This window comes from Micromys minutus (assembly GCF_963924665.1).
Source record: "Micromys minutus genome assembly, chromosome: 15".
Lineage (NCBI taxonomy): Eukaryota > Metazoa > Chordata > Mammalia > Rodentia > Muridae > Micromys > Micromys minutus.
Window position 1 is genome coordinate 36905796 of NC_137984.1, and position 288358 is coordinate 37194153.

Sequence of the window (288358 nt, forward strand, 5' to 3'; positions counted from 1 at the left end):
TCTCTGCGCTGTGGCTGCTTACATTGTCATGCCCAATTCGTGTGGTATATGTGGCAACATAGTTTTGATCTAGTTTTTCTCTAATGAAGAAAAAAGTTAAGGGAGAGTTTTATATCCCCCGTTTTCCTCTCTTATGTTAGACTTCATGGTTTTGCATTCCAAATTCCATTACAAAAGTTAAAATAGAAAAAAAAAAAATATAAAGCTCAAAACATTTCTGGGGTTTGTCTGGGAGCAAGACAATGAATCTAACAAGATTTCATTAAATAAAACTCCAATCAAAGGCAAAAATTTTCTATTGGTTTTATAAACTTTATCCCTAACGGGAAGATAGATTCAAAGTGAGGCTTAGAATAGATTTATTAGACCCCCTGAAAGGCTTCTGCAAAAATTGATTTATGTTTTAATGTAGTTCTGCCCCATAGGAATTGAGTTTCATATAAACCCAGAGTTGTGAAACCAACATTTCAGGAAACATAAAAAAAACTCTGCTTTTAATCTTAATTTTAAAATGAGCAAATGGTAGAAAAGCAGGTTGTTTTGCCACGGCTGCTTCACCATAGTTACCTCAAGAATACCTTCAGGGATTGGTACCAGCAAAGTTCCAATTATGAAGTGAGTGTTTGCTATTCATCATGGACACCCCAAGACACCATGCCTTGGGCAAGGTTTAGTAGCTGTCAATGCTGTTTCTCACTCCTGTGGAGAGGGCACAGCAGGGAGGCACCAAAGGCTCCAGTGTGGCTGGGATGTTTGCTCACATGTAGCTTCAGAGTGGGACAGCAGACAGTGGAGATGGAGGGTTTCTCTGAGACGAGATGGAGTGCTGAGGGGAACAGAGATGTTGGGAAAGAAAGCCTTTGCTTCATTGATGGGGTGACTGATGCTGTGTATAAATCGGCGGGATTCAGAATCACCATGGAAGCAAATCTCTGAGTGAGTCTTCAAGAGATTAGTTTAATTGAGGTAAGGGGAGCCATCTAAATGTGGGCTGGGCTGGAAAAGGAGAAAGCAAGCCTCACACCAAGCAAACATTCATCTCCCTCTGCTTCCTGATACTTGATACATTGTGCTGAGCAACGCTCGTTCTGTGACCACGAGTTTCCTGCCACATTAGGCTAGAGTCTCAAACTATCAGCAATGGGAATATTTCCTTCTTTACCTTGTTTTTATCAAGTGTATTGTTACAGAGACAAGACAGAAGTGAATGCAGCTGACACTGATTCAAAGTTGGCAAACTGGGTCACGATTATCTACCCTTGTTGATCATCTCTAGGACCACTGAACAAGCTATCCCTTCTTGTCAGTTGGAGAGATAGGATGCAGGTCCTTTCCCCAGGTTTACCTATGATTCATTAAGAAATAAGAGTCCATATAGCAAGGGGTGTTCTCAGAGGACAGGGGAACCTGCAGGGTAAGAAATAAAAATAGATTGACTATTTTAGTTGTCAGAAGTTCTATGCAGTTTTCAGTAAAGTAACTGACATCCAAAGTATGCAACATCTTCTGAACACAGCACAATTCAAATATAAGAATCATTTTTTTTCCAGTATGAGTTTTCAAATAGGAAACCCCCATTCTTGAAAAACATAAGAATAGCCAATGAAGCAACCTGGTAACTTTCCGAGGAAGGTAGGACATGAGTGGTCTGTAGCAGTGAAATGGTTGACCCAGGACCACTTCAAAGCAGTTTCCACGGAAAAGATTCAACACATGAAACTCATGTAATGAAATGTCATCAAAATGTCAAAATGAGCACAAACTTCATCATTGAAATGTGTAAGTCAGGAAGATGGCTCTGTGGGTAAAGCATTTACTAAACTGGCAACAAAGTCCATGAACCTTCTACACACACAAACACACACACACACACACACACACACACACACAGAGAGAGAGAGAGAGAGAGAGAGAGAAGACAGAGACAGAGACAGAGACAGAGACAGACAGAAAGAGACAGGGAGAGGGAGAGAGGGCTACACTGCCTGTGATATAGTGCCTGCTTGCCTTGGAAATGGTCTTAAGGCAAGGCAGGCACTCTTGTGAGCTTTGACTCAGCCATCTACCAGAAAGTGCCCCATATGTTCTCAGTGTCAGAGTTTAGGGCCGACACAGTAATGGAAGTCTGTTTATAGAACCTTCTTCCATTTCCCCCCAAGCACTGAAGCCAGATGAACTCTCTTGTTAGGGAGAGACACAGTAATCTTTCTGATAGTCAGTCCTGGTATGGCCGTTATTTCTTTAGAAATTCTTCACCTTTCTTTGGAAAGAACTAGATAGAACTTCCCAGGGTTCCCATAGCCAAATCTGTCATGGCATTTGCCCAGTATCCAAAAGCTGTTTCATTTGATTATGGGTTATTTAATTTTTTGTGCTTCCATAATGTTGCAGTTTATTGAATACCAATCAGTTCACAAGCTACATTGGTTTCATTGGCTTCAATCTGTCATATGGTTCTGATCTCTCTTGATAGCTTGCCTTTGGCAAACATAAGTTCTTTTGTACAATTCTTACACAATTAATAACTCTTAGATCACATGTCAAAGGTTAGGTTATCCATTTACCCATCTGTCCATCTGTCCATCTATCCATTCCTCTTTCCATCCTCCCAAGTTACAGCATGACCATAGGAGGGTTAAAGAGCTCACGATGTAGTTTAAGAAATTCAAAGTGGCAGAGGGATGTGATAGTGTGTGTCTATCTTCAGACCTGAAGTTGAGCTTCCAAGGGTTGCACTTGGGCCACAGACTCCAGTCAAGACAGGGAGGTGAAAGGTTGTGGAGACGAGGTATAGGGCTGATTCCAAATAGGTGAATGAATGAGTGGACATGAAGCAACTCAAGTGGGTCCTGTCAGTCAGTAGAAACGGAGCAGATCAGAGGTCCCAAGGACAGTCTAGAGTTTTTTGACTGTTAGCGCCTTTGATGCACACAGCAGGTGATCAGATGGCTGTCTCACTGCTTCATTGGGGTTCTAAAAATGACACGAGGATGTTTACAAATGTAGACCATCTTGAAAGATGTGACTCTGATCATATATGTAGCTCTATAACCTTTTTCTCGGTCCGGTATTGCTTACATTAGTCAGTGCTGTTAGCATAACAGGTAACCAACTATGAAGCACTCCCCAATCTTGACTAATTGATGCTCCCAGAGTCTGTTTGTTTCTCTGTGAGAGTATACTGCAACTCAGCCAGTATGCAAGCAGAATCCTACTTAGAAGCATAGAGCCAAAGGCTCATCCCCAACCTCAAACAGCAAATATTTAGGCTGTACTTGTGTCTCACACTCCAAAGAAGACAGTGCCTCATGGGTTGGATGCCTAAGTTGAACTTCTTTCAGTGCAAGCTGTGGGCTTGGGATGCTTTGACGGAGATGCTCTTCTGCCCCTGAGTTACACCTCCACAGCAGATGACTGCTTCTGGGAACTGACTAAAGGTGGGTGAGAGACCCCGCCCTTCTTTCTATCTCCTTCCTACCTGTGACCAGTTCCTCTCAGTTCACAGAGTGAGCTGTGAGCCCAACTCAGCCACTGTAAGAGGAGCCACTATAGGGGACTTAGCCTGCCTGTGGACTGGGAACAGGCAGGCTGAAGAATAAATATTTAGAGTCAGGATTTTAAAACCACAAAGAAACAGCATGTCAGTCAGACTAAACTTTCCTGCTGCAAACCATGAAATGGAGATCAAGAAGGGAGCGAGTGTGCCCAGGGTCAACATGAAGTAAGGTCAGATGCTGGTCTGTAAATCTCTCTTTCTGCCTCTCATGTCCAGCCCGTAGCTCTGGGGAGAGCTGTGCACAAAAGCATGTGCGTGTCACCACTCCAGGGACCACACCAAGGTCCAGACAGGTCCAGTCTCCAGTGGTGAGGCCTGTGGTCAGCTGGCCCTTCTTGAACAAGGGATCATTGAGAGCATTACAAGAACTCCATTTTGACTGCCTCTTCATTTGTTTTTAAAGTCTAGAAAGGAAGGTTGGCCGGTCAGGAACTGGGAATGAGGAGCCATAATTCGCTCAGTAATTTCATTATTCTGTCAATATAGTTACAAGAGAGGGTCAGGGCACCTCACAGTTTCATATCTGAACTCTGGTTTGTAACTAGATATCTGGGGACATGTCACCGCACTATGCATTTGCTAAGCAGAAATGAAAAAAAATCCTTGTTTTGTGTTTCCCAAACCATCAAGAGTAGGCACATGACCCTACATCCTTCCTGCTCTCTGAGGAAAAGACGTGACAGGATCCACATTGCCCCGTGAACTGTCGGTTCCTCGGTCTCATTCCCAGGCAACCACTGGAAACCAGCAACAAAGATTAACTCTGCAAAAACTAAAACTAACGTCTTTCTCTTCAACCGGATAATAGTGCTTCTATTTATCACAAGGAGGTGAACTGCGGAGGGAGAGGCTAAGACCCGAACAACGGGGCTCAAAGACTATCCCTCTGCAGCTCCTGCCTCACGGGATCTTGCCACCATGGGCAGCTTGTCATCATGTGTCATTGGCACTTGTATGTGCAGGTCCTTCTGACTTCTCTAAGCAAAGCCAGTGCCACTGTGAGAACAGGTATGCTGCGTGTTACTGCCTCTCCAACCTTGTGTGTTCTTCAGTTTTTTTTGGCATAAGCACAGGCTAGCCTCCAGGCTCTGTCAGCAGAAGGACAGGCTGCTGGCCCGGACAATCTGAAAAAACCAAAAACAACAAAAACAAAAATAAAAGACAACCTGGCTTCTTTATATGACAGTGGCTTCTAGACTTAATTTTCTTCTATCTGCCGCCTGTTCAGTACACCATTTGACCTGTGTTTAATTGGACCTTGTTTAAGTGGAAGTAGCCACGTGTTCACATCCCTGCGCTCACAGTCTTGCTGACAGCTTCTTCAGTCACCCAGGCAGTTTAATATTCCAAGGGGGCAGATGCTTAGATTAAACGAGCTCTGTTTCCACGGGGGACTAGCCTTCATTTATACAGCTTGGTGGTGTCTAGAGCCACATCGTATGAAAAGCTGGTGGGACTTTGCTCCAAACAATGGTCCAATCCATGTTTCCAGTGATGGAAACTTCCAGCCTCTAAGCCCATCTGCAGAAGAGGCAGATGTGAGTCACTGCAGTGTTGCTTCTGCGTCTGACCCAGATGTTCAGCAGCACTTAACCTTTAAGAAGTCTGTATTTCTAAAATCCAAGGGATTCGTTCAGGGACGGAGGATCCTGGGAAGTCCTGCTGAGTGGTCATACAACCAAGAGAAGCTTTAGTTTCTCCCTGTACTGCTTTGGCGAATTCTTTAACCTCTGAAATTAAAAAGAAAAAAAAAAGTCTTATAGTTACCACAGAATCTCCCATCAAACCTAAATTACTTAAACTCATCAAAGCCCCTTTGTAAATTTTATCATGTACAAACAATAGAATCATATTTTATTTCTCATTTAACCTTGTCACTGCCATCATAGCCTAAATATATGTATTTTGTTGTGATGTATAAGATGATGTGCTTGTTGTCAGAAACAACTTTTAGCAAGGCATTGAGGAGATTCTGGTCTCTGTGAGGATTCCTTTGTTTGTGATTTCACAGAGTGTCCCAAGGTAGAAGGAGACAGTGAAGGACAGGACAGACTTCCTGCAATGAAGCCTCGGTCTCAGAAATAAAAATAGAGACACTGCTGCCCTCCAGTGGACATATTGAGAAACAGGATGGTGTCAGCCTTCTTGGAGTTGTGTTGGGTTTCACAGAAATGTTTCATATCGCTTGAGCTAAAGATCAGCGGCTGTCTTCGTTATTGAAGGTAGATATCTTGAGGCTTTATGCTCCCGTGAGAGGAGGCAGGTTTGAGGAAGTGGTTTGAAAAGTTGCACAAGAAGCTCGGGACCCTCACAACAATTTGTTTAAGGGGAAATGAATTGAAAAGAGACATATATTTAAAGAGTCAATATTAAAAACCAGAAGTCTCTGGGGATGAAAGAGGTCCTCTCCAGCCTTACATATGCAGGGTTTGGCAGTCTTCTCCGGGTTTTACATTTCTTTTATGGAGAAAGTTTAATGTCCAGGAGGAAGATGAGAAGATGGGAAACAGCTTCTGAAGGAAGGACAGAACTGGGGACAGTCTGCTGCCCCGAGGCTGGCCCAAGCCCCAGGGCTGCTTAAGGCAGGATTGAGTGAAGGACAGCCACAGTGGGGGAGCCCACAGATCTTAGTCTGATGGAGTCGTGCTTCTACAGCTTCTCCTGAAAGCAAGGTGGTAGTGGTGGTGGTAAGAAAACCAGGACAAAACATCACAACCACATTGTGTGTGCATGAAAATACCACCCAACCACTTCGTCAGTCAACCAATATATAGTGCACCAACGGAGTGATGTTTTATCGGGTAAAGTGCTTGCCTGCTGGATCTGCAGTAGCCACGTGGAAAAGCTGGGCATTGGGGCCCAGGCATGCCATCTCTGTGCTGTGCTCAGAGGCAGGTTCCTGATGCCTCGACAGCCCAGCCTAAGTGAAGTCCTGTCTGGAAAAAGACAAGTGGATAGTTTGTATGGAACTACTCTAGTGCTGTGATACTTAAAAAACATTCCTCATGTTTTGCTGACCCCCCCCCACCATAAAACTATTTTCTTTGCTACTTTACAACTGTAATTTTGCTACTGTTATGAGTCATAATGCAAATATCTCTGTTTCCCTATGGTCCTAGGCGACCCCTATAAAACAGTCATTTGCCACAATCGCCAACCCACTGGTTGAGAAACAATGACCAGGGTGGATTTCACAAACACACGCACACACGCACACATACACACACAGCTCTGCACACATACATACAGAATATGTATGTGTAGGAATGAACAAGAAAGAAATGTAGGTTAATAAAGAAGACCTTTGAATAAACTGACTGCTCCAGCTTTCCATATGAGACAGAATCTATCAAAATGCATGGACGTGAGTTAGAAGCCACGCTCTTCTGCTTGGAATCTACAGAGAAATGGACGTTGTGTGTGTGTGTGTGTGTGTGTGTGTGTGTGTGTGTGTGTGTGTGTATGTGTGTGTTGGAGAGGCTGTGCACATGTGTGAAGTTCCTGTGGTGGCCAGAGGGCACCAGTTCCCCTGCAGTTGTTCCAGGCATGTTTTGAGTTGTTCCAGGCATGTTTTCTGCTGCCTGACCTGGGTGCTGAGAACCTTCTAGCACAGGGATTACATTAACCACTGAGCTACCTCCTCTTGTTTTCTGAGACAGTTTCCTACTGAACCTGAGACTCGTCAGCTGGCAAAACTGGCTTGTCTGTTTCCCACAGCTGAGATTACAGGCTCACCTCTTTTTCTGCATAGATGCTGGAGACAGATCCCCGTGTTTGCACAGGGAATCCCTCACACAGTAGGCCCCATTTGTATTGTTTTACATTGTTACAGTGAGTCCACAGTAGGGGGTATTATTTTGGCTATTGAAGCTTTTTTGCTTTTTTTTTGTATCAGATATTGATTTTTAAAAGTAGAGGTGGATTCCATCAAAAATAACACCACGGAAATGAAGTCTCTCTGGTTAGATCATGTTGTATGTCATGTTGAGGGTCCAAGCTAGGATCTGGGCACACTAACAGATGCTACACTAAGCTACAGCCATATCTGTATACCTCAAGTCACTTTTGTGTTGTTGAAACAGGGTCTGGTGTAGCTCAGGCTAGCCAAAGCTCCCAGTATAAAAGAGGATGACTGATGATCCTTCTAGCTTCCCAGTGCTAAGACCACAGGGGTGTGGCTACCGCCCTCGGTTATCACAGAACTGGACTTCCAAACCCAGGGCATCAGGCACTCGGTCAAGCATTTGTCAACTAACTGAATCTCCAGGCCTACATGGGACTTTATGGAAAGCTGTGACCACCTAAAGATGGTTGGGGGCTTTCAGTAGTTTGGAAAAGTAGTGAATCAGGTGGTCTACGTATGGGGCCCAAGGTTAGTGGGTACAGAGAAACCCCCATAAATGCCACTGCTATCCTATGCATTGTGATAACATTGCCCTGGTTACTCTGTTTCCACTAACGCTCTGTCCCATTTTAATACAGCTTACTTGGCCGGGTGAAGACAGTCAGGCCTCGCCTGACAGATTCTCTCGAGAATTTAGAGTTCAGATCAATTACAAGATAGGCAATGTGCATACTGCCTTCTCAGGTTCACAAGGGAGACTGCCCACAGAGAGACATGGGGTGACAGAGGCAAAGAAGATAGAAGGCCATGAATGAAGTCTAAATGATTAATTCCAGGTCTCTGTGTGTCTTAGCCTCTCAATATTTCTGTGTTTGGATTTTAGTAGCTAGCTTAGCATCAGTATAAGACATTCTCGTTTGCCTTAAGAAAGGTCAGCAAGCATCCGGGGCAGGTATGTTGACTCTGGGTCTGTATCTTGATGCTTCTGAGGTTTAGACACATATCTATGTCTACAGTTAAATCAGCGACAAAATGAAGACTCACGTGCTCAATTGTTTGTGTGTTTCCCACTCAGCATCCATTGGTGATGACCTTTGTTAAGGCAGAGTTCACCTCGTGCCTTTCCACTCTGACTTTCCCCCAAGGACAAGTTCCTCTTTTGCCACCTGTCACACTCAAGGAGTCCTCGAGAGCTGGCGACTGAGCTCTGAAGACACAGTTCCAAAGGGGTCACTAGGACCAAAAGCAGACTGTCAGCCCTTTAGGAACACAACAAAATAGAAACCTGATACTCTGTTGAGGAAGCCAGAATCAAACAGCTACAGGAAACTGACTTGGGAAACCTGAGGTTGCTGCTCTGCGTGATTTATAAGACAGACCTGTTATGTTCCACCTTGAGTTTCTGCACATATAAAGAAGCTTTTAGACTCAATAACAGACTCCCTTAGAAAACATGATAGCGTACTTCACTATGCTTTCCCAATAAAAGATGTCTATTTTCCTCCAGTTGAGCACAAATCAAATAAAACCAAGGATTAAAGACAATACTAGTAAGAATGAAAAAATAGAAAGGGGTAGAAACTAGAAGTTTTATGAAATACCACTTTAAATGGGACAGACTGTTACCTTGTAATTTTTGTCAAAATAATGTTTTAAAGAGCTGAAAGCCGATTTAAAATCACAATGCCAATACAGAAGACACCACTAGGGGGAGCCAGAGGTGCCCCTCAGCTGCTTGACATCTCAGTTGTAATATCTGAATCTCAGCCTCCAAGTGCTGACAGTTGGCTTGCCCCAATGGGCTAGCAGTAAGGGAATTGAGGATGGAGATATAATTTTCTTTTCTCCACATCTACATGAAAGAAAGTACAGCCAGCCCATTTCTAGAAATTAGCAGTAGTTTGAGGTGATTTTTCTGGAAAGGAAAAAAATCAATAATTTAATAATCTCATGGCAGAAGCAGTTTTCTCTCCCTGGAAGGTGTTAAAAATTTCCTTTCAGAAACTCTTATGGAAAACTTGAGGCAGGGATGCACTTGGTGGGCTTGTGAGTCAATCACACGGTAAGTACTAAAGACCCCCTGAAAGATTATTTTAAATATTCTTATCAAGACATACAAACAGGGCTGGAGAGATGGCTCAGTGGTTAAGAGCATTGTCTGCTCTTCCAGAGGTCCTGAGTTCAAGTCCCAGCAACCACATGGTGGTTCACAACCATCTGTAATGAGATCTGATGCCCACTTTTGGTGTGTCTGAAGACAGCTACAGTGTACTTATATATAATAAATAAATAAATAAATAAATAAATAAATCTTTTTTAAAAAAGACATACAAAGATGGCTGAAGCACTGGCTGGTCCCACAGAAAACCTGGGCTCAGTTTTCAGGACCCACATGGAAGCTCAGTCATCTGCAGATCCAGTTCCTGTGGACTTTTGTGATCTTCTGCCCCTGCACCTGGACACCAGGACACACGCATGTGTGCACATGACCATGTGTGTGTGTGTGTGTGTGTGTGTGTGTGTGTGTGTGTGTGTGTGCAGACACACACAGAGAGTTTGAATTGTTTTCTGCAGTCATTCTTTTTTGTTGAATCTGCCCTAAAACCATATATTTTTATTTAATTATAATATAAACATTACATAGCTCAATTTTAAATTGTAAAATCAGGCCATACATCATCAACACAGCAAAGGCTGCATGTCACCAAAAAGTCTCTTCACGGTCCTCTGCACACTCCTCTTTCTCCATCCTGACTGACTTTTCCCAAGTTCACCTTTCTCTTGGCACTCTTAATTAGCCTGAGCGTCCTATATGACTGTTTGGGCTCTGACTTTGAAGTTTTCCCAGTGCATTTGTTTTATTGTGGAGTGCTATCTGAAGATTGGCACATCACAGGACACATTTATCTGTTCATTTGCTGAGGAACTAACTCTTGGGAGTTTTTAGGCAGTTGAGAGTCATTACAGGGAAAGCTCCTGTGAGCCTCCATGAGCTAATCTTTGTAGGAACAGATGTTCTCTTTTCTCTTGAGAAATTATCTCAGAGTGTGTCGGCTGCATCTGCCTGACTCTTTCAGGGACTGCAGAGCTATTTGCAGAATGGTTGGGCTGTTTGCCCTTCTTCCACATATACACTGATGTCTGTGTGCATTTGTGTAGACATGTATGCAAGCATGTATCTTGGTTTCATAACTAATAAAAGCCATTAGTATCACAAGTTAATTTACACTAGAGAAACACAGATTTGGCCATGGTTTCTGCTTGATATCAGAGGTGCTCCTCAATTACAATGGTAATCGAAAATATTAGAAGCTCAGTCTGCGGTTAACATACCTAACTTTCAGAATATTGAAGTGAGTTCTACTTTAAACGTGCTCAAAGCATCACCCTAGCCTGTTGTCGGCAGGGCTGTCTACAACAAAGCCTGTTTCATCTCTTTTCATAGCTGCATCCTAAACAGTTGCGATGCCTGCTGCCCAGGCTTGGCCTTCCTGACAGGCAAGAACAGGGCTGCCTTAGCAACTTCCACTCCAGAAGTGATCAGCACTCACATCGGGAGTGTGGGCTCACCCAGGTGCACTGCCTTTGCTGCATCCTAAAATCAAGAGCTGATAGGTTTGAACCTTGTAACCTGGGACCATCAGCACACTGTCCTGTATTGCAATGCTGAGTTTGTCCCCTGAGTACTGAGGAGGGACAGAAATCAACTCAATGTCACTAGCTTCAGACTCCTTACCTAAGCACCCTTGCATACTTTATGGGAAGAGAAAGGAACGAATAAGGTTTTTATTTTTGCCCAAAACTAAAATTGCTGCGATACCTTAAAAATGAAAGTGGCGTGGATTACCTCACACGTGGGATACCTTTGCAAAGGACAAATGTGCGTGTCAAGAAACAAAGAAGAGCGGATTCCGTTTCAGTGTCTCTCCTGTATTTGCTTTATGTTGAAAGAACTGCAAGTGCTGTATTTTGAGCAGTAAGACACCTGGAGAAGCATCTCCACCTTCACACTGCTTCCCAGAACCAAGAGCTTCCGTTCACATCCGTGGACCACAGTCTGGGCTCAGAGATGTTGTGCTGCCCGGCAAGGGGTACTTCATGATAATTTGGGAAGGTCGGGGGAGGTTCTTCATGATTTCAAAATAACGAAAGTACACGACAGGAAAGACTCAGTTCAGCATTTCAAAACTGTCCATCTCTTCCCAGCTGTGAACCCGAACACAGAAGCTAGTGGCCTATCCTGGTAGGGATAAGGGAGGCGTTTCCGAATACTTGCTTTTTAAGGGTTAAGGAAAACTTCAAATAATGCTTATACAATACTTAGAAAAGCACTGATCTCGTAGCATTCAATAAATACGAATGTGTGTTCTCTCCAGTACCATTCACGTGTGTGAAAAGGAGGCATGCATCTTTGCAGCGGGAACAAGAACACGAGCTAAGAAAGCTACGTAGAAACCACCGTCATTTTCTCATCCGCAGACCCGTGTGGAAGAGCCCCTCTTCTTGCCCTGACCCAGTTGATATTTTATAGCTCTTCTGATTCCCAGCGGTTGGAAGAGTTTCTCAGATTTCCAGAGTACTCCTGTGACTTCTGGGATGGCTTCCGAAGCCTCCTTGAGTTGGTTTCTCTTGTCACTGGGACAGGTTAAGGACAGTGTCCTTAAGAGGAAAGACTTACTGGGATTCACGGTTTGAAAACTTCTGTCCATTGTGGTGTGAGCAGCCTGGAGTTTGTGCCAGAGAGAATGTGGTTGGAACTTCTCTCTCAGCAGACATACAGAAGCAGGAATGAGTGATCCACCCTAGCCCTGTGCCCTAGCCACCCACTTTCTCCAGCTAGTCTGCACCTTCTAAATGTTCCCATAACAGCATCCCCAGCTGAGGACTAAATTCCAACACTGTCCAACTGTGGGTCTTTTTGCTAAAACTATGAACTGTGATGATCACAAATTATTAAGTGAGTCATAATTTTGCCTTTTAATTTAAGATTTATTTAAATATCTGATCACATATTTTGACCGGAGAGAACTATTTCATTAAACAAGGTAGTACTTATTTAGATAATAATACTTCACTAAATTAATTAAAATACTCACAATGGTTGAAAACTGTGTGCTGAGCAAGAACAAACCGAAGGAGGGACCAACTCAGTCTCTGCTAGTCACTGAGTTGATTTGAAATGTGAGCAGATGTCTGCTACTTCAGGCTCGGCCAGGGCTTTTAGGTAGATCTTTCCACTCAAAACCCCTCCTCAGTGGCTTGTCAAACTGAGCAGTTTCTTTTGTTCGTTTTTGTTGTTTGTGTTAAAGTCTGGAACACTCTAAAAGGCTGTTTCATAGAATATCCCTGTGTAATGCACGTGACTGCCTTGGGTTCCATTGTAAAACGATGCTGGCACACAGAGGAAGTGTGGGTACCTGGAGACGGACACGTGAGGAAGACAGCCTCCTGAAATGGTGGCCCACCCAGACTACACAGTAAGACTCTCCAGGACCCCACAGGAGATGTGGTTCAGCTGGCACAATATTTGCCTAGCATGCATGAAACCCTGAGGTCCATCCCTAGGACTCATCAAAGGCGTGCCAGGACCTGTTTCTAATCCTGATCCTGAATAAGTTCAAGGAAACCCTGAGCTGCACAAGGCACGAAGTAAAAAGGAAAAAAAAAATGTAAAAAAATGAAAAGTTGTCAAAGATCAAGTTTTAGCCCCACTGCTCCTGTGTGGCACTCTGGCTCACTGTCACTGTGTAGAGTCTGAGTAGTAACAGTTCCCACAATGCGGAGTGGCCTGAAGCAGCAGTGACTGTGGCCTTGGAACATAGCTTAGAGCTAATACTGTATTCAGTTTATCACGAGAGGGAAGGTCTGTTCACCTAGCGTACAGAAAGAGCTTTCTACAGGGCAGCTTTTGAGAAATTGATCAGGACACAGAACACCTCCTCGGGCACCTCACATTTGATTTTCAACTTCTCTGTTTCTGTTTGTTCCTTAGATCATTTGCTGCTGTTAAGAAATGGCTTAAGGAGAGTCATTCCCTGGAGGGGACTCAGCAAACAAACTCACTGCCTTTCTGTGTTAGGAACAGTGTTTATGCCCAGCTCTTTACTACGGAAGCCAGCTTTCTCATTGGCAGAATTCGTGATCCGCCAGAATTTGAAGTTCAGCTGTCTAAGGAGGTTTTCTTTTCAGCTGGGTGGGTTCTCATGCACCTGCTCATGAAGAGCCAGGCATTTCCTTCCTGCTTTCCTCAGGCTCACATCCACAATGCCATCTTGCTTCTATTTTTTAGATAGGATGCCTCCCCCTCCCTCTCTATTACCGAAATGCTCACAGAGTGCCTAATCCTCCTCATAAAGTCGACATTCCCAGCCACCACCTGGGCTCTCTGCCAGCTGATCTGACCCCTCCTAGCCATCTGTGTCGCAGCTGCTCCAAGAGTCTCCTAAACAAAGCTTGCCAGGGCTCTGTACGGCCCATTGGATAAGGTTACCCATTTCTGCTGCAGCAGCCGGCCTGTAGGCCCAGCCTCTAGTAAGCGGCTCTCACATCCAGGAGAAAGTCAAGTTACCACGTTGCACTGTTGCTCTCATGTTTCTGTCTCATGCTGTCTGTGGGTCTGTTGTGGCACCTCACATGGCCTTGACCCTCTCTCTCAGTATCTAACCTGCTGCCTAGAAGAAACTATTCAGATGTACTCTGTGAGTCTTAGAAAGAAGCTGGCCTGAAGCCTGGCGTGAGTTAAGCCTCTCACCTGGTACCTCAGCCACCCAGTCTTGGTGTTTTGGTTTCCAGGAAAAATTATTCTTGATCATTCTCCATAATATTAGACTGAATAATTACAATATAGTCCGCTGAGTTGGGATGTATATAACCAACAGTGAATCACATGTTCTAATTGTCACCACTTGGGCAAGGCACACCACAGTTCTATAGTCATGACCGACAGAGACACGTGACTTGTTGGCTCAGGTTCTCAGGCTCCAAGATGCTCTACTGACCTAGAGGCTCCTTAGAACTCCCTGTATCCATATCTATGTGTGTAAAGCAACAACTATGTGTCAGGGCCAAGTCTAATCAGTTGTGTGTTTGGAGCTGGTAACTCTACTCCGGAGAGTCTTCCTCAGCTTTAGGTGAAATACAGAAGCTTCAATAGTTAGAACTCTCGACAGTGAGGTGGCATAAACTGGTTGGCAAAAGCTCAAAGGTTTTCATATTGCTCTGTAAGTGTACCCCCCTGTGTGTGTGTGTGTGTGTGTGTGTGTGTGTGTGTGTGGCTGTGTGTGTGTGTGTGTGTGTGTGGCTGTGTGTGTGGCTGTGTGTGTGTGAAGTGGTCTGTGTATGTGTGAGTCTGTGTGTGTGTGTGTGTGTGTGTGTGTGGCTGTGTGTGTGGCTGTGTGTGTGTGAAGTGGTCTGTGTATGTGTGAGTCTGTGTGTGTGTGTGTGTGTGTGTGTGTGGCTGTGTGTGTGGCTGTGTGTGTGTGAAGTGGTCTGTGTATGTGTGAGTCTGTGTGTGTGTGTGTGTGTGTATGTGTGTGTGTGTGTGTGTGTATGTGTGTGTGTGTGTGTGTGTGTGGTGTTTGTGGCATGTGTTTGTGTGGTATATGTCTATGTCTATGTGTGCACATTTGTCTCTGTGCACATATGATTTGTGTGTGTGTATTTAAAATCTTCACTCACTGCTCAAAGAAACCTCAGTGTTAGTTAATTTAAAGACCAAGCATCGTTAACTATTACTGGAAAATTTCTGAGCCAATCTGTGTCTCTAAAATACAATTTTTTTTTTTGGCTAGAACAGCCCATTGTTTTTGTTCTGGCCTTAATAAGGTAGAATGTATCTTTGCTGCGTGTGTGGGAACTCATACTCCTTAAAGCAAGAGAGGAAAATGTGCTCTATGGGGGAAGACAGTGTGAACATTCATGCTCATGTTAAGTGCTTAGAGTCTGCAGATATATGGTATGGATCTTGATTCAGTGTTTTGAGTGTGTCCCACTGAAGAGGTGTTGGTTCTAATGACATACAATTTGAAAAGGTAACTGAGAACAGTCGATCCCATGGAGCAGCAGGCAATCTTATCACGGGCTTTCTTGAATAGGCCTTGTTAAAGTGAGCTTCGAAGGACAGTTAAACACACATTCTGGAGTCTCCGGGGGTTCTGGAGATCCAGTTCCAGCAGCGTTTCCCACGATCCGGGCTTTTATTCAAGCCAATTGGCCAGGTGTTCTGACTCTCCTGGAGGAAGTGCATCTGCATGGAAATGCCTGTGAATGCTGGACTGAGTGAAAGATGTGTGTGTGGGGGGGATGTGCGTGTGCATGTGTGTGTGTGTATGTGTGTCTGTTTGTTTTCAAATTCCAATAATGTATCCTTGGAAGTTGATACATTTTTTTTTCTTTTCCCATAACAAATCCAATTTGGAAAGTTTTCTGAATTCTTTTTTTTTTTTTTTTTTTTTTTTGTTTCTCAGAGTTGTATTTTATCTTGAGATTGAATGTTGAGACTTTTCCTCCTCAATCATGCAACACAGACAGGAGAATGTTTTGTGAGCTTAAAGTTTATCAGGTTGTAACTACTTAGCAGAGAGCAAGATGATCTTTAATCACTACTAAAATATTCTTAATACCAAGTAAAACATATCCGTCACTAAGCCCCGTGTCATTTCTGAAAACAGAAGAGACCATGGGAACAGCGGAAATGGGGATGGGTTGTTTTGGAAACTCATCTCAAGTCGGGAGTTTTTGCAACTGAAGATAAAAGTGTTCACACACAAAGATAGAAAAAAACCCTTGCTGACTGCTGTAAATGTTTTTGGGTTCCTATTTCTCAACCCAACACCCCCTTCAGCTGTTGTTACTGGTAAAAGAGTTGAGCTCAAATTTAACATTTTACACTTCAGTCAGCATCCACCCCCCCCCCCTCACACATACACACCATTGTGGCTTTTCACTGGCTCCCCAACAGCTACTTAGATGCCCATCTGTACATCAACTCTGTTTTCCTTTAATTTACTCTGTTGTGTTTATTTATCATGTGTGTGCATGTTCACTTGTGTTTGTGTACAAGTGTGTGTATGCCCAAGCTTGTGTATGTGTGTGTATGTGTATGTGTGTGTGTGTGAAGGCCAGAAGACAACTTCAATGTATGTCTTGTTCTTAGAAACAGGTCTCTTGTCTATAACTAGAGATATTCAAGTATACTCTAGGCCAGCTGGACAGCAAGCCCAGAGATCTTGTCTCTGCCTCTCCAGAGCAAGATCACAAGCGTGCACCAGCATGCCCAGATTTCTGTGTGGGTCCTGAGGACTGGGTTCAGGTCCACATGCCTGCACAGAAAACATTTTACCAAATGAGTTATGCAACTAGTTTAGTGTCCCATTAAGTCCTATGTCTTCTTGCCCTTACAGATGCCAGGAGACCACAGCCAACCTTGTCTTCTATTCTTTCGAATTGTCTACTTCACCCCATTACCATGAGATCCTACACCTTATCCTCTCGTTCCTGATGTCAATCCAAAAGCTCTCGTGGAGATGAGGCAGTTTCTCTTTCCCTGTGTGTCACCTCTTGGTATCCATCTTCCACATAGCTCAGGCAAATGTGGGATGCCATCTATGCTTGCTTGTGCTCCTTGGGGACATTTTACTGCCTACAGCAAAAATAAAAACAACTGACTTCAACCCAAACTCACAGCAGGAGCCAGTTACATGTGGAACTTTTTCAAATTGCTAGAATTTGGCACCCCTCTTGACAAATGGTTAGCATCTCATAAAAAAAAAAAAAAAAAAAAAAAAAAAAAAAAAAAAACCTGAAGTTTTCCTGATTAAAACCAGGTCTGTTAATCCTGAGTTGAGAGTTTGTGAGAAACAATTGTTTGGTGCTGAGTGTCTGGGTCTGTCTGCTGGACTGGATCACACACCCATCCTAGACTTTGAATCAAACTCAGCTGAGACTAGACGGCTGGCTCAGAACAATCCACTGCGACCCAGTAGGGCCATACTCAGGCCTGGTGACTCATGGGAATAACATTGCTATGGGTGGCAGCAACACCAAGTAGGGACTTTCGAGGGCAGAGGCCTGATAGGGCATGGGGAAAGATGTAGAGTAATCCCTAAGACTGGTTTCTGCTGCTTTCTAAGGATTCATAGAACCAGGCCGTGTCACCGGGAACAGTGGGGATCCAGGGACACAGGCCTGGAGAGACTGTGCTGTGAGTAGCCGGGGCGCAGAGAGGGCTAGGCCTAGCACTTGGTAGGTGCAGCCCTCCGGTTTGTCCAGGGAAGCAGAAATTCTGCTGTAGGGACTTGGTGTCCACCTGGAAGGCCCTTGCACGCAGACTAAACGCTCAAGCCATCTGCCACCTGGAAAAGTGGAGATTCAGGGACGCAGACCTAGTGAGACTGTGCTGTGAGTGGCCAGGATGCAGAGAGGTCTGGGCTGAGTGTGCAGAAAGCACACCCCCCCATTGGTTCAGGGGAGCAGGAACCCTGGAATAGGGACTTCTTATCCGCCCGGAAAGCCATCGTCTGCGGACCAAACGCTCAGGCCATTTGCAACCTAAAACAGCAGAGATCCACGGACACAGGCCAGGAAAACGAAAGAGAAGTGAACCAATCACTGATAACAACACCACAAGAGAGAATGTGAGGGGCAAAGACCACATTGAAAACATAGAAAAAGCAGTCAGAGAAGATGCAAAAGCCAAAAAGCTTCTAACCCAAAATGTCCAGGAGATCCAGGACACAATGAGAAGACCAAACCTAAGGACAATAGGAATAGAAGAAGGTGAAAAATATCAACTAAGAGGCACAGTAAATATCTTCAACAAAATCGTAGAAGAAAACTTCCCTACCCTTAAAAATGAGATGACCATGAGCATAAAAAAGCCTACAGAACTCCAAATAGAGTGGACCAGAAAAGAAATTCTTCCTGACACATAGTAGTCAAAACGCCAACTGTCCAAAGCAAAGAAAGAATACTAAAAGCAGTAAGGGGAAAAGGTCATGTAACATATAAAGGCAGACCAATCAGAATCACACCTGACTTCTCAAAAGAGACTATAAAAGCTAGAAGAGCCTGGACAGACATCATGCAGACCCTAAGAGAGCACAGGTGCCAGCCAGAGTTTCTATACCCAGCAAAACTCTTAATCACCATAGATGGAAAGACCAAGATTCTCCAGGACAAAACTAAGTTTACACAATATCTGACCACAAATCCAGCACTACAATGAATTATAGGTGGAAAACCCAATACAAGGAGGGAAAATACATTCCAGTAAAAACAAGAAAAAAACTAAGCAACAAAAACAAAAAGAGAAAGACACACAGGAACAATTCTACCTCTGAAAGCAAAAAAAAAAAAAAAAAAAAAAAAAAAAGGAAAAAGCAACCATTATTCCTTAATATTTGTTGACATAAATGAACTCAATTCCCCAATAAAAAGTTATAGGCAATCAGACTAGATACATAAACAGAATCCAGCATTTTGCTGCATACAGGGAACTCATCTCAGAGACAAAGACAGACACTATCTCAGAGTAAAAGGTTGGGAAAAACTATCTTAGCAAACAGCCTCAAGAAACAAGCCGGAGTAGCCATTCTAATATGGAATAAAGTAGATTTTCAACCAAAAGTTATCAAAAAAGATAAGGAAGGACACTTTTTACTCATTACATGGAAAATTTATCAGGAGAAACTCTTAATCCTTAACATATATGATCCAAATACAAAAGCACCCATATTCATAAAAAAAACAATACTAAAGTTCAAAAAATACATTGCACCCCACAAAATAATAGTGGGAGACCTAAACAACCCATTCTCATCAACGGACAGATCATGGAAGCAGAAACTGAACAAGGACACAGTGAAACTAGCAGAGGTTACGAGCCAATTGGAATTAATAGACATCTACAGAACATTTCACCCTAAAACAAAAGAATACACCTTCTTCTCAGCACCTCACAACACCTTCTTTAAAATTGACCACATAATTGGTCACAAAACAAGCCTCAATAGATATAAGAAGATTGAAATACTCCCATGCATCCTTTCAAATCACCATGGACTAAGGCTAATATTTAGTAACAACAAAGACAACAAAAAGTCCATATACACATGGAAACTAAACAAAGCTCTATTAAATGATAGCATGGTCAAAGAAGAAATAAAGAAAGAAATTAAGGATTTTCTATAATTTAATGAAAATGAAAACACAACATATCCAAACCTATGGAATGCAATGAAAGCAACACTGAGAGGAAAACTCATAGCTTTGAGTGCTACCAAAAAGAAACTGGAGAGAGCATACACTAGCAACTTGACAGCACAGTTGAAAGCTCTAGAACAAAAGGAAGCAGATACACACAAGAGGAGTAGACGGCAAGAAAAAAATCAAACTCAGAGCAGAAATTGACCTAATAGAACAAAAAGAACCATTCAAAGAATCAACAAAAGCAAGAGCTGGTTCTTTGAGAAAATTAACAAGATTGATAAAACCTTAACCAGACTAACTAGAGCGCAAAGATAGAATACCCAAATTAACAAAATCAGAAAGGAAAGTGGAGTCATAACAACTGAAAGTGATGAAATTCAAGAAATCATCAGATCTTACTACAAAATCCTATACTCAACAAAGCTGGAAAATCTGGAGGAAATGGATGAATTCCTAGACAGATACCAGATACTAAAGGTAAATTAGGACCAGGTAAACCATCTAAATAATCCTATAACACCTAAAGATAATAGAAGCAGTCATAAAAAGTGTCCCAACCCAAAAAAAAAAAAAAAAAAAAAAAAAAAAAAAAAAAAAGGTCCAGATGGGTTCAGTGCAGAATTTTATCAGACATTTATTGACAACCTAATACAAATACTCTCCAAACTATTCCACAAAATAAAGTCAGATGGAACACTACCTAACTCATTTTTCGAGGCTAAAATAACGCTCATTCCCAAACCACACAAAGACCCTACAAGAAAAGAGAACCTCAGACCAATCTCACTTATGAATATTGATGCAAAAATACTCAACAAAATCCTTGCAAATCGAATCCAAGAACACATCAAAACGATCATTCATCATGACCAAGTAGGCTTCATCGCTGGAATGCAGGGATGGCTTAATATACAGAAATCCATCAACGTAATCCACCATATAAACAATCTTAAAAAAAAAAAAAACCACATGGTTATCTCACTAGATGCTGAGAAAGCATTTGACAAAATTCAACACCCCTTCATGTTAAAAGTCTTGGAAAGAACAAGAATCCAAGGCCCATCCCTAAACATAATAAAAGCAATATACAATAAACCAATAGCCAACATCAAAGTTAATAGTGAGAAACTTGAAGCAATCCCACTAAAATCAGGAATTAGACAGGCTGCCCACTCTCCCCCCACCTATTCAACATAGTACTGGAAGTCCTGGCCAGAGCAATTACACAGCAAAAGGAAATCAAAGGGATACAAATTAGAAAGGAAGAAGTAAAAATATCACTGTTTGCAGATGATGTGACAGTGTATGTAAGTGACCCCAAAAATTCCACCAGAGAACTTCTACAGCTGATAAACAAGTTCAGCAAAATGGCTGGGTATAAAATTAACTCAAACAAATCAGTAGCCTTCCTCTACTTAAAGGACAAACATGTGGAGAAAGAAATTAGGAAAAAGATACCCTTCACAATAGTCACAAACAATATGAAATACATTGGTGTGACTCCAACTAAGCAAGTGAAGGACCTATATGACAAGAACTTCAAAACTCTGAAGAAGGAAATCGAGGAAGATCTCCCAAAATGAAAAGATCTCCCATGCTCATAGATTGAAAGGATCAACATTGTAAAAATGGCCATCTTACCAAAAGCAATCTACAGATTCAGTGCAATCCCCACCAAAATTTTATCCAATTCTTCATAGAGTTGGAAAGAGCAACGTGCAATTTAATCTGGAATAACAAAAGACCTAGAATAGTGAAATCCGTCCTCAACAACAAGAAAACATCTGCGGAAATCACCATCCCTGACCTCAAGCTATATTACAAGGCCATTGTGTTAATAACTGCATGGTACTGGTACAGAGATAGGCACATGGATCAATGGAATAGAATAAAAGATACAGAAATGAACCTTCACATATATGGTTACTTGATTTTTGACAACATAGCTGTAAACATTCAATGGAAAAAGGACAGCCTCTTCAACAAATGGTGTTTGTTCAACTGGCACTCAGCACGCAGAAGAATGAAAATAGACCCTTTCTTATCTCCTTGGACAAAGCTCAAGTAGACGTGGATCAAAGATCTCCACATTAAACCAGGTACACTGAAAATATTAGAAGAGAAAGTAGGGAAAAGTTTAGAACACATAGGCACAGGGGAAATTTTCCTGAACAGAACACCAATGGCTCGTGCTCTAAGGTCAAAGATCTACACATGGGACTTAATGAGATTGCAAGTTTTTGTAAGGCTAAGGACACTGTCAAAATAAAAACAAAACAAAAAACAAAAACAAAAAACAAACAAACAAACAAACAAACAAACAAAAAAACAAATCGGCAGCCAACAGATTGGGAAAAGATCTTTACCAACCCCACTTCTGATAGAGGCCTAATATCCAAGGTATACAAAGAACTCAAGTAGTTACACACCAGAGAATCAAACAATCCTATTAAAAATGGGGTACATAGCTAAACAAAAAGTTCTTAACTGAGGAATATCGAATGGCTGAGAAGCATTCTTAGTCATCGGGGAAATGCAAAACAAAACAACCCTGAGATTCCACCTCACACCAGTCAGAATGGCTAAGATTAAAAACTCAGATGACAGCATATGTTGGCGAGGATGCAGAGAAAGAGGAATACTCCTTCACTTTTGTGGGGTTTGTAAGCTGGTACAACCACTCTGGAAATCAGTCTGGTGGTTCCTCAGAAAATTGGACATAGTACTACCTGAAGACCCAGTTACTTTACTTCTGGGCATTTACCCTAGAGATGCTCCAACATGCACCACAATGTTCATAGCAGCCCTATTTATGATATCCAGAAGTTGGAAAGAACCCAGATGTACTTCAGTAAATGAATGGATACAAAATTGTGGTATATCTACAAAATGGAGTCCTACTCAGCTATCAGAAACAATGGGTTTATGAAATTCCTAAGAAAAATGGATGCATCTAGACAATATGATCCTGAGTGAGGTAACTCAGTCACAAAAGAACAGACACAATATGCAGTTACTGATAATTGGATACTAACCCCAGAAAGCTCTGAACACCCCAGAAACAACTCACAGACTATATGAACCTCAAGAAAAACAAAGCCCCCCAAAAAAATGCCTTTGTCTTTCTTAAGGAAAAAAAATGTATAGCACCCTCTCAGAGTGTGGTACACCTGGACCTCAAATCATTAATAATCCAAGAGCTAAGATAATAGTCTTGTGGCAAGTTTTGATATTCACAGATCATTATGCTTAATCCATACCCAACAAGAAATGTTTTCATGTTAAGTTCTGTCCTACATGTACTTCATGCTTATGATCACTAGTGGGATTTCTATGCATGCTATTCAAGCTCTAAAAGAATTAAATGTTGACAAAATTATTCATATAATGTTATGCCAAATTGCCTTTAAAAATCTGTAAACGTATCCCCCCCCTTTTTTAAAATAAAGCGATAAGGAATAATTAAAAAAATAAATAAATAAAATAAAAGTTAAAAAAAAAAAACTAAGCAGTGTCTTCCTCACAAATTTTCTCTTTACCCAATTTAGCCACTACTTGTCCCACCGATGACCACAGCTCTGAAATGGGACTCTCTGGGGCTCCTGACACCAAGGGTATATGAATGTGACTTACACGTACATACACACACCTTCAGGGAAAGGTGTGTACTGACTATAAATAGGCTTAAGCACGGCCTTCATGCACATTTATCTGAGACACCAAGTTACTAAACACGGGGATGACAGAAGAATAGTTTTCATTTTATTCTGACAGTAAAACCAAACAGTATGGCAGCTACTTCATTGCTGGTGTGCCTAGAATCTGGGTATTGGAGCCTCAATGCCCACCATCTTCCAAGTGCATTGTCTGTTTGGGAAGTGATGGTGTTAAAATTTTCTACTTAAAAATGAAATGCATTTAAAGTAAAAATGTAGTTCTCATATAGAAACTTGAGATGACAGTCATGTTTAGACGACTTCCCAGTTTGAAGAGTCTTGGCATCTAATTGATACCCTCCATTTCTTAAGCAGCTCAGTTTTTCCCACCACAGAAATACTACTGTCTATTAGGTACTCATCATTAAAGATGTAAATAACATGGAAATGATTCCATTAGGTGTTTTATAATGCCTAGTAATTAGGAATTGACCAGGGGTAAAAATGTATACATGCTGGATATATATATGCATATGTACAAATGAATAAGTATATGTATATGTGCTTATGGGTATATATAGAGAAAATATTAATAAAGCAAGAATTTTGAAATTCAGAATGTCCAGTGTGAACCCACTAGCTGTGTGAAGCTATTAAAATTAATTTAGTTTGTTTTATAAAATATTGAATTATTTGATTTTAAGTATTCAAATGTAAAATTATGCAAAGTATTTTCCTATGGAACATAATATTGTTAAGACTAAAGGTTTCTCAATATACAAATAGCCTAAAATATTGCTTATTTTCTATGCCATGCTAAGCCTGAATATTGTTGATGTTGCATACATGAACACATCACTAATATACTTGGCATCCATAATAAATAGCAGATGAAAGAGATTTTCCTAGATAACATCACAAGATTACACCATGAGGTTTTGTTTGTTTTTTCATTTATTTCCAAAGGCTCACATAGCCTCTAAGCAGAACCCTGGTATAAATCAGTTGGGTGTCCTTTTACAAATTTTTGAAGATTGTGTCTAGGAAGAAATAGCAGAACATAACGAATCTCAACAGCTGATTTCCCATGAGGAGACACTCTGAATGAACTCCACGTTTTTCTGGGTCTGTCCTGTGGTGGGTCTGTGGCATTGGGTAGCCAACAAGCATACTTACAGCAATGCTATTGTATCCCTGAGCTTGGGAGATGCCTGGGTATATAAGAGGAACTGGCAGGAAAATAGCTCAGTCTTGCGTAGACAGTGACAACCACATCTGTTAGAAAAAAATAAGTCATGTGTGTCTAGCAGGAGTCAGACCCCTGGAACGTGGAGATACAGGAAGCTGTGAGCCAACTGGTGTAGGTGTTGGGAACGTAACTTGAGTTAGTTTTCTGTGACAGCTGTAGTTACTCTTAGGTGCTGATCTATGTCTCTATCCCCAGATCAGATAAATCATAGTCTTTATCTTTCTATAAGAAAGAAGAAGGAAAGAAGTAAGAAGAGGAGGAGGAAGAGAGAAACAGGAAGGGGCACATGAGCCATAGATGGGTCAGGAGTATTAAAAAATAAAGTCCATTGTCTGGCTTTGGGCTTATCCTGTCTCCCTGAGAAGCCCTGAGAGACTCCTCGAACTTTCTGCTTCCCATAGAGGCCCATGGGGCCTCAAAACAACCAGCTTGGAATACTATCCCACTAATCTCTTGCCAACTGGCTTCACCTGAGGCACAGCTAGTGGAGTCCAGTCTCCCCCTCTGTCGCCCTAATCCCATGGGCCTTCCTGAGAAGTCCTGAAGGAATCAGGACCATTCAGCCAACACCAGGGAAAAACAGATGGCTAACAGACAAAGTAAGAATGCCATCCACAAGAGTTCTAGATGGCAATATGGCACCCGCAGAATCCAGATATCCTGCTATAGCCAGCCCTGGATAGCCTAACAAAACTGAAGCATAAGATGATCTTAAATTCAATCTCATAAGGATGAGAGAAGCCTTTTTGAAGGAAATGAATAAATATAATGAAATACAACAAAATACAAAGAGATGATGGATATGAATAAAACTGTTTAAGAACCGCATATGGAAATAGAAGCAATAAAAAAATACACCAGCTTTAGTTTATAGCACATCATACTCATGTGATAAGCCTGGCAATATAAACACTTACTTTACTCAGATAAATCTCATTCACTGGGAAAGAAAGGCAAAGAAGTGATTGACACCTTCCACTTTCACATGCAACATATGGATCTAGAATGTGACCTCCTTCTTCCTGCCATCTTGAATGACAAGCAATCTCTCCCATGTGTTTCCATTTATGGAAAGTGTCTGGAAAAATGTGACCAGTGTGGATTTTTTAATGATATTTCAGAAGTGCATGTCCTTGAAATGTAATTCTGCAACGTAATATAAGATGGAAACATATCTATCATGGTTTTAGAAGGTGAGACTATAATTTTAGGCCACTTAAAGGCTCCTTAAACAATCATTAATGGTCAAAGATCCACAGATAAAAATGCTTTCAGCCCAAGCATTACTTTATATTTTCATTATGTTATCTAAGATTATATTTTCAAAAGTAATTTGTTCTACATCTTTTTCAGCTGTTTGCTTTCAGTATTGAACTATTTTCTATAAATTTGGAATATGTCTTTGCAATCATTTTATGGCAAGAAATATTTTGTTGGCAATTGAGTTTAGGTAATTAGATTGAAATTATAAGGGACATTTTGTGGGTTCAAATTAATATGACTCTTGGTGGAAACTGTTATACTATTTCATATTAAGAATAGAATATCTTAATATATATATATTTTTTTGTATACCAGTCAAGAGAGATGACAATTTTGTACAATAATTTTGCTCCTACTGTATAAAATTTATATTAGGCAAACAGGCTGTCAATATAAAATAAAAACATTGTTATTATAATAATTCGCTCATATAAGGAAACATTATTGTAAGTGTAAATGTAACATCTGAGCGGCCATCATAAGATTTAACTCAAAGGAAGTTTAGTCATTAACTCATCACTAAATAGGTCCAGGTGTTAGTCAAAAATCCCATCACAAAGGTAGGTAAGTGACAATGTTATTTGAAATTTTTTATTTTAATCTTTACGGGAGGGGGAAGGGACTAGGAATTGTAACAAGTTATAACCAAGTATGTCACAAGAAGAGTATATTTGCTGTCATCTTAAAAATAATTACTTGACAATAAAACTTAAATGACTAAAAGTTGAGGGGATAAAGACAATTAACAGAAGAAATTCCTGAAGTTAGTTTCTCTGGAAAATAAACTGAGAGAATTTTGGAGATAGAAAAGCTAGGAAAGAGAACAAGAACTACAGACACAAGCGTCACCAACCTCAGCAACAACTAAGAGATGGAAAAGAGAGTCTCAGGAAGAGAAGGTAAGATGGAAGGAATCAATACGTCAGTCAAAGAAAATGCAAAATCCGAAAAGTTCATGACATCAGGAAATTTTGAAAAGACAAAACCCAAGAATAATAGAAATAGAAAAAGAAGATTCACATTCTAATATCTAACAAAATATACTTTCAACTGAAATTAATCAAAAGAGATGGGGAAGGACATTTCACACTCATCAACCAAGAGGATTTCTCAATTTTGAACATTTATGCCCCCAAATGCAAGAGCAGCCATATTTGTATAAGAAACACTACTAAAACTTAAATCACACATCAAACCCCATACGTTAATAGTGGGAGACTTCAACGCTCCACTCTCACCAATGGACAAGTCATTGAGACAGAACCTAAATAGAGAAATAATGAAACTAACATATATTGTAGTCAAATGAACCTTACAGTTATCTATAGAATATTTCATTCAACACAAAACAATATACCGTCTTCTCAGCACTACATGGAAACTTTTCTGAAATTGACCACATAATCAGTCACGAAGCAAACCTCAACCGATACAAGAAGATGGAAATCACCCCTTGTATCCTATAAGACCTCCATGGACTAAGGTTGGATTTCAACAACAGAAACAACAGAAAGCCTACAAACACATGGGAACTAAACAACTCTCTACTCAATGACTACTAGGTCAAGGAACAAATAAAGAAAGAAATTAAAGTCTTTCCAGACTTCAATGAAAATGAAGGCACAATATACCTAAACAACCATTAGGTTGTGTGTCAAAAGCCTGTACTCCACAAAAATTAAGAAATATAAATGAAATAAACTATTTTATTGATAACTTATACTTAACAAGATCAGGTAAACAAACTAAACTGTCATATACCCTCGAAGGAAATAGAAGCAGTCAATAAAATTCTCCCAATCAAAAAAGGTTCAGGGCCTTTTTTGTGTGGTTTTCATGCAGAATTCTAACAGATATGCTAATTGAATTATTTGTCAAACTATTCCACAAAATATAAACAGAAAGAACATTGTCAAACTGATTCAATGAGGCCATAGTCATCATGATACCTAAACCACACAAAAACTCAACAAAGAAAATTTTAGACCAATTTTCTTTATGAACATTGATGCAAAAACAGTCAATTATATACTCACAAACTGAATGTAAGAGCACATTAAAGGTGTCATCCATCATGATCAAGTAGGCTTCATCCCAGGGTTGCAAGGATGGTTTAATATATGAAAATCTATCAATGTAATTCATCACATAAACAAACTTAAAGAAAAAAACACATGATCATCTTATTAGATATTAAAAAAGCCTTTCACTAAATCTGACATTTCTTCATGTTAAAATTCTTAGAGAGATCAAGCACATACCTAAACACAATTAAAGCAATATATAACAAGCCTATAGCCAACATCAAATTAAATTATATGGATAGAAACTTAAAGTAATTCCACTAAAAATTTGGGACAATTCAGAGCTGTTTTTCTCTTTAATATACTTCTTGAAGTTTAACTAGAGCAAAAAGACAATTAAAGAAGAATGAGGAAATGCAAATTGGAAAATATGAAGTCAAAGTATCACTATTCACAGATGATATGATATTAGAGGTAAGTGACCCCAAAAATTCTACCAGAGAACTTCGACAGCTGATAAACAGCTTCAGGAAAATGATTGGATACCAAATTAAGTCAAAGAAATCAGTAGCCCTCATTTACACAATGATGAATAGGCTGAGAAAGAAGTTAAGGAGATAACATACTTCACAATAGCCACAAATTATATAAAACATCTTTGTGTAACTCTAACTAAACAAGAGAAAGACCTATATGACAAGAACTTCAAGCCTCATAAGAAATAAATTCAACTTCTTTCCATAGAACTGAGAACCGGGTCCTTAATGAAGGAGTTAGAGGAAGAATTGAAGGGGTTAGCAACCTCATAAGAACAACAATAGCAACCAATCATATCTCCCAGAGATTAAACCATATCTAGAGAGTAACATATGGACAGACCTGTGACTAGAGCTGCACATGTGGCAGAGGATCACTTTGTTGAGCATCAACAGGAGGAAAAGTCCTTGGTCCTGCCAATGCTTAATGTGGGGAGGCAGGAGGTGGTGGGTGGGTGGGTGAACACCCTCATAGAATCATTGTGAGGGGTAATAGCATAGGGGATATGAAGGAAAATCTGGGAAAGGGGATAACATTAGAAATGTAAATAAAATATATCCAATAAAATTAAAAAAAAAACCCAAACAACAATGACACAAAAAATAAACCAAAGAAAAATTTAAAAAAGAAAGAAAGAAAGAAAAGGAAGAAAAAAGAAAAGAAACTGTTCATGCTTGTACCAGAGAAGACATGCAAGCTTAGGACTCAGCATCGCAGGCAAGGCCGCTTTCTCTGTATCCCTCCTTCCTCCCTGGTCCCCTTTGCTTTGTACACCACCTTTGCTTGCTGGGTTTGAAGCCCTAGAATCTAGGGCCTAAATGGTTGAGTTTGCTAATGTTTACATTTGTTGTCAAGGTTACTGGGCTTCAGCCAGAAGTCGATGGGCCTTTGCAACAAAACCTGAGCTCCCAGTTTCCAGTTGTCCTTGGATCAGGAACTTGGCTTTGAGTTCACCAAGCTCCAGGGTAACTCTAAGCCAAGTCTACACCGTGCACTCCAAACTTGCCAACAGTTGACACTGTTTTTTGAAACATGACACAGTTTATGGGTTGGGACATAAAATGTGGTAATAAAACTGGAGAATTCATTTAAAAGCTTTTTCTCTTGCCCTTCTATTCTTATAAAGTATTTCCATTAATGCTTCATTTTTCCTCAATTTTCTTCCATCTTTATCTTTAATTAAATAAAGAAAGCAATTTCCTGGGGCCCTGCAGGCCCTGAAAATACAAGGTCAAGGACAAAAGCTATTTGTCTCTGGGAAATCTCCCCTGTGATTTCATTGTCCCCTGTGTTTGTGAATTCTCCCCATGCCCCCTGACCCTCTCTAGGAGCCACTGCTCCTGGGGTGGGCTGCTATTGTGGTTTTCAGGTTGGCATGAGGAAGCTGAGCTCTTTCTAAACTGCTGTGATTGTCACCTTCTGTCCCAGGAGTAGCACTCCAATTCTAGTTGTGATTTTGACATACTAGTTGCTTGCTTTACACTGTTATTAGTTAAAATGCAACTGTAAGACCTGTTCTGAGATTAAAAAAGAGCAAGTCAGGTTTAGTATATAAAGATGAGGAAGGCTTGAGGCTAGAGATGGCTCAGTGGTTAGGAGCATTTTCTGCTTTTGCAGAAGAGTCAAGTTTCTTTTCTAGCACCCATGTTGGAGAGGCTTTAACTCTAGCTGCAGAGTCTGTTGTGCCCTCTTCTGTGTCCTGTAGGTACTGTCTGTGCATGCTTAAGCACACACACACACACACACACACACACAGATACACACACACACACACACACACACACACACACACCACTTCCCTGTGTAAGAGAAGATTCTGATTGATCACCTGTAAAGAAGAATGCCTCCATTACCAGGATTGCTGAGGTGGGAGGAGTTGAGGGAGTCCCACCAGAACATGTGGCATGTTCTGGAAGATGGTAGCATCTATGCGCCACAGGCAGCCATGTGTGTGCATTCTACTCAGGAGGAAAGTAGAACTTAGAATCGACCCTGTCTAAAAGATCAACCGGCGGAAGATGTTACATGTTTAACTCTAATAGTATTGAGGAGGAGGAGGTGCTGGTGACTGCTTTCTCATTGGTTCTACCAGCATTGATTAAAGTGGGCATGGATTATTAACCTAAGCTTCAGTACCTTAGCCAACATTTGGATCTCTCAGGTCTTGCATTTCGTGAAAGGTTCATTTTCTTTGTAAAATGGACTATTGACCCCAGCTAATCAAAGTAAAAATTCTTTTTTTTTTATTGGACATTTTATTTATTCACATTCCAAATGTCGTCCCCTTTCCTGGTTTCCTCTCTGGAAACCCCCTATCCCATTCTTTTCCCCCTGCTTCTATGAGGGTGCTCCCCCACCCACCCACTCCTGCCTCTTCACCCTGGCATTTTCCTACACTGGGATATCAAGCCTTCCCAGAACCAAGGTCCTCTCCTCCCATTGATATCCAACTAGGCCATTCTCCATTACATATGCAGTTTGAGCCATGGGTTTCTCCATGTTTACTCTTTGGTTGGTCATTTAGTCTCTGGGAGCTCTGGGGGTTTAGTTGGTTGATACTGTTGTTCTTCCTATGGGGTTGCAAACCCATTTATCTTCTTCAGTCCTTCCTCTAAATCCTCCATGGGGGTCCCCATGCTCAATGCAATGGTTGGCTGTGAGCATCTGCCTCTATATATAAGACTCTGGCAGAGCTTCTCAGTAGACAGCTATATCAGGCTCCTGTTAGCAAGCACTTCTTGGCATCCGCAATAGTGTCTGGGTTTGGTGTATATGGGATGCATCCCCAGGTGGGGCAGTTTATGGATGTGGGCAGTCTCTCGATGGCCTTTCCTTCAGTCTCTGTTCTACACTTTGTCTTCCTAGTTCTTCCCTTGAGTATTGTGTTCTCCCTTCTAAGAAGGCCTGAAGCATCCACACTTTGTTCTTCCTTCTTCTTGAGCTTCATGTGGCCTGTGAATTGTATCTTGGGTATTCCAAACTTTTGGGCTAATATCACTTATCAGTGAGTGCGTACCATGTGTGTTCTTTTGTGACAAAAGTCTTTTTTTTAATCTCCCAACTTTTACTGCAAGTCATTCATCAATTTGTTTTTCTTAATGTAGTAGCATGTCCTCCTAACATCTTCTCTCTGTGACCATCTCCGAGGTCCAAACATTCCCCATGGGTGGGGTTTTAGACACTTTCTCTGTGACCATGTTTATTCAGAAACCAGAGGAATCTGCAACTGTAGGTCTGGTGTCACCTTCATCCTCCTCAAAATTGATCAGCAGTTCTAGTTGACCTTTCAGCTTACCCCAGTTAGAGATATGGGTCCATGAAGTATGTATCTGTATGAAGTGCTTTATTTCTTCCTATTGTAATCATAATTGTATATTTATTTAAGAGTTAATTCTCTAAGAATAACCGCCTCATCCCCAAACAAGACTAAACCTCTAGGTTTTAACACAATACCTTGGTCCTCCTATCTTTCACTTTTCTGAAGATATTGTCTACACTATATCCCAAGCCTCCAGTCTTCAAGAATTTTATATATTTATTCATGATTGGCTCCATGTTTCTATTCTAGGTCCTGGAAAAAGATAAAAGCAAAATAAAGACCAAATGAATAAAACATCAAAGTGGTTAAAAAATTTTCACAGGAGTACTATGGCTGGAATGGGACAGCGACTAAAAGTTCATGAAAGGAAATCTAGCCACCAAATCCCTGGGTTAGAACACTGGACAGTGGTACCTTTACGGGTTGTTCCAAATTCGGGTCTTCACAGGAAGAGAAACTAGAGAGGCATGAATGGTTTCTTGTCTTTTTCTTTGTAATATTTGGATGCAGGAAGAAGGCCTGGCCTCATACTCTATAGATTCCTGTACTGTGACATGTACTGTAGTCTTGGACTTTCCAAATCCAAAGCTGAGAGCCCAGTGAACATCTTTTCTGTACAAAGCAGTAGGTATCCTGATAAGCTCCCTCTAAAACATTGACAATGAGAGAGCCCAGTGTAAGCTTCTTATGTCACCGAGAACCACGTTTTGTTATTCTGGCTTGTACTTCAGAGTCCTTTGCTTGGAGTGGATGTGCTTCTCAATGCACACATGGATACTGGACTCCTCGTGCCAGCCATAATGTTTGTACAATGGCCGCAGAAACTCTTTGGCATGCAGATTCATACTTGTGACCATAGCTTCTCAGGGTGTCAGTATCCTGGGTTTCTTCTGAGGACATTTGTCATTGTGTGCTTCATATTTTCATCTTAAAATTGTTTGTTCAATTTGCAAATGACAGCTTAATATTATTATTATTATTTATTTCTATTTTTTTTTATTTTGGTGTAAGGAATATGAAGTGCAGGTGGAGGTCAAAGGAAACCTTGCAGGAGCAAGTTCTCATTTTCTATCCTGTAAGCTTGGGGATTGAACTCAGGTCATGAGGCTTGGCTGCAAACACCTTTACCAACTGAGTCATGTCACTGCCGCAAAGGATGTTTTCCTGAGGGAGGCTGTGGAAACAGGTTCCGGAAATGATTACATCCCTGAGAGTCAATTGACACTCAACCCACTGAGAAAATCAGGTTATCTTTTCATGTAGAAAGTTCAGTCTGGCTGCTATATGGAATTGTCCAAACTGAACGAGGACAGAGGTCATTGACCGGGTACAGAATTTTTGAGACACAGACCAGCCACAGAGGAGTCTGTGTGCCAGACCCTAGTAGCATATTATCCCTTATGAGGATCCAGCCGACCACAGAGTCCTGCTTTCTTTGGGAATTGGAATTTCTTCATTTATTCAGTAATTGGTATCTACCCAATGGTAGCACTGAGAACAAACTAAGCTGCTTGGATAAAGTGTACAAAGCAGATGGGGAAGCCAGGTTCATGCCACACCTTTGTAATCGCAGCCCTCGGGGTGCTGAGGCAAGAGATTAGAGTGTCAAGGCCAGCTTGGTGTATACAGTGAGCCCATGAAGACCATCATGATAAATAACAATTACATCACGGTTAGTGAGCTCCTGTCTCAAAAGCAAAGATGGAGACGTGTGTGTGTGTGTGTGTGTGTGTGTGTGTGTGTGTGTGTGTGCCAGCTTTTAGAAACTCATTGAAGTAGTTTGTGAGTGCAAGCTTCATGCTTTCTGTGAGAAGCACATGGCCACAGAAGTAGTGGCTGGTGCCCGGGGTGAAGAGTGGGAAGAATTATGTGGTCCAAATCAGTGGTAGGAATACCCATGGCAGAATGTGTTTGCTACTGATCAAGGGGCATTCTTGCTGTAGACTAAAGGGAATGAGAGAGGAAATGCAAGTTTGTTCCCTGATGCATTGTGGATGTCAGTTAGGGTATTCTCAATTTGGCTATTGTTTATAAAAAACAAGGAGGGAAAAATATTCCTGGAATGACAGACACTACCATTCCTCAGTGGCTGGGACCAAAAGAGCCAGCAGAACCCTAAAACCTGTCATTATTTGAAGAAGATGGTGTCTACCAAGATGCTGTGAGAAAGCCCTTAAACAGAGAATCAGAATCCCAGAAGCAAAGCATCTGGATATGGCATCTTGTTAGTCCACGTGTCCTTCAACACATACATCAGCATCTTACTCTGAAGGAACAACACAGCAAGAAACATACAGAGAATATGCTTAGACTGAGGGAAGCCAAAGAAAGCCACCAGGAACAGATCACCCAGAGATGTAGGCTGTCCTCAGAGACGGTCTGCTTCTAAGTCTGAATTCAGGTCTTAAAGAGTAACAAATTAGTAATTGGAGCTTGAGATTTTTCAATTGTGTTCGGAGCTCTCTAACGCCAGCGCCGCCTCTCCCTTGCTGAGCTCCAGTCGAAGGAGAAGGGGAAAAGTAAGGAGGTGCCCACACCATGGCTCCTACAAAGTAGACTGCTCGCAAATCCACCGGTGGTAAAGCACCCAGGAAACAACTGGCTACAAAAGCCTCTCGCAAGAGTGCGCCCTCTACTGGAGGAGTGAAGAAACTTCATCGTTACAGGCCTGGCACTGTGGCACTCCGTGAAATCAGACGCTATCAGAAATCCACTGAACTTCTGATTTGAAAGCTCCCCTTTCAGCGTCTGGTGCGAGAAATTGCTCAGGACTTCAAAACAGACCTGCGCTTCCAGAGCCCAGCATTGGTGCTTTGCAGGAGGCAAGCGAGGCCTGTCTGGTTGGCCTTTTTGAAGATACCAACCTGTGTGCTATCCATGCCAAACGTGTAACAATTATGCCAAAAGATATCCAGCTAGCACGCCGCATACGCGGGGAACGTGCACTATGAGTCCACTATGAGTCCACTATGAGGGGAAACATTTCATTCTCAAAAATTTTTTTTCCTCTTCCTGTTATCAGTAGTTCTGAATGTTAGATATTTTTTCCATGGGGTCAAAGGTACCTAAGTATATGATTGCAAGTGGAAACACAGGGGACAGAATCAGGTATTGGCAGTTTCTCCACGTTCATTTGTATGTGAATTTTTAATATAAATGCAAGATGTAAAGCATTAATGCAAGCAAAATGTTTCAGTGAACACATTTCAACAGTTCAACTTTATAACAATTACAAATAAACCTGTTAAATTTTCTGGACAACGCCAGCATTTGGATTTTTTAAAAATAAGTAAATTTCTTATTGACGGCAAAAAAATATGGAGCTTGAAAAATAATAAAGGAAGTAAGGAAAGAAGAGAGGGAGGGAGGAAAGAGGAGAAGGAATGGAGGTCGGTATCAAGGACCATTAAGACACGGATTCTCCAGAGCAGATTCATTGTTAGAAATAGGGATAGCTGTGGTTACAGTGCACAGCACTCCTTTGGGAATATTAAGCTGATGGGGAGGATGTTAAGCGGGCCAGCTGCCCAGGCAGTCCGTCTGGCAGCTCTTCCAATGATTAAATGTGGGCTTATCACATGATCCAACCCCTGGGTGTGTGCCCAGAAAAATCTGCAAACATATGTTCAGCTAAATATTCACCAGACAGCTAAGGAGTCGGCGGCAAGATGTGGTATGTCCACACCGTGGGGTATTACTCAGCTCCGAACGGAACGACACTTGCCGTACTATTGAGAAACAAACAAATAAGATCGTGAAAAGGGACGTAAGCCGTCACAGCAGACCATGTACTACAGACTGTATAGTGCGTGAGGTGTGCAAAGTTAATCCGAAGTGGAGTGGCCAGTTGCATTCTGGAAGAAACAGCGCAATGGCTTAGAAGCCCAGCACTTGTTTGCGGGCAGCAGTCCGGTTCTAAGTTGGTGGTGCTCTTTGAATCCTCCGTTTCCAATTAGTGGGCTTTAAATGTAAATTACACATTAACTATACTCTGTACAGCAGAATACAACCTGGTTGGGAGCAACTCGGTGGCAGAATGCTTTTCTAGCTCCTGTGGCGCCCTGGGTTCTAGGTTCAGGAAACAATCGGGAGACACAAGTCTCTGCGGGCCCCCTCTTTAGAGAAAAGGCTTTGCTTTCCACTAGAGGGACGGAGGAGAAATTGGTTCATGTAAAAACACAGGGATCTTCGGGTTATTCAAACTGAAATAGCATTACTACACAGAGTTTGGTGAACATAACACCGTTCAAAGAATAGGGGAGGTGAGAATGGGTGTCTTAGCCCCTGGCTTTAGGTCACAGCAGGATCTATGGTACAGGAAGTTGGGAAGCTGTGGCCACTAGGGGTCAGGAGAAGGCTGAGGATTGAACCAGCCTGTACCTAAGCCATCCCTACATCCCAGAGAGTGACCGACTTCCTTGGGAATTAGTTTCAGGGTTCAACTAAAAGAATTTCTACTGTCAGGACCTATGGGGGTCACTCCCCCCTCTTGTTTCTTTTCTATATTTCTTTATGTTTTTATAAGTCACAGAATGTCATCTCACAAGAGGAATCGGGAGTACAGCCTCAAGCAGAAAAGGCCCACGAAGGGACAGAAAGAGGTTCTGAGTAGAGAAGCCAAGATAAACAATTCTGTCACAGACATAACTGATGTCCCAGGATGTGCAACAATGTAACACTCCTTAGCTACAAAGTACTTGGGAAATTCACAGAAAATATAAAAATGTAGACTCTCCAGAACCACAAAAATGCCAATGATTTCTGTATAGAAAATCTATGGTAATGTACAGGGCACTTTTCATGTCAGTACTGAGAATGGACAGACAGGGGAATATTTTAAGAAGTAATTTTGTCAAACAAAAACCTTGCTCCTATTCGAAAATAATGCCAATGAAACCAACAGAGGATTTTTCAAATGTTTCTAACATTAGACCTGAGTCCTGCCTGACCTGAAGTGTTACCCAGAAATCCACGGAGTTCCCTGCGTACATGTCTTCCAATGGAGCTGTATGCAGGGATTTTTTAAAAATCGCATTTCTAATGAATCTCCAAGGGCGTGAAAGAAATTAGAGTTCTTTTAACACTCTCATGATCTTATGTCCCATGCAATGCTTCATTATCTGCCTCCCCCCAGGTCCCCGAAGGCTGGTAAAGTGGGTCCCGCCCATGCTGGTACAGCCACTGCTTCACTGGCTGGGTGCACACTGTGTGTGCCTGAATTGTGTGTGCCTGGACTGTGTATGCTTGTACTGTGTGTGCCTGTACTCTGTGTGCTTGTACTGTGTGCTTGTAATGTGTGTGCTTGTATTGTGTGTGCCTGTACTGTGTGTGCTTGTACTGTGTGCTTGTAATATGTGTGCCTGCACTGTGTGTGCTTGTACTGTGTGTGCTTGTACTGTGTGTGCCTGTACTGTGTGTGCTTGCACTGTGTGTGCTTGTACTGTGTGTGCTTGTACTGTTTGTGCTGCTACTCTGCTTCCCATGGAGCTGGTCAGCTGTGCTAAATCTCAGGCCAAGCGTCACCCACTGCCCTTGTTTTTAAATGTGTAGAGGAAGGAAACTCTGGAAGGAGGAAACAGTTATCTTTGAACAGAAACAGACATGGGGTAGGAAAAGGAGCAGGAGTAGTGGAAAACAGCTTAGCTCTGTGAGAGCCATGGAGAAATGGGGAACATAGTCACAGAGTCCACAAGACCAAAACAAAGCCAAGAGATGTCTCAGAAGCAGCTGCCACTCTCCTTGGTTCCCAAGGCTGACAGGGACTCCCAGAGCTGTGCTGTGTTTTCCATCCTGAGAACAATAAATCAAAGACCGCAAGCTCTGAATAGCCAGCTGTCAAGATGGCTCGCTACGCCCACATTTTTTCATTCTCTATATGTAGCAGACAGAAAATCTGAATCCTCCATCATGCAGCCCTGTTTTTCTTGTTGCTATGCCTGAGAAGTAATTTAAGCCAAGAAAGGTTTCTCTTGGCTTCTAGTTCAGGGGATTGCGCTCTGCCATGGTTGGAAGTTAAAGAGGGAGGAGTTTGCAGTGAGTGGTCACATTGCATCAACAGTCAGGAGGTGAAGGGTGGGTAGAAGTAGGGTGGCCCCCAGGGGCCTGCTTCCTTCATCTCCTAAAGATTTTGAAACCTTCTACAACATCAGGACCAAGTAGGACCATTTTACAGTCAGAGGCTGACATATGGTGGAAGTTAAGACTATAGAGAAGCTGAGGATAATACGGAGCTTGTGCTCTTCCAGACAGCAGGATTATCCTGAATAGACCAGTGCACATGAACAGTTCTTAAACTGGGAAGAGGAGGAGTCTGAGGAGTCTATGGTAAGGACAGGGTCGGAGAACTACCGTGGGAAGGACTGAGCTGAACCCTGGTAGGACTGAAAAATGGAAGGCGTCAGAAGCCTAAGAATACAGGTGTCCTCTAGACCAAGTCAGAAAGGCCATGGAAATTGATTGGGTTGAATGTTCCCCCAGAAGGCATGAAGCCTAGCCATGACACTAGCTGGTGACATCTGTCTCAGAGCCTATACTCCGGATGGTAAGCAAAAATCTGTGCACAGACATGAAATACCATCTACTCAAAACCACACTGACCATGGCACCATGTTTTTTTGCAATGCATCGTGGGTATGTTTTCTTTCTTACACATTTCTTTTCTTTTCTTTTTTCTTTTTGATTTATCTAGAATTTAGTGCTACACACTATTTCGGGTGCTAATGAAGTGGGTCTGCTTGTAAAGACAGTTGCCAACAAACTTAACAATCTGAATTCAATCGCTTGGACCCACATGGTGGAAGAAGAGAACAGACTCTGTTGTGCTGTTCTCTAATCGACCCATGCAAGCTGTAGCAGCAGTGAGAAAGTGAACAAGAAATGTAAGTTTTGAAGGGCTATTGTTTGAAAAGAGTACACAGTTCTCCAAAAAAAAAAAAAAAAAGAAACAATTGATCTTAGTTTGTTGTTGTTGTTGTTGTTGGTGGTGGTGGTGGTGGTGTGTGTGTGTGAGTGTGTGTGTGAGTATGTTGTCGCTGTTGCTCTGTGAGTGACTTACTTCATACCTTGTGTTCTGTGGACTTGATTACTGAGCCAGAAATTAAGCCATGCTCTTTAGTGCGTATTATTTATTATTTATGAAAGTGTTCCTGAAATCAGTTCACGAAACCAAGTGTCGGATAAATTGCTGACGTATCAAATCAGGAGTATAGTAGTTCAGAAGAGATAATGAAGGTCATTTGGAGTGGCCCTGTGAGCATCGATTGAGGTTTACACATGAGTGAAAATGAAGTCTCTGCCTTCCTGCTCTCAGCATCCTGTGGGTTGGAGGGGTGGGTTCAGAAGCCATGCTTCCATTTCTCGATACAGCCAGCTGCTCAACTGCCGCAGAGAGAAGGTGCGGATGTACTGATGTGTTGAGGCATTGCTGGGCAAAGTCAGACAGTCCCTGAAGAGTGTGCTGTTCTCCAGAGGCCTCTGATCTGCCTCAGAGCTTCACCACGACCACACACAGTAAAGGCTGCAGCAGAGGCTTTCTAGGGAGAGGATGCTCTTTCCCCATTAAAAAACAAACAACAGACAAAACACAAGATCCCTCCCACGGAACCCAGGCTGGGCTTCAATTCACTGTGTAACCAAGAATGACCTTGAACTCCTGATCCTCCTGCCTCCACTTCTAGTGGATCACAGGCCCTACTGTAAGTTGCTATGCCAAAGAAGGTATCCATCACCAAGTCTAGTTTAGCAGTGCTGAGTATCAAGCCCAGGACATGAGGCATGCATGCTAGGCTAGCAGTCTACTCAAGACTTACTCTTTTGTTCACTCCCTTCATTGATTTATTACTTATGTGTATGTACAACTATCTATGTGAGTGTGTGACATCTGAGTGTGGTACGGTGTCTGCAGAGGCCAAAAGAGGGCATTGGATCCCCAGAACTAGAGTTGCTGGCAGTTCCGGGCTACCAGGCATGAGTTCTCGGAACAGAACTTGATGCCCACTGGAAAAACTGCAAGTGTTTTGAACCACTGAGCCACCTCCCCACCCCCACCCACATTGTTTTACACAAAACTTCTAGGAATGTGCACAGCAGGGTAGAAAGCTGAACTGACACTCTTAGACCCCACAGTGCCGTAAAAAGATCAAAGCTGTTGCCGAGTACACTGTAGGACAATTAAGTTAGATGCAATCTCACTTTGTTCATTAATGTGTTTCTAAAAACTAGCATCCCCCTACCTTAAATCCCACTGAAAGGTGGGAAGGAGAACTGAAGTAGCCAGAGAGGTCAAGGATATCACAAGAAAACCTATAGGAGCAACTAAACTAAACATGGGCCCATAGGTGCTCACAGAGACTAAACTAAACCCAAGAGTATGCACAGGACTGACCTAGGTCCTCTGCACGTTTGTAACAGTTGTGCAACTGGATCTTCATGGTGAGGCCCTAACAACGGGAGCGGAGGCTGCCTCTGACTCTGTTGCCTGCCTTTGGATTCCTTTCCCTTAACTGGGCTGCCCTGCTTAGCCTCAGAAAGAGGTGAGCCTAGTTCTACTGTAACTCAATATGCCAAAGAAGGCTGATATTTATAGAAGACCTCCCCTTTTCTGAAGAGAGAGAGGGGAAGGATTGAAGGGGCAGAGAGAGGACAGTAAGGGACGGGGAGCAGAGGAAGAAAAGGAAAATGTGACAGGGGAGGTAAAATAAGTTAAAAATTTTGAATAAAAATTCTCCCAAATGCCTGCTCTAAATCATTCAGAATTAAAAATGTGAAAGGCAGGGAAGAGAGCTTCTTCCTGGAGATTTGCTGCCCTCATCTGGCCTCCTCTGTCAATGCATGCACACAACACACATAAACTCCTATAGGCACACACGTATAAATGTGGTAAATAGAGAAAACAATCTAAAACAAAACAAAACGAAAATGCTGAAAACCAAGATTGAGCCTTGGACTGTGAGGATATTACATGGCACACAGCATTTTTATTTATTGGTTATTACATGTACACGAATTAATTTAAAGTAGTTCATCAAGATAGGATTCCCAGGAGCAAAGTCACAGGCAATTCTGCGCTACCAGAAATGAGTGCTGGGAAAAGAACTTGAGGTTCTCTGGAATTCTGCTTGTAAAGGTTAAACTGAGCCTGATCGATTTTCCCTACAGTGTTTCCGTTCCTCTGTTTTCAAAGAGGAGAGAGCGCAAGTACAGGAACACAGCAGCCCTGCCTCAGCCAGTCTCCCAAAGGGCAGTGCTAGGAATCTCCACAGCATCCTTGTGGCTGGAACTCAGCATGGACTTACCCTGTGGGGTCTTATCACTATGCAGTGCACAAGACTATAGTATGGGACTTGTTATGTGAAGAAATGATTGAATGAATTAGTGAATGAGCAAATCACTAGATGGGTGAACAAAGACACAGTCCACAGGACAGTGTCAGGCGGAAGCCAGCAGACTGCAAGTGGTAATTTGGTTCCAAATTGAACTGAGACTGTATTCATGCGAGCTATTTGCAGCCTCATCAGAGAAGTTTACAGGCTAATTATTGTGGGGCACAAAAGCCCCAGCCGCCATCCAGGATTGCCTGGCTCACATCTTAGAAGAATTGATTTAAATGTCATTAATCTTCCCAGATGATTCAGAGTCAGAACCATGCACATGTCCTTCCTGAATCTGTTAGTCACGATCCTGGAAATCGACTCTTCTGTTGCCTTCCTGGTGTCGTCAGGGGGAGGTTGTATCCCAGCCTCCACACGGCCCAGCCAGTAACCCTCTGGCTGTTTCTCAGACCAGACACCACAGGAAAGTGTGTCTAAAGATGCATTCACACTGAGACCCTGTTCTGTAAATGAGGGAAAATGAACCAGTTGTGCTCAAAGTCAATCACAGGAGAAGAGATGGATGGGTTTCAAAAGACAAGCAGGATTTAAATGGGAGACCCTAGGTTTGCACATTGGTCTGAAGTCACCAGATAGCCATGAAAGCTGAGGTTTTCTGGACTTTACATCCTGGGTCTGTCTGTCTGTCTGTCTGCTCCCCCCATGTGTGTTGTGTTATCTTCAGGCACTGCACATCTTGGGTTTTGACACAGGATCTTTCATTGATCAGGAACATGCCAGAGTAGGGTAGGCTGGCCAGCCAGGGTATCTCTGCCTCCCCAGAGCATGCACTGCAGTGCCTGTCCTTATTATATTGCTCTGGGCACGGAACTTGGGTATGCCAGGGTAGGTCTGAAGACTTGAATTCTCTCAGAGTAAACTAGAATGCTCACTCAACGCCCAAGTCCCCCTGCCCCCCCTTTCACTTTTTTACAGTGTTGCCCGTATCTGTGTACAAGTTGATAAAAATAAGTGAGAAGATGCTGCTGTTGCTTATGGTCAGTGACGAAAGGTATTGTTTTCCTTTCTTAGGAAATAAAAGAAAAAGAAATCACTTAAGAAATATTCGGGGGGGGGGACTACTTGCCTGTCTTATTTCTGGTGTTTCTGTGTGTTGTCATTTTATTTTGCTGTGCCCTTGAGAATCTCACTCAGGGCATTGTAACCCAGGAGCATTGGTGCTCGCTCAAGCCTTTATCAGCACTAGACTTATACGAGGGAGTCCTGGATTTGTGGCACAGAGAAAAAGAGGGGGTAAGCTATGGGGCTCACACAGAAGTTCCAAAATAGAGGACCCTTAGGACGCAGTTCTTTTGTATCTTTTCATTTTATTCTCCTATTATCGCCGTTTTACCTTTGCTCCCGACATGCTGTGCCCGTGGAGCTGGGTCTGGGAGAGTAGAAAAGCCTTCGGTGGGAGAGACAATGATGATGTTATTGCAAAAATGCCCAAAAGAACTTGACGGCTGTAATTGGTGCAGTGGCCCAGGTAGGTAAGCGTACTGACTCGGAGAGGGCAGGGAGGACTCCCTTTGAAAACGTTGGAGAGGAGTTATTGAACTCTTAATTGACACAGAGGCAACGGAACATAACTTGAGAGGTGTGGCCGAGCCACGCAAGTTCCAGTCAGCAAGAAGGGTATTATTGTTTAATTGAGCAGAGAGAATGAATGGAGATTGATGTACTCACTGTAAGGGAGCAGAAGCTATTCTTCCACAGGAAGCAGAACACTTTCAGCTGGAGGCAGCACATCCCATAATTCCTCTAGGAAACCTCGGCCGCTGTGCAGCGTAGACACAAAGACCTACGTGATCCCAATTCCCTGGTCTCATTTTCTACTACTCATGCTGCTGACGAGGGCCCGGGTGACCCGTCTCGTGTCAGATGAGCCACAAAGGGTTTTTCTCTTCGTGTTCTCCATGGTTTGTTTTTCTCTTTGATGGGAAGAAACGGCATGTCAAAGTGAGGCGGGTACAGTCGGCGGCACAGAAGCCCCACATCTGTCACTGACAACATCCCAGACTTATTCAGCCTCCTGCCCCGCTGCTGAGTGGGGATAGGACTGCCAGAAACCGGAGGAGAAAAAGTCTCAGAGAGTTAAACCAATTGGGAGTAATTAAGTGTTCCAAGTAAGGAGTGAAATCGCTTTCCAGGGGTGGCAGGCAGAGCCCACCTGGCTTCCAAAAACTTCCAAGGTCCCGTGTCAGGAGAGGCAAGGGCTCTCTCTTGCTTTCCTTGCCTCTTTGGGGGAATCCTGGTAGATAATATGTCAGTGAGTGATACTGATCTATCAGCCATCAGAGGGTTTACATCACAGAGGGGTGTTCTGCTTTCACTGTATGGCTAAGCCTCACCCTTGGGAAACTAAGCGAGGTCAGGGTGAACACAGCCCCTCATTGTCGAGAGCAAACGAGTCAAAGATAGAGAACTCATCCAATAACCTAAGTGGTGGAGTCGTTCGGCAACTCTGGGATTTTCCTTTAACTTTAAAGGAAACTGAACAAATCAGGCTTTGGCACATAATGAATCCACTTAAAATTAGGAGGAATCTCTCATCAGAGATTGTTCGAGCTCCTGTGGCTTCTCTTTGTGCAATTAATTTTGCTAATGGTCAAGTTCCTGGCTGAGGGTATCGACGGAGCCGAACTCTACGCTCTCCCAAGCACGGGGCCTGTTGAAAGGATGCTTAATAAGGCGGAGATAGGGCTCCTTTGTGCATTTGATGGAGGAGCCAGGATAGCATCAGACATGATGGCTGCCACATGGGGAGATAATGCGGATGGGAGCGAGGGCCTTAGCACTACTCTGAAGTGGAAGTCTGTGTTGAACAAGGAATGTCTGAAACTGGAACCAGCCGCAGCCTGAACTTAGAATAGCTACTGGCACTGACTAATGGGCTCAGTATCTGAGGTCTGTAATTCCTTCTTTTGTTGGCTCTTGGTGCTGAGGCATGCACTCCCAACCTTTGCTACATTCACACATGAATAGGATAGTAGAAATGTTTAGAACTGATGGGAAAGGAGATCTGTGTAACCATGTGTCACTTCCTCAGAGGGAATGAGAAGAGGGAGAAGATGTGACCTCAAGTGTAGGAGTGACTCTTGTAAGTGTTATTGCATTCTGAACTCTGCAACTTAATTGTGAAGCCCATTTTAAAAATGATAAGACCAAGGCTTGGGGCTTAAGAGCCTTGCTTAGAGACACAGAAGCAAACCACAGAACGAAACCTTTCAAGTTCAGCCCTTCTTAGTGAGTCTCAGAGCAGGAACACTGAGTCTGTGACATTGGAAGTGCCTGCAAACTTTTTAGGAATGAAAATACAGGAGAACTCGTATTACATCTCCTGTTACAAAACACAGCCAATCCAACATCAAACACTCTGGTATACCTACATTCCTACTGCTTAAAGTCCAAAGCCTCTTCTGAGACTCAGAGCAGAATCCCAGTGGAAAGGAAAGTTGAGACTAAACAAAGCCCAGTGGGCCAGACACTAAACTCCACATCTGGCATTTGAGGCTTTTGGATGTATCATCTGGGACCCGAGGAACTTGAGCAGCCCTGCCCTTTCACCTTTGTGTGGCCTTTCTCTTGGGCTAGCTCCTCTTGATGGCTGCAGCTTTCTTCAGTAGACATCCCATGATCCTTTGGATGCTTTAACATCTCCAACTCAACTTGAGCTTCAGTTTCACAGCCTCATGCACAGGAGTCCTTACATGTTCTCTTGTCTCCGGTTTTCGGAAGTTTTAGCGCAACTCTCCACAGTTTCATAATTCTTGTGTGGAGTGTTAATGCAACTAGATTTTCTAGAGTGTAGAGTTCCCAAAAGAGCTCAATGTACATTAATGAAAAGACACAGCCATAGGGGCAGCTGGCCCACAGCCCCACCACAACCTGCTATTTGTTCTTCTACATATAAAAGCTCCCGTGACTCAAGGTTTTATCTAACACAAGGTTTAACAAAAGTGTTAATTCCTTGACTTTCTACAGCTTTTCTGGTGAAATCGAGCATAACCTTCCAAAATTCCATGAGCCAAGCTATATAGAGGAAATCATATATATTTATGTGCAAGAAATGAAACAGGGGAATAGGAAAAGAGAACTAGTTGTGCGCATTTTCCTGAGAGGATATCAATGAATGAATATCTGCTTACCTTAGATAGAGAGCTAACAACAGAATAACAAGGACTTCACTAAGTCCAACATAGTGGACTTCTGAGTTTACTGGGGTCACTTGTAGGAGCACAGGTGACTCTAAGACAGTTGCATTTCTGGAAAGCTACCCAGTATGGAGCTCCTTGGATGACATGCAAGCAGCTCAACATGTAACAGAGTCTCCTTTAGTTACCTTGATGGTTGGTCTCTTCTCCAATAGTTGAGCAGGAACCTTGTGAATCTGTTGGTTTTGGGAACTTTCTGTGACTTGGGAGTTGTTTCCTTCCTAGGTCTCATAAAACCCCATTTCTGTCCTGGAGTGGACTTTTCAGTTTGGAAGAAGTGACCACACAACATCATACACATACATATATTTCACAAAGAGAACCACACTCAATTAAATGTGTGTTTGGTGTACTGTCCATTAAGTATGTTCTATTCTACTTTGTCTGAAACTAAGGAGTCAAGATTAACAAACATAATAGAATATCTCCAACAAGCTCTTAGTGGAAGGCAGAGATTTAGTTTGTACTTTTGAGTAGTAGAACAGCGTGAACACCCCTGAGACGAAGGAGGGAGCAGTGGGTAAGTTATCCTTGATGTGGGCCGTTTAGGGTGAGTTTAACATGTTCAGAGGGAAATGAAAAGACTCCAGGGAGAAAATAAATACAACAAAATGACACCCACTTACACACAAGAGTGACACAGAGCAAATCCCACTAAGGAAAGAATTGTATGTAACTAGGTAAATTAAGACTGTAAATAAGGTTGCTCACTGACACACAAAGAAGCCAGAAAAGCCCACTGGTGATGGCTCTAGAATGACTCTGCTTTGGAGACTGGGAGGCACTGTGAAAGAACTTTACTATCGGAAGATGATGTCTGAACAAGGATGACTAAAATTCATCACATAAACTTGCAAAACACAATTAAAAAGAATTTAAAGAAAAGCGTTTCTGGTCTATCATTTAAATTATTAATCTCTTCTAGATGAATAAAAAAATCTAAGTATAAAGGATTAAAGTGATGAGTTGGAGTCTGAAGAAATGGCTCAGGGGTAAAAGAAGTATTCTGTTATTGCAGAGGACCTGAGTTCAGTTCACAACACCAACAACGAGCAGCTCACAAACCCCTGGACCTCCAGCTGACAACAGAACTGAGGCCCCTGGCCTCAGTGGGCACTGCACTGTGTGCATACACCCCCAACACACATATTCATACAACATGATACAAGTTAATTACTTTAATGGATAATCTTACAATACCACTCTTTAATAAGCCAGGCCTCCATAAGATTCTGCACATAGCATCTCAGATGTAAGGCCTGTAATACTCTCCTACCTTAAATGATGGTGTTTTAAATCCACATTTGTGTGAGTCAGTTCTGTTAACTACTATTCTTGGCTAACATCTATTTTTAAGAAATAGCAAATTAGGTAGAAGTACATGTGGGTGAAGGTTTAACTTGCTGTCTTCGAGAAGGACAAGACTGAAGTGATCGTCAAGTAGGAAGGAAACCGATTAAGGGAAATGATAAATTTGGTTGTACATTAGCATCAATATCCATACAGAATAATAGTGAGCTCTGGCATGAATTTCTATCCAGGTTTAACACACACATTAACAACAGACAATCATTACAAACAAAGCAGAGATGCATTAAACACTCTGCCCTGAACGAACAGTCCTAAGTAATTTAATGTCAGTCATTTCTTAAAAGTAACAGAGAAAAAGAACTTCAGGAAACAGTGTGAGTAAAGAAGTGGGTTTCTGGGTGACAGAAGAACACTGTTTTTTTCACGACACAGTGTCTTGCTATGCATCCCAGGCAGACCTAAAATTTGGGATTCTTCTGCCCATCAGCCTCCCAGGTTCTGCTCTACTGTGATCAACATACAAGAACTGCCAGTAGGCAGAGTTTGAATTTCCACCCCTTTCCTGACTTCTCTGAAGGACAGCTTAACATCAGCACTGCATAGAATGGCCAGTCACTGGCCCAGTAATTTTATTTCAAGACTTTTCCTTTCTCTGTTTTGTTTTGTTTAGTTTTCAAGACTGGTTTCTCTGTGTAACAGTCTGACTTCGAACTCACAGAAACCCACCTTCTTCTGCCTCCTGGGATTAAAAGGAAAATGGATGCAGTTGGATAAACTGAGGGAAACCGAAGCGTCCGGAGGAGAGCAGTTCTGTGGGACTGAGTAGGTGTCTCACACACACTGAGAGATCTGCCCTACTCAAATCCCCATAGGTTCAGAGTACCAGCAAGCTCAGGGCTTGATGCCTCTCCAAATGTACTAGGTCTCTAGAGAGGCAATCTGGGTACCACAGAGGGCAGTATGCTAATGATGGTTCTTTGTAAAACTTGGCTTGGGGACATGATATTCAAAGTCATGCCCCCTTTTCTCCACAGAATCTATTCTGCGGAATATTTAAAAAGTTGAAGACAACTTGAATTTTGAAAACTGCCTTCATTTAAAAAAATGCCATTCCTGCCTATATTGAAGCTTTTTAACCCCATGTTAGAGCATCACAATTCAGTTTTTTTTTTTTTTTTTATGCATCTGAGCTCCACGCTCCACAAGGTTCTAAGCCTGAGTCTTTTAGTATGAACTTGTTTATTTAATAGACGGAGGCTAGGTTTCCAAAACTCCATTTACCACATGGGTAAACATCTTTGTAACACAACCAAACACATCATACTCTTGTTCAAAGGGACAATTAAATAAAAAGCAAAGTCAAGAAATCAAAAGCATTTGAACTCGACCTAGAATCTGTAACCCCCATGGTGAAGTCAGTTGTGTACCAAAGACATGGAAATCACTAGAAATGATTTATTCTCTTAGAGATGTTTTCCCAGGTCCTTGAAAAACAAACACATGGCTGCACTTCTCAAATTTAGTATCCTCTTCCTGTCTCTCTAGCATTGCTTTCCGCTCATTTGAATTTCTATCCACAGAGTCTTTGACTCTTTACTAAGAGAAAAATGACACAGAGAGAAGAGATTTTCTGTGAGGAGAACAGGAAATGGGGAGCCATTCAAAGGAAGACTCGGTGGAGGCTTCATTCTGGCCCTAGAAGGTCCTAACTCGTTCCCACGACCATCATAAATTCCTCTAGGTCCCCCTTCCCCCACCCCAGGAATGCCAGCCATCCTTGCAATGTTTCTGAGGAGTTCCATGAAAAATGTTTCTATTGCTTAGACCCCATGGCCGTGCTGTAAAAGAGGACACACTGCTGCACACTGCTAGACATTGACCAGGCCTTCATAATGGCACCAATCCTGCCCTACCTCCCTCTTCCCTATTTGGAAAGTGTGCTAGAATTTTATTGTAGTGCAATCGCATTAGCATAATATTTAGCCAAACATTTCTCTTTGAGATTTTATGTAAGCCCAAATAGCAAGATAGAATCTTGAGAGAAAAGGTGACATTTTGACATTTTGAACTAAAATTTACTTTAAAGGGCCACAGATAGAAGAAGACGGAGGAGGAGGAGGAGGAGGAGGAGGAGGAGGAGGAGGAGGAGGAGGAGGAGGAGGAGAAGGAGGAGGAGGAGGAGGAGGGGCGAGAGGGAGAGGGAGGGGGAAGGGGAGGGGGAGGGGGAGAGGGAGGGGAGGGGGAAGTGGAGGAAGAGGAAGAAGGAGAAGGAAGAAGAGGAGAAAAAGAAGTTGTTGTTTATCCTAAAAATAAAATCCTTGGGGAAAACTAGCAAAACAATAACCACAAAGCCCACAAAAAAAAAAAAAAAAAAAAAAAAAAAAAAAAAAAAAAAAAAAAAAAAAAAAAACAATGCTCCTGCCCCCAAATATCTCTGGCAAGCAGCTTTTAAGCAAAGTCTTCTGAAAATGGTTATAAATAAATAATTCTAACTTTCTCCCAAAGGCTGTAAATATTCCAGTGGAGGTGTTCCATTTTTAACCAAGAGCTGTCTCCCTAACTGTGAAAATGGCTACTGTATCACCTGCCTCTAAAAGTATGTAAGGTGAAACTAATTCTATGCGGCTGCTGATGCACCTGACAGAAAGATAAAGATAACAGAGTGAATGGGAGCGAAAGAGATACTGAGCTTAAGGCTTCTTGCAAGGGGAAGATTAGAATATCTACGGATTAGCTGAAGCAGGTAACCAGGAGGATCAAAGACCGGAAGAAAACTATATCGAAAGGTTGAAGAAATTAGTTAAGTAATTTAGAGAGTGTGCGGAGTTCAAAACTGATGGAAACAAGCAGAATGTTGAGAACCGTGGAATAACATCTATATTATGAAGACACACGGGGAGCCTAGTAAGAAAAGGCCAAGACTGTGTGTATCTAAATGGAGTTTCAGGCTTAAAACACTTGCCAAAAGGAGAGAGAGAAACTAGATAGCCAGTGATCAGCTTTGCTACGGAATTCAGTGGCCCCAGAAGGCTTTGTAGCTGAACGCACACCACCCACACAGCCATGATATCCTGATGCAATCGAATCAGGAAATGAGCTCCTCTTAGCAGTCATGGGCAGCAACATGATTCATCCCTCTCTGCAAACCTGTGCGGCAACAGGACTTTTATTTCCCCACCACTCAGGTGAAAATGAACCAATAATAAGCAACCCCCCTCTTCCGTGACAGAGCTGATCTTACTGGGCATCTTAACAATCCCAGCATGCTCTGCAGAGGGCAGTTCCCAAGAAGGAAGTGCTAGGAGGCTGCCATCAACAACCCAGCTTCCAAGGACAGAGAAGAAGTTGCCTCAACAGACACCTTGCCCTCACTCAATTTTTGACATTCAGTATGTCAACAACCTATCTCCGTGTGTGCCACCTCCTAGGTCGCCTGAACCCTTCTGTTCCTACTTCCAGAGGAAGCCATTCCCACCATGCTTCTGCAGGCATTTTTGTCAGATCTCTTCCAGTCTCGTGCCCCTTCTTGCTACATTTGCCACTTTGCTCAGAAATATTTTCAAAACACTGATTTCGTCTGCTTTGTCTGTTTAAAATCTTTAAATGACATCTCTTAACTTCTTGCTAGGTAAACAAGGATAAACTTCAGATTAAAAAGGTGATGCTGATTGACTTGAGACATACAGTCTTGAAAGGGTGCTGAGCTGATAGAAAGTTGTTTTCAAGCTGTCCTAATAAAAACACCCATCACCCCTCCATTCAGACCCACACAGCTCTCCCGACTGAAGCCCACAGATGGAGCATGACAGTGTGTTATAGCTTTTCTATAGCCTATACCTATCCAAAAAATAGTATCATGCTACATGGTAAGGTTCATGGATGGTAAGTGTGAAGACAGTGAAAACCCTTCTCTCTTACTTGAAAGAGTCAATTACACATTTGGCAGGTGACACCCCATGTCCTTAGTTTTAGAAGAACTGACAAACGCTGTCATCGTCAGGATTTCTCTTGTGATGAAGTACCATGATCAAAAGCAACATGGGGATGAAAGGGCTTATTCCAACCTACAGTTCCACATCACAGTTCATCACCAAGGGATGTCAAAGCAGCAACTGCTGCAAAGCCACGAAGGGATGCTGCTGCCTGACTTGCTCCTTATGGCTTTCTCATCCTGTTTTCTTATACAGCCCAGAACCACCTGCCCAGGGGTGGTACCAACCACAGCGAGCCAGGCCCTCTCACATCAATCACTAATGAAGAAAATGCCCCATAACAAATGGCTATGCTTGTTCTCAAGTGTGGGTCTCTCCTCTCAGGTAACTCTAGTTTGTGTCAAATTGTAAACAAAACAAAACAGGAAGGTGAGACAGTTGTATTCCCCAGAAGCAACATTTGATGGGGATATATGACAATGTGTGCTCCCCAAAACAGATTACGGCTGCAGTGTTGGTAGAGAGTAAAGTAGCACAGCTCCCCACAGGGGTGGTGTAGGGGCACCACCCAGAAACCATTAGCTCTTGTGGGTCTCGAGAGACCCCAGCTGAACACCCAACCAGGAGCCTGAGATAGCCTGTTACTCCTCAACTTGTTGATCGATAAAGTCCAGAAAGAACTCTTTCCTCCTCTAACCACTTCCAGGAAACAGCTCAGAATTAGGCATGTAACATGGTTCCTGTAACCTTGTTCTTGAACATGTCATGCTGGTGTGTGTGTGTGTGTGTGTGTGTGTGTGTGTGTGTGTGTGTGTTTACTGTGCACTGCTCAGCCTACAGCCCATTTCCCAACCTTCAGTGGGACATGAAAACCTACAGTGTAAAGCATTTATCACAGTTTGGAAAGAGGCACCCATAGACATGACAATATCTTAAAATGTACAGATTTGGGAGTAAAATTTGTGGTCTCCAAGGCTGCTTGAAGGCGGCCAAAATTATGAACATGGCTGGTGAAGATGGAGACAGGCAGTAAGGTTAGGGATACACCAAGGGATGAGAAGCGAGAATGAGGCCCATCACGGCAAGATTTAACAAGGGAATCAACAATTTTCCTCTGTGTAGTGGCTGTGGGACTTCGGGTCTGGTTCAGTGCTGGGAGCCCCACAGAGATCTCTGGTCAGAGACAAAGTGGCTTCGGCCACCTTTGCTGCTGGGTCCGGCTGGGTGCGTGGGTTCAGGCAGAGAGGGGAAGCCCTGGACAGGGAACAGGGAACCACTTCTGCTGCTTCTGCTGCTGGGTCTGGCCTGTCTCCGTTTCCGCTGCAGCCACAAGGAGCTGAGCTGGGCTTAACCCGAGCCAGTGAGAGGCTCCGAAGCGGGTTGCAAGAAGCTCCCTTAATACAGAGAGACTATCTATAAGTTGTGTGACTCTAGAGAACCCGGAATACACTCTGCATAAATCTAATTGTGACAGCTTTGCTGCTTACTTGCTTCAGCCACGGACTCTTGCTTTGAAGAACCTGTACACCCCACTGTGGAAGCTTGCAGCTAGCTAATGAGAGAATGACAAGACATAGAACCAGTCCTGACCAGCGTGGCTCTGAGTTGAAGAGGAGCTTTTCTCACTAGCAGAAACAGAAACCCAAGGAAGCCATGCTGTTCCTGCCTGTGCCTCATGAAGAGTCCCGGGTGCATCAACGTAATGCAGATTGCACCAGCCACCTTTCCATCGCTCTGAGCACCAGCCACCTTTCCATCACTGTGACAGATGCCTGAGGCAGTCAAAGGAGCAAAGATTAATTTTGGCTCATGGTATAGAGGCTTCGTTTGGGCCTATGATCACTTATTTGGTTGTATGTGCTCCAGACATCAGTGGAGGAATTTTGCCCACTTTGTGGTTGCCAGGAAGCAGAGAGAAAGACAGGAAAGAAGGCACTGGAGCAAGAAAGAGCATTCAAGGAGCAATCCCAGTGACCTACCTCCTAGCCACCTCCAGTCTCTCTGCCAACAGGCCATTCAGTTATGAATCAGCGTCCACTGATGAAACAGGAGCTCCTCAAAGACCATTGCGTCCCAGAGGACAAGAACTGAGGAAGACATGTTGATGACATCACAGAGTCAGGGCTCTGCTGCTAACCTATCATCCTACAATGCAAATGCCCTACTGTTTATACTACACTAGCCATCACATTTTATAGGTTGCAATCCAAAGCACCCATTCTGCTGATCAAGTACTGCATTGTTTTCTTGTTCTGTTGCTGCAGCAAAAAGCCTTACTGAAGAATCTTAAGGGGACGGAGGGCTGACTATAGCCCACAGCTGAGGAAAGGCCTGGCGGTAGGATCTTGAGGCACTTGCTCACACTGGGTGCACGACCATCGGGGGAAGAAGACAAAAGCTGGTGCTCAGCCTTTCTTGGTCTGGGACTCCAGCCCATGGGATTGTGCTACCTATAATTAAGATGGATCTTCCCACATGAATGAACCTAATCTCTATGATTCCTCACAGCATGCTCAGAATTGATTCTAGAGTCTAGAGTCTAGAACCTTTTAAGTTGATAGTATGAACCATTTCACATAATCAAATTTGTTTGATTAAAATAACATTTGCCATAATCATGATTTTTTTTTAAAAAACAAAAAGTATTTGTGTCACGTCCTGTGTCTTTGTCTAATGCATCAATCTTCCTGGTTATCGAAGTAAGCAGAAGAGAGGCCAGATACACCATTTATGGTTTTCGTCAAGTACACAGGCACTTGAGTGTGTCTTCCTACAGAGAATCCAGATTCAGCACTTCAGATGACTGGCCAATTTTCATGGCAAGCTGGATCTTTCTTTTCAGCATTCTGAAAATTCCATCAAAACAGCACATTCTCTCCACTTTGAATAAAGAATCTATACGTCAGTGAGTTAAAATGTTTTACCTACAAAACCTGTGCCAGTCATGGTGAAGTAGGTATAACAATTGCTTTATGAACCCTGTGTTTTTACAAATGGAACAGAATTTGAAATGACATGTGCCCAGCCTGTGGGAGGGGCTCCTCAGGACCAGTTCAGGAGAAACAGACTTCACTCTTTGTTGGCAATGGAGTGTCTCCATATCTGAATTTGGATACAACAGTGAAACATACCAAAGGCTCAGAATCATTAGATACAGAAACCAAGGTTCACATCTTAATTCCACCCCTGAAAACCCAATGCCAACACCATCAAAGTCAAACCCTGAGCTATAGGAGAGGCAGCTGGACTGGCTTCTGGCAGGCTTTTTTTCTTTTTCCCATGCTCTCACCAGGCTCCTGCAGCCTCTAGCCTGTTTTGTGACTGGTCTTTTAAACTGCTTCCTTCTTCACCAGGTTTCCTGTGAGCTATCAGATGCTTCTAATTCCTTGGCCTCTGTGCTTCCTGCCAGTTCCCAAGGGCTTTGGTGAACTCTCTCAGACCCCCCATCCTGCTCAGTCTGTGTGCCAGGGCACATCCTGTTTCTAAGAACCTACACGCAGGGCTCCCAGCAAGATGCAAAAGGAACCTTGAGGAGCTTGCTCATCCTCTGAATTACCCCAACCTCCTCTGTCTCTTCCTCCTCCTCTTCTTTCTCCTCCATTTTCCTCTCCCTTACCCTTCTCTTTGTGTAACGTCTAGCTTATGTAAAGGTGGCCTTGGCATTTTAATCCTTCCTCCGTGAGTCATTGTGAAAAGAAAAAAAAAAAAAAAAAAAAAAAAACACCTAAATATTTCAAATTTTCTATTCTGTTCATTTGGATTGCTTATTTTTTTTAAAAAAAATGGATTCCAGACTGAAAGCTTTCTAAAAGTGACTTGAATAATCCCAGTTTCCTGTTTGTTTCCCCAGAGCCTGAGAACTCATCAGACTCCTGCTTTCCCATTTATCACCACAATGCTATCTGTGCTTAGGTCAATCCCAGTGCCTGGCCCAGGAACCAAAGCACAGTAGATACCCAGTGATTTCATAGGGAATGCAAGTTATCTAGTTACAGTTTTTCCCTTTATCATTAGAGACGTCTAGTCTGCAGAGACAAACTCTGGAAACAGACTTTTTCACTGTACCACCTATACCATTATAGTTAACTGTTCAAATTTGCTCCCTGTGAGATTCCCTAAACCACAACACATTTTCAGTGTGAGTTTATTGTCCTCAATTAGCATCTAGATTAAATCCATGAATAACCCCCCATTTTTTTTTGTACTTACTTCCTTGACCCCACAGAAACACAAATGAATTTCGTCATCCATTTCCCATCGTGTTCTTACTTCCTGATGGGTAGGACTGTCTTCTGATTGCTCCCTTTAATTTTGATCACTGCGATTACAGTAATCAAAGCGTATTTCCTGATTCCAGTGATTAACTCCCACTTGTGATTTTTCTTTACAGATTCATTTTGTTGTATGTGTATGATAGTTTGCCTGCCTCTTATCTGTGTTCCAGATGTGCAGTAACTACAGAGGTCAGTATCAGGTTCTCTGGAACTAGAGTTACAGATAAATGTGGGTGCTGGGAATTTAACTCAGGTCCTCTGAAAGAGCAGCAAGTGCTCTTAACTGTGGATTTCTCTCTTCTGTCTATTTCCCTGGTTTCTTGGAGGTTGGCCCATAGTGGGTTCTAATCCAGCGCAGTGACATGAGTAAGTTAATGACATGAACTAACAGATAGCCAGGCCAGGCTCTCATTCTTCTCCAGATATGGTTGAGAAAGATTCCACTATACAATATTGTTATGTGGGATACAGTCTGAAAACCAAAACTCTAGACACTGTTTGAAAGATGGTTAGGTTAGGGTATCATCTAAACCAAAACCTGCCTGTTAGCCACCTTGACAGAGTGATTTGTGCATGTAATAAAGACATTTAAATGTTGACTTAATCATGAGCTCTTTCAGGTAACATGACCAATATCTCTTTTAAGGAAATGTTTTCTATGTCCATTTTCCAGAACAAACGCCTAAGTAGCTTGCAATATACAGGCCAAATCTTTAGGAGTGAAACTTAGCACCGGCTCAGGGCCAACCCTGGAATACTGGGAATCCACCACTGTTTGCAAAGCTGACCACCCAGCTATGAGGAGATGAATGAGTAATGGAACAGACATGGAGGAAGGAAACTGGAATGACAGAAAGCTCAGTGGATGTGTCCTCAGATGGCTTCCCTTAATGATTCAGCAAATACAGATAAGATTCATCAAAAATGAATCAACTCCCTTTTCAGTGAATACAGTCCCTCAAGAAATAATTGCTAAACACCCTGTATGTGTCACGGGGAGAGTCAAGTGCTGCAGGCCTGGGACACAGGGTGCGGGAGATTGAAGGTGAGAGGACAGTGGTCCACACGAGTAGGACAATCTAAGAACTCTCTGACTTACATGTGGGGCTCGGAAAATCATGATAAGACCTTATTTAAGCAGAAATGTGAGCTGACCCTTGTTTTCACATGACAATGTGGCTCCTCGGTTGATGATGACTGGAGAAGGACCGCAATGCAGCCAGGATACTGTGGAGGTGGCTAGTCTAAAAGTTATCAGCATGCACCAGGTACTGAGAGGAGATAGCAAAACGGGTCAGGCTCTGGTGGGTTCACTCTGGAGTGTGACATCATAGGGCTGAGTGCTGATCTGAGCAGTTATGAAAACTGTTCTTACTATTTTCTGACATGAGGGAAAACTAAGGGGAAAGGAGTCTCTACTACTGGACACTGAGTCCTTATTATGCATAACTTTATCGACTCCCATTCCCTCCTTTTCCCCACACAGGCGACACTCCAAAGAGTATACTGAAAAGTCTTCTGTCCATTTTTAGGAGAATTGTTAAAATAAGAAATATTTCAACCCCTGCACCAACACGAGCTTCAACAGAAACCACAGGAACCAAAACTATGACGGTAACTGAGTTTCCTGTCCACCCCTCAGAAAAAGGGATGACCAGAATCACTTACCCATATCCCTTACAGTTCAATATCATCAATCACAAATTTGAGATAACCTTGGAAATTTCAGAAAATTCTCTGATCTCCAACTATATTATCAGAATAATAGTACAGGGGCTAGAAGTATACGCCTCAAGAATACACCATGTATCTAGCATCTCTGGGATGCAGGGCTAAATCCTTCACTGTAAGTGATAATGACACACACTATGATCTACTTGTCCCACAAGATTCTTGTAATAATAAGAATCATAGGATACAACGTAGATGATGTCATGCTGTATGATAGCCACAGCTCTGATTGACAGCAAGTCAATATGTAAGACGCTTTGGAAATCAGTGTTCGGCTTTTCCTCCTGTCTCAGTTTGCTTTCTATGGCTGTCATAAATGTCACGCCCAAAAGCAACCTGGGGAGAAAGGATTTATTTCAGCTTTCAGCTTATAATCCATCATGAAGGGAAATAAGGTCAAGAAGTCAAGGCATGAGCCTGGAGGCAAAAACTAAAGCAGAGACCATGGAAGGGTACTGCCTACTGTATTACTCAGACTGTTTGTGTACGTGTCCCAGGACCACCTGCCCAGGAGTGTCACTGCCCACAGTTCAAGCTAAGCCCTCCCCCATCAATTATTAATCAGGAAAATGCCTCCACAGAAACAGTCTGATGTAGGTATTTTCTCAATCGAGGTTCTCTCATGCCAGATGATCCTAGCTTGCATCAAGCTGACAAAACTTCAGCCAGCACACCCACTGAAGCCATACACAGGCAGCTAGCAGCCATTGCTCCCTGAACAAGAGACATTGATATGGCAGCAGAGTTGTTTGATGGTCAAGGATTTCTGACATCCTGTTATCTTGAAATGCACACATCTGATTAGTAGCAAATGATTGGACCAAGAGAAGTGTGTGTGTAGTGTCTGCTCACATAAACTGAAGTTTTAGTTGAAGTATCTACAACACATGTCAGCTGCATTTCAAATATTGCAGTCTTGTGTGGATTAGGATGAGGTGTGGACTTGAACAAAGGACAGAAGGAAGCTGAGCTGGTGGAGCAGGCCTGTTATTTCAGAGAAGAGGACCCAGGTTCAATTCCCAGCTACATGTTTGAGAACAACGGTTCATGACTCCCCCGCCCCCAGGGATTCCCACACCCTCTTCCAGCATTCATGGGCACTACACTTTTGATGTACAAACATACCTGCAGGCAAAATACCCGTACACGTAACTTTTAGAAGTAAAACATCAATAAATAAGAGGTAAAACTGGAGCTAAGAATGTAGCTTGGTGGCGCATTCACTCTGTCCAGCCTGCATCGTGCCTTGGATTCTATTCTAAATACCATAGAGGAAATTATCCCCATACAGGGAAAAATAGATTTCAGACTTAGCCAAGGCTATCTAATAAACAGTCCTTTGCCTGTCCAAAAAAAAAAAAAAAAATAACAATTCGTTGTCCCACGCCCACGCTTCCCGCCGCTAGGAACAGGCGTGCAACAAACGAACAGCTTCTTCTGCGGAATAACCTTTATTCTACAGCACTTTGAGCAGGGGCTTCATGAGCAGGAAACTTCTCTCTCAGCCGGGGACTCCCTACCGAATTCTACTGTCTAGACGGCCTCTCACGCGCAGTCCCCCACGAACGATCTTTCTGTCCAGTCTCTGTCCACGCGGGACCTCCCGCAATCTATTTTACCAAGTCTCTCTCCACGTGGTCCTCTCCGCCATCCCTCCACGTGGGGTCTCTCCGTCTTCTTCTCCTTCTTCTTCTCCACGTGGGGAAAGAAATGCACTGCTATATATGCCTAGGAGACTTGTGTCGCTACCTCATTGGTGTGCCCTCCTGTAACTCAATAGTATGCCCCGAGAGCGGGCTGATGACGTATGTGGCGCATGCGCATTAAGTCTCTTGGCTGGGCAGCAGCTCTGTTTGCTGAGCTCTCGGCGGGAAGCCGGCACCACATTTGGGTGCAGCACAAACGGCTCCCTACAATCCGTGATGAATATTAGAAATTTGAACTCCTGTGTGTGTGGGGTGATATGATGCTCTTGAGCTCCTAGTCTTGGTCTCTTAGCATTTCTCCATAAATCTCACCTCATAGTGTTCCATATTCTATTTGTGAAGCCGGAAGGAATCTCAAGTATGTCTCAAAGTATAACAAGTCTCTCAGTGATACCCTCCATCGTCTCCCATACCCCACCCTACCCCAAACCCTGTTCTGACCACTGCCTGTTCGGTTGAGTTTTCTCAGTGCTGTGGGGCTGCTTCACATACCGAACACCAGGACAGACTGGTTCCTTGAGCCTCCTATGATCATGTCCACAGTTCAGCTTCTTCAGAGGATACCACTCCCATTCCTGTGAGCAACTGCTGTCTCCAGTGTACCACAGGTGTCTCTTTCAAGATGGCAGGCCAAGGCTGTTCCCCTGATCTTTGATGTGGTAAGGTTGCAGCTGTCCACCCAACACAGCCCACAACCTGTCGGCTTCACACAGACAATAAAATACTGGCACTGACAAACAACTTGTGATTTAGTTCATCTAACCCAAGAGCTGTGCCTATGCCAGAGACACACACCCAGGAGACCTTCAGGCTAATGGAACTTACTCAGGCTGCTGACATTTTTTAATGGGAAGATGGAGCGGGCCATGTCCTATTGCAAGATTTCCCATCTTGACTCCAGCATCACAAGACACTGAGCGAATTTTACAGTCAAATTATGTTTCCATTCAATTCTGAACACTCTTAAGTGCCACTGGGAGCTGCTAACATGCTACCTGTTTGCAGCTGCTGTGAATTTGACATGCTCCACAATCATGATGGAATGTTCCAGATTATGTGAAAGTATAAAGCACAAGCAGTGGAATAAAAGCCACACTGGGTGAATTGGGAAGAACACATCTTAGGGTATCTTCAAGAATTACAAATACAAGTCATTGCGGCATTTGGAAGATTTTATTATTAATATCTCTGATGTATGTATAGAAAACATATATCCTAGCAGCAGAAAATTTCAAGCACCATTGTAAACATTTTTAAACATTGAGAGAAGATGGTACTTTGCACCAAGTACCCCTGTGCCCAGCACCCATCATTGAGATTTTTTTTTACACTTGACTTGCGACACAACCAGCTGTTCTTCCTGCCACCAAACTGCCAATTTGAATCACTTGTTGTAGAGTTTGTGATCTTTTCTTAAGACAACATGACAGGGAGGCAACTATTTAGAAGAGGCTCATGTAATCTTCCAAAATACAACAGTGAGTTCCGAGTCTGAAGATTACATGTTTTCAACACTTCATTTAGATACTTCGTTGGTTAGATCTCAGAACAAAAGCATGCTATCTTTAAAGTCTGGGAAGAACATGCAATTAATTAGTAACTGCAGCAGACTTAGAATCCCCCTACTGCTTTTACAGAATATAGTCTTACAGAGAGCAAAGACAGCTACATGCTGGTTAGAGGAGGAGGGATGGGGAGGAGGAAAGAGGGAGGAGGAAAAAATGAAGGAGGAAGATGAGAGAAGGAGGCAGAAGGAAAAGGAAGAATATGAGAAAGGGAAGAGGAGAAAGAGGAGGGAGGAAGAAGAGAAGAAGAAGGTGAAGGGAAAGGAAGAAAGGGAAGAGGAAGAAAAGGAGGGGGCGATTTGAGATGTGGTTTTTTTTTTTCTTAGAACCATGAAATATCTTCATTAATGGAGAAAAACACAGCTCAATTAACCACATGGTTTCAGAAGGCGCCAGAATTGTGGGAATTAGGATTCGAGCATCTGTGAAAGCTATTCCACTGTGTAACCAAAAGGAAGTTCTCTACTAAAAAGCCTAATTCCGGAAGAAGTCTTTTCTGTAGCCCCGGTTTCTAAAATTACAGAATGCCATGGTATGGAGAGTTAGAGGCTAACTCCCAGCTCTGAAAACAGGAAATCTGAGCTTGAGACAGCATCAGCTGCCTAACCCAGTTAGAAAAGCTCACAGACCCTCACAGTGAACATTAGAGCTCAGAGGATACGTGCTTGACTGACAGGTAGCCTCTCCAAGGAGAATGTGTTTCTAGAGGGTGCTAAAATTAAACTCCATGTCACCAGCCATCTCTCTCCACTGTTTCAAGGAGCAGGCTTAGGGTAGACCTGAAACTCTACAGCCGTGAATGCCTCGCAGCTCATCCACTAACCTCGTCTGTTTCTGTATTTTGGCATCACCTATTAAAGGCAATTTAAAATCAGCATGTCTTCTGACTTTAAGAAACTTTCAAACAAGAAATTAGTGTTTTTCTTTTCTTTCCTCTGTAAGTCAAGGTTTCATGGAGCCTGGGTTAGGCTCAAACTAGCTGATGTTGGAGGATACCCTTGGACTTGTGATCTTCCTGCCTCTACATCCCATATACTGATTACTGGGTGTGTTCCATCATGCTTGGCTTACTCGCTGGGGACAGAAGCCAAGGCCTATGCAGTGTTGACCAGCACACTATCAAGTGAGTCTCATCTAAGCCCTTGCTTTTCTTTTCTTTTTCCTCTTAACTCTCCGCTTCTCTGGGTACTGTTTCTCAGGCCTCATATGAGTATCTAAGATAGTTTGCCAGCAACCACCGCATGTACAAAACAGAGCTAGTATGAGCTTCTTGGGAAATATTGGATGTTTCACTTCTTGGGTCATGCCTTAAACTAGGTCAGCTCTCTGGATTTTTAACAAACCTCTGAGACAACTCTTTAGGTGACCAGTATTTGAGAGCTACCAGTGTGAAGTATGAAAGGGCCTGTCACTAGGCTGAGGGTCTCAAGCAACCTGTGAAAGTCTGTTTTACTCTTCCAGGAATTCCCTTTGCCCTTGGAAGAAAACAGATTTGGCCAGTTTGCTGGAGGGGACTATAGTAGGAATAAGATACTAGAAATGTAGACATTTTGCAAACACATGCAGTTTTGAATCCATAAGTATACGGTAATTTGAATCACCTTAGGGTTGATCTTGGCGCCAGAGGAGAACTTAACCAAATATTATATGAATTTCCATGGGCCTAGTTGGCAAAGGTAGCTCTAGATACTGTATACGCTGTCCTTTTTTTTCATAATCATAGTGTAGCACACATTTTACCTCATTCTGCTGATGTATAACCAATCATATTTTCTGAAAAACATCATTCTAATTACTATGGGGATCTACCTTGCTATGTTTCCTCTTTTTTGACTTTGAGAGAGAATAGCACACCACACTAACATGATTTCAGGGCCATCAGTACAGTCATCCGGTTTTTGATAAACACTGCCACAGACTCTCTTCTGAGGTCCTCAGTGAGTCTCACTAATGATTGTGTGGGGAAAGAAGACTGGGGTTGGCACACTAACTTCATCCTGCAGGAAGGAAAGTGGATCTGCTTCACTGGTGTTGGCTGTAACTAGGGAAAGCTCGCTGCTTCTGGTGTGATGATGATGTGCAAGGTGATGTTTCAGGTGTGGTGTGTGAGGTAATGTACCCGCTTATTTCATTCATCCATTTCTCCAGTTTCCATCCAAGGATATTTGAGGACTGAGCTCAGAGACCCAATTGTTGTCTTACATTAAAAATAATGCAATAATAATGACCAACCCTCCACATCTTTTGCTAAGTTTCAATGAATTTGCACAGGGGCCTAGTATCTAAAAATAGTAGTGCTCAATAAACGGTGGTTATTTTTATATTCCAAAGGCAGTATCACTTTAACATGGAAACTGTGGGCTCCTGTGTTCTCCAACAGTAAGACTGAAAGGTGCTGGAATGGTTAATGTCTGCCCAGTGGGTCACAGTTTTACCAGCTTTCCTGCTTGATTCGGAGGTCTTTAAATGAGCTGTAGGTTGTCTAATCAGGCAAGGCCAAAAATAACAAGGAAACTATGTGGGTCAATAACCTCCAGGGAAAGTGCACAGGAAATGAGTGTGTTTAGCTTCAAAAAGATAAGGAGAGGGTCACTCCCCTCTCTGCTCTCCATTTCCTCGTCTTCAAAGTTGCACTAATGATGACTGTGCTCAGAGGAGAAATCAAAACCAACCCATGAGAGTCGGCCCCATTCTAGGCACGAAGGCCCAGGTCGGCTGACTTATCTCCCTGCCTTTCAGTTTCTTAATCTGTAAAACCTGAAGAACACTAGGAAATACCTGACAGGCTTGTGAGGATTCCTGGTGCATGATACACCCTTGGCGGCCAGTGAGGGCTCGCAGCAGCAGTCTGGAATGCATAGGTTAGCTTTCTAGGGCTGACATAACAAAGTACCTCTCACGAACTGGGGCGCTTAAACCACAGACATTCACTGCTCTGTAATTGCAGAAACTGCAAACCTGCAATCAGGGCAGTGTGCTCATGCTGAAGCTCTAGGACAATCTTTCCTTCCTCTCCAGCTTCTGCTGACTTTCTGGCAACCCTCAGCTTTCTTTACCCTGAAGCTGTGCAGGTCCAAGATTGACCTTCTTGGACCTATCTTCCTGCAGTCACACTGAACTAAGGCCTTGTTTTAACCCAACTCCAGCAGCAGCAGCAGCCCTAACTGCAAATGTGGTCACTTTCTGAGGTTCTGGGTGTTACTCCAGGTTCCTGACACAGAAACAGGGAAGTGTGTGAGAGGGTGTCCTGTCTGCTTGTCTGATTTGCAGCAACAGTTGTGTGTATTCATGAAATACAGATGTCACCATAACCTGTAGTGTTACCATAAAAGTATAAATGCTGCCTGCAGTTTTTTGAAATTCTTCACATGATGAGAAGCTTCTAAGAGAAGTCACATCAAACAATACAGGCATGATTAAGTCTGATTGAAGCAGGCCTTGGCAGGTATAGACAAGAGGATTGGGGGTTCGTGACTGGCCTTGGCAACATAGTTAGAAACTGCTTGGGTTATTTATGCAAGATCCTGTCTCAAAAAAGACAAAAGTCCTAATACAAAATAATTCAAGTGACTTCTTTAAAATGGGGTGCACTCACATTGTGTTCTGCTTTGGAAAAAGATTAGAAAATGAGAAAGTTGAATGTAGTTAGGGTTTTGCTGCTGCAAACAGATACCATGACCAAGACAAGTCTTATAAAAGACAACATTTAATTGGGGCTGGCTTACAGGTTCAGAGGTTCCATCCATCATCATCAAGATGAGAACATGGCAGCATCTAGGCAGGCATGGTGCCGGAGAAACTGAGAGTTCTACATTTTCATCTGTAAGCTGCTAGCAGAATAGTGGCTTCCAGGCAGCTAGGATGAGGGTGTTAAACCCACACCCATAGTGACACACATACTCCAACAGGGCCACACGTATCCCAATTTATCAGCTACACTACTGAAAAAAATGACATCCTTCCCCCTAACAACCTCTAACTGCCAATGGTTCCTCATGGGCCCCTCCCTGTTCATGATGAAATGTTGAGAGGCCAATGTTATGCAGGTTTATTTTGCAGGTAAAATGAAAGCAGTGAGTTAAACTTCCACCCATGGTATTTAAGACTCACATCTTCCTTGCTTCCTCTTCTGCAATGTTCTCTAAGCCATGAAGAAGGTGCTAAATCTCTCCCATATAAGGACGAGCACTTATTCTTAGCAGTCTGGTCATGTAAGAGCAGTCACCACTGACCACTGTAGGAAGATGCTTCTCTGATGGCAGTTGGCCACAGCTCTAGTCTATGGTTGTAAACAAGACTATTTAGAAGGCAGTTTAACAACATGAACACTTAGCATAACAACAATAATACGCTTTCTACCTAAAGCTTATGCTTTTCCCAGGCATGGACTTTTGGCTTACAGAATCAAGCATCAGTTCCTTGTCAGGAGCAGTTGGTTATCCCCACAGCAATGATGCCATTATCACACTGAAGGGCACAGTTTTCCCAGCATGTCATTATTGCAGCTCAAGTAAGACTTTTGATTACATTTCTACCCAACATGCTGGGTAGTACCTGATTTACTAATTTTTAAATGAATGGCTTGAAAGAGTTCTTCATGTGTTCATCTGTTTCTACCTTCATTCTTTTATTCATCTTGGTACAAGTAGTTATTAATGTGAAATTAAGTGATGGCAACAGCAGAAAGGGCAACCACTGCCATCTATTGATCAGCATTCCACAAGAGCTGGCTTTGGTGTCAGAAAGAATATTCACTTTTCTTCTGAAAACTAGAAGATCAGAAGCCTAGAAACATGTTTGTTCCAAAGCTGGGACTAAAGAAGAAAAATGAAATTTAAGTTTCAATTCTCTATCTTGTGACTTTTAAGTTAGCAGGAAGAGTCTAGAGAGACAATATAGAGAGGACAGAGGGGCCATGTGTGTGGCAGGATTGATGTGTGGAATCTGTTGGAGAGATGGCTTTCTGTTTTGGCCAGAACCTCATAATGGAGGTTTCTGCCCTCCAGTTGGCTAAAATAAAGCCTAAGAAAGTCTTTCCTTCAGCAGAAAGGGTAGGAAAGGACAGAGGGCCAAAGGAAGAATGGAGGCAGAGGGAGACTTCAGGTGAGCTTGTGGTACAAAGAAGCTGCGATAGTAGGGTCACCTGACATCATAAATCTGAACATGTCATCAGTAAGCAAAGCAGAAGATGTACCTTCCAAACAAACAATAAACAACAAGAGAACTCCCTTGGGGAGAAAAACTATGGATTTGGACAGGAACGTAATATCTCCTTTGAGCATAAATGTTTTCTAATTTTGTTTTTATTTATATTTTAAAATTAATATTCAATTGCATTATAACACATAAATGACTATGCAATAATAATTTTTCCACTGAAACAATGAAATGCCATTTAGTGTGTGTTGTGGCCAACTGTTTACTTTTGTGCTGTAGCCAACTGTTTACTTGACTTTGGGTCTACCTAGCCCAGTAAACTCACCCCCAACCAAGCTCAGATCTGTCAGATGCAGTGGAGGACTATCAACTTCTTTCTGGTTTTTCTACATCATTCCCCGAAAAGAACATTCAGCAAGATTCATAACATCATTTTACAACAGCAGATTCATTTTAAAAAGACTCCCATAAGAAGAGGAAACTTATGCTCACCTTGGGGAAGCTTTAAGCTCCATCTCCAGCAGCTGTTCCAGATGGCCTTCCTTCTCCAAACCCCAGAGTTTGGACCAAAGACACCTGAAGTCTAGCAGAAGTCCAGACTTTCAAAGAAATGACTGCAGATGCAGAAAGGTCACAAAAAGAAAAACACAGAGGCTTATTCCTGGAGGAAGAAAGCTCACCCTTCCCACAGGTTCTGCTTCAGCCAGCATTTTTCATTCATAGTAACCAAGACATTTCCTTTAGAACACAGGAGGACAGGTCATAGCCTTTTCTCTCTGCTCTCCTACATGACTTCTTGGTCTCTGTAGTCAAGGTTAAGTCACACTTAATGTTGTCATAATGACGCTGTATACTCCACTAATGCCCACTCCCCTGAACCCCCAATTACAGAAATGGCATTTATGAACAATGCATTTTCTCTATTGCTGTAGAATTGGTTATTTTTCACCAAGACTCATGTCTGATGTTTGGTTGGCCATAGTAATTATGCATGGGTGAAATGTTTGAGGTAAAGATGGAGACCTGGAAAAATCTTCATTTAGAATGGCATTTAGTCCATAGAACTGATTGTCTGGTCTTCAGGTTGACCTTGCTGCTCTTAATTATTCATTAACTTAAAATTCCACATCAGTGGGAGTGGGAAGTAGTTAAGTGGGGGAAGTGTTTTCCTGACATTCATGTGTATTGAATCTCCATCATTGCATAAAACAGGCTCGTTGGCTTACAACTGTAACTCCAATATTCAGTAGCTAGAGGCAAAAGAATCAGAAGTTCAGTATCATCCTCAGCTACATAGCAAGTTTGAGGCTAGCTTGGGCTACGTGAAGCCCTGAGGGCAGTTATTGTACTGGGTACCTGACTATGGGGAATGTGATGCAAACAGAAAGGCTGCCTGCGAGCTTTAAGAAACTCGACATGTTTGTTTTTCCAAAAAGCATTCACTCAACAAACAGAAAATGAAAAAAACAAAAACAAAAAAAAAAAAAAAAATCAACTCAGGCCTTTGGGGAATAAATTTCCAGACGAGGAGACAGAAATGCAACATGGACATTCTGTGTAAGATTTCTGTGGCCAAAGTTGATTGGTCGTGTTCCTAAAGGTCATTAAAATCCCTTCTAAATATAAATTGATGTGGCACAGAAATACTTTCTTAGGTAAATATTTTATTTATCATCTCTTTAGGGAAACATTTTATGTTGACTGATTGAACAGAAGTACTTTTCCTCCCCTCCTAAACACACACACACACACAGACACACATACACACACACACACACACACACACACACACATACTGAAAGGGGAAGAATTCTTTTCCCTGTGTGTGTATAAGTAGTGAGAGTGAAGGAAAGACTGCAGGCAGGGTCATTGGGTTCCTGAGTAAGGAGTTCTGCTGGACCTTTGCTTGTCTCAGCAGGAAGAGAACATGAGAGGCAAAGCTGAGATGCAGGCTGCCCGGATCCTCATATAAGGTTGACTCACTGGCAGAGTAAACTGGTTTGTCTTCCATGTACTTTCTAAAAAAGAGTGATGTTCTCAAAGGAGTCTTTGAACTTCAGATGCTCTTAGCTATTCCATCCTCATGGTTTGCTTTGATCCATTCCACCTAAGGCCAGAGCCAGTCTCTTCTGCTGTACCTGCACGTGTTTGTGTGTGTGTGTGTGTGTGTGTGTGTGTGTGTGTGTGTGTTTGTGTTACAAATAAGGTAGGTTTCATCTTTGAACCCTCTCCCCCAAAACACAATCATGCATAGACAACACACATATACCCACAAAATATACACACGTGTGTACATACACACACATACACCCACACACACATACATACAAATTATACACACAGGCAAACATGCACTCATACACATTCCTATAAATACAACCATGTACACATACACAAAAATGCACATTCTGGAAATAAATCCAGAAACACCTTTTCTATTTATTCCTCTGGAGGAGCTGATGATTTCAATGATTAAAGAGGGAAACCCTTCTCCAGTCCTAGGTTTGTGTTCTGCTTTCAGTGAAGGAGAATCTCTCTTTTCTTATCTGCCACAGATCAGCTCCTAGGAACAGACCTTTTCATACAACATATTTTACATTATTGTTGAAAATCTTTTAAAGACAAAGCTTCCTCTAAAATAAGTGCAGGGCTGTGGAGCAGAGTGCTGAGCTCCCACTGCTTGGCCCTTGACATTCCTCTCCAGGGCTGTCTCCCATTCTTGGCCAAAGTCATCCATGGAGGCCACCATATGATAGCAGCCACTCCGGATGCTGAGGGTGGAAATGCCTCTTTTGCCCACTGTCTATCCATGACATACAGGCCCTGCCCCCCAGGCATGCAGGAGATTAGGTATAGTGATTAGAATGAAAATGGCCCTAATAGGCTCAGAGGGAGTGGCACTTGCTAAGGTTTTTCAGCAGGGGGAAAGTTACCTTGATGGATATGGTCCAAGAAACACCACAAAGTTACACCATGCAACAGGCCTCACTCAAGAAATTTATTTGGGCTGTGTGAGGGTGTGTGTAGGGGGGTGAGATGGGGGTTATGCACAATCTGCCTCTCAGTGAGAGAGGAGAAAGAGAAGAGGCCATAAAGATGTGGGCTTTATAAGGGGTATAATACATGCGACAATGGAAAAGTGTCACCCATGGCAGCTGGTAATGACATTGCTGCTGTTGCTAGGTTACCAAAGGTGGCCTTAAGTGGGGATGTATCTAACATCCTTCCTTCTTATATAAAGGTGAGGAAATATTTAGGCATGACTGATAAGGTATGAGTGGGGGTGCCATGCTCTTTAGACTGCTTCCTGCTGTTTTAGGTCATCAACATCTTTGGGGAACTGTTGAACCTCACTGTCAGGACATAATCATGAGCCTCCAAATCTGTGGCTAAGGTTTGACAGTCCTGTAAAAATAACTGATTAATTGTTTCATAAAAGTTTTTTTTTATTTGTCATTGGAGAAATGTAGAGAAGAACTTGATAATGCGGAGTACAATTAGTAAAAACAAGAAGTAAAGGGGTTAGGAAGGGCAGTATTCACTTCCATATGAGATTCTCAAAGGCCCAGGGGCTGGAGACAGAGTTCTTATGTTTTTGGAGGTCTGTTTGAAGTTACTGGATTTTGCTTTTAACTATACTGATTTGTTGACATAGAAGCAACATTCTCCTTGGAAGAAAAGGCAAAGGCCACCTTTTTCAGCTGTAAGATCTGTTCTCTGTTGAGTTTCTAGTACCACTAAAGCCAGGTAGTCAATATGTCCTTGAAGGCTAAGTATGGCTTAGGTCACCTGTTGGAAATCCTGGAGGAACTGGGAAGAAAATTGATGATAAAATGTCAATAAAGAGGTCAGCCCTGCTGTCCCAGTGGCAACACTGGAAGTTATTTCTATTACAGCCAGAAAAGACAAGGTTTGGACTGCCCTATTATGTCAGGCTGCTATTTGATCCACAACTAGAATTGGTAGAGGCTGTTCTTCATGTACCACTCTCAATGTGGGGAAGGGAAATATGGTTTAGCAGATGAATGATAGTAGTCTCGATTATTGCAAAGAATGATAATGGTGTAAGCTGTAGAGCACCAAGGCTGAGGTGGAGATGGGGTTAGGGTTTTGTGGCAATCTAAGAGTGTTGATGCCCTTACAGAATATGTCCAGAATGTCTTAAAGCTGTTTGCCATGCCAAAGAGAGTGATATGAAAAATGTAGGAAGTCATGGCAACACCACACTTGGGACACTTGGCCATTTGACAAAGGTTATATGGGAGAGGCTGTAAGTGGCAGTTTTGAACTAGTTTCAAGAGGAATGCAGATTGAGCAATCCCCAAAATGGCACTTAAAAATCTGGTAGTCTGAGGTCAGAGTCTGAAGCAGGAGGCAAAATGACAGGTTTGTATTATTTAGGAGAGGGATGTTAAAGAGCTTATGGCCCAGGAGGAGTGTTGAGTCAAATTCTCTACCTCTCCTATTTTGTGGGTAATTGGAATATATTTTCTCTGAATTTTAATCATATTTACTGAGTGCCAAGGGGTGAAGAAATGGTAAAGGTTATTGAAAACACCCTCAACTGTGATCTCATGGATCCAAAATATAGAGGTGGAGTGCCCATTTTATGGATAGAAGAAAGAATCGGATGTAGCACATGCTATGGAAGAACCAGTATAGAAAGCCTCCATATCTGTCTCTAACCACTTTTTACATTAGCTTTTTGTCACAGAAAAGGTCATTAAATGAAAGAGGAGGGGTGGATATAGGTGTGACAGAAATTTTAATTTTTTCTGACAGCTTTCTGTGAAACAATTTCTCACCCTGTTTGGAGGAACTGTTTGTTATATGTGAGGGTTCCTAGGACTTCAAATCTTCATGTAAGAGTTACCCCAGACAGAAGCAGACAAGAGGTAAGGAAGAAATGTCTATATTAGATCTAGTACGGTCAAGCACAGCTGCCATAGTGAAGCCCAATTCTTCTGGAACCAAGGACAAGGTGGTGGATCTCAGGGACTTCTAAAATGTGAGAAAGCGGGTCCTGTTTCAGGTTATGTGTAGTAAAGGAAGTTTTCTGGAGGTGGAGAAGTAAGAAACTTGAGTTGGAATTGGTGAATTCAGTGAGGAAGAACATTTAGCTTAGTGGCTGTTGGGGTTACAAGAATTATCTTGAATGGGTTCCACCATTTAAGGGGAAAGGGTGAGAGACATTGCTATGGAGGGGAAAGGAGGACCCAATCCCTAATGTTGTTTGGGGATGAACAGGAGTTAGTGTGTGGCCAGAATAGAGTGGTCAGTAAAGTTCCATAGGAGGAAGCTGAGATGAGAGAGTAAGGGGTAGGTAATCAGGCAGAGACAGCATTTTTGTGAAAGACTGTAGATCAGAACTGGTCATCTCTACATGAGCTTAAACAGAAATATAAAAAGTGGTCATTTGGAAAGAGCTCATAGCCTGAGAACATCTAGCAGTAGGACCTTTAACTCAATGGAAGTTCTTATGACAATTTGACAAGAGTACATTTTTAGGAGTTGTTAGTTCATTCTATCTTTCTTGGGAACTGGGGATAGTATGAGATATGCAAATGCTAAGGAAGGTTGAGAATTTTAGATAGGGTTTAGGAAATCTGGGAGATGAAATCAGGACCATTGTCCAACTGGCAGGCATTCCAGTGCAAGGAATGCAGATCTGCAGATAATGTCTGGGTCCTTTTGTTGATGATAAGGAATGCCTCTACACACCCTAAGGTGTCCACCAAGGCCAGCAGATATCTAATGTGCTTGACTTTGAGCATATTCATAAAGCTAAGTTGCCAGTCAGTTCTAGGGAGTCTCTGGCTTGGCAAACAGTTTTCCTGTGGAAAGTAGAGTTGGGATTTGACAATTGAAAGATTAGCCCTTAAGAAATACAAATTCTTAGAGATGGACTAGAGGTAGATTTTAACAAATCGAGGCAGGGTTTGGCTATTAGGAGGAAAGAGCTAGTGTAAAATTTGTTGAGTGTAAGGAGGTGTTAATGGGGCTGTAGGTTATAATGCAAGGATACCCTGGGGTTGGTAAGACAGGTTTGGGCCCCCAAAGGCCACCACTTTAGCCACCTTGTCAACTTGGTTATTTCCTTTAGAGATGACAGAATCATTGGATCTGCTGGCACTGCAGTGAACAATTTCCCAGCCATTGAGAGATGAGAACCCTTTAGCATGGCCATAATTTGGTCTGTTAGCTTTGATCCTTTTTGTTTTAAGTATTTCACTCTCTTTCCAGGTGTCAGTATGTGACAGAAGGAGATGAAAGGAATATTTGAAGTCTGTGTGGATGTTTAGGGATTGTCTTTGCACTAATAGGAGGGCACCTGTGAAAGTTATTAGTACAGCCTGCTGATTAGTGGTGTGGGTAGGGAGGACTGTGTCTCAACCACCTCCATATCTGACTTTATGGCATAGCCCACTTTAGGCCTCCTTACATAAACAGAAACTGTAATCTGCGTACCAGATATAGATGGCCCGTGCAATGTGCTCTCCTGTATGAGTGAGGGGTGGGGCACTATTTCCTCTAAGGTTTCAGTGCAAGAATGATATGAAGAGTGGTCTACCTTTAGCTATAAAAGAAGATTTCAGATGATGAGGGGTGGGCATGATTGGAAAGTAAGCGTGGCATCTTCTACTAGTATGATCTGGAGAGAGAACTCAGGAGGAAAGTAACGTTTGTAAGCCTTTATAGATTGAGAAGACAGGTTGTGGTAGGAAAAGATAGTGACAGGTGATTCAAAAGTTATTTTTTTGTATTTTTGAATGAGGAGTTTGTTAGCTGCTAAAGGGAATACTCAGAGTACCTGTCCCTGAGTAGTGAGGTCTAACTTTTTGACAGGTATTCCATAGGTACAAAGGAAGGTCCCAGGTGACCTAGGATCCCAACAATAAATTCCTCTTTTTGTAACATAGAAAGAAACAGAATGGTTTAAGTCTGGGAAGTGTAGGATTAGGGCTAGAAGAAGAGCCTATTGAAACTTCTGAAAGGGCTTTGTAATTGGTGCAAAAAGGGGTTTATTAAGTGCTGAGGACTGTCTCATATAGAGGGCAGCAAAAATGAAAAGGAGGATTCAGGAAAATAAGCCAGATATTCCTAGAAATGATAAAAACCTCTTCTTTGATAGAAGAGACAATGAGGGACACTGAATTGGGTGGGTTTTTCCCCCAAGGTAATGGCTTTGTAGATTGGAGTAATAGTTAGTCCCAAGTAGTTGACCTGATGAGTGGACAGTTGGACCTTAGACTGTAAGACTCTGTATTCCTGGCTGAATAAAAAATTTGGAAGAGCCAGTGTGTCAGTTTGGTTAATTTGTAGGGACAGACTGCAGAGGAGGTCATTTGTATATTTTACTAATTTAGACTGGAGAGAGACAAAGAGTAGATTAGTGGTCAGAGTCTGGCCAAATTGGTGTTGGCTGTACAGGAAACTGGGGTAAGACAGTCCAGGTGAATTGAGAAGAAGGGTAGGTGCCAGCATCAGTTCAGGTGAAAGCAAAGATGTTTTATGGCTGGGTATCAAGAGAGCTAGCATCCTTTAGATCCAGGACTTAGAAATGGGAGGTCCCTGAGGGTATAGTGGGATGACATGTGTAAGAGTGAGTTACAACAGAGTAGAGAGGTACCACTGCAAAATGGACAATCTGCAGGTGTTGAACCAGGTGGTAGCCTCCTTTGGGCCTCTTAACTATGAGTATTGGACTTTTAAAGGGAGATGTGAAGTGAAGTAGTTTGTCTTAGGAGGTCAGAGATGATAAGCCTAAGTCCCTTAAGGCTCTTCATGAGTTATCCTGTGACCACCTGGTTGGAGTTTTCTAAGTCATATGCTCAAAGGCAGATATGAAAACAGGGAGTGAGCTACTATCACTCCTGCCAGTCTCAATTTTGAGATTTCCATGTTTTGAACATTTTTTACCTTGACAGCTCCATGCCAGTTTCTCTTGTTTCATGGTCACGTGCCCCACAGGTAGTGTTCTATAATTAGATGATGACCACAGCAGTAGGGAGAGGGGTGGCGAAAGAGGGGTTTTGAGTGTCCCAGACTTGGGGGTCCACCTGAAAGACTGGCAAAGAAAATAATATGTTCAAACCAGGAGGTTGTCTACCTAGGAGGGGAGGAACTGCTGGCAAGCTTGGAGTCAGGTGAACGAAGGTAGGGGGTGAAGGAAATAGAGGCTTCATTTAGCAGAAGATTTTTTCCCAATAAGGGGATGGATGGGGCAGATTGGCGCTACTGGGAAAGAATGGGTGAGAGGAACACCCCTGAAAATGCAACTGAGTAGTGGGGTCTTGCAAGGTTGGCAAGGCTGTCTTCCTATCCCGACAGTAGGAAAGCAAGGAGAGGTGGGTCCCCAAATCTCCATCAGCACCATAACTGCCCCCAGAGTCCAGGAGAAAGGAGATGGGCCTCCCTGATGCTGTTATGACTACCCAGGATTCTCTCAGAGATCACCAGGATCAAGGAGCCCAAGCCCCTTCAGTCTTTGCTGGAGAATGATCTGCATCTGATGTCCTACACTGTGAGGGATACGGGGGCAGTCAGCAGTCCAGTGTCCCTCCTGATGGCACTTTGGAGATGTTACAAGTGGTCTGTAGGGATTAGGACAGGCCTGGCTCACCACATTTAAAGCAGGGACCCCATGGTTCTTGAGCCTTAGGAGACTAGGAAGCCCAGGCAGTTGCCAAAGCTGCTTGAATGACCTTAGTCAACATTAGGTATTTGCTTTCAAGCTTCCTTATCTCTCTTTGGAACACTTTAAAGGCCAGCACTTAGACTTCTCCCTTCGGGGTTGGGGGTCCTCTCATCAAGCACTAAGCTTTCCCCTAATGTTAGAGAAACTCTGGGGAAAGAAATTGGTAATGAGAAGTTATTTATCCTTTGGCTTTGGGGGGGGGGGGTCTAGATTGGTATGCTGTAATCGAGCCTTTGCGAGGCAGTTTGGCAATTGAGAAGAGTTTTCGTGTTTGTCCTGGATGACCTCTTAGAGTTTCTCACAGCTTGCTAGTTTAAGGGCAGCCTTACAGAGACTTGCCAAGAGGCAAGCTGTAAATTGATATGTAACTAGAATGTCCCCTGGGGCATTGTAGTTTCACTGGGGATCCTGCCTTGGACCCTGGCTGGCTGGCCTGGTATGTTGCTCTAGTTTGGTGGGTTTCATTTGGATGTACTCTAGCCTACTCCCAAACTTGCCTATATGCTTTGAGAAGTAGATTGTTAATTAGAATTGTGTGTGTGTGTGTGTGTGTGTGTGTGTGTGTGTGTGTGTGTGTGTTATGGAAGGTGAGACTATAGTATTGGATAATGTATTGGAATTCTTTAATGAAAGTAGAAGAGTTAAAAGTGTAAGACCCTAGATTTTTGTTTTGTTTTGTACTCTCTTGGGATGCTTCAGGGTCCCATACTGAGGATTTCTGCAGGCCTCACTGACATAGAGTCAAATTTGCAACTAAAGTACTTTTGTGCCTCTGGTTTTTGACCTTCTGGATTGGAAGAGCCTGCAAGAAGGAAAGTATAAATGCCTCGTGATCTTCAGACCACAGGGCTACAGGAAAAGTTCTGTCTGCTGCAGTCTCAGGGCCGCTGAAGTCCAACAAAGCTGCCTTTTATCAACACACTGACTTCTGGGGCCAAATTCCCAAACATTTACCAGCAGGAGTGTCAGGAAACAAATAGACTTTCGAGTCTGGTGGCTGCCTGTCACCTCGATCCTTTAAGCCAGCTCTCTTCTGCAGGAACAAATTCCAGTCCAGAGTGTCTATTAGTCTCCATAATGTGTATTGTGAGTTCATGGCGTTGAGCTATGCCTGGCTCTGTTTGGGGAAGCCCTCCCACCCCATTGCCATCTGCTCAGTGTTTGTGCTGACTTGGGCTAGATCCCCTTCCCAGACACGATGAGGATGCCAGGCTTGCAGTGGGTGCCTGTGGCATCTGTCTTGTCTGGGAACACAGCATGTTTGCAAACATGGTGTGGAAAGAAGACTGGGGTGGTGACAGCCAGCCTGTGCCTCATGGCTTCCCTGCTTTTTCTTCTCATTACCTCACCCTTGGGCACCAATGGGGGATGAGGCTGCCAGAACAGCGCTGCTCTTCCCTTGTCTTAAGGCTTGACTCTGACAAGCAACATAAATAGAATTTAAATGACATCCCAACTGCAGAAAAGATCTTACACCCTTATCTTTTCAATCTCCATCCACTTCTCTCCCTTCTCAAAATACAAAGTCAGAGAACTAGATAGAGACAGGAAGGGGATAGAGGTCAAGACGGGATGGAGTTTGTTCTGTTAGGTTTCCCTACTAAGGAGGATTCTAGACAGGTTACTCAGGAAAGACCTGTGAGGAAGACTTACTCAATGTCCACAAGGCTACAGCTTTGGATCACACATGATCATATTCCCTCCTTTCATTGACACTACTCAATAAGAAAGGACCAGGACATAAGAGAGACCTGGTATCTTAGGGTCACACAGTCCAGCAGAGCATAACCAATAATTGGGTTTGGTTAAAACCAGGTTAATTCTGAGCCTAATGCATTTGATCTCAAGGCTGCTATTCAGTCTTGCTCTGTGATGTTACACAAGCTGCAAGCATAGCTTGGGGACTGAGGAATGCTAAGGCAGGAGGATCTGTACTTTGACCCTGAGTACAGCCTCTGCCTCAAACTCAAAATAACAGAAACACGTTAAAGAATAAACAAAAGAAACCAGACCCAGAAAGACAACAGTGCATGTTTTCTCTCATTGTGGATGCTTGGTTTATCTAGGACAGGAAACAGAAGGAAGGAAGAGGCCAAGAGGAAAAGGTGGAAGGGGATGGGGGAGGCATGGGCCAAATGTGGTTAAAGAAAGATGATGTGCTCAAAAGAAAGTATCCTTATGAAATCCATTACCACTACACACTGAACATATGCAAACAATACACTGGGTTTTTTTTTTTAAATCTTAGTTTAGCTTAGTTGTTTTTTTAAAGCTGGATGGGTTAAAATGTTGAAATGAACCAGATTCAGCAAGGCAGGTTCTATGTTTTCTCTTATATGCTGAACTTTGCCTTAAAATTACATCTGTACATGTATGAGTATTTGCACATGAATGTGCATGGATGTGCAAGTGTGTGTTCATGGGTATGTGAATATGGATACAGAGTGTGTTCATGTGAATATATTCATGTCCATGCATGTGTGAGTGTGTATGTGCATGGGATGTGTACATGTGTATTGTGTGTGTGTTTGTGTATGTGTGTTTGTGTGGATCGTGAAACTATGAAAGGGATCGAGAGAAGGGAGGAAGAAATGCTGAAGGAGGCAGGGACAGGTCAGATAATGTATAATGTATTTGACAAGAAAACAGAAGGCAGGGCTACCAGAGAAGTAGGGAAAGCAGCCATTGCGGGAGAGGGCAGTGAGGGAAGTCAAAGGTATAATGTGTGTCATGGTGAAACCCAATACTTTGTATATTTATCTATAAATTTAATTTTTAAGACAACAAAACAAGACAAATAAACTGGCTCATTTGGTAAAGCTGCCTATGATGTAGGCAGGAGAAGTCCCTGAAGCCAAATACCCAGGACCTACAATTTTAAGCCTAGAAGGGTACCATGGTGGCCTTTTACTCTAGTGCTTGGGGAAGGGCAGAGACAGAAGTATTCCTGAAGCTCATTGTCCAGCCAGCCTATCCAAATAGGTGAACTTCAGGTTCACAGAAAGTACATGTGGAAGGAACATTATGGAAGACAGTTGGAAATGACCTTTGACCTCTACAAACACATACATGCCCACAAGAACAAGCCTCTACACACCACACACCACCTATGCAAGCTTCCACTGTCCCTGTCTGAGGTCTGTCCTTACTGAAGTGGAGAGTGTCCAGTACACAAAAGATAGAATCAGTGTCTTCGCTAATGTTTCTATTTCAATGATGAAACAACATGGCCTTAAGCAACTTGTGAAGTAAAGGATTTATTTGGCTTACATTTTTAGGTAACAGCCCATCACTGAGGGAAGTCAGGGCAGAATCCCAAAACAGGCAGGAACCTGGAGGTAAGAACTAATAATCTAAAGCCCATGGAGAAACGCTGCTTGCTGGTTTGCTCCCTACAGCTTGTTCCATCTGCTTTCTTCTAGTACCCAGAAGTACCATCCCAGGTATGGCAATATCCACTGAGCTGAACTTTCATCACCCGCAGGCTGATCTGTTGGAGTCACTTTCTCCATGGAAGTTCCCTTTTCCCAAATGAGTCTATGTTGTACCAAGTTGATATACAACTAGCCAGTACAGAGAGGTTTGGAGGGGGCTATGCCAAAATAAAATTACCAGTGAGAAAAATTGAGAAATTAGTATTTATCTATCTTGCCCAGTGTTCTTTTAATGAGGAACATGCAAACAGTATATAAGTAATTCAGAACTGGTAAGGTATGTCACCACTGAACACTAAGGTCGAGCCTGACAAGGTAAATTCCATTTCTGAGATTCAGTCGTTGAAAGGAGACAACAAATTCTTTCAAGCTGTCCTCTGACCTCCACACAAACACTGTACGAACAAACAAACTTAGCCAGAAATGGAAGGAAACTCCCCAAATTCATCATGTGTATCACACCCCATGTGATGGGTATTTAACTAAAGGAGTCAGTTACTCCAAACAATGAGAAAGGTCTCTCAGATGTGACATGTTGACTATGTATTTTTCATCTCAGGGAAGCCATTACCTAAGAATGCCAACCCCCCCCCCAAAAAAAAACTTTATTTGGTGTATTCAGGTGGTAGTCACTGTTCAATCTTATAGGCAGTGACTGACACCTTTTTCTACTCCAAACTCATCCATTTAGTATCATGAGACAGGTCTCTCATTGACCTGGAACTTGCCAAGCAAGCTAGGCTGGCCAAGCAGAGAGCCTCAGATGGCCAGCTGTCTCCGGCTCCCTGGCTTTGGATCACAAGTAAGAATCACGACATGCTGGTGTTGTACCTGAGATCTCACCTCATGCTTACAGGGTAAGAAGCACTCTCCTAACTGAAATTTATTTCCTAACCACAAAAGACATTAGGAAGCGTTCCCCATATATTTGTCATAATCCTGTCTATTATTTGCCATAACAGTCTGAGGAGCTAACAAAACGTTTTCTAAACTATCATTAAAAAAAAAAAAGAAAACTTGTTCAACTATGTTTAACAAGAACCAAATTGCCTTGCTATTACTTTCATACAAAGAATGGTAAAATGTTGCATCATTTCAAGGGTATAAGGAATTGCTAAAATGAATGTGTGTTTTTTACCTCATTGAATTTGTTACCTTGGAGGAAAAAAAAAAAAACTCTTGCAATTTGTTGTTATTCTTATTTTATTCTAAATAAATACTTGTATATAAGTAATTTCTAAAGTGCAAGTTCCTTTTTATTTTCCTTTTAAGACCTCTAATTCCACAAGACTTGGTGCCCAAAAAGAAAGCTAATGTCTTTAGAAAAAGCAAAAACAATTCATTATTTGACTAAGAAGAATACATATTCTCCTACATGTTTACCTAGGATTTAATATGGTAACTAGGCACAAAAGTCTGTTTCATTTTCAGCCTTTAGTTGAGTCTCCAAGGAAGAACACAAATTCTGTGTTGAGCTATAATATGTCAACCAACCAAAATCCAAGCAAATTGTTTAGAATTTAGGGGGAAAATCAGTTTTTCATCTATTAAATGATGATAATAGGTGTGATCATTTAACTTTCTCTCCTTCCGTTTGCTGGTTATTTATCTTCTTGTTTGAGGATAAAAAGGGTGATCTCTACCAAGATACTGTTGCAACTATATGCAGTGGCTAGTTTTTATTTTCAACTGGACATAGCTAGAAAGCACCAATGAGGAATTGTCTAGAGTAGATCATGATAGCTTATGGGCCTGTGTGTTGAGGATTGTCTTGATTTATTGAAAAGGGAATACATACCCTGAATGTGACTTGGTACATTCTCCAGTCTGGGCCCTGCACTGTGCAAGAGTTAAGAGAACAGCATTCCTGAGTTTATTCTTTCTCTGATCTTGGTTGTGGGCAGGTTATTTTAAGTTGCTGCCTTGATTTCTCTAGAGTAATGGACTGTGGGGAGGAGATGAACCCTTGAGTAAATGTGTATTGTTGACATGGACACAGCCCTGTCAAGGACCTGTGCCTCAGACCCACAGGAGTAGCAAGCTTTCCTTGGGATGAGATTCAGAGGGATGGCAAAGCTTTTTTTCCTTTCTCTGGTTCTATGGAATGTGGACTGCATGAAGAAATACAAGAGCTTATAAATGACTGACAAGTGTGTGCAAAACCATCCACTTTGGATGTTTCCTCGTAGATAATTAAAGCCTGAGACTACTTGACTAGCCAGCCCCTTCCAAGGTACTGAGAATAACTAACACAAGCACGCTAGTGTTCTGGTTGTTGCTGGTTGGCTCGTAGTTGGTGCTGCTCCATCAGCGCGTGCGCAGCCCCCCTGACCACAGCTTGTTTTGTATATGTGCATGTGTCTGTGTCTGACCTTTCTCCATTCCTTCCTTATCCCCAGTCAGGTCTCAAGACCCAAGCCATGCTGATCATGGTAATGGACTATAATCTAGAACTGTAAGAGGAGTAAGCCTTTCTTCCTTTTGCTGCTTTTAGTAGGGGTGTTTTATCACAGCAACAGAAGTGAACGTACGACAAAAAAATGACAACCTTAACTCAGGACAAGCTTCCACCTTACTCTTCAGTGTCATGAGTGCCACTGGCATACACCTTGCAGGCATCAGCCCAGAGAATGACATAAAGCCAGATTTTTTGGGAACAAGAAAGGAAGGCCAGATGACAATACCGGGATGTGACGTGTGGAATGAGATTATTCCAGAGGGCCTTCAGCTCTTGGTTTAATGGATGACAGCTCAATACAAAGCATTACACTCTAAAGACAGTGTTTCACTTTGGAGAGTGATTTGAAGAGTACATTTTGAAATTCAGATATTATCACACATCACAGAGGTAGATCTGGAGTGACGTCCCATTATTCCGTCTTTTCTCTACAGACTGGCATTTCCTAGGCTAGTATTTGTTAGTCATCTGGGAAGAGCACCTAATGTCAAGGCCCCCAATGAAAACAACAGAACACTAAGACTCAAAGCTCACAAGAGCTCTCAGGCTCATTAGAGAACTCTTCTCCAGGTTCCCTCCAGGACTTTGTACTTGGAAACATTCAACTGTGCTAACACACAAAAACACAAAACCCAGTCAACACTTAGCTGTGGGTCCTACATTTTAAGTGTTAATACTGAGAAATCACAGAGAAGTCAAAAGTTTGAACTCCAGTTCTTATAGTCTTTTCAAATTTAAATCCCTGCTGCCTCTTTATGTGAGTTTCCTCACATAATATATCAGAGTCACTCTAAAAGTTCAGCTTTAGCACTTTCGTTGTCTACTTGTGATTTTTTTTTTTTTTTTTTTTTTGTCATTTTTGACTCTGTGGTTCAGGTTGACCTTGCAGCCACAGCAGCTCTCCTGGGTCTGCCTCAGTCTCCTGGGAACTTGGATTATAGTTACGAGCCAACATGCCTGGTGAGCACTTTTCAGCTGCCTTTTAGAGCAGGTAGGGCTTTTCAAATGCCTTACTGTGCAAGCTTGACAGAACGGCCCTCCTCTAATTAGAAGCTGACTTCTAATTTGGTAGTTTTTAGTAGATTCAAGGCTGGAAGGCTCAACAGAGAGCACTCCTCCAGGCTCCTGCCAAGGAGACTTTTATTCTTGGAGACATCCACTTGTCATAGGTGCTGATATGGGAAACCACTTTCCTGTACAAAAGCTCTTCTGAATGCTCGCATCCAGTCCTTCTTCCCTCCCAGAGTTCCTTGGTACCAGCTTCTTAAAGGCTTCTTCATAGCCTATTCTTTTGAATCAACATAGGGAGAAACAACTAACCAAGTTTCCTCTCTTAACTAAACAGTTCATAATCCAAATCAGAACTCAAGTACAAAGCCTTTCTTGATTACTAGAAAACCTTACTAGAATTGGTCAAATTCTCCTGCAAGTGGAACTCTTTCTAGCTAAATAGGATGAACATTCTCTCATAGATATTCTTCCTCGGAAGAGGATGGCTCTTGTTAGAAGCCACCACACATGAGGCGACATTTGCTACAGTGCAAACATGTCTTCTGTTTCTTCCTTCCTTATCATTTGAAGCTGTGAGCTGCTTTAAGGACCATCTGTTAACATTATTTCTCAAAGTAAATGTGGTCATCTACTCTTGTTCTGCTCCAGTGGCTTGGAAAGACTCCATTAAACATCAAGGTATCTTCCTTCTTAGAGCAAATATCAAAATTAAGGCTTGCTAGAAACTTTCTCTGATGTTTAACACCAGGTGATCCTGGCTTAAGGACTTCTTGTGTCTCTGAAAGCTGTTTAGAACATGATTAGGAACCACACTGGTACAGGCTTCTTAAAAAATACCAGAAGTAACATTTGGGTTGGAAAAAGCTATTTCTAGGAAAATTCAGAGCATGTAATGTTATCTTAGGAAAGTTTCCCCTGCACCTAGGTTATTATACAAAAGGTGGGATCTCAAAAGGGGAAAATCACCTGTAAGTGCAATAAACTTAGCAACCCATAATCTAAATCAAATACCAGACAACTGAAAATGAGCCTCCTACAACTCGCTGGGGCAGGGTCTCAGCTTGGAAGTGTTCATTGAGTTAGGGCTCCCGTCACTTTCTGACTGCTTCACGATCACCTCTTCTCTGAGAGTAACAGAGAGCAATGCCAGACATGTGCTTCTCTTCACGATGTGGACACAAATTCAAGGCCACAGAATGTGGGGAGGCACATCTGTCTGGGTTTGTGCCCTCCAGACAATCACATGTTCCTTGGCTCCAGGTCCAGCAGCGAATGCACATGTATGTAAGAGACAGAGGCCTGAGCTCCCACCTCAGGCTAGCACCTCCCTGCCCTCTGGGTTTTTAGGTTGGTATTTAGACCACACTCCAATCTTTCTTTTGCCAGCTAACATATGGACACTGATTGGAAAGATCTCGGGTTCATCCGCAATCCTTGTAGTCAGCTGATGCACGATGCTGCTGACCCAGGCCAGCACTCCTGCCTGAAGTTGGTTGTTCATCTGAATTGTATCATTCGTGCCTGGTGTTCCAGTACTGTGTCCCTCTAAACCCACCCTACCCTTTGCAGTGCCTACCTTGTAACTCTGCTCCCTCCTGCCTCTGAGATGCTCTACATTCCTTCCAGGGTCAGTTCATCCAGCATCCCTTCCAATAGACACTTGCTCAACTTTCTTCCTGGCAACAGTGTTTACTTGCTACTTACAGACTCACTGCAGGAGGCTGGCTCCTGGTTGCTGGCATGTCTTCCTTCTGTATCATAAACCAAGACACAGTCTATTCAAGGTCTTAACCTCTGCTCTAGGCTGTTTCCCAGACCCCCACCCCCACTCAGCCAAGGCTTAGCAAAAAAAAAAAAAAAAAAAAAAAAATTGCATACAGTTTTTGAAACCTATTTGCTACTTGGTTGAAATCCATTGCAAGGTTGTTTCCAGTTTGAAGTGTCTGGGAACAGATCTGAACACTGGTTTCAAGTAAATGGATTCAAAGGGTGTTTTTTAATTCTTTTGATTTAAAAAAAAATGTCTATGAGGAATGCCTTTGGCAAACTGTCTCACCTTAGGTGATGCATCGAGAAGTACACCGGTTTCTCCAAAATTCTAGAAAACTGGGCTACTTGAAACATAAGCTGATTTGCTTGAACCTAACCCTTCAATAGTTATTTTAAAGCACCCACTAAAAATGATCATAATAAAAATGTGCACATTGCCATGGTGAAAGGCATAGGAGGTGGTGAGGTAAAAATCCAGGTCAGTCCACCTAGAGTCCGTTCTTCCTCCGGTAGTTTCCTGAGTATTCCTGTCTAGATTGACATTCTACTCACCCACACACCCACACACCCACACACCCACACACCCACACACTACAGCACTTTGTGTTAAAAACCAGGCTATTTATCTTGGAAGAACCATCATGTTGAACAAACCATTACACTCTCCCTTGAGTCATGTGACCACCGAGCATTTTCTAAAGCTTTCAGTAAGATCTGCAAAGCTGGGAGCTAACTCTTCCTGAGAGGACCTCTACATGCTCACTGGATCTCTGAGACAAACTCAATTTAAAAATGAAAATGTCTTTTGCCTGTCTGAGATGCAGTCTGCATAGAACCACAGCAGGTGATCTCTATGTGTTACTGTAATTAATTCAGATAATAGAGCACGTTGATGCCTCTCATCCCAGAGCACAGACATAGAAGCAGAAGTGGTCAACGGGTAGATTTACTCCAGGTTCAAGTGAAGCCTTGGGTTGTTGATTATATTATTCTTTTCTTCTCCCCCCACCAACCCCCACATCTCTTACTTCCTTCCTTATTTGATCAATTAAGCAACCAAATTGTACCACTTATATTTTCAGGCTTCTATGCATTAATTATGAAAATAAATTTAAATAATTCAAGGGCTAGTCCTAAATAGTTGGAGCCTGCCCCCAACCCTGTCCACCCTCTGGAAGAAAAACAAAACATGTTCTGGATGAAACTCCTCTCAACATATCTCAATTCCTTTCTGTAATCTCTGCAGATACATTAGGAGTCTCAGACGTTCTGATGCAGAAATCTGTCTCAAGAACTGAGGAGTGTGGCTTGTGGTGCAGTAGCTGTAACTGAAGCTGATTCTTTGTGAACCAGTCAAAACCTGAGCACATCAGCACTGATGCTCAGGAGACAGACCACGGGGCACTGCAATTACAGGATCCTCCATTAGTACTTCGATCATCTTGGCCAACTTTTCTGATAGAGTGTGAGGTATGTCTTAGCTTATTGTTGTGAAACGTAACAGGAATAACTGAGGCATACATCTAGTCTGTGACTTTTTTTTTAATCTTTAGGCAGTGCTTTACTGAAAGAAGCCTTTATTGATTTAAGAAATGTAAGAAGAAAATAGTTTAATAGAAAATTCATTGAATTCCTTCTCAAAAAGTATCTGTCTGCTTCTGCATTTTGTCTCCCTGTTGTGATGAAGAATCAACAGAAGGAAAGGAAAGTCTGCTGTGTCAAAGACTCCCATAATTCTGTCCATGGGGAGTTTATTTCATTGCTTAGGGCTTGAGGTGGGTGAACATATGGCATCTGGCACAGGAGACTGCTCACCTCAGGAAAACAGAGAACATCCAGAGAGGAGGGGCCCATGGACAAGAAATATCTTCAAAGGCTCACCCCCTAGACCTCCCTTCTCCAATAAACACTGGTGGTAGATCACTTTTTGATGAGGTGGTGTCTTTGTAATTTATTTACCTTTGACAAGTGCCCCAGCTGGGGAGACACACCTTCCACAAGACACTCAGATGAAGATCACAGCACAGGCTAAGCCAGCTAGCCTTTCTCTCTCTCTTTCTCTCTTTCTTTCTTTCTCTCTCTCTCTCTCTCTTTCTTTCTTTCTTTCTTTCTTTCTTTCCTTCTCTCTCTCTCTCTCTCTCCTTCCTTCCTTCCTATTTGTTTATATTCTTATATTGCTTTTTTCTCCTTCTCCTTCTTTTTGTCTTTTCTTTGTTTCTTCCTTCACTTTTTTACTACTTATTTTTAGAGTGTGTGTGTGTCTCTGTATGCATGCCTGTGTCCGTGCATATATATATGTGTATGTCTGTCTGTGTATGTGTGTGTGTGTTTGTGTGTGTGTGTGTTTGTGTGTGTGTGTTTGTATGTGTGTGTTTGTGTGTGTGTGTGTGTGTGTGTGTGTGTGTGTGTGTGTATGCACATTTGAATGTGTCCCAGGGATGGAACTCAGGCAGTAAGGCTTAGCAGCAAGTGTCTTCACCTGTGAGTTGGGACTGTTTTTGTTTTGTTTTGTAGATTTTATTTTAAGAAGAGAAGGTCACCTGCCTATGTAGAGAAGAATGCCCATGAATTCCTGACTCTTTGCCTCCTCCTTAGGCATGCAGCACCATGTTCCTTTTATGTAGCACCAGTAATCAAACCTATGGTTGCACACATGCTAGACCAGCGCTCTACCAAGTTAGCTACCTCCTCGGGCCTCTTCATTATTTGTCTTCTAATATCCCGATTGCATAGATAGATTAGGTCTCTTTATAGAATACTGACTCAGGCTTTAGTGTTGCTGATATTATGCATTCGCTGCCCCCTGACAAACACTTCTTTTTAAGCTATGAAGAACGAAACCAACGAAACGACGTTCAGAATCATTTCATGTCATGGACCTGTGTCTCAGTCCACTCTGTCTTAAGACATGGCCCTGTGAGATTCTGTGCAGAACGTCCCTCAGGTCCCACACACCAGAACCTTTGACTCTAAACCCCTACCTCTGGTGCCTCCCTGTTCTCAAAGTCTGTCTGACCCTGTGTCGGTCTCTCAGTGGACCTCACGTGACACAGCGGTGAGGAATGGTCCTACAGCATCCCTATCCCCAAGTCTCTCTGAGCCCTCTGGAGCTTTAGGGATCAGGGCCCATCATGTCTGGTAACTGAAGAAAGTAGTCATCTATTTTGATTAAATTCACCCTGACATAACAATGTGTCTATTTCAGCCTCCGTGTCCTGTCTGCCAAGACCACAGTGACTTCCATGATTGGGTCTATTTCTGATAAATTTAATACAAAAACCTTTATACTTTTTTCTTTCAAACACAAGAGAAAGGGAAGCCTCCCTTAATTACTATGGCCTATTAATAACAACTTATTATTATTAACAATTATTAATAATAATAATCCATATCAATGGATGTCAAAATATGTATAACCCATGGCCCCTTGTTAATTCTTTAAAGTGATTTCCATGGTGAAGTTACTTTGGGGAAGGTCCACAACACTGATTTAAAGACTATGAAGAGATTTGACTCTAGTTTGCAGAACTGATTAAATAGATCATTGAACCAGAACACCATTCAGCAACCGCTAAAATACCCATGGGAAGAGCTACTTCCTGAGAATCTGGTGGGTTTGCTGCAAGCTAAGTTGTGACCCTGCAGGTTTGCTACTGGCAGGTTTGAGATCCTTCTCCAACCTCCTTACATTATTTCATGTGCATGGTCAGAATGTCCCATCAGCCATGGCTCAGCATGATTAAGATGATAAATGCCCTTCTTTTCCCACAGTCTTCTGTAAACTCAGTCAAAATTCCTCTCCCTGGAGCTGGGAAAAGCTTCAGGATGGAATCAAAACATTTATAAACATCAGCACTATAAACCCTACCGCCCAAGGACTTTCTTTGTTCTTCTTTGCTTTGGCATTCATATTCGTCTTTTGTAAAGGATCCATATTGAAAGACATGATATGTAAGAAACTGCATCGGCCTGGGCCATGATGCAGTTACACTTTATATCACAGAACTTGGGCAGCTCCTGCAGTCGCCGTGACAAGCTGCAGAAGCCAGAGCTGCTCCAGTGGGCTGTTTCCTCCAGTGCAGTGTGTCTCTATCAACAGGGCTCTGACATCACTTCCTTCCAAGTGCCTATTGTTTCACTCCGGTGGAGAAGAAAAGAACAATATATTATTTATGTAAAAGGCTCTGGTCAGGAAAATTGCTTTTTCCTACTTTGGACTTGTCAGGTTCCTATAGAAAAAAAAAAAAAAAAAAAAAACAACAACAAAAATTTACAAAGCAACCACACAAAAGCATGGTGTGAATTTGTGTTTTTGTTTGTAGGTTTGTCTTTTTTTTTTTTTTCTTATTCCCATGTCACTTCTAACTTGGCAAATAATGATTATGTATTTGATAATTATGTATTTATGGGTAATGGCAGAGCACTTTAAAGTTTTTTTTTTTTTTAAGACAGATTTTATTCCATAGCCAGGTGACTTAGAATGTTAACATGACATTTAAGTTCTATAAGCACAGCCTATAAAATGTCCATCAGGCTAATTAACATAGTTTCTCCTCAGTCTTGATAGAAACACTTCCTTGTGATTTTTTTTTTCATTTTTTTCACAAATTCAGGAAAGATATTCCAATGCAAAAATTATCAGAAATTACAAAAAGAAGGAAAAAAAAATCCCATGCCCTGGTGTTCAGTAAAGATTGAGTTATCTTCCTTAATGCAATGGTTTATTCTTAGAGCAAATCCATCCGAAATGGAAAGGATTAAACTCTGAGTTGATCAAAAGCCCAGCAGAGGCTTGGGGGCTTTAGCTGGACTTAGAGGCCGATTTAGAATGCAGACACAATTCTGGAGCGTGGAAGACTCAAATGGCTCCTCACAGCACACTCTAATCTTCTTTTCATCTCTTTGCCATGGGCTCCCTCAGAAACGATCTTCAGAAAATAAGGGCAGGATATGGTGTTTCAGGTCAGTGTAGAGATCATTTTTCTCCGTGTGTGTGTGTGTGTGTGTGTGTGTCTGTGTCTGTGTGTGTGTGTGTGTGTGTGTGTGTGTGTGTGTCCTCCATGTTTTAAAGACGCTATCGTATGAGGCCAATGGTGACGATAGGTGATGAATCTTTTAACTTAATGTTAAACAAATATACACTATATTTGCTGAGTTTTAATCACTGGACTGTTTTACCCACCATAATCATTGCCTCTTCATTATAAGGCTGAGAAGTTTGTTCTCACCAACCTACATCAAAGGGTCCAGAACACTTGGGTTTTCTGGACATCCTGAAGATGACCAACCTGAGAGCTGGGGTTTGTTTATTTATTTATTTATTTATTTATTTATTTATTTATTTAATTTTTGTCAGTACTTGATTTTTTTTAAAGGTTTGATCATATGCATTGAAATCTTACTAGTTACAATGAGCATAAATTACATGTAAAACAAAATGTAACGTGGAAATAGTCAAAGTTTTCTTTTAAAGATTAAACATAATGATTTTTAAATACCAAGAATTGCCACAAGGCTACATTCTTAGCTATTCAGTGATTAATTATTGAAGGTCTAGGTGTACCACACTCTGAGAGGGTCCTATACACTTTTTTTTTTCTTTTTTTTATAAATTGAACAACTTTATTTTAAAATACAAAGATAAATATACAGATTTTAAGCATTTTGCAAAAAAGTATATGAATATATTTTTGTCAGTACTTGATTTTTTTAAAGGTTTGATAGTATGTATTAAAATCTTACTAGTTACAATGAGCTTAAAGTACACGTAAAACAAGATGTAACCTGGAAATAGTCAAAGTTTTCTTGGTGTCAAAGATTAAGCATAATGGTTTTTTTATTTTCTTTTTTCCTTTTCTTTTTGGCATTTGATTTTTCTTGAACTTCATATAGTCTGTGAGTTATTTCTGGGGTGTTCAGTGCTTTCTGGGGTTAGTATCCAATTATCAGTGACTGCTTATTATGTCTGTTCTTTTGTGACTGGGTTACCTCAAACAGTGGGTTTTCAAGGTCCTCTTGGGCATGATACTATGTGTCCCATGCACTGAGCTCCAGAAACATCACGTTCAATGTAATTGAGAGGATCTGATAGAGAATATATGTACCCATCCCTACCATACATCTGGTCTTAAGAAACTAAAATATTAATCATTTGGAATCAAAAAACTACCCTAAAAAAAGAAAAGATGGTTGGGTAGACAATGCACAAATACTTTCTCTCTTCTCAGAGTAGGGAACAAAGAAGTGACTCTTAGAGCAACCCTTCAGATACATCTAAGGTAACACAGTAGAAAAGAATCCCTACCAAGAAGAAGAAGAAGAAGAAGAAGAAGAAGAAGAAGAAGAAGAAGAAGAAGAAGAAGAAGAAGAAGAAGAAGAAGAAGAAGAAGAAGAAGAAGAAGAAGAAGAAGACTGGTACATGCAGCTAGCCCGGGCAAAAGTTGGCAATGACGCAATGCAAGACTACATGCCGGGGAAGATTTCAAATTGTTCCATAGAGAAGAAGCCTATGCTCTCTGGCCTAGTGAACCTTAACCCCTGACTGGCAGGTGTGTGAACATCTCACTGTCTCTGCATCCCCCCCACCCCTGAAACAAGCCCTCATCTCCCAGACTCCCACTAGCACCAAATCATCAGCTTTAGCAAGTAAAAGACATCTTAAGGGCCAGAGATCAGCAACACCCAAGGCACAGGGAGAAGGCAGTGTTCTTAATCTCACACAGCAAGACCTCAGGCTGGTCTCTGTCTCTTTTTTGTCCACTTCTCTCTAAACATGAATCTATATCCCCTACTTCCAGCGGGAGGACTTCTTAGGGCACATGAGTTTGAGGCTCTGTACAATATGAGCAGCAATGGCAGCCAGGCTTCTTGCAGGGTGAGCTGTAAGGTGACTTCTACCTTCTTTGTTAAGCCCTGAGATCACTGACCCCAGATAGACTGTCTGAGCATAGTGTCAAAGAAAAGCTTCAATCTGTTTCTTTTGCTCTTGCACAATACCTGTGGCAATACTTCAAAATATTAAAGGAGGAGCTGGAGGTTAAGTAGTAGGCTTGGTGGTTAAGAGTACTGGGTGCTCTTGGAGAAGACCTGAGTTTGACTTCCAGCATCCACATGGTGGCTTACAACCATCTGCAATTCCAGTCCAGAGTGTTTGATGCCTTCTTCCGGCTTTGATCGGCATCAGGAACATAGTGGTGTGTGTGCAAGTAAAGCACCTATATGTGCTTTTAAAAAAAGCAAGAAAGAAGGGAAGAAAGGAGGGAAGGAAGGAAGGAAGGAGGGAGGGAAGGAAGGAAGGAAGGAATGAAAGAAAGAAGGAAGGAAGGAAGAAAGAAACAAAGAAAGAACCGAAGAAACAAAGAATAAAGGAAACATAAAAGAAACAAACAAAGTAAACAGCAAGCAAGAGCAATGTTTCCTTATGGTTTCTTCATATGCAAGCTCTTATGCTTTCCACAGCGGATGGGGCTGATATTTGGGCACTGTGGAACCTTTAGGAGATAGGGCATGGCTGCTGGGAGTGAGTCACTAGGGTACTGGCCCTGAGCTTTATAGACCAGCCCTTCTTGCCATGGCATCTCTGGTAAGTGGTCTTCAATGCCTCCTATGCAACCATGAGCCACTGTAGCTGCCACTCCATCCTCACCATGATAGATTGCACTGCTCAGAGCATGAGCCAAAAACATCCTCTTCCTTAAGCTTCTTTTGGTCAAATATTTGTTAACATATATATGGAAAGAGAGAGAGAGAGAGAGAGAGAGAGAGAGAGAGAGAGAGAGAGAGAGAGATGGAAGGATACACAAGATATCCACATACACATTTAGACACACAGAAAAATCAACATACATCCACACATATGCACACAAACACAGAGACCCATTTACATACATACACAGAGACTGACTCATATGCACAGTCATACACAGACAGATATAGATAGATAGACAGACAGACAGACAGACAATCACACTGTACTGACTAGTTTTATGACAACTTGGCACAAGCTAGCATCATTCAGGAAGAGGAAAACTCAGTTGATGAATTGTGCCATCCAGATTCATCTGTGAACAAGGCTGTGGTGAATTTTATTAAATAGCAACTGAAGTAGAAGGATTCAGGCCATTGTTGGCAGAAACACCTCTGTACTGTTGATTCTGGGTTCTATAAAGACATAGGTTGATCAAACCATGAGAATCAAACCTGTCAACAGCACTCCTGCATAGCCTCTGCTTCAGTTCCTGCCTACAGATTCCTGTGCTGCTTGAGTTTCTGCCCTGGGTGATGATGAACTATGATGTACAAGTGTAAGCCAAATAAAGCTTTTTTCCCCCAACTTCTTTGTGCTCATGGTGCTTCATCATTGCAATAGAAACCTAAACTAAGACACAAACATACACACATAACACAGAGGCACATAAGCAGATATACACTTATCAACAAAAACCAGATGCAACACAAGAGAAACATACACAGAAAGATGCACAGAGAAACACATACAAAGATACACACAGACACACATACACACACACACACACACACACATGTTTGGGAAACACCTCTGGAAATGATTTTTCCCATCTCCAGCATCTCAGAGTCTTCATTTGTGACATAAGCTAAGGCTGTTCAAACCTTATATACAAAATCTGGATCCTCACAGTTTTTGCTCCCTGTACTCCACACTCTATCTCAATTAAAAGTGCCATATTGGTGCCAACATGACAAAAGATGCCTGTGTCTGATGGCACTCACAGGTACATATGACAACTGTAAAGTTAACCATCCCTGAAAGCCTTCTAAAATAAAATGTCCTGTTAGGAAATTGATTACTTCACAATCTACACTCAAAGAAATGCACACATTGCAATAAAAGGTCTCCCTCAAACTAGAGCCGTTGGAAACCACCACTAACAATGAAATCAAGGAACCAAGAGGAAGAAAGACTCAGCCAGTGAGATACCCTACCATATCCCCAGTTTATAGAGTCAGGACAGCATCTATATGTCTACTTTGGGGTTGACTTGTCTGGGATCTCCACATCTTTGGAGGCAGAGCTGGGTCTCCTAGAGTTCTTCATCATCTAGCAAGAGTATTACTTGTCGACCCATAAATATTTAGGACAGAGTAACTAGGAAAAGGATTGAAAATGAGTGCACCACCTGGACATTGACAAATATTAAACACAAGAGCCAGAAAGTAGAAAGGATAACCCAGCAAATCAGCTCACTGGCCCAAGGTGATGGTGGAGGTCTCAGTTTGTGGATTTAAAGTTATGCTAAGGATCTTCCTGCCTCCAACTTCAGCCCAGCACTCACCCTTAACTCAGGCTGAGCCAGCAGATGGGGGGCTCTCTTGTCTGGGAACACGGATGCAGCTGCAATTCGTTCTTCTCTACTGTTGGAATCAATGGTGGCTAAACATCCATCTGCTCATCTCTAACGCCCTCACTGGGCTCCAGGGGTGAAGACACCCCTCAGCAGGCCGGTGGGGTACACTAACACCCTCTCTTCTCTGCTGCCTGTTTCTGGAAAGCAGTCTTCATGTGCTTTCCTCTGAGTCAGTAGTTAACCCTCCAGGACAACCAACCCTGTAGACTGCATGAGGCCCCAGCCTCTTCTCCTAGGCCCTCAACGCCACTGCTAAACTCAGAGCCTTCTTTACTCTAGAGGCCTACCAGGGAGAGACATTGGCAGTTTCCCATCAGGGCAGCCTAACTGGGCAAGAACATATGACAAAGAAAGTGGTGCCCCGCCCCCACCCCATGGAGCCTGAAAAATTAGCTTTGAAATCACAGATACTTGAACACTGCAGGCAGACACTATGTGTCTTGAAAAATTCCATCTCCCTTATCTGATGGAGACTGATCGGAGTTATCTCAGCAGCTAAATGGCAATGCATTTGAAACTGAACACGAGGCAAACCTAATACTTTATATAATAGAAACACAAGCATTGCAAAGAGAAAGGACAATTTTCCTGTCTTACCTCAGACTCTTGAGAAAATAGTTTCATTCTCAGAGAGAGAAAAAAAAATCAGCGGAGAGGCCAGTTGATGCTTTTATAATGCTTAAGAATTTATTCTCTAAACTTCAGCTTCCAGGTTAAATGAAACAAATTTGTTTTTAAATTAAGAATGGCTTGAGTTCTTAATTTAGAACATTTGAAACTAGACAAACATTTGAAACACAACAAAATAAACCTTATGATTTCAGTTTAATGTCACTTTTATCTTGGTATCTGAGGGAGTGAATACTGGAGGAGCTCCTAAGAACAAGGAACATTTTAGTCCCGGAGAGGTTTGCTTTGGAGGTGAAGGCTAACACGTGTGCAGCACAGGCCCACCTGGCCCATGTGCAGTCCCAAGAAACACGTGTTCTCTTTCCTATGCTCCCTCTTTGTTGGGATTAACGCTGTCTTACCTTTGTATAAAGTCAACAGTGCTATTTTCCAAAGACAGTAATACTATAGTGACTGTAACAGTGTCCATTAGTAAAGATACAGAACACAAAACAATTTCTTTTTTTAACTCAAGGAAACATTACCTGATATAGTAATCACATTGTAGACCTATGTTCATTTAGTGCCACAGTTCTACTAAGTGTATAAATCATAGAATACAACCACCTAAAATAAATACACAACTGAAAGTGTAATTAATAAAATCCAAGGGAATATCTTGATGGTTGACTCAAGTTACAAGTTTTGACCTTTTTGTGTAATTCAGAGGTTATTCATCTGAATAAGTGTGTACCCTACTAAGGGGACGGGAATTAAAAGAGCCTTGCTTTGCCCGTGGTATCTGTTATCGTTTGATTTGAGAAAACTGCAACTCTCTGGTGTAACAGGAGGGTGAATACGGCAGTGTTATATTCAGTAAAATTCATGAACATAGCCTCCAGGTATCAAACTGCCAACACATCTCCGTACAGAATGCAAAGTAAGAGAATCCTGAGCAGTTTCCAGGAAGGGAGGTGGGGAGAGGCTCAAGCTTGTCAGAAGCATGAGGTTTTCGCTGGTTGATTCTGGTCACTTTCCACATTAACTTCAATCCAGAGTTCACACTGTCCAGACGGTTTATATGAGCCTTTTATAAGGGTTCACAATAGTAACCTGAAAGGCAGGCAAAGGGAATTAGTTGGGAAGGAATTATGACAAAGAAGGAAAGCCAGGATTTTACTAAGGAGCCCTCCGGTGCTGAAGAAGCTATCTACAGTGTCCAGCAGAGGAAGGGCCATGGTTGCTAAGAGACATGCTAAGGAATAACCCCACAGCCAAAGTGTGTGTCCTTAGCTGGTCAGTCAAAATGTCATTCACTGATGAACTGCAAAGTCCCATTCTGTGCTCACTGTTCCATTCTTGCCCACTGAGTTCAAAACAATATCCAAAGTTTACCACTTTGACGTGTTTTAATGGAAACCTCCATGGAAATTGGTGTGAAAATGGGGATGGTTCTTGATTCTTGGTAATGGAATTCTTTACACAAGGATGTAAATCATGTCTTTGTGAGCCTCATCTGTATTGCTAAATAGTCAACCCAAAGCCATCCATGTTCTATGAACATAGTTACCACACTTTATGCCCATCTCATAAGCTATGTGATGTATAAAGCTGATGATTAGCTAATACTTATCAGAGGAAGGAAGGCTGAACAATGAGCAGACAAGGGAGCTAAGCACTACTGTGGTGAATAGAAATGGTCCCCGTAGGCTAATCTTTATGTGAAGAGTCACATCCAGAGTCATACAATTACAAATTCCATGTATTCTCAAGTATACATAACCATCTGCGGCAGGATTAGCACATCCAACAGTAGGTGTGAATATTAAAATTATTTTCTAAAGGATGCTGGATTAATCCAGTATCAATATGAAATGCAATTCAATCCACATTATATACTATAAGGCAAATTTTATATTCTCAAAAAATACACTAGAAAAATAAAATTAGGAGCTGGAGATGTAACTCAGTTTGATAAGGTGCTTATCTAGCATGTATAAAGCCCTGGGTTCGAACCCTGGCTCCGCATAAACAGACACTGTAATGTACATCTGCACAAAGCAGAGCAAGGAGGATCTGGGGCTTCAAGGCCAGCCCAGGCTACATGAGATACTGTGTCAAAAGAAAAAAAATAAACATTACTCAATAACCTGAAGAAGGAACTAATAAAAAAAATCTAGTATGTTCCTATAACCCCAGCACTAGGAAGGCTGAGACAGGAGGATTATAAATTTAAGGACATCCTGGGCTACATAAGAAAGTATGTGATAAAATAAAATTAAATAAAACTAAGTTAAATTAAACAAGCTACTAAAAGTGTAGATAATAAGCTTCCAAAAGTTTTGAAGCAAAAATGTTATGACAAATTAAATATTTAACAGAAAATAAAGCCTAGATATTGTTAATATTAATATATATGAATATATGTACATATATTCATATGAATATATATACATTTAAAGCAAATATAAAAGTACCCAGATTGAAATGGGTATCAAATGCTTCTGTGCAGAGCTCTTCAAGTCAGGCAAAGTGGTCCAAAGCACAAAGAGCTCAGAGCTGTACAAGCACGGTGCATCTTTACCCACAGGGTCAGTTGAGACATTCATTCCAACTAATGCCCTAAGCATAGCCCAGCACTCACAGCTGTACTGAGGGGTCCGTCTTTTCTTTGACAGGTCTAGGGTGGAACCTGGGGCCTTGTGCATGCTTGGTAAACTGTGTCCATTACCTTTCATTGCTGTAAGATATCCTGACAAACATAATCTAAGGAAGAAGGGATTACTTTGACTTCCTACTGCTGAGGGAGAGAGTATAAGAGGGCAAGGCATGGCACAGGATGGAGGCAGGAAGCAGGTAACTGACCAACCCAAAAAAAAAGAGACAGATCAGAATCAAGGTTATAAGATCTCAAAGCTCACCATCAGTGACATACATCCTCCAGTAAGACCCCAAGTCTTCAAGATTTCATAACCTTTCTAATAAACATCTCAAACTAGGAACCAAGTGCTCAAGCACCTGAGCCTTTGGGGAACAAAGGCACCAGGTCTGCCTGTGTGCCACCAAGCTTCCCATTGTGATGATGGTGAATTAAACCTCTAAAGCATGTAAGTCAGCCCCAGGAATTGGCTTTGGTCATGGCAACTTCACAGCAATAGAACACTGACTATGACACAAAGCTTCTGCCTCTTGGCTGCACCACTGGTCACTGGTTTTATTCCACGGCACAGCCCTGTCTGGCCTCTGTCTCTGACAGTCTGTTCTCTGTAAAAAGTTGAAGGCGTGGTATATTCTAAACACTGTAAAAGTGTTCTACTTTTAGCTGCCCCATTTCTTAAGATTCACCCTTTTGGAAACAATAAACAAAAAAGCCTCCGCTCAAAGATTTTGTTTGTTTTCACTTATATAGAAATCAGAAGCCATAAATCACCAAAGAATAGGGGAAATGCTCATAATTGTGGCAGTCTACTCCACAGAGCACAAAAGGGCAGCTGCAACAAGAACTGTAGATATGAAAAAAAAAAAAAAAGTCTTGTAAATGTAAAAAAAAAAGTCTTACATATGCAAATACAATTGCAGCTATGTTAACTATATGCAAATGAAGCCATAATATTTGCATATGTTCTGGTTGGGGAGGGGTGGTTTAATTTCTAGTGTTGCTGTTGTTATTGTCTGGAATAGAATTTGATGCTATGCTCCAGTAGCTTCTTTTTATCCTTGAAGTTTGGGATGGAGCTCTTAAGGCCCTGAGCATGGGCAGCCATACCAACCCTGGGTCAGTTACCACTGACTGCTGTTCATGGCTAGGCTTGTACACATCTGCGCCCCAAGGTTTGGGTTTACTGTTTGATTTTATATCTATACTTTGGGCCCTAATTCTAACTCCTATGTGATTTCAAAAGCTAGGATTTATCCGATAGATTTAATATTAGTAAGAAATTCCAAGTTTTCATTAAGAATTTAAGATGGATAGAAATAGTTTTATCCAGGATACATCTCTTCAGGACATATTGCCAAATGTCACATGTTACTTCTAATTCCCTGAATATGTCCTTTTCCAAGTAAAAAGAGAAAAGGCGATATATTGTAATGTTTCATCATTAGCAATCATTATATAAAAACATGTTGCACATAATAAATTGGATTGGTTTCTAGTTCACCTCCCCCACCCCACCGAGAATGAGCTCAGCTCTGTTTCTAGTTTTCTTTGTCTTCGAACCATCATGTTCCTCTCACGGGAACCAGCCGGCAGTGCTTAGCTTTAACCGGTAGAGTCTGTTCCCAGGACAAATGGCCTGTGTCCCTGACAAATAAGGACGCAGTTCCCAGCCCAGAGGAATGAGGCAAGCTCAAGAGCAGATGCACACAGCTGGTCTGGCCAAGGCTTGGCCACATTCACTTTGTTCAGCTCCCTTAGGCTTAAGCTTTAAGAGTTTTCTGAAAGCTTACACTGGCCTTACTTTTAATGAGAAGAGAAGACAATTGGCTTCAAATACAGAGAACATGCATGGAAACTCTGCAGAAGGAACCTTTCTTTTTGAACATAGATGATCAGTTTGGTTTTGTCCCAGTTCCTTAGCACAAATCAAGATGAAGTAAGAAGTCTCAACAATGTTTGTTAAAAGTAAATGTGGAATTTGGAGGAACATAAGGCAAAAAAGCAGGTCTTGTTTTCTCAGGCCAGACAGAGAATATGAGATTGCGTCAGGGAACGGACTATGAGGTTCCATTTTGACTAGACACAAGAAAGTGAGCTTTTTCTAATATGTGATTACTACATCCATTCCGTGCTGCATGGTCAAAGGAGACCTTGCTTTTGTAGTCTAGCTGGTCACAGCTTTAAAAGGCAGACAAAAGAAGGAAGACAACAAGACAGGTTGTGGGGGAAGGCAAAATAAGACAGGGAAGATGGCTTGTCAGTAATGTTACAATGTGTCTTTTAATCAAACATACTTGTGTCTCTAGCAAATACAAAGGGCACTATTGTTACCTTCTATAACTATTTATTTCTAGAACATGTTCAACTTCCAAATAAGATTAATGAGATATTTTTTAAGGGAATAAATGTGATTAACTGTATTCGTACGCATTTAAGGTTCATTCAAAGGCTGGGAACATGGTTCAATGTTAGATTTGTTGCCTAGCATTCATAAGAGCCTGACTTCCTCTGTCTCTAACAGGAAAAGGGTGGGAGGGGCTTTATACTGTTTTATGAGACAGGGTCTGGCTCAAGGTGCACTACCTCAGCACTGATTTCTGCCTCTACTGGTTAATTCCTGCTCACATGCTACCATCAGAAAGACCAAGTGAGCACCTGTTGAGTTCATGTCTAGCACCGGAGTATATACTGCTTGATAAATACCTACAGAATTAATGAATAATTACAAAGACAAATGATTAAAATAAACATTTTGGTTTTTCTATTGGACTCTGAACTTGTAGACAACAAACTTACAAGGTCAAATTGCAATGTCCAGGTTCTGACTTCCTCCTATGTCCAGAATAGTTTCTTGCAGTATTCAGGTAGTGGGTGGGTATAAGGGGGCATGAGTGGATAAGGAAATATGGAACCAGGATCCAGAAGTGGGTAGAGTGAGAAGCTAAATTGAGCCTTTAGGCGTGCGATAAATAATGAATGGCAAATGAATAAACCAGATAGCAAAGTTCTTGGTCGTTAGTCCACTATGCTCAATTACAGAGGGAAGCATGTGGCTGGCTGTACACCACCCACTGAACGAATAGGACTAGAGGGTGCAATGATCTTTGAGCTGTGAGCACAGACAAACATTCCCAGCCAAAACAGGCCTTCGGTAGCAAAGGGAACAGCAAATCTCACATGGCAGTTAAATCTGAGAAGATCCACAACTTTATAACATACAGACATTAGCTTCAAAGTGGCTGTCATCTGGGAGGTCACACAGTGGGGATATCAAGAGCTGGCACACAGGGGACTCCACCTTAGGAATTGGAGTCAGAGTCTGCTCTTAATGGAGTTGCTGAGTGACTGCATGAACTTCAATGTGCTGGAGTCCTTCCTCTGTGAGCTGGGGTGATAAAAAAAACCCGAGGGAAGCAGGCAGAAATTTTCAATATCTGTGAAAAATAAAGGCTTGAGGGCTGTTCCTAACTGGAGATGCTGTGAACAATGTGAGCTGTTGGCCCGCATTCAGAGATGGCTGAAATATGTCATTTTGCAGATTTAAGGAGTCTGTGTATTATATAAGATTGCATTTCCCAAGCTGCTGAGTCTGAGGATTATTCTTGCGCTCAATGAGAAATTCTACAGAGAGCAGAATAAATGGAACGGCAGATGCCAGCTTTCTCATCTCAACAATTATGAATGGTCTCATTTTGTGTGTCATTTGCTGCTCTTACATTCCTTTTTCCTGCAGCCTAGAACTAAAGCCTTTCTGTTATAAAAGCCCACAGAGATTAAGAATTTAATTAAGAAGCAGCAGAATGTGTAATTAGCATAGCCCCCAGCAAAAAGGGCAGAAAACCCACCACCAAGGAGGGAAGTCAACTGTGACCAGTCACCATCCCCCAGTATTCAATAGGAAAGGAGACTCAGGAGGGAAAGTTTGAAATATTGGAAAGAGGCTCCAACCTTCAGGGGCAACCAGAAAATACATTCCATACCACAAACAGGAAAGATCCCCCCTGGGCTTTTCCAAAAGCTTCTGGAACTCTGATGGCCACTGAATCTGTAGCTACCAGCCTAAAATCCCAGCAAAGTTCACTCTCTTCTGGACAGAACTTTGCCACGTAGGCCTTGCTGGTGTGATCACCATAGCCAAGTCGCAGGTGCCGACCCTGTCAGTGGATCATGTGGACAGATCTTTCTGCTGGATCATCTGTAATAGAGTGGGAATCTTACTCTGCCAAAGTTCTAGCCTAAAGAAAACCCGTGAAGAGGAGAGGCAACTTCATCATGTGCATTCCAGCTCCCCTCCCGGGGTGCCTGAGATGCACTCAGTGTTTCCAGATGGCTGGATGGCAGGTCATCTTGGTTGGGATGGTCATTTTGAGAGATGGGGGTGCGGATGGGGATAGAAGGGGAGTCCTGGTGCAGTTTTAGGTGCAATGGTGACCTGACCTAAGGCTGAACTCCTCTTTCACATCTGCATCTGCGTCGATGCTTGTGTCCACCCCACAAGACTTCACAGCTCGAAACAATAAAAGCATCTTGGGTCACAGACCTGGCTTGAAATTCCAGGGTAAATCCTAATGAAATGGGGAGATGGTTTTTTTTTTTTTTTGAATTTGGAGTGAATTGATTGTTGTCACTAACAAGATGAAAACATAGTTACAATTCCATCCAGTGGATACGCTAAGGCTCATGGTACTAAAGACACTAAATTTTCAAAAATCTTTGATGACACAACCTGAGAGATAAACTTGGGGCAGATAAACACACAGACCTGGGGTAGCTCAGTGCTTGCTTTTGTGGTAAGTACTCTGCAGAAGCCAAGAGAAGGAGTGTGTGATTCAGCAGACACAAATGTCTAGAGAAACATCTATGATTTTTTAATTTGGAATTTACTTATTAAATACCCAAAGGCTCTTCCTACCTAAAGAAGGCTCTTACATGGTATACATTTTACTTTTGTTCTGAAGTTTCATTTGTTTGTAATCAAAGCTGTCCTTCAAATTTCTTTAAGTGATTTTGAATTATTTCACATGATGCCCTGGATTATAATTTTATACCCACTGGATTTTACACCCCACCCCCACACACTTGAGGACTATCTGGCTAGACTAAAGGAATATAATGTGTAAAAAGATTCCATCAGACATTCTTTCTAAAATAATTATTGAGTTATTACAGGTTGGGGAACTTTTAAGTCTATTTTGAAAGTCATACATTCTCTTGGTGAGTCTGATCTAGGACCTTTATCCAAGGGTCACCTTTTCTGCATATATATGGCAACTTATTAATTGGTCTAAACTCTCTCTCTCTCTCTCTCTCTCTCTCTCTCTCTCTCTCTCTCTGTGTGTGTGTGTGTGTGTGTGTGTGTAAGTCATGGATTTGAGAGAATATTGGAGGTGTTAAAAGAGAAAAAGATGGTAATGATGTATATGAAATTCCCTAAATACTTTTTAAACTTGCTTAAATGCGTTTTAAAAAATGTGGACAATTTCACACTGGAGCTCCGAGCTCCACTGAGTCACCATCCCTGCAGCTAACAGGTGTGCTCACTGCCAATTGTTAAATGACATTGCTCACTTCTGAGATAATCACCACTGTGGAGAACCCTGCCTTAAGAGAGGATAAATAAACAGTAACCCTGGCAACATCTCTGCAATCACATCTTGCTATAGCTTTCCCCCAACACATGTCCATGCATATACACAGATACACATTTCTGCAACACACACACATGAAAACTCACACACATGTACAGAAAAACACATGCATACTCACACACAGGCACACGCATGCATACTTGTACACACATGCACACACACTCACATGTGCACACACATGCACATGAAAATTTACACTGGTGTGCACACTTGAGAACTCACTCTAAGTGCTGAAAGAAAGTGGGTGAGAGCAGAAGGAAGAAAAGACTTGCGTATTCTTTTTCTGCTTTGTCACCTCTGCAAGACTCATTCTGCTTCATACATTGTACAGGTTGGAAATGAGAGATAAACACAAAGTACAATATGTTAGGCAGATTTCAAGTCATTTCTGAAAGAGTTTGTGGTCGTTTTCTGGTATGTTTTGAAATGGTATATATTTCTACAGAATAAATTAAGACTTATTCAGAGGGCTTGCATGGACGCATGGGCCTGGTAAAAGAATTTGTCCCTGTCCCAGCAGGCTTCCTGGGGAGGGCATGAGAAGGCAGGGTGATATGGTAAAGGCTTCCCATCCGTTAGTGTTCCACTGATGGGCACAGACACACCAGCCCTCTGTCTGTAGGAGCAAACAGATACACCTGTAATCCATTTCCTTTAAGGCAGTGAAGGGAGTAATTGACGCATTTTCCTGATCATTTCCCATGTGCCAATCTGTGTGTCCGACACTTACAAAATTCCTCTGAGGACGGTGGATTTACGGGAATGTCTACAGAGTACACAACATATTGTTAGCAGTATAAGCCTTGAAAAGCTGAGCTTGGGGCCAGGAATATAAAGCAAAATGCTTACACATTCTAAATGTTTTCAGAAAGCAAGTGTTTTCATAATAATAAAGCATAAGAGTGATGATGTAATAAATAGTCATAGTCATAGTTTTTCCATTTAAAAAAGTGTTATTGTTATTTTTAACCCCCTCGGGGGCAGGAAAGAGGGCTCAATGGCTAGGAGATCACCTTGTTCTTACAGAGGACTTGGGTTCAGTTCCCAGCACCCACATGGTGGCTAACCAGCATCTGTGACTCCAGTGCCAAGGGATAGAATGGTTTTTCCTGGCTTCCTTGGGTCCTGCACGTATTACATGTATGTATTGCATGTACATGATGCATACACATGATATAGAGAGTCACTAACCCCTGAAACAAACATTTAAAAACTAAAACAGTTGTTACATATTTCCTAGTTATGAATTGTTTAAGCAAAAAAAAAAATCGAAAAGTGTACAATTTACTGAAAATAAAATAACACTTACAACTGCCTCCTAGAAATAACCACACTAACATCAGATGCTCTCCAAGCTAGAAAACCAGCAGAAAGCATCATTTTCAAATCTGGCACATTAACAAAACAAGAAAAGTGAATGAGTATTCAGTAATTTTTAAAGTTTAGTTTGGAAATCCAATGTAGCAGAAAGACTGTTTCAATGCCAAACAAGATAGATTTTGGAAAGAAATATTTTCAAATATTCTGACTCAAAATCATTACTTCGTCAAAACTTGCATTAAGTGATTTTACTTTAATTAACATCATGGTGAATGCACTGATCGGTCATAATTCATATGGAATTTTGAGTTCCAATATGATGGACTAGAGAAGGAAATGGATCAGATTCCAATTATGGTAATTATCCAGGAGTTAACAGGAGGAAAGGGGGCCTGGGCGTAGATTAAAGGGAAGTATTCATATGCTGTTAGTGAGAGTCCACAAAAGGGAACTCTCCCACCAGAGTTGTTCTCAAGTTGGTTGTCTATTGCTGTCTGCAATACCTTAATCTTTAAGGTGAGAAAATGTCTGTATGCCTTATCCAGTTATCACTGCAGCTTAGATACTACGGTGACCATAGCAAAAAGAAAAAGGAAAAACTAAAGTTCAACAATCTGGGCTGAGGGATCTGGTAACACAGCTCAGAGGAAAAGGTTTTTGCTACACGGCATGGCGACTGAATCTGGATACCCGGCACTCATGTGAAAGCCAGGCCCAGTGGCATACAGATGTCTCTCACCCAGAACTGAGGAGGCAGAAACAGGACGATCCTGTGGGATGGTGATCAGGAGCCTAGCCAAATCATTGAAGTGTAGATTCAGTGAGAAACCCTGCTACAAAAAGTAAGATGGGGAGTGACTGAGGAAGGCTCCTGATATCAACTTCTGACCTGCATATGCACACATGAGCACACACACAAGCACACATGTGCAGTGTACACACATATACATGCATGCACAGAGGAATGCATGCGTGCATGACAGTTTCTTCCTTAGTAAACTAAACTATAAGGTTATACAATTCCATTAAATATTTTCTTGATCTATCCTCTCAAATTTTGAAATGCAGCTAGTAGCTGACTTCTATCTAGTTACTTTTTGCATACATGAAACCAGGAGTATAGGTGTCTTGATTCAGGTGAGTGTTATATAATCCAGGCTGATCTCTCTCACCAGCTGTTTTTGACTGATGTAATGTGGTTTCTCTAAAGCCCCCCACCATTCCCATTTCTTTCTTTCGAATAGGTGTTAATATCCTTAGCAAAATGTGGGACCATGAATGGAAGTTATTCATGACAGTGTGCAGAAAATACTGGGACTGTTATGGTCATATACATGGACCATGTGTACAATAAAAAACTTTATTAAATTAGGCAGCACAATGTTATATGACAGAATATTCTAGGTAAGATGTATATGTATACAACACACACACACACACACACACACACACACACACACACACACACACACACACACGAGAGAGAGAGAGAGAGGCCACAACAAAACAAAGCCCTGGCTAACAGGATCATGAATGAGAGGTTACTTACATAAAGCTTGGGCAACTGCATCACTGGAAGGCCTACTCTGCACAAGTGATAACTCAGAAAAACCGTGCCCTACCAGCTCGCTGCACAACCTACAGACATCTTCTCAGGTTCAAGAATCTGCTCCCTGTAGCTCATCTGGTCCTGCCATGGTCCCAGACTGATGGTACTATTTGGGAAGGTTGTGAAAACTCTTGGAGGCAGAGCCTTGCTGGGGAAAGTACATTACAGAGATAGGCTTTGAGGTTTTATAACCTGGCCCCATGTTCTATTCTCTCTCTACTGCTTGTGTGCAGATAACACAAGGTCTTGCTGCTTTCTTCTCCTTCCACCATGCCTTCCCCCTGCTGCCATGTCCTGTCTGCTGTGAAGAACTCTTTCTTCTGAAACTGTAAGCCAAATAAACCCCTTCTTCTCTGCCTTGCTGTTTGGTCATGCTATTGCCTCACAGTAACAGACAAACTATGCACCTCCTATGCTTGTGTATTGGTATTCTTGTTCTTTTCTAATTGAGTGAAAATTGTTAGCAAATGAGAGGAATGGGACAAATTCCTTGAAAAAATATGACAAACTAACAGAAGTGTGATTATTAATTATTGCTCAGTGACTTCATTATCAACTTCAATGAATCTTCACTCCTTCCTTACTTTTTCATGTGATTCTTGTAGAACCAGGAACTCATCAAATGTCTTGACCTTATTCAGAAAAAAAAAATTGTGATCTTCTTGCAAAACATCCTGAATGACTGGCATGTGTCACTGTGGCCAGTATGTCAAGAATCATAATGACTTACAAAAGCAGTAATGCCCATAATGTAATTACTTATTAATTCAACCAAAAGCTATGAATACAAGTTTTCTTTGGTACCCTAAGATGAAGTACCACAGTCTTCAGGGTCAAGAAGAGTTTAATTTTCCTTCACTCAATTAGGCTAAAATTAAGTGATGTTTTCTAACTTTTAAAGGGTCAAATTTCACTTCAAACCATGGAAACATTTCTGATAGTTCCCAGAGATAAATGGATGTACCATAAGAAAGTCTCCACCTGAGAAGACATTCAAGTGTTGAGGGCTACAGTCCCAGGGTGACTCCAGTGAGTCTTGTATCAAATGGAAAGCAGCAGAGATGGCGAGACTATGTCTAGCTTTATATATAGCCCGTGACAGTTTGCATGGTTGAGCAATTATCAAGGGCCTAGATAGACCCAGCAGACCTGTGCTCTGGTGGGACAGAAAATGAAGAACACAGCAGGTGGCTCCACACTCTGCCTCATTGTCCTGACCCATGTTTCTGTAGTCCCTGAGCTTGTACAGGCAGTGACTCCAGAAGACAGAATATGGAATGAGATTGAATTTCTGAATCTCTGAGATTCGTGAAATATTTATTTATACACGGAAAAAAGGAACTTAGAATGATTCTTTCACTGCTGTTGTTGGATATCGAAACATTTAAAATTATGCCTTTAGCCTAAATAGGGCTAGACCACAAAGGACATCAGATATCTCTCTGTGTTTTGTTTAGAATATTTCTGAATTTATTGTTTATGTCAAGAATCCTATCCTGTTTTAATTAATAGCACTGTTATTTGGATTGTGAATAATGTTCTGATCTAAGCAGACGGATAAAAGAAAAGCCTACATTGAAATGTAAAAGGCTGGCTTATGATTATGTATAAGAATCTAACTTTCACAATTATTTCTGAAAGCCATTTTCATCAAAATCCATTCATTGAGTAAACAAAATCCATTTCCTCAAAGCAAAATAAAATTTAAAAAATGTAAATCATCATCTAAGCTTTGAAATTATGACAACATTCAGAAGTAAAATAGAAACTTGATTAAGGTGCAGTTGGGTATCAGAATTTTTAAACAACAAAAGATCTGGCTTGATTGTTGATGTCTTTGTTCTTATGTGGTGTGCTAGGCATTTGACACCATTCCCATTATCCAGGAAGAATCACATGTGTACACCTTGTGGTGGCTAGGATGCTGTTCTCCTAGGAATTCTGTAACGTTCATTACCCATCAGCCCTTTAACTGAAGTGATGCAGGTATGATGAGCTAGTGGTTTGTGAGTTCTTTCTACCATAGTTTAGATTTGCAGATCGAGCTATAACAAGAACTTTGGAATGTTTAGGAGGGAAAAATCCAAGATAGGGGATGTTTGTATTCTCTATGGATGCTGCCTGTTTGCACAATGATATGCTTTCCATAAGCATCAATTCATGCAGGTAGCACATCCACTTGGGAAAAACCCTTCCTCTAGACTCCATTGTATGGTCCAGGTGGGATTTTCCAGCTTACCCTACATCTTCTCTCGAATCACCTGGTTGGCACAATCAAAGGACTTCTTGGTTTTACACTCATCATTCTCAGTGCAGATTCTGCCAATTAAATTATCTTGGTAATTTCTGAATTAGGAACTCGGTTTTTAGAACCAGATCTGGCCTTCTAAGTGACTTTGATGAATGACTTTAATCTCAGCACTTAGAACACAGAAGCAGGTGGATCTCTATGAAACTTGGGCCACTATGGTCTATATAATAAGCTTCAGGCCAATGAAGGCTGCATAGTGAAAACTAGTCTATATAAGCACACACACACACACACACCTGAGATCAGTATCAAAGAAACATACTAGTTAAGATATTTGTGGCTACAAGTGCAAAGGGGAAAATGTTTCAATTCTTTTACACAATATTTCAGATGAGAGCTGATGTCAGTGGGAAACACAGAATAAAAAGATCCCTTTGGCTACTCTGTACACAATAAAAGAAAAAAAGACCCCTGTTCTAGTTTCATTCTTGTTGTGATAAAACACTCCACAAGAAGCATGATAATTGAGTAAATAATTTATTTGGCTTACAGTTTAAAAGTCCATCATTGGATCAGCCAATGCAAAGATTTCAGGTAGCTAGTCACATCACATCCATAGTCAAAAGCAGGGAGAAATGAATGCATGCATGTTTGTACTCAGCTCCGTCTCTGTTCTTCTATAATCCAGGACCTCTTGCCTAGGGAATAGTACTGTCCAAAATGGATGGGACTACTCGTGTCATTCAAGTGAATTGAAACAATCTCCCAAGACATGCTTGTAGACTGACCCTATACACTTATTGAAATTCCTTTTGCGTGTGATTCTAGGTTGTGTCAAGGTAATAATTAATGGTGACCATCACAAATAATGTCCAGAATTAATATTTGTATTACTGTATAAATCAACTAAATGCTTGAGGCTGTGTTAGATTATATTTATTAAATGATTATAGTTTAATCATTTAATATAGCAACTGCAGTGAAGTGCCTACCTTACTTGATTTCCCCTCTCCATATTTGAGATCTAATCTTGAGATCTAATAGCCTACAATCATGGTGAGAAATAGCAGCCACTGGAGGGAAAGAATGAAAAAAGCCTCCTTCTAAGATTCATTCCCAACAAGATGTTATTAGCTGACCATCCAGAAGATCCATCAGTGACCTTATTGAGAGTTTGCCAACATTTGACCTGGACCCAGGCTTGCTGAATGTTGACCATTTGTCTGGTAGCATTTGTTCAAATAATCTGCACAAGCCATTTGCTATTGCAGTTGCTAGACATGCTAATAACGATAGGGATAAACTACAAGACCACTGAAGACCTTGAAGGAAAGCTGTGGAATAAAGTCCGTGAAAAGATTGAGGGCTGGAGGCAGGCAGAGGCTGCTGTAGGGTTGTGATTATCTTCACTCAGGGAGAAGATAAAGAAGGCTCAAAGCATGCAGCCTGGCTTTACTCTGAGAAAGAACTGAAGGTCAAAGCAGAGTTGAAAACTGTCTGCCAGGGTGTGGACACCAGGCCCCAACATGGAATGAGCTGCTCAGGAAATTAGAGCTGACTCAAAACTTCAGGGAATCACCGGGCTACTACTATCTGGCCACTGAGTTACCTACACAGTGACTTCAGAGACAGAGACCATAGAACAAAGACAATAAAAGTAGTTCTGGAAAGACATTAAACCAACAGCCATGACAACAAGCACCTGTAACAACAGCAAAAACAACAACAACAACAACAAAAAAAAAAAAAAAAAAAAAAAAAAAAAAAAAAAAAAAAAAAAAAACAGGGAAGCTCATGCCTAGAGTAGTCACCAAAGAGCTTAAACATCCGAGCAAAGGAACCAGAAAGAATGGCTCATATGCAGGTAAGGTAATAAGAAGTTGGCTGAATCTTACTTGAAGACAGGAAGACATTAGACTTACTATACAAATCATCCATCTTACCCATGCTCACTGAATTAAGAAAAGTATGTGTATAAAGCTAAGAGAAATATGTAAATAATGTCTTACCTAATTACAATTATCAACAAACAGAATCTGTGGGGGAAACACAAATAAAAAAAAAATACCAAGTGCTGTCCTTAGACTTTTAGAGTATAGTGAGGTATGAAAAAGGTCATGAGTTTCCTATGATTCATCTTCACATTTTACAGATCTTTTGGAGTCTACCATCTTACCTTGAGATTTGATAGTTTGTACACCTCTAGGATATGAGTTCTTGGAAGTTTGTTTAATTTAAGCACACAGCTGCACATGGTAGATTCTTTCCTGTAATCACAACCCCACTCAGGGGCCGGGGAGAGCTCAGTGGTTGAAGTGTTTGCTGTTCAAGCAAGAGGACCAGAGTCTGAATCTTTGGAACTGAGATAGTGCTGACTGGGCGTGGAGCCTTTCTGAAACCCAGCCTCTGAATGTGGAGATTTGAGGAAATACTTTGAACAAGCTGGCTATCAAGACAAGCTGTTTTAAGGATCTCTGGGTTTGATTAAGAGATCCTATCTCAAAGAGTAAGGTGGAAGATTCCAGACACCAACCTCAGGCTTCCATGTGCATATACATATACAAAATACACAAATACATAACACATACATACATACATACATACATACACAAAAGAAGAAAGAACACAGACATGTGTATGGATTTGAATCAAAAGATTTTAATGATGAATTCTAAAAAATATAAAAAACCAAAAATTTTGAAAGAAGAATTAAACCAAATTCTCCTTCAAATTTTTATTTTTAAAAACAGAGAAAGGAGCATTTTCTAACTCTATCTATGAGCACAGTATTCTTCTACTACCCAACCCAGACAAAAATATTGTTCTAGTGGCTTTGATCAAATATTTTGACCAAAAAGCAATGCAGAGAAGAAAAGCCTTAATTGGTTTACAATTCCAAGTCAGAGTTCATTATTATAGGAAAGTCAGGGCAGGAACTTAAGGTATAACACTCATAGTCAAGAGCAGAGAGAGAAATAAGCACATTTATCCTTGCTTGCTTGCTTGCTTGCTTGCTTGCTTGCTTGCTCACTCTCAACTAGTGTTTTCCTCTTTATCTGTTCAGGAGCCCCCCTGCCCAGGGAATGATAATGCCTACAATAGGCTTGGTCTTCCTGAACCAGTCAATCAAAGCAGTCCTCCATAGACATGATCTCAGGTCAACATCATTTAGATAATTCCTCAACTGGGTCTTTATTTTCCAGGTCATTTTATGTTTTATTAAAATGGTAGTTAAGCTAAGCAGCAATATATCAACAATAAAGCAGTAACTAAGAAAACCATTACAAATGAAAGGACTTCAGGGAGAAAGAGCAGCCTTACAACAGTACTGTAAAGCTGGGTGCCCACCTGAAAACCTTGAGTCTGGACTCTTACCACTGGACTAAAGTCATCACCAGTGACCTGCAAACACAGATGTAAAGCTGACCTGCAAAACTCACAAGAAGTAGCTTTGAGTCTTGGCAGGCTTAGGTTAGTCAATAAGTACTGAGATAATATACAAGCCAGAAATAAAAGATATCCAGGCAAGTTGGATTTTATAAAAAGTAGAAACTCTTGTGCTTCAAAGGGCAGAAAGCTGAGCATAATGGTACATGCATGTAATCCCAGCACCTGGGAGGTAGAGGCAGAAGCATCAAGAACTCAAGGCCAGCTTGGGCTGCTTCATAAAACAAACAATACTTCTAGAAAAATAAAAGATATTATGTAGAATATTAGAAGAAAATATTTGCAAGACAAGTATTCAACAAGAGACTTGTGTCCATGACATATAACATGCCTTTACAGATCAATAATAGAAAGAAAATAACATGAGGGGCAAAGAAATTAGAGATATTTCTCCACAAAATATATTCAGTGGCTAATAAGAGGATTAAAAACATTAACTATGGGAATTCCAATAAAAAACAGAATAAAATGGTCCCTTCAGACCCACTATGACAGCAAGAATAAAAATATGGCTAAAGACAGATGATAATACTGTAAAGAAATTGAAATATTCACATTTTGCTTATACAGAGGTAAAATAGATCAGGAGGCTGAGATGACATTTGATCATGCCTCAAAAAGTGAGACATAAAGGCTTCAAAAAAGATGAATACATGCAAGTCTTTTTTTTAATTGGGTAAAGGTTTTTATTTTTATTTTTTTAACTTTATTTTTAAAAACAAAGATAAAAGAACCTATTTTAAGCATTTTTGCAATAAGTGTATACGAATAAATTATTGTCAGTGTTTGGCTTTTTTTTTTAAGCTTTGATACTCTGCATTAAGGTCTTACTAGTTACAATGAGCAAAAAGTACATGTAAAACAGGGTGTAACCCGGAATTTGTCAACGTGTTCTTGGTGTGTAAGGATTGAACATGACATTTTGTTTTGTTTTGTTTTGTTTTGTTTTGTTTTTTTCTTGAATTTCACACAGTCTGTGAGTTGTTTCTGGGGCAGTCCGAGCCTCTGGGGTTAGCATCCCACTATCAGTGACTGCATGTTATGTCTGTTCTTTTGTGACTGGGTTATCTCACTCAGGATGATATTCTCTAGATGCAACCATTTTCTTAAGAATTTCATTAAGTCGTTGTTTCTGATGGCTGAGTAGTACTCCATTGTGTAAATGTACCACAATTTTTGTATCCATTCATCTACTGAAGGACATCTGGATCCTTTCCAGCTTCTGGCTATTATAAATAAAGCTGCTATGAACATTGTGGTGCATGCGTCTTTGCTGTATATTGGAGTGTCTCTGGGGTATATGTCCAGAAGTGGAATAGCTAGATCGTCAGGTAGTACTATGTCCAATTTTCTGAGGAATCGCCAGACTGATTTCCAGAGTGGTTGTATCAGTTTACAACCACACCAACAGTGGAGAAGTGTTCCTCTTTCTCCGCAACCTCGCCAGCATCTGCTGTCATCTGAGTTTTGGATCTTGGCCAATCTGACTGGTGTGAGGTGGAATCTCAGGGTTGGTTTGATTTGCATTTCCCTGATGGCTAAGGATGCTGAGCACTTCCTTAGATGTTTCTCAGCCATTCCATATTCCTCAATTGAGAACGTTTTGTTTAGCTCTGTACCCCATTTTTTAATAGGGTTGTTTGATTCTCTGGTGTCTAGCTTTTTGAGTTCTTTTTATACCTTGGATATTAGACCTCTGTCTGATGTGGAGTTGGTAAAGTTCTTTTCCCATTCTGTTCCCATTCTGTTGGCTGCCGTTTTTTTTTTTCTTGACAATGTCTTTAGCCTTACAGAAACTTTGCAATCTCATTAAGTCCCATTTGTCAATCTTTGACATTAGAGCATGAGCCATTAGTGTTTTGTTCAGAAAATTTTCTCCTGTGCCTACATGTTCTAAGGTTTTCCCTACTTTCTCATCTAATAGTTTCAGTGTATCTGGTTTAATGTGGAGATCTTTGATCCACTTACACTTGAGCTTTGTACAAGGAGATAAGAAAGGGTCTATTTTCATTCTTTTGCATGCTGAGTGCCATTTGGACCAACACCATTTGTTGAATAGGCTGTCCTTTTTCCATTGAATGTTTACAGCTCCTTTGTCAAAACTCAGGTGACCATATACATGAGGGCTCATTTCTGGATCTTCTATTCTATTCCATTGATCCACATGCCTATTTCTGTACCAGTACCATGCAGTTTTCATACATGCAAGTCTTGACTTCACAGTCAAGAAAGATGAAGACAATTAAGTCCTGACAAAGGCAGGAATGCACATGATAGGAACACAAGCATTTACGATGAGTTACTGGTAATTGCCCTAAAGAGTAAAGAGTAAAGAAGATCAAGACACTGAGACTTTACCCAATGATTGATGCTCTGAATGGGCTGGGGCTCTGTGGCAAGTTGTTGCACTTTGGAGTTGAGAGAAGGGGGTGTATGTGAGAAACCAGTATTTGGAAGTCATCGCCCTGTGATGCTAATGTGCTTGGGAACTAGCTAAGGTTAGTGTCTTATATTTCTCTAAATAGTGATTTCATAAAGTGACTTGAACTGTCACCTTCTGAAGGCCAGGGTTAAGGTTTGGGAATTTCAGTTCAGTTAGAACAGGAGAAACAACCATGGCTTCTTAAAAGGGCAGCATTGCAGGGAAGCTGGTGTTGAGCAGCTTCCAAATGTTGAGCAGCTACCAGTTGATCGCTTTCATTCTCCTGCTGAGGTCAACCAGTACCTCTACAGAGACACTCAAGTTCTTAAGCAATGATAGAAGGAGCAACTTGGCCCTGGTTGAAGAATGCACCGGCTCCACTCTGGCCTGAGAAACCAACGGTCACACATCTGGAAATGGAAGAAGACGTGGCCCAGGGAAGCTGAGCTGGAGACTGGGCCCAGCCACTACATTCATTTTGTGGTCTAGTTGTCAAATCCAATACAGTCTCCTTATTTTTTTCTACTGAAGCCATTGGGTTGAATTTCTATCGTTTGCTAGCAAAAAAAAAAAAAAAAAAAAAATCTGGAATAATACCTACATTTAAAGAGAAAGAGTACTCAAAGTGGATTGACCTATTATAACCTGAGAACCAGGTGCATATTACATGGTGATGACTGAAAGTAAAGATAGATGGTATCCTGTTGCAGTAACACTGGCCAGAAAGTTGTTAATGGAGAATTTAAGCTCAAATCCTTACTAGGATGACTCTGAAGCTGAAGAAAACCAGTGATATGATCAAAGCTCTAAATGTTTAGGAAGAATTTGTGGGTCACCAGTTTGATGGCTATGAACAGCTTGTTTGTCTGTCCTTGGCTTTAATTTGACTAGCAAGCCCCCGCATCTTGCTACTGAGTTATTTTGCAGGCTGTGAGCAAGAGTCGCTTGCCTCCTCTCCCCAACACACACGTACATAAGCAGTGCTTCTATTCGGGTTTCTGAGAAATAAACATTGACTTCCTATTGACTCTTTCTTTGCTAAAGGTCTCTTTTTGCAAATTTTAAGTTTTGTCCAGTAATTTTGCTATTAATAAATTTAGTTTGTCTGATACAATAGTCCTGGGAATAGTCATTATGCCTCACCAAACAACATATGTAGTAGTCCACAGTTATCAATTTTGCCATCGGTCCCTTGGTGTTTAATAAATATATCTATATAAGGAGGTTTCAATTATTTTCTCATACAATAGTATATTTCATGTTATGTAGGTGTAATCAGTTTTAAAGACTAAAATAATTGAATGGAGTTTAAATATCTCTACCCTCTAAAGGGAATTTAGGATCATTTTATTGACTGAGTTCATTTTCCATGAGTAAATGGTCATATTAAATCATCCTGTCCATAAATAAGTAAAAAATAAAATGCAAGAGAGGAATGAATCGACTTCAACGACAGATAAAAATGTGTATAATATATGAATGTGAAGCCAGTGGGATGTAGAATAAGTCATAACTGAGAAAGGAATAGAGTCATATATATGAGCAGATGCTTCACAGAAGCAGATCAGATGACTGCTTAAACTTCAGCAAGCATTAAGAATTCTGTAAGACAAGACTGCTGTCCACAAATATCTTGATTACCTAAACTCCCAATCTAACTCGCAGGAAGATATTCATCTGAGTGTTTGAGACTGAAGGAGCCATTGAAAGGAGATGGAAGATTCTGGGCCTGAGCCCTGTAGGATTACAGGGCACCAGGTCAGCAGTAGGGAGTTCCCTATAGGAACAGCAGGTAGACCAAAAAAATACAAAAATCCCTTTAACTTTGTAAAAGTAAAGTAGACTGTAATTTAGGATAAGTATATAATTTTCTTTTGAACAACATATTTGAGAACTGGGTGTGGGGTTACATGTCTTTAATTCTATCTAAAGGGGTGATCAGAAGTAGGTCAGCACTGGCTACATAAAACTCTGAAAAAAAACTGAAAAATATGAAGAAGAAGAAGAAGAAGAAGAAGAAGAAGAAGAAGAAGAAGAAGAAGAAGATGATGAAGAAGAAGATGAAGAAGAAGAAGAAGATGAAGAAGAAGAAGAAGAAGAAGAAGAAGAAGAAGAAGAAGAAGAAGAAGAAGAAGAAGAAGAAGAAGAAGAAGAAGAAGAAGAAAGAGTGACCTTCATACATATTTGAGCATTTGTTTTAGCCACAGGCACAGGAGAGATCGTTGAGCAAATAAAGACATGACCACAAATCCCTGGGACCCACAGAAGAAAGGAGAAAAAAGAACCAAGTCCCAAAAGTTGACCTTTGACCTCTACACATGTACCCTGGCGCACACACACACACAATGTAATAAAACATTTTAGTGAAAATTTATATACTGAAAAAAAAAAAAAAAAAAAAAAACACTTTATCCAAGCAACACAGCCACGGCAATTGCTTATTTACGCTTCATGCCACATAAAGTACATTGCTACTTTGGGGAGTTCTGTACTTATTTATTGACTAACGCCTACTGAATATTTCGTCTTTAGCAAAGTTTTGTAGAACTGACAAATTGGTAGAGCAGGCTTCTGGCCAATTTGAGTAAGTTTCTAACACATAGTTTATAATATACACATGGCTGAATGTTTTATATATTAAAACAGATTTGCATTTTAAACATTTAGGTCCACAATTGATGCATTCACACAGGTATCTCTGACAGTGAAGCTAAGTGAAGACAGCCATGCAGACCTCTTGCCACAATAAGAAATAAGTCTTCCTTTGGCTCAGATAACATTGTCCTAATATCGGTGGGAAGGACACTGAGTACCATGGCAGCCACTGACCTGGCTTATGGGATGGAACACCCTGTTTTTCTATTGTCACAATGCTCTAGGATCCTCAGAACCTATGCTGCCTTGATACTAAATAGAGGACTCATTCTGACTGTTCCCTTGGGTCCTTCTGGTCAGTGAACCTATGTGGGTGCCGGTCTCAAAGTCTTTTTCCCAACATTGGAGAGTATTTCAGTCTGCTTGCTGCTCCACAAAGTAAACGTCTCTACCACTTCGGTGAAGCACAGAGGTTTCCTGTGTGCATCGCGAATAATAATCACGAACTGGGACATAATTTGATGGAGGACAACATGGACAGATCAAGAGGAGACAGAAGGGGGCTTTAGAAAAGAGTGTATCTCTCAAAGCCTATCATCTGCAGCCCTAAGGTCAGTGGGCTACAATGGAAAAAAAAAATGAAAGAAGGCAGCTAGCATTGTCTTGTGTCCACTGTGCCCCTGGAACTTAGCAAACAGGAAAGGTGATTACAGGCCGGCTGTAGATTGAGAAAGACATAAAGATGACTGCTGATATCTGCTCAGTGGTGCTTCATGGTCATCAACTCCCTGATCATGAGCCACATTTAAATCTGAGAGGCTGTCTGAAACCTTCACTCTCACCAAATAGTCGCTAACAAGACAAACATTTCAAGTTTCCCAGAACATCAAATGTTTCATCAGAATTGGCACAAGACGTTTTGAGGTGTTATTTATTTGAATTTGAGAGATAATACATACAAATCCAATAATGTGCCAGGTCTTTGACAATAGGCTTTCTGCCTGACAATGTTTGTTCCCACCCGAGACTCTGCCAATGGAGAGTGCTGAGAAGCAGTGTGGAAGGATTCTGAGTCTGTGAAACCAAAGAGAGGAACCTATTAAACACATCCTGGTAATCAGAGGCTCCAGAAAGGGGAGCATGAGATATGGTGTGGGCTAACCCTGGCTCCCACCACAGTGCTTTGACAAAGGGGGCTACTATCCTCCCAAGAGATGAAAAACTGAGTGTGGGACATGCTATGGTCCCAATAATACCTCCAAGCACCCCCCACCCCAGTGACTTAAGCCCTCCATTAAGCCCTTCTACTATTCCAATAGCACCAAGCTTGGTACCTGGGCCTTTGGGGCTACCCCACTTCTGGCTGTATCCACTTCTTCATTCTCCTTGGATAAGGACAGGAAATGCTAATGCTCTCAGGAACGTGGACAGGAGCTTCAGAGAATGGAAGAGACATGAGTCCCAGAAAATGGCACAGTTAATGTTCCATCATCTTTAAAATCCACATATTTGTCTTAATTTCCTTCTGTACACCAAGTCCAACTTTCGGTTTCAGATCTAGCCTCCTATAAACAGATTCCTACTTAATGCTTCTTAATCTCTGAGCAACCAAATCAGGGTTTGTGCCACTTTATCAAAAGCCAGACGCTCTTCCAAATGGCTAATTTATGTAAGACACTTATTTCTTGAACTCTTTGGTTTTAGTTGAGCAGTTCTCACATGGTTTTCAATATAGATCTAAGATCTCAGACAAAGAACGTCTTTACAGCACTGTTGTGTGACACAATACAAACAGGTTACTAAGATCAAATACTTACAGGGAATAAATCTAAAATTAAATTGATTCAAGGTCTATTTTGGCTTCTGGAAAATGAAATTGTCTTGGGACTGTTAAAGAGCCAGGCATCATATTCTTAATTTCCTCTGAATTTCTTATCTGGAAGAGATTACTCTCAGTCACAATTTCCAGTTATAACTTGAATGGGAAAAGTCTATGGCAGGCTCGTGTTTTGAAAGCTTGACTCCTCAGTGATACTTTTGCATGGGGAGAGCTTAGAAGTCAAAATAGCTAACAAGAGGCCCCTGGTTTAGATGGCAGATGGGAGGAGTTATATTCAATATAGCATACAAAATTAGGATGCTAGTTGCGCCCAGCGATTGTGTTACCTGTTTATTCTAAACTAAGATTGAGTGGTATTTTCTTTCATGTGGCAGCTCAGCTGGGTTCCAGGTACACTGGCAAAGTGTGGGTTTGCAAGAAGTGCACCCCGGCTAGCAGTATGAATTTCGATGCGTGGGGCTGGCGTGGAAGCGACGGGCCATGGAACTTAGTGAGTCAGGTGGAGAGATTTCAGAGATACCAGGTCTGAAAGTCTGCCGGGCTGAGAACAGGCCAGGGTTATGCCTGTGTGCTCTGCAACTCAGGTCTCCTGCAGACAAACCTATTTCTTTAAGGGGAGGGCTTTAAATGCGTTCGCTATGCACTTCTATACCTGATGGGTTTTAGGTGCTTCACATTGCCTGCAACTGTGAAATCTTCCTGTGTTTAAGACAAGGGAGGATTCGACAAAGACTCTGAAGCCTTGTGTTGTATTAAAAGCACACTCAGTACATTTAAATTACTTTGTATCTGTAAACAACATGTTCCAGATTGCTAACTAATCACTGAATCTACACTGCTCAATAGGTTACTGAGTCCATTGGCATCACCCTTTGTAAGTAGCAATATACAAGAATCTCCAGGCAAACTGACTTGACTTATAATTTATCCAGGACACTTTTCTTTCTCCCATGAGGCTTCTGTACAAAGTGCCTATGCAAAACAGAATTCCTACCTCCAAGAAAAGAAGAAATGTTTTTTTTCTGGCATCAAATATAAGTGCCTAGGCCTAGGAATACTGATTCATGTTAGCCCAAATATTGTATTGCAGTGTATTAAAAGGTCCTGTGAGGTGCCATTTAGTGTTATAAAACAACAGAAAGTTACAAACCAACACACTTTCACATACTTGGGTGGGAACAGGGTGTAGGCAGATTACAGAAAATCTAGAAGCACCTTCTGTACCTTTTAGATGCTGCTTGAGAGCATTCTTAGCTTTGGGTGGGTAGAAGCCAGCTATCAGTTAAATTAATATATGCTGTAGAATTTCACGTCATAATTGCAAGTATGCTAGGTCAGGCACAGAGATGGACGGTGAATGGCTATGTAGGAGACTAAAGATAGCATATAGTAATTTGGATGTGGGTCTGCAACATCCCAGCTTTCTGTGGTCCTAAAGTTCAAAGAGCTAGTCAGCCTTGTAGTGTCATTAAGTGTGGATGGCTTCTTCCTGCGACTTCTAGTCACAGAAAGTAATACAATGTCCTGTCACAAAGACATCAATAAATTGAATTATTTCCCATATGTCCTGATAATGTTGGCACCGTTTCTAAGATGAGGATTGTTATATCAGAGTTTTAAATCATTTCCATTTAATAACTATCGAACAAAAGCAACACATCAAAGGCAGATTTAGTTGGATCTCTGCTTACTTGGGGATCATGGTTTACAAGTTAGTGATCTTTAAAACATTCTCAGTGAACACTAATCATGTTCTTTGCTTATGTGCTTATTTTTAATTCTGTGTGTGCATGTGAGTGTGTGCATGCACACATGAGTGGCAGTTAATATAAGTGCATGTTAATGTAACTACTTTTGGAAGCCAGAAGAAAGTGTCAAATTCCATGGAGCTAGAATTACATATGGTTACGTGCCATCTCATTGGGGTTCTGGGAATTGAACTTGAGTCCTCTGTAAGGGCAGCAACCACTGAGCCACCTCTCTGGCTCCAACTGAACATTTCATAGTCTCCAACACTGCTGGCTCCTCACAGCATCTCATTCTTTCCTCTGTACCAAACTCATTCTTTTGTATCTCAATGACCTATTTGCAGTCCTGCTTCCCCCAAAAGATCATAAACTATTGATGAGGAAGAGTTAGACCCAATTTTTAGGCACATTGCATCAATTAATAAATCTTTAAATGAAATTATTATTTTCCATATTACTTTTTTTATAATATCATTTAATTTTATTTTCCATTCTGTTAATTTATTTTTCCATAGCATCAAGCAGGAGCAAGCTTCATTACTAGGTGAGTCTGTCACTGGATGAATGGAATTTCATATAATTTCACTTGCCGTGGGAAGAAGAAATTGGAGTGTATTAGACACACACTTTATAGGTCATATGTTTTGAAAGGTATTTGTTATAGTTCTATATTACAGAGATATTCTAGGGGCCGATATCAAGTTTGTGGTCTTGAAGAGGAAAGCCAGGGGCCTGGGGAGGCAAGTTAGTATGGCTGTTCCTCAAATAGCATTACAGCTAAAGAGACTAAGATTGTGTTGACATGACCAGCTATCACTGAATGTCACTGCAGGCATTTTAAAAATGCATGGGGAAAATGTTTCTCTCAGGTTTCTTACATAATAGCAGGAGTGGTGGCCATGGCAAGAGTCTGCCAAGCTGGTTTCAATGCTGAGGTTTCAAATCTAATTTATTCAAAATAAAATCTCAACTGAACCCCCTAAAAACAGTTGCTGTTGATGCTGTCTAGAAGAATGCCTCTGGCCCACTTAGTCTTGCAGCAGTGATGCTAACAACTTACTTTTATCTTAATATTCTGTTTGTGCAATTAAAGTTTATCTAAATGGAGTTGGACTTCCTTACTAAAACGTTCTGTGTAGAAGGAAGGAGATTTAACTTATCAAAGGTACTTGTGTTAGAGGACATGATACATCCAAGCCTAGAGTCACAGTTCTTAGTTGGCCTACCACAAAATCTATATTATCTGTGAATAGGTTGGGACTCATGAAAGGGCCAGTCCTGCTGATCCAAAACTGTAGGATCTCTACAACACGGGGCCACAAAGAATAACCACAGGAGTCCTGATGCAGATACAGTATTGATGGTATCATAGAAGCCAAAGATCTAGAACCAGACCAATGACTCATTGCAATATACATTTGCAGGTGACCATGTATGAACAGAGAGATACTTTGGGACACAGTGTGACACACTACAGCTTCCACAACGAGATGCTTTCCTTGCTTTGGTGTCTCTTTTATTTTGGTGAGAAGGTTACAAGTGTAAAGGGCAGTTATGAGGGGGGAAAAGGGGAGATGGGCAGGACTGGGGTACATGATGTAAAACAAAAAATTAATAAAAACCTAGGTTAGCATGTAAAAGACATTTATCTTTGTTAAAATTTACTGCAATTATAGATGTTAATCTTTTAGGAATGATGGTGTAGTATTGACTTTTTAATGTTATATCAATGCATAGATGTATTAAAATATCAGTTACCTGCTTATAAAAAGCCTGAAATCAGTTGAATGTAGTCAGCAAACATCATAAAGCAGTTCTTTGACAATAACTACCTTATACATTTCTCCAACATTTCTTTTGTCAATGGACACCCTTGCTATATTGCTTTAAACTTTGAAAGAGCTAAAGAGACAAGAGTTTACATTCATTAATCAGATGGGATTCCCATAGACCAAAGAGATTAGTCAAATTTGGTGAGCCAACAAATTCATCAAATCACTTATAGGTGTGTGGGTGTCTACAAGGTAACATCTCCCCAGGATAGGTTACAGCTCACAAAATGTGCAACACTCAAATCCCAACTTCAGAGGGACTTACATGCTTCTCTTCTTTCATACTCTAGCATCCCAGAATCCCACGGACAGAGTGGGGCTGGGAAGAGATTGTAGCTGGAATCTCACACTCCCATTTACTGACCAGGAATAATATCCCTGTGATCATTGTCATAGACTTAACCCAGGATGGGTTTTACTCATCTGCTGCCTTGACTATTGCTCAAGGTTGGCTGTCAGTCACTACAGTGGTTCTGCTTTACAGTGGCTCCTGGTTGTGGTTCATATGCCGGAACGTGAGCTTGGGCAACAGGCAGACTCCACACCTGGGATTTCACTCTCTGGAGTTATACATAAGTTGTCCGTGTGAGCTGTGCTCAAATCTCTTAGGTTTTCTTGGTTTTGTCTTTTGGTTTCTTTTAATGTCCCCTAAACAAATCTCACTTAACAAAACATGTATAGTAACTCAGTGTGTATGTTAGAATATAAGATCAGTCAAAGTAGGTCCCAGGATGACTGGGCAGATGTACAGAGAAAGCAGCTAACGCCTCCCTGTGTTTTGTTCACCACATCTGTGTGTGTGTGTGTGTGTGTGTGAGTGTGTGTGTGTGTGTGTGTGTGTGTGTGTGTGTGTGTGTGTGTGTCTTGTCAGGTCAGCTCTTCTCCGTGGCAATCCTAAAGCAGTCTTTCAGAACTATGCATCTTTGTGTGGCAAGTCAGTTCAGCTTGTCTGAAGGCAGAGAGGCCTAGTAAGATATAATTCACACCCCTAATTCATTCAATATGGTGTTTATTTCTCTTGTTCCTAGGCGTAATTAATATTTCAATGTTTCTCCATTAAGACCACCCACAGCTTGCAGTCTGCTCACTTCACCCAAAACAGTTGGATGTGGTCCTCTCCATGCCTGTAAAGCTGAACTCTGGAAGAAAAGGGAACGTCGGTTCTCTTAGAGCCTGTCCCTGGACCCAGGTGCTGATGGATGCACTGGTCTGTGATTCTCTTGTGGCATGCAGAGTGGAACCCATAGTGCCCTCATTCTCACCTACTTCAGTGAGATTTGGAGGTTTCTGTTGAGTCAGAGTTTGGTGTGTTTTAGCTGGGGCCTCCTGGAAATAAAAATCCCAAATTTTTATTTTTATTAGCATTTTTGGATAAGAGTAATGAAGGTTCATAACTTTTACCAATTCAGCCCTTACAAGGAAGACTCTTGGAAATATTGAAGTTCAGGGCTTTTTAAAACATGTCACAGAGGTGTATACTATGAAAATTGATGTATACTGCCACAAGTTCTTAAGTCTTAAATATATGAACAATGATTTTAGAGCTTTCTGGATTCCAAATAAAGAATGGTATTCTCGTTATGAGTGACTCAACTTTCCTGCAAGACCAAAACATCTGAAGGAATTGAGCATGAGCACACACCTTTAATCTCAACATCTGGAGGAGTGGAGCATGTGCACACACCTTTAATCTCAACATCTGGAGGAGTGGAGCATGTGCACACACCTTCAATCTCAACATCTGGAGGAGTGGAGCATGTGCACACACCTTCAATCTCAACATCTGGAGGAGTGGAGCATGTGCACACACCTTCAATCTCAACATCTGGAGGAGTGGAGCATGTGCACACACCTTCAATCTCAACATCTGGAGGAGTGGAGCATGAGCACACACCTTTAATCTCAACACTCTGGAGGCAGAGGCCAAAGGACCTCTGAGGTGGCCAGCTTGGGTGTCATAGTGAGGTCTATATCGGTAATGGCTACATAGTCAAACTCAATTAAAAATAACAACAAAACTCCTTCCGTGAGAAGAAGGGCAGGACACACCACACCACTGCCTCCTTCTGCAAAGTGCTTCACACTTTTAAGCCTTGACTTATTCTACTTTTCAAGAAGGGTAAAAATCCTAAAGGTTAGATAAAATGATTTCCATCAAATACCCCTAAACATCAGATGTGAAAAATGATCAAGTATTGTATAGACAGTAGCTGTGTGAAAAGTCTGGTGCCAAGCTTGCCAGCAAGCAGAATAGAGCCTCTGTACTCTTACTGGATTCATGCTGACTGGAGAGACAGAACATTGAACATCTCTCAAATAAAATGTAAGAGGATGGTCCAAAGGGCTTCTAACAGGTGGCATAGGATGCTGTGTGAATGGAGACTTAGAGGTGTTAATTCTTAGGATTCTGAGAAATTTCTTGAAACCTGAAAAAAGTGTGGAGAAGAAAATTGATTCACATGGCAGGCCGACAGCTCATGTACCAGGCAATTTTGAGGACAGACTGAAGACCAGACACATTAGAAAAATGGTTAACAAAGAAGTGGGCATTCACTGTGTCTAGACATCTCACTGTTGAAGGGTTACACAGTTTTAAGAGTTTAATAGAGTTAGTAGAATGGAATTTGCCAAACTTAATAAGACTTGCATTTTTGCCTGGGGGAGGCAGTCAGGCAATTTCTGTTAGGTTGAGGCCAACCTGATCTATATATTGAGTTCCAGGACAGCCAAGACTGCAGAGTGAGATCTTATCACAAAACAAATCATTACATTATTTTATAGAAAATTATTAAATAAAAATGGATAAATCTGTACATGCAGGGTTTTTTGTGTGTATGTCTATATTAGATACTTTTCCATCCTGATTGTGAACATAAATGTAACTTATACTATAGTTAATTGTATTGCTTACTTACACCCAACAGAAGAAATCTGTTCATAATTACTTCATTTGAGCTGACTTTTCAGTTGCAGTGTTTCTACAGTTAAGTAAAAACTTTTCTCCTTCCATTTTAAATGTTTCACTACTAAAAAGTAACTCTGGTCTTGGTCCCTGGAGTGCTGGCCCCAGATTTATAGTGACTTTTCTCAAAGGAGTGTTGAGTTTGTGTAACTGACAACCACATGTGGCGAAATGTTTTTACAAGAAAAAAAATGACCTGTTTTAAACAAACTGCGATTGATGAAAGATCTTCAGAAGAAACTCAGAAGACAGAAAAACCCAGCAAGCCAAAATGGGGTGCCTTGAGCTGCATTCTGCCATGAATATGGGCTGTACTGTGCACACAACATGTTGGTAATGACTCAATGGTGTGTGTGTGTGTGTGTGTGTGTGTGTGTGTGTGTCTGTATTGTGTGTATGCATATGTAAATATACATATATACCATATAAATATACAGATATACATAATACATATACAGATACATATATACATACATATATACATATATATGCATACACACCTCAACACAGAAACTTGACACCCTAAATGTCATCCAAAATTGAGGAGAACTTTTATCACAAAAAGAGAAAACAAGGATCCATGGGAGTCTAAAGCGACATCATCATCTCATCTGCGTTGGCTGCATATGTAGAGTTAGAATGCTCAGGTAGGTTTCTCTCCTACCCAGATTTATGCCCCTTTGAAATTACATGAGTTTTTTCAGCACCCTGTTTTTTTCTGTGAGAATGTTGTTTGGCTCAGTAGCAGATGGCTATTGTGCACATGAAATTGCATGCATGAATCATTAGAGCTTTGGTATGGTAAAGGCATGACACCACTGTAAAACCTAGTTATCAGATGGAACATCATTTTAATGACTGTAAACAATGGTGCAAACTGTGTGTTAAAAAAAAGTAAGAGACGGTGGCTGGAGTGAGTTAATTTCAGTCTGATATACAGAGAACAGACCAGCCAGTGTGACCTCATTGGCTGATGTACATCAGATTATCCAGTGCAGTCAGAAACAAACTTCTGTCATGCTCAAATATTCTTTTCACATCACAAATGTGATAGCGACTTTTTTTTTTTTTTTGTTAACTATATAGATAACTGAGTTTGCAAAGATTTTTGAAACTAAATTTCAGGGATGGAAGAACCTCCAGGATCAAGCTACAAATATGAAGCCACAGACTTTTCTTATAACTTGAAGAAAATAATCCTTTTAGTTTCAAGGCTTTTATGAATTCTGTGAAGTAATTGAAATATTGTAATATCTCTTGTTTCTAGGAAAGGTATGGGTTAAAATTACATGGTTTCTCTAAATAGTAAAAATTTAAAACCTTAACTTCTCAGTGTATTTGTTCCCCAAACTAATGTGTTCAAAATTAGTATGTTACTGCCCTCTTCCTTAACAGTAAGTGTCTCCTTTAAATTTAGGGGAAGTGATGGTCCTTTTGAAAGTCCTATAACCAGGTACAGCCTGCCTGCTGTGGCCCCCAGAAGGATCAAGAAAAACAGAGCAGAACAAGCCTATTAGCAGGAAAGCAGCAGGAACAACCAAACAAGCCTGACAGAGGGGAAGATGGCTGCTTCCTTTGTCCTTTGTGTTCTATAAATATCACATGCATTTATTAAAGCTGAATTCTTGCTGGAAGGCAGCCTTTTCCCTGCTCAGTTCTTTCCCCATCCTTGAATACCAGAAATTTCTGAGATATGAAAAGAGGCTCCATTCCTTCCACATGCTTTGTTAATAAGGAGCTTGCAAAAAATGAGGGTTAAAACTTTCCCAGAATAAAAACATAACTACTGTGATTGATGAGAAACTGTGCTTCACAAGGCCCTACAGGTAACCATGGGACCACGGCGGGCAGCAAAACTCTGCAAACTAAGAGTGGGGGCGGCTCCAGTAGCCAGCTTCTCCTTGACCCATGTAGCAAGACAACCACATCTGAGGCTCTTTAGAAGCTGTCAGCAGTGGTTCATCACTAGCCCTATTTATTTCAAGGCCAAAGGACACATTTCCTGTTTAAACAGTATGTGTGTGTCTGAGAGTGAGAGACTTGTTTCAGAAAGACAGAACCAGCCATCCCACTCAAACATTTTAAAGCCAGGAGCTAGAAAGATGCAGGGAATCAGTAATTGAGAACAAACAGAACTCTCAGCGAACTTGGAGGGTCCTTGTTGCTTTGATCTCATCTGAGCAGTGAAAAAAACAAGAATGCAGTGGGTATATTCACCCAGGTCTTGGTGGACATGACTTTAGCTTCTCTTTACCCATTAACATCACAGTGGGAGTGATGCTGTTTTTCCTCTTGGATTAATGTTAGTATGATCTAAAACAAAGCACTAAGACACAGTACCTCATCAAGGTGAAGACACAGAACCTAGCCAAAGAGCAGACACAGGACATAACCAAGAAAGAAACACGGGATCTCATCAAAGAGAAGACACAGGACCTCACCAAGAAGTAGGCATAGGGCCTCATCAAGGTCAAGACAGAGTACCTTACCAAGGAACAGACACAGGACCTCACCAAAGAGCAGACACAGGACTTGACTGTAGCATGTGGTTTCTACTACTCTTTAAGCTTTGAGCATTTCATGCTGCCAGCCACCACCCTGGTTCCCTTGGATCCACAGACAAAAGACACATACATATTAGTTTATTTTTAAACTGCCTTATGGTTCAGTGGCTGAGCTCTTTTAAGCCTCACATGGCTAGCAATGCCCTTACCTTCACCCCTTGCCCAAAACCTTTAACTCTGCCCTCAGTGTAATTGCCCAATTACCTTTTTTCTTTTGCTCAGCACCCTAAATCTGCACTCAGCTTAGTTGCATTTCAAATGTTTTGCCTGCTACCCCAGGCCCAGTTGGGGAAGCAACCAGAAGCCACTCTACTGAGATTTCACATGGCTGGAGGCTCTGTCTACCTCTGAAGAATGGTGAATCCCTTTCCTCCTCCTGCGTCTCCTAGCCTGCCTGCAGAAACCTAGAAGCCTTTTCTGTCCAGCCATTAGCCACTGTATTGATCTTTATTGACTGATCAAGAACCAATTGGGGAACAGAACCTTCAGTGTTCACATGCAGATCAAAACATCAGAACCATTCTCCACCTCTCACCTTTTCTATCCAATTTAAAAACAAACAAAAACAAAAAACTCTTCTCTCAGACATAAATTGAAGAAAACCATACTAATTATGTAAATTACAAAGCATGATATACAATTAACATCCAGTTCATCGTATTTGCCAATTAGATAAAGTATTCTATCATTGTGCCTAACTAAAAGAGTTATAATTCTATCCCTGAATTATGTTTAGATTTTAGCCTGAAATGCCATACGAAAACTATGTCTTCCACTCTATAACTTCTTTCTCGGTGTTAAGCAACTTGTTTGATTATGAGGTTATAACTAGTCTCCAACCCTGTCAGAAATGTGAGAATGAATTAAATATTGCCTGAGTATATAAGATGTACCAAACATAGCTTCCAAAACTTAAACAATTATAGGACAGCTGACTACCTGGACAGCCCCTAATTTCTTATAATGTTGGACCATTTGTCTTCAGCCTTCTGGACCAGAACTATCTGGCAGACCTTTCACAAAGCAGAAAATATGGAAGACTAGCTTACCCTGTCTTGGCAGAGCTTATTAGTCACCTATTCCACCTATGTTTGTCCTTTTTTGGACAGTATATTGTCTGCAGATGATATAAGTAATGTTTGTCTAGTGGCTACCTTGCCACAATAAGCAACCTTGCCTGAAGGTAAAGATGCTTAATTCTTTGAAGGAGAATGGGGAAGCTGGCAGAGAAGACATGTCACATGATCAAATGATCCTTTATAATGAAATAATATTAAATGTTACATTCTGTGAATTTCTGGTGTTTTGAAGACTAAGTAAAGTTTCTCTGAATGGTTAAACTTTAACTACTTTAGCCATTTCTATTTGAATGAACTGAAAACACGTTATTATAATTATATCAGAATCTAACAAACCATGAGTTTGCCATCTGGTGTTACTTGATTAACTTAAACAGTCTGTAAAACAGCTATTAGAAGGACTGAGTCAAAACCTTGTATTCGTAAATAAGTTGCATAGGCATAGTGCCTATCTAAAAGCAACAATATAAATTTCAAATTTTGAATCAATATACAGATTTATACCAATGAAGCTCTTAATTCTATATCAATACATAATTTTTATGCCAATGTAAGAAATTGTGACTTCAATTTGCATCAATTACAAAGATTTTTATCAATGCAAGATTGATACACAGTGCTTTTTTCTTTTCTTTTTTAAATAGATTTATTTATTATTGCTTTCATGTACACCTGCAGGCCAGAAGAGGGCACCGGATCTCATTATAGATGGTTATAAATCACCATATGGTTGCTGGGAATTGAATTCAGGACCTCTGGAAAAGAAGCCAATGCTCTAAACTTCTGAGCCATCTCTTTCAACCCTTGTAGTTTTTGTTTTTGTTTTTGTTTTTTTCAAGAGTAAAATTTAGTAATCAACCCCACCTATCTCCTCCCTGTTCAAAATTATGAACATTCTAAAATTATCCTTTAAAATGATAACTTGTATATAATTTGTAAAAATAACCATTACTAGACACCCAAACCCGGGAATTAAGTTGATGACTCGCCATAGCTTCTTCCTGCTGAATAGGGGCAATCGAAAATTCTCTAAAGGGGTGGGAAGGGTAGGAAAATTAGAAAACCTGGTTAGACTTAAGAAACCTAGTTTAAGCATTTGTTTTCCAGTCTCTACATGTTTGGAAGGCTCAGAACTTGACTGAAGCTCTTACCAGATCTGTCTGAAAGGTTGGATGAGGTGAGATGACCTGGAGTCAGCAGCAGTTCTGAAGCTGTCCTAGAAGCAAGTCTCTAGACAGCATCAGGAAGAAGGTGGCTGAAACAGCAGGTCAGTTTATTATCCCAGTGGATGATAAATCTCCAATATATGAATCTCAAAACCAAAATTTTGGTACCATTAAGATATTTGTATGGATTGTGCTGGATTCACAGATCAGTTAAGGATGAAACTTTGCTCCTTGTTGGATCAGGTGAAAGACAGCTGTCTTTTTAATGTATTAATTCTATTAATAACCAATTATAATGAATCTTCATTCAGGCCATGTGAAGGATGGAACAATGAACCTTTACCTGTCCTGTTTGATTTTCTCAAACTTTTATAGTTCTGCAGTGGGTCTCTTCCTGTCATATCTGATTTGTATGACACTGGATGGGGTCCAAAGCCTCTCCTTTCCTGTCAATACAAACACAAACACAAAGCCACTCTCTCTTTCTCTCTCTCTCTCTCTCTCTCTCTCTCTCTCTCTCTCTCAAAAAAAAAAAAAAAAGCTCTTCATCCAGTGACCAGAAAAATCATTAAACATTTAGCTTGACTTCTTTCCCAGAGGAAATTTAATATAACCACCACCAAACTCATAATCACACTCATTATGAGAACTAAAATAATTCAATGCAAATAAAGGAATCTAAAGAAATATTAACCAATGAGACAGTGCTTCTGCTGTCCCTTGCCCTGACCTTCATGGGATCAAAGCGTAAATTACTTATATAACAAAATTAAATTCCCTTCTGCTTACTGTATTAGCTTACCTCTAGGGTCCCTCTTCATATAATTCTCAAGGCTTCATCCAAAAAAACTTCTAGAAGGAACCTTCAAAATTACACATGGGAGTAAACTAAAACTCCCATGATGAAATATGTGTAAATAATTTCTCTCAAATCATAAAGCTAAGTGTTAAAATATTAAAATTGAGATTATACTTAAAACTCAAAACACAAAATGCTTTTAAAAAATAAATAAAAGCTTAGGCTTCATGTTCATAAAACTTGTGAGCCACAAAGGTCATGAGGACTAAGTTAGTGGCTTCTGGAAGACGAGGGTCAGTTGTCATCAGAGTGTAGCCATTGAGCGTTGCCCTTGCTTTGAAGGACAGTGCCACACACATGCACATACAGTCAGCACTAATGACTGAGGGGAGGGGTGCTGAAAAAAGTGGTGGTGTGGAAGGGAGAATAAGAGGGAAAGGACTATGGGGTAGGTTATTTGAACCAAACACATTATATGCAGGTATGAGCATTAAAGGAAATAGTTTTAACTTACAATGAATATAAGGATTTATTTCATTTCCTTTTTTAGTAAAATATTCAACTAATAACAGAGGTACAATGGAGGAAGTGCAGGAGCCCCTCTTTCTTCCCAAACTCATGTTTTTTTCATTATTTATGCTGCAGAAAGCTATATTTCTTATTATTTCAACTGGTTTTCATTTTGTTCTCTCCCTTTTCCTGTTTGTTTGGAGACAGAATACCAGTGATTCACTCGGAATTCTCAATGTGTCCAGGGATGACTTTGATCCTCCTTCCTCCACTTTCCAAGTCTGCGTTGACAGTGCTGCAGCCCAACAGCTGGCTGCCTTGGAGTTTCAGTTGTGTGGCGCTCATTCTTGCCTCTGGCTGGGCTGTGCGTCACTATGGTTACCGAGTTAGGCTCCAGTACATGGACTATTTGGCTCTGCACCTTCCTCCATCACACACCATGCTTGGTCACATACTGTGTCTTGTGTGACTGGAACCTTTGCCTTTAGCATCAGGCTACTTAATCCGTTCAACCTCATCTGTGATGCCGAATGTCAGCAACACGTAGAGTGTTGCCTTTGCTCTTCCTGCCTGCATTGTATCAGACCTGTACTTGGGAAGGGGCTCAGTATGGATTCATGTAATGCCTGATATGAACACCAAGACCAAAGGTAGTGTCCCATTGCAATTTTGCAAAAGCCCCTGAAGAAAAGAAGTAGCGTTCCATCCGCGTTCCATCCATGTGTTTCCTCAGACACGTGTGAGAACATCCGGTGCAAGATAGTAACTCAACCAGCCTTCCTCTAGAGTGTGTTTTTATTCTGTTTAAAACAGCAATAACAACAAAATGTATTGGGCTCCAGTACCTGTGTTATATCTTTTTCTCAGTGCCGTGACCACATACCTGGTGAGAAGCTACTTAAGGAAGGAAGGGTTTCATTTCTGTTCAAGGTTTGGGGGACAATCCATCACAGGTAGGAGCAGGAGGCTGGTGCTTCTATCTGGTGTGGGCTGCCTTTATTCTTTTTCCCTTTTTAGCTAATGAGAGGCTGCCACCCTTTTGCAAGGTGGGTCTTCTTCCCTCAGCCAAGGCTCTCAGGAAACGTCCTTGCAGATACATCCAGAGACTCATTAGTGCCCACTAAGCCCCGGGTCTAGTCAGTTTGACAGTGAAGCATCATGCAGACAAGGTGTAAAAAGTTACTAGTCGAGACAGAACAGGAACTTTACCTTTAAGTTCTAAAGTGTTGGCTTAGAAAAATGGACTTTCTGGTGGGAATTTTTCAAATATCTGAAAACAACGCATAGGAGTCCTGTGTGTAAATCCCATAGGTAAGTGAGTCTGAGAAACTCTGTCAACTAGCACAAAACAATGAGCAGAGTAATTCTTCATGTTTACTCATAATCCAAACACCTGCAGAGCTGCACCCTCTCAAATGCCTCAGAGTTTACAGTACATTACTGTGACTGTGTGTGTGGTATCACAGCCAAGCCTGGGAGCTCATTTATCCGGCCCAGCTGACATCATGTAATCCTTGACTAGTGACTCCTGTTTCCTGGCAGCCACTGGTTCCACGCTTTGATTTGAGGGAGCAGAAAGTTTTAGATAGCCGATGTCAGGTGACTTCCTCAGCACTGAGACAGGATGCCTGACACAAATAATTTTAGAGGAAGAAATGTTCATTCCACTCGTGGTATCAGAGAGTTCTACCTAGAAAGACGGTGTGGTAGAACCGCTGGCCTTACAATGACAGAGGGGCGGAGGGGGTAGCTGTGTTCTTCAGCTCCTTCATTTATAGAAGATATTGACAGTAACAAGAGCATCAGCAGTGTACCATATTTAGAAGATTTCATGACATCCCATTCTTAGACTATTTTTTTTTTTCTTTAACCAAGATAACTGACTTCAATAACTAAGAGCCAAGACTAACAATGACTAATATTTCTTCTTTGTATGAGGAAGCTTATTAACATTATTGATCTGGAAAATGAAGAGGCAAGAGTTTGAGAAGGCCATATATTTATCTTTCCCTTAAGCTCTGGTCACCTGGCTTTCCTTTTCCTAAGTAATATTCGAGAGCTTAGAATATTCTCGTACCAAATAGAGAGAAGGCCTTTAAAGGGCCTTCACAGGAAGATGGGGCAGAAAAGTTTCCCTTGATTCTGTCAGAATCAAATTCCAATTCCCAATTAAACCAGAAGGATGTATCTGTGTATATAAGATGTAGTGTGAACCCGATAGTCCAATAATGCTGTTTAGTAAAACTGTCTACAGCTAATTCTCCTACAGCGTAGAGTGCTCTGAAAGTATACAAGCTCACACAAACAGAATGTATGTCATTTCTCTTTAAATGTTCTTCCTTCCTTCTCATTTCTCAGCTCCCCAATGCATGCACAGCAGGCTGCAAACTTCTGCTGCTCCCTTTACTAACTGCAGGGAGGACAGCAGCAGCTCCTGACATGAGAATGCTTATCTCTCTCCCTCACACTGGCTGAGCGGCAAGGTTTTCTTCTCATTTGCTGTGGTTGCAAAATAAAAACCAAGTTCTAAATAAAGTCATCAGACGTTCCCCACCTGAGTCAGTCTACTTTTGCCCTCCCTGAAAATGCTCCACTCTATCAAGGCAATCGGCAGCAGAGGACCAACCTTTGCCCCTGACTCTCTCTGTGCAGCCCCATCCCCAGTGGACATGCATATCTTGTGGAGCCAACACAGTCTTGAGCTCAGTTGGTGAGAAATCATATAAGACATTTTTACAGCACATCTTCTAATGAACTTATTTGCATACTTGGATGCAGAGCTCATCCCTGGCACCATGTCAAAGGTATGCATCTTTAAAAATTGAACATTTCACCTGGGGATGGGATTCAGTAGAGTGCTCGTCTAGAATACAAGAAGCCCTGGCTTTGATTTGTCCACAGCGCTACATCAAACTGGGCATCGAGGCACTAGCTCTAATCCCAGGATGCAGGATGTGGAGGCCAGAGAAACAGAAGTTCAGCATCATGCTTGGCTATGTAGTGAATTCAAGGTTAGCCTAGGATTCATGGAATACTGTCTCAATAAATAAATGAATAAAAAAAGAAAAAAAAAGAAAAAGAAAGAAAGAAAAGCAAAACACTAAAAATAAACATGGTTTATTCTTTTCTACTCTGTTTTAAAATTTTAACAAAGTAAACAAACATTATAACAGCATGTCTATTCTTCCCTAATTGCAGGTAATCTTGAATGCTCTAAGCTACTATATCACACTTGATACTTACAAATACTTGGTGTTGTGCAATATTATTTTTCATTTTTTTTATCATCATTGTTTGGGTAAATATTTGACAAAGTAACTATAAGTTTATCAAACCAAGTTATTATGAACTACTTAAGATGAAAATCTTTATAAGGATCTGTAAAATGCGTCTGTGTGGTGAATGCCCAGACATATTCCTGTAACACACTGCACGGTCTATTCTTCTGTCTCTGTAAGCTTGTTCAAGTGTATATAAAGTGCTTCTGACCTGATTTTTGTTTTAATTCTGACAATGAGTACAGAGGGGTTTGAAGTTCCATTATCCCTAGAGTAGCCAGGGAACATTCTAGCATTGCCTAGAGGAATGTGGCAAACAGGCAATAAATGTCTGAGGTGGGAAAGGAACTCACCATATTAAAACTTAGCTCAGTAACCTCCTGCCCTGGTGAATCCTTTTCTCCTGAGGCCAGTGCTGGTGGGAAAGAAAAGTAGGATACTTGACTTCAGACGTAGATGAGTAACTGGGCTTCCTGGCCCACCTGGAGGCAGGAAGTATCTCCCAGTATCCCCAGTGCTGACTGTCTTGGAGGGAGCACGGGATCTGTGGGAGGCAAGGGAATCTCTAGCAGTCTAGGCACCAAGAGAGCAGCCAATGTCTGTCCGCTGAAGGAATATGTCACAGCTGCACACAACTGCACATACAAAAGGAATCCTTAATTCAGTTTCAAATGCCTGATACATCTGTGATTGCCCTGCTTGGGTGACTTCCCAACTCTGATGCTTTCCAAGCGGGAGCTGTGTGATACTGTGCACTTTTCTAACATCTTGGTTCTTGCCTAGATTCTGATGGTGCTCTCCTCTTTGGACCAGCTGTCTGTCCCACAACTCCTCTGAATATAGCTGAAGCTCTGTTGCCACATAGACAAGTATAGAGACAATAGGGGTGGATTTCTTATTCCTAGGAACAAGGCATGAATCTAAGTCATGTCCAGAAAACCCCAAGAATCTGGCTAAAAAAAATCTGTTTCCATTTATACAAGGAGAAATGACAGACAGTGGACCATGGGTCTCCTCATCTTTATATGGCCAAGTACCATCACCTTGTCACCCTCAAAGAGTTCAGAATACTTTCAACTCCTTGACATAGATGCAAAAGACTAGCACACACACCTTAGTGCTTCAAATTGCTATTTGTATACAGATAGCAGTATGCAGATTCCGTGTGCTAGCCTCCTATAAGTGTCAAGTTGACTGCCCCATGCTATCAAGAACAATTGTTAAGATATTTTTGATAATTGCTTGTCCACGTGTGATGTAATTGCTTAGAATTTTCAGTTCTAAATATCAGTTCTAAAAATTTTGCTATTATCCATTGCAGGAAGGGAAAAAAAATCTTTAACTGGCAATCTCCATTGAGTATCAATGCAGCCAGGCCCTTGAAGAAGGGTGTGCTAGCAGCTCTCTGAAAAGGAACCAATAGCTGGGGCTTTATGAGCAAACTATGTATCAGCTAATGAAATTCTCAGGTCTTTCTGAAGCAAAGGAACCCAGGGAAGTGTCCTTTTGACATCTAAAAGAAGTATCTGCAGGCTTCAGCCTTTTCCTAACAAAGAGCAGAAGACAGAAGTAGAGGGAAGCTCCAGAGGATTCTGTGTGCACCCTCCCCAGCTTCCCTGACAATGAAAATTCCTAAGATTCTCTTCTAATTGCACCCAGAAGAATCAGTACATAGTATAAATTTGTCAAGTTAATAGTTTCTTCTTTTGATTAAAAGCACTGCCTGGTCCTGCCTGTGTTCATGCCCCTCCTTTGTCAGTACTTCCCCAGTGTCCCTCTGACAGAGTGAACAGCAGAGGGAGGGGTCTTGGTGTCCTGTGTCATTTAACACTTCGGTCTCACTCTGTAGACTTGGACACTCTGGAACACCCTCGGTAGATCAGACCACCCTCAAATTCACAGAGCTGCAGTCGCCTCAGTGATGGGATTAAAGGTATGGCTCACTACGCCCAGCTCCTTCCTTTCCTTATTTTTTATTTTTTTAGAACCTACACCAAGCCAGACACGGGTTGGCAGGCTTGTAATCAAAGGGATGGTGAGAAAGGTGGAGAACCAGAGGCTCAATGATGGGTGCCAGAAGCTTGCTGGCCAGCTAGCCTAGGCCACGTGGGGAATTTCCAAGCAGTGAGAGACCCTGGCTCAATAAAAAGGTAGAAGGCACTAAAGGAAGGACATTTGACATAACCCTCTGACCTCCACACATGCAAATACACATGTGCGCATGCACATTCAGCAAGCAACAGAAGTACACACTATAAAAGTCACTATTTTATAGTGCATAATTTGATGGTTTTAAATGTTATTTTTTGGTAAATTCCTGAATACAAAGTATCTACATCATATCTATTCCCTCTTCAGCTTCTCCTGGGCTTCCCAGGAGAAAATTTTCTGAACAAAACACCAATGGCTCAAGCTCTAAGGTCAAAGATTAACAAGTGGTCTGAGGCTGAAATCTTTTGATGTTATAGATCACCAGTTTGATGGCACAATCTAAGAACTTCCATGATCTTCTGAGGAACTTACACAAGGTCTGTGTGGTCATAATTATTTCCTTAACACTTTCCCCCATGGCTTTATGTTTCCTACACTGCTGTGTTTGTGGTCATTGCTGTGTGAGGACAAGCAAGAAAAAGGGGCATTGACTCCATGTAAAGTTCTGTACTTGAACATTCCAGGCGTCTCTATTGAAACACCCCATCATTCAATGCAAGGACCCACAGTGACAGAAGCCTGTAATGTAACTCTGATCCACTGATAAGAAATGGACGACTAACACACAACATGCTGTGGGCATGTTCCATGTGCAGATTCACATGTATGCTTACCATAGACTAACACTGACAGGATGTTTGGCTCTGGAGAAACCAAAAACTATAACAAACTAGAAGCAAACAGTGAATGTCAGGGTCCGAAGACATGAGGATCAACACAGGTTTGCAGAATATGAATAAAATCTCTTAATGTTCTTGCTTTAGTGATGGAGACGTCACTGTTACCAAAATATTCACTAAAAGGGTGAATTTTGCTATTTGTAAATGTATATCTTAATTTTAAATACAAGAAGCTAAAATCATAAATACCAAGTTTTCTAATAATTTAAATTATCCAGGTAACCATATACTACAGTGATTGTATATCATTAAATCTAATTATTTCATAGCCTCTTACTAAGTAAAACCAGAAAAATTCAAGGTTGGACAAATGGCCCCATGGTTAAGAGTGCTTGTTGCTCTTGCAGAGGACCTGGGTTCAGTTACCAGCACCCAAATCCAGTAGCGCACAATTGCTTGTGTCTCCAGTACTATGAAATCCGGCATCCTCTTATGACCTCTACAGATATCTGCTCTCATTAGTGGTTCTAAAACAACAGAAGATGCTAATAAATTTCTCATTAAACATAACTTACAAAATACAAACAGTTTTCCATCACTTATCATGCATGTCTCCTGACTGCATAGATCAATATCCATCGACTCTCTACTGGGGTCATTTTCAGGGTCCTTTGCACATACTGACTCTGTACAAGTATTTTGGGTTTTCTCTACATCTTTTTCAGAATGAGCCTATGCAAGGGTCCTTCATCCTGATAGCCAAAGAGTAATAAGAATATTTGCTCATAGTAATAAAAACCATATTTATAGTCTGTGTAGAGAAAAGGTCTCTAGATAATATTGGAATCTCTCCTTTATTAAAATAAGAGTATAGACAGACAGATTTTGTGTGGCTTCAGACTAAACCTTAAGTAAAGATGTCTGTCTATCTCTATCTGGTTTGAATAGCTCTTCCAATAGCCTTCCTGTTTTACCTCCTTACCATGTGCCCCAGTATTGCAGATAGTCAATAATGTAACATCAAACAAACAAACAAAAACCAAATGCAAAAGATATTTAACTAAAAGTTGAAACGAAGAGGTTAATGTGATCCCACTTCCTGTAAGATCAAGGTCACTCTCTCACAATGGCAGCTCCACAATGACAGAACTTTAGTCCTGGTTCCCTCCTTTCCTCATTTAAAACAAAAATGTGTTTGAGATCCAAGTCACAGGGCTATCCCTCACTTGCAATAAATTACCAAAACCCTGACTCTCTGAAAAAGCAACAAGCACTCATAGTGCCTGAACCATCTCTCTTGCCCCCATTTTTTTAAAGTGTGTGTGTTGTGTGTGTGTGTTGTGTGTGTTTGTGTATGTAGGCATGTGTACACATGAGTGTAGGTGCTCATGGAGATGAAAAGGAGGCCTTATGTCCTCTGAAATTGGATTTACAGAAGTTGTAAGCTGCCCAACATGGATGCTCTGAACGCAGTCCAAGTCCTCCAGAGCAGCAAATGCTCTGATCCATCTCTCCAGCCTCAATCTCTTATTTAACAAAACAAAACAAGCACAAAATCACCTAAGTTATCAGACAGCAGTATCTTCATTGATGTCTACTGGGTAAGCTGCTACATTTAAGGTTAAAATGCCATAGGTTTTGCTGTATGGAGATTCTGATGGAGCAACCATACCATTAGCATGATGCAGTCTCTCTGGTGTCTACACCTTCCCCTTCTGGGATAATATATCCCTTTTTAACATAGCCATTCTAAAAGTTCTATTTCTCTAGATAACCCTTATAAATTCACTACCAAATTATAAAGCCCTTACATTTTCTTTTTTAATTTCTCCTTCGGCATATCCTGGCCTCTTTACTTGCTATTCAATATCATGAAAATTTGCACTCTCAATTTACTATCATAACGTTTACCGTTTAACTTTATATTGTGTGGTACCAGTTCAAATGCAATCCATCATTCTCATTCTCTTGATTGGAGTCCACCATGACAGTTAAGGACCTGACCTTGTATATCATGGCACATTTCCTGGGCATAGAGCCACAAACTGTTGGCATTACATCTTGACAATCTAGCCACGTGAATTTGGGTAAGATACATCTAACCTTAGCTGTTCCATCCAAAAAACAGAACTAATCTCACCCTCAGGAATGATACAAAAACAACATTAGGTGCTAGTTTATTTAGTAACTCTCAGGAAACCTCCAAACATGTCGTGGCCATGATAAATAGTACACTTATCTCTGTGTAAGTCAGGGGTTCCTCTATGTATGCATCCCCAACATCTCAGAGAATAGAAAAGAAGGTTGGCTGGCTGGTTGCAGTGAATTTTAGTACTTCTCATGGCAACTAAGAAATAAAATTGAAGTTAATAAAATCACTAAAAGTATGTCACATGACTCATTGTTCAGTCATTGGAGTGGAATATTGATCCTCTTAAACTCCATTTTCCTAATCCATTGACTCCTTATCTATTGACTTTCAGTGTTGAGCAGGAAAATATCCCCTGGAGTTAGCCATCACCTACTTGTTCCCTTTTAAGCCACAAAGTCACTCTTTCAGGGACATGTTTTATTGAATGTTCTTGCCAAAAGCTAATTGAATTGCTATGACCTCTGCCAATGATAAAATCTACTTTAATTAAATATCCAAAATGGCTTTTTGGAGAAATGACAATTCAATGCTTTTAGAAGGAAAGGGGCTGAAAAATGACAATTGAACTTTTATTTTAGAAGAAAGCAAATGAAAAGGAGCATGTATTTCTCTTGCAAAGGACCTCGATTATGTTTTCAGCACCCACATGCAGCTCACCACTGTCTATAACTCCAGTTCTAGGGAATATAATGCCCTCTTCTGGCCCCTGTGAACAGTGAACAAACATGGCAACCATACCTACACTCAAGTACACTGATGTATACATAAAATGAAAACTAACATTAAAAGAAGGAGGAGGAGAAGGAGGAGGAGGAGGAGGAGGAGGAGGAGGAGGACAAGGAGAAGGGGAAGAAGAAGGAGAAGGAGAGTAAAAGGAGGAAGAAGAGGAAGAGGAGAAAGAGCAGGAGAAGGAAGAGGAAAAGGAAGAGAGCTTCAGCCCACCGTGTCTTGGGCCTGGGTAATGTTCTTGAACACAAAAACAATTCCATTGCTCTGTACCTCTAAGACAATAATTTTAAGGTTTTGTTTTTAGAATTGTCTACCCAGTTGAATTAAATATGGGGAGTAAACCATCTACACACCTTTACCTTGTTTACTTTTTATGATACAGAGGTGATATAAAACTACATACATATTTAAACTATGGTGAACAAAAACAAGAATCACAGAAACACTAAAGGATGAATATTTTATGTTAAAAAAAAAAGAGAACCAATCCTCTTCAATATGATTAAAAGGCTAATGCAGAATACCACATAAAAACATCAAGATAAATTGTGTATGGGGATTGGGCTGAGCTCAAAGTCAGCCCATTGTGCCTTCTAAGAAACATTAAACTACTGACCTATACCGCCAATCCTTCAAAGGGTTTTTATAATTTTACTTCATCTATAATATTATATTCTAAGTAAGTGGTTCTCAACCTGTGAGCCATAACTTCCTTTTGGTCAAATGACCATTATTTTACAAGGTTACCTAAAACCATTGGAAACAGATATATTTACATTTATGTTCACAGCAGTAGAAAAAAGTACAGTTGTAAAGAACAGTAAAAATAATTTTATGGTTGAAGGTCACCACAGCATGCAGACCTGTATTAAAGGGTCACAGCATTAGGAAGGTTGTGAACCACTGTTCTAACTGCAGCACTACACAATCTTCAAGGCCATAATGCATTTGTATATTTGAAAGACTACAACAAAAATTGTATAACCTAGCTATTGTCAATTTTATTTTTCATTCATAAGCAAAATTGTGGACTTTGAAATGAAAAAGAGCAAGGGTAGGTGTGCCTTTACTCTGCTCAAAACAACTGACTATGCAGTTAGCACCAACTAAGTTTAAAATAAAAATATATTTCCAACCTGTGAAAAATAGGCAGAGAAAATGGCTCAGTAGATAAGGTGCTTGTCATGTGAGCATGAAGACCTAAATTTAATCCCAACATCATGTAAGAAGCTGGCATTGTGACACATATCAGATATCCCAGTGCAGAGAACTGGAGGCAGGGTGATCTCCTGATCTTGCTGGTCACCCAGTCCAGTCCAAAACAATGGCAAACGAAATAAAGTAGAAGACAACCTAGGAAGACACCCAACATCAACCCATGGCCTCCACCCAAGCATGGACATACAGGTTTATATACACAGTTATAACCAACACAAAAAATGGATTCAAATGATTTAAGTAAGTATGATATTAAATATTAAAGAAATAAAGCAGTGTTTCTGCATTATGTAGACGTTAAAAGGCTATGAACTCAATCCAGACCTTATGAGCTTCACTCTATTTTTCTATCAACAATCCTCCCCAATTTCAGGGTCCTAACTTGTTTCCTTATGAAAATGGAAATGTGACTGTAACAGTTTCCTCCTGTGACTACTATAATGAGTCATAAATTATTGCCCGGAAAAGAGCCTGTAACAGGCATGTTCTTTATTTCTTGGACTTCATACAGTCTGTGAGTTGTTTCTGGGGGAGTGCAAGCCTCTGGGGTTAGCATCCCACTATCAGTGACTGCATATTATGTCTGTTCTTTTATGACTGGGTTATCTCACTCAGGATGATCTTCTCTAGATGCAGCCATTTTCTTAAGAATTTGGTTAAGTCATTGTTTCTGGTGGCTGAGTAGTATTCCATTGTGTATATGTACCACAATTTTTGTATCCATTCGTCTTCTGAAGGACATCTGGGTTCCTTCCAGCTTCTGGCTATTATAAATAGAGCCGCTATGAACATTGTGGTGCATATATCTTTGTTGTGTATTAAAGTGTCTCTGGGGTAAATGCCCAGAAGTGGAATAGCTGGGTCTTCAGGTAGTACTATATCCAATTTTCTGAGGTATCGCCAGACAGATTTCCAGAGTGGTTGTATTAGCTTGCAACCCCACCAACAGTGGAGAAGTGTTCCTATTTCTCCGCAGCCTCGCCAGCATCTGCTGTCATCTGAGTTTTGGATCTTGGCCAATCTGACTGGTGTGAGGTGGAATCTTAGGTCAACATTGATTTCTAAGGAGACAATTAGTTTAATTCTCATAACATCTGAATGACTACCCTGATGATTAAGAAGTCCTAAATCTTCATAAAATTTCAACATGTTTGACAATGTGATTTGAAGTAGGAAACAGGTGACTGAGTTTAGACAGCCTGGGTTGTAGGGAAGGGTCAGACTTGACATCTGCTAACAAGCTGATCAGGATGAACATAACCATCATAAGCCTCCGTTTCCAAAGCATGACCCTAATATAAGAGATACAACATGAAGGTATTATGACACCCAAAAGAAATAGATTTCTGTGTTTTTCTATTGTCTAAAGGCCAGCATGTCTGTACGGGATCACTCACACCTGTAAAACCAACCATCAGGACAATGAGGCAGAAGGAATGCTGTGAATTTAAGGTTAGCTTCAGCTCCATATTATGTTCCACAAGAGCCTGGGCTATGGAGTGAGACCCTATATCAAACAAAACAACAAACAAACACAACAGTGTTTCATCCAGCCCATTGTGACTACCCAAGTACTCTGGGCAAGGCAGTGTACAAACAGAAGAAATGTATGTGACTCCTCACAGTTTCATAACTGTCCAAAATCAAAGAGCCATTAAACTCACAGCCAGGACTCACAGCCATGCTAGCATGCCCCTGAACACACAGAGGAGACAGGGCAGAGGACATCTCTGGGGTCTCTCTTCAGCCTTTTCAAGAGCACTGACTTCACAGTTTTCATGACCTAGTCACCTTTTCAAAAGTCCGGCCTCAGTTAAACTTCATCACAAAGAAAGGAAGAAGCTTGAGGGTTTAGGGCAGGTCACCATGCTGCAGACACTTTTCCCCAGGGTTCGAGATCGTGTGCATTCCCCGTGTTGAGCTGTCCTCTTCCAGCACAGGCTAATGGAGCTTGCACATGGGGCTTCTGAATAAGCCTTAGAATCACAGCATTTTGTCAGACACTAAGCCAGAGCCTAGGGTAATAAGAGCTGAGATGCCCCTATATAGTTTTGTTGCTGTGAAGGAACATCATGACCAAGGCATCTCTTATAAAGGCAAGCATTTTACTGGAGCTGGATTTTAGTTTTAGAGTTTTATTCTATTATTATCATGGCAGGAAGAAAGGCAGCATGTAAGCTGACATGATTCTGGAGGAGCCCAGTGTTCTACATTTTAATCCAAAGGCAGCCAGGAAAAATCTCTGATTCTATACTGGGCAGAACTTGAACACTAGGAGACCTTGAAACCCACTGGTACGGTGATGTACTTTCTCTAAGGAGAACACGCCTACTCCAACAAGTCCATTCTTCCCTATAGTACCACTTCCTATGGGCCAAGCATCCAAAGCATGAGTCTATGGGGGTCAAACCTATTCAAACCACCACAGTGGGTTGGGGGGGTGACATTTTGACAGATCCTGAGATGGGGTCTGGTGTACTGGGAGCAGAGATTCTTCTATGTGGCAGTGGAGGGTGTGGAGGTCAGTTCTTGTGTACACAGCATCAGCCAGTAAGAGGGATGTCAGCTTCCATACTCAGTGAGTGAAGGGGAAACAGAAGGGCCACATCTAATTAGGAGGCAAAATTCATGTCAATGAATCAGAGAGAATGTAACTGAAGAATGGATAATGTTGAATGAATCACTCTCTCTGAAAAAGCCAGAAGAGAATTTTGAGGTGTCCCCTACAGTACAATGGTTCAGTCCATTGAGATGGAAATCCATCTGGCTGGTAATGTCCTCTCTGATTTGAAGGAGAGAATATAATGAACAGTCTGCTTAGAAGGTCAAGTCAGAGGCTGGGGCTGGGATGCCTGTGTCCTGGAGATAAAGCTGGCTTATGCTGGCCACAACAACTCAGCTGCTTATGGAGTTAACACATCTGCCACCAGGTGAGGAAGTACCACTGGGTTGGCTCAGGAAGGTGACCCTGTTAGGAAAAGAAAGACATAAGGAAACAGAAATGGGAGGTTTCTTTTGTTCTTTCTCTCTTTCTCCTCTCTCAACCTCACAGGCCATACTTATCCCACCTCCCACTGGCAACACTTATGGGAACCAACTGACAAAGCGAAATAAAGTCCAGTCCGTTAAGCTCTCATCTCAGCAGACATGCTCTATGTGATGGGGTGGGGCTCAAACCTAGACTATAATGAATGACGGCAAAAGCAGAAAGCACACAAAGTCTTGGAGAAATGGGGAAAGGGGAGGGAGAGAGGAAGAGGAGAGGGAGGGGGAAGAGGGATGAGAGGGGGAAGAGGAGGAGGGAGGGAGAGGGAGAAAGAGAAAACAGCTGGGAGCATGAAGTGAGTTAGATGCTGGCTAAAAAATGATCTGCATAGAGTAAAAACTTACCTTGGTTACAAATAAAGTCATAAGAAACTTGAAGGGCAGTTCCCACTGAGAGCTACACCAGCCACTTGAGGAATCCAATGAGATGCATCCCACAAGACCAGGTGTCAGTTGATTGAAGATGGAAGAGATGAAGCAGGGGAGTGCAAGGATGATGATCATAGGAGTGCCAAGGACCAGGATTCTGGATGAGACAACTGAGCTGTGGGGGAGGCTGTGAGTTGTCTGGAATATTCCAGAACCATTGTCAGGAAATCCATGGAGGAAAGTCTTCACTCAGAGTGAAAAAACAAAACAAAACAAAACAAAAAACCCAAGGGTCTTCCAAAATGATAGAAAGTATTTACTATCAGGAGATTAAAAGTAAGGCAACATCAGAATCATTTTCTGACACTGCAAAAGCAAGGTTAAGGTAAGAGTATATGTCTGCCAGCTGTTTATCAAGAAAACAGATATATAGGTCAGAAAATCAAATGGCTAAGGATGAAAAATCATCAGGAATCTTGGCATGAAGACAGATGGAAACATGGCATCCTCTTTATCAAATGAGTAAATAAAGGATTACAGAAGAATAACCATAGCAGTCAATGTGGACTCCTCCGGGCTGTCTGGAGTCATTTCTCATGAGAAAATAGGAATGAGAGAAAATCTAAGGAGAACAAACACAAATTGACCATTTATGCCCAAGAGGCTGTATGTGCCACTGGTGTCCTCAATATAGAAAGTAATATTTAAAGATGTCAGCAAGAGAAACAAGAATGGCTGGAGAGATGGCTCAGTGGTGAAGAGTGCTGGCTGCTCTTCCAGAGGTCCTGAGTTCAATTCCCAGCAACCACATGGTGGCTCACAACCATCTGTAATGGGATCCGATGCCTGCTTCTGGTGTGTCTGAAGACAGCGACATATATATTAAATAATAAATAAGTATTTTTTTAAGTTTAGAAAAAGAGAAACAAGAATTAGATTTTAATCATCTAAATTAGCAACCTCATGAATTATGAGAGAAACATTTTTAATGTAAGCAGAGATTCAGAAAACTATAGGTAAATACCTGCTTTAAAAAAAAAAAAAAAAAAAAAAAAAAAAACTGAACAGCTCTTGGCCCCCTCCACGTCTGCACACCTGTCTGTAAAACCCTCTCCCACCAACATCCTAAAACCCAAAATCTCAATGCTATTTTTGACTCAAACAAACTTCGATGAGCATAAGGAAACCTTAGTGAGGTTTCATACCTCGGGGTCTTTCAAGAGAAAACATTAACTAGACCATCTGTCAGTTCTGCTTAATTTAGAACTTCCTGGGGACCCTGAGTGAAAATCATCTTCATACAATCTGCAATTTAGAACATCCTTTTTGTATAGAAAACAAGCCTCTTGTCTGAACCAAAAGGTAGTTATATCAGCAACGCTATAGCTATAAGTAATACAGCCAATATGGAATATTGTTTTGGGATGCAGACTTTGGATTTGGACCCCTGCACCTTGCCGTGATCTGTTGCTCCAGTGACACACAGTTTTGATGGTAATAGCTGACAATGCTGAGAACAGTTGAGTTCTTTAGGAGTTCAGCCCTACATTCTGAAAGTACAACCTGACTCCCTTGCGTACGGAATTACCGAATGAAGGAAAGAAAGAACCCAGCACTCTGATCGATCACTGTATTAGCAGAACCAGAGCCTTGGAGGTGACAGCAGACGGTTGGTGGCCGCCATCTCACCTTTGCTTTCAGCTGGCAGAAACCAGAGCCCTGCTTGTTCACCTCTCAGAGTTGGTTTGAAATGGTATTTCTTCTGTGGGCTCGCCCAAGTCATTTTCCTTCAGCTCTGCTCTCCCCCCCCCCCCACCCTGACTTTATCTGCCTTCCTTTAGTTTGCTAATCATGTAGAAACAGGACGCTGTAGCTTGCTTCCTGCTGATCCAGAACATAAATGCTTGAGTCAGAAGGAAGGGACCATTTGTTCTCAATTGCTCATCGCTGACTCTAGGAGGCCAAAGAAAAATATGTCCTCGTTTTGTTTGTTTTTATTAAAGTTCTGTATAAGGTCTGCTTGTTTTCTTATATGCAGTAAAGGATGCCCACTAATTTAGACAGGTTACCAAATGGGAAGAGTAATTTGCAGTTTAGTGAGTAAACGTTGAAGAAAATCTCCAGAACGTAAACTTTAAGTGGAGATTTAAGAGACTTGAGAGTAAAGAGAATGGAAAAATTGAACAGTATGGCAGATGAGTCCAGTGGTCTCTTGGGAGTCTGGGTGACATTTAGCCTCTAGTAGCATCTCACGGAGCCTTAAGAATGTTTAGAAGTGCTGGAGAGATGGCTCAGTGGTTAAGAGCACTGACTGCTCTTCCAGAGGTCCTGAGTTCAATTCCCAGCAACCATGTGGTGGCTCACAACTATCTGTAATGAGATCTGATGCCCTCTTCTGGTGTGTCTGAAGATAGCTACAGTGTACTCATATACATTAAGAATGTTTAGAAGTGTGGAAGGCAGGGCTGCGGAGATCGTGTTTGCCATCCCTACTTCTTTGCATTGCTTCCTTACTTTTCTTCATGAGGTGTGTACACCATTCAAGCAAATAGACCAAAGCAATCAAACATTACACGTTAATCTCGGGGTGATCTACATCTTTGCCTCTCCTGACACTTTCATCTTGGCTTTATGCTTTTCACAGCTCCAAATCAGAGTGAGATTCAAGGACAAAGTGTACATGTTCACTGAGGTTGTTTTTTGTTTTTCTTTTTTAAATTTTTATTTTGTAGCTTTGCATGGAAGTTTCCTCATTTTAATAAAAAGGAGAGATACAACTGAACTGAAGTAATAAAATATACAATCTTGTACTCTTTACATTCTAATACACCATTCAAACTTGTTTTTAAGTCTATGATTATTCACAAATGAGTTAAAACTGAAAGAGTAAATGAACACACAAATCCATCAATAAATAAATACGTAGTGTAGCAAAGTGAGAAAATGTATATGTTTAAGATGGGGCCTTTTCTCTCTTGATTAGTAAAGAAAAGGGCAGGAGTGTGTTTGAGGAATCTTTAGGACATAGTACCACAGCCATTTTCCCCACCTCAATCTAGCTGCCTGTTCTGATCAGCTTACGCCAAGAAGTACTCCAGATTTGCTTGAACTCCACCCAACTTCACTCTTCATTGAACTTCTAGTCCAAGAGTCAGCAAGCATCCTTCTGCTACCCAGTCTCTGGGTGACCTTGGCTACTGTGATGCAAATTTAGCCAGAGATAAAACCCAAACAACTAGATCAACTTTGATTCAAATAAAACTTTATTTACAAATCATGAGTTCGCTTGGTGGAGCCATTTGTCAATAACCCTTGAGCTGTTAAAGACATCACTCAGGGGCGCTCAGCTGAAGCCTCAGCAGCTGCTAGAATACATGCTTGGTAAGGCACAGTCAAGTGTTTGTTTTCTGTCCCAAAATATTAATTCTTCTTCTTCAGTTATAGTTATAACAGCAGGTCAGCCTAAAGAAACTATAACACATTTTCATTGTTCCATATTTAGTTCAACTCTGTTTGCAAAATAGTCTTAGAAACACTTTTCTCTTCCTACCAACCTCTTCCACACCCATCACTGACTACATAGCTTTAATAGCCAAGTCTCTTCTAAGCTGAAATAAACCATTATTGCTTTCATCCCCTACCATGGCCTCCCAAAAGTCTTCCCAGCATCCTGAGCAGACAGCTCCTTGCCCAGGACTCCAGGAAGCCTATTCTGAAAACAAGTGGCAGTGTGTCTTACTCTTCAGCAACTCAAGTGTTCCCCCAATGACATTCTCAGTGAACTCTTCCTATAAAGGTGACTGTGTCTCATATACATAAAACACAGGCACACACGGAAATACAACTCCCATTTCCTCTAAGACGAATCAGCATTTTTTAGGTGTGCCACTCCCTCACAAGACTATAGACTCCATGAGATTTTGTGATTACCCCTTATTCCCAAAAATCAAACCAGGACCTGGCATGTTTAGACTGTTCAGAAAATATGTAGCTAGAAAGGATGAAAGTGGATACCTGACTCATTCACAAACCAGCCTTGAGGGCTGAGCACAGCAACCTCAGGGTTCAGTTTTTCTTTTCCCCTTATCCAGGCATAGAGAGGGCTGCATTGATACTGTCCAGGGTATGAAGATGTGGAGACCATCTTTATTATCAATTGTTCCCTCCTCTAAAACATTTGTAATAACTAGGATGATACAATGACAGATTGATTATGAACTCCAAATGATTTTTGTATGAACAGATTCATAGTCTATCCTTTAGGAAGTAAGGAGGTCCACTCCTTAAGGCTTCAAGCCACATTTATCTTAATTTAAATAAGGAAAGGGAAAAAATGTAAGTGTTTGATCTTAAATTTGAAAATGGGTTTTCTGAAATGGGGGACTTAAATCATTTTAATAATTTAAATGTAGTTTGCTTTTGTGATGAATGGGAGAAAGGGGTTCTGTAGAAATCTCTATAGAGTCTTATCATTGGTTTTAGGCCACATTTTTATTTGGATGGTGTTTTCTTGCCTTCCTCTTGAATGCTTCCACACACCATATTTATATTAATTACACTGAGACATTATTATAACATAAGGCTAATTTGTTTTTAAAAAGAAGAGAAAGAGCATAGCAAAAAAAAAATGTAAAAATAATGCCTAGAGTATAATTTAAGGATTAAACTAACATCATTAAGTACGGGTTGGCATTTCTTGACACCTCTAATCTATATTATCCCATGACTTAATTTGCCAGAACAATAAGGGATTAGATGTCCTCAGGAAGTCACCCTTTAAAAGGACCTAGGGCATTAGAATGCTTTGTGTCTGTGCAGCTACACTTACTGTAAGAAACGTGTTCCAAATGTATGTTAGAGATGTTGTGTATGTTAGGATAAAAGGGGCAGGTGTTCCACTGCCTTCTGGACATCACTCACTAATGGGTTAAAACAATGTTTGAAGAATTGGTGTGTCTGAGGACAATTTGTAGCCTCTCTCCCACACTCACCATTGATTTATTTAGAAACATATTCATGTCTCTACTCTGATTTTTAAGATGTGGTGGAATTCTTGTAGATGTCTGGAAACATCTTCATACCTCCTGAGACAGCCGTGGATTATAGACCACGCAGGACCCAATCCACATGTGCCCAAAGAGATCAGAACACAGAAAGAGCCTGAGACCATTTCACATTTGAGTTGAAGACACAACTAACCCAAACCAGCTTGCATCTGGGCACCATAACACAGGGTGGGAATTGTCTTCCCACTGAAGTCAATTTGATTTGTGAGTTATCTATACTTTCAGACACTGAATCCGGTATAGAAGTTGGTAGGTGCTTGGCTCAGAGGTAGGGAAGCCTGACTTCACCAAAGCTGTAACTCTTACATTAGAACACCAATTGAATACCATCTGCAATTTGTCAGATAGAACCATTCTTCCAGTAAATGGTGGCAAGTGGCTTGTCTATCTTCTACCTTTACTCATTCTGATTACCTCCTACCTGGATTCACCAAAGAGATTCCATCTCTGATCTGGGTTAGAGAAGGAATATCATAATTCGAATTTTGAACTTTACTTGAGAACTTTGAAGATGAGCCAAAAAGATTACGGTGGAACAAGGAACCCAAAAAGACTCACAGCTGTCCGGCCCATTGCCAGTGAGAAAACAGTCATTCCCTGGCGTAATAAAAATCCAACTATGTGCTTCTTTTCCGGTTTTTGCGGCAGGACAGGCCAAGAGCAGCAAAGTCTCATGCGACAGACACCCTGTACGAGGCGGTGCAGGAAGTCAAGCACGGGAACCAGCACAAGCGTCTCAAGTTTCTGGAGTCGGTGGAGCTGCAGATCAGCCCGAGGAACTATGACTCTTCAACGCTCAGAAGGACAAACGCTTCTCGGGCACCGTCAGGCTTAAGTCCATCCCTTGCCTCAAGTTCTCAGTGTGCATCCTGGGGGACCAGCAGCACTGTGGTGAAGCCAAGGCAGTGGATATCCCCCACACAGACATCAAGGTGCTAAAGAAACTTCATAAGAACAAGATGTTGGTCAAAAAGCTGGCCAAGAAGTAGGATGCCATTTGGCCGCTGAGTCTCTGATCAAGCAGATCCCAGGTATCCTGGGCTGAAGCCTAAACAAGGCTGGCAAGTTTCTCTCCCGGTTGACACACTATGGAAACATGGTGGGTGAGGTGAAATCCACAGCCAAGTTCCAGATGAAGAAGGTGCTGTGTCTGGCTGTTGCCGTCAGCTGTGTGAAATTTACGGATGATGAGCTGGTCTACAGCACCCACCTGGCTGTCAATTTCTTGATGTCCTTGCTCAAGAAAAACTGGTAGAATATCTGGGTTTTGTGCAGCAAGAGCAGCATGGGTAAGCCCCAGTGTCTATCAGGACGCTCCAATAAACCTCAGCGCTGGCATCTGAAAAAAATAGAAAGGAAGGAAGGAAGGAAGGAAGGAAGGAAGGAAGGAAGGAAGGAAGGAAGGAAGGAAGGAAGGGAGGAAGGAAGGAAAGAAAGAAAGAAAAAGAAATCCAACTATGCAGAGCAACACCTCCTATACATTGTTATATTCTTGTCTCAAAAAAAAAAAAATGTATATTTTATCAGATTTTTACAACTCCAAATGTAAAACTCCACTTTCAGGAGCACACAGAATTCTTACTTGGGATTCATTTCGTCTTAGATTAATATCACCTAAATAAATGGTTTGGTTCACTTGAGAAGTGCTCATTTGTTCTACTTTCCACATACTGGGAACATTATATGTTATGATTTTTGCTAAATGTAAGCCTTGCCCTGGTTTTCTATAAGGAAGTGCTATAAATTTTTTCTTGGTATACCTTCGAAAATGTGGTGTTTTCAGAATGAAAAAGATTACACTTTTATGAAGATTGACATGTTAGCACATTTATGGGTATAAAACTCTCTGGAGAGTACCCCATTTCTAAAGTACAGTTGTGTGAATATCAGAAACTGTAGTGTCGTCTCCACAGCACACAGAACAAGTGTAACTTCAGAGTGAGGTAAGAGGAACACGGTTACCTCAAACCATTACATCAAAGGCCACAGGGTCCACACACTTGCTGGTAACTTCATTTATGACAAGGAGAGTCCCTTTAACAGGTCCTCAACACCAGCAACTATGGTAGTACCTCAGCTTACACTATGGGAGAATGATTTGCCTTTAAGTTAAAAATGAGTCTCTTTTTTTTTTCTATGAGATAAGGTCTTACTACATAACCATGGCTGGCCTGGAACTCACAATGTAGACCATGTATCTGTCTTCTGAAAGACAGCATTAAAGGTATGAGCTACTATACCGAGCCCGGACTTGAGCTCTGAATACCAAGTTACCTTGACAAATGAGCCATTTAGTCAGCCATAAAATGTTAGTATAAAACTATAGTATAAAAATAATTTCTACAGACTTAGGCTGCACTGACATCACTAAGCACCTTTATCAGTTATATGTGTGCTTGTGTGCTCTCTCATATGTGCATGTATGTGTAAATGTGTGTGCATGTGTGTATGTATGTGTTTATCAGTGTAGAACAAAGGCCAATGTTGAATGTCTTTTTTTACTGCCCTCCACATATTTTTTGAGCTGGATCTCTTTCTGAACCTGGAGCTCAACATTTTGGCTAGGGGGACCCGATGTCTCTGTCCCCGGTGCTAGGGTTACACACAAGGTACAGCCAGATGTTTGCACATTGTATTTTAAAAGAACTCGTAAAGACAGCATTTACTGTGTGCAAAAAAATGGTCTTTACTTATAAAATATAAAATGAAGATTCTGTTATTTCAATTTTTCTTTCCTGTCAACACATGTGTTACCACAGCCCCCAGCTTTGTCATGCTACTCAGATTAATGGCTCTTTTCATTATGACTGACCAGCTAATATCAGAGCATATGAAAGAGCTGCCAGAAATTTTAAAAAACCTTAGCAATATTTCTTATTCATTACAATGATATCTTTTTTTAAGTTCTATGTGGTAACAAATATTAGTAGTTCCATTAAACATTATAAAAGTATCCTAAGATATATGGCTTTAATTGTAGCTATTATATCTAATGCCTAAGCATACAGATTCTATAAATATCAAAAACATGTATGAACATGAATAACTACATGCTGCACATTGTCAAAGTCACATTTTAAGGAGTGAGAAGGATTAGCAAGCTGAGAACTAAGATGTACACATAGGAAAGCACAGCAAGGCGGTGAAAGCTCCAGGACAGACTAAACTTCCAACCCATGGATCCTACTGTGGCTGAAATGGGTAAGAGCCAACAGTTAGTCTACATACCCATAAAGCTAGCTTTTTTCTCATTGAGGTGGACTTCCCTCCAGTGTTTTTATTTTTCATGGGATTCATCCATCTCAGCAAGCACACACACCCTCACCTACAGCAGAGTAACTGGCAGTGGCTGCAGGCTCCCCCATCAATGACCCTCCCCAGTGTTTCCAAGACTATGCCGTGTACCTCCAGGAAGCCAAGCAATGGCCAAGTAAGGAAAGCAGATTGGAATTAAGCACGCCCATTTCCACCAACATGAATGAATGAACCAGGAGCACTCTTCAACTACTAGGCATCTGTTCAAAACAAAACCACATGGATAACTGTTGAGAAAACATGGGGGTTCAAAGTGAAAGGAGATGCTAACCATTTAGTGCAGCTGTCAGCAAGCTTCTTCCCTGCATCCCTTCCTTCAGAGTCAGATCTTCTCCCGCCCCCTGAAGAAGATGATGCTCCCCTGAGTGGAAAGCTCTATCTTGCTTCTCATTAATGTCATCAGCAAGGTCCTGGAATGCTTGCACTGTGTGTCACCTCACTTTATAAACATAGAAACGTCTAATCATGGTGTTTGGAAGCAATCTCTCAGACTGTCATATGCATAGTAGATTTGAGGAAGCCGGCACTTGCCAAGACTAAAACATAGACAAAGACAACGTAATTGTGTAAATTCACATGTCAGAATTGTGCATAAATCGCCTTCAGAAAGAGGTTCTCATGGGCAGCTTGGACAGACTGCCATGCCATATACATGCTACATAAACATGAATTCATTAATATAGGACAAGAATTAATATGGGGAGAGCTAAAGTATACATGTGAAACTCTAATGAAACTGTTAACATTTTAGGGAAAACTAAACACTCAATAAATTAAACTCACGTATTTCTGACAGAGAGATAGATGAATCCTGCAAAAGCACTTGTTCTCAAAAACAGTCACACAATTTTAATATTAATTACTTTTATTGGGTAGAGACAGAACTGAAAATTGACAGAACTGAAGAAGATAGATATTTTATTATTTTCATTTTAAGTTTTCTAGTATTGCTCATATTCTTACATGGTTTGATTTGTTAATAGAATTGACTATCTTTGGGTTATATATAATGCTCTACTTTGCTTCATGGTGCTCTGATAAACACCAGGACCAAAATCAACTAGAGGCAGGAGGATTTATTTGGCTTATAGCATGTAGCCCTTCATCAATGGAAGCCTGGTCGGGAGCTCTAACAGGACTCTGGAGGCAGGAACTGAAACAAACATTCTTGAGAAATGTTGCTTACTGGCTTACCTCAATGGCTTGCTCTAGGAGGAGGAAGCCATGATTGACAGGTTTTGGTCATACTGGTCTATGATCCGTAAACTCTTATACTTGGACCAGAGGAAGGTTTTGTCATGCCTCTGAGCCCCACCCAGAAGAAAGGTTTGCCATAGGTCAAAGGCACTGTTCCTTATTAGTAACACATACTCACTCAATGCTCCCTTAACTCCCCCAGAATGGACTTCTTGGGTCTAGTTTCTATCTGCTCTTTCCTCAAACTTCAAGTCTCTAGTTATTTTAGACTTTTTTTGTAATCCACTGAGTGCTTGTTCATTTGCTCTCTTCAAATCTAATGTGTCTTCACAATGGGCCAGGCACTGGGCCAGGTCTGAAAACCCTGAAGGATTGCAAGGCACGGTTCAAAGGCTGTCAGGGAGAGCAGCTGCCTGGATTCTTGCTCCTTTTCCTGGAGCTGCAAGCAGTTGAGCTTACAGGTTGGCTCTTGAGCTTGTTGACACAAAGGGAAGGGCTACTTAGATTCCTCTCCCTTTAATTAACAACTAAAACAGCAATTAAAAGAATAATAGAGGAAATGATTCCCGTCTTGTGAAGATGCTCAGCACGTCACGTCCTATAGAGCAGCTGTCTCAGATATCACCCTCACACAAACTCACACACTGAAGAACAGAATAGGGCCAGCAGCAGTTGTTGCCGCGCCTCATGGTGAAGCAGGTTCGATTCCCCAAAGCCCACATGGCAGAAGGAGAGAACAGACTCTCTCCATTTCTCCTGTGATCTCCATGTGCGAACCACATACAGACACGTGAATAAGCAAATATAGCTTTAAAGATTAAGTGTAAAAACCAAATAAATGCAGGCTATTCAATGAGAAAGATGCCAGCACAACCACCCAATGTTTTCTCGACTTTCATTAATTTCTGGTAGATATGCTTCCTTGTCTGTTTCACTGTGATGTTCTGGGATTATTGTATGGTTAACATCCTCAACCAAAAGGCAATTAACAACTTGTTCTCATCACTGCTCCTCTCTCTCTCTCTCTCTCTCTCTCTCTCTCTCTCTCTCTCTCTCTCTCTAAAGAAATGCAAGAAATTAACGTTCCTGGTTTCCATGGAAAATGACCTAAGAGGTCATTGTTCTCCATGGCATTTCTAGTTCAGAAGAGAGGCTTCAAGCCAGGATAAAAACATGTGGTCTGAACCAAACAAACATTGAGCCAACTTGCAAGAAAACTTTGAGATTCAGCTGAGAAAAAGAAAATATACCTTGCCTCATGCAAGAAATGTGTGGAGAGGAACCTTCTGCCTGTCTCCAGCTTTAGTAATTACCTGGGTTATTTGGAGTGATTGTTGGTATTTCTATATTAACACAATAAAACAGGATCCAGTTTTGGCCATGATTTAAAGCCCATCTTCAGTCACAGAACGAGGGAAGGGTTCCTGAACTCCAAGGCTGAACAGGAATGAGTGTCTCATGGGCTGAATCACAGCACAGTCAAGATCTGGGAACTCTGAAGAGGCACTATGAAGAAATTCTCATACAGAGGCTGAGGGAAAAGTTATACAGTTAGCTGAGTGAGGAAATGCTTCAGGCATGAGACAAGAAGAGACACATCTGAAAATGCAGTGAAACTCAAGTCTTTGAATGCTGGAGGCAAATACAGGATGGGAAACTTGCTGTGAGTCAGATATGGTTTGTTCTCCAAACATTCATTTGGGGGAGGCTTGGCTCCCATTGCAATCATGCTAAGAAGTGGTGGGACCTTTAAGAGGTGGGGCCTAGTGGGAGATGTCTGAGTCCTGTGACAGTATTAATGTTGATCTTGCCTAGTGAGTTAGGTCTCACAGGAGTGGATTCATTAATTTCCCAGGAAGCTGAATCGTTCTACAAGAACCAGCCTGCTTTTTCCCTTTATGCTGCTCTCATGATTTTCTCTGATGATGTGGTTTCTCACCTCTCTCTATTTTCTCTCTCTCTATCTGCCTCTGTCTCTGTCTCTCTGTCTCTGTCTCTCTCTTTCTCTGTCTCTCTCTCCTTGCCACACCCTCCTCTGCCTCCATGTGTGTTTCCTACTGTGTAGTATTTATTTATTATCCACCCAGAGATCCTCACCATGTTCCTGGACATCCAAAAACTGTACAGCTCCAGTTTCTGAGAGTACCCCAGTTTCTTGTGATATCAGTATTAGTATCAGTATTAGTATTGAGACAGGGTGTCTCTAAATACCTCCGGCTCTTGTGGAACTCACTATACAGTCAAGGCTGGCCTTGACCTCATGGATATTCTCCTGCCTCTGCCTCCTAAGTGCTGGGTTCAAGGGTGTACACTACCACACCTGGTTTCCTTCTTCCTTTAGCATCAGAAAATAAGTCTTTTCCCCTACCACTCAGTATTAGAAAAAATTATTTGCTAGAACAAGACAACTAAGAACGTTCAGATTCGTGCTTGCAGGATCTAGCTCACAAGGACACCAGGACACATCAAGGAGACATCTCCGGCCAAAGGTGATATCTGCACAATGTCTAATGAATGCTGTTGACTCATGTGCAGTCTGAAAGTGAGAATTTACAGAGAGACAAGAAAATACATACACAGGAGACAGTGTGAAAAATTGTTGTAAGAGAAGAAATTAGGAGGAGTACAGAATGCTAAAAGGAAGGTTAGAGAAACTCAGCAGGATGACTCAGGCCTTGAATCTTAGCACTTCAGAAGTGGAGGCAGGTGGATCTCTGGGAATTTGGTCTCATCCTTGTCTAAATAGTGAGTTTCAAGTTAGCTAGGACAACATGGCTCTGTCTCAAAGGGATGAAAGGAATAGGAAAGGGAGAGATATAACAGAGATTCTAATGAGAGCTGAGATTCTAGCTAGAGACTAAAAAACCTGTATGAAAAGAGTTGGGTCAGCAGAATCACCAGGGAACAAGGCAAGAAGGGGTTGCTGTCCTGAAGAAGGGGTGGGAATGATGGTGCGGTTGTCTGGACACCTAGGATCTTCTGGTTCCCAAGCTTTTCAGCAGAAGACTGCATTTCTTTTGAATCCCCTGCTTAAGACAAAAGGCCAGATTTTACCACAGAATACTGAGGAACAGTTTTCCAGTATGGTAGGACTTACAGATAAACAAACTTTACATTACGTGGTGTGGTGGCTACTCTTGGTTGTCATGTTGAACACTTGTGGAATTAACTAAAGCTCAGGCAGCTGGACACACCCAAGAAGGTTTTTTACTTAATTGATTCATTTGAGGTAGGAAGACCCACCCTAAGTCTGGGCCACACCTTCTAGCAGCAGCCTACATAAAGGCCATGGAGGAGCGAAGCTCTTGTTCTTTGCCTGCTTGCTCTCACTCTTGCTGGCAAGATCATTCCCTCACTGGCATCAGTGCCGGCTTCTTTAGGATTCTGATGTCTGCTGAACACCAGCGGAGACTTGGTCTTCAGCTTTAAATTAAAGACAGTTAACTTTCCCTTCCACTAGAAGAATTTAATTGGGTTTCATTGTAATTATTGAAGGACAAAGGATGTGTTAAGCAATCCCCTGGCACCAGATATCTGTTGGGTGCTTTTTAATGTCATTTCAAGCTCTGTGTAGGCTGAGTTTTAGAAAGCCTATCTTATATAGGGTTCTTAAACACTTCAACCCCCCTTCTACCCCACTGGCCAAAGGTAAGGGAGAAAGATAGTTAATAGGACAATGGAGTTGTAGACCTGATTAGAAGGAGTTCTTTGGGAGTGATTCCAATCTTCACGGTCAGGGTAATCAGCAGTCCAGTCCACTAGCAAAACACCAAACCTGAGTCAGTAGGAGCAGTCCAGTCCAATAGCAAACATAAAACATGAATCAGCACTGGCCCGATCTGGCAGAAATTATCATGCTCCATTGAATCAGCACGGAGTCAGCAGAATAGAATCAGCTGGAATACGAAGAGAAGGGGAGACCATCAAAGACTAGCAAAGCATTGCACAGCTAGTGAAGACCAGCGAAACGTTGCAAGGTGTAGCAATGCAATCTTCTCACTGTCTGTGGGGTTATATTTATATTCTTTCTAAACATCACACACCCTCTCAAGTGTCCACTCCGGCAAAATATCATATGCCCTCTCACATGTCTGCTTCAACCAAACATTCTCTCACAAGACAGCTTCCAGAAAAACATCATGTCACACAACTGGGTTTCCAAAGAAACCAGAATGTCCACTTCACACTGTTTTTTACGTGGAAGCTCCAGAGATTATTAAATAACAAAAATAAAAATTGAGGGGCTAGTGTTTGGAGTCTGATGTCCAGAGGCAAGACTGCCTAATGTAGAGGCTGCTGCCCGCTTTCAGGGTGAGCTTTCATACATTCCAGTTGCATCTAGAAACATTTCACAGACATACCTAGGAATGTCCTGGATGTATTAGTTGATATTTTGTGATCGGAAGACAGAGAAAAGAAACTTAAAAGAGGAGAGATTTATTTTAACTCACGGTTTCAGAACATTTAGTCTGCAGTTGCTGGGTTCTACGCATCTGTACAACCATAACGGTGTCAGTGACAGCCTGTGGCAGAGAGTCATGGTAGCATCAATAGGCACATGCAACAGAGTGTTATGGTGGCATCATTGGGAATCTGTGGCAGACATGAAGCAAAGGGGGGGGGGAAGCAAGATATATCTCCCAAGAAAATTCTTCCAGCAGTTTGTTTCCTCCAGCCCAACCCTATCCTCCATAGTCCTCCTGTCTCCATTAGCTTTAAATCCCATAGATGATGCTTTCTTGTCCACAAGATGTCCCTTAGAACAACCTGGTCCACCAAAATCCCAACTACAGCCTTCAGACAGCCTATGTCACAGTCTGCACCAGTCATAGCAAATGTGACTCCAACCAGGGTGTCCCATGTAAACACAACTAGGCAGTCCTAAACCCGCATATCCTGCTTCTCCCATTCCTATCCAGAAGACCACATTTGTCTTTCTTCCCACAGAACTTTCTCCAAGTGGTTTTCCGGGACATCCCTGTTCTCCTCGGGACCTGCTGATTATAACTGCTTAAAATCTTGACTAGTATCCTTGGCTTTATCTATCTCTGGTGTCATCAACCTCACTAAGAACAATAGACTTAAAACATAAGGACTCTTCCTGCTTTAAACCAGAAGAAATCTTTTCTACCAGTGATGCCATCAAAATTTACAAATATTCCAGAAAGTTATATGTAGGGAAAAACATCACCCCCAGTTGAGAACGGTAGTTCTGAAGCATTCACAGTCAACCTCTGGCCTTTGGTAGCTGCTATCCTGATATCCAGTATACATAATTCCAATAGGATTAAAATAAACTCAATTCTGTAATTAGCTTTATTATTCTAGTCAGCAGAGACTCCAAGCTACCACACAATTTCCTCTGAGTTGATCATTCCCATTCTTCAGGACAGCTGGTAATGACTCAAGAATGTTCTAAAGGGAAATAAAACACTTCTTATTCAGAAAACCTACTGAGACTCTGGATGTTTAAAATGAAAGCTCCTTAAAACTCAGGAAATACACAACTCACTAGCTTCTGGAAGTCCCTGAAACTAAGCAGATGCACTGGGCCTCTTCCTCCTGAAGCTGATAAAAGGAGGAATAATAATAATAAGGACTGCTGAGAGACAACCTTAGATTAGTTATGGTGCTTGGAAAAGGCTCAGAAGAGCTAAGCTATTTAAAATAGACAATCACCATTCAATCTGCCTAAAATCTTACAGTCAGCTTCAGGGGTCCAGTTCTTCTCATAAGCCATCAGCCATGTTGGTGTGGGCTTTTGATGATGCAGCTGTCTTTGAGTAATATCTGTTTCTGTAAGTACTACCATTGCCCATTCTTCTGTAAGTAACCACAATAAAACCCATTGGTTAACTAAGATGAACTTTCGTGGTATCCTTATATTGGTTTGATGTGGGTTCCTTATCTGGGGTGAGCAGATGTATGTTCAGATCTCACCTAGGAAGAGTGATCTCTCCATACTAACCAAACTGGTTGGATGGAGGCATATAACTGAGAAAATCTTTTTCATATTACATAGTCAAAAGTCTATTTAGTTTAGTAACCTAAATACACATAGAAATTAAATATTCATATGGTTTATGATATTAGTTCACACAGATAACTTTTCAGTATAAGAGCATCCTCTTGAGGTGTGGTGGTATATACCTTTAATCCCAGCATTTAGAAGCTAGAGGCAGGTAAATTGCTTGTAAATTCAAGGCCAACCTAATTTACATAGCAAGTTTCAAGCTAACCAGGGTCACATAGTGGGGGTGGGGAGGACAGAGAGACAGAGAGGAAAGAGGAGGGGAAAGAAAAAGAGAAATGAAAGGAAAGAAAAAAGAAAAACGAAATTAAGCCAAGATTTACCTAATCTGGTCATGGTGATATACATATAATCCCAGCACTCAGGAGGCAGAGACATGAGGACTTCCAAACTCAGACAGCTTGCTCTATCTATATGTTCAGGGGCAACCAAGAATACACAGGGAGAAACTAAAAACCAACCAGAAAACCATCTTTGGTCTTTACTGTTGAAAGGGCAATCATTTTGCACTCAGAGAAACAACTGTCTTCTGCAATCTACCACATCTTAGGGGAAAATGAGCCATTTTGGTAAGATTGTTTCTGAGAGGGTAGCCACCAGCACATATTTTTAGAAGATATTTATGCAAGAGTCAGATTATAAGTTACAGAATGTTAAATATAAGAATTATACCTAAAAGGAAACGTGTATAATGTGGCTGTGGGCAGATCTCCAAGCCCGCATGGATGCATATGCAGGATTGGGGGAATGGGGTAAAGACAGGCAGAGGGACAGAAAGGGCGGGTGGGGGAAGGCACTTTCTATTCATTATCAATAGCTAACTGGGTGAGAGCCAGGAAAGCAGCAGAATTTAGCTTTGATGCTTTCAAACCAGATTAGCTCTATCTGATTTGAGATCTTATTGTCAAAACAAACAAACACAAAGGGCCCCTTCGTTGTGTTTATTATAACGTTGCCTTCCATACATCATGACTGCTCTAAAGCAGATAATAGCTTTAAGCATTGACTTCTCTATGCCCCTGTGGGGCTCCGTGTTCTTTGAGAGCCTCACAGTGGAGTCATCTATAGAGATGCCAGGTAACTAGACAGTTGACATTAATCTTGACTAAATGTTGGAAGGCAGAGGATTGCAGCCTTTGCTGTCTATGCCCTAATTCTACCTTTGAGAGACAAAGCATCTGAGAGACTTCACAGTGTGATGCAGAAAAATACCAATAAAAGGTTAAAAAAAAAATCCCTTCCTGGGAAGTCAGCCCCCACTGACGTCCTGCCAAGTCCCATAGTACAGCCCCTGAAGCTTTGGTAGAGAGAGTGGAACTGTAGGATACTCTACCCCACATGAAATGAAGAGATGGTTTTCTATGTGGGACTCAAAAAGTGAGATAACATTTTGACCTAAATGAGATCGCCTGGAGAATGTTCTGTCTTGTCAGCCCCTGGAAATTTTAGTCATTGTTGGCAAATGTGTTACCTATATCTAGAGTGTTCAAGCCCTGGGCCAACTCTGTGAGCCACAGTCCTGATATGACACTGGTCGCTTGAGAGAAAGGTGCTTTAAGCTTAAGAATGAGAAATGGCTAGAGAATGCTGAATTAACATTTTTTATTTTGTCCTCAGAGCCCATTCTTTTATCAGCTGTGGAATGGCTATTGTACATCTGATGGGAGTCTGTATTTATATTGTTGTGGGTAGCCATGAGAGAAAACTGCTCTGATGCAGATTTAAGCAAGCAGAAAGTCTTTCTTAGCCCGTGAGAGACTATATCAGGTTGTTGGGATTCCAGTGGAACACCAAACATTTTTCAGGGTGAACTTGTAAACCCCAAAACTATGTCCTAAGTTGATCCACTTCAGTTAACAAGAACAGCCAGCCAGAACCAGAACTACAGCAGCCAGAAAGCAAGGGCAGTACATTTAGAGGCTTTCCCAGAACTGTGCACTTTGATGGAGTAGGTCTTTATGCTGTCTGTATCCGAAGCTGTGCTAAAGTCTGGATCTGTATTATAATATGCATCAAATTAAACCTCCTGGACTGGAGAGGTGGCTTAGCAGTTAAAAGCACTTGCTGCTCTTGCAGAAGACAGGGTTCAATTGTCAGCACCTACATGGTAGCTTCTGATCATCCTTAACTTTAGTTCCAGGGAATCTGATGTTCTCTTCTGGCATCAAACAAGCCTATGGTATACAGATGCAATAATAAATGAAAGTAGAACAATATCAACTGCCCTTGGCCTCAAGACTATCTGCTCGTCTTTGGCTGGCTAGCTCACAGACCCTAGAGAGCTCTCCGCTTTTCCGTGGCTTTATTTTTCAAGTAATATTTACAGTTTTTTTTCTCTATGTAGTTGGTTTTGGTTTTTTGAACTGTTAAAAAAGAAAGCAAGACAGTAGAAAAGAAAGGAAAGTAGATATGGGGAGAGAAACACACACACACACACACACACACACACACACACACACACACACACACACATACACACACAGAGGCGGGGGAGAAGAACAAGTGGGGAGGTAGAGAAGAGAAGAAGAAAGATGAGAGGAAGGGTAGACAGAGAAGGTTCTTATAAGGAACAGCACCGTATCCTAGGTACCATGTCACCAGGCTCTTATTTTGATATATGACCATAGTATTTCAGCACTTCGTGCAAAATTATGACCATCTCTCCACAAATTCAGACATTATCTAGGACTGCAAGAAAGCCGTACTATAACAGAGTAAGAGTGAAGGGTTCCACTGGCAAACACCCATCTCTCAGACAGAACAAGAGAGGGATGCCTCTTTCCTGTTAGGTGAGGCAGAGTTTCTGAGAGAACGCTGAGGGTAGCCAGACACTGGGCAACTCAGAGAAAGGAACTTTTCAAGAGTAGAGCTGGTTTTCTATCAAATGAAGGAGATTAAACTGTGCAAGAAAAAGTGGGGGAAAAGAGACTCCATGTCTCCAACTTAAACAAAACCCAGTGCAGCTTAAACAACACAAATCCATTGCCCAGTACATCTGGAATCAAAGACTGGATGATGAAAGCTATCCAAGGTCTCCCTCCTGAACCCTAGTAGTTCCTTAGCCGATGACAGCTGAATACTAACCTTCCACCACAGTCTCTCTATATGGATGTGTGACCCTCTTTCTAAGGTCCAGTCAAATTGGGTTAGGGCTCACTTTATTCTGGGTCTGGCTCATGTTTAATCAGTTGCATAGCCAAGGACCTTTTTCACAAATTAACCCACACACCAGTTACTGGAGTTAATATTTCCATGCGTGAATCTAGCAGCACGATGCAAACCACTATACGTCCAGGCCAACAAATTAAACAATAGAGCTGAGGCTGAAAACTTAAAAGACAAACTGCCTCAATAAGTAACCATTGAAGGAAACTGAGCAAATTGTTGTGCTTCTATGATGCTGTAATAAAACATTCTGACCAAGAGCAACTTGGGAAGGAAATGGTTAATTGGCTTAGAAGTTACTCCCTATCATCGACAGAGGTGAAAGAGAAACTCAAGACTACAAACTGCAGTCAAAGAGAAATGCTGTTTACTAGTTTCCACCCCTGGCTTGCTCTACAGTCTTCACTATACATCCCAGGCCTACCTAACTAGGGATGGCACTGCCTACAGTGGTCTGGGCCCTCCTACATCAATTGGCTATCATGAAAATGTCTTCAAAAACATCTATTGGCCAATGTGATAGAAGCAGTTGAGAAATTGCTTTGAGTTTGGGTCATGTTGATGGTATGGCAAAATATATATTAAATTTTTTAGTTTAAAGAAATTATCATGGAAAATTTTATGCCCAAACAGCTAAATAGATACGTTGACCAAGATTACAGACTTTTCAGGAAGAGATAATCTCAGTCTCATGAGAAAGAGTGGCCAAAGTGATAAAGGAGAGTGATGGAGAAGGAGGGAGAAATCAAAACTCTGTTTCTACTGGATAGCACTCTGAGACCAAGGCAAACACAGTATAAGAAAGGAAATGTGCAGCACAACAGTCCTCAGGAGCACAGATGCAAAGTTTAAAGAAATGCTGGCAAACAAAATCAATACTGCATAAAAGGATAGAACATCTCCCCAAATCTAGAAGTGATACATAATTCATTATACAGACACACTCTTAGTCCCCTTCCACTATAACAACACAACTTGGGAGGAAAGGACTTACTTGACTTGAAGGTTACAGTCTATCATTGTGGGTAGTTGGGGCAGGAACTCAAGAAGGAACAGAGGCAAGGACTAGCTTGCTCTCCTTGCCTTGACCAGTTTTATTTCTTGTACAGCCTTGGCCCACCTCCCTAGGATAGTATATTAGTCAGGGTTCTCTTATAGAACTTATAGAATAAATCTCTTTATATGGAGAGAAGGGAGAGTTATTAGGATGACTTACAGGCTATAGTCCAGCTAATTCAACCATGGTTGGCTATGAACAAAGTCCAAGGACCCAGTTTCATCTCAGTCTGTGAGACTGAGACTGGATGTCTCAGCTTGTCTGCAGTAGGCACTGGGAACCTGAAGAAATAGCTATAGTGCGAATGAAAGAATGGATTTTCTAGCAAGGCAAGGGAAAGCAAGCAAAGCTCAAAGGTTTAACTTTTTCCATGTTTTTACATAGGCTGCCAGCAGATGGTGTGGCTCAGGTTAAAGGATCGTCTTTGCACCTAAAGAAGTAGATCTTCCCATGTCAGAATTAAGTTAAAACAAACAAACAAACAAACAAACAAACAAAAAACCCTTCAATGATATGCCCTCATTTTTAAAATTTAATTAATTCCAGATGTAGTCAAGTTAACAACCAAAAAATAGCCATCACAGATGGTGCTGCTCACAGTGGGATATACCCTACTATATCAATTATTAACTTAAAAAATGTTCCACCAACATGTCCACAGGCCAATATAGGGAGGCAATTCTTTAACAAAAGTTCCCTCCTCCCAGGTAACTTCAGCTTGTACCAAACAGACAAAAAGTAACCAGCACATATAATTAGAAACATACAATTTTCATCTCAGAAGTTATCTGTTGCAATTCAAAATGTTTTTATGCTAAGTCTGTACACCAGATGTAAGAGGAAAAAAAAAAATATATATATATATATATAGGCAGATGGCTCAGTGGTTAAGTGCTCTCACTACTCCTCCAGAGGAACTGAGTTCAGTTCCCAACACCCACAAGAGGTAGCTCATAACTGCCTGTGTCTCCAGCTGGCCTTCAAGGGCCATGGACTACATGCAGACATGTACACATAAATACAATTAAAATAAATCTTTAAAAGTACATTATTGATTACATAACGTTCTACAATTTTATAAGAAAGCAAGACTTTAAATAAAGAAGAACATAATAGAAACAGAAAGGGTGAACAAAGAAGCATGTGCCTTTGTTATGAAGTTATAAAGAAAGGAAGGGCTTCTAGTTTCTGCCTGTGCCTGGAGCTGACCTCTTACCAGAGCTCTCTGCACTCAGAAACCGCTGGGAGAGAGCCAGTCTCACAGGAGCACTGACACTCCTGAGAGCACAGGGGAGACCGCCACCCCAGCTCAAATTCCTGGCACAAGAGGAACCCCTCCTGAACACTCAGGACCCAGGAACCGAGGAGCAGTCTAGGACAGGATCCTTCTGGTTTCTGCCTGCACCTGGAGCTCACCCTGTGTTCTCTATACCCAGACCCCGTTGGGAGAGAGCTGGTCCCACAGAAGTGCTGAAACACCTGAGAGTACAGAAGTGAGCCTACACACCTATGGTCACTTGATCTTTGACAAAAGAGCTAAAATCAACCAGTGGAAAAAGAATAGCATTTTCAACAAATGGTGCTGGTCCAACTGTCAGTCAGCATGTAAAAAAAATGCAAATCTATACTTATCTGTTAAAAGTTCAAGTCCAAGAGCATCAAGGACCTCTACATAAAACCAGATATGCTCAAACTAATAGAAGAGAAAGTGGGGCAGAACCTCGAACACATTGACACTGGGGAAAATTTACTGAACAGAACTGGCTGATGCTCTAAGACCAAGAGTTGACAAATTTGACCTCATAAAATTGCAAAGGACATGGTCATTAGGACAAAATGGCAACCAACAGAATGGAAAAAGATCTTTACCAATTCTACATCCAATAGAGGGATCATATCTAGTAGATACAAAGAATTCAAGAATTAGACTCCAGAGAATCAAATAGCCCTATTTAAAAATGGGGGACATAGCTAAACAAAGAATTTTCAACTGAGAAATATCAAATGGCTGAGAAGTACCTAAAGAAATGTTCAACATCCTTAGTTATCAGGGAAATGCAAATCAAAACAACCCTAAGATTCCACCTCACACCAGTCAGAATGGCTAAGATTTAAAACTCAGAAGACAGCAAATGCTGGTGAGGATGTGGAGAAAGAGGAACACTGCTCCACTGTTAGTGGGATTGTAAACTGGTACAACCACTTTGGAAATCAGTCTGGTGGTTCCTCAGAAAATTTGATATAGTACTACCTGAGGACCCATCCATACCACTCCTGGGCTTATACTGAAAAGATGCTCTAACATACAACAAGGACATATGCTCCACTACGTTTATAGCAGCCTTATTTATAATAGCCAGAAGCTGGAAAGAACCCAGATGTCCTTCAACAGAGGAATAGATACAGAAAGTGTGGTACATTTACACAATGAAATACTACTCAGCTATTAAAAACAATGACTTCATGAAATTCTTAAGCAAATGGATGGAACTAGAAGCTACCATCCAGAGTGAGGTAACTCAGTCACAAAAGAATGCACTCACTGACAAGTGGATATTAGCCCTAAAGCTCAGAATACTCAAGACCACATGAAGCTCAAGAGGAAGGGTGACCAAAGTGCACATGCTTCAGTCCTTGGAAGTGGGAACAAAAATATTCTCAGGAAGAAATACTGAGACAAAGTTTAGAGCAGAAACTGAAGGAAAGGCCATCCAGAGACTGACCCACCTGGAAATCCAGCCCATATACAGCCACCAAATCCATACAATATTGCTGATGCCCAAAAGTGCTTGCTGACAGAAGCCTGACATAGCTGTCTCCTGAGAGGCTCTGCCAGAGCTTGACAAATACAGAGACAGATGCTCTCAGCCAACCATAGAACTGAGAACAGGGTCCCCAATGAAGGAGTTAGAGAAAGGACTGAAGGAGCTGAAAGAATTTGCAACCCCATATGAATATCAATGTCAACCAACCAGAGCTCCCAGGGACTAAACCACTATCCAAAGAGTACACATGGATGGACCCATGGATCCAGCTGCACATGTAGCAGAGGCTAGCTTTGTTGGGCATCAATGAGCGGAGAAGCCCTTGGTCCTACCAAGTTTTGTTGCCCCAGTGTAGGGAAATGTCAGGGCAGGGAGGCAGGAGGGGGTGGGTGGGTAGGTGGGTGAACACCCTCATAAAAGCAGGGGTGGGTGGGATAGGGAGTTTAAAGGGGGGAATTCAGGAAAGGGTATAACATTTGAAATGTAAATAAAATATAACCAATTAAAAGGGGGAAGAAATGTGAGAGAATGGGGAAGGGGTGGATAAAGGTCTCAGTTCCAAGCATTCATAAGTTATAGAACTGACATTAGATTATACTGCAGACAGCATTATACATATACAGCTACATGTACTGCAGACAGCATCACAAGTGACATGGTTGTATAAGAGCCAGTCTGAGAATTTCTTATCAGTTTAAATATATAGAATTCATGCAACTCAGTGAGCACATGTCTATGTGTTCATCACCTAAGCCCAAACCCTGTGTTCCACATACATGGGGTGATTGTAACAGTTTAATTCAAGGCACCTTCAAAATTCCAAACCCAAATGCCTCTGAGCTGGGAACACGTGTGTAACACACACACATAATTTAGTGTAAGTCAGCCACAGGAAAGAAAATCCATGACTGTGCCATGGAGTGAAATGCCAAATCCACACTGTGTAATCCACACTCTGAAAAAGGCAAAGCTACAGAGGCCGAAACCATATAGTTGTTGGCAGGTGAGCTGCAGAGTGCAGTTATTTTTTGACTATGGGGAGGAAAGACTGTATCCGTGTGTGTAAGGCAGACCCTCCTGACCTTCGCTCTCTCTCTTTTCTCTCTTTTCTCCCTTGTCCCTATCGCCCTCTCTTGTCCCCTTCCCCACAATAAACCTCTCTCACTTGGAACTGCACTGGCCTGGTGTTGTCTGTGTGGACCCAAGCCCTGATTTTATCACAACTCCTAAAACCTCCTAAAGTCTCTGCATCCCCAGCTATAGGATCGCAAGTGCATACTGCTCATCAATCTGACTTTTTACCTGGATGCAGGGGACTGAACTGAAATCTGCAAGCTTGGGCAGCAAGCACGTTATCATCTGAGCTGTCTCCCCAGGCCCCGCGTTCTTCTATGGTGGTAGTAGAGAATGTGTGTATTGGTCAAATTCACAGAATGTACACTAAAAATACATAAACTTCTTCTCAATGTTTAAAAATTAAAAGTAAACCATTAACGCATATATCACGAGTATCTAAATCAGTCTCGGTCCTAAAAACCCACCCAGTATATCTTGAACTTACACTTGGGTTTTCTGCTAAACACAAGTCTTGATGAGAGTTATTCATGCGTCTTTAGTTGGAAGCTCAGTCCACTGTCAGTCGATTCCATAGCATCAATAACGGTGGTCAGGGCAGGGAGGAGTATTATTAAGACAATTAGAAAATGCACACAGTACAAGAAAGAGACCGGAGCTAGAAAGTCCAAAGTGACTGAGTGAGGGGCGCATGGCAGTCCAAAGTCACCTGGCGCGGACCTGATTCACCAGAAGAAACTTGAAATGTCCGCAGCTCAAGCTGAGTTGAGACTGACAGCCAAGTGAAAGTGTGTAAACTTACCATCAATTATCATCTCCTTGTATATCCACCTTGTCACTGGAAGGGAAAAGAAGGGAGGCAGTTCTCCAGTGAAGATACCAAGTCCCCCTGCTGATCTAAAACCTCTCCAGGAGCCCCGGAGCGCACAGGGAGCTTTTGTTTTGAGCAGCTTTGGCGCAGTGGGATCCTGGGGGATAGTTCCACACGCCAGCTGGCCTCTTTCTTCACGGAGTGTTTGATGTGCAAAGGTTGTGCCTGGAGACAGATTATGTTGTCCCCTCAGGAACAACATGTGTGTGCCTTTGCAGCCTCATTTGCCGACAGGTGGAAGCGTGCCGGGAGGAATCTAGTCAGTGCCTAGTGCTTGGTGCCAGTCTCCCACACCGCAGATAAACATGACAAAAGGGTTCTTCTTGGAAAACAGTCAATAAATTATTTGTTGAGAGGATAAGTGGATGGAGGGAAGGATCAATAGGAGCAAGGCATGAATAAATGAACTAAGCTTAGTTTGTGTGCCAGGGGCTGGGGAGGAATGATTAACCTGTGTAGAGCAGCTATTCGAAAGAAAGCTCGATGTGCGCTAACCCCTCGATCCAGGGTGGGTTTGCTGCTGACAAGGTTCTTTAGTGTCTGTTACCAGTTCCTGGGGCTGTAGCTAGTGTTGGAAACTTCTGTTTCTTCCCTCTCTGCTTTGTTCTTCGCCTAACTCTGTGATGTGTGTGACTTCCTCATTCAGTTTCCCGCGAGAAGAATCATTCCTTTGCGAGTCTAGAGGCCTTTCTTCTGGGTTTAGCTTTTATTTGTGTATGTGTATGGGGGAGGGGTACATGTGTCCATCTTCCCGTGTGTCTGCATTTGTATGTGCTTGCTAGTGGAGGCCTGGGGTTGATGTTAAGTGTCTCCCTCAATCACTTGCCTCCTTATTGTTTGAGAGAGGGTATCTCACTGAACCTGAAGCTTATGAACCTGATTAGACTGACTAGCCAGCCAGCTAGTCTTGGGATGTTATCCAGGCTCTGCCTTTCCAGAGGTGGACTTACCAGCATGTACCACCACACCTAGCTTTTTGTATGTGTTTCTTGGTGATCTAAACTCAAGGCATCATGATTGTTTGGCAATCACTTTGCCAACTGAGCCCTCTTTCCAAACCCAAATGCTTCTGTGTGATTCTTTTGGCATCCAGGAAAACAATAAAAGCACCTTTTCTTCTCTTCTCTTTTCTTTTCTTTTTTTAAAAAAGATCATATACGGTAGTTGCACAATAGCATTTTCATATGTATGCCTTCAGATGCAAAAATTAAAACGTATCTATTCCCCCCCCCACAGGTATATAAACCATTTATTAACAGCAAAGGCCCAGAGACTAATTTCTTCTTGGGTACACCCACAGTACGGCCCCTGTGGCCAGTGTTCTTGGTGTGCTGACCTCGGACACGAAGACCTCAGAAGTGGCACAGCCCCCTATGGGCTTGAATTTTCATCAGGCGCTCCAGGTCCTCACACAGCTTGTGTCTGGACCGTTGGCCAGAACCTGGCTGTATTTCTATTCTTTGCTGATTTCCCAGTTTGGGGTTCCCATGCCATTTGTGAGGAAGCTGATACTCAGTGCAATGAGGACTCCTGAGTTGGGAGCCTGTACCTTCGAGCTTGTCATAGACCCACCCATGTTTACAAAACACAAGCCATGCACTGAAATGAAATGAAGCCAGTGCCCGCTCAGGAAGCATCAGGGATGCCCACCAAATGGCACGTACTCTTTGACCTCATCTGAAACTACTCCCAAAGAGAACTCTGCCACACAATTCTTGAATTCCATAATTTGAAAACTGAGAGACTAAGGGATGGCTGACTGTGGTAGTCAATCAGAAACAGCTCAGTCTCATTCTATTTTACATCTTTCCAGTTGCACTAATGTCATAAGGCAGGACCAGCCGAAAGCTATAAGGGCAATTTAAGAAGTGAGATGATTCCGCATTTTTCCCATTAGCTGAGTCTTTGTGAGCCGCAAATACTTCTTTCCAGTTTCTCCTCCCTCCAAAAGAGCAGGTGCCTTCTGATCACTAGGAGGGTATAATGAGAAAACACACAAAACTTCCAAAAGGATGCTTCTGAAAAGGAACACATTTTCATGCCATGATCTGCAAATACTCAGCGCTCCTATATGCTGACATCTTAAGCTATTGTTTAGTTATTATAGACATCAGCATTCTGGACTTGTTTGTTCATTTGTTTGGGTTAAGCTTCAGTTTAGTTTCTTTGAGACAGGTGTCATGTAGCCCATGCTGGCCTCGAACTTGCTATGTAGTTGAGGATGACATTGAATTTCTGATCTATCACCTAAGAGTTAGGTTTACATACAGGAAACCCCAAGGTTAGGCAACCCCCTGACTTGCAGGGACTCTGTGAAATTTGTTAATGCTCTATTTCTTACAACAGCTTAAAGAAATGTCAGGTTACAGAAGAAAAGCAAGACTGAAGAGAGGAGCTTCTGAAGTCACACAGAGGACAGACAGGAAGTGACTTGGGATTTTCACTGGGTAATCTGGGAACAGATCTCAATCCTCTTATACCTTGCACATGTATCCATCTTTACAAAACGTGACATAGGAAAAGAGATGTCCGTGAAGGCTGAGGAACTACCCTCGTGGTATGGACTGTTAGATGGCATTGTCACTCCTTAAAAGTGACAGTTTTAGTTAGTGACAGTTGAAGTTAGTGTTTAGAGAGGAACTCCAGGTCAACTACAAACATCCAGGGCATGTATGCCACCTCTAAGTGAGTCTGGCAACAGCAAGCCCTCAGGTTCGACCTGGATTGAGTAAGGGGTCTAGGTGGTTTGCTATTGTTCTAATTATACACCAGAGAGAATCGTACCCCTTTCTATACAGTATGCCCCATTGGACTTTGGGTAATTCAAAAGAAAACCTGAGGATTTTCCAGAAATGACCTCATACAATTCACCCCCTCAGTGAACAAATAAGACAGATAATTTAAATTGCTATCTTCATAGGAGTTGTGGTACATGCCTTTAATCCCAGCAAAGGCAGAAGGATCTCTGTGAGTTTAAGGCCACTTTGGTCTACATGGCAAAGTCTAGGTCAGCAAGGACTATAAGATTAAAACCCTGTCTCAAAAACAACAAAAATCTCACCTTCAAATTTGCAAATACTTTTTATTTAATAAAGTTTTAATAATTTGGGATTTTCCAATTCCCGAGAAGTGAAAGAATTTCTGAATTAAAATGATTCATAAACAAATGGTAAGTTTTTTTGACTTCCAAAAATTACAAATGACTTTTGGATAAGCGTCATCCAAAAGTGGGCAGTGCAGTTTCTATGTTAAGTTAGTACATCAGATAAATTTAATACCCTCTCATCTGCAAAGCCCCATCCATGTAATGGTAAAAGGTTACAGAAAAGCTTTAACTCTGCCAATTTCTATCAATAAAAGATATTTCTCAACATTTAAAACTTAAATATGCTTTAATGGCTTCATAGAAGTATAAGAGTTGTATATATATATATATATATATATATATATATATATATATATATATATATATATTAATGAAGTACAGTAAGATTTGTGCATGTGTGTATGTAGGTGCATATATGCCATGGTATACATGCAAATGTCAGAAGACAACTTTCAAGTGTCACTCTTCAGTTTCACTTTGCTTAAGACAACATCAGTTCTTTGATGCTTTATGTGCTAGGCTGGCTGGCTAGTGAGCTTCCAGGAATACCCAGTGTCTCTCTTACATCTTACCATAGAAGTTCTAGAATTACAGGAGTATGCTTTGGGGATCAGAACTTAGGTCCTCACACTTGTATGGCAAGTGATTTCATCCACTGTGTCGTCTCCCCAGCCCCCATGTGATGTTTTGATACATGCATGCATTATTTAATGTGTAAATGGTTAAACCTACTCATCTATGTGAGCATTTATCATTTCCCTGTGGTTAAAACACTCAAAATGGCAGCTGGAGAGATGCCATGGCTGTTAGGAATACTTGTTGCTCTTCCAAAGGACCTGAGTTCATTGCCTGGCTCACAGATTCTTGTAATTCCACTTCCAGAGGGTATGACACTCTTTTCTGGCCTCTGCAGGTACACACACACACACACACACACACACACGTTAAAATTAAATAAAATATTTTTTAAAACATTAGCACTCAAAATGCTTTGTTCCAGTTCATCATGATCCACAATCACCCAACTATACAAATAGCTCACCAAATTTCATATTTATCTAACTTACTTACCCACTGATCCCTTCCCCTCAAGCAGCATCTATCATCTATAAACTTCTACAAAAACAACAAATTCAGACTCTATATCTGGGTGAAGTTGTGAGGTTCCCAGGACCAGTCTCAGCTTGGGAGAGGGTCCTGAGGAAGGAGTGTTTGGGAGCATCAGAAGAACAACTTAAAGTCAGTGATGGATGCTCTGGCAGCTCTGTGATCTGCTTGAGATAGCTCTCTTTTGAAGACCAAAGTCCAGTCTTTTATTTAGCACAATCTACTTCCTTAGGAATTCCATTTTAATGCAATCATTTTCCCAGGTTCATTGCATGAATCAGCATTTTATGACCTTAGCCCTTTGACTCTAAAGCCAGAGCCACATAAGCCAAAAGCTGCCTAGTTCTGTTTCTTGCTAGAGCTGGAACACGGCCCCACTGTTCTATAGATTATCACCGACTTTCTATTTTCCAACTCCTTCCCTGACTAAACTTGGCTTTCCTGGAACTTGCTCTATAGACAGACCTTGAACTCAGACATCTACATGGTTCTGTCTCCTAAATGCTGAGATTAAAGTCATGTACTACCATGCCTGGACCTAAGCTTTTTTTTTTTTTCTTTTTCTACCTAGAACTTGCTCTGACCCAGGCTGGCCTTGAACTCTGAGATCTGCTCACCTTTGTCTCCTAGAATTAAAGGTGTATACCACCATGACTGAGCCTAAACTTTTCATGACCACTATTTCTCAAGGTCCAGATCAAATGCCTATGTCTTCCAGCCTCAAGATCTGGATCACATGTCGCCCTCCATTTCTGGATTGTAGTTTATTCCAGATTAAAAGGCCAAACTAGTCTTTATTCAACTGCAAACATAAATAATAAGCTTACAGCCTGATGGGATGTACCCTGACATCACCTTTCCCTAAATCTCTTTATTTCCTTCCTTAATATTTCTATGACAAAGTTGGCTCATTATTACAGCTGCCTCTCACCTTTCAGGTCCATGAGGTCCCTCAAACAATTCAAATTGAATCCATCCTGTAAAGAACAGCTTTTACATTGATTTATATCTCATGTTTTCAGAATTCTTTCCCACAGTCTTAAGGGCTGTCCTGAAGATCACAACATTGCCATTTTGCTAAGGAACACTAGGTACATTCTTGCTTCCTTCAATTTTGCTGTTTCTGATTATCATGGAGTCATTAACTTTGTCAGGGCAAACATTCCCTGATAACCTTGGCAGGGAGAACATTCCCTGAAAGAGGAACATAACATAAAGTATAAACATTATTACATAAACAAGCCTTATACCTACAGCAAATGTCAGCATCCCCTGCTTAGTTCTGCTCCAAGGGTGGGGACCAGGTTACACCTTTACAGTTACATACATATGTTCCATGGTCATACCAGATATATCTGCAGTTCATGTCACCTTGTGCATGTCTGATTTCATTTATACAATACTCTCCATTCATGTCATCACAAATAACAGAATTTCATTTTTTCTCAGGATTCAATATTTCATCTAGTATCACACCACATATTTGCTCACCATTAATCAATCACCTGACAAATGCTTACATAGTGTTCTAGTGCACAAGAGAGACAGATATCTCTTCAACATTCTGAGTTCAATTCCTTTGTGTAAATACCCAGGAGTACTGTTTTTAGGTCATACAGTACACATATTCTTAATTGTTGGAGGAACCTGTATAGTATTTCCCATAATGGCTATAGTACCGTACACTCCCCCCAACTTTGTACAAAGGTTTTTTTTCTCTGTGTAATTATCAGCGATTGTTATCTTTGTCTCTTGGCCCACAGCCATGGTTATTAAAATAAGGTGACAGCTCATTTTGGTTTGATTTATTTTTTTTTGACTATTAATTATGTTAGACATCTTTTTTACAGATATGTTTGTCATTTGCATATCTTCTTTTAGAATACTATTGGACCTATTGCTTATTTTTTATTGTATTTTGTAATATGTTATTGAGATTTAGGCTCCTTATGATACTGGGCAGTAGGCTCTTATTTCAGGGAAGCTGTAAAGCTGAGCTAAATCACTTCCCACTTAAAGGGAACAAAGCTTTAAGCAGGAGGAGCTTCAGCTCAAGAGATAATGAGAACTAACTCTCCCATCAACAGTGGGTAGAAGGGTTTTCTTTACATTGGAGTTTAGCTGATGCTTGGTAATTGCCCACTGGTTCTAGGCATGGAGGCAAAACATGTTTTTCTGCTTTGGCCAGCATCCTGGCCTGACTTATTTGACTAAGGCAGTGGTTTTAATTCAGGAACTTCTGATGTCATTGTCATACATAAACATCCTGGTCCCATAGTTTGGTCTGTGCTTCATGATAAGGCTGAAGGAATTTCAGTGCTTGAATTGGAGAAAGAGGATCAAGGAAACACAGCTCTTCCACCAGCCAAGTTCATCCTGTTACAGCCTTGCACAAAACATTTGCTAAATGATAAGATGAGGATATACAGAGCTGAGTCTGAGTTAACTGTTTTAGGGAAGCAATGGGGAGGAATAATGTAAAGAGAGACACCAAGGCCTTTGTATTTTCTAAATTACCCACCAGCCCTCATTCAAGAGCGACTTTGAGAAATAGGCAATGTTTTTTTGTTTTGTTCTTTTTTTTTCTTTTTATTTTTTAGTTTCATTGTTGTAATGCCTTCAAGATTCTGTGAAGTAACCTGGCTAATTGCTGACAAACTACACTTCCGAGATCTTATCTCAGAGCCAGAAGATTAATCAGAAGATTAATCCATCATGCAACTTAAATTGTTCAACTTGAAAGAGCTTTTTTGATTTTTCAATTGTTTGTTCCCAGGAAGATTGGGTATGCAGTATTGGGGTAGAATTTAACATTAAAACATGGTTATTTCAAAGAGCTTTGTCAAGGGAGTAACTTAAAAGAGCAGAGAAAAAATGGGTGGAATGCAATAGAGAAAGATAGCCTATGTCAACCTCTGACCTCCACAGGCTTCTGTGCAAATTCATGCTACACACACTACCACACACACCCACACATTCTATCTACATGCATACACACATAATATACAAGCACACACTGAATACATTCAATTTTCCTTTTGTTAAAAAGCTTGCTGTAACCAAAGTAGGAATACTAAATGTCATTGTAGTGGTTTTATTGAGAATGGTTCATATGTTTAGTTCCAAGTTAGTAGAACTGTGTGAGAATTGTTAGGATATGTGGCCTTGTTAGAGGAAGAATGTCACTGGGAGTAGTCTTTAAGGTTTCAAAAGCCCATTCCAGGCTCAGTCTCTTTCTCTTTCCCTACCCTAAGTATGTAAAGCTCTCAGCTACTGCTCCAATGCCATGCCTGTCTGCTTCCTGCTATGATGCTCATGGACTAACCCTCTAATACTGTAAGCAATAACCTAATAAATGCTTTCTTTTATGAAGGTTCTTATTGTTGTTCTTGTTGTTGTTTGGCTTGGTTTGGTTTGGTTGTGGTATCTCGCTCTTCATAGCAATAGAACAGTCACTAAGACAGCATATGTTGGATAACAACATTAGGTATAAAATATACACTCTGAACTCACATGCATATAAAAAAGCAACTAAATATACAAATAAGTAAGAAACAAGACAAATCTTTGTGCAGAAGAATTTCTAGTGAATTGCACAGATCTGTGGAGGCAAACTCTCCACTTCCTAAAGATTACCTCATTCAAATTGTGCCATAGACTAGATGAAAAGTCAAATAAAACCAACAGTCCCAAAACTAGACGAGAACTGCATTAGTAAACTTTCAACATCTGCTGTCATGAGTCATTTGGACAGTTTATGACCTTGAGCGAAATGAAGACAGCAGTTTCCTCGGTAGACTTAGTATGGAAAGCTAAGGTGTGGTAACCTGAGGTGTCAACTTAATGGGATTCACACCTGGAAGACACACCTCTGGGTGTTTTTATCTAACTGAAGGCGGGAAGACCCCCTCTGAATGTGGGCAACAGTATTCCGTGGGCTGAGCTTCTGGACCAAATCAAAAGTGCAAAAGGAGAGGATGAGCTGAGCACCAGCATGTCTCTCTGCTTCTTGACTGCAGCCCCAATGTGAGCAACCCCATTATCCTTCCAGCCCATGCCTTCCTCACTGTGATGGACCAGAGTCCCAAACTTGCATTTTCTTCCTCTAAGGTGTTTCTGTCTGATATTTCTTCCTCATTGCAGTGAGAAAAGTAAGCATAGCATACTTTTCCATAGCATCTGAGCATGCTTATAGGGCTGTCAGTCATCATAAAAAGGAGGCTTGAAATTTTACTGCACTGCAGACCCAGCTGATGGAGACAGTATGAAAGCTGACAAGGTGTCCTAGGTGAGGTGCTGTGTTGGTAAACTTTTGTGTGCGTGTGCTACTTTGTTGTTTAAAGGTATACTTTGGGACTGTTTTATTGGGTTTTTATATCTACCATCCTTCTAAACCCTATTTCACCTTAATCATTCCAACACCTTCCATCCAACACTAGGTAGGAAAGAAAGATAGATAGAGGGAAAAGGGAGCACATATCTCACTAGACTACTTTCTGCTGGTTAGTGGTGTTAAGTTCCTTGGGATGAGTCCAGTCTTCACCATTAGGATATCCAATCTCTTCTTGATGTCTTCTTGCTCTTGACCACTTGACAAGCCATGACAGGAACCAGCAGCAGCAAAAGAAGCAGCAGCATCCTCAGGGCAGGTGCCTGGCCCCTCTCTGGTCTCTGGTATTTATACCTTCTCAAAAATTTTGAGAATTCCAAATGTCACACACTCACAGAACTTATCTGTAGCTGGCAAAAGTCATGCCCTTGCTAGTACATGAGGCAAATCATAGTCACCTGCTGTGAAGCAGCCTCTTATCCCACACCCAGAATGAAAACAAAACATACATAACATAACTGTGTTGTTTAAGAAACTAAAATTCTTACTACAGTTCTGGAATAGAAAAGTCATGGTAGCTAAAGAAGTTGGGATAAATGTCAGATCTGGTTAATGTCAGTACTGGTTAATTAACTATAGCAAATGTCCCAGGCAAACTGAAGAGGAGTTCTTCATACTATTAGTTCAATGTTTCTTGGAATATAAAACTGTTCTAAAAATAAAATATACTAGCTAATACCCAAAACTGGATCATCCAAATCTGAAGAAATTATCAACATACCCATGAGGGAGGCTGAAGTCAAGAGTACTCATCAGTGGAAAGAAACCTAATTAGATGGCAAATTACTTGAGATCACATTGTCTCTTAATTATGTGATGTTTAAAACACTCATAAACAAGTGTTTCGATTTGGTATAAGGGCCTCATATGTGGTGTGAGGGTTAATTTGAAATGGAACAGCACAGATATCGCTGTGGTTTTGTGTCTAATAGTTCACCCTTGTTTCTTTTAGCCTAGAGCAGATGCAGTATTCATTTAAGAGTTTGGCTTGCACCTTACATGATGTGTTGTGTGTCTGTATGGTTATGTTTTCCTGTCATTACAAATTGGCTGTAGAATAGTCATTGTATCCTATTTACAAAGCAAACCCAATTTGAGGAAAAAAAAAATAATTGAAAATAAGATGTTGTTCACTAGGGACTTTTTTCTCCCATGATCTTCCAATATGTCTTACTTTTTTTCATCAGAATTTAAACTACATCAGCATCATTTTGTACAGCCTTAGAAAGAAAACACACAGAAAAATTGATGGCTATGTTTCTTTTCTATAGTCATAAATATTTATGGTTACTTTCTCATATACATGTGGGAGAAAGGCCCATATGGGGTTCTACAGAAGCTGGGGCACAACTTCCAAAGTGTCTATGTAGCTGTAGGCTTTCCTCCCATGCCCAAGTTCCCAGAAATAATGACTGGGGATAAATTACATATGAATAAATGCCCAGGCCAATAGCCTCGGCTGTGTTCCCCAACTAGTTCATACCTTAGTCATCCAGATTTTCTATTTTATGAGTGCCACCTGGCTGGTTACCTGGTTCCTAGTTTCATGTGACCATCTTCCTCTGTGTCTGGGGCAAATCTCCCTTTCCTGCACCTGCCTATTTCCCAGAATTCCCACCCACCAACCCACCTCTCTCTCTCTCTCTCTCTCTCTCTCTCTCTCTCTCTCTCTCTCTCTCTCTCTCTCTCTGTGTGTGTGTGTGTGTGTGTGTGTGTGTGTGTGCTAGATTCTCTACCTTCTCATCCTGCCTCAGCTCTTTAGCCATAAGTATTTTTTGGCCTCTGCCTCTGCCCCTCCCCCTACCGGGTTCCCAAGTGTATCCCTAATACAGCTTAACCTCTTTTTGCATCCTCTGCATTGCTTCATGAGCCCCTTCTGAAGGTAACAGGATGCAAGTGTGAGAGGCAGAAGCCATGGTTAGAAGAGCTCCAGTCTGTTGATCTAAAACAGAGTACGGCACAACTCAAATTCTAACGTAAAAATAAAAATTGTCCCTGTATTATATTTTTACTGCAGGCATTTACTTCACAGTTGTATCATAGTGACTAAGTGTGGCTTCTTACGTTCTCTAGTTCACATGTGCTCCACTGAATGGAAAGACATAAACCCAAGCAGTCAGAGAAAAATGAGTTTATTTATAGTGAGGTTTTCCTCTTCATCTAGATTTTTAATGATGGTGTCATAAGTTGTGGGAGTAACCAAACTTACCAAGAATATCCATGCAAAATGCCTCAGTTACTCAAACACATCAGGCCCTTTCATGTGGAAATGCAAATCAATACTCCAGGGAAAGACTGGTCAGCCTCTGATCACCGGATCATTTCAAGGACCTTGAGAAGAGCTGAAAAACAGTCACTAAATGTGGTTTTTCACTCCCCCCTACACACACAGTTAACTAAAGGCTTTATAAATCTTGGAATGTTTTAACTTAAAATACTGCTAATTTAGCATTTCAAAGAAATGGATGAAATCTAGAATTCTTAATAATCCCAAATCTTTTAATTTAGTCATAGTCAAAAATAGAAAGTTAGATGACATTTATTTAGAATCAGAAAAAAATAAACAAAAAAACCTCCTAAACTACCTCAGAAACAAAGCCATGACACACCCCCAGTACAGCAGCACTGGGCATGAGAAAGAGTTCTTACTCAGAATGCACTTTGTGTTAGAATAAAATGATGGTCAAACAGGACTGACAGGATGTGGACTCAGAAGCCCTCCAGTCACCAGAAAGGATGTGCTGAGAAGAGCCAATGGATGTTTATTTTAAGTTAAAATAGTTCAGAGAAGAAATTTCTCATCACAACTAAAGAATGAGAATTCTGCTTGATATGACATACCTTTGTGGTTTTCACTGAAAGTTCTAGAATTTATCACATGGAGGTTATTTTTAAACTTTATTTGGTGTGGCGCGCGCGCGCGCGCACACACACACACACACACACACACACACACACACACACATGCACTCACACCATGGACCCTGTCCTGCTACCTTTCTGTAGATATCTAACTAGGTCCCCAGGCTCACATGACCAAGGTCTCCATCCCTTTAACCATCTCATCAGCCCACAGAATATGCATTTTATGGAAAGGGCAACCACATTTCTCTAATCTCAGCAACTGGGAAGTGGAGTCAGAAAGATCAGGAATCCACATTTGATTCTTGGCTACAGAGTTCAAAACCACTCGGCTACCTGGGACTATTTTGAATAAACACTAAGAAGGTACACTCTGATTTACATGGCGAAAGATTTCACTGTCAATAATGGATTTAACTTATGACTGAAAGAGACACCCTAGTCAAGTCTGTTATTCATTTGTTTGTTGCTGAAGGGAGGATCTGGTGCAGCTTCAGAGGGGTGTGTTCAAAGTCATGGTGCTTCAGGGAGTGATGCTGAAGTTGGTGGATCAGGGACACCCACACCCAAGTTCTAAGGGAAACGCCATCACTGACTAAGGAGAAAGGAGCGGTACAGGACAGTCACTGGACCTAACAACCAACTACACAATGGATGACACAGATGCAAACACAGACTTGTTGGGTTGTAAAAGCAATTAAAGACCCTAAGACTGAGCAACCCTGCCAGGGAGGGGGTGACTCAGGGAAAGGAAGGCTAGCTCTCCACAGCAAGCTAGCTGGAGAGCAGTCACCCTCTGAACTGACAAGGCTAGCAAATCTTTAAGGGAAATTAGTCAAGCCTTTGAACAGAAGCCTGTATTTCTCCCCCTAACCTTGAACATCCCCTCTCTGCTCTAGCTCAGCGAGCCCACCCCCAAAGTCAGTGTGAACACAGAAAACTGATCGTAGTATGGCCACAAATTCCAGACTTAGGAGTCCATGTGGCCCAACTCTGAATGGGAGCAAAAGACACTGACAGCTAGAAACTAGCCTGGCTCTTGGGGGAGGGGCAAGGCCAGCTATGTGTGAATGCAAACATAAGTTGGGGCAGCCATACCCTTGCCTGGTCTGGCCAAGACATATAGATCCATCTGTGCCCTTCCAGGGCAGTGTTTGCTTCTGACTGACAGCCACAGATTTTTGGACCTTTTCCACAGCCTGCCCACACCAGCCAAGAGCCTCTGAGAGGGCATGGACCTGTGCTGGCCTTGTACACAGCCAGAGTACCCACTGAGTTGCTGGCATCACTGGCTCCTGAAGATCACCCTCAAGAGATCAGCCCAGCACCGCCCTAACACTGCTAGTGGGAAAGGTAGGGCAGGGCTCAACCTGCAGCAGCCCTTTCTGGTCTAACCTGTTTGGACTTCAGTGAGGATACAGTCTACTAACCCTCTTCTCCACTACCATCACCAAGGGAACAAGCCTGGGGAGAAAGCCTGCACCTCTAGCCAGTCATTGGGGAAGAAACACGGACCATTGTTAGCAATGGTTCTGGCCTGGCCTGTGTCGTTTTCCTGTGATTTTATTCTGTGTTATTTATATCTACAGCCTATAAATGCCCCCCTTCCTTTGTCATTTCTTCTCTTAATTCTTCTCTATCTACTCTTCTTTTTATTAATTATTCATTTATAGCTTTAATTAAAAAAAATTTTTTTTCTTGCTCACTCTAGCTCCTTCCCGTTCAGTCCTTGTTAAGACAACAAATTAGATCCTCTGCAATACCCACCTGTCCATAATCCTCTATGACTTACTCTTAAGCTTTGTGTGATCTGTGGCTAGGAGAAATGTGTAGGTTAGAGAAATAGGGGTGTTGACACAGCCATTCGTTTAAAAGACAGTTGTGAAGTCTGGTTGTTCAAAATTCATCATTATCTGGTATGTCTTAAGAATAACAAAGTGAGCTGTGGGTGGCTCCATAGCTTCTCAAGTGTCATCCAGACTTTTGAACCCTGGAAAAAGGGTGACCCTCAAGTACATTCGGCTCAAATTTTAAGATTCAGAGCACAGCATTTGCTTTGGGTGCCTGGTCTAGAACTCAGAAAATTCCAACTGGAGCAAAAACTGCATATCAAATTGCATGCCTATGAAAGATGTCACCCAAGACAGCCAAGGTTCTCCAGGAGAGCCATTCTGTCTGCATGCCGGAGCCAAGCCGGGGTCAGGAGAGTGTGTACAGCTCCAGAACTGGGTCAATGGTTCAAAAGGAGAAGGGGAGTAAGAAAAACATGAAAGGGGGAAGAGAGAGGGGGAAAAACAGAGAGGAGAAGAGAGAGGAAGGGAGTGGGAGAGTAGGTAAGAAAACAAGGAAGGAGGGAGACAATGGCGAGAGGGAAGGGAAGCAGGGTAAGTGCACATCCACGAAAATTAGAGTAAATCACCTCCAGAATGAACCCACTTACAAAAGTCAACAGTTAGTCTGACAGCTTGCCTGGCTTGCAGAGAAAAGCTCCTAAAGGCAGATTCTCTGAGGAAGAGAAGGTTTCCTCAGTATCCATACATACTGTTCCAGATCTTTCCATGACATCTATATCACAGACATCTTGGCTAAGAGCAAATTTAATGGCTAAGAAAATACCCTGTGTACAGAAAACCCAGTAAGAATGTAAGGTTTCACAGTGTTCAGTGAGAATGTTTCTGAGGCTGCAGTAGATTAGCAGATTTCTGCCTCCTGTATTTCTGGCTCAGCCTTTTTAGGAAACAGTGGGTGTTGCTGCTCACTTCACACATAGCCTGTGTAGTCTGACATGCAGAGTGGTCTGGCATTAGACAGCACTTGCATTGGGGAAGCCTGACACCTTGAAATTATCCTAGGTTTGAGCCCAAATGAGAATATTCTCTACCCGTAGCAAGCTCTTTTGAAAACAAAATTATAAAAATCATCATCATTTCAAATTGACTGGTCATGCTTCAATAAAGTATGATGTTTATTATGTGTACATACAGTATACATAAGAAAATAAAACACTCTAGCAAGCATAAAGTCCAGAATTCTATCCTCAGCTCTCGATAAACCAAGTGTGGTAGTATACAACAGTAAGGACAGTATTCAGGGGTAGAGGTCAGAGGATCAGAAGTTCAAGGTCATCCTGGGTTACAAAGCAAGTTAGAGCCAGGATGACATGAAGATACAATTAAAATTGTATTAAAATAAAGTAACAAGTTTATTTTCTCTAGAAAACTTTGCTCATGGACTCTACCCTGCTGGAGAAGCCTACAATGTCATTGGCATTTTAATGCATTACATGGTAGGACTCTCTCAGCCTTCTTCTTCTCCTCCTCCGCCTTCTCCTCTTCCTTCTCCTTTTTCCTTCTTTTTTAGAATAACTTTTAAAATGAGTATCAGTTTAAAAAATTTATTTACCTTATGTAATGCAAGTACACTGTAGCTGTCTTCAGACTCACCAGAAGAGGCCATCAGATCCCATTACAGATGGTTGTGAGCCACAATGTGGTTGCTGAGAATTGAACTCAGGACCTCTGGAAGAGCAGTCAGTGCTCTAACCACTGAGCCATCGCTCCAGCCACCAGTCATCTTCTTAGTGTCTAATTTTTACCTCTCTCTCTCTCTCTCTCTCTCTCTCTCTCTCTCTCTCTCTCTCTCTCTCTCTCTCTCTCTCTCTCTCTCTCCCCTCTCCTTTCTTTCCTTTTTTTAGAAGGCATGTACCCAGGTGCCTTTCTGTGCCTGGCTTAGTAATATCATAGAATTACCACATGGTTGAATGTCACCAACTCTCCATTCTCTTTCTTAACTCCAAATGATTCTAAACAGAATTACTGACTATCTAATGATCATCTAATGATTCTAAACAGAATTAAGACCTTAATGGGAAGTCTGAAGACATGGGCCACCAGAGAAAAACAAAATTCTCACACTGGAAAATATGGTCTACTGCCTGGCTTTCTCCTGGGAAGTCGAATTCCTAACTATAAGGTACAGAATCACACACACACACACACACACACACACACACACTCACACACAGGGCAATAAGAAGTGTCTTTGCCTTATTCCTGAATTCTCTGATGAAAACTGTTATACTCTGAATGACAAATGGTTCTACAGGCTGGGGTCTTGGATTGTATGATCCCCAGATCCGAACTGATTAGAAAAGCAAAGAGGCTTTAAGAAATAGAACCTTGTTAACAAAAGTGAGTCTCTGGGGATGGGTCTTGAGGTGTGACAAGCAGCTCCACTTCCTGTCCAGTTTTGGCTTACTGGTTCCAGACACAATGTGACCAGCTGCCTAACGTCCCCGCTGCCTTCCATTCCTTCATAAAGAATCATGTCCTGTGAACCAAAATAATCATCCTTCCTTGCTTGAATAAGCTGTGAATGTTGTATATTCTGTCAAAGCAATGAGAAAAGTCAGTAAGACGAGAACCCTCTCAACTTGTTAGCAGAGTAATCCCACACTGTTAGCAGAGTAAAACTGCTAAGTACCACATAGATAATGACACTGACTTTGCACACAGGGGCCAGAGGAAGTATCTTCCCTAAATTATAGAACCTCAGCTTAAGGACCCGAGTCCTGTAGTCTTAGAAATGACCTACTTCTTCAGCAGCTGTTTATTTTAGCACTTATTCTTTTCTAAGTGGCAATGTTGAACTTACAACACATTAGGAAAGCATCCAGCTTGCATGTGGTCAGCACTGAGCTGCGGTCCAGTCCAAGCCCAACCTTTACATCACAGCCCTTGCCACCTTGAAGGGAAGCCTGCGTTTTCGTGATCCAGCTTAGATAGCTGGTTAAGGCTTTAGTGTATAAATAAATATATGGGAAGGTAATTAGAGAGGATCTTACATAGTGGGCTGACATTAAAGAAAAAAGAATAAAAAGGAAGCTATGAAAAAGACACATGTAAATAAGTATGTATGTACATAAAAAGAAGCCTGGGTGAGAAATGTTTAAACAGACAAAGTTAAAACATATTTGTCTTCCTGTGCTTTCTGTTGCTCTAATAAGACCTTGGGGAAGAAAGGGTTATTTGAGCTGCACATCCCAATCACACTCAACCATGGAAGGGAAGTCAGGACAGGAACTCAAAGCAGGAGTTTGGAAGCGAAAACTGAAGCAGAGGCCATGGAGGAGTGTTGCTTACCGGCTTGTTCCCTAAGTCTTGCTCAATGAGCTTTTTTATAGCACTCAGAAGCACCTATCCAGGGGTCACAGTGCACACAGTGGGCTGGACCCATCCATGTCTATCATTATTAATCCTGAAAATGCTATGTGCTTGCCTACATGCTAATCTGATGGAGGCATTTTCTCAGCTGAAGTGCACTCTTTCCAGACAGCACTAGCTTGTATTAAGATGACAAAATCTAACCTGGACAAAGTTTAAACTCTGTGTGTTAAGTCTCTGAACATGTAACGGTCCAGACAAGCTCACACATCAATTAATCACAAATAAGAGAACTTGAGATTCAATATAGAATCAACACAGTGAAGAATGTATATACCTAGTTAATGACTAAATATTTAATTAAGTATTAATAATCACATATGTATTTATTTAAAACAGGAAAAGACTATGTGGATTTTATATAGACTGTTTCTAAGATCCCAATAAGTGTGCGTGCTAAGAAAATCACTTAAAGGAGAAAAGATCTCCTTTGGGCTCACAATTGCAAATGGCCCTGCCTAAATTCATTTGACTCCATTGCTTCTGGGCCTGTGGTGAGGAGATGGTGGAACAAAGCAGGTCATGTCATGTCACTGTAGACAGCAGTGAGGGAAAGGATAGAGGGAGGGATTTCCTCCCATCGATATCATCAAGCTGTGAATCAACAACCAAGAAATGAGTCAAGAGGTCAGAATCCCCATGATCAAATCATTCCCTGAAAGTTCCGCCACTAAACACTGATGCTCTGGGGACCAACCTTCCCTAGGAACTTTAGGGTAACACTAAAAATGTAAACCTTTCCTGCTGTTCACAGTGTGTGCATTATTCTATGATGTAGAAAATGGTACCAGGACAAAAGCTGGCTTTATGTTGGGAGCTTTCACTTCTGTGTTGGAAGAGGTACGGATACCAAACTATGCTTCAAAGTTTGGGTAGAATTTCATAAAAGAAACCCTCTCTGTCACCTTATCTTTGTGAGCTACCTCATTCTTTCAGCTTTTTTGAGGAGAAGAATGTTAATTTAGGGTTCTGGTCTTATGAGTTAAGCTTAATCAGTTAACTACAATTCTTTTTTTTTTTTTCCTTTTTCTTTTTCTTTATTTTTTTTAAACGACTTTATTTTACAAAACAAAGATAAATGTACAGATTTTAAACATTTTTTGCTTAAAATTATACTTTTTTGTCAGTACTGTTTTTTCAGACATTAAAATAATTTTTCACATAAAACCATGTGAATATATTTTTTTTAGTCAGTACTTGATTTTTTTCAAGGGCCCGACAGTACGCATTGAAAACCCAATAGTTACAATAAGCGTAAAGTACATGCAAAACAAAACGAAACATGGAAACCGTCAAAGTCTTCTTGTTTGTAAATATATGTATACTTTTTTTGTTTTCTTTATTTCTTGGACTTCATACAGTCTGTGAGTTGTTTCTGGGGGAGTGCAAGCCTCTGGGGTTAGCATCCCACTATCAGTGACTGCATATTATGTCTGTTCTTTTGTGACTGGGTTATCTGACTCAGGATGATATTCTCTAGATGCAGCCATTTTCTTAAGAATTTGGTTAAGTCATTGTTTCTGGTGGCTGAGTAGTATTCCATTGTGTATATGTACCACAATTTTTGTATCCATTCATCTTCTGAAGGACATCTGGGTTCCTTCCAGGTTCTGGCTATTATAAATAGAGCTGCTATGAACATTGTGGTGCATATATCTTTGTTGTGTTTTAAAGTGTCTCTGGGGTATATGCCCAGAAGTGGAATAGCTGGGTCTTCAGGTAGTACTATATCCAATTTTCTGAGGTATCGCCAAACAGATTTCCAGAGTGGTTGTATTAGCTTGCAGCCCCACCAATAGTGGAGAAGTGTTCCTCTTTCTCCGCAGCCTCGCCAGCATCTGCTGTCATCTGAGTTTTGGATCTTGGCCAATCTGACTGGTGTGAGGTGGAATCTCAGGGTTGTTTTGATTTGCATTTCCCTGATGGCTAAGGATGTCGAGCACTTCCTCAGATGTTTCTCGGCCATTCGGTGTTCCTCAACTGAAAACGTTTTGTTTAGCTCTGTACCCCATTTTTTAATAGGGTTATTTGATTCTCTGGTGTCTAGCTTTTTGAGTTCCTTGTACACCTTGGATATTAGGCCTCTATCTGATGTGGTGTTGGTAAAGATCTTTTCCCATTCTGTTGGTTGCCGTTTTGTTTTCTTGACGATGTCTTTAGCCTTACAGAAACTTTGCAATCTCATTAAGTCCCATTTGTTAATCTTTGACCTTAGAGCTTGAGCCATTGGTGTTTTGTTCAGGAAAATTTCTCCTGTACCTATGTGTTCTAAGGTTTTCCCTACTTTCTCATCTAATAGTTTCAGTGTATCTGGTTTAATGTGGAGATCTTTGATCCACTTACACTTGAGCTTTGTACAAGGAGATAAGAACAGGTCTATTTTCATTCTTTTGCATGTTGAGTGCCAGTTGGACCAGCACCATTTGTTGAATAGGCTGTCCTTTTTCCATTGAATGTTTACTGCTCCTTTGTCAAAAATCAGGTGACCATATACATGAGGGCTCATTTCTGGATCTTCTATTTTATTCCATTGATCCAAATGCCTATTTCTGTACCAGTACCATGCAGTTTTCAGCACAATTGCCTTGTAATATAGCTTGAGGTCAGGAATAGTGATTCCCGCAGATTTTTTTTGTTGTTGAGGATGGATTTCACTATTCTAGGTCTTTTGTTATTCCATATGAAATTGCACATTGATCTTTCCAATTCCATGAAGAACTGGGTTGGAATTTTGATGGGGATTGCATTGAATCTGTAGATTGCTTTTGGTAGGATGGCCATTTTTAAGATGTTGATTTTTCCAATCCATGAGCATGGGAGATCTTTCCATTTTCTGAGATCCTCCTCAATTTCTTTCTTTAGAGGTTTGAAGTTCTTGTCATACAGGTCCTTCACTTGCTTAGTTAGAGTCACACCAAGGTATTTCATAGTTTTTGTAACGATTGTGAAGGGTACGTTTTCCCTAATTTCTTTCTCCACATGTTTGTCCTTTGAGTACAGGAAGGCTACTGATTTGTTTGAGTTAATTTTGTATCCAGCCACTTTGCTGAACTTGTTTATCAGCTGTAGGAGTTCTCTGGTGGAATTTTTGGGGTCACTCAAGTACACTATCATGTCATCGGCATGATGTTAACTTAGGGTTCTGGTATTATGAGTTAAGCTTAATCAGTTAACTACAATTCTTAAAATAACACACAAACTCAACTTCTTTTTTTCTGCCTTTGGAAGTTGTATATAATATTAAAGTCAGCAATTATATGGCCAATCCATGGGAAAACGACAAGTTTTCTTGCGTCAACGTGATTGTAATTGTAAGGTCCAGTTTCTGCTGTGTCTTGGGCGCTGATATCCGATTAGCTTACCCAGCATCTTGGTCAGATATTCTAAGCAGCAGGCAGCTTCCCTTCTTTCCCACAATTTCCTTCACCTAATTAGTTGTAAAATTAGTTTTAAAAAAGAAATTCCCTTTGCTTTATTTTTCCATATTTTTAAATATTTGCTTTTTAAAAAGTTGGATCAGTGACCCACTTCTGAGAAGTCAGATCCATCCAGTGACATTTCATATAAACCCAGATCTTTTTATAAATAGCTATGTTTTTCATTTTGTTGCCTTCAAAGCAATTTTTACTTTAGGGGCAAGAATCCCAATCCTAGAATTATTTTACATAAATACAACTTACACTTTCCAAGGTTTTCTTTTTGCCTCTCATTGCTAAATGCAGATGAGCCCCTAGTCATCTAAACAAACAGTGGCCACATACTTAAGCCTCTCCATCCTGCTCTCTGTTTCTCTGACATAAAAATATGCTTTACATGGCCGACAAGATGGGTTGGCTGGTAAAAGGGCTTGCTCTCAAGCTGCAAGACCTGGATTCAATTCCTGAGACCCATGAGGTGGATAAACAGACCAGATTTCTACAGGTTGTCCTATCACATACGTGTTGTGGCATGAAAGCAAGCACACATATACATCCAAAATAAATCTATATAATAAAAATGATAAATTGTGAAAATAATAAAATAAAGCCTGCCTTACTGAGGAAGATTGGTTTTTTCCCTCTCCTTAAGGAACAGTAACCATTGTCATACAGTGGCAGTCTAATATGACTTAAGTCTTAGTCCATGTTTATGGTAGTTTGAAGCCACCATAGCTGAGCCAAGAACACAAAACCCTGAGTGAGATAAACTTTCTCATTTGCTGCCGAATCTACTTCTATTCTTTTCTATCAGCTACAAAAACAGTATGCCCCAGGGCAGGTTGGCAGATGTGTCACCTGGCATGCTGTCACCCCGGTGCCTCACCACCCGGAGTTGCCAGAAATTCTAGAGATGGAGCAGCGCTTTTCTTGGCTTCTCATTTCCACCTTGATACCATAGCCCTGTAGAATTCCACACTATCGAGATGAGGAACAGACAGTTTGCTACTGTTTGTAAACGTTACAAAATGCTGGACTTCGACACTAACATCGCCTCTTCCAGTAGAAAATAGTCAAGCATCAGCAGTTCCCTGTGACTCACCCCAACCCTTGTCCTTTATTACATTAAGGCATAAAGTTGGTTTTCTGGGCTTGGAGAATGGAGTGTTGTGGTAGAATATTGTCTTAGGATGTTACTCACCATTCTAGCCTCGGTGTTTATGGTCCCCTGTGGTCCTTTGGCATTAGAGAACCCGAACCATACAACATCTGCTCTGGAGTAAGTGTACTCATGGAGACAGAAGATAGCCTCTGAGGGTCAAGTCTCAATTTCTTTATTGAAAAGAAAAATGCTGCCCACAAGGAAACCCAGGCACAAATACATTGTGACCCAAGTGGAATTCTACTGTGTCTGCTTTCTGCTCATGTCTCTCCCCTCACCTCAAGATGAAAAGCAATCCTACACATCTGAAGAAGTATCTCAGAGTGAGTAAACTGCAGGGGTGGGTTATGGCCATTGGTGCTCTGCTGACCACAGTCTTGAGTGGGGCTTAGAAGTGCTCACAGGTCTAATCTGGAAAACACGTGCAGGCAGAATGTTTGCCTTCTGTTTTCTGAAAGAGACAAAGGAAAGGAAATCCCACCGGGTGGAAATGGTTTAGAAACATCTCCAGGATGCCACCTGAAGTTCCTGAGTGCAGCACTGGAGGACCAGATCTCTACCTTGAGTAAACAGGAAGGGGCAGGCAGCAGCAGGAAGTGAGCTTTCATAGTTCTAGAATGAGCAAGAACGGGGGACTTGATTCCCATGCACCCAACCAGCAGACTCAGTGAGTCTTCTGAGAGAAACTCTTGCAGCATCTACATAATGTCATCACCCTGCAAGGGGTTCTGAGATGGCTACCATGGGTGGATGCCATTCAATTGGTATAACCTCCTCAAAACCCCAGAACTCCAGAGCAAGAGATGTGTGCACTTTTGTGGGCGGATGGAAGGATGGCCACCAAGTAAGATCAAAGCTCCTTTTAAATGTAACAGTTAAGGAAAATTAAAACAGATTAATGTCTAGGATATCTGAGCACTGAATGAAAACTTGAAGACACACTGTAAGAATTTAAATCAGACACAATTATAACACATTTCAAGCTGAGAGACACAAGAGGAGCCTTTGGTTACACCTGTTCCAATCTCAGTCCACAGTACCCCCCACTACACACCTTCTCAGAATGACCCTAGACTTGAAAGAAGTGGATTCTCTTTGGTGTCTGTTAATCACACTGTTACTGAGGCATTCTGTATGCAGCACCTTTTCTTTCTAACTTGGATCCAGAGGTTCTTAATTAAGATATTTCAGTCTACCCTTAGCTGAGCTCTGGATGCACATTGTAACTTCCTGTTCTGTTCTAAAGGACAAAATTCCAAATAGGTGAGAACTGAAGTCAAGTGAGTTGTAGCCAAGATAAAAGTAACTGAGATGGAGTTGACTCCAAGTTCTTCCTACGAGAAACTTTGGAATCATCTATAAGCAGTTCCAGAAGCTAAAAATGTACTTCAAGACAGACCGACATCCCAAGCCAAGGAAATGACACATTAGGATTTGGTTCTCCAAGATAAGGTATGAGATGAGGCTCAAACAGTTGTCTAAGGCCCTCAAGAATTGGAAAATGACATCAAGGGGGACCACCAGGCTCCCTAAGAAGTCCTTTCAAAATGACCCTGAACTTCCCAAAACTTTGGAAGCCTTGAAGAGTCTCACACTCTCTTCCGAGTATGAAAGCAGAGATGGATGTCACAGGATTTCTGACTCCCTAGCATAAGCTCTTTTTGTTAATTTCTCTTTCAACTTCCTTGTTGGGGCAGGGGGCTGTTGGGTTTTATGTCTATAGACATCTATAATAAGGCTTGCATTCATAGACACACAAAAACAAATCCCAAACAGGTTTGTTTAAAAAAAATTGGCAGAAAAAAAATTATCCTTTCCTTTGTTTATTTAGAGACAAGGTCTGACTAGGTCGCCCAGGCTGTCCTCAAATTTGCTATCCTCTGGCTTCTGCTCTCAAGCACTGGGACAGCAAGTGTGAGCCACTATGCTGGATTCTTCCTATCATTTATAATTCTTCACACCCCGAACAGCTGCTTATATGTCACCAAATCATCTAGAACTTCAGTGTAGTTTCCCTTTAAATTTGTCTCATGAATCCCAAGAGTAACAATAATTCCCACATGTTTTCCAGTCCTTGTCTTTTCCACATACCTTTCAAGGCATAGAGTCTATTTCCATGTCTCTTGATTCCTCATTTTGACCAATAGAATATCATGGAGTGACACTGTACCAGTTCAGGGGCTCGATTCCCACAGATCCAACCAGCAGGCTCAGTGACTGGAGCAGTGACTCTCCCATTCTGTGACAGCCTTAGCTACATTAGCGGACCATGGAGGCACACATCCGCAGTGAATTTCAAATGGCCATATGGGAACACAGCTCTATTGAGCCTGGACAACTGAAAGAACCACCAGTCATCAAGAGCAAGTTGCCACTTTTCATAAAGATGGTTCTGTAAGTGAAGAAGGAAGATCTTGCCCCTCCCAAAGCCAAAGCCAAAGCAAAGGCATTGAGAACTCAGAAGGCAGTGTTGAAAGGTGTTCACAGCCACACAAAGAAGATCCATATGTCACCTACCATCTGGCAGACCCAGACCCTGTGGCTATAGAGGCAGCCAAATATCTCCAAAAGTGTGCACCCAAGAGAAACAAGCTGGACTACCATACTATTATCAAATTCCTACTGACCACCAAGTCACCCATGAAGAAAATAGAGGACAATGACATGCTTGTGTTTATTATGCATGTCAACAAGCACAGGATCAAACAGGCCGTGAAGAAACTCTTTGACATTGATGTGGCCAAAGTCAATAAGGCTTTATAATAAAGCCTGACAGGGAAAAGAAGGCATATTTCACTTGGTTCCTGATTATGATGCTCTAGATGTTGCTAACAAGATTAAGATCATCTAAACTGAGTCCAGATAGCTAACTCTAAATACACACGTCACACACACACATACACACAGACATACAAAGAACAAGATGCCTTGGAGCTAGATGGTTGCTCAGTAGCTATGACCCTACTACAGCTCTTACAGAGAGCTAGAGCTTGGTTCCCAGCATGCAGGTCCAGCAGTGTATAGCCAACTGTAACTGTGGCTCCAGAGAATCCAATTTCTGGCCTCTGAAGGCACCTGCACTAATGTGCACACACTCTTCCACACAAGCACACAATCCATTTTAAAATGTGTTTACATTAAAGAATAGGAAGAAGAAAAAGAGGAGGAAGAAGGAGGAGAAGGAGGAGGAGGAGGAGGAGGAGGAGGAGGAGGAGAAGAAGAAGAAGAAGAAGAAGAAGAAGAAGAAGAAGAAGAAGAAGAAGTAGTAGTAGTAGTAGTAGTAGTAGTAGTAGTAGTAGTAGTAGTAGTAGTGTTGGCTGAATCCATCACATCGTAAAGGAAACTGTTCCTTCCCCAAATTCATGTTGAACTGATTTTAGGCCTTTAGGAACTGGTTGATTTATAAAAACTTTTTCTGTAAGTAATTAGTCTTCTGCAAACAAGACCCTTTGTGCCTTTCTACCATTTGCATGTGAGTCTCACTCCACAAAAGCAGTCATCTTGCCATGTTAATTCACTATTGACTGAGGGCAGGACAGGCATTTCTCAAGTGGTGACTAAGCAGAGTTATGGAGAGAGGGGAGAGTATCCTCCAGATGAGAACAGCCAGAAGGCATTTCAGCTGGAATCAGGAGGACATCCACAGAAAGCGTTATCAGAGGCTGACATGCCATTCCACATTGTCATGGGGACAGATATTTCCTCCCACATTCCATAGGATCCCAACCTCTGAAGCCAGAAGTCTCTTCTGTTCCCAGGGGAGAAGAATTCACAGCAGAGCATAGATGGAACACACAAGCAGAGTTTAGTTTTAGTAGGAGAGCAAGCAGAATAATGTACACTTTCTGGGACAGAGAATGGACTGAGCCAAGTGTAAAGGTAATGGCTACCTATGGTGTCCCTGGGATCCACTTAGCATCAGCAGTCCACTTGATGTAACTAGAATCATCCAGGAAAAAAACCTCAACTGAAGAATTGCCCAAATCAGATAAGCCTGTTGCCACATCTATGAGGCATTTTCTCAACTGGCAATTGATGTAGGAGGAATCAGCCCACCCCAGGCAGTGTCCTCCTTAGGCCTGTAGACCTTACCTGAATTTAAAAGGTAGCTAAGCAAGCCAGTAAGCAGGGTTCTTAATGTTGTTTCTGCTTCAAGCTTATATGTATCATCCTAGCTAGGAGTTCCCATGCTTGTGATTGATCCCTGAAGATTCTCTTACACTCAGCTGCACCTTGAGCTTGGTTTCTTATCCTGCTGTTGCTGATGAATCCAGCAGCACAAAGTAGAATCTGTGATCATCAGTAGTGAGTCTGAGCTCCACTGTGGCTTTCAGTTGCTCTACATGTCTGACAAGTCACCCACAGAGGAGGAAAATAGATCTAAGTTCAGTGCAGCAGATCCAAAGAGGAAGGTAAAAGAACTCTGTAAAAATCTCTACTCTGGTCTGTTTCTTGGCAGTAATAACAGCAGCCAACGGCAGACTTCCAGATTCCACAATAGTAACTTCCTTCAGCATAAATAGGCAAGAGAAGGTTCTTGTCTATAGAAGAAAATGGTCGCTGAACATTCGTGGAAGAAGACATACTCCTCAAGCAGAGAACTAGAATATAGGACTCTGAAAGTACTAGTCTTTCAAAGAATCTAATTAACACACCCAGAGCCTGTTCCCAATGTTCCTGGTATTGAGAAAGCAAAACTAATTTGTGAGTGTGAATAAATTTATAAACTTCTCCATAAAGTTTACACGGTTTTATTAGAAGTTCAAACAATGACTTTTGTAACCTAATAAAATTCGCATATGTTTAATACCCAGATCTTTTGATCAAATTAATTATAATTGAAAAGGAATTAGCAAAACTAGACTATCCTTTTGACCTAATAGCTTTGGTTGTCTGAAGTATGCTTTTCTAACTACTAATCTCTAGGGACTAAACAGTAGACCGTGCAAAGGGACACCAGGGAATGGGGTCTAAGCAATGCCACAGAAATATAGTTACTGCTTACCCTGTGCACAGTCAACAACAGCAAAATTCACTTGATTGCATCTCACTGTAAAACTTTGTTTTGTATTGATCATCCTCTTGTTGAAATGAAATGGGATCTGGAAAACAATGGACCCGAAGAATTCTGATTCCCCGTGTTAGGGAAGGGAGCCCCAGTCACAGTACCAGAGGAGGAATTGCCTCCTAAGGAAGAGACTCTACATAAGTCCTGGAGGTTAAATCTACGTACCTCTTGGTTTTCATCTTTTCAGTACAACTTTAGTACCCTTACAGGAAGGGGGTGGGGACAGGATGGGACAGGAGTGTTTCTTTCTCCACTTTGGTGAAACTATAAATGCGTCCAATTCTTTTTACCAATTTCTGTTTTCTAGACGTAAACTTCTGTTTGGAAACAGAGAAAGTAGGGCATCAGGTTTATGTGGAAGTTTACAGACCTAAGCCCAGGTGTCACACTACTGTATCTGCTGTAAGAATGCTTTTCACTAGAGATGGCAAGAGGTTCTTATCTACAGAGATATAAGACTCAAAAAGTTAGTCCACCCAAGTGGGAAGGTGCTATTCTCTGTTACTGTAGTCTGGACACCACATGGTTCCTGAGGACTGTGAAGGAATCAGTTCCTTCTGTCCTTGCCTAGCATTCAAAGTGTTACTTTTAAGTCTGGCCAGTCCCACATGCCTATAATCCCAGCCCTCAGGAGAAATGGAGATAGGAGGATCAGAAGTTCAAAGCCAGCCTCAGCTGCACCGTGAACTTATAAGACCCTTTCCAAAAAGAAAAAAATATTCTATCTTGTAAATGGAAATGTTCAGAAGAGTTTTTATTTTGTGATTGGTGATGTGGCTGTGGTAAGAACATCAAGAGAAGGTGCCAACGGTCTGTGCTTTAAGACACTGGAGTTCAAGGAAATTTACTATATTCTGTTTTATTGTCACAAAACAATGACAACAACAACACCAGAGACAGGAAGGCAGCCAGGAAGATTCTTTTTCTCTAAGTCATCGAGAATTAAAATACACCTCCACACTAACTAGCCTCCCTGTAGAAAGCTGACCACTGGCTACCTTTGGTGTTGTGTGTGGGGCAGAGTACCTGGTAAGCTTGTAGCAACCTGGCTTTCTGCTCTGGGCCTCCATAGACCGACTTGACCTCTCTTTCCCCATTCTTCAAATCTCATGTTTTGTTGCCCTACATTTTAGTAAGAACTGTATCACTTAGTATAATAGAAATATATCAAAATCAAGAAAAATGATCCAATTTTTCAAGCAGATAGCCATCTCTTTCCCAGCAAACCATTCTGTGCATTCCTTCATAGGCAAACAATTGTTCTTGCATGTACTTGAATATTTTCTTCAGGTGCTGCCTAACGGCAAGAAAGCTCTTGCTTGTCTCAGGAAGAGCTCAGAAGTAGCTCAACAAGCTGGAGGGAGGGAGTAAAACTTAAGTTTCAACTTAATTAGTTCTTTTAATGTCAGGCCTAGCCTATTTGATACATCTCGAAACATAATCAATTGTGATTTATTTAAACTCTAATTAAAATGCATTTTCCGAAAATACTGTCATAATTATTTTTTTTCTGAATGAGCAGTTTACTATCAGTTTTAAGTTTAAATAAGTACAGCCTGACTAGATTCACTTTGCTGTCAGGGTAATCTCCAGAATTTGCATTTCATAGAGCCTCCCAGTGCTATGAATGTAGGCGGGTATCACCACACCCAGCTTTTAACGTAGTTGCTGAGGATCTGAACCCAGAGCCTCTTGTTTGTACAGCAAGCATTTTCCTCACTGGGTCATCACCCTTGACTTTTCACCTTTAAAAATGAGATCCAAGATCTGTCCCGATTAGGCTTTCTGACTGTCTTAGTTGGGGTTCTACTGCTACGAACAGACATCATGACCAAGGCAACTCTTATAAAAGACAACATTTAATTGGGGCTGGCTTACAGGTTCAAAGGTTCAGTCCAGTATCATCAAGGCAGGAGCATGGCAGCATCCAGGCAGGCATGGTGCAGGAGGAGCTGAGAGTTCTCCATCTTCATCTGCTAGTGGAAGACTGACTGCCAGGCAGGTAGGGTAAGAGTCTTAAGCCCATGCCCAGTGACACACCTACTCTGAAAAGGCCACACCACACCTTCTAATAGTGCTGCTCCCTGGGCCAAGCATATACAAACCATTACAGTGACTAATTAACAAGTCTATAGGAAACCATGGGAACCAAATCCATCAATTTTCCTGTAGGGACATAGACCCATGAGTAATTTCTTGAAGCTATTAGAAGACTTGGAAGTGTTCCTTTTCGGAAGACCTCTGAAGGCTTCAGCTCAGTGGAAGAACACTTGCCTAGCTTGCACAATGTCCTGGGTTCAGTCCCCAGTAAGCAAAAGATTTATAGCCAGATATCCATCTTATCATCCTCTTTGTCAGCTCTCATCCTAATCTGTACCCATAGTTTGCTAAGAAGAGCATACAAATGATACACCACCTCTTCTCCCAAAGATCCAGAGAATAAGTCTGTTGCGTTTAGTAGGAAAGGGATTTGCATCTTCTCTCGGGCCCTGAAGAATTGATCCAAATTAAATTATTCATCAAAAGTAAGATCAATTCTTAGAAGCCCAGGGCACCAAGCATTAATGATGAAGGTGGAAAGGTATCTTCACAGCCTTCGATATGGAGGTTTCAGCAGTGGGAGAAGGGCATGGTCACCATGGTGATGAGGACCATGGTGGTTTCATCACTGTAACCATGATCGCACACCGGTGGGTGGCAGGGCTGAACAGCAGCTGTTTAGTCTGAGGATGAAGCATATGAAGAGTGAATTGGAGTGTGGAGGCTGTAGCTTTTATCTGGGAACTCCAGGGACTCATTTTGCAGCCTGCCTTTAAGGAGACATTTCAAATATTCTCCCAGAAATACCCTCGGTGCATGTTTGTGTTGTTTGCTCCCAAGAATGATGATAATCCAAGATACACAGAAAAATTCAGGTACCAGCTTTAGTCATGAACCGATGGCTACCTTACACCTCGGAGTGCCCCCTTCCCAGCAGAGCCCTGTTCTGACTTTACAACAACCACAAAGCATCCTTTTGGGGCAGCCAGCCCCAGCCTCCTGTCCTGTGAATTCTCAAAACCTGCTCATTTGCCAGCAGCTGGATCTTCTGATCTCTAAAGACACACGGGCCCTGAGCTCAGCCTTCATTCACATCAATTAAAGAGCCCTGGAGGATCACAGCCTCCCTTCGTCAAGTCCTTCAATATGTTTACCTTAGAGAAACATGTGTGGGGATAAAAGGGAGTATGTGGAGGATTAAAATCAAGGCTGCATGGCTCTAAAAAAAAAAAATCCCACCTTTCTCTCCCCCTTTGCTCATGACTGGGAAACATCACTGAAATTAATTTGGGGGTTGGGGGATGTGTTCTAGAAACTTGTGTTAGTTGCTAACCAAAACAGTACTTGGATTGCATTCTAAAGGAAATAAGTATCTTCTCATATTTCCATCTTATTTTCTTCTATACTCAAAGAGAAACAATTGTCTGTGGCAACCCCTCTTCTCCCTATGTATTCAAAACCGTTGGACACTGAACTAGCACTGGGAAAGGGTGTACCTACGCTGAACACTGACTTGGTGATCCTGGAAAGCTGAGACATGGCCAACACAGAGACAATAATCTGGGGTAGTCTCCCCGCCCCCCAATATTCATTCACTGCCCAATCCAGAGCCACCTTCAATCTTCACTATTTGTCAAGAGCTGTGGGACACATCGCTAATAATGTAGCAACCCACTTGCATCCTCTGTCCCCAAATGTCCTGAGCCAGGGTCTGAGATATAGTAGAGTTTTATCATTTTTTGGTAAAAAGCGGTGATTATGACTTTTTTATTGTTCTGTGTCCCTAAGATTCAGAACCTCTCTTCACCTTGGAGTATGACATTAGGATGACCTCAGTTCCTGGCTGTGGTCACTTGGCTTTGGTTCAGAACAAGTTCTTATTTCTACCAAGGTGGGATTCTGGATCAATAAAGTTAGCCTACTCTTTCAATCTCTGGAACCGCCAAGAACCCCCCATGAGCTTTTCTGCCTGCTAGATGTCTACCTGTAAAGAGCAGTAGATAGGAAGGTCTGGTACTGGGACATTGTCACTGAGCCCTTGCCACTTATGGCAGATGTTTGATCTACTGACTGATTTCTGTCTTGTAATGGCTCTTCCCATACTCTTTCCCACCAAGATTAAATAAATTTGTTCTTTAAAAAAAAGTTTCTTGAGAAGTACCACTCAAATTCTTGAAATGAAGTATAATAGGTTTAAAAAAATCTATTAAACATTTTTTTATTTTGCCCCCCCCCCCCCCGACACACACATACACAAGTGTAGGTCAGGGGACCTTCTGCCATGTTGGCTCCTGAGACTGAACTCAGGTCATCAGGCCTGACCCTAGTTTCTCGCTATGATAAAAACTGTTAAAGACAAATTTAGCCGTGTATTCAGAGGGAATATAATTACCTTTACCTTTTTTTTCCTTCACATTTTACTGGACTGCTTCTTGAAGCTCATTAAACCCACACTGGTCTTACCTGTAGCTGGGATATGGGAGTCCTTGAATCTTGGAGCCTCCAAACGTCACATCTCCAGTGCTGAGACTAGATGGCTTACCACCATGTAGGTTAATATAGTGTCTGTGATGGAAACCAGGCCTTGGCTGGACCATTGGCTAACCCTGCCATGGCTTTGTTCTGTCTGACCTTTAATAAAACTGTCAAGATGACAAGTATAGATAGAACCTGGCCTTGGATTTTTACCTACTTATCTGCAATGAATAAACTACTTCAGTGCTTTGAGACAGATTCCTTAGTTTGCTCTAAACTATTAATTACTATCAGTCTCTTTGATGCTGTTCTGCAAGGGTAAAATGCATAGGGGTTACACACAGCACACCCTCAGCATGACACCCTGGAACATAGTTTCGAATTACCTTCTGTCCCTGGCTCCTAGGCCAGGTAGACAAGAAGATTTCCTAGGCAAGTGTAGACAGGAGATTTCTCCTTTGCAAAAAGCTTTTGGAAAAGGGTAGAATAGTAGCAAAACTACTATATTATCAGAACTCGTGATTCTCTAGGGAAGGAATTTCTGGTCACCTAGGCAATTGATAGCTCCTGACCTCCTGGGTGCCTTGGCCATATAGCCTTGTGTCTGGTCTGCCTCAGGCCACATCCTAAGAAGGCCTGTTTCTTGCAGACAGAGCTCCCAAAGGCCTCCCACCCCTGCTGGTTTCCTGCTGTTCTAATTTCCCCAGTTCCAGAGCCAATGTTCCCCTTCTTCAAATCCAGGGCACTCTGAGGATGGAAACCCACAGGGAAGCAGAATGAACTTAATCCTGTTGTCATTAGTTTAGATTCTAAACTGCTCAGCAAGCAGTGAGCCAGCTCCTTCCAGAAAGTGCTTCAACTGAGAGCAAAGGGAAATGAGCCGGAAAAGCAGATGGCTCAATGGTCCACACCACTGCTGTGTTAACTTCCCCCCTGCCTGCAGCCCAGGGTGCCAGCCCCTGATTGGTACCTCCTCCCCATTCCCACATACCACTTTTCTGTCCTAAAAGACATTTCCCCTTTGGAGAGAAAGACCAAAATGTGTTATGATCCATGAAACAATGAATCGCAGTTTGTTGCTATAAAAACAGGACACTTTATGATTTTCTTTCAAATAGTTCTTAAGAGTTGACATGTATATCTAGGAAGGTTGATGGAAGTCTGTGCCTGGGAGTCAAGATACATTTTCGTTTACAAAGCAAGAAACTCCTGTCACAGTCTGCCACACCCTCCTGCCATTTGATTTCCAACATTCTTCAGCAGGGCAGAAATGTCCTGATAACCTTAACAGAATCTGCCCGTGCTTCCCAATGCTTACATGATGTGCTCAGGCAGTTTCCTTAGAAACTGGGAACAGCGACTGGTCCTTTAGATTCTACTCTGTTTTTGTCAGGGACAGTGGTGGGGCTGTGTGATTGTTGGCCATCATAGCTTTAACTGTTTGTTGGAACTATTGAAAAATTCTGGGGAGCCCTTTCCTGATTGCCAGTTGATGCCCAATAACTTAGGGTCCCCTCATAGGGTTTGTAGTTTCATTAGTAAAAATAACTCAGGAAGAGACTCAAACAGAAGCGGGAGGAGTTTCCAAGAAAACCCCCATGGCAGACAAGCTGTGAATCTCAGTCACTGCCCAAAGGGAGAGAATGAAGCAGTTCTCTGACCAGTTTCTCTCAATGTCAGAGTTATCACAGGTTGAGCTCAACTACGCTACGTGGGGAAAACCAATACATGTGTTGTTAGTGAAGAATAGCAAGGTGGAACAAATCAAACCAGTCCTCAGTGCTCATCTCCCATTGTCTGTGGGGTCATATTGACACTCCTTCACCCTGGGTCCTTTCATATGTCTTCTATATGAATACATCCTTTCACCTGTGTCTGCTTCAGGAAAACATTCTGTCACATGTTTACTTTAACAAGACAACCTTTTACTTGTGTGCCCCAGCAAAACATCATTTGACACAACTTTTCAAAAAAAAAAAAGTAGAAGTTTCCACTTCACTGCGCTCCTCATACCTGATCACACTGGCCTGCCTTGCAGAAAGACATTAATTCCTTCTATTATCCTTGTTTGGTCATCTTAGTCTCTTCTTACCCATCATCCTAAAGCCCCGGGACATTACTGGTTGGCTGTCAGTCCTACAGGTGTTGACATTCCCCAAGGATAACACAATACTCTCCCATTTTAAGACTCATGAGTCTTAGTACTTCCTGAAACAGTATCACGAGAACATTTTATGATTCTAACAAGAGTGCTGCTAGGGACAGACCCAGAGCCTCACAGACTCTGGGATATTGCTCCACCACTAAGCCATACAGTAGACACCCATGCAGCAGACAGACAGATACTCATGCAGCAGACAGACAGCCATGCAGCAGACACCCATGCAGCAGACAGACGCCCATGCAGCAGATGACACCCATGCAGCATATGATACCCAAACAACAGACAGACGATGCCCATGCAGCAGATAGACACACCCGTGCAGGAGACAGACAACATCCATGCAGCAGGCAGACAACACCCATGCAACAGGCAGACAACACCCATGCAGCAGGCAGATGATACCCATGCAGCAGGCAGACACACCCATGCAGCAGGCAGACACACCCATGCAGCAGGCAGATGACACCCATGCAGCAGATGACACCCATGCAGCAGATGACACCCATGCAGCAGATGACACCCATGCAGCAGGCAGATACCCATGCAGCAGATGACACCCATGCAGCAGATGACACCCATGCAGCAGACGACACCCATGCAGCAGATGACACCCATGCAGCAGGCAGATACCCATGCAGCAGATGACAACATGCAGATACCCATGTAGCAGATGACACCCATGCAGCAGATGACACCCATGCAGCAGGCAGATACCCATACAGCAGATGACACCCATGCAGCAGATGACAGACACCCATGCAGCTGATAACACCCATGCAGCAGACACCCATTCTTTTTCTTTAACAGTTTATACTTTAGTTTTCTGGGCCTGGGTGATCGACTTAAGAGAGCTCTCAGTTCACCACCCAAGGATTACTCATGGCTTCCTTTACCCAAGCAGAGTTCTTTACTCGGTAAGAGAAAGCTTAAGGCCCAAGTTAATGTAGCTTTTAATCTGCTTTCATCCCATTCTTTTCCCACCCACTTTGTCTTCATCTCCAGCATACTGACTAGTCTTATGTCAACTTGCCCCAAGGTACAGTCATCAAAGAGGGGGGGAGCACCAATTGAGAATATGCCTCCATAAGATCAGGCTATAGACAAGCCTATAGGACATTTTCTTAATTAGTGATTGATGGGGCAGAGCCAAGTCCATTGTGGGTGGTGCTATCCCTAGGCTAGTGGACCTGGGTTCTATAAGAAAGCAGGCTGAGCAAGCCATGATGATTGTGATCTCTGAAGCTTATTGCCTCAATCTGAAACCTAAGGCTATCCCTTAAAACTTCTAGCCTTGTACAGTCCTATACAGGCCTAGAATGTGTTTAGTTTCTGAGGCTAACTGATGGATAGGCTCAGCCTAGTTCTTTCTGATCTCTGGTAGGCTGGTTCAACTCAGCTGTTCTGGCTCAACCTCCTCTCCAAGCTGACTGATTCAATCTGTGTTCTCTCAGCTTCTTCTGAATGAACTGCTCTGCTTGGCCTAATACTAACTTTGGCAATCTGTTCTAGTTCTCTACCTCCTTCTCATTCTCTAGCTGATTCTGTCTTCGCCCAAATCTAGCTTGTTCTCTCTCTGCAACCTGTCTTTATACAACAATCTGGGTAAAACTACCTCCTTCCTCTCTGCATTGCCTGTTAAGTAGCTTCCCTTTCCTCTCTCTTCTTGTGAGAGTTGGGCATATCCTATTCAGTCAAGTCTTTCTCTCATTTGTCACTTTGTCTGCCACTCAATTGGACATCACTTTCAAACATGGGTGCTTCATTATACAAGCTATTTTTACCTTTATTGTTTGGGATTAAAGGTGTTAACTAAGGGTCTGTCTGAATTCCAGCCAGAGGGATTAAAGGTGTATGCTTAGGGTTTTGTCACACAACAATTAGAAACAGGTTTTGTTGTTGTTGTTTTTTTTTTTTTTTTTTTTTTTTTTTTTTTTTTTTTTGGTAAATAGTACACTTTTGGGTTTCAGTGTCATCAAATATTCTACAACACAGGATCTTATGGAGGCCTCTCCTCAGGTGAGGCTCCATCCTGTCTGATGACTATAATTCAATGGCTCTCAACTTTCCTAATGCTGTGACCTTTTAATATAGTTCCTTATATTGTGATGACTCCCAATCATGAAATTATTCCATTGCTACTTCATAACTGTAATTTTGGTACTGTTATAAAGTATCTGATATGCAGGATATTTGATATTCGATCCCCATGAAAGGGCCGTTCTATCTACAAAGGGTTCATGGCCCACAGGTTGTTCTAGGTTGTGACAAGTTGACATAAAACTAGCTAGCACACTATGACACTGTTTATACTTTGGACGCATTAAATTAAAATGCCTTTGGCTAAGGAAATGATGCGGGAAATGAGGTAATAAAAAAGGAAAACGCCAGAAACATGTGTTTAGGGCCACAGCAGGTGTCTGATATATTCAACCCTTGTGGCTCTGAACTTTCTAGTGTGAGTCTGATCTTCACTTTGCAAAAAGGAAGCAAGAGAAGCTAAGTCATTTGCCACAGGTCACATGAAACAAAAACAGTGCCAACTAGAGTTCAAGTTCAGTCTGACTAAAAGAGTGCACGCCTGCCAAGGTCTGCAGCTGGGACAGAATGGCCTTTCCCAACCTGAACCGGCTTAGGCGCTTGCCACTGTGGCTCAGGATAGGGTCCTGCTGGTGGTCCAGGAGGCAGATGGGCTATTTTTTTTTTTTTGCAAATCAGAGTCAGATGAAGAGGTCTGCGGACCAGCCAACAATACTTAAACAGATGGGACCCTGACGCAAGTCCAAACAATACTTCAGCTGGTGTGGGTTGCTTTTTAGACAGGAAGTCCACCCAGAAGGCAAATATATAAAAGGTGTCAGCTGAGAAAGCTGATGTCCATCTTGGCCAGCTCAGCTCCCATCCCTCTGCCTCCTTCAGCCTAGTGGTTAGTGTCGGCCGACAGTCTGGCTGCAGGTGTTTTGTTATCTTTCTTATACAAAGGCAGCATAAAATGTCCACACTCATATTTTATTTTTCTTCCCTTAGATCGAAACAAAACAAAACCCTTTAAGGCTGCATAGTGCTCTGTTAGGTAGGAATTTCTTGTCTTCTGTGGGAAGAAAATGTTCAGATTTTCCAAAGTTCCTTTTATCTGGAGATGCAGCTCCTGGGTGGAAGGCTTGCCTGGCACATGGGTTCTATCGCCAGTGCCTCTAACACACACACACACACACACACACACACACACACACACACACACACACACACCACCCCACACCACCCCAATAAAATGGAGCTGTTCCATCCTTGGCTTGGTAAGAGCAAATTACATTTTCCTAGGAAGCAGTCTACGTCAAAAGACCCAGTGTCTCTGCATGGTGGCAAAGCAGATTCTGCGTTGTCTGCTCCTGAGACACAGGCTGGTCCCTGGGGTGACTGTAACCTGACAAAGTTGTCATGAGGTTCCTGCTGTTACTGACGTCTCTTTGGTCACTTCCCTGAGGTGGCACCTAATATCCTTCATCCAAGAGGCTCTTGTAGACCCTACGTCTTTTTCTGAGTCTGTGAGTTATTGTTCGGCTCACCAAGCACTGCACCCGTGTTCCCTTGGTGTTCCACAGTTATTATGTCTCATATCCAGGGTGGCGGAGGGGGGAGGGGAGGGGTACCGTGATCATTCTAGCCAAGACAACTTTTCAACATGAAGTCAACTGGGCCTTCACGTATTTCTCCTTAGAAACTGCAGCTTTGATCCTTCATGGCTCGTGGTTTCTGCTAGTGCAGTTACCAGGGATTATGTGTAGTGAGCCCAGGAGACCAACCAGCACAGACAGGCAGTTTGGGGAGAGGGAGCACCTCTCTATATGTATACTGGGGAGCTATATGACTCTGTTGGTGTGATATGAAATTAGTGGGAGAATAGGAAAAGAATTTGTGGCATAAGAATCGAGTCTGTAACCTTTTGTAGAAGGCTTCATTGTCAGTTCCTTGGATTGAAGAAGTGCATGATAGTGTGACATCTCAGCAAGAGAACTGGGGTTAGGGATCTGTTGGGTGTCAGAATCGCTATTCTGCAAGTAAAATGACTGCAGCCAAGCACAGGCTTGTTTACTCAGGCCATTTTCTTCTCATAGAGCTAGTACTTTTGCGACAATAAGGCATATTTCCACTGTTCACAAGACTGAGGCAGGAGGATTGTTACAAGTTCGAGGCCAGCCTGGACTATACAGTGATTCCCAGTCTAGTTTGGGTTAGCATGTGAGAGCTTGTCTCAAGAAGAAAATAAAACAAAACCACCAATTAAAGAAAAAAGTAAAAAAAAGAAACTGAGTAGCCAGGTGTAATGAATGGCACGTGTCTTTAATCCCAGGATTTGGAAGGCAGAGGGAGGAGGGTCTGTGAGCTCAAGGCCAGCCTTGTCTACAAAGTGAGTTCCGGGATAGCCAGAGTCATTAAACAGAGGGAAAAAAGAAAGAAAGGGGGAAGAAAAGAAAAGTAAGTGAGGGAAGAAAGGGAAGGAAAGAAGGGGAAGGAAGGGAAGGAAGGAAAGAAGGTAGAAAGGAAGGAAGGAAGGAAGGAAGGGAGGGAGGGAGGGAGAAGTTGGCCTCTTAGACATATGTCAACTCTCAACACTTTCTTTTTCAGATGATCATATGTGTGGTCGTGTGTCTTGTGCGCTGTGACTGGATTCCCTACCTCGTGGTTGGATACAAATGACTGGAGTGGGAAGTGTAATTCTGTCCCATCTCTGATGCAGAAACTACCTTGTGCTCCAAGTGGCAGGCAGAAGAAAGTAATGTGATCCCTGCCTTTAGAATAATGGAAAGTCACACAGGATGCCCTGAAGGAAAGCGTGCTGTGAGAAAAGTCACAAGAAAAGCAAGAACAAGAATTTCAAAGGCTGAGGTGAGGATTGAAAAATCACTCAGGATGGATTAAGACCTGTCTGTGGTGAGACTCCTCATTCTGAGTCACCCTGTCCCCTGAGGAAGTGAAGTCGAGTGGGAAGGCAGACCTTCACAGCACAGTAACTCGGCAAACACTGGGCATTGGCTAGGGAGGCCCTGATCCTTGGGATTCATTTGGGATTCACTGATCCTTGACAAAGACAAAGTTCTCATGGAAAACATCAGTGTTAATTCAGCAGGATGAGAGCTACCCGTGCCGCAGTAATGGGACCTATTCTCAACTTGGTACCCAAGTGATTGACAAGATGAAAACGTTGGGATGTAAAACCTGCACCCATCCCTGCCCTCTCCACCCTCTGTGAGCATTCTTCTCTGGCAATTTCTTTTCACCCTGACAATTCCCAACCAATTCCAAGGCTTCTTCATTCCCTGGTAGAGGGTACTTGACGTAGGAACAACGGCAAAGTTTCCTCTCAGACATTAGAAGGTGCTGTGGCCATTAGGCTTTTCAAGATTTGAACAGCGATGTGCATGGGAGAGAGGAGACATTTCAGATGTCGGTTGTAGATCCTTATGTAGATCGTAACATCTCTCTTAGTTGCTATAGCTTAACTTTACATTCCCGCCAGCTCTGTGTGACTTAATTCTCACCAAAAGTTCCTACTTTTGTCTTCAGTTAAAAATATCTAAAATTTGTCTCAATAGAGCCATCCACCCCCACAGGGCCCCATGGTTCCACCTCCCCACCCAACCCACATTACCTCGTGATAAAGTTTGTAGAGTACAGTCACAGAGCTTTTTCATTTAGTGCTGGTGATTTGCCCTTGAATGACTGGTTTTCTTTTCAAGCAGAGACCAGGAGCTGTTTCTTGAAGTCTCCCTGAGAAACAGGTTGCTTGAGAAATGGCTGCAGGCAGGAGAGCCAGGGGCCTTGCCCACACTTGCCCTCCTTCTCCCATTAGGGTTCTGGGGGTGTCACTGTTGGTTCACAGGAGGCATTTATAAGATCATTACTGGCCTGGGGGAAGGGCTGGGATGTGCAAAGGTAGACTGCAGCTTCTGTTCTCCCAGGAAGTATCTGGGAACTTGAGGGAAGACAATTCCCATACACCATAAGGCTTCATGCAAAGAATATTTCAGATCACAACAGTGACATTTTCCTCTTTTCCTCCGAATCGAATCTTATGAAACTCCCTGCCACTGGGCTTGGGGGTGAATGCCTCAGGGCAACTCACTGAAAATAGCTTCAGAGGTCAGGGCTCCCTCGATTAGCAACATCCAAAGTGAGTGTTCTGTCACTAGGCAACAGAGTGAACTTGACCTATGATAGTTAGTAGTCCTAGTCCCCATGTGCTTCCCCCACCTGCACTTTCCCCACAGAGATAGGCTGTGTGCTTCTTCATGCTCTGCCAAACAGATGGGTGAGCAAACGCCTGATCTTTTTTTTTTTTTTTTTTTTTTTTTTTTGGCTAGGCTAAGCCAGCCTGGCAATTGAGTGTAAACCCAATGCTAGCCACAGCATCACCACCTGCTTCTCTCTGTGTCCGCTCACCCAGATCTCTTAGCTCTATGTCCCTGATCTTACACACACTGATCATATATGATCTTACCTTAATCCCTTGACTTTTGCTAGCTATGTTTTGAAGGTTGGCTTTCTCTTTCATCTTTTATTTAAGTCAGATGGTCCTGGACCACTGTTCATTCAGCCACCCTAAAGGCATCCTCTCACCTTGCTTGGGAATGAACTCCTCTCTAATGTTTCTGCCCATCTCATATCATCATTTATTCTGCACCTCCCTTTGAAAGAGATTGTATAGGAAATAACATGTTGGAGATAAAGCAGCTACTTCTATAACAGCTCTTTCTCTAGGGCCCAGTTAGGATAAGTTCACTAGGAGCTGCTTTACAAGACTGAGGTCTCCAAGTCCTGGGGGCATGATCCATAGCCACTATGAATAATGGATACAGCATCCTTCCTGCCTGCATCCTGATTGACTCTATATGGAACCTACTGGTCCAGGCTCATGATACCTGGGGCTGTGAGCAGTAATGTCCCTTGTTTCCAAGAAGGCCTTAGGTCTCCTGGCATCTGTGAGGATGTAGCAGGCTATTATTTCCCAGTCTTCACGTAGAGTTTTAGTTCAGACTATTCACCTTTCTTGAGATGCCTAACTTCACTTAAACAATAGAGTTGGCCGTTTCTATTTCTATTTTCTATTTTTCTGTTTGCATTTTCCCAGTGTTCTTTTTGTTGTTCCTCCTAGCACCCAGCTTCCCACAGGAATTTAATTATTAGGTGTTCTGTCCTCTGCTAGTTAAGGGACAGAGACATGACCCCAGCTAACCTTGATGGAATTAACAAAGTAGCCAAGATAAGGAGACAATGGGTGCCCATTCATGGTGAGGTTACACCCTAAACAAATTCTTCCTGCTATTTCTGTGCATCCTTTCTGTGAATCTATAGATAACTTGAACTTAGCTTGTGTCAGGACAGATTGTCCATATTTCCTATGAATTATGTGAGTTCTTAGTAGCCCCAAATATATTTCTTTTGGTCTAAGCTTGTTTCTGTTGCCTTCACCCAAAGAATTCTAACACAATCAGCCACTACCCCAAGGAGTCGGGAGCTCACTTCCCATGGTCAGGATATAGGTTTTATGTGGTGTGAACAACTTCTTCCTGTAGCATGGCTGCCTACCTAAAACTTAGGGGCTAGAAACAAGACACCACTGAATTTATAGATAAGACAATAAACACTTGTCATTTGTAGACCTTGTGGGTCTCCTTTCTGGTTAGAAACCCTTGTGAGAGCATTCAAACTGATATCTAATGAAAACTTCCTTTGTGTTAAGAACTTCTGAAAAGATCACAGAGATAAAACAGTAAATGTGTATAATCCTGATGGTTCTATTAGACATGCTTAAGAACAAAGCAGTATACAGAATATAATTCCACTGCAGTCAGAATTATACTGTTATTCATTAGATTGATTGATTTATCTTATGTGAGGATTTGCATGCACCAAAGTTCACATGTGCAAATCAGAAGACAACTTACAAAGACACAGTTCTAACTCCTACTGTGTGTCTCTAGGGGATTGAACTCAAGTTGTAGGACTTAGCAGCAAGCCCCTTTACCACCTGAGCCATCTTATCAGCCAGGATATCACAGGGCTCTGCTTTGTTACTTTCTAGAATGCTATCTAGTAGCCTTAAGTGGTCAGTCAGTATTTCTGGACTGAATAAATGAAACTTCCAGGGAATAAATGGGCCTTCCAGGGAAAGGTACTGATGCTGCAATTCTTGGCCACAAACTGTGTGTCCATAATTAAGATTAGAGCATCAGAATTGAGGAGTGGAGAGAGTAAGGAACTCTTAGAAGTATATAAGGCTAAGCTAACAGTTTTCATGATAACTTCCTTGTCAAATTTTCAATGCCCCACAGGTCACAAAAATCACTCTGTGATGGTGAATATGATGACAACTAAACGAAAGTCTCAAGTGTGAGAAATGCAAAACCAATAATAAGTAATCCAAGAAATGCATGAAGAAATGTAAAGAACGTTCTTATACAGCAAATGGCACAGGGCCCAGACCTTAATACACAATAAAAATCGCCATCTTCCTTAATTGGGCTTTACCATCTCATCTTACCTCTTAAGATTTTTTAAAATTATTTCATTTTTAAAATTATATTTCTTTTTATTTTTCATCCTGGACCATCATTTTTTCTATTCATTTCATTACTAATATCTGATTAGACCTGGCTGTTTCCATTTCAGTTTGTATTCAGATGTCTGTTTATCAAAGAGATTGTTACCTGGTCTTGGATACACACAGATTATTGGCAAATAGAACTTATGGTGGACATGTACAGTTGGTTCATCGGGGAGCTTTGGCCTCCAATGGGCAGAAAGTCGTTGCCTACATTCACTCATTGTGTCTGTGAAAGTGTTTGCCCTCTGTGCTTTCAGGATAAAGAGCAGATGAATCATTTTCCCCCATTATCCGTGACTTCTGAATTCTTCTTTAGAAAGTTAACCGAAGTCAACTTAATGGTTGCCAGCTAGCTCAAAGAGTTTGGGACCTGCTATCTGCTGAAAGCAATCAGGCAGCAGGCATGTTTGCATGAGTGAGGATAACTGGCATGCTCCCTAGCTGCATTTTAACACAACTGAACAGATGGGACGGCAGGGATAGATGATATATACTCGTTTGTGCTAGAACTTGGGTTCCTGTTTGAGCATGGCTAAGCTAAGAATATGTTCTGTCAGGTGGCCTAAAATAGCAGGATTTAAATGTGTCTCACGGCACACAGCTGTTTCTGAATGAAAAGAAAACACTACAGAAAGTAATTGAACACTTACTCTGAGAAGATGATCTGAGATGAACGCACCAGGATAAGGAAGGCTCGATTTCTAACGGCAGAGTCCAGAGGCAGCAAGGACAGTCCACTCCAGATGACTCAGAAAGGGAGCGAGTAAAGATAAAATACACTACATCAGTATTAAAAAGAAAGAGCTTCTGGCTGGAAAAGGGGGACTAAGGTGGATATTGCTGTGAAAGAGAAAGAAATTACTTTAGAAAGGGGAGAGGCAGGATGGGGCTTGCTGGATCTTGTGGTTGGTAAGAGGGAATGTGTTGGAAGAAGTAACTGGAAAGGCGGGTAAGTCTGAGAGGGACCCTGTGTGTCTTATGTTGCCATTGCCCTAGATATGTGAGCTCCTACAACACATTCCTTAAGTTAAATGCCTAATCTTTTTTGAAATGACCTTGATAGACCTTTCATATGTCAACATGTATCAGTATAATCCTTCAAAAGAACAAACAACTGTAGTGGTGAATATTAAAAAATGTAAAAAAAAAAAAAAAATCAGCATACACCATGCTCCCACCTGCTTCTATCTGGCCCTAGCAGTGATCTCTCCACCTCCATGACTATCCCCATGGTGGGTCGCTGCCATGCCAGCCCCATATAATGACCGCCTATCTCATAGCTCTCTTGCTGCAGACTCTGCTCACATTCCGAGCATCTGTCCCCCATGGTCATAGTCACAATTCCCTGGCAAAATAAAAATTCTAGAGACTTGTGTTTTATCAATACAATACATATGAGCAGATTCTTATCCTACACAACGTCCACACAATAAACTCAGAGCCAATTAATATTGATATAAACTGCCCACCTAGCTAAGATAAATTGTCCTGTAATAATTCATCCCTTATAAGATATCCATAGCTACTGTGGTTATTTAAAGCCACATAGATAATCTGGGTCATCCTTCTCTTCCTCCATCTTGGTTTCTTCTTCTCTGTTCTCTTATCTTGCCTGCCTTTCAAAAATTCTGCCTCCACCTTTCCTTTTTCACTGCCCAATCACAGGCCTTGCCTTATCTTGTGCCTGCCCTCACCTGTATATTAGACATCAACCCACAGACAACCATGTAGCAAGTAGTAGTCAAAGAACAACAAAAGTATTTGTTTGAGACCCTCTAACACAGCAGTGGAAACAAAGTCCAGTGAAGGCAAATTGAAACTCAAGCATCTGGGAGAACAAAATGCTCAGTGGGAACTCTTATTGCCCCAACCAGAAGGGTTATTTGATTTTCTGAGCCAAATATAACAAAAAAACATTGGGAGTTTTTTTTTTTTTTTTTCTCTTCTAGACATAATCATCACCCAAATGGGATCTTTCATACTCATGCAGTAGAATGTACAACTTTGCCTATTTGCAGGCACCATTGTGACCATTGGCTGGTTACATGGGGAAGCTGACAGTCTCAGGTTTGGATAGACAGTCTTTGTAGTGTCCTTAGAATGCAGACATAGGAAGCTTGCAACTTTATGAGAGATGATAACAACGGCAATATTTGGTTTATGTGTATGCCTGTGTGAGTGCTTACATTACTGGAATGTGATGGCAAGGAGGTATGTGCATGCTTATACGTGTTCATGTATGTGCTGGTGTATGAATGTGTGGAAGAATGTGTGCAGGTGTATACCAGTGAGTGGAAAGCAGGTGACAACCTTGGGTATCATTCTCTGGTACTTTTCCTGTGTTTTGAGACAGGGTCTTCCACTGTCTCAGTACTCGGGAATGAATGAAGCTAGGCTGGCTGGTGAGCCACAGGGAACTGCTCAACTCTGCCTCCCTGTGATATACAGTAGCTAAATTATTAAAGTATCATCCAATGTGGAAAACCACATTCTTAATTTAACACTGTCTCCTTTTCCACATGTATATTACTTTCTTTAGGTATGAGAAGGACAACATTAGAAAAGTCAGCACTGCGTTAATCCTGCTCTGCAGACAAGCCTACGGAGGTACCATGCCAACAATGGCAAACAACCCTGCTGCTTACATTGTAGGGGTTGCAGCATGTGTCCTTAAATGAATAATAATCTAAAGTCCTAGCTATCACTACATTTGCCCTTTTGGTTTTGGCTTGGGGTGCTAAGGGTAGAAACCAGGACTTCCACTAAATGTACACTCACCCCTAAGCCACACTCCCAACAGAATGTAAACTCTTGTTTTAACAAAGCTAAGGGAGCCTGAAGATGAGCTGCTGAATGTAATCAGCATGAGAAAGCCATATTAAAATATTGTAAAGTTGCCTTTTAAATATTTGCTCCATACCCCTATGCCTATATCTTGGCCAGGGAAGCATCATTTTGCAGTGAGTAGCAACTAATGCAGACAGCTCAAAGTACTAAAAATGATAGGCTGTGAGTGCTCAGCTCTAAATGAAGTCTTCGGCAGCCTCCCACCCTGCTCTGAAGCCCAGGAAACAAGAGGCTGAGAGAAAGTAAGAGAGGGCAGGGGAGGCACTGTGACAGTCTTCTGGTCATAACATGGGGATCGACCTCATGAATGCACAATAGCTGTGGTCTAATTTTGGGATAGGTGGTAGAGATGCTCCCCAAGCCATAGCCCTCACTGCAATAGATAGTTACCAAGGAGGGAGGGCCATTCATTTTGATGGTGTAGGCACTGGTAGGGATTCTCATGCCCCAGGGGATGTCTCTTATTCATACATACATGGGGGAGTACTAACTGGTCTTAGTAGGTTCTCAAAACAAGACATGAAGTTGTGGGGGGGTAGGACATGCTGGTGAGACATAGGACAAGTTGGAGAGGAAAACATGGGTAGATATAATTATGTTTCACTTTATACATGGGATTTTGATAATCTCATCCAGGACTCCTGCATGCTACACAGTGAATCTTAGTCACCAGGCTGAGGCAGGAAGATTGCTAACTTGTAGGTTGAGGCCAGTATGGTGTACAAATGAACCAGCTTGTCCTGGGATACTTAGTAAGACTGCAACAAAATCAAAAGAATCCAAAACCAACAGAATATAAATAAAGAACTAGGTGCAATGCACTTGCATTTTGGTTTCACCCATGACAAGCCTAGAAGGGCAAAAATTATTAAGAAATACAATTAGTGGTTGATAGAGGTAGGGGCAAGGGGAGGAAACTGATGGGGTATAGGTAATGAACCTTGGGAGGCTCAGAAAAAAATATGCAATGCAATTTAGCTAGTGAGTTTATCAGACTTGTCAAAGCACCCTGAACTTGCTGGGCATGGTAGAATATACCTAGAATGCCAGTACTTGGACAGCTGAGGCAGGAGGATCAAGGTCTTCTCTGCTTTAAAATGAGTTCAAAGCTAGTTTGGGCTTCAAGAGCCCATCTTTAAAAAATATCAAATCAAAATTCATTCAACTATACTTAAGATTGAATACTGGTAGATCTTGCTTTAAAATACATTTAACAAGATTTGTGGAGAAGCAAACTGTATTTCTGTATTCTAACAGGAAAAATAAAATCTTAAGTGTCATTTATAATGGTATCAATAACTAACAAAGGACTAGGGAGACCTGCTAATCATTGTAGATAGCTTTGTGTGGAAAACTAAGACATATCACTCTGAGTAAAGATCTAAACAATGGTTCTACATGTACTTTATGCTTATGGTAACTAGTGGGATTTCAATGCATGCTATCAAACCTGTAAAAGAATTGCCAAAATGCTTTTTAAAAATCTTTACATGTATCTCTCTTTTTTAAATAAAGTTGTAAGGAAAAAAAATCTAAACAATGAAGAAAATGACAAGACTAAAGTATATAAGCAATGAATTCAGTTGATTAAGGCTCATTCATGGAATCAATATCTGAAACAAAACCAGAATTTTTAACACTACATTTTGTGTGTGTGTGTGTGTGTGTGTGTGTGTGTGTGTGTGTGTAAACAATTCACATATATGGCAGTTGGAACCACTGTAGGAAGTGAGAACCTTTCCTCTTTCCTCCACATGGGGTTCAGAGTTGATCTCAGGCTTGACATTAATTCTATTCTCTGAACCATCTGGCCAGCTCTGAAAACAGGAATTTTAACAATCAAAGCTTAAGCCTCTCTAAGGTTCTTATGGATACACACTACACCAATAGAAATTAAGGCAATCTGTAAGAAGATGCAAGGACTCTCAATATCCTGTGCAAATGTATGGAGCTACAGATGGGGCTAACTCCCAACAAAGGATGCTGGTTAAAAGCTGCAGATTAAAACATATTGAGGAAAATGGTCACTCTAATCAATAATTCCGGTCACATCGCTAATTCCATGCAGCCAAAATATTAGAGAAAAACAAAACAATGTCATCAGAACCATCAGATGGGGAATAACAAATGAGCCTCTTTTTGTTAGTGCATGCCACTTATAGCAAGAGGGCAGAGTCTGAGAAGATACTTGTGTACATTTGCATATATCACCCAAAGGACATATTTAAAGGGACCTCTGGGGGACCATGGGTGAGTATTCTCCAAGTTAGAATCTTCTAATATAATTGTATGTATGTATGTAAGGCTTAACATCATTAGTTAGCAGACAGAAACAAATTCAAATATCAATGCACAATAATACACAACCAAACAAAGGGGGGGGGGGCGGAGTTAAGCAAAGCAACTGTTGGCAAAGACAATAGAATGACAGATTCTTGTACACAGGTGGTAGGGTAGAAATGGATAAAATCCACTTTAAAAGAATGGCACTTGTTAGTAAAAATGCTAGTGGGCATATGCCCTAACACCCAATATGTCCATCTTATGAAAAATTAATACATCTACCCATGACACATGCAAAAACATAGGCTCCAAACAGGAATGGGCAGCCAATGCAAAGTGGATTTGAAAGTGCTGTTCATTCAGTCAACAGCGGGCTACTACTCTAACATTTACAAAGGGACAAACAGGGCTGAGGACTCGGCTCAGTAGATATAGCACATGCTGCTCAAGTGTGAGGGCCAGTTCCAGTTCCCAGAAGCCACATGAGTGCATCCTGGGCATTGCTTCTTGCCCACCTGCAATTCTAGCCGTCAGAAGGCACAGACAGGATGCCCTGGTGCTGGCTGGCTAGCATTGGTGATTTCAGAGAATAATATGAAGAGCAATGAAGATGCCTGACGCTGACCGTGGGCCTCCACAGACCCATCATACAAACATGCACACATGCAAACACAACTGCACAGATAGGGCCAATATGTATAAACCCACAGATTTAAAATAAAACTTGAAAAAGAATTGGAAATCTAAATATGGTCCTAATTTCAAATTCTCTTTATTTCCTTTTTTTTTTCCTTGTTATTCTCCTCTCATGCAATAGGTCCCGACTGCAGCATCTCTTCTCTCCACTGCCCCCCAGTCCTTCAGTCCCTTCTCTTCTCTCCCCCAGATCAAGTCTTGCCCAGTTTTCTTTCAGAAAAGAGCAGGCCTCCCAGGGACGTCAACTGAACTTGGCATAAGATGCAGTAAGATTAGGCACAATCCTTCATAGTAAGGCTGAACGAGGCAACCCAGTACGAGGAAAAAAGCTCCAAAAGCAGGCAAAGAAGTCAGACACTCCATTCCGACTGTTAGGAGTCCTACAAAACCCCAAACTAACAACCGCAACACTTATGCAGAGGCCCTAGTGCAGACTCATGCAGGTTCGGTGACTGCCACTTCAGTCCCTTGAGCCCTATGAACCCTTAGTTGATGTTTGTGGGCCATGTTCTCCTGGTGTACTTAACGCCTCTACCTCCTACAATCCATCTCTCTTCTGTGGGGTACCCTGAGCTTCCCCTAATGTTTGGCTGTGGGTCTCTGTGACTGCCCCCTCTCCCAAATTATCTGCTTTTAATACTGGCTTTTGTTTATATTGTAATAGAGTGACTGGCTGTCAGATGTAGCTTTACTTTAGTACACACAACTGCATAATAAAATTTCTCAGAAACGCGGCAATGTGGTTCTTGTATGTATCTCCCTTTAGCTGGCATCTGTCACACTGCTGGGCAAGTCTCTGAAGAGTCACTGCCTCTTTTGCTCACCAGCTGAACTCTACTTGGCCAAGTATTTTTAAAATCCGTAGTATCACTTGTTTCTGCTCAAACACCTCCTGCATTAGGATTGCTTAGAATAAGTTTGTTTTTAATTAACCTATCAAGCGGATAAAATATGAGTAAAGTGAACGATTGCAGGATATTATGACCTCCTGTGAACTGCATTAAATTATAAAACTATAAAAGTCATGAAGGAACAATAACTGCTGTCCTTAGAAACCTCCCGTGGGAGGAATGGAATATATATATATTAGTATACACATGAATAGTACACACATGCATGGGCTTGATGTTCTGGTCAGTGCTGTGTTCTCCTGGAAAAAACAAATATCCAGAGAAGTGACTCAGGCTTACCAAAGGGGGAGCACACCTTTATTTAGAAAACAATTTTTTTTCCCAGAAAATTAAAAAATATCCAGGGTAAGACTTTGGTAAAACCAAGGGGCACATGTGTACACAGGTCACAAGGTCACAGTAAAAAGCCGACAGTGAGATACAATAGAATTCTGTCAGAGGAGAGGGAGGAAAAACAGAAGAGCAAGCACTTACCAAAGCTTCACAAGAGATAAAGGCTAAACCTCGGCCTCTTAGCTTCCTTTGGACAATGTTTGATCTCATTCCCTCTCCTTCAATGTATGTTAAAATTATAAACTTAAAAAGAAACCTTACTATAAGCATATCATGCACATGCTGCTACTTAAAGGATGAAATTAAAACCAAGGCATCTTCTGTAAAGCAAATAGATTTATTATGCACTTCATGAACATCGGGATGGTTCTGCAGAATATAATACAGGAATAAAATAAAACTTTACACTGTGAAATTCAATGTATATTTTAGGTTATTTACACATCCCACACAGGGCGAACACAGAAAGAAAGCACTTGTCTGCAACTACACTTGTGGAAGGTGTCGACGGAGGGCATTAAGCAAAACAAACAGTTGCATAGCCAAACGGCGGGAGGACTTGTTCCTGTCTCTGACGCACTGGACTGGTTTCGGCTGAGGAATCTGGTGTGGCTGGGAGAGGATGGAACTAAAGGTATTATTCATTGTGTATCATAGGGCACTGGTCTCTGGTCCTCTTGTCCCCCAACATTTCCTGGACCCCTTCAGATGCTTAGTTCTCTTGACGTTTTGTCACTTGTCATAGCAGGGACACGACACTGACCTTTGGGAAGGGGCTTAAAGGTACACTACAAAAGAAAAGCTACACACACATGACGCCCTAAGCAGTTGATTTACAAAATATTTAAATATCTGAATTTCAAAAATAGCCATTTATTCCTTTTTTATTTGTGAGACTGTTTCTTTGTAGCGATGCAGAAGTCATTGCTTTTCCCAGTTATGGTCCTTATCCCTTCCCCCACTCCAAAATGAACAAGTACAGCCACCGGGCTGGCTGCAGCGCCCTGGTCAACCTCGTCCTCACCAGAAGCCATTTTTGCTCTACTTTAAATCATAATTAATAATGAACACAAAAGAAAAAACACCCGAGGAACACTTATGAGAACACTCTTTCCAGCAGGTTCTCCCCCTACCTTCTGTTCCACACGCATACAGATGGACACAAAACACTTGGGAAACACAAATCCCTAATGTGTTGTCTTTGCCCTTTGGTCACAAGGTGCAACTTTGTAAAAGTAATAAAATTAAATAAATATGATCTTAGTAATTTAAGGTGAATAGAAAACCTGGCAGCTTTTGGGTTATCTTTCTTAAAAAAAAAATAAACGTAATAAAAAGTCAGAGGCTCCTCTTCTATGGTAGATATGTCTACGTTTGCGAGGAGTCGTTCTGGTTCCAGTAATGGTGTGATTACACTTATCAACAGATTCAGAAACACTTTTAAGGCTGCCTTCCAAGAGTCCTGTTAAGTGTTATTAATCAACGTCCCATAGGGACAAGAATTCAATCCTTGAAACATTCACATTTGACTTGTCAGTATCAACCGTGCCGTCACCTTAAATCTGAGTGAGCTCACCAGCTGTCCCTCATCCTGGTTCTGACTGACAGATGACACACAGGAAATGAGTCTGGCTGACACTGAGAAACACAAGGCAAGGGAAGGCTTCCACAGAGACTCAAGTGAGAAACGCTCATCACAAGCAATTCTGCATCTGAGCTTCCACAAACAACACTCCTTGTGCCCTTCACACGCAATGACCATCACTGGCCTCACTAAAACATTCCAAAGTTTTCAGTAGTAGCAATGGTTTTGTGCTCAATTTCCAAATTCTCTTTCCCCATTTCCCCTTAGCAACAGCGTGTGGAGAGCACAGAATCCCCAAGGCTGGAGGATGAACAGGACTCACTCAAGGATCAACCCGTCCTTGGCTTCTGAGTCATCCTGCCAAACGCTAGCACGATCCGTCTAAGCGGCTCCACATTCCTCGGTGTAGATGCCTCCCTTAACCATGGCCTCGGGACATCCTATGTGCAATTGTGCAAAGAAGAAAACAGGAAAGAGTATGTGGCTAGAAAAGTGCAGGCCCATCACTTCTATCAAATAGCAGAACGTGTGCTGTGACTGATGGCTAGTGGTATCACTTGTGATAGACAGCACATCCTACATTCAAGAACATCCATCCCACCAAGCCATTCACATGTACCCAACTGGTTCTGGCTGGGGCTAATTTGATCATGCAGTAATTGGCAAGTGGAAACAGCTCAGAGCAGTGAGCATTCAATTACAATGACAGATTACATTTCATTTAGCTGGAGAAATTGAAGGCAGCTGGTGAATGGTTCAGGGACCAGAGTGTCATCCTTGGCTGGACCTGGAGCCTCTGTCTGGCACGTGCCCCCAGGCACTAACTGCTCTGTCCCTGAGAATGTCCAGGCTTCAGGAATGATGGTCCATCTACTCGCAGGTGGGATGACAGGCAGGTGGAAGATGGCTCAGAGCCTCTGTGAATGCAGAGTGGCTGTAGTTGAAACACCTGCTCTGTCACATTCAGCCTCACACAGACGGTCCTTAGTTGGAAAATGGAGATTTAAACTACCCGAGTGACTGACTCTCTACCAGAATTGATCCCCGTGGAAAATTCCTCACAAAGTCATTTTTCACCTCCATGTGGCACCAACACAGACACTCGTTTTTATCCAGTGCTGAAGGTTAGCGGACAGAAAGCAGTTGCAAGAATTGCTTTATTGAGTAACATCTATTAAATATACAAGAACCAGGCACACCGGACAATGCGATGGGACTGAGCACACACCACAACGCAGAAAACAATAAATACGGAACGCTGCCTTTGAGGAGACACCTGACCGTGGCACATGCACGTTAACCAAATGGGAAAATACTCAAAACCGGGTTTGGCTGTATGGAGGAACTGCAGTTTACATCTGCATTTATTCGGTGCAGTGGAGACTGCTTCAGCATGGGGCTTATGCCGAGAAGGGCAGCCTTACTGGGTAGGCACATGACAGTAAGTCAGGACACAGTACTGCGGGAGTCACAGTCTTGGCAGCTCGTCCCCAGGCGTCTGGCTTCCATCTGGCAGCTGAACGGCTGTTCCAACCACAATGCCTTCTGTTTCATGCAACTGGAAACTGAAAATAAAATAAAATAATTTCTACACTTTTCTTATGACGGTTTTAAGACTTTATAAAAGAATATATTATCCCTTACTATTTATGCATTTTACTATGTGAAGAACAATTTCAATACATACAAAAATATTCATTATTCTACCAACATTGACCTTGTATCCAATTTTTAGCATGTGACATAGATACAGTCCTTTATTTTCACAAGAGATCTCAGGATGAAGGATCACACCGGGGGTAGTGGGGGGGGGTCACACCAGCAGAACCAAGAATTTGGAGAAGTATGTTTAAATCACCTTGGATTGGCTATCCATCCCTTAGTTTTAGAAGATATATTTAATGACACTTCATCTATCAAATTTTTAAACCATATCACCAAAGACAAGAGGAAGAAGAGATGTAGATGCTAGCCTGCTTGAGTGTAACTGTCACCAGAAGTCAGGTGTCTATAAAGTCACTGGACTTCGGATAAGATGCTTAATGAAATCTTCAGTTTATTCATAACATGGAAAAGTGCCTCTCAGAGAACACCCTGAGTGCACGAATAAGTACCTGCTACTTCTCCGCCCACTTCTACCTATGCAGTGAAGCCTCCTTTGAGGTGAGAAGAAAAATATTTTTATTTAATATGAAATATTAGTGAGCTGAACATAATATATGCTATTTATATCTTGCCCCTAAATACATAAATAAATAAATATGATAAACCCACACTCTTCACCATGGTCCACACCTGTGTATTTTACATGTTTGCAAGAGTCGTCATAATAAAACTTGCTTACTAATTTAAATCCATGACCTGTTTCTGGGAGAAACATGGAATTAACATATGCCAACTACTCACTAAGTACAGCCCAGTGCTTCAAAACCACACAATGAACACTTAGAAAGCAAACCTATTTTCCACCAGAAATCTCCTGATAGAAGGGGATGGCAGTACAGGATAAAACCCTTAATTTAGGATTAATAAATAATATATTTATCTGTTCATCTAGTTATCTAATACATTTTTACTGAAAGAGTACCACAGGTTTGGACCATGTTCCAAGCACACGAACACAGCATCAAATACAAACACATCCATTCAGTCTAACACTATGGGGGGGGGGGAGGGGAAGGGAGATAAAGAATAGATTAAGCATTTATGTATATACGCATCATCTACTGTATGTCATCTGCCACCATTGTCTCTGTCCCTATTACTGACTATCTTTTCTATTACCAGTCTATCATCTATGTGTATAGTTATCTATGTATCAGCTATCATTGATCTGCACAGCTGGACATGGATCTATGGGTCCTGTGTCACATAGGTGCGGGTGTTGGGAGAATTCACCCAGAACAGACCGCTGGGATGAGCTCCCTGAATACACACGGCGGGAGGTGCATGAAGGGCCTTGAGCGCACCAGGCAGGGACATTTTAAGGAAGAGGAGCAACAGTTTGGTTCCTTTAAGCTCTGCCCTGCAGTCTTACCTCTCACAAGGGCGTTTCCTTCTTGTAGTTGAAGCTGGGGTCAGAGCCCTCAATCTGGAGCTTCAGGGCTTGTTTAAGGTTCAGCTCTGTTTCTGAGGGGGGGAAGCCCTCCAGCACCTCCTGATGCCCTCGCTCCTGCACTGTTCGAGGGACAGAGACCCTGCCCAGGAACACCTGGTTGCTCTGCAGATGGTAATTGGGGTTTGTCATTATCCCATTTCTCCTCTTTTGCTCGCCACTCTGCTGGTGGATGAGAAACTGGGACTGGGCACGGTTGCTGTCCTGAGATGAAGGGACCACGATTTTACACTGAGATTCAGCTGGCGTCTGTTTAGGTGGGCTACTCCCAGACTTGGCAACAGGTCCTCTTTTGTCAAACTGAGTCATTTCATATTCTAGAACCTTTGGCTGTGAGGAATTATTTTGTTTAGCTTTCTTCCCAGCTGATCCAGACTTGCTGGAGTTTTCTGATTTGCCTCCTTTATTTGATTTTGTTGACTTCAGACTTGGTTTCACCTGGCTCCATTCGAATTCACTACTGGGAGAATTATGGCTGTGTCCTAAGGACTGGGTTGTGGAAGAGGGGGACACAACGGACTGCCTGCTCCTGCTGCGAGGCAAAGAGTGCTGCTGGATCTGTTCCGTGAACGACAGGCTGTGGAAACTGTCAATGGGCACCGTCTGAGCCGTGGCTGTGGAGGATGTCGTTCTCAGAGACGAAGTTTTTGAGCTTTTCAGAGAATTGTTAGACAGAGACGACTTCTGCCTATCCACAGTTGAGTCTGGAGACTCTGACGGAGAGCTGAAGGCATGAGCCGGCCCATTGGGCAAGCCCCGGAGGGAAGGCTGCAGATCACCTCCGCCAGTACCTCCAGAGCTGTTGGACCTGATGGTCAGAGACTGCATCTTGGACGGTGTCGACTGTGGAGGCTTCTGCTCCATTGTGTGGACGGGGGAAGGGGAGCAGCCATTCAGACTGGAAGCACCGTATTTCTCTAAGAGCTTAATGATCTGAGAATGCCCGTTTTTGGCTGCAACTCTCATGGCAGTACGTCCAAACTGGTCAGCATGATTGGGATCAGCACCGTGCTCCAGCAAAACCTGCACTACATCCACATGTCCCTCCTGGGCAGCGATGCAGAGGGCTGTGGCTCCTTGGTTACATGTGTGGTCCACCACGGCCCCATGCTCTATCAGAAGCTGGACCACCTTGACATGGCCCTGCCAGGCGGCAGACTGCAAGGCTGAGCGCTTCTCGTTGTCTGCTGCGTTGACATCGGCATGGCAGGCAATAAGTACCCGCACCATCTCCACGTGACCCTGCCAGCAAGACACGTGCAGTGCTGTCCTTCCCTCCGCATCGCTGGCCTCCACGTTTGCACCATTTTCCAAAAAATACTCAGCCATTGTAAGCTGGTTTTCTAAGGCCAATATGTAAAGCGTGGGCCGCCCATCGGCGTCCTTGTAGTTCACATCGGCCCCATGGCTAAAGAGTAATTCCACAATGTCCCGGTGTCCTTCCAGGGCAGCAACACGTAACGCGTTTCTCCCGTCATAGCCTCTCTGATCAATGTTGGACTTGTTCTCTAGCAGGATCTGGACACAATCATAATGGCCCTCTTGGGAGGCCAAAATGAAGGGGATGCGCCCATCATTGTCAATCTCATTTGTTCTAGCACCTTGTTCAATGAGAGCCTCACAGATTAACCTGTGACCCTCAAAAGCTGCCATGTGTAGAGGCGTCCAGCCAGCATCATCTCGGTGGCTCTCGTCCAAGCCTCTGTCCAAGAGAGTGCGCACCACCTCCACATTCCCCTGTGCCGAAGCTATGCTGAGAACTGTCCGGCCCTCGCTGTCGATGCTGTCCACGGCTGCGCCCCAGAACAGCAGCGTGTTGACCACAGAAGCATGCCCCATGGACGCGGCAGCCAAAAGGGGCGTCCGCCCGTTGTTATCGGTGTGATCAACATCTGCTCCTCCTTCCAGAAGCAGGTCCACCACATCCACATGACCTTCATAGGCGGCCACCAGCAGGGGGGTCATGCCGTCCTTGTCACAGTGATCTACCTCAGCCCCTCGGTCAATCAAGAGGCTCACGACTGACGCGTGCCCTTTGCTTGCGGGCACACAGAGCGCGGCCACGGAGAGAGCCGTTCTGCCATCCACGTCCTCGTGGTTTACCTCTGCGCCGTGGTCCAGCAGGTGCTCCACGATCTCTCTGTGGCCCATATATGCCGCAGCTATGAGTGCAGTCCTCCCTTCATTGTCGGCTTTGTTGACCTCGGCACCATGTTGGAGCAGGTTGAGGACGATGTCCTCGTGCCCACCCCAGGCTGCTGCACGCAGAGCAGTCCGGCTGTCCGCATCTGCACAGTCTACCTTTACGCCAGCGTAAAGCAGGGCAGACACCACCTCTGTGTGGCCCCCCCAAGCAGCAGACCTCAGTGCTGTCCAACCGTCCTGATCTGTATGGTTAATATTGGCTCCACACCCAATTAGACAGTTGACCACCTTCGTGTGCCCTTGTCTAGCAGCTAGAGTAAGTGGCGTGTGTCCATGGGCGTCTTCGATTTCTAAATCGGCTCCCCTGGAGACAAGCAGATTCACAACATCCAGACTGCCGCTGTATGCGGCATTGGCCAGCAGAGTTCTCCCATTGGAATCACACTGATTGACAGAAGCTCCGCTATCCAGTAAAGTCCGAATGGAGTCCTCTCTCTCGAGGGCTTGCCGGACAATACAGGACGTGCGGTCATCCTCGCTGTTGACATGAGCACCAGCTCGGATCAGCAGCTGCAGGACCTCTTGCTCCTTGGGTATCAAGGTGGACAGCGAGTCTTTGACTGGGGTACCATTCCATATCATCCACAGAGCCAGTTCGGCTGGCTCTAGCTGCAAGTTTGAATTAATCAAGTGCAAGGCAAACTCTTGTGCTTCCAGTGGGGTCAGGTTCCGGGCCTGGCAGGTATAGCTCATGGCCAGCATCCTGTGTCCTTCTGCAGCGTTACACAGGTATTTCTGGGTGCAGTGCTTCACGTCTAAGAGCCACTCGGCAAAGCTATGGTGAAACAGGATCTTGGTGCTGCCCAACCCATCCACCAAGAGCTTGGAGAGGACGTCTAGCTTGCGCTGAAAGTCTTCCAAGGTTAGAGACATATTTTTGGTCCACACAGCATGGTATAATTCTGTCATGGTCAGGGGCCGGCAGGCAGCGAGAATCACGTTCAGAATGGGCTGAACTTTGGCAAACTGTTTTCGGACAAAAAGTCTCTGGCAGAGCCAGAGGTAGAGACCATTCAGAGTTCCTGGGATGTCACGGATCTCCCGAAGCATGATGAAATTCTCTACAACTCCATCCAGCACGCGCTCCAGATACAAGAAGCATCCACTACTCTTGATGTGCAGCTGGTTCAGAGTCTCAGCTGTCTCCTTGGTGAGATGCTGCCGCAGTGCCTCCTCTTGGTCCAGGCGGTGGAGGATGTACTGCTGTACGTCCTTGACGATGTATGCCTTCCGAAGGTCATCCAAACTGATCTTCCGGAACCCTGCAGAAGATGACCGGGTTGAGTAAGTAGAGTGGAGGAGGGCGTGTGTGACGAAAGCGAACCAGTACAAACAGCCTGACTTATGGGTCAATACTAATAAGAAAATCGACCAACACCGGCTAGTATACAGAGTACTTTGCACATAAAAACACAAAAATGGCAAATTTCATTTTCCTACCAACAAATGTGGCTACTATCTGTTCTTGCAGTGTGGTGCCCATTTCAACTCCTTTGCAAGAAGCACTAAGTAGAAACAGACAGACATATCCAGCTATAGAAGTGCCTTATGAAAATATAACTGAGCATCAGATATATTCTGAGAGCCAAACAGGACTGTTTTTCACACAAGTACCAGCTCTTTGCACCCACCCACTTGACCATGCATTAGGTTTAATGTGAGTGGTTTATATCCAAACAGAATACCAGTCACACTATATTACACTGCTTTATGATATCAAATTAAAATAATTAAATCTCATCCCTTCAAGAAATAGCTGGAACCAATTAACATGCAAATTGCCAAATTATGTTTGTAAAACTCTAGCACGGTAAAAATCAAAGCCACTTACTAAAAAAGTCAACCAAAGCTAAAGAATGCACCAGGGGTAGTTACTCTCAAAGCGGACTATGCTGGCGTCTTCCAGAGGAACATTAATGTAGAGCTGGATTTGTTAGGTAACCATTTGCCTCTTGGAAGGAGAAGCTACAAATACACACACCAAGGCTGGTGTGCATTCAGAATCTGTTCCAGTCACGAGCAGAGCAAAGCATGACTGCAGGCAACGCTTTTAGAAAGACACACTCCAGAAGGGACCGTGGGGCTGTGACTACAACAGGTGCAAAAATCCAAGCTTGATGGCCATTTGGAGCAAAGGGTGGGTGATGTGGATAAGTCAAAGGTGACCCCAACTCCTGCCTTGACCAACAGAACAGAAAAGATATCACCTTAAAAACAAACATCTGAACCCAAGCTTCAAATACTAGAAGGAAAGATCTAAAAAGCACAATCTGCCAACCGAAAGCAAAATAAAATAGCACATATGCAAAGCTACGTTTATATCATGGGCTCTATAACCACACCGCAGCACACACGCACCCACAATACCTCACTCCTCCACTTCAGAAGACAAATTTTGAAAAAGGCTCTGACCTCCAAGGAGGGTATAGAACAGAGTTTGCCCGAGTCTGGTCTCTCCCCTGCTCTTGGCCACGCTAGAACGCACTGCATTGCACAGCCTTGGCCATGCTCTGCCTTGCCTGCATTTGCTCCCTGGGACTTTTCTTCCATAAGGTGAATGCGCAGCTCCCTAGTAAACCCATGTGTGTGCTTCATGCTCTGTCCCCTTGGAGAGCACGTCTGCCTTCCTTTAGCACCTGTACCGAACAGTGCTGGAGTTTCCTAAGTGTATTTGGCCAGTGGCATCTTCTTGGTTCTGGCTCTTTACTGACAATTGGAGATTTAATTATTTTAATTTGATAACATAAAACAAACCCTTCCAACCTAAAGAAAGACTGAGCACATCCCCAGGAATGTTTGCCCCCTCCATCCCGGCCTGAAGAGATGACTGGTCTCCAAGTCTCTTCCTGTATGCTCACTTCCTTGTTGCTTTACAAGGTCACTGAAACTGTTTAGGAACCCACCTGGTGAAGTGGTACAGGCCAGTAATCCCAGTACTGGGAAGCTGAGGCAGGAGGATTGTGAGTTTGAGGCCAGCCTGGACTACAAAGTAAATTCCAGGCTCGTGGCTAATAAATAAAAGTTTACTAAAAGTGGTATGTAATAGTGTTTTAAAGTTTCCTAAGTGATGTGCACACAGACTGATCTATGTGAAAGATTAAACAACCCATTATGCATAAATATCTATAATTTAAGCTAATTAACTAAAGTCATCTGATGAAAACTTGAGATAACAAAAACAGAATTGGGCTAGGCCTCCAGTACTGGGCCTAATGCCTCTGAAGTGGTCTAAAGAAAACGCTATTGAAACAGCTCTCCTGGTATGAGTACAGTGCCAGGAACTGAACCCAGGGCCTCTGGATAAAGGACAAGGGCTACTCCTGGGCTATAAGCACTGTGCATTTTCACACTCACACCTTGGATGTGCACTGTGAGGGAGGTTTTCTTACCTTACAAGTGAGTTAAGTACAGGCACAAAGGCTGCCTGAGTCACCCACCATGACTAATGGGGTCAGGGTCAGGCTTCATGTGATGCTGAAGTGTTTCCTGGCAAAGCTGAGAAAGAAACTGATGCTGACAGAGATGGGAGGCGGAAGTCCAAGGGCATGGAACTAATGCTGTGTAGAAAACATTCACAACTCGATAAACAAGTCTTTCCCAAATCTAAAGAGTGATGTTGATTTAATAAGAATTTATATTCAACACCAGTAAAAGTTATGTTTAATATGGGCTGGGCAGCTTGTGCCAACAATCTTAGCTCCAAAGAAGCAGAAGCAGGAAGACTGTCACAGGCTCAAGATCCACAGAGTGAGGTCCATCCCAGCCAAGGCAAGACTTAGTGGCTGAAACAAAACAGAAATTCGAGCAGAAGGTTTTGTTTAGCTCAGCAGTGTCGGCTGGGCCAGCACAGGTAAAGCTTTGACTGAGCTGCAGCTCCTGAGGAAGAAACTGAACTAACACAAAGTATCAAGACCAACCACTGACCAACAAGGTAAATACCCCTGATTGCTGATCATGACCTTATTCATTTATTGGGTACTAGAGATGCAACTTAGCATCACACTCATGCCAGGGAAGTGCACACAGATTCTGAGTCAGAATCTTTCACGGGCCTAGAACTCACCATGTAGGCTGGGCGGCCTGGCCAGTGAGCTCCTTTGGTAGGGAGGCTATCACACTCAGCTTTTTTATGTGGGCTCTGGAGCAGGTGCTTTGAAAAATGAACCATCTTCCCAGGCCCCACTAAACCTCTTTTCTATTTTTGGTAAAATATTTCAGTGGGCATGGCACTCCTTGGCGCTGGCTAAACAAATGGGTTTGAGTCTCTGCTTACAAATGAGTGCAAACACAGTTGGTACCCTGACAGGGGCCTGACCCCATCCCTACAAACAGGTGCCTGCACAGTCGGAATCCTTCCAGGACCAAAGTTTGTGCTCACACAGTCAGGACCCTTTTTTCATGGAGACTATATCCTAGATGGGAGGAGAATTAGTTAAACACACACAGGGAATCCAGACAACTTTAAGTGGTATCAGATTCATGCAGAAAACAAAACTCGACAGAGTGGGCGTGTGACGGTGTAGAAGGAAGGCACACATAAACAAGAACAGAAAACATAAGTCTGTGTGTGAGGGTCCTTCCTATTTGAGCTGTGACCGAAATGAGAAGGAATGGGGAGTATTGTGTGCAAGGCCGCAAAGCAGAAGAGGCGACGTGGATGAGCACACAGAGGGAGCCCTCATGCAGAGGTAGGCATGGACATCACTGCCTGCAGGAAAGCCTGTGATAGAACAGAAGTGAACCACGCAAAGGACACATGGCCTCACCCAGCGACTACAAGTAATCTAGAGGGCAGAGACTGTGCCACTCTGGCAGCTGAAGTTGAGTATCTCATCCCAAATGCCCGACGTAGAAAGGAGTTTGGAATATATGAATATACATAAGAAGAATGGAAACCATCTCCAAGTATAAAACCCATCTGTCCCACATGCACATGTATCCACACAGCTTGAAAGCTTGGGTAATATTTTAAATAACACACAAAACAGACTCTTGCCCTGGAGTTCTCCTTCGGTGCACTCAAGAAGCTCCTGGATTTTAGACTCTAGGCTTTAGAATGAAGATGATCGCCCTGTAGTGAGAACACGCCGGCCTGCATGCCAAAGGACAGATAAGAAGGCACAAAGAGGAGGTTTGTCCTCTTCCTTTGGATTCCTACTGCTCTGATGAAATGCCAGGACCAAAAGCAACTTGAGAAGGAATGGGTTTCCTTCATCTTAGAGCCTGTACTCCATCAAGCAGGGAACTCAAGGCAGGAATCTGAATGCAGAAACTGACTCAAGAGACCATGCAGCCACACTGATTACTGGCTTGCCCTCTCCAACCCTCCCGGTCCCCGCCAGCTTTCTCAGGCTGCCTTTTCTATGCAGCCCAAGACCACCTGCCCAAAAGAGGCACTGCCCACAGTGGGCTGGGCCCTCCCACATCAATCAATCATGAAAATGTCCCCCAGACTCATCTGTTCTCAGCTGAGGTTCCACCTTCTCAAATGCCTCTACCCAAAACACTTCTTCACAACAAAGAAGCAGGTGAAGCCAAAGACCCAGGCTTATATGCAATACTAAAAATTCAGGTCAAAACTAATCTTTATTAACAAACGAGAATGAGATGACAAGACTAAGAGCCCTTACCATGCCTCGGGCATATCTAGTCTCACAGGACCCCACTTTCCAGACAGGAAGCAGGAGGTTAGGCAAGCTGCCCGAGGTCACACAGACAGTATAAGCACTGATGTGTACATGCTATAGTGACTCATTTGTGCAAACATATGACATAGCATGGGACTGGAGGCACACTCAGGTTAGAGCATGTGCTGCTTTTGAAGGGGACCCAAGTTTGAGTCCCACTGGGCAACTCACAGCTGCCAGTTAGTAACTCCAGTTAGATGGGGTGAGGAACTCAAGAGCACATGCCCCCACATACACTTAAAAATGAATTTAAAATGTTCACAATGTATCCTGAACATAAAATGAGCTGACGCTACCAGGTGACTTGGCGAGGAAGCCCATGCTTCCTCTCACCCATGCGGAGGAGCTGCCACACAGCACTGGCTACCGTCATGCTCACCCAAAGCTGTCACCCAAATGCTGCTGTGGCCGCCCTTACATTATATGAAGAGCTCTACTCAGCCCTGTCATGGAGAAAGGTCTTCAGGAACCACTGAAGAGATACTGACTGAATGACCAGTGAGCTATAAAGTGCCTGGAACTACTGACAAAGCAGCACAGCGAATTGGTCCCTAAGTTGAGCCTTACTACAGGAAGTAGGGAAAGACTGCTTTTTGTATGTGTGCACATTCATGTGTGTGCACATGCATGTAGAGGCCAAGGAAGAACCTTAGGAGTCACTCTAGGTTGGTAGGACCTACAAGAACCCTCCTGGGTCCAGTCCTGGAGAACACAACACTCACCAGTGAACATCTTAGTGACAGCTCTGCTCTGTTTCCGGGCAGAGCAGAGGAGCAGGAGCCATGGGGGAAAGAACTCATGGTGACCAGCCAAGAGCTCTGCCACAGTCCCAGAGAGGTTGGGTGATGTCTGCTCCCCTTCCACCACATTGCAGCCTTCGTCCACGGAGTCAACCAACAGGTAGAGGCTCTGCGGGGGTGGCTTCATCCCCAGGAGTGGGAGCAGCACACACCTGTAAGACAGCCACAGGACAGGTCAATGTCACAGAGAGGGCACTGGAATTCATAGTTCAAATGATTAGTTATAATGATTTAGGAGTAAAAAGATTTCACATAAGAATGTCTCTTCTACATAATTCATTTCCTAATAGCATCAGCTTCCATAGTACAGTGTGGACTGCATTACACACTTGCCTGTGTCTGTGCTGTGACTCAGCATAATTAAGGATGTTCAGAACTGGATCATGCTAGATTTCAACACCCTTCCTGGTGTTCTGAGTCGGTAATAAAATGCTTAAATGGTTCTGAATGTGCTAAATACAGAAAGACAGATAAGCTTTGAAGACACCATAGCAGGAAGAAACCTATTGTCCTTGTTTGGTTTTTGGTCAACTTGACACAAGCTAGGGTCATCTGGGAAGAAAGAGCCTCAACTGCAAAAATGACTCCATTAGACTGGTACGTGGGCAACTGCATTTTCTTGATAATCAGTGAAGTGGGAGGACCCAACCCAGTGTGGATGGTGCCACTCCGGGCGGGTGGTCCTGGGAAGTACAGGAAAGCAGGTGGAGAAAGCCATGATGAGCAAGTGAATAAGCAGCATCCCTCCATGGGTTCCAGCCCTGATTCTGCTCAGTGATGCCACATGGAAGCTTAAGATGAAATAAACTCTTTCTTCCTCAAGTTGCTTTTGGTCATGGTCTCTAACACAGTGATACCAACCTAACTAGGACAAAAATTGGATAAAGTAACCTTCCCTTTGCTAATCAACTTGACAACTGATACTGATTAGCTGAGACTGAAGAATCAGCCGTGATAAACAAATGACCAGCATCACTGAGGTAAAGTCTTGTGGGAAGTGTTTGCTCAGGGTCAGCACACAGAAGCCGTGGTATAGAGAAGGCTAAGTCTGTGCCTAAGTGCTGGCAGTTGAACGTGGTATTGTGTATGTTCCCAAGTAATACTAGTTTTGAAGGCAGAACGAGGTCATAGAACACAGCTGAGGTTTGGCACTGTAAGAGGCCAGGAGAGGCCATGGAGAAAGGTACAGCCTCAGTAGCCTTGAAAAGTCCCAGGATTAAAGAGGTCATGTAGAGATGAAACCTGGCACCATGTGGCAGGATCACAGTCCCTGAAAAACAGCTCAGGAGAGACTATGGTAATGGTATAGTCCAGTTGCAATGGAGAGCTCAGCATTTTTGAGTTACCTGTATCATGAGATGACGACCAAGGACAGCAGCAACAGTGGAAGGGAGAAAACCTGAGACTATAAGACAAACTGGCTGTGCTGTGCACTGACAGAGCTGGAGAAGTCGAGCTGCCTAGACTCTTGGAGCCCAGCAAACTCTGAGTCCTAGATGAACTTTAAGCTATTTACACTGCTGCAGTTGGTTTTGCTTTGATCTATGACTGTGCCCTAATACTTCCCTCTTGAAGTTTTTCCCCCCAAGTACTCAACAGTTATGAGACTATCTTAGAGTACCACTGCTGTGATAAAAACAAAACAACAACAAAAAAAAAGCAACTTGGGGAGGAAAGGGTTTATTTCATTCACAGTTCTATATAGCAGTTCATCATCAAAAGCAGTGAGGCAGGAACCTTGGGAAAGGAGCTAATGCAGAGGTAATGGAGGGATGTTGCTTACTGGCTTGATTTCCCCAGGCTTGCTCAGCTTGCTTTCTTATAGAATCCAGGACCACCAGCCCAGAAATGGCATCGCTCACAATGGGCCGGGCCCTACCACATCAATTAAGAAAACGACCTATAGGCTTGTCTATAGCCCAATGTTATGGAGGCACATTCTCAATTGAGGTTCCTTCCTCTCTGATGATTCTAGCTTGTACCAAGTTGACATAAAACTGGCCAACACATTCAGTCTCTTTAAAATATCCACGTCTCCTTAAAAATCCAAAGTCTCTAGACACAGCTAGAGTTATCCGAAAGGTGAGAACCTCAATTGAGGTAATGTCTCCAAAAGATCCATCTGTGGAGCATTTTCTTAATTAGTGGTTGATGGGGACAGGCCCCATTGTGGGCGTGGCCATTCCTAGGCTGGTAGTCCTGGCAAGCCTTATGGCAAGCCAGGAAAAAGCACTCTTCCATAGGCTCTGCATCAGCTCCCGCCTCCAGGTTTCTGACCTGTTTGCATTCCTGCCCTGACTTCCTTTGATGACAGACTATGACATGGAAGTGTAAGCCACATAAACCATTTTGTTCACAAGTTGCTTTGGCCATAGCGTTTCATCACAGCAACAGAAACCCTACCCAAGACACTGACTTTATCAAAGTTCTAGACTTCAAAAGAAAAAAAAAAGAAAAAAAAAGACTATAGGATATTTAGTTACATTGGTTCATGTTGCAAATAGTAATAGTAAAATGATATCTTGGGGACAAACAGAAATGAAAAGATAATGGTTTAATAGTTATATGTTTGTGTGTCAAGTTGATAAGGGCTAATAGTATCTATTGGTTAGTTTTTTATCAACTTAACACAAGCTATTCATTCATGAAGAAAGAAACTCAACTGAAAAACTACCCTCATCAGACTAGCCTGTAGGCAATTCTGTGGGGGCATTTCCTTGATTTGTGATTGATATGAAGGAGTGTACCACTGTGAGATGTGTTACTCCTGGGGGATAGTCCTGGGAGAAAGCCAGGGTAACAAGCCAGCACTCAGCACTACTCCATGGTTTCTGCTTCAGTTCCTGCCTTGACTCCTTCATGATAGACTACAACTGTAAGCTGAAATAACCCTTCTTTCTCACATTGCCTTTGCGAATGGTGCTTTAGCACAGCAACAGAACAGCGGCTAATACACTTATCACATGATCTATGAAATTAAGAGTGTTCTGCTAACATTTCTTACAGGGGACCCATGCGTGGAAGAAGGTCTATACTGACTTTGAGAGACTGTAAAGTCATAATTTTATCATCTTTTCTTGCAGCAGCACACACTAGAATGAAACCATCTGTTTACCAGTTTGCACTGAATTTATTTAGATCTGCTGAAATCACCTGCAAGGCTCTGGGGGACCTTAAGGAACAAAGGCCCCATTCTCTTGATGCTTATAATCCAAAGAGAAAACAAAATAATGATATCTAACAAACCCACTGTACATTGACCACTGTACCTTACCCTACTGAGTACTTTGCTGTCAACACAAAGTTTGGTTAAAAACCAAAACCAAAAAGAAACAGTAGCGGGGGGTTAGTTCAACAGCTCCCCGAGCCCACATCTATCACATGAACCAAAGATCTGTTCTTACTATTGACTACTTACAGCCCTGTGAGCATCTGAAGGAACCTCAATGCTTCCACAGCCCCACCGATAACCAGCCCCACAGTAGAAACATTTGAATGCATGCAACCTGGGAAAATAGACTGCACACATCACACAAGAAGGTGCGACTCTAACCAAAAAGGAAACGGAAACAACGGGCTAATGGATTCAGATAGCCTCCATTCCAAGAAAATGGACCAAGATCCAAAAGGCTTTGTGTCTGACTGCATCAAAATGGCTTCCCCCAAAAAAAGACCAGGGATGTGATCTAGAACCTAGCTGTGGGAAAGTGATCAAGGAGTACACAGGGGAATTCTGGAAGAGACGGGATTGCTTTATACCATCACTGACTCTACATTTGTCAACATCATACATCTGTACAAGAGTCATCATTACTGCATACAAACTAAAAAAGTTTAACATGATATACAACATAACATGCAAGAAAAATATAGTAAATCTCTTCTGATAATGCGTCCCTTGGTGTGGGAGTCTGAGTTCTCCACAGCAGCTGACTCTGCTCTTCACACACTAATGCTGAGCAAGTCATTAAACAGAAAGCCCTTTGTTCATGGGCTGGCCTGGCCAGGGCCTTCAATCCCATCATTACCCCTCAAGCTACCAAGGTCCACACTGCCCTGGCAGCATGCAGAGTCCAACCACAGGTTTCTGTTTCCAGGCCCTGACCAACAATTACTGCTTACCCATTTGCTCCAACTCGGCCGGCCTCCCTGTGGGCCTTTGAGCAGACCCTCTCTCTCGTGCCAGAACCTCCCTCCTATGCCTGCTACCATGCGCACTCTCCTCTCTAACCCCCAGAGCTCGGCTCAAATACACACTCACAGAGCCTGGGAGGGTGCTGCTAACACACATTGCTGAAAAGCCCTCAACAACTGGGACTAATCAGGTCACCAAGGAACTGGTAGTGTGGCATTTACCTTCCTGATCTCTAGGTGAGAGAGAAAGGGTGGTTAGGTCACCCAGGAACCTGAGGAAGGATCACCTATAAACGTTTGCTGGGTGAATGACTGAGTGGCCTAATATTTATAAAATATTATAAAATTATAAAGCAGTTATTTATAAAGATGTCTATTCCAAATGTATAAAAACCTCACAACACTCAGGAACAAGATACCTACAACTCCAGAACAATGTTCTTCATTCCCAAATGTAACATAGAGGACTCATTTCTGGCTTCCACTCAGCTCCTGTGGGCTTGTGGTGGATGGCTGTATGTGTCAACTTGCCTGGGCCACAGGATGCCCACACGTGGTCTTCTGTTCTTCTGGATGTTTCTGAGGTTGGCTCTCCCCCAGTCTGCTGAAGGCTAACTGAGTAGAGCTGCCAGTTTACCCCTCTCTTCAGGTTCAAAGACTCATCTGTTTAGGTCTTTAGGAAATGAGCTTTGCAATGAGAACTTGCACCACCCGCTGCCCTGACTCAGGTCAGCTTTCCTAGGTCTCCAGGCTATTAGCTTCGAGTCTTGCAGCTTCTCAGCATCCATCACCATGGAAGCGAATTCCTTATAATTAATCCATTTATTCCAAATTCTACAGAGCATTCCAGCACAGGGCTTACTCTAAAGCCACTCACATGTTACTTTCTTATGTACTTTGAAAGTTTCTATGTGGATTCTGTACTTGGACCTACACAACACGTTTCTACCAGCTGTCCCCCTCTACAGGGTGCTGAGATCACTATGCTGCACACACTGGAAAACAGCTCATTTTGTGATTTCTTTTAGGGTTAGGTTCTCAGAATAAACAAATGGAAATGTTTTCAGAAAACACTCTGGGCCTACAGAGATAAGCACTGTCATGTATTACAAAAAGGTAACCCAGCTGCAGGGCATCTGTGATCCTCAGATTAGGCAGGGTTGTTCCATGACATGGTGACAGTCCATGTCACAGTGGGGAACCTGACCTTCTTCTCAGACAAGAGGAATGTCCTAAGAAGTACCTATGCCAACGCTGGGAGTCCAGTTTCAATGAAGCAGAAGCAGTGTGACCTGATTCTTCCATTTCTGACAAACATTTATGCTCAAAGTTAGGTCACGGCTGAGGTACAAACCTCAGCTGGCATGACCTTGAGTGGCAATACTGGTCCAATGCTGAAGAGAAAAATCTAAATTCTGAAGAAAAAAAACAAGGGGTGTGTGTGTGTGTGTGTGTGTGTGTGTGTGTGTGTGTGTGTGAACACTTGGTTTAAAAGGCTTTACAAAACCTAATACTCGGGGGGGGGGGGGGTAGGGAAGGCAGAAGCTAAAAACCAGTAGCTTAAAATGGGACCAGCCAAAACCAAACAACAAAAACCCTAAATCAAATGACTACAAATATTTTATATAGACTGCATTAACTTTGCAAATACATTTTTAAAAGATTATGTCCTACAGTGACCTGCCAGAAGCTCTCTGTGCTGGCTAGTTGTATGTCGACTTGACACAAGCTAAAGTCATCTTAAAGAAAGTAACCGCAGTTGAAAAACTGCCACCATAAGAAGGCTATATAGGCAAGCCTGCAGGGCATCCCCTTAATTACTGCTCGATGAGGGAGGGACTTAAGTCCATTGTAGGTGGGGCCATCCCCAGGCTGCTGGTCCTCAGTTCTATAAGGAAGCAGCACCCCTTCATGGCCACTAGGTTCCAGCCCTGACTTTCCTCAGTGATAGACTTACCTGGAAGTGTAAGCTGAAATAAACCCTTTCCTTCCCAAGTGCTCTGGTCATGGTGTTATATGGTAGCAACAGTAATCCTAACTAGGACAATCCCCATTCCCTCAGCACTGGTGTTGTTAAACAATTCCTGGTATTTTTATACACAATAGAATACCAGAATCCTCTTCCTAAACTGGGGTGTGCAGACATTAAAGTCACTGATCTCTATGAGCGAAAGTGGAAAGTGGGGCAGGCACAAAATTTTGGAGCCCACGCATGTAAAGCACACTGTGTCTCAGTATTAACTGTGCTTCCTACATAACAGCATTACTGGACTCCATACACACGGACTTCTCACAGGCCTGGGGCAGGAGGGATGAAGATGAGGGGACAGTGAGGTCCTGTGTATTCAGAACATCTGGTCTCACTTTGGCACCTGCTGGCCTCACAGGTACACCTCTCTAAACACTCACACGTGCGCCTTTCTTTCTCTGGGCTTCAGCATAGGGCTGCTTCAGTGATGAGTGGCCATGATTGAGGTTTCACAGGAAGGTTGTCCCATTTCTGCTTAAAAATGTGTGATGGGAAAATCTGAACTACAGGGTTGAAGGGGGTGGCTGTGATGGAAAATTTGAACAACAGGGTTAAAGGGGTGGCTCAGTGGGTAAAGTACTTGTTGCATAGGCATGAGGGCCAGAGTTAGAAACCCCGGAAATCACACAAAGTGTCTATCTCAAAACACAAAACTTCTAAAGAAAAACTGGACTTGGAGTAGAAGAATCCTCTGTAGTTCGAAGGCTAGCTAGTCTGGAGTACACAGAGGCAAAAGAGAAAAAAAAATGAAGAAAAAACCGAGTGTCCACTAGCTTCCACACATGCGCCATGGTGAATGACTTGTATGACAAGTACTAAAGCTAACCATAAAGAACCAAGATCCTCAAGTAGCAACAGTCAAAATCCACACAAGACACTAAATTCCAGGGCTGAAAGGTTTTCAGGTCACTAGGGCACACACCCTTAAAGAAGACACTGGGACTCTGGCCTTGTCTCTCTTTCAATACCCAGCCATAGGAACAGGGGCCTTGTTCCGGAAGTGTCCAGCACTGCTGGATAGCACCACCACCAGCAGAGACCTCAGCATAATGGGCTCCCTTGCTCAGTGACTAGAACTTGAAAGCCTGTGAGCCTAACCAGCATTTATTTGTCTTTGAACTGGTTTTCTCACAGACTTGTCAGGGTGATTTTACCACTTACAGAGTGTGAGACCACACACTTCCAATGCTAGAATCTCAGTCTCTCTCCTCCCTGCAAAAGTCAGTGTCCAAGGATTATCCGTATCAGAGCTGAGGGTCTGGCTCGATGGTGGAGCTAGCTCCCAACCTAGCATGGGTGAGGGTCATTTACCTAGCAGGTCAATGCTAGAACTAGCATGTTCTGAATTATTCTGGACAATATACTGACATATCTGCCATATTAATACATTACTCAATCTTTAAAAAAAATTCTAGGCGTTATTTTTTTTTTGAGAGGTTTTATTTGCTTTTTCTAGAAAATAAAATTATCAAACATTTTCATCTTGTCTTTTCTTGGGACAACAAACTTAGATTATGTTTTCTTTTCTTAAAAAAAAGAAAAATCATCCATCCAATAAATGAAGGCATTTGTAAGCGGTGAAAGACGATGGTGGTAGCTGCTATTTCCAGCCAGTTGAGGATAAAATATTATCTAGTCATTCACCAAACCAACAGTAACAACAACCAGCTGATGATTAAAGCAAGGTCAGACCTGCTACTGAAATCTTAACAAATGTGGAACATGAAAGTGTAAAGAATGTGCAGCCGGCAAAAGACACACAAGCATCAGAAGCTTAGCTCTGAGTGAAGAGAGCCCAGCCTCTCCGAGAGGTGTGCAGTGACAGCCGGAGACGCGCTGACCTGCACAGAGCACACAAGGCTAGTCTCATGAAGGCAGGAACTGAATGCACACATGTCTGCCTCAATGGTGAACAGAGAAAAACCGATACGAACTTGAGGTAGAGACTTTAACTTTCAAATTGCTACTCTTACTCACACGTAAAGTTGTGGCTTAAAACGGTAAGGCACAGAGAGCCAGCAAGCAGAATGGAGAGTCTGGGGATCTGGGAGGACGATGGATATAGAAGGCGGGATGGCCAGAGAGTGGCCATGCCAGACCAGACCTAGTACTGGTGTATAAAGAGAAGTAATTTACAACAGCTTTTAGAAAAGCTATATTAATGTTTACAGGTGCAGGCCAAAAACCTGCTTGGCCACCAAGAAAATCTGCTAGGAACCGAGCCTACAAGGCTGGTAGAGGTCAGTCAGGTCTGGTTTAAAGAGTAAAGTGCAAATCTGAAGAGGTCAATACACAAGATTAGTTTTCCCCAAGGTGTGTTTGTTGCTAAGTTCTGGACGGTGTTTAAAAGGCTGAGGAAAGTAGGCCAAGTGTGTCTGCAGGCCAGTGGGAGAGCTCAGTCTCCATGCTGGAAAGAGAACTCTGCTTACTTTAAACACAAACAACACTCAAGAGAGCTGGAGGAATCTGAGGGTGGAAAGGGCAGGAGGCCACGAGAGCTAAGCTAAGCATCACTGAGGAAGAGCAGAACCTCTGAGCCTCAAGGAGCTGAGATGCCTCCAGGACTTGGTCAAAAGTGAGACAAACTATACCAGAGAAGACAAAGAACAGCTGAGTCCCAACAGCATTGCTGGGAAAGGAAAAGCCCTCACTGATCAGAGGCACCGTGAGGACACTGCTATGCTCATCCAACACACTGACACACCCTTCAATAATTTATTATGGGGGTGGGGGTGGGGGTAGGAGGCATGGCTCAGTGTTGAGCAGTGCCTGCTATTCCTGTGAGGACAGGCCACATTCCCACGTCGGTGTCTGCAACTCTCTCTCCAGAGGATTCAACAGCATCTTTTGGTTTCTGCATGCAAACCCACAAACCCATTTCAGACACACACAGACACATAATTAAGAAGTGAAAACAAACCTTTTTCCCCCCATTTCATGTACATGAATGTTTAAGACCCGGAAAGTGTCAGATCCCCTACAACTAGCATTACATATAGTTGTGAGTCACCATGTGGGTGCTAAGAATGAAACCAGGGTCCTCTAGAAGAGCAGACAGTGCTCTCAACTGCTGAGTCACTTCTGTAGCTCAATAAAGCCTTTAAAGTAATTATTATGGAGCTGGCAAGAGGATGGGTAAATGCATCTGCTGCCGGACCTAAAGACCTGGCTTCAATCCCTGTTGCCCACTTGATGAGAGACCTGACCTCCACATAGGTGTCATGGCATGGCCACGCCCACAGATATACACACACTGTAAATAAATACATGTTTAAAAAATAGGAATGTGGATTAGTAACCTGCTGGCAAAAGAAACAATAGATAGACCAGATAATCCAGGTACTTTCAACATTCCAGCTTCTGGACCCATCCCGTACCGTCTGACACAGTGTACCACATAAACATGGGCATGTGTCAGAAAACAACTTCACTACAGCGCCCCAAACTAGCCCACTCTGGCTCACAGCTCCACAGTTTTCTTCTAACCATGACCATGGGGGACAAATCCACACCCTATCTGGAAATGTTCCCTCTGCTCATCTGTTCTTCAGATTCTACCAACCACGCCTACTCAATTCCCAATGCTCCGGCATCTCCCATGAATCAGGCAGCACACATCTCTCCTTTATTACTCCTCTCCTTCCACCATTCTCTGCCTTCTGCAAGAAATCCATGAGCCCACAGCTTCTCCAGCTTCTGCTAGATGTCAGCCCTGGGCCACAGTAAAGGCTTCAGTCTCCTGGGTACTTAGCCCTAGAATTCATTCACAATGCCAGTGGCTGGAACTTTCTCATGCTATGGAGATGACCTGCCTGTCACTCCCACACATGACCTCAGCTCACAGGAATACCTTACCACTGACACCTCGTGCATGGTCCTATCACCCTGTTGCAGTAATTCCGTCTTCATGATTTGACAACCCCTAATCAGAAACCCCATCAAGTTCTGAGCCTCATGTTATTACTCTGCCTGCTCATTAGTGGCCTTGGACGCCAGCAGCATCCCAGGCAAGCTTTGGCTGAATCTGAACTGCTTGCTCACCTTCTGTGCTTAGATGCAGGAGTTCAGCCTTCTCAGAACTACACCCTCCAGCTTCCAGACCGAGCTGGGTTCCTCCCTTCAGCCACTGTTTTGCTGTAACTCAAAATTCCAGCCTGCCAGCTTGCAAGCCAAGATCCCAAGAGGCAGATCTTGCATTATTTCTGTTATTACTCTCATCCAACGAGCTCTCGGGTCAATCTGAAACCAAGCTCAGAAGATCCACCTGCTGGACTCTCCATTCTTCCAAGTCCAAGCACCAACATCTGCACACGGATAACCACCCTGGCCACTGCCTTCCTTGTCTTAGCTCATCTACCGTCTTCTCAGGACATTAGTCAAATTATTTTTGTCTAAAGAGCTCCCATGGTTTCCAGTCTACTCAAAGAAACAAACAAACATACAAACAATGTCCTTGTAACTATCTAAAGCTCTCTCAGGGTCCTAGTTGTTTCTGCTTCCCACTGTCTGCACCTGTGAGCTCTCTGGCAGAAGAAATATTCCTTTATTCTCAGTTTTGTAGTCTCTGTGCTACTAGACATTAAACCAACTGCTACCAAGGCTATGACCTTGTACTTGGTGTCTCCTGAAACTGAAGCCCTTGTCAAATTTCTTTCTAAACCTCCTAAGTAGCCATGTATAATAAAGCAGCCTTCCATTCTCCCAGCCCTAGCTCCCACTATGTTGGTTTTCTATAAAACACCGTTTCCAGTTGTCTTAACGTCTGCACTACTCACCTCTGCTAGCTAGCAAAATTAACCCAATAAACAGAATATTTGCCACATTTGCTAACTGCATGCCCTAGGACAGAACCTAGTATGTTCCTAATGCCCAATATGAATTAAAAGGAATGAATGAACCAAAGTACAAAGGTGGCCTCAGCAACACTGCATAACTAAGGCTGTTCTTCAGGACTGGGGCTTGGTTCCCAGCATCCACATCAACTAACTTACAACTGTAATTCTAGCTCCAAGGGATCTTACTCCTAGTCTCTTCCGATAGCTACGCTCGTGTGGGATATACTCACACAGACACAAGCATATAGGCATAAAAAGTAAAATAAACCTTTAAACACACACACACACACACACACACACACAGATGTTGCTTAATGACTCTGGCTGTACAACACAATCCACACTGTGCCTTTCTGGAAACCTAGACATCCCAGGCCTCACACCTCTCAGAGAGACACCGTGAGGTAAAGAAGAACTTCCTTAGCTGTTCTCACTTTCATCCCCCCAGAATATGGGAATATTCTGGCTGCAGCAGGGGGTGGTATACAAAACTCTATAATACATATATACAACATATAGCTATAGGTGTAAACTGTTTCTCACACAAAAATGAAGTATTTCAGAACTGAATGTGGTTTCAAACAATAAAAATTATATCAACATGGCCAAAATTAGAATGTCTTAACATTAAAACAAGTAGTTGGCTATTAGTTTAAGACTGATTGGCTCTTACTGTATTGTAACTCTAGCAACCACATACTGTACTCCCTCATAAAGGTTGTCAGAAAGCCAGAGTTAAAATGAGAATAATTCCCTATCTCACGTGATCATTAAGAAATAAAGAGCAGAGTGGGGTGGTGAGATGTGGGGCCAGCTGAGGGAGGCAGCCTGTGTCAGTGGGTGGGAGAGGGCTTACTAACTGGTGCTCAGCCCCAAGCATGAGCCCTGGCACCACAGAAAACAAGTTACCAAGATGTGATTCCAGGAGGGACAGCCATGCAAAAAACGTGTTGGCTGTACTATAACCTGATGGGGTAAAGACACTGTGACTCAAAAGCAAGGAAGAGGGTCAAGGAATTACAGGGCAAGGTCAAAGGCCACGCCAGCAGGAGACCATGGAGCTCACGGTTTCCTCTACTGGTGGTAAGAGGGGCAGACGGGTCTAAGGGAGGAGGTCACATGACCTGACTAGATCTCTGATGGTCCAGGCTGCTGTATTTCTGGCAACACAGGATTTAGCTATGGTGGGAAGTGGAAACAGGAGCTGCTGGCTTAATCTTGGAGGTAGAAGAAGGTGCTGATAGACTGGGTGAATGGATGAGTGACAATGACTAATGCATGATTCCCAGATTTCTAATGCAAACAACGACTTCCATTTGAAATAGTCCTTTCTTCTTAGCTCTGCAGTTATTTTCATAATCGTGGTCTATACTTCCCCATAGCAGTTATGTGTGTTCTCTCTGTGTCTATGAGTGTATTTTATCTACTCCAGGGGTGGGGTAAGGTTACAGCTGGGATCCTGTCTCTCCATAACTGTCATCCTCTCTGAGCCAGCAGGGTAGCCAGAGCACATTCTCACCACAGTTCTGTTACCATGGTAATGGCAAGAAGCGCCAGAGAAAAAGCCAAAATGAAGTCACCATGTAGGCACAGGCCTAAATCCTGAGAAAACCAAAGACAGTCATGGCTCTAGTTCTCAGCTGCTATAACTGTACATTTCAACTCTATTTGGGGTTCCATAATTTTTATAACATAACTTTGACTTTTGAATATACAATGACCCAAAATTAGCTCAACATAAAATTCGGACTGAATCCAGGGTATGTCTGGCAGCTTGCCTATGCTGTGTCACAGGGCTTCACGGAAGCATTGGCTCTAAACATGGGACATGATAACTCCACACTGTGCGCACTGTTAGGTCTAAGGCCTGAAACACTTCAGCTTGGATTAATGACTCGCATTATGAATCACCTTACTTCACCTCCACAGACAAAGCCTTCTGCTCTTACAGAAACATGGCAGCTTAATTATGGAAAACAAAGTTCTCCCCTGCTTTCCTACTTCATTCCTTGACATGTATCAAATTGGTGTATCTCTGGATTGGATCGGATTTGCAACATTTGTTGGGTTTTTTTTTTTTTTTGGCATTTATTTATTAAATGTGTGTGTATATATTGAGTATGACACACAAACACACAACACACACACACACAGTGTTAAAGAAAAAGAGAGAAACCTTGGAAGAGAAGTGAGCAGAGCACACAGCACTCAGTATCCAGCTTGGAGCAAGAGGACAGACATGAGGAAGAGGAAGTGGAAGGCTCCAAAGAATAGAACGCTGTCTTAGAGGAAGAGGATCAAGTGGGGCTTCGGAAATGGCTCAGGAACTAAGGATGCTCACTGATCTTCCAACTGAGTTCAGTTCCCAGAATCCACATGGCAGCTCACAATCGGTTGTCACCCCAGCTCTAGAGGAGCCAATTCCTTCTTCTGACCCCTGTGGACACCCCATGTGCACACTGCCACTCACAAAGATATAGTTGTATAACTCAGAATGCTTTTATAAATAAATAAACACAACATACATACATAGTTTTAAATGACAGAGTAAAGAGTGAAAATGCCCTTGGCCTGAAGGACACCTGCAAAGTTTTGTAAATGATATTATGGTTTTGCTGTGTTTAAACAGTGGACAAAAAAGACATTTTAATAGGAATCTTCAGTTTACAAATACTTGAGGATGGAAATTGAAAAGGGTGGAAAGGTGGTGTAGCCATTAAGAAAATGGACTATTCATGCAGAGGACCGGAGTCTGATTCCCAACACTCACATCTAGTGGCTCACAACCACCTACTACTATAGCTCCTGGACACCTCACAACTTATTCTGATGCACATATACATGCACATATTTTTAATTTTCAAAATGCTTTTAAAAGAGGATGAAAATGACAATTATCCTACACAGTATTAGGTATAAAGGACAACTGATGGAAAAAGACTATTTTGCCATGAGCACACACAAGAGAACAGGAAAGTAGGCCTTCTGCTCTGAGCCCTCTGTTGACGAGATGGGAGGTGGGTATCTTGTCACCAAACTACCTGGATCAGTGCCAATTTGCACAGCAGGTTAATAAATTAAAAATCACTACTCTATTCTAGTCTGTTCAGCATTTAAAATTAGTCCAAACAATAAAGCATTTCATTTTTCTTACTCATTCAAAGGCTTCAGCCTTTCATGTCTGTTAGGGAATATTTTAGATAGGCAAGCAGCATTCTGCATCCATTAAATGATAATTACTTAGCAGCTGCTGACATCATGCAAAGTCTAGCTAAGCACTGTAGTAGGCAGGCAAAGTTCCACAGGCGTGAATGACGTCATGGAGACGCGGAAGAGAGAGGGAACAAAGGACACCTGGGTCAGTTAAGAGTCCAGGTAAGAAGCTGGCTGGAGGTGACAGATGAAAGCACCAGGAAGAGTCAGACCCTTAGGGAGTCCTGTCCTGTTGGCTGGGGGTAGGGGCTGATCTCGCAGCTGGAGAACTTCTTTTGCAAGCCCTTAGTCCTTCCTGTAACCTCCAACCTTAGTGCCTACAGTCATTCATCCAGCTTTAATATCTCCTCACAATTCGAATCCACTTACACTCAATCTTTCCAGAGGGAAAGGGACACCTGCAGTGTGTCACCCACAAATAAAGGCAGAGATAGAGATGAGGCCTTCTGGGTTCTGTGTCCACCTAAATATGAAAGACCTGGAAGGCCCAGCTGGGAGTTTGTAGCTTATAGTGAAATAAGACCTGAAGCACTGCCCCCGCCCCCCTTCCTCACTTCCTACAGAGATAGTTACCACTTGGTCAGAAAGAACTGAAACTGACAGGAAGCCCTGATTTACTTGTTTAAACACTAGAGAAGAAGCCATGTTGAAGGCAAACACACAGCTTTGTACTGAAGACCTGGGTCTCGGGGAGAACGGAATAAAAGAAATCAGCCATCAGTTCCCAGCACAAATCAAAATGAACGCATTAAAAATTTAGTTCCTTTGAGTAACACAAGTGGGTGTAAATAAGTAAAATAAACAATTAATGGCAAACTAAGTAAAGTGAAAAGAAAGAAGCATGTTCCTTAAGTCCACTTTGTACTGATGTAACAAAATACCAAAGTGGGAAGGGCATAAACGATGGTTTTACTGGGCTTACGGTTCTAAAGGGTAGGAAACCCAAGATGGGGGAGCCTTAGCTCACAGGGTACTTCTTGCTAGATAACTGGGTAGAAAAGTCAAGCAAGCAGACACACAGGAAGTAGAGGTAGCACCAAGGAACTGCCACTCCTGTCAATCAGAAGGACGGTGTGGGTGTGGTTCTCCTCCAAGGCCCTAACTTGGCTTCCTTCCCTTCAATTAGTTAATAACCTCAAATCAGGCAGAAAAATAGTTACAGACCAATGTCTGAGTGAGAGAAAATTTCCTGAATGTTTTCAGGAAAATCAATGATATTACGAAGAATATCACTGTTTGGGATGAGAATTCATAAAAATAAGCACACAATTATCCAACAGGGTTTGAACTCTTAAGTCTCAGACGCTATACTCTAGAAGTGACTGGGTATGATGTCACCCAAATAGCTTATGAAATTATTTAAAACAAATTGCATTAATTATTAATAGTTACCTTCAGAGAAGGCAGTAAGGGAGAGGGCGTGTGTATGTGCAGCCTGTAAGCTGTGCTTCCAGAGAAAGCAATGATCATTCAAAGTCTCCACAGAGTGCCCTCCACCAAACCTACAACCTGGCTGAGTCACTGACCCAGCTTGTCCTGATTTCCTCAGCAGCCTACAGGCAATAGCTCTGATCTGATGGCTAGCAGGAGACTTGTCCAATGTCTTGCCAGATTGTATTTACTCAGGTAAAGATCTAGAAGGACATCACACTTCTCAAACCTACCCGGAAGCTGACTTTCGTATTTTAATTATTCACCTTCAACCATCCTGGTCACACTACCTGTACTGACTGCTTTCTATTATGGTGATCAAACACCTAACAAGAACCAACTTAAGAGGAGAAGGGCATGGCAGCTATAACTTGAGGTAGATGGTCACAGTGTATCCAGTCAGAATGCAAAGAGCAGAGAGGAAATGGGGTGGGGCTACAAAATGTAAGGCCTGCCCCCAGTCACCCACTTCCTCCAGTTTTGCCCCACCTCTAGAGCTGGGCCAGCTGCACATCAAGCTTTCAAACTCATGAGCCTATGGGGGCCTTTCCCATGCAAACCCTACTCTTTCTGTAACTCGGAACATGGTAGTAAACACACACCTTCAGGCTCTCCACCTTCACTCACAACTTGTTATTCACACACACACACACACACACACACACACACACACACACACACACACACAATCAGTATCTTTGAAATCAGTATGCATCTTCTTCCCAACCTGTATAACCTTAGGAAATGTCCTTCTGCTTTCTCTGTTTCTTCATCAAGAAAATAAAGAACGGTTCCCACATCACAAAATTACACGGCTTAATATTTGTAGCCCACATCACAACAACCCCCACAGTGTTTACTATCATTATCAAATATTTTCAGTATCACCTGCACAAGTTTTAGATTTCAGGACATAAAAGCAAACAGTGGTTCAGGAGAGACTTTGCAAATCCCTCCTCCAGACACACAAACTTCTCGGGCACCAGCGCTGAGTGCCTAACACACTCCTGGTTCTGGAGGAACTGGGCAGTGTGGAGAACCCATGGAGATGAGCCAGTCAGGCAGAAGTGAGGTAGAGAGGACGACATACCAGCTTCTCAATGAGCAGAGACGGACAAGCCAGACTTATCTCCAAGGACTGGCGTTTCCTGGAATGCAGTTCTGCATCTGAAACCATTTTCAGAGGCAACATGCTCACTTCCACCCACCCGTCTGTTACATCGAGACTCTTAAATGGGTGAAACAATGTCTTCAACACTCAGAACTCTCGGATGGTTCAAATGTTCGCTATTTTATAAATGTCACCATAGGTCACTCAACTTTTCTATTAGTTAATAAGAGAATAAATCCCACAACGTGAGCAAATTTCCCAAGGACTCTGTTTTGGAGAAAGTGCATTTCTTATTTAAAGGAACAATAAATGCTACTATGGACAAAAGGTAGCCTTGCTGAAATCTGACCCCAGAGTCTCGGCAGCTAACTGCTGCGTCTTATTACAAATACCCTTTACCATCTATAGGCTCTGTAGAAGAGAGCAGCATCCTGCTATTAAGCCAACAAAATTAAGCTTCCCTTTTAAGCCACACGCTACACAATGATACGAAGCTTAAGTTTGGTTCTCTTTTACATAACTAAGGAGGTGCACTGAGGAACAGTGACTTAAGTGTAAAAACTGAGTAGTATAGTGTGGTCAAGGTATCTCTGACTTGGATGCACAGAAATGCAAGCATGGCTACCTTCCCACTGTTACCTTTTAAATGCTTCCGCGGGGTTCCTCTCACACTCTCCAGGCTCTAGGAGACTCTGGACGGCTGGATCTCTTAGCTTGTCCTCATAACCTTGGAGGAGTCCACTTTGGCAGATCTGGGCTACCAGACCTCTGATAAACCCTCCAACACACAAAGTGTCCGAGTCCTGGGCTTTGCAGAAGTGGAAAGCCAAAGCCTGCCGATGCAGACCTCTCTGCAGGCCGGCGGGTGAACTCGGCCACAGGAGCTCAGTGCACAGGGCTGTCTTCCCGCTGCCAGGCCCTCCTACCAGCAACACACCCCAGGAGGCCCCCTTGCCAGAGATGGCACTCGCATTATTCCCCGCATTCCCGACAAGGGACTGTGCATTGGCCGCACTGGTACAGCAGCTGGATTTCTCCTGGAGGCAGTGCTGAAGTTTGTGGAAAACCCATTCCCGACAGTAAAACTGCTTCCCTTGCAGGAGACTCGTTTGGGCCATTTTGCAAACTTTCTCTTCCCAAGGATTAGTCATAATAGGTTTTGTTTTGTTTTGAATCTTCAGTGTGGGCTAGGACCCGGATACATTACCACAGGCTTCATGTCCATTTGGGCATAACTTCTATGTCAGTTAACTGGGAATGGCCAGTTACAGTGAAATTCAACAGGCTCAGAGTTCATTTGGCAAAGGAATGTGCGTGTCTTTATTTGGTTCCATAGCCTTAATTAGCAAAGGATCTATTTATTTAATTGTCAAGCAGGATGCGAAAGCGGCTTGTCTGGAAGCTGGGCAACACCATTCCTGGATCTTTTGGGGTCACAGAACGCTATGGCTCAATCTGGAGTTGCTGTGACGGCAGATGCTTCAAGTACACAAATGAGAAGACACATCTGGAAAACAGAGAATAGCCAGTGCTTGGGTCTGTAGAAAACGCCTCCACAGCACTGCCTGCTTCAGTGTTCTATCTGAAAACGAGATGCAGAAAAGCCATCCATTACGCTAAGTGGCACCAAAGAGATTGCATTTAGACTGGATGTAGGTAGCGGTGTGTCTCTCTCGCTGAAGGATGAGCATTCCGAGCCCAGAGCCTAGTTCTTGCCAGTTTCAGACATCTGACCGCAGCCAGGGAACTGTTTCAAATTAGAGTCTCTTATGTGGCAAAAATCGCAAACCTCTGTTGACACCTTCTTAATGGAAAACATTCATAAAATAAATTTTTCGAGATGACAGATTCTCAATAGACCTGGTTTCAGGTTCCTCGGTGTTCCTGTGCCCTGGCAGTCAACAATTCCCCAAGCTAAAATGAAGCAAATAAAAAATGTCTTTAGTTCAAAACACCATGTTAAAGCCTATTCGTTGCAACTCACCCCAGAAATCACTCTCAAAAAAGTTACATGGTTACCCCTTAAATAAACCCATTTTCCTTTTTATACTTTTTTCTTCCTCCATGAGTATGCTTCTAAGACAGATGTTTTTTACAGAATTAACCCAGATTTTAAAAGCCTCAGCGTCGAAACGGAAACAAAATGGTACTTTATGCCACCTACAGTAACATCCTGGATTCCAGCCTGAAAGCCCTCACAGTATAGCTAGCTGTGCAAGAGCGCCACTGAGGCAGCTCAGGCACCCCGTCCGGCGGGGGTTCTTTGTTGATAGTTTACAGACCCTGGGGGAAGCAAGGGGCTGCGGTTACACCGGACCTGCTCCCGTAGAAGGCCGGCTGAGCCCGGGAAGGCAGTCCCCACTCAGGCCCGGGAGGACGCCTGCTTCCCCGACTGCTCGCTGCCGCAGCTCCAGCCCCGGCTCAGCTGACAGACAAAGGCTCGGAACGAGGTGCTGCCCGGTGCGGCGCGAGCAGGGCGCGGCCCAGGTCCCGCCGCGGGCGCCGCCTCCAGCCCCGGGAATCCAGAGAGGGTCTGACCCGCCCGGCCCGAGCTCCGCTACAGAGGCCGCTCCACCCGGCCTGCAGCCCGCGGTTACCTCAGTCCTTTCCGTTCCACGCTCCCGGGATCTCCGCAGCCGTCCCGCCGCCCCGGCACCGGGTGCGCTCCGCCTTGCACTCGCCTGCGGCTCCCGACCGCCGCCAGCCCGGCCGCCCCGCACAGCGGCGCTCCGCCCAGCCCCCACAGCCGCCACCGCCGCCGGCGCAAAGACTGTCTCAGCCAGAGCCACAGCCCCGCCCTCAGTGCAAGCCCCGCCCACACAGAACTGGCCACGCCCAACACCGCCCCGTTGCACCCAGACCACGCCTCTCAAAGGACCACGCCCCTCCTATAGGTCACGTCCCGCGTAGACCCCGCCTCCCCCCAGTTGAGCCCCACTCCATTGGCTCGCCTCTCGCAGATTCTGCCCAATCGGGTCTTTTTTGCTAAAGGCTCCGCCCAACTCATAGCCCCGCCTCATCTGTCCAGCCATTCTTCTCAGGCCCCACGCGCCACGGCCCCGCCTCTCCCCGTCCCCGGTCCTCTGCGCCCGCAAACCCCAGTAGTCTCCGCTCCGGGTGACTCAGTGCGGGGTTGTGTCCTATCCCCCAAGCTCGGCTCCGTGGTCGCTTTGTGCGACTGTTCCCTGGGCTTTCCCGAGAAAGCTAAAGGGCGTCGAGCTCCGAGCCTAGCTAGGAAAGCGGCAGAATTAGGCCGGCTCTGGATGAGGGGCGGGGCGTTACTTCGTGTAAGCTTAACTCCCAACACCTGTAGTACCTAACACCTTGTCCAGGTTGCAAGAGAACCTGCCGAAGAGAACGTTCTCCAGAGCTGCATGCAGGCTGATTTTTGTAAAGCTAAATTTGGGTTAGTTTCTGCTTAAACTGCATTAGTCATTATTTAGCCTGTGTTTCCAACAGCATAGGGCAAGACCGTAAGTGGAGAGATTTTAATATATATGTAGACTAGTTTTAATTTATTTTGTATATATAATTTTCATTAAACTACTTGCTAAGTTAACACACGGAATAATTTTGGCCTGGACCTGAAGGTAGAGAAACCTGGTTTAGTAGACCATCTCCATTGATATGGAAGTTTTTGAGAGGTAGCATTTGTATGTAGCATAGGCTAGCCTTGAACATGGCTATCCTCCTGCCTCTATCTCACAAGTGCTAGGATTACAAGGCATTAATCATGCTTGCTGAGAGACTATCAGCTACAACTGTCTTTAATCTTCAGGCCCACTTGAATATTACTTTTTCATTATGTATAGCTCACAATTCATCTGTCATCTTGTTTTCCTAATAGAAAAACTAACAATAGCTTGCATACAATTTTATCAAATTTATATTTATCAATCACCTAAATACTAGAAATAACATTAGCATATTATTTACTCTTGGTATATACGTTAGTTTTGCTTTGAGACAGGGTCTCACTGTGCAACCCTGGAAGGCCTTGACTTTCTGTGTAGACCAAGATGGCCTCAGATTCATAGAGATCCGCCCGCCTTCACCTCCAGAGTGCTGAGATTAAAGCCGAGTGTCACCGAGCCTGCTGGTTCACATACATTGTTTAGTTTCTTAGCCATGTTTTCTCTAACAGAAGATCCTGGCATTTTTCTTGGAAAAGACATTTTAAAAATAGTGTTCTTTATTATTATTTTGTTAATAAAATGTTCATAAATTTTCATAAATTTGAAATTATTCACACCTTCAAACATATTTGCCACCTGTAGACTATTTTGTTCCTTTAATTTAAGTTTTATTGATTTTTTTTGTTTCCCTATTAGAGGTGAGGTTCCTATTAAGTTCAAAGCAAATTGGCTGAATAAAGTAGTCTTCATTTCGAATTTCTTTATTTGAAAACTACGTTTTTTATTTCAAATATTTTCATAGATTATTATCTATATTCACAGTTATATCCTTCAACAAATATGGTTGAAATACAAGCTCATAGTTTTAAATTTTATGTTTATATAAATGTTTTAAGCATATTTACATGCTGAAAAGTTAATTTATTCTCATTTTAATCATATATATATATATATATATATATATATATATATAATAAAGTTTCATCGAGTTAAGATCAGCACCTCCAACCCAAAGATTCCCCCTACAAACTAAGGTATTAAAGAGCACAAATAAAATTTTAAACTGGGGCTTTGTATGTATTTATACTTACAATAAAGAATGTTTATTCTTTTCTGTGACAGAGAAAAAGTATCTATTTTTATCTAAGCCCAAATTTCAGTTATTTCAGCAGGCAGAGGCCACAAACATCAAAGCCTGAGATTTTAGAGATTTTAAGTATGATGTTTTGAAAATGTAGAGGACTTCTGCTGGTGCTCTGGCATGGATCTGGGGTTTGCTCACAAAGCCAAGCCTTAAAGAGTTGGGCATCTTCAGATTATGCCACAGATTTGAGGAGCCCTGTCTCATGTGTGCTTCCTTCCCAGATGCCATGGTATTTACTGCACATATCCATCTCAGGAAGGCACACATTGCACAGGTCCCAAGAGTGGGAAGCAGTGGCTGTCCACAGCATAATACAAGTTCACAAGTGTATAGCCACACTGCTCGTGTGTATGTGTGTAAGATAGCACTGGCCATTCCTGTGAAGTTATTTTATGTTCTGAGCTAGCTCACTATTCTGGAAAGGAAGGTGATTTTCTTCTGGAAGGGCTAGAGAAGAAATTATCCCAAGAGGCATTACCTATTTCCCTACAGATTTAAAGAATTCTACACAGATTATGCCACAGACCACAAAACAGGGTAGAGGCTGGAAGTAATGAAGGTGCCTCACCCATCCCACATGGTTTTTAATGTTGCTGTTAGTCCAGGTCTTATTTACACAACCACGGAACATACTGGTTATGCCGAGTGAACTGAACAGAAATGGAGCACACAGGAAAGATCTTACCACGCAAGAATATGGTAGCTCCTGCTAACAGTTCCATCACTCCAGAGCTTAAGACAGGAGCATTACTGAGAGTTCTGGGCCAATCTGGGCAGCTTAGTAAGAAAGACACGGCCTCAAAGACCAAGACAAAGGGACCTGAGCTTTATAATGGAACATCTGTTTGTTGTTGTCCTTCTGAGTGCCTTTTGGGGGAGCACCCATAAACGCCTTACAAATTGAAGGTACTTTGTTGCCTGCCCAGAAAGTAACTTTTGCTTATAAGACACAAGAGGTACAGGGATTTTCCTTCAGAGGATGGGAGAGACCCCAGATAAGTTGTGGCTTGTAGAATGCTAGGCCAGCAGGGTGAAGACCAGTTGAGTACAGTTAAGCAGCTGATTGCAAAGCTAAACAGAGCATAAGCTGTCAGAAGACCCCAGTGTTACACCCTTGTCTACCTCCCAGAGGCAGAAAGGAATCTTTAAACTAACAGCGTGCCAAGCATTGACCCCGCATGCAGCTTGAGTGGTCCTCTAACTTCAAACTCAAAGTCATCCTCCACCCTTCACGGAGGACTCTCATCTGTTCATAAGCATCCTCTGCGCCACAATTTTAATATCTGAGAACCTTGGAAAGCAACTTAGTAACAAGTAACCCCCACCTTCATGAGTCCTGTGTGGCCTGTGCCATATGGTCATATAGAAACATAGCAATGATCGCACAGAATTAGACCAATTTGAAACTAATGTTAAGTGCCATCTGCTAAGGCAAACTTCTGTAACTTTATTATGTCTGCTACACATCCTCCAGTGAGATGGCAAGGAAACTGGCTAAATTAATCACTTCATTAGCTTGCATATAATTTGTTAACGCGGACGTTCCTAGGGAAATGAAAGACACTGTTTAATCACTTGTCCTCAGGCGTCTGCAGTCCCAGCAGCACACCCCACTTTTTCTTGCTCCAAACCACTGTCATCTTCTGAGCCACATCGATAACTTCAGGATGGTAGCTTGCCTTCACAAGGAAGACCGACAGAAGCACAAGGGTTAATAAACTGAAGCTATCGTCTATGAGAGTCATGAATCCGGTAGGACATTCTCCTAAAGGGCAGGAGAGATGGCTCTGAAGAGTTAAATGCTTGCAGAGAACTGGAGTTTAGTTCCCAGCACTCACAATGTTTGGCTCATAACCTACAGTTCCAAGAGGATCCTACCTCTCTAGCTTCTGAGGACACCTACAGTCACATGCACATACCTACGTGTACACACATACACACACACACACAACTACATAATAATGATAGACTTAAGAAAGCAGGCATGGTCTTAAGGCCTCAAGAGGCTCCTGTGGGTCCTTCAGGTCTGTTCTCTGCAGCACCCACTGAGGTTTAATGTGATGCTGATGCACATGACAGAAACAGCCTACAACACAGCAGGAGGCCTGCTCTTGCTGCAGTGTCTGGGCGGCGGGTTCCTCTTTGTCTAAAGTTAGGTTGGCTGTTTGCTAGCCACCAAGATGGCATTCACAATTTTCTTAAGTCAACGGACATGGGTGCCTCTATTTTTGATTAGCCTGGTATACCATCCTCCTTTTAGGGGGTGCTAACTTTCCTTTTATTTTCATTGAATGCTGCCTAAGCTTATCCTGCTGTGAGGAATCCTTCTGGCAGAAAAATGTAATTGGAATTTCAAGTCAACACTGAGTTGGTTAAAAGACTGGTGTGGCTATGAAACACTGTCCTGTCAGTGGTGGCTTCCGTAGCAGAACATGAAAAATGTTCCAGTGCAAAGATTCCTGTTCCTCACAGGGGAGGCAAAATTGGTAGTCCCCCTACCCCAACCCCAGCTACCTACCTGTGTCTCCTAGGTAGCTGTGAAGATGCCCTCTCCCCACTTCAGTGGGTGACCTTAGACAGTCTTCTCGATGTGTCCTGTTAGCCACATTCGAATGTGACAGACATGAGAGTACACCAGCACCAGGCCTGGATTTTCCACCTGGGATGGCTCACATTTAAGAACCATCGTAAAGAAAGTCATTACCTAATCTGAAAGGCTGTGCAGAGCAATCAAACCTCCCAGGGCCAGCAAGGACAGTCCCAGCCAGCCCAACATCCCAGGAAACACTGACGTCCTAATGTCACCACCTCCAGCACTGTGAACTATACTGTATCCAGTGCCAGAATTGTCCAACTGAGCCTGTGAAGTCTCGGGAACTCCAGGGCTAACAAAATGACTGCAGTGTTAGAACTGTACCCTGCTGGCTGATGAGAAAAGTCACAGAGTGATCCACAAACACAAGTTGAACATAATAACTCCAGAATAGAAAAGTCTCCAAACATGAAACGTGCCAAAACCTCTTCATGAGTGGGAAACTCTGCTTGTGCCTTTACGGACTGGGCCCCAGTCACAGCATTGCTGAGAAGATGGGATAAAATCACATCCAGCTATGAGTATAATATGTGTATGAAAGGTGAATTTTTGCATTCACATTTTTAACTAGTTTTCTTGTTGCTACACAAAAGAAGCAGCTTTAAGAAATTTCCAGTCAATGTGTAGGAGAGTCAGCTGGGAGGAGAGCCTCTGAGAGCGAGAGGGGAATTGATGATGCTTACTGGGGTGGGAAGATACACCCACTGTGGGTGGCAAGCACGGCCTGATTAGAATCCTAAACTGTACTCACGGAGCGTGTGAGCTGAACACATACGTGTTCCATAGTTCAACATCCAACAAAATAGCTGCATATCCTCAGCTAATTCTAGAAAGTGGGTCTTATTTCATAAATTTTGGCACTTTCAAAGATTAAATTATTTTAAACTAAGAAGGTCAAAGTCAACTAATGTTTAAACTCTGGGTACTGGTTGGAGGGTATGCCATCAAACAAGAAAGTCAAATTTTTTGCTTAATTTATATTGTTAAAAATTAAACAATCTGTACCGAAACCTATTAAGATAAATGTTTCTCAAAGGTAATTTACTATATGACATAATAGTTGGCACTGGCTGTATCTTCCCCGGATAAGTTTGTTATTTGATATGATCTTGGTACTGTGAGCGTGCATTATAACACTTGGTAGTTTAATTTGGCTGAGTTTCAAGTAAAATGAATGGAGAGTATTTTATCCCTTATGTTCTTATAGGCATTCATTATTTGCTTCCGGAAGATCTTAGAAAAGTCACACACATGGACAAGCAACTGGCACTTCTCTGTGACTGATAAGATACACGCTGTGCTTCGCATGTGTCCACAGAGCACAGACTAGAAACTTGCAGGGTTCCTGAATGTCCAGAAGAACAAGGTGCTACCACTTGATAAGGCAAGCCTGAGCTGCAAGCCAACACTGCAATCAAAGTGTGCCCTGAGGACAAAGCAGAAACCAAAAGTTCATTGCAGGGAACTGTCCTAATTTGCTTTCTGATGCTGCGGTAAACACTGACCAAAAGCAGCTCAGGGAGAGAAGGGTTTATTGGGCTTTCTCCTTATAGTCCATCTTGAAAGGAAGCCAGGGAAACCCGAAGGCAGAAACCGAGGCAGAAACCATGAAGGAATGTTGCTTAGTCACTTGCTTCCCAGTTTTGTTCAGTTCCCTCCCCATCTCTTTTAATGAAAACTTTAAAAAAAATCTGTATGACAGTCTGCCTCCATGTATGTCTGTGTACCATATACAGGCAGGGCTCCACAAGACAGGAAGCCAGCAGAGGGCATCGGATGCCCTGGGACTGTGGGTGCTCAGGACTGGACCTGGGTCCTCTAAAAGAGCAACCAGTGCTCTTCTGAGCCACCTTTCCAGCCCTCTGTTAATTTTCTTATACAGCCCAGGTCTGCCTGCCTGGGAATGGCACTGCCCAGACGTACCAATTAGCAATCAAGAAATGTCGCACAGTTATGGCCATGGGCCAGTCTGATGGAAACAGTTCTTCACTTGAGTTCTCTCTTCCCAGTTATGTCAAGTGGATGACCACAATTAGCCACCATAGGAGTTATCAGGAAGGACGCCAGTAAAGGGGACGCTGCAACCAAAGTAACATCCCACTTTCTATCACAGAAACCTGACCGGTTTCTGAGTACAAGGTGATTGGCAGCCAGAGGGTTTAGTATACCTCTGCTGGCTTGGAAACAGCAGTGGCCACAGGGGAGGATGGGACAATGACCCAGGGAGCTAGGCTGGAGACCTGGCTAACCGCCAACAGGAAATGGGACCTGAAGACATCTTTAGGATACTGAAATCTCCAGGTCACAGGAAGGAGTCTGGAACAGAAGCTGAAGTTCCACAGCCAGCATCCTGTCTTGGACTTCATAAACCTAGAGTCATCTGAATCTGCCTGAAACTATGGGATGGTAAGCAGGTGTTATTGTAAGATTCTGAGTCTTTGCTAACTTGTTTGCCCACCATGGGAAACCAATAGAACCCAGTACCACAGGGCCATCATAGCAAATTCTCAGATATGTGAGAGGGGTTGGCTGGGGCATGGCGGTTGGGGGGTGGGTGGGGGTGAACAAAAGCCACTGAAAATTTAAAGAATAGACAAGACTTAGAGCCTTAGAATCATGGTTACTAGAAACAAGGGCAAACAACAAAACCAAACCAAAAACCAATGAAAACAAGCAAAAGTGTTGTCAGAAAAGGGGTCTGAAGGCCTTAAGGAGGAGGAAGGGACACTCTTGATTCATTGTGGGGGCAGGCTTTGGGACATTAGTTCCTGTGGCTATGTATAATGTGCACTGTTGACTTGGTAAGTTTGGATGCAGAGCAGCAGAGATTGCCGAGTGTCAAAGGTGAAGCCTTGCCCTTTGCTGCCCTTTACTTTAGTATTGAGAGTACCTCAGGAAAGGACTGGGAAAGGCTATTAGACACTCGATGGCTCCTGGAGTCCCCAGCCTCAGACAAAGACTGAATGTGTGACTGTTTTCTGAAACCCCAGAAAGAGTAAAAACCCCGAGGATTCAACAAGACTGAAGGTAACCTTGAGAGTGTCAGTCAAACCCAAGCGCCCCTAGGTAGCTTTGCCACTGTCCCTCCCGGTCCCAGCAGAAACCACAAAGAACACAACTTTGTGTCTCAACAGTGTAAACCTGGAAACAACCACAGGAACCCCCAAATATGATTTGAGAACGTGCCAGCCCCAGGAGGTTGTCTATGCTTCCAATGTAGCATAGACTCAGACCCTTCCGTCCCAGCGGGCAGCTGAGGCTGGCAGAACTGCTCAGCTGATACAAACCACCTTTCATGGAAGAGGAAAAGGGCTCAGAGTGAAAATCCCTGAGGCCCAAGGTCTACACCACAAAGGATGTTCCCAGGCCTTTCCCAGGCCTCTCCCGGAAACTAGAAACTATTTTCTAAGTTTCCCATTTCTGGATGAGAATGTTTATATCTCCATCATCCGGATACTCCCCCTCCCCCTCCTCCTCATCTCCCTCTTCTCCCTCCCTTCCTCCCTTTCCTTACTCTATGTTTTCTTTTTTGATGTTGCTGTTTTTTTTTGGGGGGGGTTGTTTTGTTTTGTTTTTTGTTTTATTTTTTCTCTGAAGTAAGGTCTCATATTGTAGTTCAGGTTGGCCTCTGGCTCCCCAGGTTTCTCTAACCTCTGCGGTTGGGATTTGAGGTGTGTGCTACCACACCCAGCCTGAACCAGTTTCCAATTGCCCTGTAACAACCCACCACACCTACAGTGCTTTAAAGCAGGTGGTGAGTGTCCTGTAGCTCCAGGCATCCAACACTGGCATGTGGTCTCCAAGGGCATCTGGATACACAGAGCTCACACTCACCCAAACATACACACAAAAATAGGAAAAAATAGCCTTAAAAGAAAAAAACAAGACCTTAGTCTCCCCACTTGCAATGGAGAACACAGGCATTGTCTCTGTGTGAGCACCACCTTGTTGAGTGTGCTTCATTCAGTGGATTCCCCTTCGTTTACTTCACCACAACTGGATATTTTATGAATGTGAAATACAACGAAATGCAGAAAGTAGAACTTTTGAGACCCAAGACTAAAACATATACGTATGCATAAAGGGGCATCTTATTAGTTCATGCATATATACATATGCAAAAGGGACTTCTTATTAACTCTGTAACTGTCCCTGCTGCAGCCGTTTCTCTACAACAGTTTTCACCAGTATTCGCCTTATGATTTCTGTGCTTTATTCTGCTGTGTGCGTTCTCTGCCGGAGCCACACTTCCTATATACAGTCTCTGGCCCTTGGAGACTAGTTCTGGGGCTCATCTTGCCTCTGACCTAAGCTGTGAGTTTGGCTGAGGGCTTTCTCAGCCACGCTTTTCGTTTTTAGATAGCAGAAGGCTGCATGTCAGCCATTTTAGTTAATACCGGGTGTCCTTTTGAATGACACGTCTCCCTCACTCCCAAACCCATTCATCTGGTCCCTGTTGCCCAGCTGTGTTTGGAGATAAGGCTGTAGGAGGTGAATCAAGCTAAATGTGTTTAAAAGCTTCAAGCCAGTAGGAATGGAGCCTCCAAAGAAGAGGCAAGGATGCTCAAATAGAGAATGGGCTAAGTGAGGGCACAGTGCCAACATGGCCGCTGTCAAACCAAAGTCAGAGGCCAGGCCAGGCGCCAAGCCTGCTGCTACCTAAGTCTTAGGCTTCTGGCATCCAGAGTCACAACATGCATGTCTGTAGGTCATATCACCTTCTCAGGCTTTCTCTGGTGGCAATCCTAGCAAAGGAATCCAGGGACTGCATAGTTCTTCATACAGGACTCATCTATTGTCTCTCAATAACAAAACAAAATCCAAACATCAAAAAGCACTTGGGAGCTCAGATGGATGAGTGAAGGTAAGAACAAGCATTGTTTCCCTTAACTTAAAATCTTGGGAAATACATACATCAAGTTCAATGTTTCCAACTTCCAAGTTCTGCCAAGTTTGTCATCTAGCTTGCCCCTCCACACTTCTGACAAACACTGCTGTCACCGGTGTCTCTAATGATTCTCAGATGTGCGAATCCTCAGCTTGCTTTCTGCCTTTTATTCAGTCCAGGGCCCCAAACCACAGAATAGTGCTGCCCACTGTTAAAATCTTCCCACTTTAAATGACCCAATCAGAATCAACTTTACAGGCATGCCCACACTTGTTTCCTGCATTCTTCTAGAGCTTTTCAGGTTGACATTCAATGTTAGCATTATAGTTTTACACAGAGAGAGAACCCTGCTAGTTGAGCTGACTTCTTCTGCAGTCTTCTTTAGGTCCCTCTCATCCATCACTCCTTCAGTGTGAGGTCTTCCTGGGTACCACATCCCATGTCTCATCTCTGGACATGGTCACCTTCAAACACTCGCCTCTGCTCTTGTCTGTAGCAAAGGCTCCCCTGAACAGGCCTGCCTGGTCCAATTCTTTTCTGCACCATGACCTCTGAAACTAACTTCCTCTTCAGTTTCACAAAGATTGGAAAGTCAATATATTTAGCGTTGAATGCCAAAAATAACTTTGCAATAGAGGAAAATATAGAACAGAGATAGAGAGATAGCGAAGATCATAGAGTTGGGGGTGAATAGTTTTGTGGTACAGCCTTTCTAACAATAAAGGAAACCAAAACAGACAGGGAATACTAGATCTGCAAGGAAGAGATGTGAGGACGGGATGGCTGCCAGGGCAAGAAGCCCCCAAGTTATGCTCTTGGCTGGAAGCCACCGGGGCAGGACTTAAGATGTGAATCCTCTATCAGGGAGGCAGGGTCAAAAGATCACCTGTGGACATTTTGGAGCTAACTAATGAGTAAGTTGTCAAGGGTAGCCACTTGCTTTGCTTTTTTCATTTTTTATGTTGGGTCATCAAGTTTTTATTTTTATTTTTGCCTCGGCACACATTTATAGTTTAAGCTAATTGAATAATCATGTTTATGTAGCTTCCAAACTATGCTCATGTGGGAATGTACTTGCCTTAGTAAAACAAAGAGTGGAAAGATATTATGTTTAAATAACCATAAGCCAATTACATGCGGATATAAATAATGTAATTTTATAAAAAGTTTTTTTTTTTTTAAGTAATAATAGGAAAGACCAGGAGAAGGATTTCAGCACTTCCCCTTAACAAGTCTCTTTAATGGGAGATGTAATAAAAGACAGCTGGGATCTTTGCCTGCTGGGAAATACACTCGTGTTTTCACATATAACAGCCAAGCTGAGCACAACATGTAATGTAAAAAGACACGGAGTTATAACAATTCTTTTCATATAATAATTCATGTTCAGCTTCATATTGGACCAAAATGTGGCAACCAGAGGCATTTTAAACATTGAGTTTCAAAATGGGATTGATGAGTTCATGGCAATTCATCTAATTGACGAATTCAATTACATCTGGTTGGTCCGTCTTGCACTATCACAGTATATTTTATTGGCATATTAAAATAAATCCAATTGCTCTATCTTAAACTTCAGATGGGTGTTTGTTTCCAGACACGATTACCTAACATAGATTTGTTTTTTATGATCTGGCAAATACTCACTAAGGTTGGCAGACACATTCTCTTAAAAAATGTACAGAATGACAGGAATCAAAGCCCACATCTTGGGACCCCCACAAATCTCATTCAGGAGACAGAAGGGTGCTGCTTGAGCAGAGAAAGAAGAATAAGGACTAAGACACGACCGCACGTCCATCTAAAAATGCCAGAAAGAAACCTTTACTTTGTACACTGCTTTGCACATAGCCTTTCATTTTAAAGAGTTAATTTTAAAATATTGGCCACCTTGACAAAGATGGCCACTAGCCTTCTAAGACAAATATAGTGTGTATGGGTGTTTTGCCTATTCATGTATCAAGTTCATGCCTGGTGACTAAAGAGGGCATCCGATGGGGTGGGGGTGGAATTAAAGTCAAGTCCTTGGGAAGAGTAGCAAGTGCTCTTACTCACTGAGTCATCTCTCCAGCCCTATTCCAAGACTTTTATTGCGGTGTGAAAGCCTATATTTTGCCATCGGCAATAAATATTGCCACTTGATTTCCTGCAGATGTCAGGCATCTGTCTTATTGTTGAGAAAACCTACACTACACTCTCTAGACTGGATAACAAAGTGTGACTTGTGTTAGTCATCCTGACAGTTCAGGGCGGTGTCCATGAAAACTGTATAGTTCAATTGACTGCTCAGAGCAGGCCGCACAGTTACCAAGGCAACGGGTTCACGCAGGTATATAGTAGGAAATACACCCAGCTGTGAGATTTTTAGTAAAAATAACCTCTGTGCTTTCCTTGGCAGTGACATTGAGTCAAGCTGGCTTTGTTTCTACACTCCTGTGCAGTGGTGAGCAGCAGTGACTTACGGCCCCATTGGGTGCAGCCTGCCAGCTGGATCTGGAGAGGCACCAGTCCCTTAGCCATCAGTTAAACATCAACATAGAGAAAAAGCAAATTGCTTTTTATTGTTTTCATGAAGATCCCTTTAGCCTCATGGATCCCTGACTAATGAATGTCTTAGAGCCCTTTAATGTGGTTTAAAGACATGTGTGCATGTGCCTGCACACACACACACACACACACACACACACACACACACACACACACACACAAACACACTCACACAAACTGTGGTCGTCATCTTCATTAGTGTCACCATTTAGCAACTAAGTCCATGGCAGGAGAGTAGCAACTCCAATTAGCTGCCGAAAGTGGTTGATTGGGTTTTAAGATGTAATCTTACTGTGTAACCCTGGCTGGCCTCAAACTCACAGAGACTCACCTGCCTCTGCCTTCCCTGGCATAAAAGGTGTATACCACCACAACCAGCCAAGACAGTTGGTGAGGCATTATTCCTGAGTGTCTGTGAAGGAATATCCAGGGGGACTGGTGCCTGAGTTGGCAGACTATGAAGAGAACATCAACCCCAGTGGATTTGGCACCATCTAAAGAACTGGAATCAGAACAAGAAGGGACAAAGAATAAATTGTCTGTTTGTCCCCATCCTGAGATACCCCCTTTCCTCCCTCCCATCCCCCAGCCACAAAAAGCATAGTATTTCTTTCCAGAATTCCGGCCTTGGATCCGTGAGGTTTGTAGCCCTCTGCAGCCATTCTATACCATTTGTCCTTGAACTTAGAATTCCAGCATCAGGTCCTTTAGCTCATATGGTTCAGAGGCCTCTAGACTTGGCCCAAATAACATCAGCTTGCCCCACTTCCAGATTCTGGGCCTCCCCGTTCTCTTGAGCACACGCTGAGTATTCAGCCCTACCCTGTTTCATCCCAATTTTATTAAGTGTGTCCAAATTTGATTCCTTATCACCACAGTTGGGGATCTGTTTGATGTTTCTGTTCTTCTCAGGGAACTACAACTCTTCTTCCTCATTCATCATCTCCAATGCATCTACCATATTGCTACAGTGGTGTTCAGTGGAAATCATGTCACTCAGCACTTTCAGAAGTTCCATTGTCTTATCAAACCCCTGTCACTAGGAGGGTAAAGTCAACCATTCTTTTGAGGGAACAAAAAGCCCATGTGATTCTAATCCTGCTATTGAGATGAATGACAGATCTCACCCCACCCCCACCCCCATAGCTCCATCATAGGCTCCCAAACCCACAGCAATGTGCAAATTCATCCACCCACAAGAACTGGAGACAGCAGGTGTAATGGCAGCTCTTCCCTACCTGGTCTCACACTATAACAAGGTAGCCTTCCGTAATAGTCAACGTAATTATTTGGATGACTTTTCACGTACTCTGTGAGCTCCTTCACGGCAGAAGCCATTTGTGTTCTTCCCACTGATACTCTTCCGTCAGGCATTCCTGGTCCTCTGTAACTCTTGTGTTGAATAGAGACATACTCTGCCTAGCCCAGAGAGCCAGAGACTTGCTTTTATAAAAACGCTCTCATGTACCATAGCAGCACCGCGGTGTTTTCATTGTAATCTCGATGAACATATCTCCTCTTCCCACACAAATCTGTTCTTCCTCTTGGATTGCTGTCACTGTTTGGGTACGTTCTCCCTTTGGCTGCTCAAATCACAAGACTAGGCATTACCCCACACCTCTCCCTTCTTCTCTTTATTGTTTATATGAAATCTCCCTATTCACCTAAATACCTTCTATTTGATTTGTTTATTTTTTTTCCTTAGTGGATTTTTTTTTATTCATACAATGTATTTTGGCAATTTGGCAACCCACCCCAGTCCTTGTTTTTTTTTTTTTTCTTTTTTTTCTTTTTTTTTTCGTTTCTTTAGAGACAGACTCTCAGTGAATAGCTCAGGCTAATCTGGAACTTCCAATCTTCCCGCTTCCTTCTCCCGAGGGCTGAGATTAGAGGCATGCGTGGCCTTGCCGGACGGAGCACCTTTAGGACCACGCTTTTCTAGCACCTTCTCATTGCCACGTGTTAGCATCAGATCGGATCACCACGTTCAGTCCTCAGTGTCGACTACACTACTGCAGAGCAATCTAACTAATTGCTGTTGTGTTCTATGAGGTTTTGTCACTGGCCACCTATACTGTATGTAAGGCTCATTGAGTAGCCCCCATGGGCGAGGTACCGCCCAGGAAGCACTTCATCTTGCCTTCTTTTTTACCCTATGCACTGCGCATGCGCTAACCCACTTAGCACTTCAGACGCCACACTCTGGAAGCCACACAGGCTGAACTTTCTTAAGCATTTCATCTGTCAGGATCTAGTTGTATCACATGGCCATTCAGTAACTTGATGAATGAATATGAATTACGGGAAAGACAGGCGTTGAAGCTGCCAAGTTCTAAGTCATTCTTTATTCCACTTTTAGTGACTGTCAAATCACCTTTAGAGGAGGAAAAGGGGTAATAACCATTGCCTTAATTCATGCAGAGAGAGAGCCGTGAATGAAAATTATGGCCCACAAGCCAGAAGCAGCAGCCAGGGTTTTCTTTTAGAATTAAAAGGTAAGAAGAGAACTGAGATGTAGAATTTTAGATTGCGATTAAAACGATGACTTCACAATACTTAAAAGTATATGGGACATTCTGTGCTTTTGAAATCTGTCTCCATAAAACATACCAATAGCCTATTTCAGCGACGGGAATAATTGAGTAATGGTTATTATTCTAATGCCCTTGAAATCTGTAAGTTTCTCTCTCTCTCTCTCTCTCTCTCTCTCTCTCTCTCTCTCTCTCTCTCTCTCCCTCTCCTCCTCCCTCTTTCTTTCTTCCTCTCTCTTTTTCTCAGAATGCACAATTTTTGTATATAGTAAATATATCACACTATTAATAAATGCAATACTTTATAGATTATATGCCCCAGGATAAATTGAATGGGCAACATGCTATTCACAACTCTCCCACTTCAAATGAAAAACACTCAAGAAATTTCAGGGAATTCAAACCTCCATTATCTTCAAGTTATTATAGTTGTTTCTCCATTAGAGATGAGGTTATACCCACTGTGTGTTCTGCTTCGCAGATGCAAGAATTTTGGGTATAATTAACATAATTAACTCCTTGGGGGCACTTTGGTGGCCTCTGAGACATTGATCCATCATGGGGAAGGAGGAGAGCTGAGTCCACACTCTGCTGGCTGAGAGGACCTGGAGACTGTTTACCATTGCACTCCCTGGGACAGGCTTCCTTCAGCATGACCTGAACTCCTGAAGTTTCCACGACCTCTTAGAACATGCCAGAGCACATGTTCGACCTAAATGGCTGTGGGAGATACTTCATGTGAACTGCGGCTCCAGGGATGCCATCTACAATGCAGAGTGAGCTATCAGAGCGGATGCTGGTGTGGCCTGTGGAAAAGCACGGCTTAAAGAGCACCATGTCCTGGCTGGCTGTTAGTCCTGTTGGCTCTCTCATGTTGTCTTTCTGACTCTGGGGTTCTTTGGCTGATGCGCAATGAGGATACATTGTGTTGGACATTGCCCCAAGTTTGGTTTGAAATGAACACAGGTGACTTCTCCCGGCCCTGAAGGCTGTAGTTTTCAGTACAGTGGGTGAAGCCTGGCACCTGTACCTGGCTGTCTACCTAGAGAACACCCTAATCCTTCCTGGGTTCTTTCTGTCCACAAGACTGCTGCGAATTAGTTTTGGAGACACAATTCCTCCTCCCTCCTCCCCTCTCCTCCCTTCACCTCCCCTCTGCTTACCTCCCTTCTCCTCTCCTCCCCTCCCTCTCCTCTCTAACCTCTCCTCCTTCTCTCTCCTTCATTTCCTCCCCTCTCCTTACCTCTCCTCCCCTTCCCTCTCCTCTCCTCTCCTTTCCTCTCCTCCCCTCCCTTTCCCTCCCCTCATCTCCCTTCCTCTCTCTTCCCCTCCCCTCCCCTCTCTTCCCCTCTCTTCTCTTCTCCTCTCCTCCTCTCCCCTCCCCTCTCCTTCCCTCCTCTCTTCCCCTCCCCTTCTTCCCCGCTCCTCCCCTCCTCTCCTCTCCTCTCTCCTCTCCACCCTCTCGCTATACTGCTCCTTCTCTAGATTTTTCTTTCTTAAGCTCTGCCTCTCCTCACTCATGCCTGTTTCCTGTCTTGAATGAATTAAGAAATACCTTGCATGCAGATCTCTGTGAATATGAGGCCAGCGTGGTCTAGATAGTAAGACTCTGTCTCAGAAAGGAATGAATGAAAGAGGAAGAGGAAAGGGGAAAGAAGGGAAAGAGAGGAGAAAGCTTTCCAGGGCGGTCCTTCATTTTAAAATGTCAACATGACCTTGTCAGATACAAAGCTCACGCTCAAGGGGATCTTGCAGTCAAGCTATAAAAATGGTATAAAAAGGAAAACTAGTATTTTAAAAGAAGTTTATTCTTTTGTTATACTGAAGTCATAGCTATGCTGGGCTGCCTGTGGCCACTCTTCTGAAAAGCTCTAGGCAGGGCGCTAAAGAGGCACGTGCATATGTCCGCTCCACAGAGGAAAACGGAGAAAGACCCACCCATGGATGCGAGCAGCTCCGTGCAGGGCCTGGGATACCAGTCCCATGCCACTGTCTCTGCTTCCCGAAATGTGAGCAAGCAGCCTTCCGACATAATCAACAGGAGCTAGTCCCACCACCAAGCCTATACCCACCATGACAGACTGCATGTCTGGAGCCATGAGCGAAAATAACCCTTCCATTGTGGCAAGAAAAGTTGATAGCACACTGAATCACTGTGAAGCGTGTATGTCCTAAAATGAAAATTTGAGGTGCATCCAGGGATCCCTCTCCCTGTCCTCCCCGCCCCCCACCGCAGTAACAGGCTCTCCCGTTAATATTGTATTAAGCACTTGCATGCCAGCAATCTTGTCATGCTTAGGGTACCTATGAAATCACTTTTCTAGTTCCTTTGCCGTCTCCTTGGTGAGTCCAACCACCCTTAGATGTCTGTGGGAGATTGTCTCCTGAACTAATTGTAGCTACTAAAGTTTATGGATGGGCCTGGGAATGTAGCTTAGGGGTAGTGTGTTTGTGTGTGTGTGTGTGTGTGTGTGTGTGTGTGTGTGTGTCTGTGTGTCTGTGTGTCTGTGTGTGTCTCTGTGTGTTATTTAACTTGCATATAACCTGCTGATGAAAGCATATTGTAAACATCACCACAGTATAAGTGTAGCTTCTATACACTGAGTTAATGATGAGGAATGAAGCCCAAGGTTGGGTACAGATGGGATCACTTTTAGATGTTTTCCATTCGTGGGTGGTTGAATCTGCAGGTGTGTCTGACTGTAGGCTGCAAAGGAGACTGAGACAAGTCCCAAGAGATTTCAGGAATCCCTCCCAAGAGTAGAACCGGGGGAGGGGGTGGGTGAAGACATTGGGGACTCAGTTCCTGAACACCTCTCTGCACCTTGGCTTCCTCCACTTCATTACTCCTTATTTGATTAGCAGTCGCCTTTCACCCGGATGGAAACGGTTCTCATTAATATTAGGAACGAGGTTTTAATTACGAAGCCAACAGCTGATATGTCCGATCTCCAGTGAGGCGAGGTGACTGTAAGTTATTCACTGTTTCCACTGTTATTCCTGACCCTTCTCAATTAGGCCCTGGCCCGCTTTTCGTCGTTTAAAACCTTTTCTACTCTTGGGATACTTTATTATTTTTTTCTCCTTTAGTGATGGAGTAAATTCACTTTACACTGTGCAGGAAAAAAAAAATCATATACATGGCAAAAATCACCTCTCCAGTGACTTTCTCTGATCTAAAGTCTCTCCTGCTACTGCTTGAGGACTAGCCTCCCTCCCACAATAAAGAGTGATGTTCCCCCCATTCTCTGTGTGTGCTTATTCAGATGTACATATTAGGTATGTGCACAGGTCAGAGGGCATTGTTTCTCTGACATCATCCCATAGTGAGAGCTTTTGGTTTCTTAAAAAAAAAAAAAAAACATTATGTTATTCGAAGATGTTTTAGTTTTAATCCCAGGTGTAGGATAAAAGGCTGCTGTTGGCGACTATGATTTGTGTCGTGCACTAGCAGGGGCGTGATTGGACTTGCTCCTAGGAACACAATGACCCTAATTACCAGGAAGTAATCTAAAATCTGTGCCCCCTTCTCTTCTTTCTCTTCTGCCTAGTGTTGGGGGTTGGAAGGACCAGGGTGGAATAAATGTTGGAAGAGTGATAGATATAGGAACCCAATAAAATGGTTAAAAAAAATACGACCAACATTGTCCATCCTGTGTTTTTGTGAAGCAGGGTCTCTCAGTGGCCTGAAACTAGCCAAGTGGACTACACTGCCTGACTGTTCAACCACAGAGATCTGTCTGTCTCCACCTCTCCAGCGTGGCTGTGCTGTGGCCCACCACTCCAACTCTGTCTTACAGATTCCAGATATGGACCTCCGGCCCTGGACAGCAAGTGTCATGGTGATGGAGGGCCTCCCCCAGCCTTCAAGCTTCCTGCTTCATGCAGTTCATAAGCATCCTTTTGTTTCCTAAAGAAACAAGTTAAACATAGTGCACACCATATAAAACATCTGCAATTCAAAGCATGTTTCGAATGGTGCCATCCACAAACGCTTAGGAAACCAAATCCACTGAAAAATTAAGTGATACAATCGATTTAGTTGTTGTACCCTCCTTCCTCTGGGTCCCAGCAGGATCCTGAGGGCTCTGAGAGCTAGCCTCCTGCTGTCCCATTCAAGACCAGACACACTTTCAGTTGCTGTTGTAACTTGTTTGATTTGTAGCTCTACTCCTTAAGGTTTGAATGCCAATGGTAAGAAACTCATTTTAAATTCCTAATTCCATGGCTGCTAATATATCAAGAACCAGCCAGAAATCCCCAGTAACATCCATTCATTTCAAATGGGACTTTGGGAGAGATAAGGGAGAAAGAAATGAGCTAACTGCTTATTTTGAGGTTTTCTGCTAGACTGTTCCAATAGGTCAATGTTAGTCACCCAGTGCAACTACCCAGCCAGCAAGGCTGTTAGGGGAGTGGGGGAAAGCCAGAGAACAGTGGGAAAAGTGCTTTGGGGAGGAAGTCATAGGTGCTCCAGGAAGGTTACCAGTTGTTAATGTGTAGTAGCAGATGCTTTACAAAGATGCTGTTCTTTGCTGAAGGCATCTGAAATTTATTACAAATGGATTTTGTGCATGTGCCTGCATGAGTGTGTGTGTGTGTGTGTGTGTGTGTGTGTGTGTGTGTGTGTGTGTGTTGAGAAATGTGTGTGTTAAGAGGCATGTGGGGTAAGGTGCGTGTATGTGAGTGTGTGGGGGGTGGGTAAGGGGCACATTTGTGAATGTGTGTATGTAAAGGTATTCTCTCTGTGTGTGTGAGAGAGGGGGAGGGTGCAGGGGGGTCCAGACTACAACCTTGAGTGTTTGTTTGCATCAGATTTCATTACCTTAGTTTTTGAGACAGGATCTCTCCTTGCCTGGAGCTCATTCATTCAGTGAGACTGCCTAGCCAGTGAGCCCTGAGGAGGACCCTCCTACCTGCCATGGCCTCCCCTGCAAAGGCCTTTCATTCTCATGGCCTTTTTAGTAATAATTAATAAAAGAATTAATATTATAATATCATATCAATATTGTCACCATGGCTGTACTTTCTGGCTCAGAACTTAATTTACTTACTAAAAGGCCTTCATCTCTCTTGTCTTCTTGTTTTCAGTTGATCCAGTTACAAGATTGGGAAAAGGCAAAGGAGACAAACAGAAAGAGATCTGATCTTTCTTGCTGTAAAAACATCTTCCTCATATCTCCAGAGAAGTTTGTTAACCTGGGATGAACCAAGGGGAATAGTGTGTCCACTCCTAACCCCAGCTCTTGGGGGGCTGAATCTAGGAGGAGAGCATCAAGTACAAGGTCATCCTCAGCTGCATTGTCACAAGACCCCGTTTCAAAGGGGCAACAACAAGCCCCCCACACCAGAAGGCTGCTGATGTATAAACAGTGTTATAATTAATTTTACTTGCTATCAGAATGCAACTGAAAATATTTCAGTTATCTCACTACTGAAGATTGTTCATGTCTAGAGTAGATCCATGAAGCCAAATACCATTCATGAAAAGATTGAACTAGAAGTCAGAACTGGTATCTGTGGGTGAAGCTTCACGGTTCCGGGAGGGAAATATGAGTCTCAGCATGGTCTCCATTGACATCCCACTGACTTTCAGAACCCGACACTGCACAGATGACTACGTTAACTCCTCCATTTTCACTTGTAAGCCTGTTTTCATTAGCAAATATAAAGTTAAACAAAGAAAGAAAATCATTAGTTCAACTTATTCTCCTTGGGTAGGAAATAATAGACCTGTGGAAAAGCACCTTAAAGAGAAGCCAGAATTAAGTGGATTCAGGGAAATTGGATTTCACAGGGATCCACTTTGTGGATTCATGCTTGTGTTCCTCTGTGTATCAGGTAGGTTTAACCTATAGCTGCTGAAACTCCCTAAGCAGCAAGGTCTCCTACTTGCTCAGCCCCTTCCAAAGTCAACCCCGTTGATGTTAACTGGTATTACACATCTTTCTGAAGAGAAGTCAGAAAGTTGAAAACATGGCTTGCACTAGGAAAAATCCCTCCCTCGACCTACATTTGCCTCCTTGAGTTTTCTTTCTTTTTTCCTACCTCAGACCACTCCCACAAAAACTATTTACCTCTTTCGTTTCACAGATGCCACTACCATTTTCCCTAATTGGTGATTGCGTATTTTTACTTTAAGTGCCCACCTAGAGTCGATTTTCACAGGATGAGAGCTTTCTGCTTCAGAGTGGTGAAGATCTAGCTTAGGACTCATGTGCTGGGCAGGTGCCACTGCACCCCCTCGTACCAGACCGGCGTATGGAACCACCACAGGAACACAACAGGTCACTGTCAACACCAGTCCAATCACAGCAGGTCGCTGTCAACACAGCAGAGCTCAGCCCTGTCCCTTGGTGTGTAGTAAATGTGACTCTGGCAGGGGCTATGCTAGATCCTGTGTATATCCACATCAACACACCCCCAGAATGTGGAAAATCCTAAAGAAAGGTCACCTGCTGATTTAGATGACCTGAATCGGAAAGGTACAGTAGATGAAAGGGACAGTTCATAAATACTGATAATGAATATTTACTATGATAATGTATTTGAACGTTTTAGTGGTTTGAACAGGTTTGCCCCACCCATAGACTCATGTGTTTGAATTCTTAGTACATGGGGAGTGGCCCTATGAAGAGGTGTGTCCTTGTTAGAATAGATGTGGCCTTGTTGGAGAAATCGTGTCACTATGGGAGTAGGTTCCGTGTTCCTATGCTCAAGATCCACACCGCCTGGAAGAGAAAACACCTCCTGACTGCCTCCTCCAGCACCAAGTCTGCCTGCACGCTGCCATGCTTCCCACCATGATGATAATGGACTGAACCTCTGAAACTGTAAGCCAACCCCAATTAAATGTTTGCCTTTATAAGTGTTGCCTTGGATATAGTGTCTCTTCACAGTAATAAAGTCCCAATTAAGACAAACATATGCTTTTACTATTTTAATTGTGTGTGTGTGTGTGTGTGTGTGTGTGTGTGTGTGTGTAAATGCATACTTAAGAAGGCAGTTGAGGAGGCCAGAGGTGTCATACCCTCTAGAATTGAAATGACAGACATTTCGGAGTCACCCCACATGTGCTAGGACCTGAACTTGGGTCCTTTGCAGTATGTGATATTAACTGCTTAGTCTTCTCTTCTGGCCCAACACTGATATATTTCATATAGTTTATTAATGTTACTCAAGCCATGCGTATATGTTGGTTTTATATCTTTTATTGTGTGATTCTTGTATAGAACTTTTACATTCATTAACTTCCTCACTTATATGCTGTTTGAAACTCTTTTAAAATATTGATTTTTGTTTTTGTGAGACATCTCTACATGAATATACCCCATTTAGATTACTTCCTGTTGTCTCTTCCTGTGGGCCCCATTCATGTTTCCACATTCCCTCTCAAATTCATGATGTTTTTCCTCTACCGCCTTCACACACACATTACACACACACACACGTTACCATTCTCTTAGTGTCGCTGCCAATGACTTGCAGCCTTTTTCTCTACATATACTACACCTTTAAAATATATTTACAAATCAAGCTCTCAGTGTCCAGGGGGATATTTCTGCCGAAGTATTCCTGGCTGTGGTGAGGTGGGATAGATCAATATGCTCTTCAATTGTCTCGCAAAGATGTCCTGAGTTCTTCACACTTCCCTCTGATGACAGTATGGCTTCCGGATCACTGCCTGTGGCAACTGGAAGCAGGTGACAGACCTTAAGTTAATTAATTTTAGCACTCAGTATATTCTATCTACATCCTTAGCATCCAGCAGAGTATCTAGGCAACCTGGACCAAGCTCCAGGGAACACTGTCTTCCTTAGCACTCTACCTGATGTTTCCTGTGAGTCTTACCTGAATATTGTGTCAGCTTCAAAAAATATTTATTGGATATTCTCTGTATTTACATTTAAAATGTTACCCCCTTCTCCCTCCACTCCTACTCCCCCTCCCCCTACACTTGTTTTCATGAAGTTGCTCCCTCTTCCAATCACCCTCTTCACTTCAGTGCCTTGGCATTCTCCTACACTGGGAAAGCATGCCTTCACTGGACCAAAGGCCTCTGCTCACACTGATGCCAGACAATGCCATATCCTGCTACATATGCAACAGGAGCCATGGGTCTCTCTGATTGTGCTCATTGGTTGGTGTTTTAGTCCCTGGGAGTAGTAGAGAGTTTGGTTGGTTGATAATGTTGTTCTTCCTCATGGAAGGAAAACCCTTTCAGCTCCTTTAGTCATTTCTCTAGCACCTTCATTGGGTCCCAGTGTTTAGTCCTATGGTTAGCTGCAAGCATCCTCAGCTGTATCTGTATGACTCTCTGGCAGAGCCTCTGAGGAGGCATCCATATCTGGTTCCTGCCAGTAAGCACTACTTGGCATCAGCAATAGTGCTTGGGTTTGGTTGCTGCCTATGGGGTGGATCCCCAGATGAGGCAGTATCTGAATGATCTTTTCTTCAATTCCTGCTCCTCTGTGTAACCTTGTATTTCCTCCCATGAGCGTTTTGTTCTCCTTTCTAAGAAGCACTGAGGCATCCACCTTCTGACCTTCCTTCTTTTTGAGCTTCATAAGGTCTGTGAATTGTTTCTTGGGTATTCAGAGCTTTTTGGGGCTAGTCTCAGCTTATTAGTGAGTGCATACCGTGTGTGTGTGTGTGTGTGTGTGTGTGTGTTTGTTGTTGTTGGTGGTTTTTTTTTTTTTTTTTTTTTTTTTTTTTTTGGTGACTGGGCTACCTCACTCTGGATGATAGTTTCTACTTCTATGCATTTTGCAAGGAATTTCATAAAGTCGTTGTTTCTAATAGTACTCCATTGTGTAAATGTACTACATTTTCTGTATTCATTCCTCTGCTGAAGGACATCTGTTGATTTGAAGGACATCTGGGTTCTTTCCAGTTTCTGGCTATTATAAATAAGGCTGCTGTGAACATGGTGGAGCATGTGTCCTTGTTTCTTTTGTTTTTCTTTCTTCAAGGATCCAGCTGCTATTTGCTTCTCCATTGCTGGACTTTACTGGATTCTTCTGGTAGAACCGTTGCTGATTTCTGGTTTTCTGCACAGCCACATGTCCATTTCATGACCCACTAAAACAAGCTCCCTCTTCTATGTTCTAGGGTCTTAATCTTTGCTAACGTTTCTAGATATGCATGTATATACTTAAAACACAATTCTGCCTCCATATATTGATGTGCTCCGCTCAAAGCAACCTTTCTGAGGTAGGTGCAGTACCTCTGTGGCACTACAAATGGCTATTGTCTGGTTCTCTGCTATTCCCACCAAGCAGCAATGCCCTGGCTTTTTAATCGTTTTTCTCTGCTACGACAAAGCACCAAAGACTTGGTGGTTTATAAAGAACAGGAAGAGGAAGTCTGAGATGAAGGTGCCAGCCAGCATCTGGGGCTCAGACAAGGGTTTTCTCCCAAGCTCTGTACTCTTACTGCATCGTGTCCCTCAGAGGCAGAAGAGGGACAGGAGCACCCACTTGGCTTCCGGTTGTGGAAACACCAATTCCACCTGTGAGGGCCCCTACTCTCATGACCCCATGATCTTATAAAGATTCTGTATCTAATTCTGTGTTAGGGGCTAGAATTTCAACATAGACCTTTGGAGAACATGTTCACAGCATTTTTTTGGGGGGGGGGAGACTCATTAACATTATTTACTTTCCCTCAAGTTATTTTGTATGAGCTCTTTTGAATGTTAGCTTTTTATTCTTTAAGTGGATTTTAACTTTTTATTTTATGTGTATGAGTGTTTTGCCTGCATGTGTGTCTATGTAGACATACTGGCCTTTTGCTCACAGAGGCTAGAAGAGGGTGTTGGATGCCCTGGAACTGGAGCAACAGACAATTGGAAGCCTCCATGTAGGTGCTGAGAATAGAACCCTGGTCCTTTGCAAGAACAGACAGTGCCCTAAACCACTGAGCCATCTCTTTAACAAGCCTGCCCTCACAGTACTGGTAAGGGTTATATAGAGTAGCAAAATTTATAGAATGAATGTGTGTGTGTGTGTGTGTGTGTGTGTGTGACTTACTGAAATGAATTCTAGGCTGAGGCTGTATACAGCTAATCCAACAATGGGTATCTGTAAACAGAAAACCCAAGAAACTAGTAGTTGCTCAGTCCACTAGGCTGGGTGTCTCAGCTGGTCTTCAATATATGCTGGAATCCTGAATAAATAGGCTCTAATGCTAGTGAAGAAATGAACTTTCTAGGGAGCTGAGGGCCAGCAGGCAAAGAACAAAAGCTTCCTTCTCTCGTATCCTTATATGGGCTTCCAGCAGACATTATGGCCTACATTCAAGGTGTGTCTTCCTGCCTCAAGATCCAGATTAAAGGCTTGTTTTCCTTCCTCAAATGTCTAGACTAAAAGTGTATGCACACCTTCAAAACAAGCAAAAAAGCTCATGTGTAATCTTGTTTTTTTTTTTTTTTGGATTGTAGTTAATTCCAGATGTAGTTAAGTTGACAAGAATAGCCATAAGTCTACCCCTTGTCACATAATAAGTCAACTTGACACATAATCATATCTCCTCATGTAATGACTGATTTCCAAAGGAAAGCAATAACTAGGTCATAATAACACCTAAATATAGTATTAATTATCCCACACATAACTGTAAACATATAATACACTTAACCAGGTGTAAATAGCCATTATACACTTAACTAATTATGTCTACTTACCATGATATAACTATCTCTCATACAACTGATGATGCATTATAAATTTAGAATGGGTGGCAATGTCTCTTGGTGAACATTTTTCTTAGTATTTCACACTTAAATATGCTTGTTAAACCAAGTGTATATGTATCTGCTATGCCAAGAAAGAGCAGACAGAGGATTGAACTATGTAACCAAGGTTTTGTTGTTATTTTTTTCTCCAAAGTTAACAATAAGTCTGTTGGTCTCAAGTCTTTCTGATGCTAAATGAGAATGGCAAGGGGCCAGGAACACTTCAAGGAAACAATCCATTAGAGTTAGAACTTAACCATGTGGGGATACGGATCACCATCAGGGTGCCATTGGCAAGTTCTAGGTTCTGTTCTTGGTACCATAAGAAGGAAAATAAAGTGGACTAGTCCCACTACCAGCAGATCCCATGAAACATGCCCATAATTTACATGTCTGATTTCAGGCTTTAGGAAAATAGTAACAGTGTAGCTGCCTTTCTGGAGTTCTTTGTAGTTAAAAGACTCTTTCACCCTCTCTTCTCATGTCCTATCACCTTCACTTGTAGATGGATACACAGGCCCTACAGGCCCTATAGTAACAGAACACATTCAAGTTCATACATTGTAACTACAAGAATAAAATACAGGCCATTTAAGTTTTGTGTAACATTGTATTTCTGTGTGTCAGATTCCTTGAGACATTTCATTCCCAACACAGATTAAAGCCTATCACTCATGGTAAATGTGAAGAAAATAGCCTTGACCTCTAGGGTGAAACTGAATAGAAACCAGTCATAGAACTAAACACATGGGTTGAAATATCAGAATAGAATAGTGGGAAATGGTCATCTAATCAGTTTTTTAGTCAGGGTTCTCTAGGAGGAAACGAACTAATATGATTTTATATATTATATATAATTATAGATATAATTCTATAATTATTATATATATTATTTATTTCATATATATATATAATAGATACAAAAATAAATGATAAGGATGAAAAGACAGATAAAAATGGTTGATATGTAGATGGATAGATAGATAGATAGATAGATAGATAGATAGATAGATAGAGGATTTATTAGAATGGCTTACAGACTGTGTGGCCCAGTTAGTCCAGCAATGAATGTTTACTGATGGAAAGTCCAAGAATTCAGTTGTTCAGCTCATGTGTGTCCTAGGAAGTGATAATGAGTGACGTTATTTCCTTTCCCACTCCTTGATTCTGAACCCATGCAGCCTGGCTATGGGAAAAATCATTCCATATATTGAATGTGGGTCTCTCTTCTCCCTCAGGTCATTGGACACCAGCCCAAAGGGAGGAAGACCACAGAGGCAATGAGCAGGTTTTGGACAGCCTGCGAGTACTAAAAAAATAAATAGCACAATAGAACTTGGAGAGATGGATTAGCTTTACTTGAGTGAATCAAGGGGTATATAGTTTTAGGAAAGGGAGTAGGAATATTCAGGGTGGGCCAAAGGCATTGGCTAAAGGCTAAGGTACTGAGATACCTCCTTAACAGAAGGAGGCATTCCAGGAATCTCAGATGCTAGCTGAATGGGTTCTTATCTAACCAAGGCTATGAAACATTCTGCAGGTAAAGATGTATGGCAGTTTTGAGCTCCCAAGACAAGGTCAGAGAAGAAGAAGCCCTGCTGGTAAACAGAGTTCACCTTTTTGTGCCAAGCTCAAAAGGTTCTCTGGACAATGGTAGACTTTGACTTAGTTAGCAGAGTTACTCCACATCTAAATGCAGATTCAAAGTATATACTGTCTTCTGGAGAACCCTGCCCCAGCCCTTCAGCTGCTACTTTATTACCACTATAACTCTGTTTTCAAAAGGCCATTCCATCTGTATATCAGGCAAGCTGCTTCAAGATGGTGGGGAACATGGTAAAAGGAGTGAATTTCCATAATCATGTGCCAACTGTTACACATCTCTGGCTGCGAAGTGAGTTCCTTGATCAGAACCAATACTTTGTAAAATGTGATGGTGGAGAAGACATTTTGTAATCTACAGATATTGGTTTTGGTAGAAGCATTACATGCAGGAAAGGCAAATCCATAACCAGAATAAGTATCCATTCCAGTAAGGACAAAATGTTGTCCTTTCCACAGAGGAAGTTGTCCAATATAGTCAACCTGCCACCAGGTTGCTGGCTGGTCGCCCAATGGAACAGTGCCATATCTGGGGCTCAGTGTTGGTCTCTGCTGTTGGCAAGGCTCACACTCAGCAGCAGCTGTAGCCAGGTCAGCCTTGGTGAGTGGAAGTCCATCCCATTCAACATTGACAGAAACGACTGGGGAAAGAGTTTGATTGTCCACAGAATGGGTCATCCTATCTACTTGATGGTTGAACTCCTCCACAGCTGAAGTCATTTTTGTTGTTGAGAATTTACATAGGGCACAAGTATCATCATATCCTTCACCCATTTGAACAGATCTATCCACATACTTCTTCCCCAGATGTCTTTCTTAGTAACTTTCCAAAATTGCTCTTTCCAAGTCCCTGACTATCCAGCCAATCTATGGGCTACAGCCCATGAATTGTTGAACAATCCCAGGAAGAGCCATCACAGCCAGCACCAGACAGCAACTAATTACAGCTCTCAGCCTTCTGGTGCCTGTATTCTCTGTGTTCTGATGCTGAACAGACTAAAGAATTCTGTAAATTCCTTTTTGAAATATTAATTTAACCAGTTCAGTTAATTCTTGGATTAAAGTCATATGCTACCATGTCCAATACAAGTCTCTTAGGGAACTTCTGGGAATGGCCAGTTTACACAGTTTATTGTTGTATTGTTTTGGTTGGGGAAGACTGATTTCCTAAGGACATGTGATAAGTTCTGAAGTTCCAGAAGACAAATTTCATCACAGACATGGAATGCATATAGTAACCCCATGTCTGAATTTGTTCACTCAAGATTCATCCAGGGCAGCACATGCCAATCACTGTACGGGTTCACTAGTAGCTAGTTGGTAGGTAGATGGTTGCTAATCTCTGGAACTTTTAATGGAGTTGAAGAAAAGGCCTTGAAATAAGCAATGGAGTTATCAGGTAATGAAAAATGGTGGTTAATAAAGAGAAGCATAGAATTATTAGAGAGATAGCCCATACCTACTCTCTGTGGGAAGCTCACAGAAGGCTTTATCTTAAAAGAGCATTTTAAAGCCGGGTCTAAAGAATTAGGGAGAAGCATGTGGGAGCATGTCAAATTAAGGTCTACATGATAAGACTTTCCTTCTGTAAAGGACCCCATAGTGGTGAGCTTACGGTGAGGTAGCATAGCATATTCATTATCTATTCTGAAAGCCTTCTTAATGCTGACTGAGACATCACTATGATTTTTTTGTTTTTGAGACCATGTTACAGCAAGGAATGGTGGGGGAACTTAAGCAGACATTGATGAAAAAAACATCAATCTAGCAGAAAACATCTGAAAAATGCACTCTTTCCAACATGTTTTCAGGCAGAAAAGAAGATGGCTCCCTGTGGAATTTTCACTTGAATTAATTGTTCAGAGCCTTTAACCCAGTGAGGCTGCTCTTCAGCTTGAGCTAAGAAAGACATCTCATCCTCACTGTCTTATCTGCCCAGAAGGTCTGAAGAAAGTCTCTGTGTATGTATCCTGATTTAAAAGAAACTGCTATCCTCTGGTTATTGAAATACCTTCATTAAGCTCTGATTCTGTTGTTTTAATGCAGATCAATGCTTAGCAACAGAACATAAGCCTTATCCATCCCCATTAATCTGCTTCAGCTTTTATCTCACAGTGCTCTGTGTCTACTTTCTCTGAGGTTTTCTATTGGCTAATTAACATCCTACTCCCTGGAATGATACATGGTGTTTCACAAATGTCTACTGACATGTCAGTGGAGGATTAAAAAGTAAATGGTGCATAACTAGACCTTTAAAATATAGCATGTTGGCTTAAATACACAGTATTTGTTAAAAATAAAAAGCAGTCAGAAATTAATAACAGCATATTTACCCAAAATTTTAAATGCATGCATTCATTCAGTCTCTCTACATTTTATGAAACCATTAAGTGAAGGAAAAGAGAATGAGAGGCTGCCCACAAAGGAATAGAGCTGGGGACAGGCAAGTATCTGAAAGGTAAATGTGAAAATACTTGAGAGGTTGAAGTCACTGGTGTAAGCTAAAGGGCATAATTCATCTTTTCATCCTCAAGTTCCTAGAAAATAGTGTAAGACACAGAGAATGCCTTTCCAAATTCTTTGTGACCACTCAGAATGAACATATCATAGTTTTGAATGGATGAAGAGATGAATAGATGCATGGATGGATAGATGAATGGATGGATGGATGGATGGATGGATGGATGGATGGATGGATGATGGATGGATGGATGGATGGATGAATGGATGGATGGATGGATGGATAGATGGATGGATGAATGGATGGATAGATGGATGGATGGATGGATAGATAGATAGATGGATGGATGGATAGACGAATGAATGGATGGATGGATAGATAGATGGATGGATGGATGGCTGGCTGGCTGGCTGGATGGATGGATGGATGGATGGATGGATGGATGGATGGATGGATGGATGGATAGATGGATGGATAGATGGATGGATAGATGGATAGATGGATAGATGGATGGATGGATGGATGGGTGGATGGATGGATGAATGGATGGATGGATAGACGAATGGATGGATGGATGGATGAATAGATGAATGGATGGATGGATGGATAGATAGATGGATGGACAAATGATTACAGCTGATGTGGAGGAGCTCTCATCAGAAAGATGTTATTTACAGATGGATTTTGTGAGGATGAGTAGGAAAGGTCCAGACTAGATGAAGGGGCAGAAAAGCTAACCAGAAATAGAACACTGTTACATGCTGAGCCCTAGGAGCTACAGGTTCAATGTTTCCAAATCATGGATGCACACCTAGTTAGTGTGTTACATGCACAGGCCTCAGAATGAGGTTGTGGTAAGATGAAGGCACAAAAGTGGTCAGAGAGCCAAATGATTCTGCACAGTATCCTGAGTTCCCGTGTTTGCAAGGGGCTCAGAAGGTCCAGTTAGAACCTGTTGCTGGTTGTTAAACCATTCTGTATCTCTTGAGCCTGGCTTCCTTTACTGCCCATTCATTTAAATTTTTTTTATCGAAGTCTCTAGTCCAATTTTTAAGTAAAGTAGATATATTTTGTTCTCATTTATGTTTAATGTGCATAAGTGTTTTGCCTGAATGTATGTATGAGTATTAGTTTTATGCCTGGTGTCCTTGGAGGCCAGGAGAAAGCCTCAGATCCCCTGAAACAAGAGACTCAGATGCTTGTAAGATGCAGTGTTGGTGCTGGGTATTGATCCCGGTCCTCTACAAAAGTCGCCACTACTCTTAACTGATGAGCTATCTATCCAGGCCCAAATTGGATGTATTTTCTTCTTAGGAGCCTGTATATCATTTGTCCTTTTGAAAATGAATGCAGCATATTCTTTTCCTGTCTGTCTCCTTAGGTCTCTTTTGACATTTAATTAACTAGGCCTCAAATTTCAAGGTGACAGAAGATGTCAAGTTATCTAATGTTTCATGTGGATCAAACTGAGTCTGAGCTGAGAAGTAGGTTGAAGGTGAGAGAGAGGAAATTCTATTTAACTGTGGCAGGAGCATCATGCCATATATGACGGAAACGGAGTGCAGCTTTTTTGGTGCTGTGTTATCAAAGATTACAGTATAGCTTGGGGGACATAGAGATCAGAGAGTACTCTCGGGCCTTGTGTCTTCCTCACTACCCGTAAGTGTCCCTTTTGATCTTAACAGCTCTAATAATTGCGATCATAAAAGCATAGAAACTACTAAAGGAGTTGTCAACTACACCATCAAAAAATATCTGTATTTAGCTTTGGATATATGATCTTCGAAATGTGGAAGATACACCTTGGATATGAATCACATTGTTTCATTATTTGAAATAAATGATTACTAGTTAGAATCAGATAAAATATGAATGGGAATGTCCCTTTGTATGTCTGCTCTTCATTTTGTTACACACTATGAAACATTTCGAAAGGTAGTACTTTCAAGCCTATTCCTGTTAAAGTCTTTTATAAGGATGACAAGTGTTTGCTAAATCCATTTGGTAGTTGAACCTTTCCCTGCCAGATCAACCACAGAATTTAGAAGCAAATATGAGAACCATTTTTGAAAATTAAAACAGTAAAAAAAAAAAGATTTTGTGAGTGGGGTAGCTTAAGCGATTTGGCGATGCGTCAACAAAAATGTTGTTTGCCGTTTTTCTCTCTGGCGCTTGCACTCCCACACCTCTTCCTGCCCCACCTCTTTCTCCTTTAAACTTAGGACTTTATCACAGGCCTTCAATGGTTTTCTATGGAAAATACTTGTGAAAATATTTTTGTGATTATACTACGTATTTCCAGAAGGCTATGCTTGGTCATCTCTTCCACGCAGCTGAATGCCTGCGTTTGATAGTCCTGTTCACAGACAACCTTTGCCTCATTTAGGTCCAGCAAAGAGGAGGGAATGCCCAAGCATGTGCTTCACGTGGGATAACATGGTGGGCAGATGCTGACATGGATCCCCAAACACATCCATTTCAAATCCCTCTAATTACTTCTGTATTAGTCAGGGTTCTCTAGAGTCACAGAACTTATTGGTAATCTTTATATAGTAAGGGTATTTGTTGGTGACTTACAGTCTGAAGTCCAACTCCCCAACAATGGTCAGCCACAGCTGTGAATGGAAGTGAAAGGATCTAGCAGATGCTCAGTCCCACAAGGCAAGCAGGCCGGGGGGGGGGGGCGGGGGGAGGAAGAGGGACAGAGGGAGGGAGGGTGTGACGGAGGAGGAAGGGAGAGGGAGAGAGAGCCTTACTTCTTCTAATGTCCTTATGTAGGTCTCCAACAGAAGGTGTGTCCAAGATTAACCACACCTGGACCTGGGGCTTGCTTTGTCCCAGATGACCTTGAACTCAGAGATCTCCTTGCCTTAGTGTCCGGGGATTCATAACCCCTATGCCTCAAGATCTCCATGTCAAGATCTAGGTCAGCTTCAAGATCAGGATTACAGGTCAGCCTTCCAGTTCTGGATTATAGTTCATGCCAGATATAGTCAAGTTGACAACCAGGAATAGCCACTACAACTTCCAACTCACTGTCTATATAGAAAACCTTTTGATTTGAATGTTCATAATGACCTGGCCACATTTCTTAGAGAAAGTAGCCAGAGTCCTGATATACGTTTCTGTCAAACCAAGATTAAGCCAGAGTGCAGACAAACAGAAAAATGTACCCATTCCAAAATGTTCTTATTCCTTTCCACTTTTATGTTTGAAATATACTGAAATGCTGACTCATTTTGTCCTTTTAGTAATGAATTTTTAGGGTGGTATTAGCAAGGTCTTCTAAAACCTTGGTAGCTGATAAGATTAACTTGGGACATGGTTAAATAATTTTAAAACTAAGACAAGATGGCTGCCTTGGAGTATATAAGACATATTAAGTATGTAAGAACTTGTATAGGGTCTGACATATAAATTGAGGATCTAGTGATTCACATATAATTATCTCAAGCTAATGCCTATAGATTTATTATCCACAAAAGGAGAGGATGTGTCCCTAGGAGCATTCTGTTATATTCTGGGTTACAAGGAGTCACCACACACTAACTCCAGGCTATGGGTGAGATCAAGCAGCTACTGAAGGTTTGGGAGTGTTTTAAGACTGGTTGCTGGGTGTAGTAATTATAAAGACAAGCTCTTTGGGGAGGAGTGAGACACAAAAATTTTACAGCTGCACAGAGATCAGAAAAGTTTATCTATGTTTTCTCCTCTGTACGGTGACCCTTTTCATGACAGTCCTCCTCACAGACCCTCCTCCTCACAGTCCCTCCTCTTCCTCACAATCCCTCCTCCTCACAGTCCCTCCTCCTCACAGTCCCTCCTCCTCACAGTCCCTCCTCCTCACAGTCTCTTCTCCTCACAGTCCCTCCTCCTCCTCACAGACCCACCTCCTCACAGTCCCTCTTTCTCACAGTCCTTCCTCCTCCTCATAGTCCCTCCTCCTCCTCACAGTCCCTCCTCCTCCTCACAGTCCCTCCTCCTCCTCACAGACCCTCCTCCTCACAGACCCTCCACCTCACAGTTCCTCCTCCTCCTCACAGACCCTCCTCCTCAAAGACCCTCCTCACAGTCCCTCCTCCTCCTCTCAGACCCTCCACCTCACAGTCCCTCCTCTTCCTCACAGACCCTCCTCCTCACAGACCCTCCTCCTCACAGTCACTCTTTCTCACAGTCCCTCCTCCTCCTCACAGTCCTTCCTCCTCCTCACAGTCCCTCCTCCTCACAGTCCCTCCTCCTCACTGTCTCTTCTCCTCACAATCCCTCCTCCTCACAGTTCTTTCTCCTCACAGTCCCTCCTCCTCACAGTCTCTCCTCACAGTCCCTCCTCCTCACAGTCCCTCCTCCTCACAGTCTCTCCTCATAGTCCCTCCTCCTCACAGTCCCTCCTCCTCACAGTCCCTCCTCCTCATTCATAATCTTCTTCACAGTCAGTCCTCCTCACAGTCTCTCACTTCTTCACTGTTTTTCTTCTCACAATCTCCCTCCTCCTCAGAGTCCTCTTCCTCATGGTTTCGACCCTCCTCAAAACCCCTTATTCTCACAGTGCTTCTTCTTCCTGACAGTCTGTCTCCCCCTCACATTTCCTTCTCCTTATAGTACCCCCTCCTCATGATCCCTCCCCTCATGGTCCCCACTGCCCCTCACAGTTCTCCTTCCTCACAGAGGCCCACATAGTTCCTTATTGCATAATTGCTTTCTCCCACATGTTTGGTCCTGGTACTAAGTCCTTTATGTTCTCAGAAAGTTTCTAGGGATTGCCTTTTGGTAAGAGCAAAAGTGTTACAAGGAAAATTATTTATCTAATATAAAACAATTTTTTAAATACAAGGAAAATTCACTATGGATTTTCACATGCATGTTTATTTGCACACACTCTCCAACTATGCTAGTGTACTTAGGAACTCTTTGCAGGTCATTTTTATAATTAACATTCAAAATAAAAGAGAGAAAGAAAACCCAATAGCACTGAGTTCTTTCCTAGAGCCATGCGCAGTTAACAGCACCAGGCTGGAGGTTTGAGTTTGGAGCATGCCTTTAATCCAATCAGACAGTGGTTGGCTGCTCCGGTAACAACTGTATCACTCCTGCACCAATGCTCAGGGAGCACTGGTAAGAGATGGCGGAAAGAAAGATTGTAGGAGCTAGTTATAGTGGAAGACTGCTTAAGCTATTCCCAGACACGACAGGAGCATTGAATACGTGAATGCAGAGTTGCTGTGAGGGCACATACAGAAACAGCAGAAGATCATGCCAGCCAAATGCCAGCATTTGTGGGAGAGGGACTCATGAAATCCCACCGCTAGCTGGGGTGCTATCTTTGGCAATGGATGCTGCTGGAGGTGAGAACATGTCAATTTTCTTCAAGGATGTAACCAATATAGGCTGCCCCATACTTGAGTGAGTGGCCTTACACCTGTGTACACGTTGGTGACACTAAGTGGATTTGGTGGGCTAAGAAAAGAGTACATGACTTTGGGCAGGAAAAGTGGCAATATAGGTGAAAGGGGCAGGAGGGTGGGCTTAATGGAACTGCATCATATGTATATATGAAAATCTCAAACTAAATTAAAAAATATATAAACATAAAAACCCCACATATTTTGCTTTCTAACAGAATCCCAGCTTCTCTTTATATCAAACCATCTTCTGGGTGCAGTCCCTTGATCACCGCTGATATAGGCTTTTCTGATGACCCCTCAGGACTTGGCATATGAGTCTACTGTCATATGTCATATTTTATATTGAGGCTTTGTCAAATGAGTCTGCTTCAGATTAGAGAGCTGAGTTCCCTGTTGTAGAGCAGCAAGGCTTTTGCACATTTTCCACTCTTTCTTCAGTTTCAGCACGAGGTCAGAGTTGTAGGATGAGATCTGGAGGCACAGATGTGGAGTACAGATCACCTTGCACATAGCAGACACTTCCTGCTTCAGCACACAAACTGTGAAGAGCTCTACCGGCTGTGTCCCTGGTGTGACATAGATGTGCTTTCATGGATTGATTACATCATGCAAGTGTCAAATAAATACAGGAAATACTGACACGGCTTTGGCCCGCCTTTTCTTGAAATCTCAGTAAAATTACATTCTCCAAGTTTAGACAAAACAAGTCTTTGAAGAAACATTTTCACAGTCATTAGGAATCAGAGCCGAGAAGTGGAGCACCACACCTTCTACAGAACAAAACACACATGGCTTGCTGATCTCAGGTAGAATAACTTGTCCTGTCTCAAACATTTCTAGAACCTTCTTTTAACAATAATTTTAGAGTCCAGAAATTTGGAACTTTTATAAACCCTCTAAGGGGTTTCTATTATAAGCCAGTCCAGTCAATCCTGAATAAATTAACTCAAAGTTCTCTTGAATGTGTGTGTTTCAAACTATGATTCTTTAGTACGTTTAACATTATTTATAAGTCATGGGTAAGAATTAAACAGAAGTGAGGACAAGAAGGAGAAAGGGAGTCTAAGAAAGACAGTTTGAATAATTCTCGGGGGAGGAAGACTCTCACTCCAGTATAAGTAGAGGTGTGGCAGTTAATCTTCAACATCAGCCTGGCTTCATTTGGAGTCACCTAGGAGACTCACCTCTGGGCTTGTCTGAGAAGACGTTTCAGAGATGCTTATGTAAGCAGGAAAGACTCACACTGAGTGTGAGTAGTATCATCCACAAACCACGGTGTTAGGGTGAATGGAACTCAGCTGAGAACCATCATCTGTCTGTCTCAGTTTCCTTAGTGTGGACACAGTGTGCTAAGAGGCACGTTAGACACCCCAAAATGGTGCACACACGCTGATCCTCACTTCCTCTTCTGAGAGCTATCAGGAGTGTCTGCTTGAATTTAGCTGTAGCCTGCACATGGGAGAGCGTTCTGGAAGCTAGTGAGGCCTTGGCAGCAAGGCAGCTGGTCTAGTCTCCAGCAAGCACTTCCATTCCTTTCCTCTTCTTAACCCTCAGTACCCATATTAGTATTCTTCTCTTAGTGTCCTTTTGCCTCATTAGATTATAAAGTCTGTAATGACAGAGACTGGGGCATTAAATCTACAATACTTAGAATAAGGCTTGGGAAGCAGGAGATGTTAAGATGAGCTGTCAAATGTAGATCTTAAGTAGTGAATGATGTCTACAGATATTGAAACATAACCATGAAACAGTATTTATATTATATTCCTACCGTACAAAAAACATTTGTATAACATTTCTAAATCTAATCATAGCAAAGAAGGTGTGGTTTCCATGGCTGAGCTCATGTTTATTGTCAATGTTTGTGACTTTTTCCAAACTCTGACAACTTAAAATTTTACATATTTTTAATAAGAAGGTATTTTCTTTGTAATATTTAAAGACCTAAACCCAGCTATTTGTAAAGAAAATTAAAGAGGAAGACCATACTCGGCCCTAAGACTTTGAGGTTGTGGTGGTCTGAATAAATATGGCTCCCAAAGACTCATAAGGAGGGACATTATTGGAACTGTGGCTCTGTTGGAGTAGGTGTGACCTTGTGGTAAGTGTGTCACTGGGAGTGGAGAAGCACTGAAGTTTCAAAAGCTCAAGCCAGGCCTAGCAGTTCAGTATCTCTTCCCGATGTGTGCAGATCCAGATATAGTACAGTCAGCTACCTCTCCATCACCACATCTGCTCTACCTACATGCCACCATGTTCTCCGCTATGATACCAACAAGCTATACCTCTGAATTGTAAACTAGCTTAAACTAACTGTTTGTTTCCCCCCCCCCCCCTTTGGTTTTTTTTTTTTTTTTTTTTTTTTCTGTATAAGAAATGTTGTGGGCATGGTTTCTCCTCATGTCAACATAACCCTTACTAAGACTGAGAAGGAGTTGGTGACTTGGGAGACTTGTGACAGAAAGTGCCAACCGGAAAGTTGAGAGCTCAGCCCCTCTTGGATGGGGTTTTGTAATGGAACAATGGAGGGGAAATGGTGGAGAAAAAGGACTAGACTGTGAGCTGTGTGGGAGGGAGAGCATGCTTTGACACAGCTACCATTAGCTATTCTTTCTGTCAGTTGCTAATACAGAGACACAAGCACATAGTCACCTGTGCAGGGGCATTGAGCTTCCTTGAGCTGCTCTGTGTGATGTCCTGTGAAAAACTTACCATCTCAGAACCTCTGAGAAAAGTCATCCTCCTCTCTGATTCTTCAATCAAACATGTGAATTTCTTCACATTTAGTGTCTGTCAAATTCTTTGAGCTCAGACTTACAGACTGCTTTCTAGAGGGGAGTAATATTGTTTTAATTTGGTTATGCAATTTATACAGTATGGTATGTCTTGATGTCTCATCTGTTCCAATCTGCATTTAAAAATATATTATGAAGTCACCCCATTGCTAAGTATATTTATATGTGTAGAAAACCCATTAATTGAATGGTTAATTATTTAGCAATATTAGTAAAAAATGGACAAATGTAGCTGAGCCTTGATTAATTTTCGTCTATTGTTGGGATGAAACACTGATGGGAAGTAGCTCTCAGATGAAGGGATGAAGGTTCCAGAGTGTTAACATCCTTAACAGCAGGTGTGTGTGGGGGATGGTAGCAAATGAAAAGCTGACATTTTGGTACATAAGCGCAAAGTGGAGAGAGAAACTGGAAATGACACAAGTCTTTAAACTGGTGTGACTTACTTCCTCCAAGACCGTGACACCTCCCAAACTTCAAGCAAAGCCACCAGTGGGAACCAAATGGACAGATGCATAGTCTATAGGGGACATTCTCAGGCAAACCACCACCCTTAAATGTAAAGGTTAGTGTTATATCTTTAAAAAATGATTCCCTTGTTTGTAACTGAGACTATGAGGGAAAATATCTAGTGTCCTGCTGAAATTTAACTGTAGCCTGCTATAAATGTGGATATCAGACTGACATTTTAGGTCCTTAATTGTGTCCTCCGTCTGATTCCCTCACACATACTCATACATAAATGTATGCTTGTATTTATTACACATGTAAACACATTGTTAGATTGTCTTGGAGGAGTCATACATATGTAGCTTAGGCAAACGTGTACTTAACTGTCAACAGTGAGGCTTTGACTTCATTGTCTGAGAATAAATACTATTGATCTTTCTAGAAATAGCCACTGCTTCATATGGTCTGTGCCCAGTTCTAGGTAACAAAGGAAATACCGATGAAATGTTCAGCATGTCTGGGTGAGACAGCCATGATTTCTTGGTGTGAGAAGCAATTCCCTGAGAATTATACAGCACTTCTGCTGGGTGTGTATACATGCCTGTGTATGTATGCTTTATATATAAAAAATATATATGTATTTATGGTACAGATGTATATGTATGTTTATATGCATATGTGTATATGTATTTATGAGTATGAGTGTATGTGTATGCATCCTCTAGCAAATATATACAAATACTCATATGTATACATATGCACACGTATGCATCCATGTGTGTGTCCATATGTGTTGGTATATGAGTATTCTTCCTAGGTATAATTTAATGGCTTTTGGATGCCACACGGTATCCATCAAGTTTTTAATAATATGTAGATACTTAAGGAGGTCCTGGCACACATGTCACATGAAGGGTTGTCAGTTTGTCATGATCATCAGTTCAATAAAAAACTGTAGGATGTGTGTGTGTGTGTGTGTGTGTGTGTGTGTGTATGTATCCCTGAAAATGCAGTTTGTTTCCTTGTTGCCCACATGGGGCTCACACTCAGTACCTGGGCACACAACAAGCACCTGCCAGAGGCTGTCTGGCCATCTGTCTTGGTCCTCAAAAATGTTTGCTCAGAGTTCATTTTGACTTCTTAGCAATAGGATAATAACTGGCACACCATTTTTGAAGTTAAAAGTTTTAGGAGACAATATTCCTGAGAGTCTTTGCCAGTGCTGAGAGTACTGTCGACTACACTGCAGACAGCCACTGCCCAGCATTGCCCACTAGACATCCCTGTCTGAAAAGGGGCCAGCCACATGATTTCCGGGGCTTTACCCACTCATTCCTCTCTATATTTACTTCTGATAAATGGGGTGGGGGCCCAACTGCAGATGGGGGCAGTTGAAAGGAGTACACCCCGTTTCTCTCAGCTGCTCCTTTTCCTTTGAACCTCACAAGCTTGCTTCAGTGTTACCAACTGTCAGCTGAGTCCTCCACTTGTGCCAAGCTGAGCCTGTGGCTTCAATCAACTGCTTTGCTCCCCAGCCTCCCTCAGATGCGGTACCAGATGCAGCTTCAAGCCTTAGCAAACTCAAGTGCACAGTTTAGCAGCTTCCAGAGCATTCTTATTGGAGTCAGGCCAAGGCTGGCTCAACTTCTTCCCAACCCAGGCTTTAGGGGAAGAACACCTAAGGCTGTTCTTCTTATGCCTTGCCTTCACCTCATCCTATCCTGAGGTACCCAACTTTCCCATACCTTACATGTGTCATCTACCTGTTGGCAATGGTGAATGTCTTCAGAATTTAAACTGGTTGAGAAGTGTATTCAGACACAGGCCTGGCCTGTCTTCTCATTGACTTGGTT

The 288358-nt window shown here is 42.3% G+C and overlaps 1 protein-coding gene and 2 pseudogenes across 4 annotated transcripts; 2 read left to right on the top strand and 1 right to left on the bottom strand.

Moving 5' to 3' along the window:
* Positions 1–34193: 34193 nt before the first annotated feature.
* Positions 34194–34606, top strand: LOC308430442 (histone H3.3A-like; annotated as a pseudogene). The gene has a single exon. The product of its transcript is annotated as a histone H3.3A-like (transcript).
* A 21344-nt stretch (positions 34607–55950) lies between these two features.
* LOC308430443 (large ribosomal subunit protein uL1-like) lies at positions 55951–168506 on the top strand (annotated as a pseudogene). The gene is made up of 3 exons: positions 55951–56025; positions 148067–148753; positions 168194–168506. The product of its transcript is annotated as a large ribosomal subunit protein uL1-like (transcript).
* A 47486-nt stretch (positions 168507–215992) lies between these two features.
* Positions 215993–246876, bottom strand: ANKRD50 (ankyrin repeat domain containing 50; the record flags this gene model as incomplete). Of its 2 annotated transcripts, XM_080929220.1 has the most annotated exons (4): positions 218590–218727; positions 220200–223744; positions 228892–229121; positions 246362–246876. In XM_080929220.1, 3 exons carry the CDS (start codon positions 246871–246873, stop codon positions 220203–220205), a joined length of 4284 nt encoding a protein of 1427 aa, XP_080785346.1. In that variant the 3' UTR covers positions 218590–218727; positions 220200–220202. The 2 variants fall into 2 exon arrangements, with proteins under 2 accessions (XP_080785347.1, XP_080785346.1); XM_080929221.1 differs by lacking the exon at positions 220200–223744 and having other exon boundaries at positions 215993–218727; positions 246362–246873.
* Between the last annotated feature and the right edge of the window lie 41482 nt (positions 246877–288358).